Raw genomic sequence first — 288,358 nt, forward strand, 5'->3', positions numbered from 1 at the left:
TGCCTTAAAACTTGTTTTTTAAATACAGTTGGTGCCAAAATTTTCTCTAGAACTACATCAAGAACTTTTGTGCTTGTATTTCACAGTCTAATTTTGATGGGGGCATTTTCTTACTTTTGCAGGGCAGAAATGGGAATAACAGTTGCATTAAACCTGGCAATGATGTAGTCAGAGTCTTGTTTTTGTGTTTTCCTTGCCAGATCATCCTTTACAGTTCCTGAATTCAACCCATTTTTCTGATAAAATGGGTTGACATTATCAACTCACTAGCTGATGGCTATTTTTCTCTCAAAGGGAATTCTTCATTTTCACTTTTTTCCACAAACTGTACATTAAACACCATAATTTTTGAGTAGGATGAGCATGCCAGTGTTATTTCAAGTGGTATTTTTAGTTAGTCACAAATTATTTCCCATAGTGACTCTTATTTAAGAGTATAATCTATCAATGTAATGCTGTTTAACCTCTTTGCAACATGTTTGCATATGTTTGGAAATATTTAACCTGGAATGACATCTTTTTGGAATTAGATATGATGCTTAATATGGTTCTCAGCCTTTTGAGAACTTAGAGGAAAAGGGTGCACGCACACTTTTCTTCTTTACAAGAAAAAAATTTAGCTATGACAGGTTACCTGGAAAAAAGGTGTCTAATTTCATAGATTTTTTTTTTGGTATCTAATTTCATAGATTGTTATTTTGGGGGGTATCTGCCTAGTATCACTGCACTGATTAAATAATTATTAGTATTTGTACACACATAAAATTTGTAATAGCTGGCATTTATATAACTCTTTAAGGTTTGCAGAGTGCTTTCTGTTCATTTTCATTTGATCCATCACACCTCCCTGAGAAGGAACTGCTGGTGAGGAAATAGGTGAGGAAATAGGCATAGAGAAGTTAGGAGACTTGCCCAAAGTCACACAATCTAATAGGTTCCAGAAGTGGGTTTTGAACATATTTCTTGAATGACTCAAGTCCAGCCCTCTCCTACACAAAACTAGCAGTATAGAGGTTCAGAGGGATTCAGTAGGACATTAAATATTGCATAATTAGATATTGAAAAACAAAAATCAAAGGATGATTACTTGCTCTAATTATTGTGCTTTGTTAAAGTATACAATGATTCATTTTAAAGTATACAGTGATTCATAGGGTGTGACTTGTACCTAGTCCTATTATTTTTGTTATAATGCTGAATTAGGCAAAATTGAAATGAAGTACACCTTTCTGTTTATTTAATCATGTACTTTTTAGATTTACTTGATGTTTCTTTTTAAGCCCAAGTATCATTCTTTCCAGTAGACTGAAGTATGACTCCTATTTTATGTGTAACATCAAAATGGTACTAAAAAAAATTTATTCTGCAAGAAAAAGAGTAGGTAATTATTGGAGCTGAAGTGATTTTGTGTGTTGAGAAAAGGCATACAGCATTAAAGATGGGCATTTAATATTGGTCCCCACTCTCCTTGGCACTTAAGTATCTTAGAATGTTTGAACTGGAATCACATGTCAAATTGAGCATTTGATTACCCCCTAAGGAACTAGCTTTATAATTTAGCTTTCTGAATGGTTTAAATTGTATTTCACAGTTGAATTTCTTGCAGTATAACTGAGTTTTAAGAATTGTCCTCTATTCCTCCTCAAAATCTCATGGAGACATTAACTATTTCTCCCATTGATCATCAGCTCAAGTGAGTTGTGTGTATGCACTATAATCTTGCTAATATTGTTAAGTGTTTGTTTAAATTTATATGGTAAACAATTTAGTGTAGTGCATATCTACATTTGGGGAGTTGGGTATTAACATTGATGATTAAAGTTTCAAATGTCCATACTCGATGCCTTTGCATCCTCCTCAGGGGCTATCATAATTCAACAAGTATTTATTTGCATACTGTGTACCAGATGTCATGTTAGGTACCGGGGATACAAGCACAAAGAGAGTCCCCACCCAAAAGGAGGTGAATTTCCACTTCTCTTAGAAAAGTTGGAGAGGGATTAGAAGGAGGGAGCAGGAGGTGGAGCTAAAGGAAGGCATTTTTGTTTGTTCTGTGGGCAAAGAGGGTTAAATGACTTGCCCAGGGTCACACAGCTAGTAAGTGTCAAGTGTCTGAGGCTGGATTTGAACTCTGATCCTCTTGAATCCAGGCCAGTGCTTTATCCACTGTACCACCTAGCTGCCCCTAAAGTAAGATATTTTTTAAATAGTGTAAGATGACATCTTAGTAAAGTTTACTCCTTACATCAGAGATGTCAAAACATGAGTTCTACAACACTCCCGAAGTGAGATCCAACCAGATTAAAATGTCATTGGGAAATAATTAACAAAATAAATAAAAATACAATAAAATATAGATAACATGACACTTTAAAAGCAACTCAACTCCTGATTAGTGGGCCTCCCCCTGCCTCTTTCTGAGTTTGACATCACGACTTACCACGCCTCCATCTCCAACACACTAAAGGTGGGAATACTAAAACTAGTTCTGTACTCCATTCTTTTATCCCTCACTCTAGTTCTCCATGCAGCAAAGAAAAGTTTGGGAAATATTTGTCCATATTTATTAATCAGCAAGCATGTTTTTCAAAATGTGTTGCCAAAAGTTCCATCCTTGGTCCAATTTTTTCTTTTTCTATGTGAATGAAATACATTAAGTGCATTCTGTGTCAGACATGGTGCTAATCACTGGGGGGGGGGGGGATATGAGTGAAAGGAATAATCTACTCAAAAGGAGCCTAATTTCCATTTCTTTTAGAAAAGAGGTTGTAGTGGGGGGCTGGATGGTGAACTACGGGTAGTAAAGTATAAAAGCTTTGTAAAGTGGCATCTTAGAATTAAATCATCTCCTTTGACAATTTCATTAACTCCCAGTGTCCATTAGCAGATATGTAAGGGCTTACTGTGTACCAGGCACTTTGCTAAGTGCTAAAGAAAGGATGAAACATTCTTTTTTTTTTTTTTTTAGGGCAATGGGGGTTAAGTGACTTGCCCAGGGTCACACAGCTAGTAAGTGTCAAGTGTCTTAGGCTGGATTTGAACTCGTATTCCTGAATCCAAGGCTGGTGCTTTATCCACTGCACCACCTAGCTGCCTCCAGGATGAAACATTCTTGACTCTCAAGGCACTAACATTTATTTGGGGGAAAATATATACATATAAAACAAAGAATAAATACAGGGTTATTAGGGCAAAAGAAGGGTCAGAAAAGGTTTCTGGTAGGTGATGTTTGAATTACTTTTTTTTTTTTGGTGAGGTAATTGGGGTTAAGTGACTTGCTCAGGTCACACAGCTAGTAAGTATTAAGTGTCTGTCTCAGGTCCTGAATCCAGGGCTGGTGCTCCATCCACTGCACCATCTAGCTGCCCCGAGTTACTTCTTGAATTAAGAGGGATTCTGAGTCAGAGATGAGATGGCAATGTACTTCAGGTGTGGGGGACAGGTAGTGTTAGACCAAAGTTACAGTATACCATGTGTGAGAAACAGAGAAGGCCAGTTTGGTTGGACTAAAATGCAGGAAGGGCAGTAATGTAAGAGAGACTGGAGCCTGATTGTGAAGGGCTTTAACAACCAAAACGAATATATTTTTTGCTAAAGGCAATAGACACTAGAGTTTGAGTAAAATAGCTGATGTAGTCTGGGTGGTGCTTAGTGCTTTTACTGTGGCCATGCGCTATTCTAAGGACAAGATATAAAAAGGGCAAAAAAACCCCAAACAACAAAACCCAGTCTCCCACTCCCAAGGAGCTCATAGTCTAAGGGGGAGAGAAAACATGCAAACAACTATGTATGAACAAGATAATGTGTGTTTAGACAGACACACACATATAGAAACACATATGTAGTAAATTGGAGATAATCAGCAGAGGGAAAATGCTAATAATATTAAACGGGATTAGGAAAGCTTCCTGTAGAAGATGTGATTTTAACTGGGACTTGAAGAAAGGCCTGAGGGAGAAATTCAGGCATGGAAGACAGCCAGAGAAAATGTCCTGAGTCAGGAGTCAAGAAATAGTAAGGAGGCCAATATCACTGGTGCACAAAAGTGTTATAGGAGGGGGAGAAAGGAAGTGAGGCATAATAATATTGTAAAGATGGGAAGAGCCCATATTATGAAGGGGTCTTTGGCCAGAGTTTTATGTTTGATCCTAGAGTTGATTGGAGTCACTGCAGTTTATTGGATAAGGGAGTGATATGGGCCGACCCAAGCTTTAGGAAGATCAAGTTGACAGCTAAATGGAGGATAGACTGGAGTAGGGGGGGAGACTTGAGGCAGGGAGACCAGCCAGGAGCTATTGCCCTCAGGGTCCACAGGATGAGTGATGAGGGCCTCACTGGGTTATGGCAACGTCAGAAGAAGAAGGGGGTGTATAAGACCTATTGAAGAACAAGAGGGACTTGCAACTGGTTGTGTGTGGGGAAAAAGGAGTTGAGGTTGACACCGAGGTTGCAAACCTGATTGACTAGGACTTCTCTTAATCATTGAGGAATGAGTTCAGATAAGTTAGCAACATCCCCAGGAGTTCACCTTAGAATGGAGCATGTGTAGCTAGAAAAGAGGATAGAAGTGTGGGGGTGGGGTGGGGGGAAATATCTAGGCTCAGGCAGATAACTTGGGAATTCCCTTTTTTTCCAAACAAGCTCAGGCAGGGGACTGGTGTGGCAGCATATTAGGGATGGGTGTCACTTGTTCTCCACAAACCAGGCAGGGACAGTAATCCACCTCTCTCTACCAAGGAGAGCCTTTCATCATCTGTAATCTGAACTCCACATTAGTCACTGAATTGTTATCGAGATTGTTTTAGTGGGGGGCAGCTAGTTGGCCCAGTGGATAAAGTACGGGTCCTGGATTCAGGAGGACCTGAGTTCAGATTTGGCCTCAGACGCTTGGCACTAGCTCATTGTCCTGCCCTGCACCCTTCCCACCCCCACCCCCCAATAAAAAAGATTGTCTTAGTGCTATCTTCATAGTTGCTGGATAGGTATTGTGCATGTTTGTGTTTTTCCTGCTCCTCAGTTCATTCAAGTCTTCACATATTTTTCTAAATTCCTCATATTTACCAGTTCTTATGGTTCAATAATATGCAGTTACATTTCTGTGACATTGTTCAGGACCATTTTCCAGTTGAGAGGCACCTAATCGTTTTCGGGTTTGCTACTACAGGAAGTACCGTAGCTCTGCTCGTTTTCAGGTTTTTGCTACTACAAAAAAGTACTGCTATGAATATTCTTATATATCAGCTTTTATTTTTGCCACTGACCTCCTTAGTTTATATGCCCAGTATTATGATCTGTGTATGATCAAAGGACAACGAATAGTTTAGTAAGGAGTATTTTCCTTGCATAATTAGTTTTCAAGAAGACTTGTAACAATTCACAGCTCTATCATATTATTGTACCTGTCTTCCCATTGCCTTTAACGTTGATATTTGTCTTTGCAAATTTGGTAGTGGGGGTGAAACCTCAGTCTTTTATTTGCTTTCTTTTATTAGTGACTTGAGCAATTATTTTTCTGAGGTGGTTGGTTTGTAGTTCTTTTGAAAACTTTTGTACTTTCTGAGATCTCCTATCCGTCTTTGAAGTTTCACCCTAATTACAGATTTGAAGGGTACCTCCTTCCAGTCTGTCATTTTCTCTTGGTGACCTCATCAACTTCTAAGGGTTTAATTATGACCTCAATGCAGATGACTCCCAAATCTACATGTCTATTCCTAGTCTCCTGAACTCCAATCTTGCATTGATAAATGCCTATCAAACACATTTTAACTAAGTGTCCTGTAGGTATTTCAAACTCAACCTATCGAAAATAAAAACTCATGTTCTTTACAAACTTACACTTCTTCCTAGCTACCCTGGATGGATACCTCCATCATCCAGTCATCTGGATTTGAAACCTTGAAGTCATCCTCAACGTTTTCTTCTCCTTCACCCCACTGATCCAGCAGTTGTCAGGTCTTAATCTATTCTGCCTCCAAAGCATCTCTTCTTTTTTTTTTTTTTATTTATTTATTTTTTTTTTAGTGAGGCAATTGGGGTTAAGTGACTTGCCCAGATGGTCACCACAGCTAGTTAAGTATTAAGTGTCTGAGGGCCGGATTTGAACTCAGGTACTCCTGACTCCAGGGCCGGTGCTCTATCCACTGCGCCATCTAGCTGCCCCCAAGCATCTCGTTAAATCGCCCCATCTCTTGACTCATATGACCGCTAGACTAGTTCAGACATTCATTACCTCTTATCTGGATTATTGCAATAGCTTCCGAATCGGACCCTCCTTTGTCTAGTTTTCTCCCCCCCCCCCCACCAACCCCACCACTTTTTTTTTTTTAACCAGTCCTTCCAAATAGCTTTCCTAAACACAGGTCTGACCATGCCCGTCCCTTCCCAGTAAATTGCAGGAGCTCCTTACTCATGCATTAGCGTAAAAGAGCCTTTCACTACTCGGCTTTCCTTTAAACCTTTCATCCCTCTACTAAACTTTGTATACACACTGCTCTGCACTTTAATAAATTGTTCAATTGTAAACCTATGCGCCGCGGCCGCTCTTCATTCTGGCTCTTCCAGTCTCTCCTGTCTTCCCGCTCTCTTCTTCCTTCTCTGTCTCCTCTTTCTCCTCTTTCTCCCTTTTCTCTGTCTCCGTCTCATCCCTCCCTGCCCCTTACCCCGGCCCCGTTTCTCAGGGTCTCTCTGTGTCTTCGCCGATTTTTTTTTTTTTTTTTTTTTTTGCTTAGGGGGATCTGATACAGATTCAGTGAATGGAGATAACTTTTCTAATGCGACAGGGAGATCTGACTTCGGAAACCCGGAAGTGCTCCCCAAGAAGACCTCAGGCTCTGATCCTAGGGAAAAGGGGGCTCATTGAAGCAGCAGTGCGCACGCTTCCCTTTCTCACGACTTCGGCTCCCTCTAGCGGGGATGCGTGAGCATGACCACAGGCGGTTGCCTGGAGACGTTCCATTTCCCATTTCTCCAAAGGGATAGCAGGGGCTTCCGGAGGTGGGGGCGGGACTTCCGGCGGGTGAATGACGGGCAGAGCCGCGGAGGTGACAGGCAGAGCAGAGCGGCTGCGGCGGCCTCGGGGAAGCGGGGGAGCTGGGAGCAGACAGCCAGAAAAGCAGCCCAGCCAGGCCCGGCCGGGAAGGCATTAGGCCGCGCTGGCGGCGGCAGCGGTAGCCACGATGATGGAGATTCCAGGATGGACGAGGGGCGGCGGGGTGGTGGTGTACCAGGATGACTATTGCTCCGGCTCTGTGATGTCGGAGCGAGTGTCGGGCCTGGCCGGCTCCATCTACCGGGAGTTCGAGCGGCTTATCAGCTGCTACGACGAGGAGGTGGTGAAGGAGCTGATGCCGGCTGGTGGTGAACGTGCTCGAGAACCTGGATTCGTGCTCAGCGAGAACCAGGAGCACGAGGTGGAGCTCGAGCTGCTGCGCGAGGACAACGAGCAGCTGCTCACCCAGTACGAGCGGGAGAAGGCGCTACGCAAGCAGGCCGAGGAGGTAGGCAGCGAGCCGCGGGCGAGCCCGGGGCCGAGCAGGCGGCCAGGCCCGGCCCGAGGGGGTCGCGGAGGAGGCGGCTGGAGGGGCCTCCTCCCCGCCCCACCCCAGCCGCGCCCCGGAAACCCCTGCCTCTGACCCCACGGCCGGCCTGGGTCCCTGCGGGCCTGCTTTCTCTTCTCATATCCCGGCCCAGCATCCCAGCAGGCCTCCCCCTCCTTCCCTCCATCCATCCCTCCATCTTTCATTTCCAGGAACTCGGATCACCCCCGCCTTCTCCCCCCAGCCCCAAACTCAACCTCGGGGAGCTCCTGCAGCTTCCCTTCTTTCCTACGGCCACACCCACAAGAGGGAAAGAGAGAGGCATCACTTCTTTCGGTGTTCCTGGCAGAAAGACTCCCTCTTATGAGCAGAGGTCACCCGGAATGTCCCCATCACTTAGCCCGGCCCCACCAGGCATGCCCAAGGTCACACACATCTTAGTGGCAGCTGCTTGTTGGGCCATGGTACCCAAATCCAACCCCCCCATCCTTAAAGTCTCGCGTCTTTTCTCTGCCTAAATCAGATCCTGACTAGAGATCAGTTGCTTGTTCAGGCTATTGGCCAAAGCTCCGATTGCTTCCCTTGACCAGCCTCTAGCCGCTGCAGTCGTCAGCCTTCCCCCTAAACAGATCCTCGTTGCAGCATGAAGCTGTCATTGGGAAAGGCTTTTTCCCCTTGTGTCCTCCTGTCCGGGATTTTTATGGTTTTGTGCAGAAGAATCAGTAATTGCTTCTAACACGTAATGAGAGCCAAAAGCCCAGAGGCTTCTGTCGCATTCATTAGGTAAAACTGCTCTTGGTTTCTATGTATTTAAGGTTACTGCTGAGTTCATGCCTTGTTATTAACTCTTTTGCCCTTTAAGTTACTACATTGGCCCGGTTGCCTGTATATAGAGAAAAACCTGGGACATTCCAGTGTGGGTTCAGAGGAGGCCGAAAAAGGATTTTTCTGATCTGGAAATATTTTTATTCTATAACTTGGAAAACTGCATGTGAACCAATTCAAGGAACAGGAAGAAAGTGATGCATTATGTAGAATGCCACTACTCTTACCCTGTTTATATACATAGGTATTATAGACAAAAATAAGGCTCTTTATCAAACTCTTTGATAAATAGGAAGTTTCTAAACTCCTTTATGATGCATTTTGTTTTCCATGTTCCTATTTGTCCACATGCTGATCCCAATTTAAAGCAGAAATAAGAGAAAGAACTTGTGAATTTCTTAAACCATAGCTAGGATGTATTCTTAGTGAGGTCTTTGATAAACTACAACCATAAAACAATCCTCTAAATGAACTTAATGTTTACCATAATGATAGTGATGGGCTTTTTCATCCTTCAGTCAAGCAGATATTCTTTAGTTGATGGTGATATCCGTGTTTCTCTAAAATTGGTGTTGATTCTCAGACCTAATGACAGTAGCTGATAAAGTGTAGAGCTCATTCTTTACAAGTAGAGATGCTAAAGGTTATACATATATCATAAAATGTTAGAGCAGAAAGGGACCTTAGATCATCTGTTTCCTCTTCTTCATTTTAGAGTGGGAATGAAGGACCTAAAAAGTTTATGTGACTAGCCGAAGGTTCTACACTAGTTAATGGCTAAGGACAAGACTAGAACCTCCAAATCCAAGCTGATTCTCCTATGTCACAGTACCTCTAGTCAAAAGGTTGAATTTGAACAAAACAGCAGCCTTCTGGTCCTGTGTTAGAGAAACTGTTGTACCAAAATCATGTTTGTGTCTGATTCCTCCATGCTTTTTGGGTAGTTATAAACCACTATTCTCCAGTAAGCCTGGTACCCTCAGTATTTGACCACTACTCCATATTTGAGAAGAAAAGAAACTATTCATTTAAGATACAATTCAAGAGGGGCAGCTAGGTGGTGCAGTGGATAGAGCACTGGCCCTGGAGTCAGGAAGACCTGAATTCAAATCCGTCATCAGACACTTGACATGTACTACCTGTGTAACCCTAGGCAAGTCTCTTAACCCCAATTGCCTCACAAAAAAAAAAAAAGATACAATTCAAGAAATTTCCTAACTTTTAGGATAAGAATTAAGAGAAGGGGAATAAGCAATCTGGTATGTTATATTGTATGGCATACCATACTCAGTACTTTATAAATATTATTTCATTTGATCCTATGAAGTAGGTGCTATTATCCTCATTTTATAATTGAGGAAACTGAGGCATTAGAGGTTAATTCACTTACCTAGGGTCACACAGGTAGTAAATGTGTGAGGCTGGATTTGAATTTAGGTCTTCCTGACTCCAGGCCCAGCACTCAGTGTGCCACAGACCTACCTCATGAATGAACATTTTATTGTCAAACTTTCCAATAAATAGACTCTGCAGTCTTCCACAAGACATGTAATTGGAGGAAGGGGGGTGAGAGGTGGAGTCAGTACCTTAAAAATTCTTTTGGCTAAATCTACAACTTGTCTACAATCTAAGGAGATTTGTTTGGGACCCTAAAAGGTCAAGTGACTTGCCTGGTGTTGCAGAGCCAGTTAATGAAACAGCTGGGCTTGGAGTCGGGGAGGTATGGGTTCAAATGCAGCCTCAGACACTTAGACTTACTGACCCTGGATAAGTAACTCATTTTGCCTCTTTCCTTCTCTCTTTACTCTTCTGTAAAAAGGGGATAATAATAGCATTAGCCCTCTAGGGTGATTGTGGCTATGTTTGTAAAGCATTTTGCAGACTTTGAAATGATACATACACACACACAAATAGATATAGACATAGATATAGATATAGACACACCATGATGATGATGTGTCAGAGCCCAGATTTCTGAATGAGAGCCCAACCCTGAATCCACTATACATAGTTATCTCTCATGCAATTTACATGCAAACAAACTTAATTCTTTGGTCTTAATGATCATTGCCAGATTTCTGCTTATGTATAAAAAGTGGTCCCTGGGAAAATTCTAGTGGGGACCAACCATTTCCTAGGCTAAAGATGGCCAACTAGCTTTATGTGGGGGAAAAGACTTAAAGGGAAAATATTTTTGCTGTTAGAGATTGTATTGGTTCTATGGCTAAAAAGGAAAATGGTGGGGGCAGGTAGGTGGTGTAGTGGATAAAGAACTGGCCCTGGATTCAGGAGGACCTGAGTTCAAATCAACCTCAGACACTTGACACTAACTAGCTGTGTGACCCTGGGCAAGTCACTTAACCCTCATTGCCTGCCAAAAAAAAAAAAAGGAATATGGCCTTTGAAAAACCTAAAATTTTATAGCATAGGACAATAGCAGAATAATGTAAGTATTTGTTCTGTTGTATCTATTAAGAAAAATTAGGCTTTTTCTTTCTTTCTTTTTTTTCCAGTTTTGGAAGAGTATTCTATTGCCCTTGTTAGGTAAACCACCCTTCTTAACTCAGACAAGGAATTATTATCAGTATACCTGATGAAATAGGAAATAGAAAATAGAAGATTAAAATTAATAGTACTTTTGGGGCGGCTAGGTGGCACAGTGGATAGAGCACTGGCCTCAGTACCTGAGCAACTCAGGAGTACCTGAGTTCAAATCCGGCCTCAGACACTTAACACTTACTAGCTGTGTGACCCTGGGCAAGTCACTTAACCCCAACTGCCTCACTAAAAAAAAAAAAAATTTATAGTACTTTTATATTGGTGTACACTTCCTCAAACTCATAGAATCTCTAAACCAATGCTATCAATACCCTCCCCCAACTACACTGCTCAAGAAGGCTTAGTCAGAGATGGGTAACTTGAGCTGCCTGCTTGTTCCTGAGCTGGGAAGATCCTACGGTTTTTCAGAGCTTAGCCTTGAACAATACAAACAGCCCTATTTTCTACCTTCCACCTTACTTCTGTAAGTACAACTACAGGAATTCAGAGATTGATCTGCCAACTAAGGGCCAGGCTGGTAAGAAGTATGTGGAATTTAGGTGGAATTGTTTGTACTCTAGCCATATCCTCGGTTTTTATTCCTTTGAACTGAAAAGCAGCACAAAGGTTTACAAATTTAAATTGACTTTGTATGAATTTTGAAACACTTTATTCACTGCTTTCATGGTAAAAACAATAACTTCACAACTGTTTGAGTATACACACATACAAGATATATAATTTCCCCTTCTAGCATTCTTACATTGAGAATTTTAAAAATTGGCTCCTGGGGCAGCTAGATGGCGCAGTGGATAAGCACCGGCCCTGGATTCAGGAGTACCTGAGTTTGGATCCGGCTTCAGACACTTACTGGCTATGTGACCCTGGGCAAGTCACTTAACCCCAATTGCCTCACCCAAAAACAAAAAACAAAACAAAACAAAAAAATTGGCTCATTTTTGGCTGGAACCACCGGGATGTGGTGACTAGAGCTTTTGCCATTTATCTCCTCAAGTTAACAGACTGTACCATGATCGTCAAGGGTACAGAAAAGTGAATTCCTTTAGAAAACTAAAACAGAAAGGCCCTCAAATCATTAGTGCATAGATAAGAACTTTTTTCTGAAAATGCAAACAAAAATTTGGATTTTTTATATTAAGGTTGTCACATGAATTCTCATTCAACAATTTTACTATCCATATACTGAGGAAGCTTGTCTATCATATATAATCCTTTCTACTTAAATTTCTGTTCACTACTTGATGATTAGAGTCCACATATAAATGATCCAATCTATAAGCACTAAACAATGATATACACAATGACAACATTTTTATAGAGCCTGTATAGCTCTTTTAAAGCATCGAGACCAAATCATAATCAACTTTTGGTTAGACTTAGATCATCTTTATTTTAGATTATCCGAAACATTTTTTAGTGCAGCAGCCTAATACAGGCTCCCCCATCTTTAACAAGAAGCTCAAGGCCTAAGATCTCTGAAGGCTATATGTTTTATAATCAGTCATTTGGAAACTGCGTTGCTCATTGGATTTTTAAAAAATTCTGTTTTTATACATACATATTAATCTTGCTATTAGAAATTGTTCTGGTTCTATGATTAAACAGAATGTAGCCTTTGAAAAACTTAAATTTTTTTTGGTGGGTGTGTACACACACACACACAAATATGCACTTTGGTACTCAATCCGGAATATTGTTCTTTCTTCACCCTGCATCAGTTTATAAAAGTCTTCTCGTGTTTCTCTGAATTCTGTATATTCATTTCTTCAATATTATTCATTATATTCATATAACAATTTGTTTAGCCATTCCCCAATTGATAGGCACCTACTTTGATTATAGTGTTTTGCTATTACGAAAAGTACTACTATCAATATTTGGCTATTTATGAAACCTTTCTTTCTACTACCATTGACCTTCTTTGGCTGGCTATATGCTCAGGTGTGCAATCTTTGGGTCTTCGTGTGAGAATTTTAGTGATTGTTTTTCTTACATGGCAGTATTGATTTCTAGCTTTTATCATATTTGCCAATTTCCTGGAAATGAAATGAAAAGATTCTTAGAAAGACTATAAGAGTGGGAAGTGTCCATTTTTATTCTTGAGTCCAGAGAGGCTTAAGGGTGTTGTTGGCCATTGCTAGAGGTACTAAGTTGGGAGAAGTCCTTAGGGCCCTATTGGTTAGATATTAGAGTGGAAGTAACAAGCTATTGAATCTTTTATAGCTTTACATTAACAAATATGTGTTTATTGAATCAAGTGATATGTACATGGGCTACTGATGGACATTGGGAGAATATAAAGATTAATCATACATCCTCCACTCTCTTGAGGAGCTTATAGTCTGGTTAAGAAGATTTTATGAAAAATGACTTATTTAGGGGACAGCTAGGTGGTGCAGTGGATAGAGCACCAGCCCTGGATTCAGGAGTACCTGAGTTCAAATCTGACTTCAGACACTTGACATTTACTAGATGTGTGACCCTGGGCAAGTCACTTAATCCTCATTGCTTCACCAAAAAGAAAAAATTTAAAAAGACTCATTTATTCTGAATTATCTCTGATTTAATTGAGGCAGGTACTCCCACTATCAAAGATTGTACCCACTTTTCTTTAGGACATCTCTTTATATAAAGAGATCTATCTAGTAGCCAACCTTCTGGGGATTAACTTAACATATTAATAGTTAAATAATAGTTGAAGACATACATTATTGGTAGTGTCAAAAGGCAAGAAGTCATTACTTACACCAAAACTAACTTTTTGGATGCAAATCACTTTGGTTTTCTGACCATTGTGCTTCTGCTAAGCAAACCTTTGAAAATTCTAAACCTTCTCCCACATTATCCACCTTCAGAAGTAGACTACCTTGCTTTACTTCCATCCTATTCGATGAAGACTTCCTTTACTGAATGGAAGGTATAGAATCCCTTATTATTCTATTTCTAACAGCAAGCAGCTTTCTTTTCCTTCCTGACTGTGCTTCCCTAAGAAATGAGATTCCATCTGTGCTCGTGTGGGTGGGCTCATAAAGCTTGCTTTCCTATATATCTATTTACATCAGCATGACTTTCTATTTTAAGAATATGAATTCTATAGGGCAAAGACCATATTTCTTTCATTTCCCTCTCTATGGATCATAGTACATATTACTCAGATAAGGAATATTAAGATAGATCAGTATAGATTGCTCTTTATTTAATTTATTTTAATAATTTTTCATTGAAATCAATGTAAGTTCTGTTTCTTGGCATATTTTAACCTGAATCTATACCAGAAAAAACGACTTAATGAACTTAATCTTTTTCTACTTCTGACATCTACTCAAATGTATATATGATTTTATCAATGTGGGTATTCCTTTTACTTGTTTAAACCTACAGATTTAAACCCATCCTCAATGCTTATCCATGTCTTCCCATAAATCTTCAACATAGGATCCATCCAATATGCTGAAGAATTCCTCTAGCTCTCTTGATATCACATGAATATCAGTGGAAAGAACCAGTGATAGTTTCACTGCATGACTGCCTAGCCTTCCTTTCTTTTATCAATGATGCTATCCTTTGCACTGTTTCTCCTGGCCAATTCCTCATTGTTAATGTGTTAAGCATTCAGAAACTTTATATTCCATGGAATGCAACTAACTACAGGAGATTACTGAAGACCACTAATGTTAAAAAGATGGACTTTTGTTTCAAGGAGAAGCTTAGTATTATTAATAATAAACAAGATTTAAATAGTGCTTTAAGATTTACAAAGTACTTTATATACACTAACATATTTGATCATTAAAAGCACCGGACAGTTTCCTAAAGATAATTCAGCCTATTCTTTTCAGGTGAAGATTCACTTTCTCCATCTGCAGTGCTTTTTCAAGATATACATACTGTTGGACCAATTTTATAGATTGTCCATTTAACTGTATATCAGTCTACAATAGGCATTCTTCATCCACTTGGTCCTATGTGGATAGTTTGGCTATACTCTTTTTTTTTTTTTCCCCCAGGGCAGTGGGGTTTAAGTGATTTGCCCAGGGTCACACAGCTAATAAGTGTCAAGTGTCTGAGACCGGATTTGAACTCAGGTCCTCCTGAATCCAGGGCCCATGCTTTATCCACTGCACCACCTAGCTGCCCCTTGGCTATACTCTCAAGTGATAATGGATTTCATTTAGGAATCACAGTAGTGTGTCAGGGCTTTATGCAGTCAGTACAATATCATCTCGAACAGGAAATCTAGAGCCTCACCATCAATGGGGAAAGTCTTTCTTGTGAACTCTATACAACAATGGCAAACACCTCTGACAAACATTTGTCTACCTACTTTATGTATTGTTTATGATCAGTAATCAGAGGATATTCATACAAAGTCACTTCTGTTATGTCTTTCATGGAATCTTGTGTGGTTTTGATTTATGCATGGAAGACACTTTATTGGAGGAGAATCTTTAAGATTTGCTTTACTAAATCAGATTTTTAATCATAAAATTAGTAAGCACAGTGGGCTTTTGTATTCTTAGCACCTTTCAGTCAGTTTGTAAGATGTATTCACCTATAGAATATCATTTACAAAAACCTGTCTGCTTCCTTTTCATACCTTTATCAAGGATGCCCTTGATGCATCTATAGTTTAGGTATATCATAAAGATTTTGTAGAGATGACTAAGTAGCATATGTGCTGGTATTTATGGATATTTTTACAGTTCCTATTTTTAGTAACTCTTCTGAATTTTTGTCATGCTGCTTTCTCTTTGTTCTTCTCTTGTGTGACCACTCTTGCAATCTCTGTAACTGTGGTTGTACCTAAAGATTCTGGACTTTTTTCTCTTCTCTCTCTGTAGTCTTTCTGAGTTACCACATCAGTTCCCATGGGTTTAGTTATCATATCAGAAATTATTCCCAGATCTATATATCTAGCCTTTGTTTCTTTCCAGAACTCTAACCAGTCTCATATCACCACCTGCTTGGACATTTTAAATTGGATATCTGTAGGCATTTCAAACTCATTTATCTCCAAAACAGTATTCAGTGTCTTTCTCCCTAAACCCTCTCTCTTATCCTATCTTTTCTGTTTCTGTCAAGGACATCACTATGCTCCCAGTCACTTAGATTTACAAGCATAGAGTCATCCTTAATTCCTCATTAACTGTCATCCCACATAGCCATTCACTTGCCAAGCCTTGTTGGTTTTACATCAATAACATCTCTCGATATGATCCCCTTCTCTTCAGACAGCTATCACCTTAATTTAAATTCTTCCTGCCTTTCACCTTGACTATTGCTAGCTTCTCTCATTTGGTCTTCCTGGTTCAGATCTCTACCCTCTCAAATCCATCCCTCATACAGCTTCCAAAGTGACATTCCTAAAGCATAGATCTGATGGTGGGCACATTCCTACTCAATAAACTCCAGTGGCTCCCTTTTACATGTAGGATAAAATGCAAACTTCTCTATTTGTCATTTAAAATCTTTTACAACCTTTTCTAGGCTAAGATTTTATCTTTTTAGGATCAATATACATTAATCCTATTCACAAACACTGTGGTCCAGCCAAAGTAGGCTGCTTACTGTTCCCCACATATGACACTCCCGCTCTTGTTTCAGTGTTTTATGAAACACTCTGTCCTCACTTATTCCTCCCAGAATTCCTAGTTTCCTTCAAAGCTGTGCTCAGGTTCCAGTGACTACTTAAGATGTTTCCTGATCCCCTCAGATGCTAGTGCTCTCTGTTCAGAAATTACTTTATGTTCATTTTGTACGGTTTTTGTATGTAATTTTTTTGTACTTCCTGTTTCCCCTAATAGTATGTGAGCTCCTCAAAGGAAGGAGCTGTTGGATTTTTGTTTTTGTATCTCTAGCACATTGGACCTAGGCAATTAATAAGTTTCTGTTAGTTGATGATAATTTTTTGCAAATAATTTTCCCCTAGTGTTTTATATCTTTTCTTCTCTCAGATACCTTGAGATAAGATCCCTCTGTACACAAAAGTATATCACTTTCAGCATAGACCTCCTGTGTATATACTTTTTCTTATCCAGCTGTTCTTTTCATTTTTATTTTCATTTAGGGCCATTGATGTTATTTTCATGTAGTAGCTAACTGCTGTCATTAATTGACAAAAGAAATTTTTTCAAAGGAGAACAAAGCAACAAAAGAGAATTTTGACTTAGAAATGTTGTCAGACAACTTTAAAATGATGTTTGAAGTCACATTTTGAAGTGGTAAAGCCAACAAAAAATCAGGGTAAGACATTTTTCTAGCCTAAGAAAACTTAGGAGGTCAGCAGAAGTTAGTCACACCAAAGTGGAAGCCTGTCAGAGCCCACACACAGCAGCAGTAGCAGTAGCAGCAGGAGCTTTTAGCCCAAAGATGGTAAGAGGGTTGAACAGCTATTCAGAAAGAGGTTATAGGGGAACCTTAGTATAGCTGGCATTGATTGGCAACTGTTGGCTATACAAATTTCTGGTTTGCAGTTTCAAGGAAGAAAGGAGTGCTTGTGGTCAATCACAAGGGAATAGGAGCCCAGGTCACAGTTCCAAGTACTAGCACTTGTGGCTGCAGGGGAACAAAGACCTTTTCTGGTCAAAGACCAGAGCACAGACCAGGAGAAGGGTGATCATACCAGTCCCAGGATCACACTGCCTTGGAAACAACAAAAATTTGCAGATCCCCAGAACTAGCTCTGACCACAGCAGCAGGCTAGAAAAATGAGCAAACAACAACAATTTTTAAATGGATTATAAAAAGCTACTGCCGTGGCAGGGAAAACCTAGACATAAACTCAGAAGATGGCAACAATGTGAAAACAGTTACAAACAAAATCTCAAAGAAAAATGATAATTGAACCCAACCCCAGCAAGAATTCCTGGAAGAATTAAAGAAAGTGATAAGAGTGGTAGAGGAAAAACTTGGAAAAGAAATGAGAGTGGTGCAAGAAAATTATGAAAAGAGAATTAACAGTTTGGTAAAAGAGGCACAAAAAATACTGAAGAAGTTATCTTAAAACTTACAAAGAATTGACTTGAGGAAGGGAATAGGATGGAGGGAAACAGTTAACAATAGTAACTGTGGAAAAAATTTTGAAGCCATGGCAAGAGTAATGTAAGATGATGATGATGGATTGATGGATTGATGATTGGATAAAGATGGGAATCGATGGACAATGAGGATGTATTGATGATGATGATGAGAATTGATCAATGATGATAATAAAATATATGGTACTTTGCTGGGCTGTTGTGAAGAAAATTCTTTGTCAACTGTAACGATTGGAATGATACCACCTGCTGGAGACTTACTGTAGCAAAGCTCCGCCATGAGGAAAAGGCCTCTGAGGGCAAGCCATGTGGTCAAGGTCCTTAGCATCAGGAAGTGACGTTTGCTCGTGGGTACTGTCTATCAAGGCTACCAGCCAATCAACTTGAGGAGCCTCCCATTTCTGGGAGGAGGACACAAAGTAGGAAGCGGATGCTGGCAGAGGGGTTCTGTCTCTTTTTGGTTCCTGACCTCGCCATGGTGGGTCGGATGATAGGGTCTCTTAGAAATAGTTAGATTTTTACCTTTCTCTCTGATCCTAATGCTCTTTAATAAATACTTAAACATTTAAATACTCTTGCTAAAGCTTATAATTTATTGGCGACCACTCATTAGATTTTAGATAGTTTAACTAGAATTTTAGCCCTTTACAGGTATAAAGTACTATATAAGTGTTATAGATTACTGTTGTTGCAAGAATCAACCTCATGGCATTATTGTAAGGAAATCTCTCTTTAAAGTACTATATAAATGTAGTTTACTATTAAAAAAATGAAGAGCAGGATGCTATCAGAAAAACCCGGAAAGACCTCCATGAGCTGATGCAACATGAAATGTACTGTATACAAAATTACAGCAATACTATAAGATGATGTGCTGTGAATAATTTGCTTATATTCAGCAATGCAATGATCCAAGACAATTCTGAAGGTCCTATGAAAAATGCAGTCCATCTACAGAGAGAGAACTGATAGTGTCTGAACACAAATTGAAGCATTAAAAAAAAAAAAAAAGAAATTGGTTTAATGGTAAAAGAGGCACAAAAATTCACTGAAGAAAAGAACTTCTTAAAAAACAGAATTGGCCAAGTGGAAAATGAGGTACAAATATCTCACTGAAGAAAATAATTTCTAATGGGGAAGAAAATACTAAGGAAGGTGACCTAACTGTTCCAGATCTAAAACTATATTATAAAGCGACAACCATCAAAAGTATTTGGTACTGGGGCAGCTGGATGGTGCAGTGGATAGAGCACCCGCCCTGGAGTCAGGAGTACCTGAGTTCAAATCCGGCCTCAGACACTTAACACTTACTAGCTGTGTGACCCATGGCAAATCACAACCCCAATTGCCTCACTAAAAAAAAAAAAAGTATTTGGTACTGGCTAAGAAATGGGGTTAGCTAGGTGGTGCAGTGGATAAAGCACTGGCCCTGGATTCAGGAGGACCTGAGTTCAAATCCGGCCTCAGACACTTGACACTTACTAGCTGTGTGACCCTGGGTAAGTCACTTAACCCCAACTGCCTCACCACCACCCCCAAAAAAAAGATTTTAAAAAAAGAAATAGAGTGGTGGATCAGTGGAATAGGTTAAGCACATAAAACTCAACAGTAAATGAATATAGCAGTCTCCTGTTTGATAAAAACCCAAAGACTCTAGCCTTTTGACAAAAAATGCTGGGAAAACTAGAAAATAGTATGTTAGAAACTAGTCATAGACCAATATCTTACAGCATATACCAAAGTAAAGTCAAAATGGGTACTTGATCTAGACATAAAGGGTGATGCTACTGTAGGCAAATTAGAAAAGGAAAGAATATACTTTTCAGGTTTATGAAGAATGGAAGAATTTATGACCAAAGATGAGACAGAGAACATTATGAAATTCAAAATGGATCATTTTGATTACATTAAATTAAAAAGGTTTTGCATAAGCAAAACCAATGCAACCAAGATTAGAAGAAAAGGAGAAAGCTGGGAAATGATTTTTACAGCCAGTGTTTCTGATAAAGGTCTCATTTCTAAAATATATATAGAACTGAATCAAATATATAAGAATACAAGTCATTTCCCAGTTGAGAAATGGTCAAAGGATATGAACAGTCAATTAGATGAAGAAATTAAAACTATCTATAGCCATATGAAAAAATATTCTCAGTCACTACTGAGCATTCTTTCTTTTTGGGGGGGGGGTGAGGCAGTTGGGGTTAAGTGACTTGCCCAGGGTCACACAGCTATTAAGTGTCACATATCTGAAGCCAGATTTGAACTCAGGTCCTCCTGACTCCAGGGCCGGTGCTCTATCCACTGCGCCATCTAGCTGCCCCTTCTCAGTCACTATTGATTAGAGAAATGCAAATTAAAGCTACTCTGAGGTACCATCTCATACCTATCCAATTGGCTAATATGACAAAAAAGGAAAATTATAAATGTTGGAGAAGATATGGGAAAATTGGGATACTAATTTACTGTTGGTGGAGTTGTGAACCGATCCAACCATTCTGGAGAGCAATCTGGAATCATGCCCAAAAGGCTATAAAACTGTGCATACCCTTTGACCCAACAATACCACTGCTAAGTCTATATCCCAAAAAGATCATAAAAAAGGGAAAGGACCCACATGTAAAAAAATGTTTATAGCTGCTCTTTTTTGTGGTGGCAAAGAATTGGGTATCAAGAGAATGCTCATCAGTTGGGAAATGGCTGAATATGTTGTGCCATATGATTGTGATGGAGTACAATTAAGCTATGTGAAATGACAAGAAGGATGGCTTCAGAAAAACACAGCAAGACATATATGAACTGATGCAAAGTGAAGTGAGAACTGGGACTCATTAGGCACAATAGCAGCAATGTTGTAATAATGATTAACTGTGAAAGACTTGTGTACTCTGATCAGTACGGTGATCCAAGATAGTTCCAAAGGACTCAGGATGAAAAAATGCTATTTCTCTTTTTTTTTGCAATATGGATAATATGGAAATATGTTTTGCATATGTAGAGGGGGTGGGAGAGAGGCAGATAATTTGAAACTCAGAATTTAAAAAGAGAAGAATGCCAAAAATAAATAAATAATAAGATTTTAGAGGGTTTTTTAAAAAAGAAATGTTGACAGATACATTCCATTTTTGTTTGTTAATTGTCCTTCCATTTCATACTTAAATGTCCTCAAGATATAGTAGTTTTACGAGATTTATAATTTTTTGTCAAACTCTTCTGTGAGAGCTTACAAATGAGTTTGTATATTAAACCAGTTGCTGTTGGCTGCCACTTCCATCCACTAACAAGATGAAATGTTTGCTGGTCAAGGCTTTTTCTAAGCTTTTTTAGTCTCATAGTAGCAATTGATTTTGGGGGGTGGGGTGGGGCAATGGGGGTTAAGTGACTTGCCCAGGGTCACACAGCTAGTAAGTGTCAAGTGTCTGAGGCTGGATTTGAACTCAGGTACTCCTGAATCCAGGGCCAGTGCTTTATCCACTGTACCACCTAGCTGCCCCAGTAATTGATTTTCAAATAAAACTTCTTAGGAAGTGGTAATACTCTTTGTTGACGCTTATTATTTTATTCATTTCCCACTTTTTAGCACCAACAACTTATCCGTATAAGTCAGGTTGGAATTTCCTAAGTTAGAACCCTTATCTTCCCATTTTTAGTCCTCTTATTTAATGATCTTTTGTCCAACAAGTCACGGGTGACTTCTAAACCCTTAACCACTCAATTCTTTCCTAGGCCATCTCCCCTGCCCTGGCTACTATCTCCTCTTTTTCCCATCTTGACTCCTTGTTGAACCAATTCAACTCTACTATGTCCTCCTTTCTTGAATCTACAGCCCCCTTATCATTTTGCCAATTGTTCCCTGCCAAGCTTCAGCCTTGGATCATTCCCACCATTCTCTCTGCCATTACTTCTACACATGTGCTGCTGAAAAACAAGGAGAAATTCATGTACCCTTCTGACTGGGTACACTGCAAACTTCTGTAGCACAAACTCAACTAGGCCTTCACTGCTGGGAAACAATCCTAATATGCCTTCCTTATCTACTCATTATCCTTCTTCCCGCAGCAGTTCTTCCAAATCTTTTCATTCCTCCTTAAAACTTTCATGACTCCTCTTCCCCCCACCCTCTTATCTACAAAACTTGACTCATTTTATAGAAAAAATTGAGGCCATTCTCTAAGAGCCCCCTCTTCTCCTCTTTCTCATCTATTACACACACACACCTTCTGCCACTATTTTCTCTACCCCTGTCTCAAATGCTGAAGTGGCCCTTCTCCTTACCAAGGCTAACCCCTTCACTGGCTCAAGAGATCCCATTCCATCTCATTTCCTCTAGCAGTTTGCCTCTTCTGTCATCCCCACTTTTTTTCAGTCTCTCCCTACTGCCTGTAAACATTGCATTCTCTATCTCGTCTGTCCTTTGTGACTAAACTCTTTGAAAAGGCCATCTAAAATAAATGCCTCAACTTTCTCCTTTCACTCTGTTCTTAATCTTTTACAATATGGCTTCCAGCCTCATCATACCACTGAAAGTGCTCTCCCCAAAGTTACCAATGATCTCTTAGTTGGCAGATCCAGTGGCCTTTTCTCAATCCCCAAACAAACCTAGAATTTTTGAAAAATATATTTTCTTCCAAATGACTGGATTTGTATTTGTGTTTTTTCCTTCATTTACATGTCTTAGTTTTAGACCCTCAAAGTACTAGATGTGATCATTGAATTGATTTTACCACATCAATGTCCTTGCAGTCCCTTTGTGTATAACCAAAGATTATCAGTGATGATACAATGGAAAGAACATCCAATCTCTTACAATCTGTATGACTATGGGGAAATTATTTAACTTCTCTGAGCCTTCATTTCTTTATATGTAAAATGTGCCTTTTTCTTAAAGTTCTTATAAGGATCAGATAAGACAGTGATGTAATGTGCTTTGCAAATTGTAAAGTACTTTGTAAATCTTCATGTGATATATAGATGTCTTTCGTTTAGATTCATGGCTTTAAGAAGTTCAGAGACAACTAGATGGCACAGTGGGTAGAGTGCTAGTCCTGGAGTCAGGAAGACCTGAGTTTAAATCCAGCCTCAGACATGTACTATTGTTAACCTGGACTGCTCATTTAACCTTTCCCTGCCTTAGTTTTCTCAGCTATAAAATGGGGATAATAATAATATCTACCTTCCAGGGTTGTTGTTCTCTCTCTCTCTCTCTCTCTCTCTCTCTCTCTCTCTCTCTGGGCAATGGGGGTTAAGTGACTTGCCCAGGGTCACACAGCTAGTAAGTATCAAGTGTCTGAGGCCGGATTTGAACTCAGGTACTCCTGAATCCTAGGCTGGTGCTTTATCCACTGTACCACCTAGCTGCCCCCCAGGGTTGTTGTTAAGATCAAATGAGATAATATTTGTAAAACACTTAGGGTGATGGCTGACACATAGTAGGTCCTTAATAAATGCTTGTTTCCTTCTTTCTTGGAACAGCTGTATTTTATTAATCCCTAATTAAAAATCTACTTTATTTGTAGAGACCTGGGGGGGGGGGAAGATTACCTAATCATTGTCTTTCTCTTCATCAGCCCAAAATTCATGCCCCAGCTTCCACTGGTTCCCCTAAACAAGATTCCTAGTATTTTAGCCCATACAAAGATCTTGCTTATTTCAACTATTTAACTTTTGACTAGTCTGAGGGGCAAATAAATGGTCAGTAAACCAGCAGCTGTTAGTCCTGTCTTTATGATTTGTTGTATTTGTACATTTTATGCACCCTTGGTGACCTGTTTCCATATTCTAACCCAATATTTAGCAGCTGATGTGAAAGTCAAAAGAGCAGAGGAATAGGTAAGAGGGACTTTAACCAATAGAAAAGGCTTTGGCAACCAGCCTGTCAGCCTTTTCTCTTAGAAGACTGAAGAAAGTGGTGATGTTAGGACCACCAGAATTTCATACAGCCGGAGAAAGCTAGATGGTACTCTATGTTAAAAAGTCAACCTTAAATATCTATCACATCCTTGGCTGCATTGTCCCGTTCATCTTTGCTTTGAATCTGTAAGAAACCGCCTTCTATCTACCTCTGTTCTGTTCATAATGGGTCTTGTTCACACCATACTTATCCCCAAATTTCCTAATGCTCATCAGGTCTAACAGAATCAACATGTCCATTCAGTTCTTCAAACATTTTATTAGACAGCTGTCAGGTATAAGGCACCATGGTAGATATTGGGAATACAAAGATAGAGAAGATACTGACCTTACTTTCTAGAGTTTATGATCTAATGTGGGAAATGAGCAGGAACCACTTTTACAAGGAACTATGCTACAAGGGCAAGTGAAGTACAGGCAGAGTGCTAGGAGAAAATTCAGAAGGAAGAGAGCACTCTTTGGGTGAATGCAAGGTGGGGGGGTGGGGGGGGTCATTTCTGAACGTGATTGATCTGATTTGGGATCAACTTCAGCAAAGACTCCTAGGTGTATTGTCTTACACAAATTCTAGCACATCTTAATTGGCATGAAAATTGGCTGCTGCTGCTGCTGTCTCTCATTTTTTCTTGGGTTTTTCACCTCCCAGGATTAGGGGAAAGGCCTTGTTCTCACTCATCCACTCCTATTTTACAAAGAAAGGTTATTTTCTCTGCCAAAGAGAATGATGTTTGGACTGAAAAGGACAGAAAAGAATTGACTGATAGATTGAATGAATGTGCTGCTTTAAGGCATATCTAGAGCCTTGTATTCTGTATTTGTCTGTTGAAGGACATAGACAATCTGGAAAATAACTAGAGGCAGTGACCAGATTGGTGAAGTTTCTCATTATTATCTCATATGATGATTGGTTGATGGAAGTGGAGATAGCCTGCAGGAGAAAAGATTATAGGGAAACTTGATAGCTCTCTTCAAGTGCTTGAAGGACTGTTATACCAAAGAGGCATTGTACTTGTTCTACTTGGCCCCAGAAGATTGAACTAGAAACTGTGTGGAGTCGCCCCTGAGTAGATTTAAGCAGAGTGTCAGTCAGTCAACAACCATTTATTAAGCACTTACTATGTCCTAGGCACAGTGCTGAGTGCTGGGTGTAAGGGAAAACTTGTAAGCATTAAAGTTATCCTAAGGAGAAATGGGCTACCTTGGCAAACATGGGCTTTTCTAGAGCTTTCCAAGCAGTTGGATGGCCACTTACCAAGTATATTGTTGAAGGAGTTCTTGTTCAGGTATGAAATAGATTGAGATGGCTTTTGAGGTTCTTTCCCATCAGTTCCTGGGGTTCTCCAGTTCTCTGCATATCTGGATTTAAGTTTTTCTGCATTGTCACATGTTGTTCTTGACTATTTGGACATGCCTCTCAATCGACTCCTGGTGTCATATTTAGAGATAAAATATATTTGCAAAAAGAAAAGACAAAACAAAATCTCTGGTGACAGAGTATGAAGCTAGGTTTAAGATAGCACATGTCTGAGGGTAGAACTCAGAAGTGGGAGGTTGATTTGAAGAAAATTACTTGTGTTCATTTTAATGTCCTCATTCAAAATCATTTATTCAGCTCGCATCATGAAGCAATTTTTGTGTACTGAGCTGAGTGCCCAGGATACAAAGACAAAAATGAAACAGACCCTGCCTTTATGGAACTCTCTATTAACTAGGTAGACAACATGGGCACAGAAAACAGCCCCCAGGTAACTCTTTTTTTCTCTGTTCTCCATCTAGCTCTTTTTCTTTTTTTTATTATAAAAATATTTTATTATTTTCCATTTACATGTAGAGATAGTTTTCAACATTTGTTTTTTATAAGATTTCTAGTTTCAAAATTTTCTCCCTTCCTCCCCTCCCTCCCCCACTCCTCAAGAGAGCAAGTAATCTGATACGGGTTATATATGTACAATAACATTAAACATATTTCTGCATTAGTCGTGTTATAAGAGAAGAATCAGAGCAAAAAGGAAAAACCTCAAAAAAGAAAAACAATAGCACCCAAAACAAAAGAAACAGTATGGTTCAATCTGCATCTAGATTCCATAGTTCTTTTTTTCTGGATTTGGAGAGCATTTTCCATGATGAGTCCTTTGGAACTGTCTTGGACCCCCAGGTAACTCTTTTTTTTTTTTTTTTTTTTTTTTTGCGGGGCAATGGGGGTTAAGTGACTTGCCCAGGGTCACACAGCTAGTAAGTGTTAAGTGTCTGAGGCCGGATTTGAACTCAGGTACTCCTGACTCCAGGGCTGGTGCTCTATCCACTGCGCCACCTAGCTGCCCCCCCAGGTAACTCTTATTGGAAAGACATTAACAGCTGCTGGGTCTAGGCAAGGCCTGCTCTAGAAGGTAGTGCTTCAGTTGATTCTTGAAGGAAATCTTATTGTTCAAAATTTTTTCTTCACATCTCTTATATTTGTAAGATTTTCCTTGGTTATGAAGGTATTTCCCCATAAGTCTATCTGACCTCAGTTGCATTTGATGCAATGAGTATAGGATTTATTTTTTTCTTTCTGAATACTCCCTTGTTTCCTTGTCTATTCCCCAGCCGTTTTTATTCCCCCTCTTACCCTCTTTGGGTTTCTTTTTTCCCTCCCACATCTTACCCTGAATGAGTCATTAAATGAGAGTCCCAGAAGTCATTTCTACAAAAAGATCTTTTAGAGGCTATCGCTGGAAAACTCTTTTGGGGGAGAGAGAGATATGGATACACACAAATAGACACATTTTTGTCCTAATTTCTTTTTTTTTTCCTAATTTCTATTATATGTATGTAATATATGTTTATGTATGTGTGTACGTATGCACAGGGCCAGGTGAATGAGGTTTTATAAATAACATAAAGTCATGGCAAGCATTGATTTATCTAAGTAGTTAGCAAACTTGCTATATGAAAAAGTGAACCATTTATTTAAACCCTTCATTGTCCCAAAAATTCTTCTGCCTCATTTCTAAAGGCTCTAACTTTCTTTTTGTTTTCTTTGTTTTAATTTATAACTATTTATTAGTATATTTTAAATTTTGAATGTATTTTATTTTCATCCCAGTTTTATCTTGCTTTGCTTTTATTCTGAAGTAAATTTTATAAGTTTAAATTTAAATACATTTTATAAATTTATATTACTTTTGGTATCTGAAGAATAGGAATGTTACAGTTCATAATATAGTAGAAGAAGCTAAGTGTTTTTGTGTGTGTTTTGTTTTGTGTTTTTTATTCTTCCATTAATTCTGAATTGGGTAGTACTTGACAGTTTGATTAGGACAAAAGCAGGTAGCACCTAATTCAGATGTTTCATAGAGTGAGATGACATCTTGCTTTTGGGAAAATTAGAGACTCCTCATACCAATTTCACTGGATAGGCAGAAGGTAACATGTTCTCAAAGTCTCTTAGGATATTGTGTTGCCTGATTAGAAAATATTATGGTATGAGGTCATTTTTCTCCTTTTGACTACAGTTGTTGTATGCTCCTGTATTACATGAAAATTTTGTTTTAGAGAATGAGTAGATGATTATATGTTATGGTACATGAGTATATGTTATAGAGAATGAGAAATAGTATAGTAGAGTGAGAAAAATATTCAGCTCTTAATAACTCCTAAATTATAATGCTTGAGTTCTAGTCCCAGCTCTGATATTAACTTCCTAAATGTAACATTAAGCCATTCAGACTTTCCTGGCTTGATTTCCTCATCTGTAAAATATTGGAGTTGTAACATATGATTTCTTAAGTTCGGCAAGTTGTTGTAATAGAGCCCAGAATCTGAAGTCTTGCATGCAACCTGTTTGTTCATTTCTTTATCAAAATTAATTATTTAATAATTTTTGGCGTTCTTTTCTTTTTAGATTTTGAGTTCCAAATTCTGTCCCACCCCCCCCCATTCTCTGAGAAGACAAGAAATATATCAGTTATACATGTGGAATCATGCAAAATATATTTCCATATTAGCCATAGTGCCCAAAAAAAGGCAAGAAAAAAATAAAGTGAGAAAATTATGCTTCAATCAATTTGCACTTAGAGTGTATCCATTCTCTCTCTAGAGATGAATACCATTTTCTTATCCTGAGTCCTTTGGAACCATCTTGGATCACTATATTGGTCAAAGTAGCCAAGCCTTTCACAGTTCATCATTATTACAACATTGCTGTTACTGTGCACAGTGATCTCCCAGTTCTTCTCACTTCACTTTACATCAGTTCATATGTCTTGCCATGTTTTTCTGAAACCATCCCCTTGTCATTTCCCACAGCCCAGTAGTACTCCATCACAATTATATGCCACAGCATGTTCAGCCATTCCCTAATTGTTGTGCATCCCCTCCATTTCCAATTCTTTGCCACCACAAAAAGAGCTGCTAGGTCCTTTTCCTTTTTCTCTGTTCTCTTTAGGATACAGACCTAATAGTGGTGTTACTGGGTTAAAGGGTATTTACAGTTTTATAGCTCTTTGGGCCTAGTTCCAAATTGTTTTCCAGAATGTTTGGACCAATTTACTACTCCACTTACAATCCAATTATAGTACCTATTTTCCCTCATCCTCTCTAGCATTTGTCATTTCTGATAGGTGTGAGGTAGTACCTCAGAGTTGTTTGAATTTGCCTTTCTCTAATCAATAGTAATTTAGAGAATTTTTTTCATATAACTTATAGATAGCTTTGATTTTTTTTTTATTAAAAAAACTCCCTGATCATATCCTTTGACCATTGATCAGTTGGGAAATGACTCTTATTTTTATAAATTTGACTCATTAGTTAAATATATACCTAGTATATATTTGAGAAATGAGGACTTTATCAGAGAAACTTGCTAAAAATTTTTTATATTACTCCATTGTCTGATACCTTTTATTTTTTTATGTTATTTTTTTATTTTTCTCAATTACATGTAAAGATTTTTTTTTGAATTCCAAGTTTTTCTCCTATCCTTCCTTCCCTTCCCCCTCCAGAGGCCAGCAAGTAATTTGATATAGGTTACACATTACTATCATGTTAAACATATTTCCACATTATTCAGAACAAAACAGAAAAAAAACACAAGAAAGAATAAACAAGAACAATGACAAAAAAGCAACAACAAAAGTAAAAATAATATGCTTCAGTCTGCATTCAGACACTATGGTACCTTTTAGCAAACTGTAGTTTCCCTGATTATCTCTCTTAATTAGATCTATTTTAGCTTTTGCTTTGTCTGAGATTATAATTACTACACCTGCTTTTTTTTAGTTCAACTGAAGCATATTAGATTCTACTCCAGCCCTTTATTTTAAATCTATGTGTCCCTGTTTCAAGTGCATTTCTTGGAAACAAATATTGTCGTATTCTGGTTTCTACTCCATTCCACTATCTGCTTCTGTTTTGTGGGTGAGCTCATCCCATTCACATTCACAGATAATTACTATGTATTTCCTTCCATCTCATTTTCTTCTGTTTCTTTCTCTTTTAATTCTGTCCCTCCTCAAGTCTATTTTGCTTCTAACCACTGCCTCCTTTAATCTGTCCTCCATTTTATCATCTCCCATTTCTGTTATCCTTTTCCCTTCCTATTTCCTTATTGGGTAAGTTACATTTCTCTTTACAACTAAGTATGTATATATAGTCTTCCCACTTTAAACCAATTCTGATGAGTGAGGTTCAAGCATTCCCTACCACTATTCCTCCATTATAAAAGCTCTTCCCAGTGTGCCTCTTTTATGTGAGAAAATTTCCCGTTATCTTTCTCCCTTTTCCCAGTGCATTCCTCTTTCACACCCCTTCATTTTTTTTTTTGGTATGATTTAAGGAGGAGCAGGTTCTTCACTCGCCTGGCCTGTTCCCTGGTCTGTAGATGACCCCAGACCAAGTTGCTACTTAACTAGCTTTTGTGTGTTGTTGTTGTCAGCTCTGATGAGCCTGTGCCCCTCCCCCACCTGAGCCACTCCCTTCATTATTTATTTATTTTTTTTGGGTAAGGCAGTGGGGGTCAAGTGACTTGCCCAGGGTCACACAGCTAGTAAGTGTCAAGTGTCTGAGGCTGGATTTGAACTCAGGTCCTCCTGAATCCCGGGCCAGTGCTTTATCCACTATGCCACCTAGCTGCCCCCCTTCATTATTTTTGAAGATCATTTCAACATAATCAACTCACATCCATGCCCTCTGTCTATGTAAAGTCCTTTTAATTGGCCTAATAATGATAAAGTTCTTAGGAGTGTATCATCTTCCCATATAGGAATGTAAACAGGTTAACTTTATTGAGACCTTTATGGTTACTCTTACCTATTTACCTTTTTATGCTTTTCTTGAGTCTTGTATTTGAAAGTCAGATTTTCAGTTTAGCTCTGGTATTTTCATCAGGAATACTTAAAGGTCCTCTATTAAATATCTATTTTTTCCCCAAAGACTTACACTGAGTTTTACTGGTATTATGGGCTGTTAAAAGGATCGCCAGAACTTTTCTTTTTGAGTTGCCATATTTTTCTGGAACACTGGACTCAGAGCAGGAGGCCCTGAATATGTCAAGTACGAAGTTCCCCCTGAGCTGACATAATTTGTTGTATCCCAAGCTGAATTCCCTATGTGTCCTTGGGAGGCAAGACAGGCACTAGGTGTCTTTGTTAGGCTAGGATACTGCTGGTGCAGTTGGGGTCTTCTGCAGATAAGGACCCTCCTATCTTCGTAGTTTAGCAGTTTCCAAGGGAAAAGAATACAGTTTTTGCCCTTGCCCTACTTCTCCCCCAGGGGCAGTGGTTTTGTTTGATGCACTGTCCTACCCCCCCACTCCCCCTGCACGTTTTGCCCCTTCCTGGAATCCCTTTGGCCTACTATTATAAAAGCGTAAACTTCTGGAGCAGCTAGGTGGCGCAGTGGATAGAGCACCGGCCCTGGAGTCAGGAGTACCTGAGTTCAAATCCGGCCTCAGACGCTTGACACTTACTAGCTGTGTGACCCTAGGCAAGTCACTTAACCCCAATTGCCTCACAAAAAAAAAAAAGTGTAAACTTCTGTAAAAACTTTGAGTCCATTGGGTTACCATGCATGTTCATTTCTCTTGTAATAACCTGGTTTTCACGTAAGTCTCATGATGTTGTGACTGCCTGTTGACACTGGGTAGGTTATTCTTGGTTGTAATCCTAGCTCCTTTGCTCATTAAAATATCATATTCTACTCCCTCAACTCCTCTAGTATGGAAGCCAACCTATTTATTTATTAGCTGCGAAACACAGAGCAATTCATTTGTTTTCTCTGGGCCTCATTTTCCATAACTATGACATGAGGGGGTTGGATTAGATGATCTGTGATGTCCCTTACAATTCTAAATCCCATAAAATCTCGTTCTCTTTTAATACTAGGTGTCCGTGATTCTGTTACCTATACCTGCTTACATGCTTTTCTGTTCTTTTCCTTTGTAGAAGTTCATTGAGTTTGAAGATGCCTTGGAACAAGAAAAGAAAGATCTACAAATCCAGGTTGAACACTATGAGTTCCAGACTCGACAGCTAGAGCTAAAAGCCAAAAACTATGCAGATCAAAGTAAGTACCCTCATATGTATAACCCAATCTTTGTCTAAGATTGCTTGAAGTGTGTTGAGATCTTTGAGGGGAAAGAACTAGAGAAGAATAAATTATATTCTTAGTTCAGACAGCATCTTTTAATTTAGATATCATTGCAGCTTTCTGGTTTAGATTAGTTTCTGTGCTTACAAAGTGTATTACCTACTTAAGTCCTTGTTTCCTTGTTTTTTGGGGGAAGCTAGGGGGTTCAGTGGATAGAGTGCCAGGCTTGGCATCAGGAAGATTCTTCTTCCTGAGTTCAAATCTAGCCTTACACACTTATTACCTGTGTGTGTGAGCAAGTCACTTAACCCTGTTTGCCTCAGTTTCCTCATCTGTAAAATAAGTTGGATAAGGAAATGGCAAACCACTCTATTATTTTTGCCAAGAAATCCCAAATGGGGATCATAAAGAGTCAGAAATGACTGAAAACCAACTGAACAACAATACCTTGTTTTATGTTGTTTTCACTGGGTTACCAGGCCTCTCCATCAATGATACTAAAGAATGTTTCCTCTTTCTTAATCTCAAACATTGCAATCATCTGTTGGAGCTGCCATTTCACTGATATCGGAAAAGGCAGTCCTGGCTGATTCAGGGGAAGACCAGAGGACAGATTTGGTAGATTTAAGGAGGTCTATGAATTTAGATGGGAAAAATTTTCATCTTTATTTTCAGTAACTTCTTTTTTTTTTTTTTTTTTTTTTTGGTGAGGCAATTAGGGTTAAGTAACTTGCCCAGGGTTACACAGCTAGTAAGTGTCGAGTGTCTGAGGCCAGATTTGAACTCAGGTCCTCCTGAATCCAGGGCCAGTGTTTTATCCACTGCACCACCTACCTGCCCTATTTTCAGTAACTTCTAACTGATAGTATTTTCTTTCCTTCAATTATAAATTTTTAAAAATGTAAATCTGAGAATGGGCTATAAGCTTCCCCAGACTGCCAGAGGGATCTCTGATACAAAAAAAGGCAAACCCCTGGTCAAGGAGAAGACAACTCACAGCAAAGGGAGTTCATAGGAAAGGTACTTAAGCAGTAGAGTAGGAAATTGTTTTTCCTTGTTTTAAACATTTCTGTTAAAAGTGACCCATAATGTTTTGTTTTTGTTTTTTTTGCAAGGCAGTGAGGGTTAAGTGACTTGCCCAGTGTCACACAGCTAGTAAGTGTCAAGTGTCTGAGGCTGGATTTGAACTCAGGTCTTTCTGAATCCAGGGCAGGTGCTTTATCCACTGCACCATTTAGTTGCCCCAAAGTGACCATAATGTTAAAAGTTATCTACTCTATCTAATTATTCTTGCTATATCTCAAACTGAATATTTTAAAGAATGAGGGGAGGTTGCTATAATTAGATTTTGCTGTGATCAGAACATTTTTTGTTACTTTGTCATATAATTTTGGAAAGCAGCTGCAGTGCTTTATTTCTTTGAAAAGTTGAAGTGAGATTGGTGATACAATACTTTTGGAGATTTTTTTTTGGTTTTGACAGCTCCCTCATGGTTCCCTAAACCAAAGTTTTAACCTAGTTTGCAAATGCTAGTGACTCAGGGAACTAAATGGGGTCCTGGTAAGAGATGACAGTTCTGTCCACTAGGTTAATAGAAATTGGTGGTGCTAATGGAGATGTGATAGTAATGTAGGGACAGCCTAGATATTACCACAGAAAGAATTACTATTTTAAAATCCTGCCTATGTACATACCACCCCTTTCCACAATTGTATAGAATCTTTTTCTTTTTCTTTTTTTTTTGTGGGGCAATGGGGGTTAAGTGACTTGCCCAGGGTCACACAGCTAGTAAGTGTCAAGTGTCTGAGGCCGGATTGAACTCAGGTACTCCTGAATCCTGGGCCAGTGCTCTATCCACTGCGCCACCTAGCTGCCCCAGTTGTATAGAATCTTAAGTCTTTGTAGTATTGATTCACTAGTTAGAGATATTTTTCATCTACAGACATATCCTTTTTTTGGTACCATTTTTTCTATATCTATAAAAGCCTGCCAATTTTGTCTCTGTTTCATATGGTCCCTGATCTCTAGAATTTCTTTACCCTTTACCCACCAGTTTTCCTTTGTATCTTGCTCAGAATGCTATTGAGAGATAGACACATTCATAAACCAGGTATGATAGTCTAAGACAATGTAACTCCCACCCCTGTGTGATGTCCCTGTTGCTTCTTTCATTCTTTCTTCAATGATTCAAAAAACATTTATTGAGTACTTACTATGTGCCAAGTACCATGCTAAGCACTATAGATACAAATAGAAAAATGAGACAGTTCCTACTCTCTTTTTATTTTAAAAAAATTTTTTTTATTTTGGGGGGGTGAAGCAATTGGGGTTAAGTGACTTGCCCAGGGTCACACAGCTAGTAAGTGTCAAGTGTCTAAGGCTGGATTTGAACTCAGATCCTCCTGAAACCAGGGCCAGAGCTCTATCCACTGTGCCACCTAGCTGCCCCAACAATTCCTACTCTCAAGGAACTCAAGTTATAATAAAAAGAAATACATTGGGCAGGGGGGTGGGGGTTTACAGTTGCAGTGTAGATAAAAAGGCCCGTCTGTACTTAGAGTACAATAGGCAGGATGGATGGCAAAGCTCAGGTGTCCATTGATAGGACAGAATGGTGATCTGTAAGGCATAGGAATGGTTGCAGAGCAGGTAGTATGGCTCCAAGATCTTCTAGAAAGTTGGCTGTTCCTTGATCATGTAGATGGTGTGTGCAGTCATGTCTTCCTTACAATAGAGGCCCAACCTGTAACTGTTGGAAATGGTGACTGGAAGGGGCTGGGTTAGAGTTAAGTGGGAAAAGTCCTTGTCTAGCCAGGATGGGGAAGAATCATTTTCAGTTAGGTTGGGAGAAGGATTTGCCTTGGCCTCTATTCTGCTAAACCATCTTCTTGACCATCCCCCTACTCTTTCCCTTTCTCATCTGTATTTCCTTTTTTCTTTCTTCTTCCTCCAGTTTTTTATGACCTTCTATGGGCATTTCTTAGAGCTAGTGCCACTCAGGGATAAAAAGATCATTGATTGCAACATAATATAATGGACTGAGACTAGTTTGCAAAACTATCTAATTATTCTTTGAATAATTTGACTTTGAATCAGAAGACCTGTCACTTAACAGCTTTGTGACATAGTACAGATCATTTCACTTTCTTAGCCCTTCCTTTACATCAAGTTAATATTTCTTCACCAAAGTCCCAATCTAGTGCTGCATTCTGGCATGGAAATAACCACAGATTTTTTTTTTCAATTAATAAAGTATTTTATTTTTTTCCTGTTACATGTAAAGATAGTTCTCAACTTTTGTTTATACAAACTTTACAATTTCAGATTTTTCTCCCTCCCTCCCCCCTCCCCTAGACAGCAGGTAATCTGATATAGGTTTGTGTATATATATATATATATTTGTACACATACATATACACATAATAACATTAATCCTATTTCTGCATTAGTCATGTTATAAGAGAAAAAATCAGAGCAATGATGAAAACCTCAAAATAGAAAAAAACAACAGCACCAAAACCAAAAGAAATAGTATGGTTCATTCAGCATCTATACTCCACAGTCCTTTTTTTTTTTTTCTTGGATTTAGAGATCCTCTTCTATCATGAGTTCCCTGGAACTCTTCTGTACCATTGCATTGGTGAGAAGAATATAGTCTATCACAGTAGATCAACACTCAATGTTGATGATACTGTGTACAATGTTCTTCTGGTTCTGCTCATCTCACTCATCATCAGCCCATGCAAGACCCTCCAGGTTTCTCTGAACTCCACCTGCTCATAGTTTCTTACAGCACAATAGTATTCCATTGTATTCATATACCACAACTTGTCCAGCCATTCCCCAATTTATGGGCACCCCCTCAACTTCCAGTTCCTTGCCACCACGTATAGAGCAGCTATAAATATTTTTGTACATGTGGGTCCCTTTCCCCTTTCCATGATTTCTTTGGGATAATATCAGGAAAGCATTTTTGTAAACCTTTAAGCACTTGTGTAAGTGCTAGCTATTTTTTGTTTGTTTGTTTGTTTTGTAGGGCAATGAGGGTTAAGTGACTTGCCCAAGGTCATACAGCTAGTAAGTGTCAAGTGTCTGAGGCTGGATTTGAAATCAGGTCTTCCTGAATCCAAGGCCAGTGTTTTATCCACTGTGCCACCTAGCCGCCCCCTCCATGATTTCTTTGGGAAAAAAACCCAAAAGTGGTATTGCTGGGTCAAAGGGTATAGACAGCTTTATCACCCTTTGGGCATAATTCCAAATTGCTCTCCAGAATGGTTGGATCAGTTCACAGCTCCACCAACAATGCATTAGTGTTCCAATTTTCCCACAGCTTCTCAAACATTTATTATTTTCCTTTTTTGTCATTTTAGCCAATCTGAGAGGTGTCAGGTGGTACCTCAGAGTTGTTTTAATTTGCATCTCTCTAATCATTAGAGATTTAGAGCATTTTTTCATATGGGAATAGATAGCTTTGGTTTCTTCATCAGAAAACTGCCTGTTCATATCCTTTGACCATTTCTCAATTGGGGAATGACTTGGATTCTTATAAATTTGATTTAGTTCCCTATATATTTTAGAGATGAGGCCTTTATCAGAAGTACTGGCCACAAAAATTGTTTCCCAGCTTTCTGCCTCCCTTCTAATTTTGGATGCATTGCTTCTGTTGATACAAAAATTTTTTAATTTAATGTAATCAAAATCATCCATTTTGTATTTTATAATATGCTCTATCTCTTGTTTGGTCATAAACTGTTTTCCTTTCCAAAGATCTGATAGGTAGACTATTCCTTTCTCTCCTAATTTACCTATGGTATCACCTCTTATGTCTAAATCATGTATCCATTTTGACCTTATTTTAGTATAAGGTGTAAGATGTTGGTCTATGCCTAATTTCTGCCATACTATCTTCCAGTTTTCCCAGCAGTTTTTGTCAAATACTGAGTTCCTATCCCAGAAGCTGGAGTCTTTGGGTTTATCAAACACTACATTACTAGTGTCATTTACTACTGCATTTCCTGAGCCTAGCCTATTCCATTGATCTACCACTCTATTTTTTAGCCAGTACCAGATAGTTTTGATGACTGCCGCTTTATAGTAAAGCTCCAGGTTTGGTACCGCTAACCCACCTTCCTGACCACAGATTTTTTACAGTTGTTCCAGTGGCTATTTTAAAGTATGAAAATAATGTTTGTACTACCTGTCTTATAGGTTTATTTTGAAAAAGAGCTTCCTAAGTCATGAAGCACTATTTCATTTGAGGAAAGTACTTTGTAAATTATAGAGTAGTATATAAACACGAGCAGTTGTTGTTATAATCACCATTTGAATTGCTTAAGGAAAAAGTCAAACTGTTAACTGTGTTGATGGGTTTTTTTTGTTTTTATTGTTCAAGTAACTAAAGTCAAATGAAATAAAAGTCTGCTAAGTAGCTTAGACTGGTGTATTAACTCTCTGCTGGTTGCCCATAGCCAAAGTCCTATCAGTAGGATCATCCCTTTGGAGAAAGTTAACTGTCTTCTTCAGACAATTTTTTATTAGAACTCTCTGTTAAGTAATATGGGCTTTCTCCAGAATTCCTTATGATGCTACTTATGTGCTTAGGAAATATTTATGATACGCCCAGTCAGTGAAAGGACCTTGCATAGGCCTTTCTATTTCCTGTTAGGCTTAAACACTCGTGCCCAGCATCATACTGCCCCTGGCTCTAGGTACCAGCTTTGGAGGGTTATCAAAAGGGGAGAATGGAGTAAGTAATAAACAGATTATGTCATTGACCAATAATGGTTATGTTGTCTAGTTTCTCGACTGGAGGAACGTGAGTCAGAGATGAAGAAGGAATATAATGCCCTGCATCAGAGACACACAGAGGTATGTGTCCCATTTTGGTCTGTTCTAACATCTCCCAACCCATGACCTAAATTCTTAAAAATCAGTGATAGATAAGAGGTGAAAGAGGTTAAAATCTTCTAAGTAGAATGATCTCCTTTTATCCCTTCCAGTCTACTATGATCTTCATTGCAATTGAATTTTTACTCTGCTTTCCAGGGTTTACCTGGGTTATTGTTGGCCTTAAAAGTTTGTTCACCCCACTTTTGAATTATACTTCTATTTTCACTACATTCCTTATCAGAAGCACCACAGACCACACAGAGCCCAGAAATTCAGCTAGTCGGGGGTAGGAAAGAGAGAGAAACAGATTAATTTACTGAGGTAATGCTTTTACTTAATCAGTATTTACTTTTCCACAGATGATCCAGACCTATGTAGAACACATTGAACGATCCAAGATGCAACAGGTTGGGGGAAATAGCCAAACAGAGGGCAGTCTACCTGGGAGAAGGTATGATGAGAAGACTGAATATTAGTATAATGTCAACTTTTCTCACAGTAGGTACCAAGTAGAGAATTATGGTAACAAGAAAACCATTTAAAAAGGTCTATATTCTTCCAAATCAAGAAGAATAGAATCTACTTGGTATGTGTAGTCATGGATAGAGAACAGACATGGATGCTGAGACTCCTGAGACTCTAAGAAATATTGTGTGAAGATATGATTACTTTTCTTTGCTTTTACATCTTAGGAAGGTTTTCCATTTTGGTGTGGAGGTCCAGGGAAAAATTAACATATGAAGGAAAAAGACCTATGCCACTATTATGAATATTAAGCTGAAATGCTTATGAGGCCAGAAATGGTCAACAATAATACTCTGACTTCAGTAACTTTATACTTCTGAGTCCTGGATTTTGATCAGTTCGAGACTCCTTAGTCTATAGGTGCTGACATTACTTGGGCTTCATTGTCTTTGTTTTACCAGTCTTAGTGAAGCTAGAAAATGGACCCCCTAAAGTAAAAATAGTTCATGGGCTTCATGGGCTTCTATTTGCCAACATAAGGGAGTGGTCCTGTGGAAGACCAAAGGACTTTTTTTTTCTTTTTCTTTTTTGTGGGGCAATGGAGGTTAAGTGATTTGCCCAGGGTCACACAGCTAGTGTTAAGGGTTAAAATTCTAGCTAAACTGTCTAAAATATCTAATGAGTGGTCGCCAATAAATTATAAGCTTTAGCAAGAGTTAGACTTTTAAGCATTTATTAAGGAGAATAAGAATTTGGTAAAGAGAGAGAAAAAGGCCTAGATTTCTATCTATTAAAGGGAGAGCGCATTTCTAGCTCCCTTCTCCGCCAGCGTCCTCAGGAAAGACCCTGAGACCGAGCGCCAGTCTCTTCCTTCCTCCTCCCACTCATCCGCGTCACTTCCTGATGCCTGGTCTTGCCCTCAAAGACCTTCCCTTCATGGGCAGAACTCTTCTACAGTAAGTATCCAGCAGGTGGCGTCATTCCAATCGTTACAGTAGTAAGTGTCAAGTGTCTGAGGCCGGATTTGAACTCAGGTACTCCTGAATCCAGAGCCAGTGCTTTATCCACTGCACCACCTAGCCACCCCATACCAAAAGACTTTTAAGAGTTCCCTCCTCTGCAAATTCCCTTGATTTGACTACACATGGACACCTATCCTAAGCTTAATTTACAGGCCCCTTAAAATTGATTTAGGTTGTGGTCCTGTATTTTATATAAATGTAACCTTTGTGTCACCCTAAAAAGTTGGGAACAGGGTACCTAGATACCTGATTTATTTTTTTAAATTAATATTATTTTTATATTTAGATGTTTTATTGATGTCTTTTTTTTTTTGAGGGGCAATGAGGGTTAAGTGACTTGTCCAGGGTCACACAGCTAGTAAGTATCAAGTGTCTGTAGCAGGATTTGAACTCAGGTACTCCTGAATCTAGGGCCGGTGCTTTATCCACTGCACCACCTAGTTGCCCCTTATTGATATCTTTTTTTTTTACATCATTGTCACTTCCGTTGTCAGCTGAATAAAACTCTCCCTTGTAACAAATAAGTACAGTCAAAAAAGAAAAATCAACACGCTATCTAGATCATAGGAATTAGGGATAAAAGGGAACACAGAAATCATCTAGTTCAACTTTAATTTTACAAAGGAGGAAAATGAGGCTCAGGAAAGGTAAATTATTTGCCCAAGTCACACAGGTTATATGTAGCAGAGATGGAATAAATAAATAACCAGTGTTTAAGAAGTATCTGCAGGGGCAGCTAGGTGGCGCAGTGGATAGAGCACCGGCCCTGGAGTCAGGAGTACCTGAGTTCAAATCCGGCTTCAGACACTTAACACTTACTAGCTGTGTGACCCTGGGCAAGTCACTTAACCCCAATTGCCTCACTAAAAAAAAAAAAAAGTATCTGCAGGAAAATTCAGGATTGTTATTTATATTTAGATACAGATTTATTCTTCATTACAGAGAATGGACACCTACAACCCTTATTGATGCTTTTAATTAGTATAATAGAGCAGAGGACTTTTTTGTTACCTGGTTATATTAAGTCTATCTAAACAGAGAGACTGGGAGAAGATAGGTATCTCATGCTAGCTTTCCGATTGATCAGAAGGTTTTGTTTGTAATAAGTTACTGAGCTAATATCCAGTTAACTGTATTTCAGTTCTTAACAGAAGTAGAATTCTTCATGCAAATGTTGTCTAGAAAAGCTGAACGGGATTAATCCAAAATGAGGCTGGTAGAGTTTTGTTGCTTTCAGTATCTTCTGAGTGTGTGCTGGGCTTTTGGCCAGCTTCCTGGGAGCTGTGACATTCCATCTCCATCAAACATGTTCTTTCCCTGCCAATGCTCCCAGGAGGAAAAAAGACCTTGGAGACTGAAAAAAGAGAGCCAAGTGTTGCCTGAAGCAGATTTTTCCTAATTTAGCTCAGTAGTCAGGCAGGATTGATCTACAGTCTCAGGCACTATGGGCAGGGCTACATGGTATTGAGGTGTTCTGAATTAGTCACTGCTCCCCTCAAAATATCACGCAACCATTTATAATGACAAACATCAAAATCATAAGATCAAAGATATAGAGCAAGAAAGGGTCACAGACACCATTGAATTCGGCCTCCTCTTTTTACATATGAGGAAACTGAGGCCCCCCGCCCCAGAGGTGAAATGACTTGCCCAAGGTCATATAGATAACAAGTAGCAAAAGTGGGTTTGGACCCTGGTATTCTAATTCTAATCCATTGATTTTTCCAGTTAGCCATGCTGCTTTCTGTATTATATTGTCCTAGACCAAAGCTCATTCTCTGAAATGTCAGACATCAGTTTCTGGGAAGCTTCAATCTCTCAATTCATTCTTCTCTCAGCCAAAGTGGTATTATTTACTGCCTGATAAGGCTTGTCTTGTTGAGAGGTTGTCCTTGAGCCTTTGCTGTAGGAGCTTATAACATTTGAAATCAGGTTATAGTCTGGGGCCTGCTACACTAATATTTCATATAGGCTAGTAGAAAATAAAGATAGTGGAAATCTAACAATGCCAGTTCTCTCTAGTCTCATTCTTTCTGTTCCCTTGATTTTAGATGAAAGCTGGGTTTTTTTTACCTATGAAACAGGCAATTCACAGGACACAGTGGAAGGAATAGTTAGCTATTGAGTGAGACATTGAGGTTGGATTCAGGGTGATTGGAATTAGGGGCCATCAGTGGGAGGAGAATGGTGTGTAAATATTGGCAGCTAGGATTTAGAATCACTGGTATAGAAAGGTTATGACAGGCTAAGAATATGCTAATCATTAAAGAATGAGTTTAGGTAGATTATCATTGTCCATAGGGAATCAGCTGAGATAAAGTTGTGCCAGGGCATCAGGCAGTTGAGTGTAACTAGAAAGCAAGCTGGGTGGGGCAAGGCATCTGCTGTGGAGTTATAGGAGGCCAGAGAAGGTACCTGTATCATGATGGAATGGATTCTTAGGGAGCCTAGGAAGCTCTCCTCTTTCTTGGGTAGGTGGAGACAAAGCAACTGCTGTGGAATTTTAGGAGGCCAGAAAATGTGTTTGGAGGTTACTGGTGGTTGGGGAGACCAGGAAAGGCTTCTTGAAAAAGGTCGTGCTGGGGCTGTTCATTGAAGGAAAACTGAGATTCTCTGAAGTGGAGGTGAGAAGAATGTGCATTTCAGACATGGTAGACATCAGTACAAAAGCACAGAGATGGGAGATAGATATTGTGTATGAGAGTCATATATAGTTTGGCTGAATCATGAGGGGAAGTAATGTCAAATGAAGCTGCAAAGAGAGGATGGGATCAAATTGTGTGGTGCTTTGAAACTAAACAGAGGCAGCTACAGCAGCAGCAGCAGAAGTAGCTTTGGGATCTCTCAGCCCAGAGACAGTAAGGGGGTCTGACAACTAGTTAGAGATTACAGAGGACCTTTTGCTAGTACTGGGAACAGCTACCACTGATTGGCAACTCTGTTGCCTATGCACAGTTCTGGGTCACAGTTCCAGGGTGGAGAGGAGGGCTTGTGGTTGGTCACAAGGGAGCAGGGGCCCTGGTCACAGTTCTGGGCCAAGAGGAGCACTAGTACTTGTGGCTTCAGGGTAGCAAGGTCTGTTGCTGGGTAAAGACCAGAGCACAGACCAGGAGAACAGTGACTATACCTCTCCCAGGATCATACCACCTTGGAAGCACCAAAAATCTGCAGATCCTCAGAACTACCTCTTAAACAGTAGCATGAAAAACCTGAAGATTGGCACGGTTGTGTGGGGACCAATTTTTATTTGGGGAGTGTTAGCTAAGCGACTCACCACAATATTGAGGCAAGGAAGGAGACCGGCAGCCTCCCTCAAAACAGAGTAGGATTTATTTAACAAGAACGAACTTAAAAAAACACAAACAGGATCAGTAGGATCAAGGAAAAGGAAATAAAATGGGGAAAGGGAAATTATACAACCTGAACAACAAAACTGCCCAGGAATCAGCTGAGAACATACAGCAGTGTCCTGTCGCCTTCCAGCTTCAAGCTAGAATGGCGAAAAAATCTCGCTTCTTCCCAGCAGACCCCAGACTGACCACACACAGCTCCCAGCCAATTGGCTGGCCGCTCTGACAGTTACATGACTGCCCTCACTGGGCTTCCAATCATTATAATTTTGCCAGACCCATGTAGGCGTTGGCAAGTGGTGATTACATGAGGTGCCAATACCATGGCGATGGCTACAACCAGTGGGTGGAGCACCATGCTGTTTGTGGAGCCCCAGAGGCCAGTGCATGCGCCGAGGTTTTTTAAAAAATTCTAGCCAAAAGATGGGGTCATAAAAACCTCAAATAACAATTAATTCTTTACAGTTGCTCCCCAACCCCAGGTGAGCAGAGCCCAATTTTAACATTAAGTTCAAAGTCAAGAAATAGGCTGGGGTAGAATAGAAAATGATTATGATATGTGTATATGAATGTCTTTGTATAACTTGCTTTTAAAAAATAAAGTGTATAATATATTCAATGTTATAAAAAAAAAAAAAGAAATAGGCTGGGAAAATTAGCAAACAACAATAACAAAAAAGAACTTGACTAGCAAATCCTACTACAGTGGCTAGAAAGACCAAGATATAAACTAAGAAGAAAGCAGCACTCTGAAAACAGATACAAGCAAAGACTCAAAGAAAAATGCTAATTGGACCCAAGATCAACAAGAATTCCCAGAAGAGTTAAGGAAAGAGATGAGTGGTAGAGGAAAAATTAGGAAAAGAAATGAGAATGATGCAAAAGAATTATAAACAGCTTGGTAAAAGAGGCACCAAAAATACTAAAGAAAATATAACAAAAAAACAGGGTTGGCCTAATGGCAAAAGAGGTACAAAAATCCACTGAAAAGAAAAATTCCTTAATAAGCAGAATTGACCAAGTAGAAAAAGAGGTAAAGGGGGAAAAAAAGCTCATCTTAAAAATTAAAATTGGGCAAGTGGAAGCTAATGACTCCATGAGACTTCAAGAAACAAAGTCAAAAGAGTGAAAAAATAGAAGGAAATGTGAAATATCTCATTGGAAAAACTGACCAGAAATATAAATTGAGGAGAGATAATTTAAGAATTATTAGACTACCTGAAAGCCATGTTCCCATAAAATCCCCCCAAAACCTAGACATCATATTTTTTATTTTGAGGATTTTTTTTTTAAGTGAGGCAATTGGAGTTAAGTGACTTGCCCAGGGTCACACAGCTAGTAAGTATTAAGTGTCTGAGGCCGGATTTGAACTCAGGTACTCCTGACTCCAGGGCCGGTGCTCTATCCACTGCGCCACCTAGCTGCCCCCCTAGACATCATATTTCAAGAAATTATCAAGGGAAACTACTCTGATATTTTAGATCCAAAGGCTAAAATAGAAATCGAAAGAAGCCATCGATCACTTCCTGAAAGAGAACCCAAACTCAAAACTCACAGGAATATTATAGCCAAATTCCAGAGTCCCCATGTCAAGGAGAAAATATTGCATGCCAGCAGAAAGAAACAGTTCAGATATCATGGAGCCACCATCTGGATCACACAAGATTTAGCAGCTTCCACATTGAAGGACTGGAAGGCTTGGAATATGATATTTTGGAGGACAAAGGAGCTAGGATTACAACCAGTCTAAGAACAGACCTGTTAGGCAGCTAGATGGCGAAGTAGATAGAGTGCTTGGCCTGGAGTCATGAAGACTCATCATTCTAAATTCAAATCTGGCTTCAGACTCTTACTAGCTATGTGACCCTGGGCAAATCACTTAACCTTGTTTGCCTCATTTTTCCTCATCTGTAAAATCAGCTGGAAAACCACTCCTGTCCCTTTGCCAAGAAAACCCCAAGCAGGCTCTAAACAGTTGAACACAACTGAACTGACTGATCAACAAGAACAGATCTGCACACAAGCTCCCTGGAATAGGCATTGGGATATAGAAAACATCAGCTTTTTTCATTTTGTTGGCAAATTCATTTATAAAATTGATGGAAGGTAAACACATGTTGCGGTCAAGTTTATGGCTAGGAATTGAGGAAGTTGTGGCTAAAATAGGAGAAACTCTCCCCGCCCCCCCATCCTCAATGATCTCTCCTACATTGCTATTTTTTATTTTTTCCTCTGGCATTTTTTGCCTTGGGAATTATGGCCCTCCACTACATTCTTGCTTTTAGCTGTTTCACTACCACTACAGGGGCCCACATCTTTTGTAGTGGTCCACTGCTGAAACTGGATGTTTTAATAGGAAAGTGGCTATTTTTTTCACTCTATGATTTGCTATCTCACTTTGTAGAGTTGGAGAATAAAAGTTCATGTGAATTATGACTGTGTTTTGTCAGAATATTTGTATTTGGAGAATGTGGGTTTCCTTTTCCTGGGGTGTATGTATCTGTGTATTTGTGTATAATCTAAATGTATGACTCTATTACTACATATTAGTGTGAGCATGTGTTTTAGCTACATATTCATTCACATGAGTGCATTTATGTATTTTCACCTGCTTTGAGTGTGTATGTGAAAGGAACATATTTGAGAACTCACTGCATATATTTAGAGGGTATGTACAGTGTCTTCATTTGTCTTCCTGAATATGTTTGTCTTGTCTTAGCCTATGTCCATTTATGTAGAGGGTTGGTTGAACAGAATAGGGCACCTGGGCTTGGAAACATTGCTGAACAGTTGTTTGTCATTGTGAGCATATGTTTAAATATGTTTGCATGCCTTTTGCTCTCTAATGATTGTTTTCTTGTCTTGCTTTCTGTGCCTTGCTGCTATATGTTGGCTGTTGTTTTTGTTACTTCGCGGCAGTCCTCGCCAGTCATGGAGGAAAAGGTAAAGCCCATAACAGTGTTCATTAACTATAGTTCTGGGGAATGGAGATGATGGATTCTTTCATTCTGATTGTGGCATGGAGTTCTGTTGAATAATCCTTCTTGAATACAGATGGACCATTACTCTTTGAATGGACCAGATCACAACAGCAGTTTCTTGATGTTTGTGGAGCTGGAACACAGTAATTTATGCCTTTTGGGGGGGGAGGAGTGGTGAGGTAATTGGGGTTAAGTGACTTGCCCAAGGTCACACAGCTAGTAAGTGTCAAGTGGCTGAGGCCAGATTTGAATTCAGGTCCTCCTGACTCCAGGGCTGGTGCTCTATCCACTGTGCCACCTAGCTGCCTCCAATTTACACCTTCTAAGAGGCATATGAAGTGGCAGGGTGGTTAAGGAGTTCCAAATTATGTTGAACTCATCGTTGCTTTATACAAAGACAGAATTCCTGCTTCCTGTCTTTTCAGCAGGTGCACTGTTTACAAAGAAGAGACTAGACAAGAAATTCTGGTTCTTAATTTACTTAAGGAATAAACCAAGAGTATGCCTTTTCCTAAAGTCAGAAACTGCTGGTGGTTATTGCTGCTCATAAAACATTTTGCCAAAAATGTGGACAAGACCCTAAACAGATTATAGAATTATCTGTCGATTGGACTTTGTTGCCTGACTCTCAGTGATCATGTCAGTATTTATTAAATGCCCACCTTGGAGGCCTGGTCGAGGTTTTATAGAGAAATCCAAAGAAAGAAAAAAACAATCCCTACTCTCAAACTGATTGCACTTAAATGAAAATGCCTTGTCTCTTTCTTCTATTTGTAGAAATGAGCCTCTACCCCCAACCCCTGGCTTTCCATTACCATCTCTAATATCAGCGCCTGGGTTAGATTTGCTTGTGTCCCTAAGGCTTGAGATTCCATTATACTAATTTCACATAAGGTTACTGAAGGAAATATTTGTAAGGTCTCTGATGAGGGTCCCCAGAGAGGTATTCCGTGGACAAGAACTGCGTTCTGTACATTCTACTTGGAGCCTAATAGAGAAAGGATTATATGTAAGCTGTGTAAGGAAATCCCAGGTGGAGTGGACAGGAAATGTCAGGTCCATCTTTTCTGCTTCCTGGGTAATGCTTCTAACATGCTGATGGTTGGTTTTATTTATTTCCCAGATCCAACCATTCTGGAAAGCAGTTTGAAATTATACCCAAAGGGCTCTAAAACTGTGCATACCAGGGGCAGCTAGGTGGCACAGTGGATAGAGCACCGGCCCTGGATTCAGGAGGACCTGAGTTCAAATCCAGCCTCAGACACTTGACACTTACTAGCTGTGTGACCATAGGCAAGTTACTTAACCCCAATTGCCTCACCAAAAAAAAAGAGAGAAAAACTGTGCATACCCTTTGATCCAGCAATACCACTGCTAGGTTTATATCCCAAAGACATCCCAAAAAAGAGAAAAAGACCTATTTGTACAAAAATATCTATAGTGGCTCTTTTTGTGGCGGCTAGGAATTGGAAATCAAAGGAATGCCCATCAGTTGGGGAATGGCTAAGCAAGATGTGGTATATGATGTTGATGGAATATTATTGTGCCATAAGGAATGACAAACAGGACGATTTCAGAAAGGCTTGGAAAGACTTGTATGAATTGGTGTATAGTGAAGAGAGCAGAACCAAGAGCACATTGTGCAGAGACAGCAATATTGTTTGATGAAGACCTGTGAATGACTTAGCTATTCTCAGCAATACAGTGATCCAAGACAATCCCAAAGGACCAATGATGAAGCATACTATCCACCTCCAAAGAAAGAACTGATACTGATTGAATACTTTCATTTTTTCTTTTATTTGAGTTTTCTTATACAAAATGACTGATATGGTAATGTTTTACATAATTGCACATGTATAGCCTATATCTGATTGCTTACCACCTTGGGGATTGAGGAGGGTAGGGATGGAAGGAGGGATAGAATTTTGAACTCAAAACTTTAAATTAAAATGTTTATTTTTTTAAAAGAAAACATACAACAATGAGATCTAAGAAATAAAAGAAAATATAAGAACATATCAGATTATTAAAAACTGCCTGGCAAAAAACCAGATAAATAAATAAGAAATGTTTCTTTATCTCCCAGAATAATTTACTGCTATTTGTATTTTTGTACTGCCTCCACCTAGCCTCTCAGAGTTTGTCAGGAATAGTTTATTTGTGCAGTCAGATCTCAGAAACTTTGACCCTTCTGAGCTTTTTGTGATTCTGACAGTTACACTGCTTTGGGATCTTCTCTCTCTTATTTTCTGTTTCCTTAACCTTGACAAAGAAAAAATTTGAGACTGAAGAAGTATTTAGAATGCAGAGTATTAATTACATAAATAATGAGTTAGTATTTATATTATCCTTTAAGGTTTGTGAAGTGCTTTATATACATTGTCTCATGTGATTCTCACATCATCCTTATTAGTAGTATGTCCTGTTCTTTTCCCCTTATTACATAAAAGCAAACTGAGGTATAGAAAGTAAATGATTTGGGGCAGCTAGGTGGCGCAGTGGATAGAGCACCGGCCCTGGATTCAGGAGGACCTGAGTTCAAATCCAGCCTCAGACACTTAACACTTACTAGCTGTGTGACCCTGGGCAAGTCACTTAACCCCAATTGCCTCACTAAAAAAAAAAAAAAGAAAGAAAGTAAATGATTCGCCATGTCATCAGCTAATAAACATGTGAGGTGACATTTGAACCCATCTCTTCCTGATTCCAAATCTAATACATTCTCTACTTAAAAACCCCATGAGCTTGTCCATAGAAAATATTACGTGAATAGAAGAATACACTTGAAAATCTGCTTGCTGAAAAAACATCTATTCATTCAACATTTATTATGCCCCTTCTGTTTGCAAGGTACTGTTAGGGACTGAAGATACAAAAATGAAAAAATGGCATTCCCTACCCTTGAGGAACGTACAGTCCAATCCAGAGAATTAAAAATATATCCCAATAGCTAGAATAGAATTTTAAAATAGTAGAGATTCAATAGAATATAAGATTTTGAAAATAAGAGAAGTTTGACAAAGGCATGAGAGATTCAGGAGGGGATATTGTCCTTTAGCTGGAGCTTGTCAGGAAAGGTCTTAGGGGAAAAGGAGAGCCTGAATTATACTATGAAGTAAGGGAATGACATCAATGACTGAGAACTATTCAAAAATGAGGAAAGCACAAGCAAAGGTAATTGGGCAGTAGCCTAGGACAGGATGGGGACTGGCTCCTAATGTAGTCTGAAATAAGGCTAGCAAAGTAGATTGACATCAGATCGCTGACAGCCATGAGTGACAGCGCATTGGGTCTGTATTTAGTCCTGTAGGTGCTGCTGAGCTACTGAAGGTTTGTTTAGGGACAATTTCATTCAAATTGTTTTGAAAACATAATGAAAAATGGATTGGAGAGGGGAAAGACCAAAAACAGAGGCCGGTTAGGAGGCTATTATAATGGAGGTAGTGAAGACTTGGACTAATATGAGGGGGCAGCTTGTTATGGTGGCTACAGCACTGGATTTGGAGGAAGGAAGACATGATTTTGAATCCTGCTTCTGACTCTTAGCAAGATTTCTTTGTGTTCCTGGATGAGGGAGTCAACCTCTCTGGATCTTACCATAAAAAGAGAGGGTTGAACATTTTGGCTTCTGAGATCCTTTTGTATCTCTAAATCTATTATTCTGTGATGAAAATGGGAGTGGAAAGAAGGGTATGGATGCAGAATTATTATTGAGGGGGCTATTTAACTTATATTATGGTAGAAAGATCAAAGACTATTGGGCTAAGAAAATATTATTGAAGTTTGCAGGAAAAAATACTTGGAAAGAATGGTTTCCATAGAATGGAAGGGAGCACAAGCTGAATTTCAGGGATTTTATAGGGGAATAACAGTAATCTTTTTTTTTTTTTTTTTTTTAGTAAGGCAATTGGGGTTAAGTGACTTGCCCAGGGTCACACAACTAGTAAGTGTTAAGCGTCAGAGGCCAGATTTGAACTCAGGTACTCCTGACTCCAGGGCCGGTGCTCTATCCATTGCGCCACCTAGCTGCCCCAACAGTAATCTTTTTACAGATTCAACAGGGTAAAGAAGAAAAGTCAACTTCATGTTGCAGAATCGGTTCCTAAAGATAAAAAAGATTTAAGCATGTTTCAAAATTTTTTCTTAAGCCTTTTATTTTTTCCAGTGACATATAAAGATAGTTTTCAGGGGCAGCTAGGTGGTGCAGTGGATAGAGCACCGGCCCTGGAGTCAGGAGTACCTGAGTTCAAATCCGGCCTCAGACACTTAACACTTACTAGCTGTGTGACCCTGGGCAAGTCACTTAACCTCAATTGCCTCACTAAAAAAAATTTAAAAAAAAAGATAGTTTTCAACATTCATTTTTGTAAGATTCTGAGTTCTAAATTTTTCTCCCTCTCTCCCTTCCTTCTCCCCTCCCCAAGACAGCAAGCAATCTGATAAAGGTTATACAGTATAATCAGGTTAAACTTATTTCCACATTAGTCATGTTGTGAAAGAATTAGAACAAAAGGGAAAAACCACAAGAAAGAAGAAACAAAAGCAATAAAAAAATGAAAATTACAGTAAGCATGTTTTTTTTAAATTTCCTTTTTTTTTTTTTACAAATTACATGTAAAAGACAGTCTTAACATTCATTTAAAAAAATTTTGAGTTCCAAATTCTCTCTCCCTCTCTTCCCCCTTCCCTAAGACAGTAAGCAATTTGATAGAGGTTATACATGTGCAAAAATGTAAAACATGACTTGGGCATGTAAGCAAATAGCCAGTAGATCCAAGGAAGATGAAAGAGAATGAGGATCAATGGAACAAGATCCCAAAGAACATGAGGAGAGATAGGATTAAGGACATTGTTGGAAGAAATAGTCTTGGCAAGGAGGAAAGCCACCTCACCCTTTGAGACCAAAGGGAAGGCGAAAATGGTTTAAGACATAGAGGGACTTTGATATATGGAGGACAGGAGATGAGGTCACCTTCTGGGAATGGGTCTGGAGTTGTGGAAGAGTGAGAAGGGAGAAAGGAAAGGGGAGGGGAAAGTTTAAAACAGCCTCTGAGGGGATAATCAATAGGAGATGAGTAAAAATATTGCTGTGTACCTATTGGGTCCTAGCTGAGATTAGGTCATACACTTTTGTAGTGGACCTGTTATGATTTCATAACTCCATCCTGCAACATTTGATGGTAACTATTACTTAGAGTGGGAAGATGAAGGGAGTGAGCTAATCATAGGTGAAGAGGCAGTCATTGAAATGGTACATCATTGGGTCACAACTGTTAAAGGGAGTGTGGGGGGATGTACTAGGAGAAGAGAAAGCGATTAAGACACCAGTGGATCTTTAGGAGTGATACATGGGGAAAGGCGGAAGGACATAGAATTTTGGCGGTATAGAAAAATTGGAGCAGGCTATATTTAGAGTTCCAGTCTTGCCATGAAGTGACAATTGGGATGACCCTAGCCATCAAAGGATAAACTCTTTTTTTTTGTTAACATCTTTTTATTTTTTTTTTTAAAGAAATGACAATCCCTTTTGTTGGCTAGAGCATAATAGTTTTCAAAGTTCTTTCACATACATTATCTCATTTGATCCTAAAACTATTGCATTGATTGGCATTTTGGAAAAACTTTTATCCTTTTTTTTTTCTTTCTTTCTTTCTTTTTCTTTCTTTCTTTCTTTCTTTTTCTTTCTTTCTTTCTTTCTTTCTTTCTTTCTTTCTTTCTTTCTTTCTTTCTTTCTTTCTTTCTTTCTTTCTTTCTTTCTTTCTTTCTTTCTTTCTTTCTTTCTTTCTTTTTGTGAGGCATTTGGGGTTAAGTGACTTGCCCAGGGTCACACAGCTAGTAAGTGCGTAAAGTGTCTGAGGTCGGATTTGAACTCAGGTCCTCCTGAATCCAGGGCTGGTGCTCTATCCAGTGCGCCACCTAGCTGCCCCGAAAAACTCTTTTTTCAAGAGAGCACTTCTTCCTTGAAGGAAGGATAGAACAGACTAACCAAATAAAATTACTTGTAAATAAAGTTTTACATTTTAATCTTATGATTCTGAATTATCATGCATCCTTTCTATCAACTTTCAACAGCTATATTGGCCTAACATCTCATTCTTTCTTACAGTCACATATATACATGGTGCCTATTCTAATCCATCAGGCCCCTGAATCAAGGATTCCTTACATCAAAACCCCTACATATACCTTCCCTCCCTCAGTTCAGCCTTCTAATAGCATCTAAGACAGTCTTTTTCTCCAACTCCTTCCAGGATCCAGTTGAACCATCCTATTCCTTAGGGCTTCCAAACTCTTTATTATATTCACCAGAATGGAACTTGACCATCCAGGCCTTCATTCACAAGTCTTTCTCCAATTAAATTTAAAAACATTTCTTTAGCACCTGCATGTAAAAGGTGTTCCTTCTCTTATGCTTTTGACCTCTGGTCAGAACTTTTCAGTAACTATCATGGGATCAGAAGGAAATGTGTCTCTTTAGATCACACATACAGTGTTTTTGAAAAGAGTAGGCTTGGCTTCAGTGCTATTGAGGCCAGTGTACAAGGTTGTTTCTAATTCTGTGCATAAGTAGTGCCTAAAGCATTGTTGCTATGAGCATATTTAAGTCATCGTTATTTTTTGGTAAGCTTCATTTTCTGGGATGGAAAAGCAAGCTGGAGAGATGAAATGGCTTATGTTCATCCCAAGATGGCACTAGAGCTAGGGAATCAGACTAAGGTAATATACAGGCCTCTAGCACCTGCACTAATTCCCAGGACAAATTGATGGATAGGAATGAGAGGAATGGAGTTTTGTGTGTATTTGGCATCATGCCGCACAGAATGGATTCTTTATTTACTATAATAGTTGCTGGGGGCAGCTAGGTGGCTCAGTGGATAAAGCACCGACCCAGGATTCAGGAGGACCTGAGTTCAAATGTGGCCTCAGATACTTGACACTTACTAGCTGTGTGACCCTGGGCAAGTCACTTAACCCTCATTGTCCCGCAAAAAAAAAAAAAAAAAGGCATTACCATGATAGTTGCAAACAGCTATTGTTTCTGCATACTGCAGTTCCTGGCCCTTGTTACCCTACTGTTAGAATAAAGTTATCCAGTTTTCAGTGGTAATACTTTGTAATAATAGAGGAAGCAGTGAGTAGATGTATAAGCAAGAAAGTAGTGCCTTTGATGGAATTTGAAAAGTATGAGTGTCATAATAAAAAGAGTGAACAGTGGCATTGATTTTCCAGGGAAGGCTAGTGTGGTATATGGCTGGATTTAGAGTCAAGAAGACCTGGGTTCAAATCTTACTTTCCATACTTCCTGTGTGACCATGGCAGGCTACTTAGTCTCTTCCTGCCTCTGTGTCTTTATCTGCAAAATGAAGATAATATCTATTCACAGATTTATTATAAATGAGGCTTAAATGAGATAAAGTGTATGAAATATTTTGTAAAACCCTTAAAGTGCTAAATAAATGACAGCTATCATTATATTAGCAGTTTTTTCTTCATCATTTTTAAATGAATTTACTTTGTTTAAGAGTTTATAAATAGGAAGAAGTACCTTTCCCAGAAGACAAAAAATTTAGAAGCAGTGAATAATTCTTAATATTGGGTAAAGTTGGTAGGATATAGACATAAAAGATTTTAAAAGTCTTTGTAGCCAATTTCATACTTGCTGAATTAACAGAAGTGCTTCTTATTTCTTGGCATAGTAGAGACACATTGTTAATTTATATAGTACTTTATGAAGCCTAAAACTTTGTACAACTGCCAGCAATTATTATTACTAGTATTGGTGGCAACATTGTATACATCTGTGAAAAAGACAAATTTGCATTTTTAATTATTATTTTATGCTTTATAAACCAGCAATCTAACCACCAGCCCATTTGTTTTTTTCCTCTTCTCCCCTGTTTCAGCAGGAAGGAGCGCCCAACCTCTCTGAATGTCTTCCCCCTTGCAGATGGAATGGTACGTGGACAGATAGGGGGCAAGATCATCCCCACAGTGGACCACTGGCACCTGAGTGACCTCGGCCAGCTGCAGTCCAACTCCAGCTACAAGGTTTTATACACATGTCGTGGAATAAGGGTCTCCTCTTTCCCACTGTCAGTGGCATCCACATATTCATAAAGATGGAGACCAACTTGTGTCCATAACCCTTTGCAGCTTCTCCCTCTTTCAGGTTGGATTAGACTCCTGAGCTGAAGCATAGCAAAAAGGGGAGGGGAAGGGCCAGAGTGTGAGGATAAAAGAAAAGAGGGAGGATGTTGTTCCCCTAATCACTGTTTTCCTCTGATTCTTTCCTTTCCATGGCTTCTGTTTAGAGCTGCTTTCCGGAGGTTGGCCCTATTGTAGCTGGGGTTATAGCATGAATTTTGGCACCCAGCATGTGTTTGATGTTTAGAATCAGGACTGTTCTAACAGTAAGTTCCACTGCCTCTATTGCTCACACCCTAAACTAATGTTCCAAGTCAAGCTATTGACTAAGAGCAGGAGAGAGTCAATTCTGTTTTCTTACACAGAGTAACCATTGTGTATTCCAAACTGAACTACAGCTTGGAGAGCATGTTACCTTCTTTCTAGAAGATTCCAGTAGCTTATTTTCTAATCACTTGAGACGGGAATGAGGAATTGGAAAGACATGATCTTCTCTATCATATTCTGCTGTGCTGACTCTCCATGCTATAACCTGAAATAGGGAGCCTGAGGTCCAATTTGAGCCCATTTCTGAATGTAGGTAACGATTCATACCCCAATAAAACTAGACTCTTTAACTTTTCACTATAAAAATGGCTAAGTTGGGCTACTGAATAACACTAGTCATTTGGTGGTTACTAGTTTTGATCTACTAGTTGATTTTACCTATGACAGTTGAGTCGCAAAGCATGCTTTGCGCCATGTTCATTAGATAATGAAGGATGTTATTTTGCAACAGGTAGTGGCTTGTAGCAGATGGCACCGAGGCCAGGTTATAGAAACCCTGGCGAAGCATGTTTCTTAGAGGTTATATCTAGGGCATCCTGTAAAAATCAAGAACTTATAGATTCTATCTATGATTGAGTATGGCAAAACTGATAGGTAATGAGTTTGAGGTGGTGATAGCTTCTGAGAGTGTCTGATTGTGATTTTATCCTCCTAGTTTTCAGTTTGGCCGTGGAATGTTTCTGCACCCTGCAAGTTCTTTAGAAAAGTTATTGCATTATCTTCTGTTACTGTTTTGTGCTAGGTGGTGAGCATGTCTCTGAGATTATCGTGGGCTCGATAATACACACATACACACAGCATAATGTATACATCACACTAATATAGTATCGGCGTTCAGGCAGAGGGCAGCAAAATAAGTGAATGAAACAAAGAATTTTGGTATCCTAGGTTCCTTACTGCTTGTGTCATGGACTTGATTAGTCATTTCAGGCTTATTGTGTTGTCTTTATGTACCTCACTGTTAGACAGAGCTTCATGAAAGTGACTCACCTAATAGAGAGATGTGTGGTAAACTGAATTGAATTGAAGGTATATTGGAGTAGTGGTCAGCAAAGTAGCTGGAAAGCTTTGGGGATTGCATGCTTCCCCCTGCAATGGCAATAAGGATCTACAACATGTCTCTTAGACACTTCTCATCATTTTTTTGTCCTCTGGCATCCTTTCTTTGTCCTGAATTTTCACCTGAAATAGTCTTCCATTCATTATTTAAGTAGTGTTGAAGTTTGGCTCCATAGATTTGTTTATTTAATTTTAATTTTTTTCAATGTTATTATGTTTAAGTTTTATTTGTTCTTTTGATTTCATGCATTAGGTTTTAATGTTTTTTCTTTTTTTTTTTAACTCCTTAATGTGTTTTGTTGTTCTTTATGTACTGTATTTTCAGTGTTTTAACCAAACAGTTGTGACTACTCATGGTGAGAAATGACTGCTAAGAATTTTGGTCCTTTGCATTTTGGAGGCCACTGCTACACACATTGATGTTTAGGAGGTTGAGAGGTTTGACTTTAGGTAAGTGGTGGCCAAGGAGAGTGTCCTTTGGGTAAGTGGTGGCTCTTTAGGATAATAGTGAGCTTGAATGGCATCTGGGAAGTTTCTTTGTAAACAAGAATCCCCACAGTTTACTAAAATGGTAAGCCTTGTTTGCTAGGAGTCCCTTGATTATCTACAATGTAAATTGATGGGTTTTGAAGAGGCTGTGAAAAATGTTGCCTTTGGAGACAAAGCTGATAAGGATCAACTAAGAGAAACTTGACTGAATATGCATACTTTCCATCATGTGCATCACTTCTCTCACCCTATTCAGTGGAGTTCCTCATTGTCCTACCTCCTACATTGTTATCTCCCCCATATGTCAGCAACTGCAGCAAGAATGGCAGAAGGAGTGGGAGGAGAGATGTTCCTATCCCATTATCAGGAGCAAAACATGGGGTGGCCATGAAGTATGGGAGTAGGTGAGGTCGATGTGAAAATTTAGTCATCCAATAATTGTTTTGGTGCTAATACTCTATTTTAAAAAACATTTTTAAGAAAGAGCATTTTGGGGGCAGCTATGTGGCGTGGGGCACCGACCCTGGATTCAGGGTTCAAATCCAGCCTCAAACACTTGACCCTTACTAGCTATGTGACCCTGGGCAAGTCACTTAACCTTCATTGCCCCTGGGGGGGGGAGGCATTTTTTTTTCATATGGTACTAGAACCACAGAAAGCAAATCTAAAATATTAACACAAAACTACTTCAAAGGGAGTGGACAGAGTTCAGAATTTAAACTGAGGTCTCCTAAACATTGATCAAAGATAGCTGTTATGGGGGCAGCTAGGTGGAGCAGTGGATAAAGCACTGGCCCTGGATTCAGGGAGATCTGAGTTCAAATCTGACCTCAGACGCTTGACACTTAACTAGCTGTGTGACCCTGGGCAAGTCACTTAACCCTCGTTGCCCTACAGAAAAAAAAAAGATAGCTGTTAGACAAAGCCAGCAAATGAAATCTTAGGAGGAACATCTGTCCTGCCTCTTCTCTACTACTTGACTTAAGAAATGGTAGCTTTCAGATAGCTAGAGAAAAATGCAGGGTTGTTCACTTTGAAGGAAATAGCTCCACCACTAATGATCACCTGAAGCTAGAAGTGTATCTCTAAGCTGACTTCTAGTCCATTCAGAACTTTTACCCAAGAAATTCCTGGACAAGAGAATTTATTCTGTTTTTTAAAACCTCTAAAGGAGAATACCATCTTTTTACCACTCTGAAATTATAAAAACTTTCACTTTTAGGAAATTCTCCTTTATGTCTTATCTCATAAATGACATCTCCCCTCTCTCCTAGAAATGACCATAAATCTGAGTCCATGTACCTAGGTCAGTTATATGTTTTATTGTCCTGCCCAAAGAGGCAAGCAGCTGTTTTCTTTGTGAACTTAAATTGGAGGATATTTTATAGATACTGACAAGGAAGAACAGAAGGTATGAAGGATCCTGAGAGGTTACTATGGAGAGAATAAAGTGAGTTACTGTAAGAATAAAGAAATTGTATCCAGATTGTATATAATACTACTTAACAGATGTGTGATTTTTTAAAACTACAATAATGAGCAAAAATTTGGCTTATGAGCCTGTATATGGTATTAAAGCTTTCCTCTATCTTAAATCCATTAAGAAGAAGAATTGACATGTTTTTTCTCTCCTAAGAATTCAAATAAAATGGCATTTAAAAAATAAAATTCTTAGAACAAATTGTTAATTACAGTTTGGATGGGTTTTTTGAAAGCCAGTTTTTGCATAACAATTTTAGTTATGTCTCATTCTATAAAATAGAGTTGTACTGTATTTAAATTAGCAGTGATTTCTGGGACCTAGCATTTAGATAGGAATGGGATGTTAGAACTTAGATATTAATTAGCTTTTTGACTTTATGGAAATTTTTTGTCTTTACTGTAGCAAATCATGGTCAAAAGACTAAGGTACACATTTTGATGTTGTAAGGTTATATTGTATCCCAAGATACTGGCTGAAAATAAAGAAAGGTTTTTTTCCTATTGGGAAATTGCAGGGGTCTCTCAAGTATTTATAGTTATTCTAGTTAAGAAAGTAAAACTTAACTAGTCTTTATATAATAATATAATAATATTCTTCCTGCTTCGGTGGTTACAGTGCTATGGTAATCTGGTTTGCAGAAAAAACCCATTTATCAGATACTCAGGTTAGCCTTCTCCCCTAGCCCTTCGGTTTGGTTACTTTTCCCCCATACCATCCTGAACTACAATTTGATTCTGATACCTGGCTGCAAAGGGTTGCATTGCCATTTTTCATACAGTGTTCATCTTCATCACATTCTGAATTGTTTGTGTTGTGGAATAGTGACATTGACTGCCAAGTCCAAAACACTGAAATGCAGATGGCATGTATAACTGAGAAAAGCTATTTTCTGATACTTGCATCTTCTCATTTCTAAGAGGTATTAGCCAAGCAAAAGCAGGCACTACTCCTTTTGAACCTCCCAAGTGTAGTTACCAATCCAGGGAAATAACAATCTATAACATCTTAAATAAGATATAAAATATCTTATATAAAAGTATATTCTAGGGGCAGCTAAGTGGCACAGTGGATGGAGCACTGGCCCTGGATTCAGGAGGACCTGAGTTCAAATCCGGCCTCAGACACTTGACACTTATTAGCTGTGTGACCCTGGGCAAGTCACTTAACCCTCATTGCCCCACAAAAAACAAAAACAAAAACAAATGTCCCAGGTTGAAAGAACACAGGTAAAAATTAGAGGGAAAATTAATTTAGTAAATCACAAAAGGACAAAAGTATATTCTTTTCTTATAGTACATGTTGATATAGGACTTAAGATATCCTTGTGTCTCTTCCCAAGGAATGCCTCTTCCTAGATCAAATAAAACCTTTTTATATCATGTTAGACCTCAAACTTTTTCATTGTTTTCCTGATAGTAGAAGAGAAACATGGGGGTTTGGGACTCCACATGAAGAGAACTTGGTAGCTCAGCCACATTTAGGACCCCACTTCTAGGCACTGCAGCTGTCTGTTATGCAGTCTTTAGCTGGTGACTGAGAGGTCTGACGCTAACTGTGACACCAAAAGACTTCATAGAACCAGAGTATGATAGAAACATATAGAAGTACTTCCTGTCTGCCTCCTCTGTCCTCTGTCCTAGTGTCCACATGATGAGATGTCGGAATCAGGACAGTCTTCTGCTGCTGCCACACCCAGCACCACTGGCACCAAGTCCAATACACCAACGTCCTCAGTGCCCTCTGCTGCTGTCACCCCCCTGAATGAGAGTCTGCAGCCCTTAGGGGACTATGGTCTTGGAGCAAAGAACAGCAAACGCGCAAGAGAGAAACGCAACAGTCGCAACATGGAAGTCCAGGTCACCCAAGAAATGAGGAATGTCAGCATAGGTACTGTAGTCTCCTGCCTCAGCCATGTGCAGCCTGGGGAAGGGCATAAGCAACAGGCACCTTTTATGCCTGAATACCAAGTCCGTTTTCTTTAGAAGCCCGGCACTGAAGGATAGCTATAGTCTTTGTATAGGTTTTGGCTTGTGTAGACTATTCCTATTTCAACAGGAAGCTTTCAATCTCATACTGGCCTGCAATCCAATTAATAAGCAAAAAGGAAGATGGGGCATTTTCTACTTTTTACTTCTTTTACTTTTACTTTACTTCTTTTTACTAGAAAAATAATGACAATTCACTCGATCATTCAATGAAATCTTATTAGTTATCCAGCAATATCCAACATTAAGTCATTGAGTATCTTTGCATGCATCAGAAGTGCAAACAGGGATTATAGTGCACATTTTTCCCTACTCTGTGACTTCTAGGAATGCAAATTACATTTCTCTCATTCCAGCCTCTTCCATACACATATATATTTATTAGGTCTTTTCTATCCTATGGGCCAACTTGGAAAAATCATTTCCTGACAATCCCTGCCCCAGCACGTGATCCAAGACCTTGTCTCTTGAAATTTCTTAGAGCAATCTTGTGGTGAAGGTCCTTCATCTCAGGAATTCAATGTGAACCACAAACTTTCCTCTTATCTTTTATAGGGATGGGCAGTAGTGATGAATGGTCTGATGTTCAAGACATTATCGATTCCACACCAGAACTAGATATGTGCCAGGAACCCCGATTGGAACGCACTGGAAACAGGTGCAGTCCCTCCCTTCTAGAACTCCCTCTTTTTCCAGTTGTAAGTGGGATGGCTTTTTCCTTATGCTTTGTCCATGAGAAACTACATGTCCTAATGAATTGAATAAGTAGACTGAGGATTATATACTACTCCTAATTACGTTGGTGAATTCAGGCAAAGCTATTCCCTCATGCCTTAGTTTTTCTTTACCTAATGAAATAATTCGTTTTTAGGCTACTGTACCTCACTATCTCAGAGTAGGAGACATCTCCCATTTCATCTCCCATTTTATGCTTATAACCTTTAAGAGCATTGCCAGTCATTTAATGAGAGTTGTACAATGCATTTAATAAATCTATAATAATGTTCCATACCATCATTGCAAACTAACCCTGCTTTATGTATGTGTTTGTGCATGCATGCCTTTTTTCTCCTTACAGTCCAACCCAAGGAATTGTCAACAAGGCCTTTGGCATCAACACTGATTCCCTATATCATGAGCTGTCTACAGCAGGTTCTGAAGTCATTGGGGATGTGGATGAAGGTGCAGACCTACTAGGTAAAAGTTGTTCTTCGTGATTGTATGATGGGGCTTTTCATATAAAACAGACCTTTCAACAGCCCCATGGTAAGAGCATTTTTGGAGGAGTAGGCTGGGAGTAAAAGAATTTGGCCAGCAACCTAAAACAGATCCCCTTTTGTTCACCCCACAGTTCCCCCTTGATAGCAGTGAAATGCCTGAAGGATAAGAAATCTTGGGTATATTCAGTATACTGTGCTTCTCAGAAGAAAGGTCTTAGAAAAGAAATCCCCCAAATATTAATTTCCATGTCACCATAATTTCTAAAAGAAGGCATCTCTTTAGAAAGTTTCTTATTTAGTTTCTTGCTCAGTACTTATCTTTCCTTCCTTCTGTGCTAAAAAAACAGATATCCTCAAAGTATAGAATTTTTCTGATATACTTTATAGAGTCATCTACTATTTGAGGCAGATAAACCAGTATTGGCCATCAATGTTATTGAGAGCCACTAGAGCAAAAAATTTATATCCTCTGTGATCATTGTTATGAGTGTCACATTTCAATGTATCGTTGAATTTAGTCCTTATGGGCTTGTGTGTTTTTGGTCCAGACTGTCTTAGAATTGACTTCCCTCTTTGCCTCCTCTGGTCAGGAAGATGGGTAAGATCTAGGAGTTTGTAGAGTATGCAATTCTAGATTATCTTACCACTTCCCCTTAGCAAACCTTGTTTTGTTGATGTTCCCTTGAATGATGATGTAGTTTGGTCTCTTTCCGCTGCCCAGGGGGATTAAAGAGATTGACTTTTTCCTTATACATAATCTAATTCACACTGTTTATGGCCCAAGAAAACTCTTGCTGCTGGTTTCCCATTTAAATGTGCCTTAAGCAACAGTTCTCTGATGAGTCCAGCTAAGTAATTTGTAAATATAGCCTTTAGTTTGATAGCTGCTACCTGTGATAACTTTTTTTCTGCATCGTCTGCTTATGATTAGTATATTTTCTAAGACATGAAATGAAATGGCCTGACTTCTTATGGTTTCAAGGCAGAGTCTCCCTGCTGTGAGCAGTTCTTATCCAGTGTACTTTATGCCATCCTGCTTTACTGTTGTCGAAGGTGTCCTTAAACTCTGTTATATCTTCAGGTTTAACCCCCTTTGGCTGTTATTGGCTATTCCCTTGGGTGCTCAGACGTTTGTGGTTGTACAGATCCAGTGATGAAGTGCATGCTTCTGATCTGAATTCAGAGAGGCTGATCGTGCACTTGACTATAGTGTCCTACTGGTCTTCATAGATACGGCCTCCTCAGTACTGTTCCAGTTTTTTTCAGCCCATGTGTCTACCTCACAGCCTGCTTAAAAGTGAATATAAGGGGGTGGCTAGGTGGCGCAGTGGATAAAGCACCGGCCCTGGATTCAGGAGGACCTGAGTTCAAATCCGGCCTCAGACACTTGACACTTACTAGCTGTGTGACCCTGGGCAAGTCACTTAACCCTCATTGCCCCGCAAAAAAAAAAAAAAATTAAACTGTATTTGTATCATTTCAAAGTTCCCTTCCAGTATTTCTTAATCATTGTTCATACATTTGGTTTCATTCATCAAACAGAGCAAATTACTGAATATGTTTTTTGTGAGGAGAGATTGTCATCTGAGGTAGTGGTCATTGGGCTTCATGAAAAATTAGGTCTCAAAGTAGGCAGAGAAATGAGAGATTTAGCAACTCTAGACAATATAGTAATGCTATTTTAAACTACTTTCAGTTAAAGATATTTTATTAAGGTATTCCCTGGACTTCATTGAGTTATTCCTTCATTCTGTCATTATAGCGCCCTGGGATGGCTATGTACACTGCCAGAAAGACTTTGAGTTTGGGCACAGTGTCAGACTTGATGTCTTTTGTGACAGGATCTGCCTAGCCATATGGGGGGAAGATTTATCATCATGTTTGTTTTGAGGGGATTATTTGGATACAGCAACTCAAAGACTTCTACTAAAGCATAATAACTTTGTCAATAGAGGGAGTCCCCAAATTGGCAAAATGACAAATTCTTGGAATATTGAATTATAACTAAGTTATTTTCTTGGATGTTATTATTAAAACCTTACCTTAATGTTTGTCTTCCTGCTGTGGTTTTTTTGTTTGTTTGTTTTTCTTCCTGTTTTAAATGATGAAGTTGACAGAACCATTAAACCTCATTGCAGTGTGTCTCTCTGACTTGTCTTGACTCATGGTTAGGGGCTATCATTCTGTAGTATTGTACTGGTTTTAAACCCTTCTGGCCTTTTCTGTGCCCTTTTTGTTGTTGTTCTTATCTTCTTTCCTCTTGCTACATCAACAAAATATAGAGAGTATCCTCTCCAAGGTGTTGGCTGTTGCTTTACTTTATCCCACCTAATGCTGCCCCAAACTTTCTTTCTCCTAAAACTATGAGCTGATTGGTACTTTGGTGCAGGAGAATGATTTCTTTTGGCAAATTCCTTGAAATGACATGTTTTGTTTATTCCTTATGTTGTGATTACTGTCTCCTTTTATTAGAACAATCTTCATTTCCCTATCTATAAAACATAGGGGACAGTAATAAAGAAAAATAGACAGTGAAGTGCCACTTTTCTTCGAAGTGAGCTGTCAAAATCTAAAAAAAGGAATGGTGTTAGTGAATACTTCAGCAAACATAACTATTGTGAGAAAAGCAGCCCTATTGCTATGAGGGAAAATCATGCCTGATCACTCACTACTGGAGTAAAGACATAGATGAGGATAAGTTGTGGATATGATTTCCATTATTTTTTAAATGGCCTTTTATAAGGTTAATTCAGACCGTAGGATTGCAGGGAATTTTCTTAGAGATAGGGAAAAATAAGAACAAGGGTCAGGAACTACCCACTGAGTAAACTCCCTCTACCAATTCACATTGATATCCTCTCTCTATAGTCTTTGTTATCAAGAGTGCTGAGCAGTTATGTGACTTGTTCAGGGCCACACAGGCAGCACATGTCAGAGATGAGATCTGAGCCCAGGCATTCCTGGCTTTGACACTAGCTCTCTCACCACCAAGCAATGTTGCTTCTGTTATAGATAGGAAGTAGAGGGAAGGGAAAGCAGGGGTGTACAGTGAGATTGCTCAAGGGGTCAGTGCTGGATTCAGTCTTAGTTAGAACTTGTCTAAATGTACTGGAAGGGAAAGTACGAGGCAACCTTTTAAATCAGCAAGTAACAGTAGACTTTTCAGATTAGTAAAATGCCCTGCTGATGGAGTTCTGGACAAGCCTGTGACCTCTTAAGTGACTCCTATTTCACAGGTAAACTTGGACTTGGCATTGAAACTTGGCTCTACCAGCACCTGGGAAGGTATCCCAATACACTAGAAAATGTTAGGCTGTGTCTAAACAGTGGGTGCTCCAAGAGCAGGGGCTTGGACTCACTAGTACTTTGTAGGCAGCTGTGTTTAAAAATAGTTTCCAAAAACTCTTGCCTGCAGTTTGCTTGAGCTTTGTGTGACTTTTCTTTGGCTTTTTCTTTGTTCCTGCCCCAGTCTTTCCTCACAAGGCCTCAGGATTCATCTCTTTACACCTTTGAGTTAAGGTTCTGAACTATGAAGATTTTAACAAGCTTATATTGCCTCTAATTGTGACACCTGGTTTGCTCCATTCAATAAAAGTCTCCCCTCCATTGGGATCACTCAGGCCCTGAGAGCTCCTTTGCTGTGCTTCTGGCATAGCAGTAGTGAATCGTAATTAGAAAAGGCTGACTTGTGGAAGCAGGTTGTACCAGTGAAGGGGCATCCTCACTGGCTACAATAGCAGGTGAGTTGGCATCTTCATTTAGCCCACATGAATGAGCTCCCCTAAGGAACTGTCAGTGCTTATCAGCAGTATTGACCAACTTCTAACCCAAATGCAGTTATGACTGAAGTTCTGACATTGAAAAAATAAAAGGTGAGGTTCTTGATATGAGAGGTTCTCTGGGAGATAATATTCATTAGTACATAGAGCTCATGCTGGTAGATATCAGAGCTTTAGCAAATTTTTAAAGCCCCACCACAGCACAGAACTTCTACCAACAAATTGGTCAAGTGCAGAAGTAGCATGGCTCAGTGGTAGAATATGTTAGCACCTTCAGGATGGTAAGATAGCATGCCTTCATGAACCAATTCAGGGAAAAATGTATGAATTCTATTCCGGGTTTAAGTGGCCATGTCTTTCCAGGGTATCATCTAACTGAGCTTTGATATAGAGATTAATCTCTCAGGCCATGTACCATAGGTGCGAGCAGCCAGCCCCTTACACAAGATCTAGGAAAGCCAATACAGGGTAGGTGAGGTGTGTTTCTGATTGACCCATTGTCCAGTCCCCAACCCTCAGGCACAACCCAAGGGGCTACTTGATCCAACTGCTCAAGCTAATAGTCCCCAGCTAGTACCAGGTATTGGCCCTACATTGATGAATCCTTGAGCAATTTCATGGATCTTATATTGTCCCAGGGTAAGGCAGCTACTCCACTGATCAAAATCCTAGACATGTGTATGCTTCAAGTTAGCCTAGTGACTCAGAAAATCCATTTGCTACATGTTTGAGGGGGATATTAAAAAACTTTAATCCCTGGACTTTGATAGTCTCTTCCCTACATAGAATCCACTGGTTAGGACTGCATGAGCTACATGTACTCAACACACATTTATTAGGCATCTATGTGCATGGTTCTGTGCTAAGCACTGGGAATACAAAGATAAAAATGAACCAGTCCCTGCCTTCAAAGAGCTTATATTGTGCTATATTTGTATCACCTGGCATTTAGTTCAGGTTAACACTTGCAGCCTTGCTGGCAGACCATCCTATTGGCTGTCCTTGGAAACTTCCTTGCCCAGGCCCAGCCTAGAGCTACTAAGCCAGTACCAAAACTTTCTCAAAATAGTTTGCCTTTGGGAGTTTAACCTACTTATACATCGTGATTACGACAACATCAAAGATTTGATCCCTTTTCCACCTTTTCCTGTATGCTCTCTGAAGCAAAGCTCAACCACACTGAATTACACTATCTGGGAGTCAGAATTGTTGATAACAAAATCTGTATTCGAGACTTATCACTTTAAGGTGATAAACATAGCATCCCATCATTGTTGCTATCTGATCATCAGAAACTGGAACATGTCCAACTGGCTAAAAAACCTAAACCATTGATATGTTGAGTAGACCTTGTTCTTTGGCTACTTCAGCTTTCAGCTTGGTTTTGTCCCAGGCTGGTAGCAGTTAGTTGAATATTACTGCTGAAGGGAGTCCCCTCTTCTTTCTACCTCTACCCATCCTAGGGGTTTAACAGCCAGCGTGTTTCAACCAACAAGGAACATCTGATTCTCCCTTTTTGGATGGGACATCTATCACCAAATGGCCTTGAGGGAATCTCTTTCTCTTGGAAATCTTCTAGATTCATGACTTCCCTGATCATGTCATTTGAAATTACATAGTTTTGGGGCAGCTAGATGGTGTAGTGGATAGAGCACTGGCCCTGGATTCAGGAGAACCTGAGTTCAAATCCAGCCTCAGACACTTAACACTTACTAGCTGTGTGACCCTGGGCAAGTCACTTAACCCCAATTGCCTCACCAAAAAGAAAAGAAAAGAAAAAAAAAGAACTAATCTGTGCTTACTGCCTGGGAGGCGGGGGAGAGAGGGAAGGAGGGATAAAAATTGAAACTGAAATTACATAGTTTTGAGCCATACTTTTATATTTTATTAAACTGCACCTCTGTGAAAGCAGGGGCTTTTTTTTTTTTTTTTAAGCGAGGCAATTGGGGTTAAGTGACTTGCCCAGGGTCACACAGCTAGTAAGTGTTAAGTGTCTGAGGCCGGATTTGAACTCAGGTACTCCTGACTCCAGGGCTGGTGCTCTATCCACTGCGCCACCTAGCTGCCCCCAGGGGCTTTTTTGTTGTTTTGTTGGTCTGTTAGTTTGTTGGGGTTTCTGCCTTTCTTTGTACTCTGGATGCTTAGCACAGTGCCTTGCACAAAGTTGGTGCTTAATAAATATTTGTTGACTAAATTTATAGGCCTAAGTACACTTCTCCACAGCACATTAATCCTTTAATATGGGACCTTTAGGCTATAGGTCTTTGAATGAGCCTCCCTCAATGGATTTCTTAACATCTGGAATCAATAAGTCAAGTATTTATTAAGTACCTTCTATAGGCACTAGGGATTCAAGTAAAAAGAATGAAGTAATCCATTCCTACAATGAGCTTACATTCTAATGGGGAAGACAGCAAGTACATATAAAAATAAATATACACAGTTTAAATAGAAAATAAACTACAAATATATGTCAAGAGTAGTTTAGGAGAGGACATTCGCTGTTGGGAACAGCAAGAAAGGCTGTATGTAGGAGACGGTTTCTGAATGACATCTTAAAGGAAGAAAGAGCCACTCTGACCTATAAGTAAGGAGAGGGTTTCTGTAAGAATACAGGTTAGGGTCAATGATGGAATGAAAAAAAGACACATCGATAGGTCATTCAACAGTTAACAAAAGGAAGTTTATTTAGCCATATAGATGATTAACAAGGAACACTTAGTTCAGATGGATTCAGCCCTCCCTTACCTCCTTGTCTAGTCAGTAGGACAGGCTATGGTGACTCACGTGGCCTCCTCCAAGTCTGAAGGAGCTTGACATAACTAGGATTTTTTATGCCCTTAGGTGACCAGAAAGCCAAGCCAATCTGGTCAGAGGCCACCAGGAACCTGGATCAGGAGATACAAGGTTTAAGCCCTAGCCATGGGGACCAATCAAGTCCCAAGGCCTTGTTGCCTTAATGGGGAAAACCCATGTGTCAAGGAGAACCTTGGTAGTGATTCCATCACAGAGAAAGTGCATTCTGGGCATGGGAGTCAGGGTTGCAAAGACACAGAGATGAGAGGTCGGGACCAGGTTGTATGGTGCTTTAAAAGCTAAACAGAGGTCATTCTATTTGATCCCAGAGGCCATAGGAAGCCACTGAGGTTGGTTGAATTGGGGAATTACGTAGTCAGATCTGTGTTTAAGGAAAATTACTTTGGTAGCAGTGTATAGAATGGACTGGAGTGTTGAAAGACTTGAGGTAGGGAGACCAATTAGGAGACTGTTGTGAGATGTGATGAAGGCCTGAACTGTGGTGGCAGCTTTGTGAGTAGAGAGAAGGACTTGAATGTGGGAGATGTTGTGAAGGCAGTAATGGCAAGAGTTGGCAACTGATTAGATATGTGAGTTGAGGAGGAGTGAGTAATCCAGGATAATACTAAGATTATGAACCTGAGATATTGGAAGGATAATTGTAACTTTGACAAAAATAAGGGTGCTTCAGTGAGTTCAGTTTTAGACACTTTGACTTTAATGTATTCCTCTAGCAATGAAGAGATGAAACACTAACCAGCTGGGGCAGCTAGGTGGCGCAGTGGTTAAAGCACCGGCCCAGGATTCAGGAGGACCTGAGTTCAAATCTGGCCTCAGACACTTGACACTTACTAGCTGTGTGACCCTGGGCAAGTCACTTAACCCTCATTGCCCCGCAAAAAAAGAAAAATAAAGAAACATTAACCAGTTAATTAGCCAGTCAGTTTGTGGTCTTACCCATGACATTTTTAGTTGCCTATTCTCCACAGAACATTATGTGGGGTGCTGTGGAGAGACAGAAAAGAAAGAGAAGACATGCTTTCTACTTATAATGGACTCACGACTTGGATGGGGAGGTAAAACATATCTACATATAAGGATTTAAAAACATGTGCAGAGTATTCTGCCCGTCAGTGCACAACAATATAGTACCAGTCAAGTATATAACTACTTAAGGGATCCACGTGATTAAAGTTAGTTGGAGAAACCTTCACGAAAAGAGTCCATTTTGAGGCAAGGTGTATAATAGCTCTCCCTTTTATACTCCATTTTGACCTGCTTCTTGTATATCTTAGACTTCCTTTAGGTCAATAAAATTGCATTTCATTATAGATATTGGAAATTGGCATATGGTGGTATCTGCCACAGGCACTCTCTTCTTCAGCAATCGTCCCTTTGTATTACACACATCATTCACCTGGGTATGACAGTCTCTTCTTCAGACTAGGGCTAGATAAAATGAAAGATTTCAAAACTGCTCTCCCAGAGCAACTTTGAGATCTCAGAGGAGGGAAGAGAACAGAAAGAGAACAGATTCTGGAAATTTTTAAAGAGAAGGAACAAAGTCCAGGGCGATTAGATGCTGGCAAAGCACTCTGATATATTCCTCAACAAAGCAAAAATACAAGGTGACAGACCTTTCATTTCCTTAGACATGCATATGTTGCTCACCCTAGCCTCCTGACTGTCATTTGCCTATTATTTAGGGCAGATTGACATTTCTCCAAAGTAAATCTTACTTGACACATTAAATGAGATAATAAGGGACAGATACAAAGTGCCGGGAGCATGGTGGGATCTCAGGGAAGGGCAAAAATCACTTGTGGCTAGAAGAATCAGGAAAAGCTGTCATTGGAGCTGGACTTTGAAGAATGAGCAGAAATTGAGCAGGCAGAACCAAGGGGTGGAGCCTTCTAGGGGGAGAGGAACCGTGGATCACTGGAGACTGCGTTTTGAGTCCTCTCCATGAAACCTTTATAGACCCCCCTAGCTAAAATTGGGTTTTTCCATCTCCCACATACTTTTTTATTGTCCATATGGTGCAATTGACCAGTTAAATGTGTACTCTCTTGTTACTTCATGTTATTAATCTAAAAAGCTTCTTGAGGATAAGGGCCTTGGCTTCTCTTGTGTTGTATCCCTTTGTATCACCCAGCACCATGTTTTGTGGGCCCAGAGGTGCTCAGTAAGTACTTGCTAAGAGTCTGTAACTGACTTGTCTTCTCCCGGCTTGAGTTCCATATTATTTTCCCTCTTCTGCTGAATCTTTCACACGAGAAATAAGGAGAGTTGCTTTGTTTGTACTTACTTTGAGCTTTAAAGTTAGGTAGCCCTTAGACCCTTTTTCATTTGTTTTTTAGATGTCTATGCAGTCATGAGACAAAAAGCAAAGACATTTATCAAATCCATGCCTCCTAGGAAGGAGAGTAACAATTTTGCACAAAGATCTGTATTAATCAAGGCTTCCCATAGAAGCAGCCTTTCTCTTTTTGGTGTGGGAAGATGCAAAGAGATCTTTCCCATTTCTTTTGAGCCTAATTCTACAAAGAAAAAGTATAAGTAGTAACTCCAAACTTCTGTCTTCCGTATAGCCTTTCTTTTACCACTCTTCTGGAGATTGGGTCAGATGATTTCTAAGGCCCCTTCCAGTTCTAGAATTCTAGAATTCTTCTTGTTCTCCCTTCCAAATAAGTACTTAAACTACACACCACCCCACCTCCATATTCCCCAACTATCATTTTGCTTAGAACTGGGGGACAAATATTAGCAAGTGTGGGGCAGAAATTTCTCTTCCATTCACTTCATATTGCTTATATTTCTTGGATTCTTTGTACTTGAAAATGAAGAAGTGGACTAACATATTATTGGTAAGTTGCTGATTTCTCATCCTAATAAAGATCATAAACCTAGAGTTTGAAGGGACATTAGCAACCATCTAATCCAACCTCATTTTACAAATAAGGAAACTGAGGCCTGGAGATGTGCAGTGACTTACCCAAAGTCAGACAGATAACAGAGGTGCATTTGGACTCTCAGGTGGTCTGACTGTAGAGAGAGTGCTCTTTCCACTGTATTATGCTGCTTCTTAACGTTTTAGAAGGTCGCAGACCTTGGCAGTGCTATGTGAAAAAACTGCCTCCCAGAGCTTTTCATAGATCATAGAGAGGATGGTTTTCTTTTTCCACAAAACTAGTGTGTAGGCACCCTCGTTTTGTGGTCAGAAGAAATCAGAGGGAAATGGGAGCAGGACGTTAAGAGCAAATTAAAGGGAGCAGGAAACTGAACGACTCACTTCCTCTGGTGGTATTTAGAAACCTAGCTTCTGGGTTACTGAAGGCATATTTAGCTCTTGATTTCCCTTTGAGACCTTTGCCTTTGTATTTCTGCCCCTGGGTAGCCTTATACCACAAAGATAGACCAGACAGTCCTTTTCCTTACTCTTCATACCCTTACCATTGAAATGGCTTAGTCATTGTTGATTTTTCTTTTAACAAAAACTTTTTATTTTGTTGGTTTCAGTCACCGATTGACCTTTTTGTCACTTCCTTTTCCCCTTGTCTCTCTGTGCTTCGCTGGACATGGCCCATAGGGGAGTTCTCAGGTGTGTATCTCTCCTGTTCAGTGTCCTTGTTTATTTTGGGTTCCTTTTTCCCATTTGTTGAATTCAGATGGAATGATATGGTATACACATGTGATACTCCCCTGCTGTTTCCAAATTCCTGTTGACTTTGGGGCCTTTGTCCCACTTCCTTGCTTTTTGCTCACCCTCCTATAGCTTAGTAAGCTTCGTTGGTTTGCTCTCCCAGTTCCATTGGTGCTATTCCTCAGGTTTAACCAGATCTACTCTGCTAGTTCCCCATTTAGACTAATATTCTGTTGAGGCAGTAGAATAATAGTCTATGTCTAAGTTCAGGTGCATTAAACTTTAAAAAGATTTTTGAAAGTTCACCTAATTTCCTGGACTTCTCTTAGCTTAGTTCTTAGGGAACACTCAGAAAGCAAGCACCCTGTGATAAAAGCAGTCAGGCTTTAGAAGGATCATAGGCTCTGCCTGTAATGTCCCAGGACATGGTTACTTACCTGGACCTTTTTTAGGCATCCTTCCCAAATTAAACAGAAGGTGCTTTAATTGCCTGCTTTTTTGCTATAGTCCAGATCATTCTTGGCTTTTTGTGGCAGGAAGATACCATCTCCTAGCATTCCTATAAAGAAAATCCTGGGCTTCCAAACTCTGTATCTAAAGAATGCTAACTTAGCCAGATTCAGCTTTTGCATGTACATCTCTCCTTGGTTCACAATTGTTTCTCTGACTGTCTAAAAATAGCCTAAGCAACTCAGAAATTTTGATATACTGTAACCCATTAATTTCATGTCTAACTCTCCCTCTGACTTTTCCCTGCTTCACATATAACTAGTAGTCTTTGGTATTGTGAAGAAGGGAACAAATGTATTGAATTCTTCCTAAATCTCCAAAGTCAGCATTTTGACGTGTCAGGGATAAGTATCTAACATTTCCCCCTCGCCCCCCCCCATCCTGTTTTTCATCCTCTCCTTCCCATCCCCTCCTCTATGATCCTTTGTCAAAATGAAGTAACCCATGAGCACTGTGACTCACTGCTCGATTTGCTATTTATGATGGATGTTTAATGGCTGCTTTTTTTTCTTCCTTCCTTTCTTTCCCTTTCTTCCTCCCCGTTTCCCCAACTCCTTCCTATGGGATTGGGACGGCTCTCATAGTGCGGGATGATTTTTTTGGTAAGGCAAAGGCCATATTTAAGTGTATGTTTTTTCTAGTTTCTGGCTTTTCCTCTTCACCCAACATCTCGTCATGCTCCATGGGGTTTTGCATGGAAATGGTGTAGTAGTGACGGTGGGGGGGCCTTTGGGGAGATAGTCTGCAGTCTGGGCTCCACGTCTTTGGTGTGGGGTTCTTTCCCCATGTTCGTGTCTGCTCTGCTGCTTGGAGTGTCCTGGTTTTCTCCTGGGCAGGCCTGGAGTGGGCTGTTCAGAGAAGCCTCTTCTCCGGACTATCCCTCCCCTTTGCCTTCTTTTCATAATGGCTGAGGCAGTCTCTGTAGGCTCCCCACCCTGACTCTCCTTCCTATCTCCTGGGAACTCTGTCCCCTCCTATTCCTATTCTTTCATCTTTGCCTGAGGCTGGATGGGGCAGGGCATTTCAAGGCTCCTGCTAAGAGGAGACCACTGATCCTTCCCTAATTCAGGAAAACGCCCTGTTCTTGTAAGCACTCACTAAATACTATTGGATGCTGTGGCCTGGGGCCCCCCTCTTTGTTTGGCAAAGACAGAGGCAAAGCCATTACTTCCATGGCCAAGGAGGTCAGAATGGAGATACCAGGGACTCTCAAATATAAAGCATTATTTTTTTATTCATGGTTTTTTTTTTTTCCTTTTGGATGGGGTTGGAGAAGTGGAGGGAAGTGACTAGAAGGACTGGGGCTGAAACTAAAACAAGGTTTTCTTTTGTTTCTCCTATATAGTCTGGATTTGGTTATCCCATTGTCCTTTCCTAGAGAATTGGTTTAGTACCTTTATTTTGTGCTGCTATCAAATTCTCCCAGGATTTGGAGCCCACAGGCTTGTTGTAGTCTCCAGTCCTGAAGAGCTCAAGAGTCTTTCATACCACATGGTGGAGAAGTCCCCAAGCAGCCCCAGCTCTAGTCCTCTCCTTTTTCTAGGGACCATGCAGAGGGAGAAGTCTCACCCTGCTCCCTTCCTGCCATCCCCATCTCCTTCCATTAGACTCTGTCTAAAAGGCTGTGGGCCCTGCACTGTTGTAGGATTGTGTCTTCCCCTCTTCTTCTGGTCTGGGGGTGAACACACCCTCTGCAGTGTCAGGACAGTCTGTTTTAATTGAGTGGCACTTTTTCTTCATTTTTTTCCCCATAGCTTGGGCTGCTTCTAGCCAGTCTGGAGAGCTGCATTTGCCATCCCGTGTCCATCCCATCTCCTGGGGAAGGGTTCTCTGTTAAGTGCTGTGTTGTCCTCTCTATCCTCTTGTCACCATAGCGCCAACTTCCATTCTCTTGGGGACTGGGGATTGATTGTTTATTAACAGTTTAAATTTTTAAAAAGCTCCTTTGATGGATAATGTCTATGAAACATGGGATTGGGGCAGAGGCATAGATTTAATTCAAGTTCAGTGCCTGATCCCATCCAGAAGTCTCTGTTCTAATATCAAATAGTTTCTTTAAATGCAGACTGATGGATGCTACCCTGCTTTTCCTAGGATTCCATCTCTAGAGGAATTTTTCCCTACTTCCCAGTGCCCTTTGGCTTCCTCCCCTTCAGGGGTTCTTTCCTCAGTCCTCAGGATTTTATTTGGATTCTCTCAGTTCTCATTCCAAGTGTTGTCACATCCTGCAGAGTTGGAACCTCTTGTCAGAAGTCTGAGGTGTCTGATCAGAGGACCTGTGGGGGACAGCTAAGGCTGATTATGGCCAAGAGAGATCACTGATTCCTCAGGGTTTCTAGTGCACATAGACCCATGTCAGAGATTCAAACTATGAGTGCCCAGGAAAATCCCTGAAAGGGGCATCCAAAAAGTGGGTGGTTAGCTCTGTAGGACCATGTATCTGGTCCTTAAAACGAGGAATTGGGAGAGGCTTCAGAAGGATACCCAGGAGGAAGGAATCCTAGTTACTGTTTTTACTGGTTTGCTCCAAGTATCCTTCCTCACCATTGGGTGATGACTTTGAATCTTTCTTTGAAGGACATTCTAAATATGGCCCTGGAATGGCTGTCCACTGGGAAAGGGACTAACAAGTAAATACTCTTTCTGCTGAGGTAGTCATGGCTAGGCATGGTTGAAACCTCCTTATTTTTGGTTTCAGGAATGGGCAAAGAAGTGGGAAATCTGTTGCTGGAGAATTCACAACTCCTGGAGACCAAGTAAGAAACAAGTGCACCTTCTTAAATCTCACTTTGCCATTTTAGATGATTTCAGTAATTCTCTCACCAAAACCTAGAATCCCTGGTTTGAGCATACCTCCCCAGTCCTGCCCCACCCATCTCACAAGCAGCCAGCTGCCGCCACCTAGAAAATGGTTGACAACTTATGTGTTCTGTTCCTAACCAGACAGTTGCCCATATCAAACTTTGAGACTTGACCAGCCTTTCAGATCTCTGGGCCTCCTGGATTCAGTGATGTTCCTTGTTGTTGTCTTTATTTAACAAGTAGCTTATGACACTTACTGGCTGTATGACCCTGGGCAAGTCACCTGACCCTTATTGCCCCCCCCCCCCCAAAAAAAAAAAGGAGCTTAGATGCAAGCTTCATGAGTTGTTTCTTTCGCTTGGCTACTGACTCTAACTCTTATACTTGATCTCTGGGGCTGCTGAGCTACTTAGTTGCAAAACTGAGTGGCCTCTCTATGAAGGATTTTATGGACTCTAAAAATAATCTCACATAATTGTCTTATATTGTTAATTTTTTAAAGAAATGCTTTGAATGTGGTGAAGAATGACCTGATTGCCAAGGTGGACCAATTGTCTGGGGAACAGGAGGTGCTGAAGGGTGAATTGGAAGCCACAAAGCAGGCCAAAGCCAAAATGGAGACCAGAGTCAAGGAGCTAGAAGAGGAACTCAAACGGTGAGGGATGGCAGGGGTCAGCTGGTTGGAAGGAATTGTTTGAGGAGTCACTCATCTAACCAAGATACAGGAAGCACCAGGAACCTGTTTCCAGCTTGACTTCTCTGATAATCCCCTTAATTTTAGGAGTTTGTTTAAAGAGAAAATGGATAGTTGCCACTTTGTCTTCCTTTTCCTCAACTTCACAGGGTCTTTTACTGCTCTAGCTCTTCCTCACCCCTAAAATCCTCAGCATTTCATTGTTCCCCTCCCAATCAGCACTTCGTACAGTGCTCAACACATAGCAAGCACACAGTGAAATCTTGTCAGTCTTCTTTCATGCCTCTTCCATATATCTTAGTATCTTACTTTCATCATGTGTCCCAGACCTTTCCAGCCTTTTTTTTATTTCCTCAGATAATGACTTAGTTACTTCTGCCCCCACTCTTGTATTTTCTCATAAACTCCTTTGTAGCTCTGTTCTTTCATCTACATTCTGCCAAGACCACTCTCTTCTCATCAAGTCTAAGGAACGTCCTGTACTCCTAAAGCTGAATTCCATCTGGAGCCATTGGCATGGGCTGAATTAGGGCCTAGCTGAAGAGTTCTCTTTCTAGGCTCATAATTCCTGGATTCCATTTTCTTCTATTTTTTTAAATATATGTTTCAGTTTTTCTTTCGGCTCCCTTGTTTAGATAAGAGAAGATAAAAAGAGATCCCTGAACATACTGCTTTGTTGTTCTGGGGTGTCTTCTTCTCTCTCTCTGCTAGGATTTTTAAAGACTCTGTGTAGAATTTTGAAGGGTATACTAGGTCTTGATTGTGACTTGCTCCCAAGCATTTCCACAGAAGCAGCATCCCTTTGTGTCTCTCTTTTCTAAATTGAGCTCTGTTTCCATTCAGCTCCCCTAGAAGTGTCCCATCAAAGATCTTATACAATGAATAGTGAGAAATGAGACTAAAAGTACTTCTTGTACCACCTTTTTCTACCAAACCTTCAATATCAGTGTCCCAAACTTATCTACCCCCTGTATTTGACTTTTCTCCCCACAGAGTGAAGTCTGAAGCCATCACTGCACGACGTGAACCCAAAGAAGAGGTGGAGGATGTAAGCAGCTATCTCTGTACAGAATTGGTATATTTCATTATTAAAATGCCTGGGGAATGGGTGGTAATGGGTATGTTTGTTTTCTCCATACATTCATCTTTCCATTAGTTCTCTCCACCTCCCCACATGCTTCCTCTTATAATGTCCACATCAGGCCCTCAGACTATAGTGTCTCCTGTCAAGTGCCATAAGGACTTTCTGACTGGAGCCAAAACCTAGTTTTTGGTTATGTCTCAAAATAGGACTTTTCTGCCCCGCAAAAGCTGGGCATATCAAGGAAATATGGCTTTCCCTATTTGGCTGCTGTGCCAAACAGTAATCACACCGACAGTTGATGTTGTTTTCCATTTTATATAGCACTGTTAATTAAGCAAGAATGTGGATGTGGACCGCACTCAGTAACTTAACAAACTTTGGAGCCGGTTATTTAAGTGTCCTTTGCCCAGTGTTGTTTGCTGAAACACCAGAAATGTTCTCCTTCTCTACCCTAGAAGCTCTATGTTCCTTTTGTTGGCTAGGCCTAAGGAGTTTGTTCTCAGCATTAGAGCAACTTTAGTTCCGTAGGTGTCTTCATTCTTCCTGGTGAAAAGGCCCAGAGACTAAAAGGGGCAGATTCCATGAGATGCTTCTTAGGATCCCAAATCTGACTGTCAAGCAGATGTGTCAAGAGATGTTTAGACTCTGAAGGCAATACCTGAAAAAGCAATCACCTCACCTCATTTTCTAGACTCAGTGTTAATTGGCTTCACCAAAGACCTTCCATCTTTAGGCACCTTCCCTTCTACAGGTTGAAAATGGTGAGCAGACTAAAATAGTAACTACCCAGGAGAAAGCTAAGAGCTGTGTACATCTGAGGTGGATCTGAGGATAGGAAGGGGAACTAATCTCTCTTCTTGTTACCTACCTGCCTCACGGTCTAGTGGTTTAAAATAAGGAGAGAAAATTGAGGTTAACTAAAGCTCATTCCAGAAAGTTTGGACACTTTTTTTGGTTAAGGGGAATCTTTTTTGGCCCTACCATTTATTGATCTTCATGTGTGTGCTTCGTTTTCTGTTCCTAATCCTGTGGAAAGGTATATGTGAGAAGCAGCAGTCCTAGTTATATATTGGGTAAAGGTTTTCTCCTAAAGAAATCAGACCAGTGGTTGCAAATTCTCTGGTGGCAGCAGCAGACATTTTAGGTCCCCTTCCTTTATTTGGCAGCAGAGTTACTGAAGAACCTCAATTCAGTGACAAAATAAGACATTGTTGAGTGCCTGCCTGCACATCATTTGGGCTGTGGGAAGCATAGCTAGGATCCCAGCTGGGTGTATTATCTGTTTTCATTGACAATCACTATTTTTTCCTTCCTAGCCAATCCCCTAGAATCTGAGGCTCCTAGATTAGATTGCAGGCTATATAGTCTCATGTCCATATTCATGAGTAGTACTATTTCTGTTTATTGCCTTGCTCAGTTCTACACCCTACGTGAACCCCCCTTCAGACCTATAACCCTTTACCTAGACCCTGTGTAAACCCCTATTGACAATATATCTATAACTTTCCTTAAAATGCCTTATTTTCTAATATCTGTTTAACTACTAATTTTCTGCTTGGACTTTTTTGGACCCATGCTTTTTTACAATGTGAGGCAGTCATTTGGAGGAAAAGATACCCATTTTGTATCATAAAATTTAAATTGGAAGGGACCTCAGAATTCATCTGATCTGACTCATAATTGAGTGGGAATGCCTTCTACAGTATGTCCAATAAGTAGTCTCTGTTCAAAGACTTCAGTGGGGGACAGCTAGGTGACACAGTAGATAATTACAGCCCTTTATTTAGGAGGACCTGAGTTCAAATCCAGCCTCAGACAACTTGACTCTTACTAGCTGTGTGGCCCTGGGCAAGTCACTTAATCCTTATTGGCCCGCAGAAACAAAAACAAAAACAAAACCCCCCCAAAGATGTCATTAGTCTCCCTCCACCACTTCACTAGGGGAAGATCCAGAGCTTGATAATGAAAAGATGAACTTTGGCTCTTGGAATTCCCATAGCCTAGTGACAGAATTCATATCCCTTTCCATTTCCTGGTCTTCTCATTTTTAATTCCCTCCTCCCTCCCATAATTAGCTGATTGGACTTGCTGAAAATCCATGGGAGATCTGCATTGGTCCAAGCTGTTCCCTAACAATCTAACTCCTTGCTTCTGTCCCTGTGGCTCATGGTATGGTGGCTAGAATAGCTTTAGAGCTAACAGAGGTACAGCACAAACCTGAAAGAAACTAACAATGTGTTTATCAGCTCCTAGTTGTTTCTATACTAACTTCAAGCCCTTCCCTCTCTCACTGGCTGAACAGCAGTGCTCCTCCCCTCTGCAGGACAACATTCCCATTGCCCAGCGTCGCCGTTTCACCCGTGTAGAGATGGCCCGTGTCCTTATGGAACGTAATCAGTATAAGGAGAGGCTGATGGAACTTCAGGAAGCTGTGAGGTGGACAGAGATGATCAGGTAAAGCTAATAATGAGCCTGAGGTTGTGCTAAGAAGAGGATATGATAATCCAGAAAGTTGAGATAGGTTAAATCAATTGGCAGCCTAGAAAGTCCATGGCTTTGGGCGACATTTGTGCTGCACCCAAGGTCAATAGGAGTCTTAGAAAGAGCTGACTTCTGTGTATTTCATTTCTTTCTTTCTTTCTTTTTCCATTTCTTTCTTTTTTTTTTTTTTTTGCGGGGCAGTGGGGGTTAAGTGACTTGCCCAGGGTCACACAGCTAGTAAGTGTCAAGTGTCTGAGGCCAGATTTGAACTCAGGTACTCCTGAATCCAGGGCCGGTGCTTTATCCACTGAGCCACCTAGCCGCCCCCTCCATTTCTTTCTTGATGTTAGGCTTAGGCTGGATCTGAGTGAAGAATCTTCCCTAGCTTAAGCCCTCCAATAAAAGGAAAAGATCCTTTTCTTGGGGGTGGTTGATCCATAAGCCCTAATATGCTAAGACAAGAACTTTAATGTTGCTTCCTTATTTAGACCAAGGCTTAAATTACTGTAGCAGTAGACAAAAGAAAGGAAAAAGTAAATGAACCAGTGCCTGTCCCAGAGGTAGTTTAGGGAAGGTCTTAGCATGAAATAAATTTAGTGGCAAGACCTCACTTATGTAGACAGAGGAAGATCCCAGATCTCATCTGGAAACCACACCCTAGAATTTTTCCCTTGAAAGTGAATTTGCTTCTTAACAACTTCACCTCTATTATTCCCTTCTAGACAACTAAGAAGAAGGGGAGTGGAATATTCTCAGACTCCTTTCTTACCTGACTTCTCTCTCTTTTTTTTTTAATTAAAAATTTTTTATTTTTAGTTTCAAAATCTCTCCCTCCCTTCACTGCCTCCCTCAACCATTGAGAAGGCAAGAAATACAATACCCATTATACAAATGAAGTCATGCAGATCAGGAAGATGAGTCTTCCTGAGATTAGGCTGGGGCTCTATTCACTGTGCCACCTAGCTGCCCCTCTCTCTCTTTCTCTCTCTCTCTCTCTCTCAAATGGATAGAATTTTTCATCATGGGACCTTTAGAATTGTAATGGATCATTCTAATGATTAAAGTAGCTAAGTCTTTCATGGTTGATTATCATACAATGCTGCTGTTACTATGTACAAAGTTCTGCTCACTTCACTTCACATCAGTTCATATAAATCTTTTTCGGTTTCTCTTTGATGCCAAGAATGTTGAGCATTGATGTCCTACTTATTTGTCTACCTCTCTACAGAGCTGCTTCAGGGAAAGTAGCACAGTGAAATGAGGAGAACACCAGTCTGAAGTCAGGAAACCTAAGATGTAGTCCTTGATCTACTATCAGTCAATCAATAAACATTAATGCCTTAATGAACAGTTTGCTGCACCTGCTCTGGCTGTTCCAAAGTTTTCTATTCAATCCCTGGAGCCATTGTCACACACACACACACACACACACACACACACACACACACACACACACACAGGAAGCAGCCTGCATGGTAGTCCACAGAAGCTCTTCTGTCTGCATTGCCAAGGCTTCCCCATCTTCTGCCTGATTATTACTAAATTAAACTTGAAATAGGAGCAAGCAGGGGGTTAGAAAATAAAGGGGAAAGGAATAGCTCCTGCCATCCAGAAGTTTAAGGGCATTGCCAAAGCATACTTGTATCTCATCCTGCATTGGCTTTTTGTAGCCAGGGATAAAGCTAGTAGAAGAAGTAGAATGCTCTTCTTTGAGTTTTGGGGAGTGCCCAAGATGAATAGTTCTCTGGTCTCTTCTTTCTACAGGGCATCTCGAGAACACCCATCTGTCCAGGAGAAGAAGAAATCAACCATCTGGCAGTTGTGAGTCCATGGGGGCACAAAGCAGGGCAGTATGAATGGAATGAGCCTTTGTGGCAGTCAGGAAACGCAGGTTCTAATCCTGCATCACCACTTTGGCCACTTCCCTTCACCTGACCTGAGCTTCATTTGTAAAAGGGGACTCAACTGCTTATTTTCTAAGGTTCTTCTAGCTCCAAAATGCTATGACAGTGGAGGAAGGGCTACTGAATGAGAAATAGGTGAGATGATAGATTCTGATACTCACTTTTCCCCCCTTCCCTGTTTTACTCGCCCTGTCTCTCAATTTATAGCTTCAGCCGCCTCTTCAGCTCTTCCTCCAGCCCACCTCCTGCAAAGAGGTCCTATCCATCTGTAAACATCCACTACAAGTCACCCACCACAGCTGGATTCAGCCAGCGCCGCAGCCATACCATGTGCCAGATCTCAGCTGGCAGCCGCACCTTGGAATTCTTCCCTGATGAGTGAGTTTCACCTCCATTATTCTCTTTTAGACAGCCAAGGCAGGAGGGTTCCCTTAGGCCTGTCTTTCTCTTTGATGTCAAGAATGTCGAGCACTGGTATCTTAATGATTTGTCTGTCCCTTTATAGAGTTGCTTCAGAGGAAGCAACACAGTGTAAGGAGAGCAACTCCAGTCCCAAGTCTAGAGACTTGAGTTCTAGTCCTGGATCTGCTAGCAGTCAATCAACATTAAGTACCTGCAATATACTAGGCATTGTTAGGTGTCAGGAAATAGATGAAAGGGAAATAGTCCCTGCCTTTGGGGAAGACAACATGTACGCATATGAGTATATACAAAGTCTATGCAAAAGTATAAGGTAATCAAGTAAGAGAAGACATTAGTAGCTAGGGCAGGATTTATTGTTTTGTTGATCATCTAGACTTAGGAAAGTTGATGGGGGAAATGTTAATAATCCAGATTATACTGAAAAATGTATCATTTATATATTTTCCCTCATACAACCACTTGTTAAACATTTACCAGCATATCCCCATGTAGAGCCCAACCTTTAGGAGGCACAGTTTCAAATTTAGTGATCTTAATAACTGAGTGAAATACAGCACGACCTATAGAAGGTTAGGGTTCTGTGGCACTCATTCACTCACTCTTTCTTTCTTTTCTTTTTTTTTTTTTTTGCGGGGCAATGAGGGTTAAGTGACTTGCCCAGGATCACACAGCTAGTAAGTGTCAAGTGTCTGAGGCTGGATTTGAACTCAGGTTCTCCTGAATCCAGGGCCAGTGCTTTATCCATTGTGCCACCTAGCTATCCCCATACTTTTTCATTTTATTCAGCAAACATTTATTAAACGCCTCCTTTGTGCCTTGGATGACCCTTTATCTGTTGCAAAGAGCCAGGCATCAGAAGCCTATCAGAAAGCAGAGCACTTTGACCTCAGTACTTGATCAGGAGCCAGTTCCCTGCTTGGGGCTGTAGGACTTTGTCCCCTGACTGAATTTCAGGAAAAGGCTTCAAACCCATCTCTGGCATGAAGCTTCTGCAAACTTTCACCTCAGTGAACCTCATAGTCCATTCTCTTCCTTTTAGAAGAGTGAACTCTTTCTGTGTTTCCTTGAAGAGCAATACTGAGGGGCTTTAGGCCAGACTTTTACACAAAACAGCATCAAGCCATTCTTTCTCCTATTCCCTGCCCTCAAACGACTCCCGGTTCTGTAATCTGAGTTTTGTATTTCCACACTGACTACTGGTATCTGAGCAATTTGTTCCTTTCCTTCAGAGCCACTGCTCCACCCTCTGCCTCTATTTCTAAACATAGATTAAGAAGTCCAATCTTCTCTTCTCAGTGACTGCACATCCTCAGCCCGGAGGGAACAGAAGCGTGAACAGTACCGACAAGTCCGGGAACACGTACGCAATGATGATGGGAGACTGCAAGCCTGTGGCTGGAGCCTTCCTGCCAAGTATAAGCAGGTAATCCTCCTCTCCCCCTTCACATTACACATTATATACACCTTAGCACAAATGACAACCTGTATTCACTAAAGAGAATCACACCTACCCACCCACAGACTATTCTAGAAACAGGCATTCCTGGCTCAGGGGAGAGAGTGTCAGCACCAGAGCTCCCTTCGGGTCCATTATTTGACTGGCTGTAGCCTTAACAAATATACAAGGGCAGCTAGGTGGCACAGTGGATAAAGCATTGGCTCTGGATTCAGGAGGACCTGAGTTCAAATCCGGCCTCAGACACTTGCCACTTACTAGCTGTGTGACCCTGGGCAAGTCAGAAGCAATCAACTAATAGTTAATGCATTCTACTTTGAAGATAGGGAAAATCTAGAAAGGCCATATCGTATGTAGGGGCATTGAAATTATTTATGGCTAACCCTCACCAGTGTCCTAGTGTGGGTACTCAGCCGTCCTTCCTCCCTTTCTTTCCACTCTCTGGAATTTCAGCCCTATGTAACTCTACTTGCTATCATCTCTTAGAAGCCTAATGCTGCCCATATGATAATCTCACCCTAGGTCTTCTCTGGGAGATGGTCACAATAATGATAGCTTGTATTTACTTTACAGTTAGATTATCTCAGACAGTTACATCAGCTCAGATTCTGAGTCTCCCAGGAAATGGATATCGCTAGAGAGGAGTGAATTCCTGGGGCTGAAAACCAAACAGTAGAGCAAATGCAAAGTGTAAAGAGAACAATGAAGGGAAGCCAGTGGGGAAGCTCATTCTCTTGCTGTCAGCCAAAACCATTTGTATCTGACCCCCAAATTGAGTTCCTTTCACCTTCTCAGGTGCATGGGTTTTCCTGACTATCTTAGAGAAAGAGAGCAGATGCATTGTCCTAAGGTTTGAGTTAGCCCAGCCCTAGGGTGAGGGGTTTCATGCTTCTCTAATTCCTTCCATCTTTTTTGTTTATTTGTTTTTACAGTTGAGTCCCAATGGAGGCCAAGAAGATACTAGAATGAAGAATGTTCCTGTGCCTGTGTACTGCCGCCCACTAGTAGAAAAAGACCCTACCATGAAAGTAAGGAGCCCAGTTCAGCCACAGCAAAAGGAGGCTATAAGAGCCCTTTTCCCAGAACCACTTTTTCTCTTTTCTAAGGTCCCTAACACCAAAATCAAAATTGCAAAATCTGAGAGTTGGAAAAGACCAGTACTTCAGAGACTATGTGGTCTACACTGAACCCGTACAGCATACCTGAAAAATAGTCTTCTAACCTCTTTTTAAAGACTTTCTGTAATGAGAAAGATGCTATGTTCTAAGAAATATGCTGTGCACTACATTAGTAGTGCATTCCTTGGCTAGGTAGCTCTGTGAGGAAGTGGATCCTGCTTTGAGCCTTACTTTGCATCTTCTTCCCATTGGTTCCAGTTCTGCACTCTGGGGTCTAGTAGAACTAGTTTAACCCTCCTTCAATATTAAAGTTCATCAAATACTTGAAAATGACCTATCCTCCTCATCTTGTACTTGTGAGGCCGGTTTTAGAAGCTATGTATAAGACTTCATGTTTCTCCCATTTAAATTGTATTTTGGTAGATTTGGCCTAGCATTCTAGCCTATTTGGATCTTTTGGGATACTGACCTTGTCATCCAAAGTGTAATTCTACCTCCCAGTGTTATGTTATATGCCAGTTTGATGAGGATTCCACCTATTAAATGTAATAGGGCCAGGCACAGAAACCTGGCAACCTATTAGTTATTGAACAAGGTCTAAATTCACCTAAGACTGTTATCCAGCCACCCAATAGCTCCCTATTTTCTATAGAAATGGTGTGAGAGACTTTGGCAAATGCTTTGCACAAGTCTAAGTAAACAGTGCCGATAGCACTGCCAGTTCACCAGTAACCTTCAGCTGTTCACTGGATCTTGGACTGCACAGATGTGGGTGCTCCATCCAGTGAGGCCAACCTCGATTTCTCGGCTCCTTTTAGGTCTTTGTGACTCTTGTCTTCAGTCTCCTAAAACTCCTCCACCAAAGGCTCCACCCAGCATGCCTGAAATGCCAGGCCCTGGCTGCTTTCTCTTTTGTCATGTATCTCTTTGGTGACTTCTCAGCTGTGCTTCTTTGGTACAATGCTTTGTTAGCATTGTGTGTGCTACTTATTCACACTGTGCACCTGTCCATTGTCTGGGTAACCTATAGTTTTATTATTCATTTATTTCTGGACTTGTTGCAGTCAGCAGAATAGCATTCAAAAACAGAAGCATCTGAATTACTTCTCCATTTATAAGGATTCCCTTTTCCATTTTGGATTCTGTATTGGAAATCTCCTTGACAGTGGCAAATACAATCAGGAAATATGTTTTCTGCTTTATTCTTTGCTTAACATTAATAATCATTAGGTCATTGAAGAAAATTGTATCAGTTCTTACATCTTTTTGTGTGTGTGTGTCTTTTTTTTTGTTTTGGGGGGCTTTTTTGCAGGGCAGTGAGGGTTAAGTGACTTGCCCACGGTCACACAGCTAGTGTCAAGTGTCTGAGGCCGGATTTGAACTCAGGTCCTCCTGAATCCAGGGCGGGTGCTTTATCCACTGTGCCACCTAGCTGCCCCAAGTTCTTACATCTTTAAAGGAATTATTTTGACATATGTATGCACCTTGTTGAAAGAGAGCCTTTAAGATGGTATTTTGCCCTACCAAATTAAATGCTCTTTTATAATCAAACAATAAGCACGGTGAAATATTACATTATTACACCTATCAGTCAACAAGGTGATTGTAAATATGTGGTCTCCTATCATTTGCAAAAATCTACTTGTTCCCAGGGCAGCAAGGTGGCACAGTGGATAGAGCACTGGCCCTGGAGGCAGGAGGACCTGAGTTCAAATCTGGCCTCAGACACTTGACACTGGCTTTGTGACCCTGGGCAAGTCACTTAGCCCCCATTGCCCCACAAAAAACAAAAAACAAAAATAAGAGACAACAAAATCCAGGTCAAATAGAATAATGGTTCCCCATAATTAAAGCATACATCCTTCCTATTAACAAATAGTAAGTAAGGCTGCATCCTAAAAATATTTGTATCATTCTGCATTCTAAGCCCTTCATCTCTCCATCAGGTAGGCAGCACATTTCCTCATTTGTCCTCTGCAGTGGTGGTTGGTCAGCACAGTAGTGTTCCATCATATTTATATACAGTAGCTTGTTTATTCATTTCCAGTTATGGACATCCCCTCATATTCCCATTCTTTGCCACATCTAAAAGAGCCACAGATATTTTTGTACATCTGTAGAATGTGGTTTTGCTTATGAGTAATCCCTTTCTTTATCTACTCTCCCTTTAATTCTACCTCCCCACCTTTGGGTAAAGTGTATTTCTGGACCCAACTCTGTGTGTGTGTGTGTGTGTGTGTGTGTGTGTGTAAGTGTATATAGTCTTCTTTCTTTTGACTTGTTCAAATAAGAGTAAAATTCAAGTGTTAGTCTCTTCCTCCACCCTCTCTTTCTTGTTCATATAGATGTCTACTTATATACCCTCATTATGTGAGACAATTTTCCTTAACCTTTCTTTCCTTCCTACTCCTGCCGAGGTATTCCTCTTCCCTCCTTTTCCATTCTTTTTTTTTTTTGGCAGGGCAATGGGGGTTAAGTGACTTGCCCAGGGTCACACAGCTAGTAAGTGTCAAGTGTCTGAGGCCGGATTTGAACTCAGGGACTCCTAAATCCAGGGCCGGTGCTTTATCCACTGCGCCACCTAGCCGCCCCCTCCATTCTTTTCTTAAGATCATTAAGATATAACAGAACCACTCCCAGGCCTTGTCTAATTGGACTTTCTCAATGGACTCTGATGATAGGGTTCAGAGGGGACACCTATCTCCCTGTATTTATTTATTTATTTTATTTTTATTATTATTTTTGTGGGGGGGGGGCAATGGGGGTTAAGTGACTTGCCCAGGGTCACACTGCTAGTGTCAAGTGTCTGAGGCTGGATGTGAACTCAGGTCCTGAATCCAGGGCTGGTGCTTTATCCACTGCGCCACCTAGTTGCCCCCTTCTCCCTGTATTTAAATGTAAGAATTTATCCTTGTTCTTTATCTTTGTTCATTCATGTTAACCTAATTTTATGTTTCTCTTCACTCTTGTGTTTACACTTCAAAGTTTCTCTACAACACTGCTCTTTTCATCAGGAAAGCTTGGAAGCCCTCTTATTTCCTTAAAGAGACTTTTTTTTTTTATCCTATGGCATTCTGCTCAGTTTTTCTGGCCAAGTTATTCTTGTCTGTAAGCTTATATCCTTTGCTTTCTAGAATATCATATTCCAAACCCTTGGTTCCTTCATAGTGGTGGTTACTAAATCGTCTGGGATCCTAATCATGGCTCCTGAATATTTCTACCTTGCCCTCTGTTTCTAAGAGATCTGGGTAGTTTTCTTTTAAAATTTTGTGAAAGAGAATGTCTAGTTTCTTTTTTTGGTCATAGTGTTCAGATACTCCAATGATTCTTAAAATATTTCTCCTCACTCCATTTTGTAGTTCAGTTGTTTTTGCAATGAAATACTTTACCCCATTTTATTTTTCCAAGTCAGTTTCAAAGAATACAAATCCATATTGGAATCTTTGGAGAACTGACTTTGGGTGAAAAGTCTGATATTAATGGGACATTCAGAGGTGGAGGATGGGCTTGAGTTAGTACAGTGAGCTAGTCAGACTGTGCTCCAGGAGACATTAGGAGTTCAAGACCACATCAGACTTTGATCGATCCCAGTTAAGGAAGCTTAGTGTGGGAATCAGTAAAACCTGAGATCCAATCCTGCCCCAGACACTTAGCAGCTGTGGGACCCTGCTACTTAACTCTTCTTCAGCCTCAGTTCCCTCATCTGTAAAATGGGGATAATAATAATAATAATACCTACCTTATAGAGTAATTCTAAGAATCAGATGAGGTAGCATATATGATGCACTCTTCAAATCTTAAAGTATGATATACAATTGAGCTGTTATCATTATCTTAAACATGTAGAGACTGGTCACTTCAGTTAAATTGACATTTATTAAGTGCCTGCTTTGCGCAAGGCTCTGTGCTAGATGTTGGGGGTAGAGAAACAGAAAGCAAGAGAGTCACAGAATCTCCACAGACCTCCTCAGGAAAGAACCTCCTCAGATAGCAATACATCCAATCTATTTGTACCCCAGCTCTCGGCACAGTGCTTCACACAAAGTCAGCACTTGACAAATACTTTTCCATTCATTTATTCCCAACCATCACTGCCTGAATAACCCTAATTCTCTTATTTTTAAGTGAGGTATAATCTTCCAGAACCGTAGTTCTAGGTATGGGCCTGTTCTGACAAGTCTCAGAGATATTTGTGGTATCATATTTTGCCTCCTCACATTAGGTTCTCCAGTTTACCCTGCTTGTTACTTATACTTTGTCATGTGTATGTAGACAGCTGAGACCATGGGTATTATTGCACAGTGAGCATATCTGTTACTTCTTTTTTTTTTTTTTGGTGGGACAATGGGGGTTAAGTGATTTGCCCAGGGTCACACAGCTAGTAAGTGTCAAGTGTCTGAGGCCAGATTTGAACTCAGGAACTCCTGAATCCAGGGCCGGTGCTTTATCCACTGCGCCACCTAGCTGCCCCATATCTGTTACTTCTTTCTGGCAGAAAGACAGTTATCACATGCAACCTGCAGGTTACTACAGAAAATTCTCCCTGTTCTCTGTACTTTTTGGAAGCAAGATCCGATCCATGCTAATAACTTTTGTGGCAGACTTTCCAGAAAACTTTCCTGATCTTATTAGCACCTACTCATCCCAGGACATTCTCATCTCACAGAGAGCATATTGTAGTTTTATGTAGTCAAATGGGACTGCCCTACTTAGGGACAGGTATCTAACTTGAGACCTTTTTTTCCTTGAGGAAGCAACATTCTTCCCCATATTGGAACCCCACTCCAAGAAGTGTCTTTAAATTCTTCTTTTACACTAATCATACAGGCTAATCCAGAGACCCTTGGATTAATTCTCGTTTTTCTGTGTATACCTCCCTATGAAGAGCTTGTCTTCCCAAATGTTATACTCTAGCAAATGAGCAAGTTCTCTGTCCTCCATCAACCCTCAGAGTTGTCTTAAGATAGGAATAAGTCTCCTTCTCCTGTGGCTGTGGGCAAGAGTTTGGGTTGGGAGCCATAAGCAGTACAGAGTTCTGTCCTGGTAGCAAGATTGGTGAATACCTGGTGCTTCAGTCAACCTGAGAGGGACTGAAGTTACCCTGGAAAAATGGGGCACCTCCAGAAGTTATACTGCCTGTGGAACCAACACCTATAAGACCTGGAAGTGGGGCCCCAGAAAACGGATTTTACCCCCTACTATGGTAAACTAATTCCTCTAAACATCTCTTCTCTCTGTGTTTCAGTTGCTATCTTCTATGGTAAAAAGCCTTTACTTTTGTTACTTCTCCCCATATTCTTATTCTGATAAATCACAGCCCTACCTCTTTTCAGCTCACATCTGTTTCCGTTTTCTCATTTCTCATTCCATTGTGTCCTCCAGAACTCCCTTTTGTCATATATTTCCATTTTTGTTATTAACAGAAACCTGGCTCCAGCCATCCCTAGCCATTCCCTTTGGGTGCTGTGGGTTTTTCTCATTTCCCTTGACCATGAGTCTTCTTCCTCCTCACGACCACTTTGAAACTTTTCCTTTGTTCCCATAACTCACTGATCTCTCCTCCTTTAGGCTCACTCCATCTCGCCATTTTGTCTGGTCTAAATCCTCATTGTGGTCATTGCCCTTTGGGTGATTCCTCTTCCTTTCTCAACTCCTGGCTCACAGTATTCCTCTTTGCCCCAACCTTGTGCTCTGGGATTTCAGTGTATACATTATATGGAGATGGGATTGCTCAGCTACTGTCAGTGATGGGTGAAAGAAACAGTCTGGACTAGAGGGAGGAGGGGGAGGGAACAAGGCTTTATTAAGTGCCTGTTACATGCCAGGCACTGTTCTTAGCACTTTATGATTATCCCATTTGATCCTCACAACAACCTTGACAGATAGCTGCTGTTATTGTCCTAATTTTATTGGTAAGGAAACAGAAGGAGACAGTTTTCCCCCCAAAAAGGGAAGAGGGGGGCAGCTAGATGGTGCAGTGGATAAAACACTGGCTCTGGATTCAGGAGGACCTGAGTTCAAATCTGACCTCAGACACTTGACATTTAACTAGCTATGTGACCCTGGGCAAGTCACTCAACCCTCATTGCCCTTCAAAAAACCAAAACCAAAAAAAGGATGGGGGGGAGAATAGAGTGCTAAAACTATAGGTCAGGGGGGGCAGATAGATGGTACAGTGGATTAAGCACCGGTCCTGGATTCAGGAGGACCTGAGTTGAAATCCGGTCTTAAGACACTTGACACTTAATAGCTGTGTGACCCTGGGCAAGCCACTTAACCCTCATTGCCCTGTTTAAAAAAAAAAATTAACTGAGGGGAAAATGGATTAGATGGCCTACAAGTGCAATGTCTGGTCCATCTCTGGTGCTATAAGAATAACAATAATAGCTAATATTTTACAAACAAAAACAAAACTATAGGTCAGATGGCTAAACTTGAAATGTTGAAATGTTAAGTTTTTTTTTCCCAATCAGCAAAAATTCACCTTTCCACCCCCTCTCCCGTTTGAGAAAGAAAAACAAAACACCGTGACAAACATGAATAGTCATAATGTTGTCGTTGTGCATATCATTCTCTGGATCCCACTCACTTCCTTCTGCATAAGCTTGGACAAGTCTTCCCAGGCTTCTTTGGCAGACTTCTGAAGCTGTTCTTTGTGGGCCTCCCTATTCTGACCTGGGTTGGAAAAATAAGTGGTTGGGTTTTTTTCTTGGATGTTCCAATAAGGATTTGTTCTGACGCATTTTCTATATCTGTTTGAAGGATTTCTGGGGAAGTGGGGGGTGGGAGGTGGGGTTGCTGTATTTCCTGCTATTCTGAAATCTTGGCTCTGCCCCCAGAATTCTAGAACATATTAAAGAAATGGTTGATGAACAGAAAATATCTTGAAAGGCTAGAACATTCACCTAGGAAGATGAAATTGAACAGAGATTAATATAAAGTTGTATACTTGGGTTTTGAGTGACACATTTTAGGAAGAGCCTCAATAAGCTGGAAGCATCCAGTAGAGGGCATTGAAACTGGTGAAAGACTAAGTCCAAGATGGGGGGGAGCAAAGACGTTCCAAAAAAGAGAAAAATACCTATTGGTACAAAAATATTTATAGCAGCTCTTTTTGTGGTGGCTAAGAATGGGAAATCAAAGGAATGTCTATCAACTGTGGTATATGATGGTAATGGAATATTATTTTGTTATAAGAAATAACAAACAGGATGAGTTCAGAAAGGCTTGGAAAGACTTGTGTGAACTGATGTCTAGTGAAGTGAGAAGAACCAAGAGACCATTGTACACAGAGACAGCAATATTGTTGGATGAAGCACTGTGAATGACTTAACTATTCCTAGCAATACAATGATTCAAGACAATCCCAAAGGACTATTGATGAAACATAATATCTACCTCCAAAGAAAGAACAGATGTAGAATACAAAGTGAAGCATGCTATTTTTCACTGTCTTTCATTTTTTTTCTTTTATTCAAGTTCATTTATACAAAATGACTAACATGGTCATGTTTTACATAATCACACATGTATGACCCCTGTCCGATTGCTTACTGCCTCAGGGAAGGAGGAGGGGAGGGAAGGAAAGAGGGATAAAATTTGGAACTCAAAACAATAAATAAAAAAAGAAGGGGGGCAGCTAGGTGGCGCAGTGGATAAAGCACTGGCCCTGGATTCAAGAGTACCTGAGTTCAAATCCAGCCTCAGACACTTTGACACTTACTAGCTGTGTGACCCTGGGCAAGTCACTTAACCCCCATTGCCCCGCAAAAAAAAAAAAAAAAAGAAGGGGGGTTAGCTTGAAGAAAAGAAGACTCAAAGTTGGGGACATGATAACTCTCTTCAAGTATCTGAAGGACTATCATGTGGAAGAGGGATTAGTTTTGTTGTCAAAGACCTAGAGGACAAATTAAGTTTTCTAAGTTGCAAAGAGGCAAATTGAGGCTTGATGTCAGGAAAACCTTTCTAATACCTAGAGCTCCTTCCACAGGTGGAGTGCCTTGGGAGCTAATGTGCTCCTCCTGCTGGAGGTCTTGAAACAAGGATTGGATCACCAATGTTGGATCTATCTTCTTTTTCAGTGGCCAAGCCTTAGCATCTTCACCTTTTCTATTTACTTTTCCTCCAGCTGTGGTGTGCAGCTGGGGTCAACTTGAGTGGTTGGAAGCCAAGTGAAGAAGACTCTGGGAATGGAACCAAGCCATCTTTGGGTCGTGACCCTCTGACCTGTGACCGTGAGGTAGAAGGAGAAAACAAGAGTAACCACACGTCCCCAGAAAAGAAAAAGGTCAGGACAATAGAATTGGCTTCCTTCCTACTTCTGTACATATATGTGAACTAGAATTAGTGTACATGTCTCATTAGCCACCTGCAAGGCAGTTGATTGACCTCTGCTTTCTTAGATGTGTGCCAGAGAGTCTGCTTTGGGAGGGCTTTTAATTCTTGATGTAGGGGACCTCCAGGTTTCCAGCCATCAAAGGTGGCTCTTTCATCCTGCTTTAGGGGAAATTAAATGTGTGAAGGGTTGGGATATGTGGCAGTAGGAGGACTGAGCCAGAAGCCCCCTGGGCAAGTATGTGGTTCAAATGATTCACATGATGGCAGACACATTTCCCAGAGACTGCCATGGCTGCTTCTGTGCCTAGGCAACCAGATGAACAAGGACACCTTAGCTCCTTTCTCCTTGAAAGGCATTAGAATTCTAGGGAAGCTCCCAGGGAGCTCTGGCTGGTCTTCCTGAGATTACCCTTGTCTGGCTTTTGCTGATCATTCCATCTCGCTGCTGCTGCTTCCGAGTGGCATCTGGAGCTCTGAGCAACTGCTGTGCATGCTCTGCAGGGGAAGGAGCTCCATGAGGTGGATGCTACCTCAAGTCGAGTCTGGATTCTCACCAGTACCCTGACCACAAGTAAAGTGGTGATCATCGATGCCAACCAGCCCGGCACAGTGGTGGACCAGTTTACTGTGTGCAATGCCCATGTTCTCTGCATCTCCAGCATTCCTGGTAGGTACAAAAGTGCCCTTGGATAAAGCCCAGCAGGGAGCAGCCCCTCACGTTTCACATGGCAGGTTGGGTTCTCTTCTCCCACCCACTGACTCAAGGCTCAGCCAATCAGCCCTTTGCTTCTTTCCCTCAGACGAGGCCTTAGGCCTCCCATCACTTCTCCCTCCTGTTGAGAAACTGATTCTCATAACTTCCTTGGGAGCTGAATGGGAGCAATTTCAGTGGTCCTTAAGTGTCTGGGGGGAAAGGTAGGTCAGGTTGGCATGGGGCCAGGCTTCAGCTTATCTTCTGGAAAAAAACACATGCCTTTCAGCCTGGGGCCTTGGGAATATGATGCAAAGGATCTGTCAGATCATTACCATAGGGAAGCTGGATTCCTAGTAGAGGGGGTCTGCCTGGGCGAAGGCAACAGGGATTGGCAGGGGGGTTGAGGAGTGGGCTGGGGAGTGGGGAGGGGGACATAAATTTAGACCTTATGTGATGGGACATGAGATTTGCCCACAGAATCTGACAAGTGGCTAAGTGGCTATTGGCAATCTCCCCCTTCAGCGGCCAGTGACACTGACTATCCCCCTGGTGAGATCTTCCTGGAGGGTGATGTGAACCCCGAGGATTCAGGGGCTGATGGGGTCCTGGCTGGGATCACATTGGTGGGTTGTGCCACCCGATGTAACGTGCCACGAAGCAACTGTTCCTCTCGTGGAGATACCCCTGTGCTGGACAAAGGGCAGGGTGAGTCACAGGGTCTGGATTTATTGTGCATGCTCAAAATCTTGGCTTTTCGTTACTGAGCTTTTGGGTCCCTGGGTATGGAGGCCAGCCAAAGCAGCAGTCTCCTCTTAAGCTTCTCTTTGTAGCTCTAGGGGATCAACTGGAATCTTCCAGGCTTCGCAGACTCAAATGATGCCTGGGTCATAGTTCTTTCCTCCCTCTCCTCCCCAAAGCACCCTGGCCTTCATTCCTTATTTGTCCCTGTTTCTCAGTGTCCCACCTCTAATAACTGTTCCTCCATCTTCCCTGACACTAGCACTTCTGGTTGTTTTCTTTAGGTGAGGTAGCCACTGTCAACAATGGGAAGATCAATCAGTCTCAGTCCACAGAGGAAGCAACAGAAGCCACCGAGGTGCCAGAACCAGGACCCAGTGAAGTTGAGGTGGCCTCGGTTCGGCCTGGACCGCTCACTGAGCACGTCTTCACTGATCCAGCCCCAGCTCCGACCGTTAGCAGCCAACCAAGCAGGTGGGGATCCTGCAGGTCTGCCAAAGGAAAGCTGGCTTCCTTTCTCTGCTGAGAGATTGGAAGGTTTAGCTGTGTGTCTCTTAAAGAGCCTGGCTAGGGAGATGTGCTGAGTGTGGGCTCTGCCCTAGTAAAGCGGCAAGGAGCTAAGGAACTAGACTTCTCTCCTAGAGAGGGGCACCTTTAATAGGGGTGAAAACAGGGAGGGGGGAACTCACCTGAGGGGAACTAAGAACTTAAGGCAAAGGGGGAGGGGTGGCTCTGTGATACAGCATCAGTGGGAAATCAGCATACTGTGATGAAGCTCTACCTCATATACTAACCTAGCTCAGATTCCAAGGGCCTGGACCCTTTTCCTCGGGGAACTCAAATGTTCTTCTCAAAACTACAAGTCTACGGTACCAACTTTCCATTGTCTTTTCAGTGAGAATGGGCCGAAGGTGGACCCCGGCAGCACACAGCAAGAACAGGAAGCAGCTGGGGACCCCAGTGGAGCAGGCACCAGTGCCGCTCCCACCATGTGGCTGGGAGCGCAGAACGGTTGGTATGTCCTGTTGCTTGGGTATGGGGTGGAACACAGTCAGTGACATGCCTGGAGAAAAAGTTGCCATGGAGGTAGATTCGAGCTGGGGAGACTTGAGGAGCTTGGAGCCTGACGTCCTTCACTCTCCTCCCAGGCTCTATGTGCATTCAGCAGTGGCCAACTGGAAGAAGTGTCTGCATTCCATCAAGCTGAAGGACTCTGTCCTGAGCCTGGTGTAAGTACATTCCAGGGAAGCAGAGGAAACAGGTTGGCTGGGGGGGATATTAGGGGACATCCATTTGAGCCCAGGTGTCCAGTCACCATTCACTGCAACTGAGCCAGGCTGTGCTCTGCTTAATAACAGGGCTTCACTCTACATGCCTGGCTCAGGTCGGAATTGCCAGCACCATCCCTGAGATTGGCTGGGCCCTGCCTGTCCATTAACCATGATTTCTTTTGCAGGCACGTGAAAGGCCGGGTGCTGGTAGCCTTAGCAGATGGGACGCTGGCCATCTTTCACCGTGGGGAAGGTGAGGCCAGGGATGGGAACAGGGTTGTTGGTTCTGGGCTGAACAGGGACAAAGGTGCTCTGACTCGCCCCCTGCTTCTCTGGGAGGTGAGGAGTCCAAGCCTGGGGTAAGGCACAAGACGGCACCCATGGAATTGAATTTTTTCTCCACCTTCAGTCAGTGCCTCTCATAAGTATGGTGGTCTTTGGATACTGATGGAAACCCAGCCCTTCCTCTCAGACTGTATGTAATAGGAGAGCAGCTGCTAGGCTTTTTGACCTTATCAGTCGCTGATCCCCTGGGGATTTCTCTCCAGATGGCCAGTGGGACCTCAGCAACTACCATCTAATGGACCTGGGCCACCCACACCACTCAATCCGCTGCATGGCTGTCGTTTATGATCGGGTCTGGTGTGGCTATAAGAACAAAGTCCACGTCATCCAGCCAAAAACCATGCAGATAGAGGTGAGCAGCCAGCACTGGGGCTTGGGGGGACTGGCCTGGGCTGTCAGGAAGCCCAGCTGGAGGGAGAGCCAGAACAGTCAGTTCATGAGGACTCCTTATTTTCCTCGATACACACACTACTGAAGAATAGTCTGACCACAGCGATGGTGGCTTCCCCAACAGACCTACTGAGCAAGTCAGAGCAGAGTGAGGAGGGAGGAGTCAGGGATGCTTATTTCCTAGTGGCCTAGCCTGCCATAAGGTGGGAGAAGCTTCAGCGCTGTGTCCTAGTCCTAGGTCCCTGCTCACGAGCTCTCCTTGCACTACAGAAGTCGTTTGATGCCCACCCGAGGCGGGAGAGTCAGGTGCGGCAGCTGGCATGGATCGGTGATGGTGTGTGGGTGTCCATCCGCCTGGATTCAACATTGCGGCTCTACCATGCCCACACCCATCAACACCTGCAGGACGTTGACATCGAACCTTATGTCAGCAAGATGCTGGGTGAGAAGCATGGGCCAGACTGAGGGACTGCGGTGATTTCCAGAGGAAATCTAACCTCGCTGATTTGGCCCTTCTCTCTGACTCTCAGGCACTGGCAAATTAGGCTTCTCCTTCGTGCGCATCACAGCTCTTCTTATCGCAGGCAACCGTCTCTGGGTGGGCACAGGCAATGGTGTTGTCATCTCCATCCCCCTAACTGAGAGTAAGTGGTCTCGGGGCCTGGGCCAGACTCCAGGGGGCAGGGCTGGACAGAGCTTTCTCTGCACAGAGTTGATACCTCCATACTCGGATGCTTTACCATATGGGCCCTGGGACCTCCCCTGCTTTCTGGTCTCTTTCAGGTGCTCTAATGGGAAGGCAGAAATGGGTCTCCAGGTCCCCAGTAACCCTGTCCCCATTCCTGCTCTCACCTTCTCACAGTGCAGAGCAGCAGCCTAGAGTTTCTGCCTGGGTGGCTTGATCCTTCTCGCTTCCCATAACAGCTTCTCTTTCTCCTCCTTTTTATACAGCGGTCGTCCTGCACCGTGGTCAGCTCCTTGGGCTCCGTGGTAAGTCCAGCCCCTAAGAGGGTCCTGATAATCAGAAGCTTCTGTTCAGAAAGCAAGGGGAAGAGCAGCTTTCATCACGGAATGGGATGGATGTGCCTGGGATGGCCTTGCCCAGCCCAAGTCACCTTTTCTTACCCCCTGGGCCTGGTGTCCTTGGAGGAAGAAGCCTTAGTCCATCTTCTCTCTCTTTTTCTAGCCAACAAGACATCCCCTACATCAGGGGAGGGACCTCGACCTGGTGGCATCATCCATGTGTATGGAGATGACAGTAGTGACAGGTCAGCCAGCAGCTTCATCCCTTACTGTTCCATGGCACAGGCCCAGCTGTGCTTCCATGGCCACCGGGATGCTGTCAAGTTCTTTGTCTCTGTGCCAGGTAATTATAGCACAGGCCTCTCCCACAGGTGCACATCCCCAATGCAGGTTCCTCTCCCTGACCTAGTGTAAGAAGCTTCTTACCAAAATCACTTGACTCCATCTGCCACCCAGACTTAGGAAGGGAATTCTGAACGTTTCCCAGAAGCCCACTCTGCTTTCACAGGGAATGTACTAGCGACCCTCAACGGCAGTGTGTTGGACAGCCCCTCTGAGAACCCTGGCCCTGCAGCCTCGGACCCCGAGGGCCAGAAGTTGAAGAATGTGCTTGTGTTAAGTGGCGGTGAAGGCTACATCGACTTCCGGATCGGTGAGTAGCTGGTCCTGCTGCAGAGGGTGCTCTCTTCTTTGTTTGCCCCCAACTAGGACCCCTTCCTCAGGGGCAGAACTGGGCTTTTTGGAGCACCGAGGGGTTCTCTTTATTGGCCTTCCTGCCCTTTCTGCAGGTGATGGAGAAGATGATGAATCAGAAGAGAATGCAGGGGATGTGAATCAAGTGAAACCTATGTTGTCCAAGGCTGAGAGGAGCCACATCATTGTGTGGCAGGTCTCCTACATTCCCGAGTGAGAGCCCGCTGCCTGCCGGCCACCCCATCCCTCCTGCCTGAACGCCAAGGTGTACATACAGAACTCCTGCCCTCCTCCCACTGCCAGGGACACAGCCAGCCCCTCCAGGCAGCCGAAGCACCTGCCTGCCCTTTTTCTAACCTCTCAATTTGCAGCTTTCACCATAGGACTGGAGGCTTCTCTAGCGGGTGGGGAGGACGTGGCAGACTTGGCAGAAAGAAAGGGGGAATGGAGAATGCTGAGCAAGGTGGGGGAGTGTAGACAATTGGATGGGGGTGGTAGGCTCCTGGGGGCCAATGTGAGCCAGAGAAGAAGCTGGAAGCCCGTGGCAGACCGTCTTGCATGAATGGGGTACAGGGTTCTAGGCTGAATAGCAGATGACCCAGGGGGCTTACTGGAGCACATTTTTGTCTGGGCTTTTGTCCACCAAGCCACACTTGTAGTCAGTGGGGGACATTATGTCAATGAATTCCCCCACTTTGAGCCTTCCTCTCCTCCTGTTTCCTACCAAGAAGTCTGTTCCCATAATGCCACAAGTCATAAAGGAGAGAAACCTGCCCCGCCCCTATTCCATTTAGAATTTCTGTGCATGTTAGGGGCCTAGGCTTTTGGCCCTTACCAAGAGAAATAGCCTAGGAGAGGGTCAGCACTGCCTTAAGGGGCACTGATGGTCATACTGACCTGTTAATCCTGGGGCTTGGGACCATCCTCCACATAAAGAGGGGATGTCTGCTCTGGGCTCTGGCCTTGAGTGTTTGGCCAGACCCACCTGGGCCAGCACCACACACGCTCCATTGGAAACCTAACAGTGAGCCCAGGTCTCTTATCCCCTTCCACAGGCCACTGAGCATGAGGTGACCTGCATTGTGAGGCCACAAGTTGTACAAGCCCCTTCTCCCTCCTGCCCTAAGTGGCTATTCTTCAGCTTTACTGCACTCTAGCCCAGGCTCAGTGCCTGACCTGGACCTGCCACTCTTGCTCCCTTCGGGTTCCTCCATCTTCCTGGGGTTTCAGAAGGTATAAAGTAGCCACCAGTCCTGTACTGTCTCTCTCAGGGGTCAGCCTCTTGCCTTGAATCTCTGAAGGCAATAAAAGCATAGTGTGCCCAGGTGCTGTGTAAAGATGTCCTCCCAGAGCAGGAATGGCTATAGAGTCCAAGCTCCCTGGCCACATTATTAAGTGCCTAGGGTTGGCCTGGGAGGTTTGCTGTCCTGGAGCAGATGCCTGCTGCTGGGAACTAGGAAAAGGAGCCATCTTGGGCCAAGCCCCTGAGTGGTGAGGGAAAGAAGATGGTTAGGAGGAAGCAGCTCAGCTGGGATGAGGTTTGGCTCCCAATGGGTTTTTCAAAAAGAAATTGGTGCCACTGGCCCATGGCCCTATGGCCCACCGAATTAAATAGTAGTTCCACAGACTGTGCTTCAGTGGCCACCAGCCCTGGGGGATGATCAGAGTTGTACAGGCCTTACCTATGTCTTCCCTGCCAGATTAGAGTTGTTCTTTAGGCCCCTGGGAATAAAGGGTTGAGTTTTTACAAGACTCCCAGCTACTGATCTCATCCTTCCTAGAGCTGTACAGGGCAGCCTAAGCATCCCCCATCTGGCTCCACCATCCTCTAAAAGAAGCACACTATCAAGGGCAGCCCCAGGTCTAGAGCCCATCCCCTCTCCCTCAGTCATGTGGCGAAAGGTGAAAGCTGACTGGCTTCTCCACTTCTCCCTGCCATCTTTCCACTGTGATGTATGTAAAGTTCATTATATGTTACAAAAGGATTTCCAAGTGTCTTTGAAGGCCTGAACACTGCACAGTTAGCACTGAGACTGGTGTCCTTGTAAAGAGAGGGCAGTAGGAATAATCTCCCCAGGCTTTGGCCCTGCAACTGAACCATGTACCTGTTCTGTATGTAATAAACGTGTTAAATCATCCCTGAAGCCTTCTTTAACCGTGGCTACCTGACTGATTACTTCCACATAGCCTCTCACACCCTGTTATTTCATTTTAGCTGATCTCCACAATAATGCCTGACCCCAAAATAAGAGAGAAGAAAAAGGGTTTACAAGATTTATTATTAAAAAGCGGTTGCTTTCCTTTGTGCTGTAAAAATCCTGCCCAAGGGAAGAGAGAGAAGAGGGGCAGCAGCTCAAAGGGAAGATGATTCCCTCCGTTCATCTGGTCCACCCCAACCACCCACAGACAGCCATGGTCACTGAGCTGCGGCAGCCTCACAGGTTCAGTTCAGTGATTTGCAGCTTGCATACAGCTACCCTAAGAATGGCTGTCACAGGGAATAGTGCTATTCTCCACATGCACTTGTGTCTGTTCTAGCCCTACTCACCCACTAAATGACCCATTACTTGTAAACAAAGACCTGCTAGAGCAAGGTGTACGAGAGTATTTACCCAATGATCACTTTTGCCAAAAACATCTATTCCCCACCTCCCAAGGGACCATAAGATGAAGTCAAATTCGACCACACCTCCACTGGCCTCGGTACCCCAAATCTTCTGAGTTCAGCTCACGGATAAGTATCTCCCCACTCCCCGGGGAATTATTTTCGCCAGGAGAAAGCCAAGCTCTCCTCACACCTCACCCACTGGTACTTTTGAGAGGCAAAGCAACCCGGGGCCAGCCTGGGGAAAACTTTGCTATAGAACATTTTACTCAGGGTTTGATCATGGAGCTGGAGGGAAGTTCAGGTGCATAAGCAAAGCCGCTTTCTTCGCAGTCATACCCCAAGGAAGCTATGCAGGCCCAGCTACTCATACAGCCATCTATCGGCACTGTCTTCCCAACAGAGTAGTTCATCTGCACGGAACCAGAGGGCGATCTCGCGGCGGGCGCTCTCCACTGAGTCACTGCCGTGAATGACGTTTCTGCCAAGAGAAGAAAGGATGAGGAGAGTACTGCCGAGAAAGGAGGCCACAGGGGAGAGGCCGTGCATAAGCAAGCCCAGCGGCCCCAATTTGGGGGCCGGGGGAGAGACTGCGGGGGCACTGGGACCTGCAGCAGCCGCCGCCGCCCCCCGCGGGCTCTGTCTTACTTGCCAACTTCGATACAGAAATCTCCTCGGATGGTGCCCGGCGAAGAGTCGGCGGGATTGGTTGCTCCGATGAGGGCCCGCGAGGAGCGCACCACGTCCAGCCCCTGCCACACCTTCCAGAAAGAAGAGCCGGGCCGGCGTTACGGTCGGCCCCGGAGGCGACCATCCAGAACCTTCCAACTGGACAGCGGCCGCCGCCGCCACGCGCTAGCCGCCTTCCCCTCCCCCCACCCCGCCCGGCCCGGCCCGGCAGTCCTCACCATGGCAACCACTGGCCCCGAGCTCATGTACTTGACCAGGCGGCTGTAGAAGGGCCTGTCCCGCAGCGCGGAGTAGTGCTCCCTCAGGAGGTCCTCGGAGGCCTGCGGACACAGGCGGCTCAGCCCCGGCCCGCAGCGCCCCCCGCCCCTCCGAGGTCCGGCCGCGAAGGAGGGGCGGGGGGAGGGCGCAGAGGCGGCCGCAGCAGGGGGGCGGCGGGAGCACCCCGGCTCACCTGCACCAGCTTCAGCCCCACCAGCTTGAAGCCTTTCTTCTCGAAGCGCCGGATGATCTCGCCCACAAGGCGTCGCTGGAAGCCATCGGGTTTGATGGCCAGAAAGGTCCGCTCATTCAGGCCGGTCCAAGCTGCGGAGAGGAAGGGATGGGGGAAGGGCGGGAAGGAGAGGCGTCAGCGACCCCCGGGGCAGCCCCACCTCCAGCCTCGACCTGGCCTCGGCCCCTTCGCCCCGCCCCCACTTGCCTGAGGGGAAGATGTTGGCGAAGATGGTTAGCACCAGACAGATCATGACGGCGATGGCGGCGGCGGCTGCGGCGGCGGGCAGCGGCGGGAGCCGGCGGGCGCGGGCGCGAGCACGCTCGGGGGAGGAGGCTCAGAGAAGGAGGGGGAGGGCCTTAAAGAGGCCGCGCCCCTCGTCACCTGGCGCCGGCTGGCTTCGATCGGCCGATCTTTGGAAGGGTATTGGCGAGGACGGCTTTGCGGAGCCTCTCGTACTGAGTCCTTTCCTGTCGGCCTCCTTAAGGAGCCGGCCCGCGGGACCTCACTGGGGACCCGATCCTCCGCCCCGCCCCTCCAGGAAGCCTTTGGACCCCCGCCCCCCACGTAGGCGCCGGGGGGGTTACGCAGCCGTAGGTGTCTCCGTTTGTCTTTTTCTGGGGGCGTTTGACTTGCCTCCTGCCCCGGCCCCCCCATCCGAGAACACTCCCACGAAGCGGGGTTCTGTGGTCCGCGGTGCGGCCGTGTGGGAGCGGGGCACTGGGCTGGGGCGCTCTCGGGCCTCCCCCTGGCCCCCGGCTAAAATGCCGCCTTCTGCTGGGAGCCTTCCCCTCGGGGGTCACCCACGCGTTACCCCCTCAGCACGTGTTTTGTTCACATTTGTCTCGTCTCCGCCTCTGGACTGTGCCCGCCCCTCTCCCCCAGCACAGTGCCGGGCACGTAGTAGGCAACTAGTAAACGCTGGTTGACTGACAGGGTGAATCCCTTGCACTTTCTCAGCAAAAATGAGTGGTCAGCACCGGACTCTCCCAAGGGCCTCGGTTCAAATGTCGCCCATGTTACTAGAGCACATCGTAATTTTGGGCTAAGCACGCTTCACAGGGCACCTATCGGGTTTGAACAAGATTCCTTCTATGGCTCCTACAATTCCTAAGTCCATTGAGAAGTCATACACCCCCCCCCACCAGTTTGTTTTGGGGAAAACACTTTCCCCACTATCCGACCTGTATGAGCCACGGGCCACCAGGAACACAAGGGCAGAGCCCAGACCAGGCCCCATCCATGACCAGCAACCCTCCAAGCCCCAGAGGATGAGGCATGTGGAACTGCATCTCAGGCACCTTGGATTTGACCCTTCACTCCTCTCTCCTAAATACTTTCTCACTTTGGATTTTCCTAACACCACTTTCTTCTGGTTTTCCTACCTGAATGACTGCACCTTTGCTTTTGTTGTTCAGTCGTTTTCTGTCATGTCCGACTCTGTGGTCCCATTTGGGGTTTTCTTGGCCAAGATAGCAGACTGGTTTGCCATTTCCTTCTCCAGCTAATTTTACAGACAAGGAAACTGAGCCAAGCACGGTTAAGTGAATTGCCCAGGGTCACACAGCCAGTAAGTGTCTGAAGCCAGATTTGAACTCAAGAAGAGTCTATCTGACTCCAGGCCCTATACCCTATCCATCTAGCCACCTGGCTGCCCATTTCCTTTGTTAACTTATCATATACACCACATTCCCTAAATGTGGATGTTTCCCAAGGCTCTGTTCAAGGCCCTGTTCTCTTTTATCGCATTGTCTCATCCTCATTCTCTTCAGCCCTACCCCTTCCACATCTCATTCTAGTTCTCTTCACCACTACCATTGTATCATCATAAAACTTCCCTTCATTTTGGATCTCTTCTGTGTCAAAGACCTAGCCTCCCTCTGCTGACATTGCTTCCCTGGATAGCCTCTACAAAACTGTCTACACTTTCTTTGTTCCTCCCCAACACACACAAAACATTCCTTGGGTGTCCCCACCCCCAGTTAAAGACTCTTCCTTTGCCACCGTCAGTCAGCAAGCTCTTACTTTGAGGTTCATTCTATCCACGTTTCTCACTCAATTCAGATCCTTTGGGTATTACATACACCACTCCCCTCAACCACTAGGTCATTCTCTGTCCTTTCCCAAGCAGTTCTGAAGCTGGCTTATGTTCCTCTTCTCTATCTTCAACTCCAGCCTTCATACTTTTAAAGGACTTCAAAATACATGCTGGTGTTCCTTCAAATTCCCTAACTTCCCAGTTCCTTAATCTCAAATGCCATGTATGATGTATTCCTCCAGAATACCTCAGTCACGAAAAAACACACATTGATCTCTCCATCATTCACATACTTCCATGTTCAAAAATTCTGAAATTCTTTCAGTTGCTCATAATCAGTACCCTAAAACTATTCTTGATCTTTCATTAGGATACTGAGGCAGCAATTGGTGGAGTAGATAGAGCACAGGGTCTGGAGTCAGGAAGACCTGAATTCAAATCCAGCCTCAGCTCCTTGATGGCTGTGTAACCCTGGGTAAAATGGGGATAAAACTGCAACTACCTTCCAAGGTTATGAGGAGCAAATGAGATAATTTAAAAGCAGCTGGTACATAATAAACACTGTATAAATGTTAGCTATTATTATCATCTGCTCCTTATTTCCTTCAGTATATTCTTTTTTTTTTTTGCGGGGCAATGGGGGTTAAGTGACTTGCCCAGAGTCACACAGCTAGTAAGTGTCAAGTGTCTGAGGCTGGATTTGAACTCAGGTACTCCTGAATCCAGGGCCGGTGCTTTATCCACTGCACCACCTAGCCACCCCCTCCTTCAGTATATTCTTAAGCCATCACCCCTGCTCTGATTTAACTTTCCTCCTTTTTCTGTCTGAACTCTACTCAGAAATCCTTGCCTCCTTGTCCTACTGAGTCCCATGCCTTGCCAACCCCCAACCCTGAATACTCACCAACTTCCCCTTCCACTCTTACATGCTGGTGAATAGAACTGAAGCTAACTGAAACCAAGACAGATTTGTTATCTAATCTCAACTGGGCCTCTACTATGATAAGGCAATACTGTTGTTCCCCCTAATTGATTTTCTATCCCACAACAGCTATTCCAAACTTTCTCATTTTAAGCCTCCCACATCTTCCCTTCCCACCCCCCATGCTCAGCTGAGGACCTTACAAGGACCCTCTTCATTTGCACTTGATCCCTCCTCTTCCCTTCTCTAGAAGTCTGCATCTGAAATCATCCTTTCTCATCTTCAGCCTCTCCCTATCAAGTAGTTCTTTCAAGTTTCTCCTCATAAACCCAACCTTCACAATGCCCCACCATCCTCTCGAGCTATGGTCCTTTATTTCCTCTTTCCCAGCCAAATTCCTTGAAAAATCTGTCTACAATCACTGTCTTACTGTCTTACTCCTCAACTTTTCACATTATGGCTTCTGACCTTATCTCACTCAACTGAAACTTCTCTCTCCAAATGATCTCTTAACCTCTAAAATGATTTTGTAATTGTCCAATCTAATGGTATCCCCCCTTCCACTCACCACCCCCAGTTCTTATCCTTCTTGACTTCTCAATTGCATTTGACAGTTTCCTCCTAGATATTTGCTCCTCTCTGGATTTTCATGACACCATTTTCATCCGGTTCTTGGCTGGCTGCTTTGCCATCTCCTTTGGTGGTTCATCATCCACATTATACCATATATCCTAATGGTGGATTTTTCCCAAGGTTCTATCCAAGATCTTCTTTTTTTGGCTCCATCTACACTTTCTCAGTAACCTCATCAGCTCTCATGTGTTTTTTTGTTCTGAGACAGAAAGAGGAATAGAGAATATGTGTATATAAATACATGCATATATATATTTACCTTTCTATATCTCCATTTTGAGTTACTCCTCCTGAACAGCAGTCCTGAAGCAACACTAATTCCCCATTGGATATTTCTTTTTTTTTTCTTTTCTTTTTTTTTTTTTGTTTTTGGTGAGGCAATGGGGGTTAAGTGACTTGCCCAGGGTCACACAGCTAGTAAGTGTTAAGTGTCTGAGGCTGGATTTGAACTCAGGTCCTCCTGACTCCAGGGCAAATGCTCTATCCACTGTGCCACCTAGCTGCCCCCCCCCCATTGGATATTTCAAACAAGATTTCCTGTAGACAGGCATCTTTAAATCATCATAGCCAAAGCATGATTCCTTATCTTTTCCCAATAATTCCTCTTCCAAACTAACCTATTTCTGTCAAAGCCACCACCATCCATTCAGTCTCCCTGGTTCCTAATCTTGGCATTATCTCAGACTCTTTACCCTCACCCCACATATCCAAATCAGTTGTCACATTTTGACATTTCAACTTTCATTACATCTCTTGCATCCAATTCCTTCTCTCCACTCACACATCTACCACCTTAGTTCAGGCTCGAATCACCTCTTGCCTAGATTATTGTTGACAACCTCTTAATTGGCTTCCAGCCTCAAGTCTCTCACGACTCCAGTCCATGCTACACTCTTCAGCCAAAGTAATCTTCTTTATGTATAGATGTGACTATTCTAACCTACATTACTCCAGTCTCTGAAAACAAAATGATCTTTTTTCCACACTAAGGCCACCCCTTCATTTAACATTCCTTCCTGATCCAGCTTCTTTCTAATCTTCAATCTTTCCTGTCTCCTACAAACATGCCCATGCCTCTCCCATCTTCAAAATACCTTAACTAAAGACTACCTTTCCTTCCCTTTCTTTTTTTTTCTTTTCTTCCCTTTCAACATAAACTTCTTAAAAAAAAAAAGCTGTCTCATTATCTCCATCTACTCACTTTTCAGCCCTTTGCAATCTGGCTTCTGACTTTTGTCAGTCAAATGAAAACTGCCCTCTCCAAATTTACCCGTGATCTCTTAGTTGCCAAATCTGACTGGCCCTTCCTCAATGTTCATTCTATTTGACCTCTGGACTCCATCTGACACTGTTGACCACTCTTTTCCAGGGCAATCTCTCTTCTCCAGGTTTTTATGTCATTGTTCTTTTGATTCTTCTATCTGATTCTTCCTGTGTTGGGTCAAGATCCAAATCACACCATCTCCAGTAACTGCAAATGCGCCTCAAGGTTCTGTCTTTGGTCCTCTTCTTTCTACTTTCTCATTTGGTGACTTCACCAACCTCAGTAGGTTTTTTTCTCTATGCAGGTAACTCCCAGATAAGCCTAGTCTTTCTCCTGAGCTCTAGTCCAACATCCCTAGGCTTTTTCTTCACAGAAGTCAAGTTCAAGTCACCACCTTTCACAGGGACTACTGCAAGTCTCCCAACCTGTCTCCCTGCCTCCAGCCTCTCCCCTATCCAATCTATCCTCCACACAGCTTCCAAAGTCATTTTCCAAATGGTCTGACCATGTCACTCTTCCTCAGCAAACTCCCAGGGTTCCCTATTGTTTCTAGAAGAAAATGTAAATTCCTATTTGACTTTTAAAGCCCTTTCCAAGCTAATGCCAAAATCTTTCTAGCCACATACACTATTCTCCATACATCCTGCAGTACAGCCACACTGGCCTTGCTGTTTCTTTGTATGTCTTTGCACTAACTTCCTCACCTCCACTTCTGAGAACCTCATTTTTTCCCCAACTCAGTTCATGCAAACCATGTCCTTCAAGTCTTTTCTGATCCTTCCAGCTGCTGCATTTATTTTGTAGGCAGCTAAGTGGCACAGTAGATAAGAACACTGGACCTGTAATTAGGAAGACCAGAGGTTAAATCCTGCCTCGGACACTTACTAGCCATGACCCTGGGCAATCATTTAACCTCTCAGCCTCAGTTTGTTCATCTGTAAAATGAGGATAATAGCATGTACGAACTGGGATCAAATGAGATAACATGTAAAGCAAAATTGCTACATAAATGCCATCTGTGGCCATATATTCATTATACTCACAATGTCTCCTCTCAATGTAAGCTTTTTGAAAGCACAGTCTGTTTCATTCTTTGTTCCCCAGTGTCTAGCTAAGTACCTAGTACATAGTAGGTGCCTAACTTATCATCTGCTGATCTGTCTGGTTTCAACTTCATGAAACAGATGCCCTCCTAGGATAAGCTCACTACCATGTGTGAGGGCCAAAATTTGACATACGGAGTGTTATTTGGGTGACTCAACTTAATATTGAGGTCCCAGAAATATGAGGGACCTTTTAGGTTCACCCTCCCCACTGAACTGCCCTTTTTAGATATTTCTCCCAGGCCAATAAGAAAGGAGCCTCTAAGCTTTAGTTCACAAAAGGATCAGATTTTATTACTTGGGAATTAATTAAACAACAAAGGTTAACCTAATAAAAATCAAAGATAAGGAAATAGGAAAATAGAAATAGAGAAATACTCTTAACTCTAAACTTAACCTATGCATTCCCCAGACCGTTTCCAATTAAGCTAGTTAAAAGGAATTTAGGGTATTCCTTAATTAACTCACCAGCACCTGGAAGTCTACAGTTGCTTGTGTCACCTGGAACAGCAGCTGCCCGAGACAGAGCAAACACTCCCCACCACCGCAAGGGCAGAAAGAACTAGAATGCTAACTTAAGCCTTGATTATCACCAGCTTCTTCAGCCTCCTGTCCCTTGATTAGAGGCCTGGAGGACAGAAACTAGACTCTCAGCTCACTCCACTTTGTATCTACTTCTCTGCCTGGTTTCAACTGCATGGAACAAGATGTCCCCTTCTGCCCACCAGCTACCAGATACTCTCCTCCTTCCTCCTCCCCTATCCTGATTCCTTTTGTGTTGTCTCCCCCTCTCAATTATAAAATCTTTGAAGGCAGGGACTTTCTTCTTGTTCAGTCATGCCCGACTCTTCATTGATCCTATTTGGGTTTTTCTTGGCAAAGATACTAGAATGTTTGCCATTTCCTTCTCCAGCTCATTTTATAGGTGAAGAAACAGACAGACAGGATTAAATGACTTGCCTAGGGTCACATAGCTAGTGTCTTGAGGTGGCATTTGAACTCAGGTTTTCCCGACTCTAGTCCTGGGACTCTATCCGCTGTACCACCTAACTGCCCAGGGCAGGGACGACCTTTTTACCAATGGTTTCTTTAGTGCTTACTTCCTAGCACATAGTAGGTGCTTAAATAAATATTAGGGGGCAGCTAGGTGGCACACTAGATAGAGCGCTGGTCCTGAAGTTGGGAGGACCTGAGTTCAAATCTCACCTCAGCCACTTACTGGCTGTGTGACCCTGGGCAAGTCACTTAACCCCAACTGCCTTAAACATCCAGGGTCATCTCCAGTCGTCTTGATCTGTATCTTGCCACTAGACCCAGATGGATGGCTCTGGAGAAGAGAGTGAGGCTGTTGACTTTGCACAGCCTTTCCTCATTTAAATCCAATTCCCTCCATGTTATGACATCACCTCCTCCTATTGAAGAACAAAGGGCAACCAACCAACCTAATAAATATTTAATGGATCAGATTTTGGAGATTGTAAAGCACTATAGAAATAGTCTATGATTATTATTGCTATGCAGAAAAGGAACATGAAGCTTTCAGCATCTTTCCCTTATGACATCCTACACACAACATGTCATATCATCCTGTACTTTTTTTTTTTGCAGGACAATGAGGGTTAAGTGACTTGCCCAGGGTCACACAGCTAGTAAGTGGTCAAGTGTCTGAGGTTGGATTTGAACTCAGGTCCTCCTGAATCCAGGGCTGGTGCTCTATCCACTGTGCCCCCCACCCCCAATCCTGTACTTTTTAACCCATCATCCTATATTGCTCTCATTCCAGCATTTGTGAAAGTCATCTCCCCAAATGAGCTCATCTAGTAGTTTAGGGCAAAACTGTTTCCCCCCAAGAGAAGTAAACAATAAAGGTACTTCAGAACCTCATTGCCGCAGGCTCAGCATTCTGCTAAATAGGTTAAGAGCCTCAGGAGGCCCTTCTTTCTTAACAACTCATGAGTAAAAACTCAAGCTTCCCCTTGTTTGGATCCTGATGATTTAAAAAACCAGACAAGCCAGACAGCAACAGTTTGCCTTCCTTTATTTGTATTTGTATAGAACCAGGCTCTGGCTCCCACTGAAAGATAAAATGAAACAGTAAAGGAAACACCAGGGTGGTTCTATGGAACACCTCTGCCTGGACTCCTCCTTGAACAGTCAGATATTGGACGTAAGCTCAAAAGAATGCCCACTGGCTTTGAGGTACAAACACAATGTGCTATGGAGCACTTGAGACACCTCTGCTGCTGTGATCTCTCCCAAAGACGCCTCTGACCCTTTCTAAAGCAGGAATAAGAGGCCCAAATGAGTTGTACACTCAGCAGCAGTACAATGAGGTATGGTGAAAATGGCATGGGCTTTCCAAAATGCTAAACTTCACTCCTTTTGCTGAATTCCATGGGCTCAGATTAGTCAATGCATCACCAGAAACATAGTATAAAACTGGTTTCCTAGAACATAAATTCTAGAAATTCTTCCTTAAAAAGGGTGTTCCACGCGTAAGTTCATATTGCACATGACCAAGCAGCTCAGGGCCTTTACACTGGCGTGCCTTCTGCTTGGTTCTTGGCATCTTGCTTTTGAAAAAAGACTCTTTTCTTCAAATCTATCATGGGCTCCTCAGTGCTGAAGTTGCCCTGCTTCTGTCGCTCTGCAAAGATCATTGCCCGGAGCAAAGGTGGGTAAGGCACATATCGTACAGTTTCCTCAGACTTAGGAGTAAAGTTCTTAAAGGCTTCCTCCTCATGCTTGGGCACCAGCCTCCAATCGTGGTACATGACCTGGTCAATCTCCTTTTCTTGGCTCTCTGTCTTACCTGGGGAAAAATTGAAGCAAATGGGTACCTATTGCTGGCACAGTCTTGCTACCATGAAGTATATGGTGGTCTTTCCTCTCCCGTGAACAAATGCATACACCAATAAGCAATCAGGCTCAGAACTCTAGCCCCCTACTTTCCTTACCTCGGAAGGTCAGGATCCCCCAGGCCTTTCCATGATCCAAATTCTACAAAGCAAAGACAAGGAGAGGGGGAGGTCAATCCAGTGACACAAAAACTCTCTTCTTCAAACCTTTTTTATCACTTCAGCCCAAGGTGGGGGGTGGGTGGGGGTAGAGGCCCCCATCGATATCAGGTAACCTAATAATAATTAATAAAAAATAGAATCAAAATCTCAGATGGAAGGGACCTTAGATCTAACACCAAACTCGACACCTAAATGACCAGGAATTCCCTGTATGTGTCTACCATGTGGTTATTCAGCCTGTGCTTTAAGACCTTCAGGGATGGATTTCATTCACTTCTTCGAGAGGCTGCCCATTCCAGACCTGAGCAGCTCATTATGAGGAAGGTTTCTTAACATGAACTAAAAACCTGTTTCTCTCTGCAACTTCTAGTCCTTAACCCTAGATAAAGTAAATCAACACATAAATCAGATACAAACTAGAATGTGATGGTTATGAAACTAAACTATGGTAAGTACAAATGAGTTTTAAAAAAACAACGCCTGAAGGGCAGCTAGGTGGCACAGTGGATAGAGCACCGGCCCTGGATTCAGTAGGACCTGAGTTCAAATCCGGCCTCAGACACTTGACACTTACTAGCTGTGTGACCCTGGGCAAGTCACTTAACCCCAACTGCCTCACTTAAAAAACAAAAACAAAAAAAAACCCCAACACCTGAGACCTTTCCATACCGCCAAATAAATCTGGCGTATTCAAAAGTCGGCTTCATGGAGGACATGCAAAGAGCGGGGTTCTACCCCCTGTTCCTACACTGCCTCCATCACGGGTGACCTTGGGGGAAACCCCTTTGCCCTCTGGGGTCGGAGTCCCCATTTATAAAAGAGGCTCTTTCAGCTCGGAGCCTGGGATGCTGGGTGAGCTGGGCAGCCTAGCGCAGGGACGGGACCCCGGGCTGAGGGAAGGCCCTTAGGCCCGCACGAAAGGTGGTGGGGGGAGGTGTACGCACCGACGCCGTGTAGTCGGCGCGGATGCGGGTGAGGCGCCAGTAGCACGGCTCGTCGTGCTGCCACAGCCAGGACTTGCGCGTGACGAGGCGGCCCAGGCCGAAGAGCGGCAGACGGCTGAGCAGCTGCAGGAGGCGACTCTCGCGCCGCACATCGGTCCAGGCCTTCTCCGGGAGGCGGCGGCCGCTCCTCGGCCGCGTCATGGTCTCGTAGTCCAGGGCGAAGCGCTCCGAGTCCCGCGGCCGCGCCTTCAGCTCCCGGTAGGCGCGCACCTTGCGGGCCAGCTCCGCGATCAGCCTCGGCCGCACTTTCTTCCGCGCCATCACGCCGGCCCCGACCTCCCGCCTCTGCACCAACCTGAGGCCGCTAGCAGAGGAGAGCTCACCTCCGAGCCCCGCGGAAGCCACGGCTCAGCGCCGGAAGCACCTGGTGTCTCCGGCATTCGGGGCCGGGCGGCGCGCGCTGAGAGGAAAATTGCTTGGGAGGGCGTTTGGGGGAGGGAGGCGGCTGAACCATGACTATGGTTGTTTGGGGGCGCTACCTGAAGGGCTGAAGTGCAGTAAAGGAAGAGGGAGGGGAAGACTCAGTGGTAGCCGGAGCGGAGGAAACGCGGAAAGAAGGAGGACCTGAAGGAACTCGGGAGCAGGGGCAGGGAGGGACAGTAACTGGGGTCGAACCACGGATCTAGGAGAAAGGGCGGGGGCGGGGGCGGGGCCTGAAAGGCGGAATTCAGAGGGTGTGTCCGATGGGAGGCGGGGCGCGGTGGGGAGAAATTGAAGGAGTGGGCCCTGGGGTGGGCCCAGAGAGCAGCTTTCTGGCTGCAGAGGGATGATCTAGAGCGATGGAGCTGCAGTCCAGAGGCTCCCCGGGGCAAGGCTGTGGCCGCCAACCACCCAGACGCCGACCCGTGACCTGGGAAATCTCCGATTCGGAGCCCGAGAGCCCGGCCAGCTCCAACGCCGAGGGCCCCGGTGACCCAGAAGAAATGACGCCCAGCTCCGGAGGCCTCGGCCCCCCGGCGGGGCCTGTGGCTGCTCCGGTGCGAGGCCGGCCTCGGGAAGGGATGGGGAGAAGGGTGCGGGAGGAGCGGGGGGCTGCAGCAGCGCGAGTCGAGGCCCGGAAGAGGGTCCGGGAACTGGAGAAACAGAGACGCAAGGAGGCAGCCGAGGCCCTCCGGCTAATGCGGCCCGACCACTGCCTGAGACACTTGACTGTCCTTCTGGACCCAGGTGGGCCGACCCTCTGGAGCTGTCCACGGGGTCGGCACGAGGCATTCGGGCTTCTGGGTGGCTAGGGAGCTCCGAAATCTGGAATAGGAATCTGTGACGTCCTTCCCTTTCCCAGCTGGCTCTAATCACCGGGGAGCTTCTCGGGTGTCCACCGGCATTTCACTAGTAAAGGGAACCCTCCCTTGAGGAAACTGTTTCCTGGGCTGCGCAAAAGCAAAAATGAAGTGTGAGATTACAGCCTCTCTGAAACAATATGGGCACCTGCTTGCCAAATACAAAATGTAGACCTGGAAATACAAGATACATTCAGGATACAAACAAGCCACTGGCAAGGGCTAAGCGCAGGTGGTGCTTAGCTGGGCTTTGAAGAAAGCTAGGGATCCTAGGAGACAAAGGTGGGGAGGGAGCATGGGGCAAAGGCCCAGAAGTGGAATGTCAGCTATGAGGAACGGTGTGGAGGCCAGTTTGGCCAGACTGGGGTGAATTCAGAAAGGGGAATAATGTCTGTTAGGTCCAGAACGGTGTGCTGGAGCCAAATGGGTGTTTGTTTTTTGTCTTAGAAGTGTGAGGGAAGGGCAGCTAGGTGGCGCAGTGGATAGAGCACCGGCCCTGGAGTCAGGAGTACCTGAGTTCAAATCCGGCCTCAGACACTTAACACTTACTAGCTGTGTGACCCTGGGCACTTAACCCCAATTGCCTCACTAAAAAAAAAAAAAAAGTGTGAGGGAGCCACTGGAGCTTTTGAACTATTTTAGATCTGTGCTTCTAGGAATATCATTTTGCCAGTTGTGAATGTTAGACTGGAAATGTCACTGGAGGGAGGAAGACCAATTAGGAGCCTATTACTGTAATAGTCTAGCCTAGAAGTGACAAAGAACTCAGCTAGATTGGTGGCCTTGTGAATAAGGAGAAAGGAGCGATGCAAGAGATGTTGTGGAAATAGAATAAACAAGACTTGACAATTGACTGAATGGGGAGAGGGAGGAGGAGGAGAGGACACGGTTGTGGATAATTCTGAGGTGGGCTGAAAGATTGGTGGCACTCTCAGTCAAAACAAGGAAGTGTGGAAGAGGGGTGGGCTTGGAGGAAGACTATAATGAGTTCTGTTGTGCACATGTTGAATTTGAAATGCCTAAAAAACAGGCAGAAATGTCTACAGGCAGTTGTTGATGCAGGACTGGAGCTCAAGAGACAAAATAAGAAACATACAGATCTAGGAATCCTCCGTATAGATATAATTGAACTCATGGAAACCTAGTATATGACAAAGCCTACAATGGGGCTGATGATCCAGCAAGAGATTGAAAAGGAATGCCCTGAGAGGAGAAAAGCAACATCAAAAAAGAGATGGGATGATAGCTTAAAGAATTAACTGGAGTTTTTAAACAGATGGTAGTGACCTGGGCATGTTCATAGAAGTTAAGGATCCTGCATAGGGAGAGAGATCAAAGAGGACAGAGGGGCAATCTGCCCAGGAAAACAGCACTGGTGGAGGCTACTCTTCATCAGACAATCTCATTATTTTAGAACCCATAGTATAAGGAGGAAAGAATGGAAGGACTTTGTCAAGGGACTTTGAGATGTAGAGGAGGAGAAAGGAAAGTGCTCATGGTAAATGACTACTTTTCTCTAAAACATTCAGATTCTATATTGACTACAAGTCATCTACCTTCAAATAGAAAGGAACAAGATGCAAAAAAAAAATCTTTTTCACAATAATACCCTTTAATTAAAAGCAAACATTTTCACAGAATGGTCAAAATTTGTTAGGGACCAGAACTGGACTGGTGGCTGGGAAACCTTGTCATAAGATTCCTTCCCCACCTCCCTCCTCACTTCTCCCATCAAGCTCCTTGTCAGCAAAAATGGTGGTGATGTTGGCTGTGAGTAGGTAGGGCAGAGTGACTGCCCAAATGAATACAAGCAGCTGCTGTATCTACTGGAATTTCTGGGCAACTCAAAGTGATCTTTTCTCCTTGCTTCTCCCAACCCCCTAGCTCTCCTAGAAAATGCTGGCTCTGATGTCCTGCTAGAGGCTTTGGGGTCCCTAAAATGTGAGTATGTCATTGAGTCCCAGCCGTGGGTCCGAAGTCTCACCTGGAAGAGATCAGTGCCAGCCATCTGCCAGAGCAGTGTGAGTAGCCCTCTTCCTTCAGTGTTAGTTTCCACCATGCCCATGACAGGCATGTTCTACTTCTACTGGTACTTTCACCCCTCAGTTCTCCTGGAAGAGGCTGGCTCAGAAAGCCAGTTCTCTTCCAGCCTGAGGGTCTGGGCTTTGGGCCAGCCAGTCAGTTGTTGTGTCCCCAACAGGCTGCTTCTGTTGCACCGTGGGCTGCAGAGGCTCAGGAAGTCGTGGTGGTCCTGGAACCAGAGGAGTTTCTCAAAGGCCTCCTCTCACTGGCACAGGTGCTCAGGGCTGGGAGGGGGAGGAGGGAGTCAGGGCTCTCCCCTGCTTAGGAAATCTATTCACTGAATAATGTTGCTTCAGGCACCCTAATCCTCCTTGGAGGAAAAAAGACAAAACTGGTGTCCCTTTTCTATTAGAAAGAAGGAAGTCCCAGGTGAGCCTGGAGAAAAGGCAGAGGGGCTGGACTTGGAATACAATTTCAGCAGCAAAGGCAACTTCTGGACAGTAGACATCGTTTACTACTGGAAAGGGCCCTGAAGAGAGCTGGAGAACAGGGATTGTTGGCAGGATGCTTCAGGAGCTTAGAGGTGAAGGGGAGAGAAGGTGGGTGGTTAGGCTTGCTTTGGGCCAGAAGCTCTCACACAGGGTCTCTGTTTGGAGACCATGGTCTACATGTGGCCATAGATGACTCAACGAAATGTTTCTCAGCAACAAAGCAGAGTTCATTGACAGACACTAAAATCGTTTGAAGAAAAAATTAAGACTTGACATAAACAAGACCCCAGTTTTCTTATTGTTTCTTCCTCACTTTAAACTGTGGTTTTACCACAGACTGGTTTGTTTCTTTTGGTTGCAGGGGCATCCCACCGCTTGCTCTGTTCCTTGGATCATTCTTGAGAATACCGAGGGCCAGACTCACTACCACCTGGCAGTCGTTGGACTTGATGCTTATCAGTGGTATTTCTTGCTTTGCCCTGTTCCAGAGGCTAAGGGGATGCAGAGGAAAACTCTCATTTAGCAGTGTGCTTAGTGAGATGGGAGACTTCCCTTAGACTCTCTCAGGCTTAGCCATCCCAGACTATCCACAGGCCACAAAGGAGCCTACACCGAGGGTAGCAGTAGTTTTTTTCTCAGAAGGGTAGATGGGGAGGGAAAAAAAATGGATGAGCCCAAAAGACAAATATTTTTTTCTCAGGTTTTCCCAGTCTGGTGCAAAGGGAGGTCAGCAGGATTCAGATGGAGTGCCATCCAGCTCAAAGGTGGTTATGACCCAACAGGAGGTGGAAGAGGTGAAGACTCAGCTACTGAAGGCCAGGGCTCCTAAGCAGCCTTGAGAAGGGCCTTTTCTCGAGGGAGGGCCCTGAGTCCTGGGCAGGGAGGGCACATCCTCTTATACTGGGGACTCTGAACATGACCCGCAAGGGAGCAAATCATCCTGTTTGCCATTACCTCGAGTCTGTGATTCTTTGTTATTAAGCCACTTTGCTGGATTGCTAGGGCCTTGGTCCCTCAGCCTGAGCCTTGATATCCCTGTTTCCCTTCTCCACAGGCCTTGGTGCTTCTGCAGCTGCAGAAAAACCTGCCTGTGCTGCTGGTGCACTCGTGGCAGGAGCTGAGCCAGCACATGTGTGCATTAACCAAGGCCATTGCCCAGTGCCCATACAAGTGAGTGCCTCCATGCCTGACCAGGGGTGGGCCCTGGGGAGATCGCTGCCACTGCATCCCAATTGCAGTTGTAGTAGCACACATTTGGTCAGAACTTTGGCTGTTCTAAGCAATCAATTCTTGTTTCCAGCCCTGATTTCATTAAGAAATCTCAGACTGAGGAAAACTTCCTCTGCCCACGTGTAGGCTAGAGACCTTGGGGCCTCCTTCTCATGTGTAAAATGACAAGTCATGACTGACCAACCTCCAACATACCTTCTAGTTCTAAATCTACAACCGTGATTTGTAACATTTAAAAAATATAAGACTCTTGGGGCAGCTAGGTGGAGCAGTGGATTGAGCACTGGCCCTGGATTCAGGAGAACCTGAGTTCAAATCCGGCATCAGACACTTCTTAACAATTACTAGCTGTGTGACCTTAGGCAAGTCACTTAACCCCAGTTGCCCCCCCCCCACATACATACATACACACACACACACACACACACACACACACACACACACACACACGACTCCTTGTTCTGTGCTTTTCCCTGGGGGATCAAAGTTCTGAAGGGAAGGTAGAAAAAAAGATCCCATGCCTTCTGAAACTGGCTGGCTGTCTTCTTATTAGCAATGACAATGCTACTTAAAATTAAGGCCAAGACTGGAGAAGGTCGACAGGAGACTCAGGATAGAGGAGAATCTAGGAGCGAAGATGCACCAGTCTGCTAAGCAGGGCACGTGAGGAAAAATATTGTGTGATTCAGCCCCCTAAAAACACGATGTTGTATTTGTCTGCAGACGGCACATGGAAACACAGGCTTTCTCCTTTTGTCCTGTGGGGAGATGGGCTGGTGGGAAGTGTGTGGCACAGGATGGAAAGGGCCTTCGAGATGCCTGGCGCAAACAGATCCAGCAGTTCAACCGTGTCAGTCCCAGTATGGCAGATGCTGTCATCACTGCATTTCCTTCCCCAAGTCTACTAAGGCAGGTGAGACTGTTTCTATTCTACTACCTACAAGTAACTAGAGCCAGGGGCTGGATTCTTTTTTTTTTATAATTTTTTTTGGGGGGGTGGTGGTGGTGAGGCAATTGAGGTTAAGTGACTTGCCCAGGGTTACACAGCTAGTAAATGTCAAGTGTCTGAGGCTGGATTTGAACTCAGGTTCTCCTGAATCCAGGGCCAGTGCTCAATCCACTGCTCCACCTAGCTGCCCCCAGAGGCTGGATTCTAATCTAATTTCAGTAAGACTCTTACTGTCCCTACCCACCCACGCCCCCCCCCCCCAGATGTAAGAGGGTTAAAAAGCTGGTGTCAGGTTACTGGATAAGGGGAGGAAGAGGTGTGGGCATTACCAACTTGTACATGGTCTCTGGACCCCTTTAGGCATATGCACTTTGTGCCACAGAGAAGGAACGCCTGTCTCTGCTCAGTGACATTGCAGTGAAGAAAGATGATCAGGTTCAGGTCCGAAGAGTGGGCCCCGACTTATCCCGTCGAGTCTACCTCTTCTTAACATCAACTAATCCTGACCTTTTGCTGGATTTGAGCACATAACTGTGGTGTTGCTGGGAGTGCGTTACAGATCCTCTCCTACCCTTTTTTGGGTCTGAAGCTATTTGTGTGGAGAGGAACACAACATTAGACCCACTGGAAGAGAGACCTTGGTGGACAGAGCAGTGAAGGAGAGACAGCAACAACCTCAAAGACCCAGGCCAACAGGCCATATCCTGGTGGTGACTGTAAGAAGTGGCATGGTGAAAGGCCCTCCTCCCCACCCTGCATTGAGGGAGCGTTTAGTACAGCAGTTGGCTTTTTCTTGGTGCCTTAACTGCTCAGCTTTACTGTGGAGATTTAAAGGGGCCAGGCTGGAGAACAAAGCCATGGGGAAGGAGGATAAGGGTGTTCAGTGCAGAAATCGTGGGCGGCAAGAAACATGAAAGGGGCATGGAAGCAAGGTATGTAATTAAAGAACAAGGTGGGAATTATCAACAAAGCTGAGTAAGGCTATTTATTGGTTAAAGGGCTAGGATGACAACTAAGGCAACAATGGTGGCCACTCTGCTGTGCCAGGATATGTTTTAAAGATGGAAGCTGAAAAACTATTTGAATTTTCAGCCTGGATAGGATGCACCTACAACTTTAATAAGCAGGGGATTAGAGATCCTGACCACTCCTTATCATCTTAGCAAGATGCTAAGATGCCAAAGGCACAAGGCCACGATCCTGGTGTCTTGGCTCTGCCACTACAAATCACCTCTGTCATCCAAGCTTCAGTTTTCTTGTCAGTAAAGTGCACCACAGGGTCATAGTACCTGTATGACCCCGTAACTGACGCTCGGACCACCCCCCTTAAACATCACACACCCCCCAACTCCTAAACATTGGCCCATTGACTTTTTGGTGGCATCCGTAATTCAATATAAACTATTTCGACTTTATTACAGTGATTTGATACAGGAGCAGAAGCTGACAACATGCAAAAGCAGGTTCTTAAAAAAAAAAATCCGAGCTCCGAGATCTGAAGCCCCAAGGGGTGGAGGGGAAACACAGACACACATCTTAATATTTATTAACCAGGCTTTTCTCCCAGCCCCTCTCAGCCAGATGTCTGAGAACAGCTGAGGCTAGGCTCCCCCCACCCCAGGGAGGGGGTGGCAATGCAAACTCCACCACCCAAAAGAGGACCTGGAATGACCCTTGGGCTCAGGGAGCCTCACTGTGATCATCTGATACTCTTGGTTCCAGTCCAGGTGAAGAGCAGGTGCCGTGATCTAACCTAGTTCCTGAATGAGGGGAATCTCTTGGCAAATTCAAACCAGTGGAGCTGGCCCCGAGGATGGGGATAGGCAATCTCCCCTCCCAACCTTCCCTCTTGTCCCATGAGTGTGTGGAGGAAGGGAAAAGAAAGAGAAGTCGCCCCAAGCCCAACAAGGCAGTTTTCATTGGAAAATAAGTTAAGTCCGGCGACACCTCTTCCTTTGACAGGGCTTGGCCTCTGGGCTCCCTGAGCACGCTGCCACCTTGGTGGACGGTGACGGCAGGGGGCTACAGTTCATGCTCAGGACCCAGCCCAGTTTGTTGTGCAGCACCTGCTTGAGGCCAGGTGGCAGAGGCAATCCTTCCAGTGTGTCCCCAGAGTCAGGCAGCAGTTGGCGCAGGCGGTAGCAACATAGATACTGCAGGGAAGTGAGGCTGGCACAGGAACGGATCACCTTCATGCTGCTCTTGGCGGCAGTGGAGCAAACCATGGGGTAGAATTTCTTGTTCTGCAGTTTGGTGGCAGCAACTCCTAGCAGGAAACATGATGTGAATGAAGGTGTCAGGGGAGTGACTGGTGGACAAATTCATGGGTACCCAGGCCTAATCGACATGGCCCATCATGCCCAAGCATGAGGAAGTGGACACTGAAGTTCTGAGGGGTGACTCAGAAAGGCCCTCCCTTTTTCTTACCCTGGGGAAGTCTTCTTACTATGGAAACTAAGTAGAGATCCAAAGATTCTAGATTCCTCTGGTCACCTGAGTTAGCCATGCCCTTTCTAAGGGCTGCAGATTCCACAGCATATTGTGGATAGGTGCCTTCAAGGTCATCCACAGATAGCTAGCAATACTCCTGTTAAAGACATTCCATTTTGTAACTTGGGCCTTTGGCTCCCACCCTTACCTATGCATTTCCTGTTTTTGAAGAAGGTCAGTGTCCCATGCCAAGTATCTAGGTGAACCCCGATGATGGAGCCTTGGCCAAACCTTGATGAGAAGCTCATCTTGTCACCCTTGTGATGGAGAAGCCCTGGAATAGCAGCCCAAAGCAGAGATTAGATCTGGCGGACCTTGTACTTTAGGCTTGAAGACAGCTTCCATTTCTAACATAATCCACTCTTTCTAGCCCTGCCTTTTGAATGCTAGAGGAATACAGCAGAGTCTTCCTCCAATCTGACTTTCTCCCCACCTCCACCCCAGTCCACCTACCCTAAGAGTTCAGTCACCTAAAGCCATAAAGCCTCCAACACCAGCAGCCAAAGGTCTTGCCCTCCCTGAGCCTCAGCAACAAGCACCCTTTTCTTCATATTCTTGTCAGTTCTCCCATGCTCACCTGTGTAGGAGAGACCCCAGCTGTCTTCATCCTTGCCCAGCAAGCTGCAGAATGTATGGCGGTACTTGTCCAGATTTACATCTGATGTCCCAATACCAACCATCTACCAGAAACAGTGGAAAGAAGGGAAGAACACCGTTACGCATGAGAGGTGACCTCTCTGGTCAGTACCCTTTCTCTAGAGCAGTGTGCCCCCACCCCCAAACATACCATATCAGTGCCGTAGACCGGAGAAGTCATTTTAATCTCCCAAAAGTGCTGGCCTTCGCATAGTTCCTTGTTCCCCCGAATGGCTGCCGTGCCACAGCTGTATTCCATGTGGAAATTGACTTTGCGGTTGTCACAACTTAGCAGAGTGGCTGTCGATTTGTTCAGATCATCCCATACCCAATCAAAATCTGTATTGAAGGAGGAAGGGGCTGCAATTTGGGATAGGCAAAAGGGAGCCAACCATCCGACACACCCAACTGGAAACCTACAACTGCTCTCAGCTGGGGAGATTATGCTAACAGGGCAACCAGGCCCAATCCAGAGACCTGCCCCCCCCCCCTTACACTCAAAGTTTCCTTGGTCTAGTCCAGCCATAGCAGATCCTGGTCAGGTAAAGAAATGCATTCTCTTATGCTACTGATGTGTCCTCAGAACTCCCCTTCATTTTAAGACTCCACAAGCCCACGGAGAAACTAGATGACCTTGAACATTTTGTGTAGTTTGGACCTCATGTCCATGTTGTTCTCCTTTGGGTACGAAAGCCCAAGTGTGGGTGTTCCCTGCTCCTTATCAAAGGGTGGGCTGAACCTGACCCTTCTGCTCTCCCTCAAGAGGCAGTTAAAACTTAGTTTTAATAAAGCCAACTGTCCCCATCCCTATTCCCCAACCCGTACCCTCAGCATCTTCTTAGGGTTGTCCAATATTAGAGAAAAAGACAAGTGGAGGAGCTATTCCCAAATGATCCCCATCAGCCTGGAAATCAAGTGCCAACCATACTAAGCTACCACCTGAACCCAGGAGAGCCTGCTGAACCCCCCAAAATCAAGGGTAATGGCTAATTAGCTTCAGCTGTTGACTGTGCCCAGAGGAAGGAAGTGCGAAGGCTCCTTACAGTCGTCTTCCTCGCCACACTGGCAGTCCCTGCTTCGATGGCTGCTGTGGAGGCTGGCACAGTACGGAGTTTCGCTTTGGCTCTCACAGTCACAGTAGGATTCCCCAGTCACAGGCACAGCACTGGGGATGGAGGGTGGCAGGGAGGGAAACTCTGCCTCCGAGTCTGAGTCACTGTGCTGCCAAACAAAAAGCCAAGGGTAGGGTCAGGCCTGTCCAAAACTCAGGCGCGATGACAATATGAAGGGAGTGAGGTATGAGAAGAGATAAGGAGCAGAGAAGACAACAAAGAGAGCTATTATCTGGATCCCTCCCCACCCTTCTAACTAGTTAAGAGGTCTTTTTTTTGCAGTAGACAAGGCAGCTTTGGGCACAAGCTTGGTAACCACCATGGTCTTCTCTGTGCTGAGAAGATAGGAGAGCATAGATTGGACTTCCTCCTCTCCTTGTGGAGAAGAATCTTGAGGTACCTGGTCCAGGACAATAACAGGTGCGCAGCCCACACAGAAAAACAAGTTACCTGCTCCCCTCTCCCCTCTTTGTGTAGCATAGTCATTTGAGTGCCTATACTTTTTGGTGTGTAGATTCCCTGGAAGGGCCTGCCCTACCTCCTAAGAGCTTACCTGAGAAGGTAAACTATTAGCCCATCACAAATATTAACAAGTTCTATAACCTTACACTTTCAGAGAGGCTCTAAGATGAATTACCTCCAACCTGAGCAACTTCCAGCTCTCATTGAATTCACTGCCTTCACTTTATCACCCCAAGTTTGACTGGAGTGAGTGCAAGGTAGATAAATAAAGAAGCTGCCCTGACACTCAGGGCCCTGACACCCAGGGCTTCCTCACAATCCATGCATAGTTCCTGAATGTTCAGAAACAAAGCAAGTTATCACTCCGATGATATATGGAATTTCAGGCCTTATTAACTGAGCAAACATTACACAGAGCACAAGCTACCTGCCTATTCTGGAAATTGCTGAGGATTCCTCTTGTCACAAGTGTATCATTATCAGTGGTTGCAGAATCAGGGGTGTCTGATGACCACAAATTCCAGGACTGCAAATCATAGGAGTCCCATGACTCATCAAAACTGAGAACTATTACCTACTTATCCTTTCATGACGAGGCCAGTGTAAGGGAGCAGTTCTTGAGTGGGCAAAGCCAGGGGACCATACAGTTCCAGCCACACCATCAACTTCTTGCTCCCTACCAATCATTAATTTCAAGAGCAACATGGAGCCCAACTTAAGTCCCTACAAGGGATTAGGATAAAGTTCTCTGAGGGAGGGTAATTATAGGGGAAAATCTAGGTCTTGTAAAAACAAAAGGAACAAGCAAAATATCTTAGTGCTGGGAAAACTAATTTATAAACTACGTGGCTGACTGAGGAGCTGGAGTAAGTCACAACTTCTCGACAGTGTTGAGATCAGAGATATTCCATTAAAAGAGGACTTCTGCCACTCAAGGTCTCTGGGCCTTGGTTTTCTCCTATGTAAGAAGATTTTAAACTAGGTCTCTAAGGTCCCTTCTAACCCCAAATCCTATAATCTTACCACTAAAGGAATGGTTGAGAAAGGAACATGGGTGTGCTGAGGAGAGAGACAGGAAGACGAAATACCAACTCAGCCACTAGCCTAGTCATATATGGTGAACATCAGGAATAAAGAGCATGTATGTAGAGAGCCACATATAACCCAATATCAATATCAGTAGTTTGTTGGTTTTTTTTGTCAAACATTTATCAAGCACCTGCTATGTGCCAAGCACTGAGGATATGAAGAAAGGCAAATGCATGGCCCCTGCCCTCAAAGAGCTTACATTCTGGTGAGGAAAACGACATGCAAACAACTAAATATCAATAGTCTTTTTTTTTTTTGCAGGACAATGAGGGTTAAGTGACTTGCCCAGGGTCACACAGTCAAGTATCTGAAGACGCATTTGAACTCAGGTCCTCCTGAATCCAGGGCCCGTGCTTTATTCACTGTGCCACCCAGCTGCCCCCATATCAATAGTCTTTAGTACTCTTCCACAATGCCTTTCCCATGGGATAAAGGCAGTAACCATGAGTCCCTGAAGCCTGTCCCAGCAGAACCACTGGTTCTGTCACATCCTACCAAGCTGAAAAGGTTTTAGGAGAGCTACGCTTTGCAGACCAACCTAGCTAAGTGTGGAAACACTCATCCTTCAGCATGGGGGGGGGGTTTTTTTTTTACAAAGTCATCAATGTTTTTAATCACAATTCATGAAGCCACAGTGTAGGTGGGACTGCAATCTGCATCTGTGGAGATCAGATTCTGAAATACTGAAATCTGTGAATGCAGAGGCCATGCATGGTAGCAATCCCTCTTCACAGGCAGAATTTACTAGTCCTCCCCCAACCAAATACTCCCCAACATGTATCCCTCTCCTTTAGAAATCTCCATTCTTACCTTATCTTTTGGAGTTCTAATGGCCCCATCACCCAGAAGCCTCAGAGAGCATCACCTAACCTTTGCACTTGTCCACCTACCACAGGAAAAGGGGAGTAGGCTGCAAGGCATGTGGGCAGTTCTGACAGAGCTCCCATACCCAGAGAAAGTGGAAATGCTGCTCGCAACATGTGGCTCTAGACCTACTGTGGGAAAGGTTCCAATTGAGCACTCCACCAATAGCCCAGTCAATGCCAGAAGGGGCTGTCAATGCTGGAAATAAAGTTCAACATGCTGCCTTGCCTTTGACCATCAGACCAGAAAACTGCCAGTGAGCACCAAGTTATCTAGTGCCTCTGGAAGATGAGGCAGTTTAAGATTCAGAGATTATAAATTTGTCTCAGGATTACAGATAGCCAGAAGAGACCTCTGAGAACAGATATCAAGTCCTTCCCAACTTCTATGTTACAGATAAGGAAAGAAGCTGCTTATCAAGAGGTAAATTTGACATTTGGGGGTTTTGTGGTTTTTTTGTTTTGTTTCGTGAGGCAAATGGGGTTAAGTGACTTGCCCAGGGTCACACAGCTAGTAAGTGTCAAGTGTCTAAGCCTAGATTTAAACTTGGATCCTCTTGACTCCAGGGCCAGTGCTCTATCCACTGCACCACCTAGCTGCCCCAGGACATAAATTTAATGCAAAATTAGCCCTTCTTCCCAAATATGGTTTCAGAAAAATGTGCTCAGATATTTTATTCAAATGGCTCCCAAAAGTTTATAAATTATTGACATAGCACTGCAGTGTTTTTAAAGCACCTTCATATCGATCCTCTTAGATAGTAGTGCAAGTATTATCTTCTCCACAAAAACAGGAACTGTCCCCATCTTAAAGATGGGGAAATTGAGGCTTAGAAAGACTGTGTAACTTGTGCAAAGGTTAGTCACAAGGCTGGTAAATGAGAAGCCAAGATTCTTCTGTACTCTGATACAAGCAAACTGGAGTTGGTGTCTATGTTCAGCTCTATTATTGTAAAAGAATAAACACCACAGGTGGAATTTCTTGGTTTTTACATTTTTATGGCTGCCTCTTGTTTCACGTCACATTTCCAAATATGCCCTGATACTCCCCACTCGAACTTTTACACTTTTGTCATTCCTTCTGACAAAAACAAGTCCACCAAATAGATAAACCAGCCTACTGATTGTACCTGATAGCCTATTGTAACGATTGGAATGACGCCACCTGCTGGAGACTTACTGTAGAAGAGTTCCGCCCATGAAGCGAAGGTCTTTGAGGGCAAGACCAGGAGTCTTTTCTTTGGCATCAGGAAGTGACATTGGGTAGTGGGAGGAAGGAGGAAGAGACTAGCGCTCGGTCTCTGGCTTTCCTTTGGACTCTGGTGGAGAACGGAGCTAGAAATGTGCTCTCCCTTTAATAGATAAGAATCTAGGCCTTTCTCTCTCTCTTTACCAAATTCTTATTCTCCTTAATAAATGCTTAAAAGTCTAACTCTTGCTAAAGCTTATAACTTATTGGCGACCACTCATTGGATATTTTAGACAGTTTAGCTAGAATTTTAGCCCTTAACACTATGCAATATCTCACCCCCAGAAGGGGTCTCAAGACCACCATTAGGAGGCCTGGTCAGAGTAACTAGGGATGCTAGCCAGGAGAAAAGATTTAATAGAGAAATGATTGTATTTTGAAGGACTGGTATGTGAAAGATAGGGGATTTGGCTTGTTCTTTCTGAGCCCTGAGGGCAGAACCAATAGCAAAGAGCTTAAGTTGCAAGTCAATGACCATTGTAAAGTGTCTACTCCGTGCCAGGAACTGCAGGTACAAAGATAGGAGCCAATATGCAAACAACTATGAATACAGAGGACTCAAGATAAAATGAAGCTAAGAGGGAAGGCACTAGGTGGTACAGCAGACAGACCTGGACCTGGAATCAAGAAGACCTAAATTCAAAGACATTTACAAGCTGTGTGACTGGGCAAATCATTTAACCTGTCTGCCTCAGTTTTCTCAATTGTAAAATAGAAACAATAGTACCTAACAAATAACAGTTGTAAAGTGCTTTTTAAAACCTCACAATGCTAGATGTCTCCTCAGATCTCATTTCTTACCCAGCTGCACTCGTTTTAGAATTCTTTGATAACACCACCACACCCCAACACCCACATACCAGTGGGACTAAAATGAGCCTCAAGGGATATACAGACCTATTATGCTTTCCCCAGAACTCAGAGGTCCACTGTCTTTAAGGATTTGTTCTTGATTATTTAGAATATGAGGGCAAGGCCCTCAACCCATTCTTTGCAGAGATGGGAGCCATATGTATAGAATACTGTATATGCCATCAAGACTCAGATGTGTTGGTTAGTTTTCCTGAATTGTGATTTGGGTTTTTTAATTTGCTACAGGGGATGGCTAACTGGAATAGAAATTAGAGCCATGTCACTTCCCCTATAGGCCAGGGCTTTCTCAAGGAAAGCTGCCAACTGCTGAAGTGGACCTCTTGTCTAGGAGTTTCTGATATGCCCTAATTTGGAGGCCAGGAGAGGCCTTTTCACAGCTTTCCAGCCCAGTTGTAATGCCCTAGCAAAATCACATGCTAAGCTGCAACTTATCAAGATCCCCACAAGGGTGAAGTGCCAAGGAAAAGGGCTAGGTCCTGAATGAATACATTCAGCCTAGGTTCTTGGAGAGTCTCCAAAACACAAAGGAAGAGAAGGCTGTGTTTTGCATCTGCTCCTGAAGGCAGGGCGAGAAAGGGATATAGACCATTAGATGACAGGTTAAAACAGCATGCTGAATGCATGTGCTAACAACTGCAACAGATATCATACATTTCTAAGCCACACTGTCAACAAACATAACCCACGCTCCCTGATGCAACATTAGATATTGAGTCTCATTTCCTATGATGAAACACACAGGAGTGAATTCTCAAGGCCACTAGCCAATGTGAGGTGGAGGTGGTACAGGAATGTAGGCCAGGCCACATGATGGACAAAATAATCAGAACAAAAGAACAATGCGATGACTACAATAACATAAAAGAGGTCACTAAAAGGAAGGCAAACACAAAGCAAGTGGAAAACTAATGAAAATCCCAAAGGACAGGTAATTAAACATTCTTCCTTTTCGTTTACATAACAGATATAGTTAGCATCAGATATTTTGGCTTAATTGCTATTCTCTGCCACAAATGAGGGTTCAGTCTGGCATGAGGGTGTTTTATTTCCCCCCAATGTCCCCAGAAATGCTAACAATGTAAACACATCAACATGAAAAAAACTCTTGAAAGACTGGGAAGGAAACTGAACCTGAGGAATAAAACCTGCTTAGATTCACTGTTGCTATGATTCAGAGATAGAGAAACGTAGTTATGGGGAGGCTTCAGACTAATGTGGCCTTGCCAACCACCTCAGCAGCACAAAAGGACATTCATTCTTTTTCTAACAGGTCCCTTTAGGGCACCTCAAAGTTGTATAAACTTTTTTTAAATTTTAGTGAGGCAATTGGGGTTAAGTGACTTGCCCAGGGTCACACAGCTAGTAAATGTTAAGTGTCTGAGGCCAGATTTGAACTCAGGTACTCCTGACTCCAGGGCCAGTGCTCTATCCATTGCGCCACCTAGCTGCCCCAAAGTTGTATAAACTTTTAACAGGTGCCTGTACTCTAGCACCCCCAGTACCAGTCATTATAAACCTCATGTTTTCCTCTAAACCTCAGGGACCAATCAGCTCCCCCACCCCATAATTCTAGCTCCATTTGTTCTGTCCACATTATATCAGGTGAAGAAAGAAATTTTCATTCTTTCCTTCAGTTACACTTGACATATCATAAACAGGGGTTCCTACTTCCTACTCCCTTCTCTGAGTCAAGTCTTAAAACTGGGCACAGAACTCTGGCCACGTCCTCACATGATGAGACCAAGGACAATGGCCTGGTGACCTAAACCAACATTCAAAATATAGCTGGTCCACCCTGTCACCATGCTGCTGCACTGGTAGACTCACATTCAGCTAAAGGCCTTAATATTCAACAACTGTATAGAGCAGAATGGAAAACACTTCTTTGTTATTTGAATATAAACCTAACATAATAGCTCAACTATAAACGTTTCTAGTTGGGAAAATCCAGTTTGTCCTTATTCTTCTCTCCTACAAGCTACCTTTCTCCTATCTCAAACGCTCCTTTCTTCCCACTCCCCTAGAGGAATCTCATGGACTTACTTCTCCCTACCCTCAGAAGGATCCTAGGTATATCATTTAGAGATACCTACAGAAATGGTCATCCCTAGAAAACATACCAGGCAGCAAGCACTGTAGACATATCCAATGTAGTGCCACCTTCTGTGGGCATCCTAGCCAGAGAAAACATGCTTTACAGAAATCTTAACAGTACTTTAGTAAAGGTTTTAGGTGAAAACACCAAATCAAAAAAGCAAGACTTTTGATTAAAAGACCCAGAGCTCTAGGGGCAGCTAGATGGCGCAGTGGATAGAGCACTGGTCCTGGATTCAGGAGTACCTGAGTTCAAATCCAGCCTCAGACACTTAACACTTACTAGCTGTGTGACCCTGGGCAAGTCACTTAACCCCAATTGCCTCACTAAAAAAAAAAAAAAAAAAAAAAGACCCAGAGCTCCCTCCCTTTCCTTAGCTTCCATTCCTCACTCATTTTCCCTACAAAAGCAGAGAAAAACAGCACTTGCATTTCCTCTCTGAAACACAGCATCCTGAACTGTTCGATAGGAGCCGGCCAGCAGGGTCAGATCCAACCTGCTCTTTTTGTACTTCTGATGCAAAGGTTTTTGCATCTTTATTTATTTATTTGTTTGTTTTTGTGGGAGCAGTGAGGGTTAAGTGACTTGCCCAGGGTCACCCAGCTAGTGTCAAGTGTCTGAGGCTGCATTCAAACTCGGGGCCTCCTGAATCCAGGGCTGGTGCACAACCTAGCTGCCCCCTGTTTTTTGCATTTTTAAAAACAAAACGTTTGTGCCAAGCCCTGCTGTAGAATTCATTTCTGATGGATAAGATGAGAATCTGGTCTTGTGCTCTCCTCTTACCACCCTCCATGTCTGGAGTTTAAGCCTGAAGCTGATTTCCTTTGATACCTTCTTCTCAACAGGCTCCAGCCACAGCTAAAAATATCCTGCTAATAACTTTTCCTGTGAAGGAAGCAGACTCACCTGTCCATCAGAATCATAGCCCCAGTTGGTGGTGCCAGAGGCCAAAGCCACAGCTCGGGCATCTGCCTCCCGGCGGGCCCCGCTCAGAACAAAATGCCAGGCCCGGCTGCTGCGGGTGCGTCGGGCCATGGTGGAGAAGATCTGCAATAGGAGAGAGAAACAAGCAAGGGGTAAGATAGAGCCTGAGATGTGGGAAGCTCTCTCAGAACTCAAGCTCCAGCAATGAAAACTTCCCCATGTCTGTCCCATGAGTTCCTCTCAACAGGGACAGTAGTTCCTAGCCAGGCTACCAGGGTGACCCCAAAAGTGTGGTTTCAATAAAACCATGTAGTTCTTGAGACTAGGCACAGAGCTATCTTCTTTGGCATTTAACTAACTGCCATCATCCAGAAACTACTTGGGGTCAGAGACAAAGCCAACACACCCCTCCTCTCCCTGCCTTCTCCAGTACTCACTCATTCCAGAGACCAAGTCAGCCAGCAGCGGCAGACTTCCTATTCAGCAGGAATGACACACCCTCAGGCACGCCTTCAGCCATAGGATCACTATGCTTTTCCCACTCTGGGTCCTACCCAATGAGCTTGTCAGCCATGGTCACCACCAACACCCAGGAACTCTCCACCTCATGCATCAAGAATGCAATTTACAAGGCCATAGAATTTGGAGTCATAAGCACTAGGTTCAAATCACTTCCTACGCCTCTGACCTAAAGCCACAGTGCCTCTTAGATGGTTTCTCAGGCTCCTTCTATCTCTAATCCTAGGTAGCCCTCGGGCCCTTGAAACCTCAGCTGCCACCTTCAGCTGTATTCCAGCACATAGCCAGCTCATATAGCCAACATGCTCTAGTCTGAATGCTGACCACCTGTTCCCCACTTCCTCGATAACAGCCAGCTAATAAGCTGGCCTTGGAGTCAAGAGAAATCTGGCTTCCCATGCTGCCAAAACTTCCGTGTACTTCAATTTACTCTAAATAGTCCCTAAAGTACACAGTTCCAGGGTGTTACAAGTGGAGGAAGCTGAATGAGTCTGAAGGCAGGAAGCCTTGGGTTTGAACCCCACTATTACAGTTTACTGCCCACTAACCATGGGCAAGCCACCAACTTCTGAGGACCTGCACTCTCTACCTTGGGGGGTGGTTATGAGGTTGAGATGAGATGACCCACAGAAAGCTTCCCCAACTTCACACTGCTATTGAACTGTGAGCTATTATGGGTCTGGAGACATCTTAGATCTTTGCACTGCCTTAATGTTATGTGTGATGATATTCCTTTTTTTTGGTGAGGCAATTGGGGTTAAGTGACTTGCCCAAGGTCACACAGCTAGTGTCAAGTGTCTGAGGCTGGATTTGAATTCAGGTCCTCCTGACTCCAGGGCCAGTGCTCTATCCACTTTGACACCTAGCTGCCCCATGTGTGATGATATTCTAATCTGGATTATTTTTATTAACACACTTTACACCCTCCACTAGGACAAGGACTATATTTAATAATCTTGGCATCTCACCCAATCTCTAGCATAGAACTGCACAAGGCAGTCAGTTATTAGAGAGCCTGGTCTTAACTCTTTCCTCTGCTAATTTCTACCTGTGAGCTGAGGCAAAGACTTAAGGATTTTTTGGCCTCCAGCAGGGATGATTTGGGGGCTGAGAAGGGTAACTGAAATGGCTTCCCAAATTTCCTATTAAAGTATAGTTCTTTTCACCCACTACTTTATCTATAACAGTTCTTCCCCTCTCCACACTCCTTAGCCAACCATAAGGGCATGCACCCTGCCCCCATCCTACTCTGAACTGAGAAGTCCAACCAAGAGCTTACTTTTTCCCTTAAGCCTCAATACAGCAGAGTTGGGAAGGTTTGTAGAAGCCTTAGTAGAAGCCTGATCCAAAGCAACAAAGAGAACTGCTGTTGCTTCACTGGCCCAGAAATTACTTTTAGGAATACAGCCCCTTATCTAGCAACAGTCTCCTTGTTGAGCTCTATTCCCTAGAACCGAGGTGTACCAAAGGAAAAGGAAGATAAACAGCTAGTATTGACATAATGTGGAATGGAAGGACAATGGAAGGCACCACCATTTTCTTTTCCAGTCCCAGGCTGGCATAAAGCAGCCACATAAACAGGGAAGTATTTTGGCCCCAGCCTTATAAACTACAAATTCAAACTGAGGTTCTCATGTCAGCTGTTTACATTGTTGAACCAGACACAACAAGTAGTCACGAGTGTATCATCACAGAGTTGAGACATCAGGTAATGAATGGAATTTCTGCCCTGACCCTCACACCTCCCTGACACAGCACTTGTTCAGGTGTAGAGAGTGGGTCACAGGGCAGGTGAATTTTGCACACTATTTTTTTAACTGCAAGGATGCATTTCAGGTGTAACACTTCTAAAGGCCACTAATCCTTCAAAGTGAGGACAGTATAAAAGAAAGCACAAAGAAAGGTTTCATTAGTTGTCTAGGTCACACATCCAGAAATAGGGAGAATAAGTACCCTGATTTCAGCCCCACTGGCTCAATTCATTGGGCAGCTTCCTAAAGAAGAGAAACAATGAACTAAGGAGACAGGGAGAATCATAAGCACAAACACATCTGGGCAGCCAGAACCAACCCAGACAGAATCAGTATTAGAGCTGGGAGTGATTATGCAGATGATCACAGATTTAAGGTGAAGGAAGACCTGGACGGATAAGTGAAGGCACCCCCTACTTTGTTATGGGGAAAAAAAAAAAAGTCAGGTGAAACTTGTATTCAAATCCTGCTTTTAATCACCAAGCTTCATGACCATCCGCAAGCTATTTTGCCATGGCACAGTGTCACTTGAAAAGAACACCAAATTTGGAGTTAGAGGGCATAGGTTAAAAATCCTAGGTTTGCTTTTTACTAACCATTCAAAATCTCCTGGTCCTTATTTAAAAACTCCATGGGCTCCCCATTAGCTCCAGGTTCAAATAAGATTCTCTGGAAATTTTGTCAATTAGCATTCATTAAGCACTACTCTGTTCCAGACACAGCTAAGTAACCTTCATAATGAGGCTTTTTCGGGGGCAGCTAGGTAGCACAGTGGATAAAGCACCAGCCCTGGATTCACGAGGACCTGAATTCAAATCTGACCTCAGACACTTGACGCACACTAGCTGTGTGACCCTGAGCAAGTCACTTAACCCTCATTGTCCCACAAAAAAATAAATATAATTTTAAAAGAGGCTTTATCCTGCTTTTCCAGTTTTATACCTCTCTTCTACATACACTATGATTCAGTGAAATTCTCTAACTCCTCATCTGTTTCAGGGCTTCAAGTCCCAACAAAAATCTCATCTTCTGTAAAAAGCCTTTCCCAATCTCCTTTTAACAGTGCCTTCCCTCTAAGATCACCTCCAATTTATCCTCTACACCTCTAATCTGTACAGTTGTTTGCATAGTCTCCCCCAACTCCCCAGACAAAGAGCTCCTAGAGTGGGGTATAGACTGATTGGGGAGGGGGTAAGAGGAGTAATAGAAGGGTCAACTTTTGGGGGGGGGGGGCAATGAGTGCCCAGGGTGACACAAGCTACTAAGTGTCAATTGTCTTAGGTCAGATTTGAACCCAGGTCCTCCTGAATCCAGGACCAGTGCTTTATCCACTGCACCATCTAGTTGCCCCCAGAACATCAATTCTTTACAAAGATCCCTAAAATGCAGAGCAATTCACACAGTTTAGCTATATTAAAATATCACTTAAGACCATATAAACAACTTCCTCTAAAATAAAACAAAAAACCCAACTCTACTATTATCAATTCTTTTGCTAGGCAGTATGACTTTCAAATTGGTTTTGAGTAGACCTGCCCGCTAAAAAGAGCCAGCAATTACAAAGTGCTTTATGGTAAAAGCACTTTCACAAATAAATTATTTGATCCTCTCAATAACCCTGGAATTTAGGTGCTATTATGTCCATTTTGTAGACAAAGAAACTGAGGTGGGCAGGTTAAGTGTCTGAGGCAGTATTTGAACTTGGATCTGACTCCAGGTCCAGCAGTCTTTGAAGAGTAGCCTCAGCTGCCTTAAGATTTGTTAAGTTGGTTGTTGTCCTTCATTCTTGAAGAGGCCCAAAATGACATCACTATGTTGGGGTCAAGGTACAGTGTATCCAACTGTGGCTGATCAGACCAAAAGGAGCTTGGAAAGCTCTATATCACAGGATAGGCAAAAATAGTCCATATGAACAAAAGATCTGTATGAATGAAGGCAAAGTAAAGAAAGGAGAGCCAGGAAAAATGATGTTCAGCTTAACCTCAATAATGTAAACCCCTAAACAATATTAAAACAGATATAGCTTTTCCTCCTTGATTGGGTTTCCCATCCTCCTCAGGCTACAATATACTGGTCCCTCACCATAAAACTACTACCTGCTGTTTTTGTTTTGAGGTGGGTTTTTGGAGGGTTTTTTTTGGGGGGGGGGTGTTAGGTGCTCACTATACTATATTGATGCCAGCTTTAGTGTGGACATCTGACCACTGGCTCCTCAGCAGAAAATTTGGCCTCAAGAATGTATTAGCTGCTGGACCTCAGGGCAAGTCACTTAACCTCTTCCTGCCAACTACTAACTATGACCTCCAAGAGAAGAGGAAGTTTTCCCCGCTTTGTATCCCCAGTATCTAGTACATAGGTGTTTAATAAACATTTGACTGACTGAACTATACTCAGATAAATGAAATTACTAATTCTTGTCCCAGAGAATAGATGATAAAAGCTTCCTTCCTTCCTAGTGGTAGTTAATAGAGCATGTTGAATAAGGTGCTCAAATTGACAGACAAATTCCAAACTATTTTACCCTGATGGCAGCTAGGTGGTGCAGTGGATAGAGCACCGGCCCTGGATTCAGGAGGACCTGAGTTCAAATCTGGCCTCAGACACTTAACTTACTAGCTGTGTGACCCTGGGCAAGTCACTTAACCCCAATTGCCTCACTAAAAAAAAAAAAAAAATATATATATATATATATATATATATATAAGGTGTATATATGTGTGTGTATGTATATATGTATGTATATACACACACCTTTTTTTTAAAAAAGGTAATAAATTGTTACCAATCAGATTCCAGAGTGTTTTGTCTGCACATACAAATCCCTCACAGCCTGCTCACTCCTGGGTTAACCAATAAAACCATGTTCATGATCATGCAACACTGATACCATCTTTCTTAACTTCAAAAGAAAACACCTCAGACTTCCTGTCCACTATAGTGTAAACAGAACCCTATTTTATAAATGAGGCAAGGCTGAGAGGTAAAATGGGCACATTTCCTGATTTCAAATTCCCAGTGTTCTTAATACTAACATTTATACAGTGGGTATTTGCATGTATTGTCTCATTTGATCCTCAACAAGTCGGGGGAGGGGGGATTACCTATCATCCACACTTTTGATGAAGAAACTGCTAATAATCGCTGGAGCCAGAATATGAACTCCAGTCTTCTGACTCAAGTCTAACACTCCCCACTACACAAAGACTCTCTCTCACCAGCATACCTCAAATCAGATAAAAACTGTAGACTGCTACAAAAGAGACAGATTCAAAGCCACAGGTGTCAAGAAGAGATCCAGAATTCACCCTATCCAAAGTTAGATGAGCTAAGTTACATTAAGTGGTTGAGCAGTTCTCCCAGTTGTCAACCACACTTAGGACTGAAAAAGGAGGATAACTGACTTTCAAACATAAAAACTAGAAGATGCCATAACTCCCTGCCCTCTACCCTTCACGCAGCTTTCAGAGCTTTCCTCTAAGCAGAGATCTGATTCGGTTGCCCCTATGTTTATACCTCTCCTTTTAAGTTCGGGTGTTCAAGGACCTGCACAACCTGGGGCCACCCTTAAAGTTCTACTTCACACTTTTTCCTCCCCTTCACATTCAAGTTAATGATTGCATGCTTGTTCACACTGCTGCCTGATGTTTCTAATGCCTTCTACTCTACTCCACCTGTAGAATTTCTACCCACCTTCTGGAGCACGACTCAAAACCCCACCTTCAAAAAGCCAGCCTGGATTCTCCAGATCACAAACGGCCTTCCCCTGCTCGCACCCAGGACATGGAGGATGCACTCACCACGCATCAGGGTCACCTGTCTAGAAGCCACGTCCTCTGCACTAGACTCAAGGTGGGCACAGGCCAGTCTCTCTTGACCTTTGGTCTCTAAGGAAATTGCTGGATGGCTCTCGATTCAGACCTTGAGGCGAGGTCCAGATTGATTCCGGGTCCACACCCACAAGACCAGATCGGGAACACCTCGGAGGAGGCCGGGGTCAGGCAACCAGCGGCCTCAGTCCCCGACCCAAGGGCCCCCAAAGTGGGAACAAAGGAAGGCAGGGACTTCCAGGCCCGGGCCCCGCCGGCCGATCTTCCCGGGCACCAGGAAGGACGGAACGCTAAGAAGGGCTTGGTTGGCCTCGGTCAAGCGCCCCCCCTCCCGCCCCCCGGGGCCTGACACGCGCACACACCGAGGACAAGCCTGCGGCCCCGCCTCCCTCCGCCCGAGGCCAAGCCGGCGCAGCCTGGTCCTGCCCAGCCGGGCCCGGCACACGGAGTCTTTCCCTCCAAGTTCACAGGCCTCTGACCAAACAGGGGCCAACCATGAGGCTCCGCTTCCCCGCCAGGTCGGCTCCGGCTCGCCCATATAGTCCAGGCTTGTCCCTCTCCACATATGATCGGGTCGGACTGACTTCCCCCGCTTTCTCCCTTCGACCCTGCTCTCCGTGAGCGGCCCACTGGGCCTCACTCAGTGGAGCCCGCGACTTCCAGGGCCCGGCCTCCGCCCCGCCCCACCACCCCGGGCCCTCCCGCACCAACCGCTAGCACACCCTCCCACTGGGCGGTGCAAGCCGTTCGGTCCGCTCCCGCTCGGGAGCGCCAGGGGCTGGGCGAAGAGGAAGGAGATCGGGAAAGATGCCTATGGGGCCGATCGGAGAAAAAGCGCAAAAGGAACCCGCGCTGAGGGAGTCAAGGGACCGGGGGGATGCGCGGGGACTAGGGAGCCACCCGGGGCCCCACCCCGGGATCTTACCTCAGGCGCCGCCACCGCCGCGCTCCGCTCCAGCCCCGCGCTCTGACCTACTTTCCCCTCCCGAGCTAGACGTAAACAATCTCCTCCCCCGAGTCCCACCCTCACCATCCCATTGGTCCCTCGCCTGAGTGAAGGAGAGTCAGGCCTAGATCGCCATCTCCGTTGGATGAGCCACCCTCAGGGGAATGGAAGAAGGGGGGGGATTCATGGGGCCAGTGGCTAAATATTCTGTCAATCGTCAACCCGCTTCCCCATTGGAGAAATAGGAGCAAGTCAGAGCCAAGTCTACCACGCACATTGGCCCAAGGACCAATAATTGAGGGAGTAGCCAATTTTTTTGGATTTATAAGAAAGCCCACCTCCATTTCCCAGGAGTCGCGGGGCCTGGTGGTAGGCACGCCTTCAGAGATTTGATTGGCTAAGAAGAGAGGACAAGGACAAAGGGGAGGGAGAAGGGGAGAGATATTGCTTCCGATTGGATGAAACGTCCTTCACTCTAGGCGGGAGACGGGAAGGGGTGTGTGTACGCAGATGGAGGCGGAAGTTGTGACGTGAGGTAGCGCCCGGCAGAATGGAGACCGCACAGGGTGAGTAAGTTCAAGAGGAGCCTCTCTGAGAGCTTCTTCCGAGAGGTTCGCCATCCCAAATCTCTTACCTTGAAAGGTGAAATCACTTGCTCAGTCCGGAGTCGGGGCGGGCCTGCGGGAGCCAGGAGGACTAGGCGTCCCCCGTGGACGTCGACGACTGAGCATGCGCGAGTTTCTCTCCCGAGGGAGGCGAGGGTTCTTCCCTTCGCCGCCCAGGGGTGGAGTCGGGACCGCCCAGAGGTGGAGTCGGGGCCGCCCCTGAGTTGAGGGCCTCGGGTGAGTTTGGGAGGGCGGCACTATCTGAATTTAGCGCCGGTGTGACCAGGCAGGACTGGGGAGGGTGGAGGCGGCCAACCTCAGTGCCCGAGTCCCTTACAGTCCTGGGGCCTGGCACCTCAGCAAATCCTGTCTGCCTCGGCGTCGCCTGTCCAGGCCAGCTTCGCCACGTGACCCCGGCTCCGTCTGTCCTGTTCACCTAGGACGACCCCCATCCCGAGTCTGCCGGCCTTTACACGGCCGGACTCTCCCTCCTCTCTCCGCCACCACGACGCCCCGAGAATGGCATCTCCCACAGTCAGGCCCATCCCCTCCCACCACAGATCTGTCATTAAACAGTTATTAAGCACCTTCTTAGTGATATTGCCCCTCAACTCTAGTCTCCCATCACCTCTTCTAGCAGCCATTCTAGATCCTGGGGCCCCCATATGCCGCCCCTATTAATCCAGTCCTTTCTCTAACCTCTCCCTGTCTAGCTTGGAGGAGGGGGCGGTGACACCCCCACTGCAATTCAGTTCCCTGGGTTCGATAAACATTTAGAGTATTTGACAGTTTGCCAGAGTTGTTTAGGGTTTCTTCACCCATGATTATTTACACCAGGGGAAAAGTTTTAGATAGAAATTATGAGAGGATTGTTTCTTTTTACCTTTCCAGAAAAGAGGATTTTGCTTCCTATTACCTTTTTTCCTATGATTCTTTTTTTTGGGGGGGGGCAGGGCAGTTGGGGTTAAGTGACTTGCCCAAAGTCATACAGCTAGTATGTGTTAAGTGTCTGAGGCTGGATTTGAACTCAGGTCCTCCTAACTCCAGGGCCGGTACTCTATCCACTGCGCCACCTAGTGCCCCTTTCCTTTGATTCTTGATACAAATCCTGCATCATTTTAATTCTCTCATCTGAACCAATCTCAGTATGGTAGAAGTGATACTGACACCAGCTTCTCACATCATATACCAGAATAAATTCTGTGGTGAGAATTTTCACCTTACTAAGCTACTGCCTAAATAAACGAGCACAAGGTAAAAACACAGGTAAAATGCACTCATATTTACTCAACATGGTGACACATAAGATCAGTAGGTAATGGTAATACACAGATAGAGGGAATCATCTGACCAGTTAATATATAAATGTGTTATATGTAATATATATTATGCATTTTATGCGCGTATATATATATATATATATAGAGAGAGAGAGAGAGAGAGAGAGAGATTTTCTCCCCTCCAAAGCTACTTGAGCCAGAGTTATAAAAAAGCTTTCACTAATAAGTTTTGTTCTCCTCAGGTACTGTAGGTAGGTAGGAAAAGGTACTTACAAAGACTGTACTACCTTCTTTATTAGTCAATCCAAATTTAATTGCCTGCTAATTGTATTAATCGATAATCCAACTTCCTGGAGTTTTCCTGTTTCTTTTGTATTGAAGGAGAGACATCCCATAGCAAATTTCCCCCTCCCCCCAATAAAATAGATAATAGTGTCAACTTCTAACTTTTAACCCTTAAAGCTAGATTGTTTAGGTCACTTTTAACTCTTAAAAACAGGCTCTTTTAGGGGCAGCTAGGTGGCACAGTGGATAAAGCACTGGCCCTAAATTCAGGAGTACCTGAGTTCAAATCCGGCCTCAGACACTTGACACTTAACTAGCTGTGTGACCCTGGGCAAGTCACTTAACTCCCATTGCCCTGCAAAACAACAACAACAAAAAACAACAGGCTCTTTTAACAGTTTCAAATGAACATGTGACTTAGATATAAAAAGTTACATCAAAAACAAATTAGAAGGGGCAGCTAGGTGGTGCAGTGGATAGAACACCGGCCTTGGAGTCAGGAGTACCTGAGTTCAAATCTGGCCTCAGACACTTAACACTTACTAGCTGTGTGACCCTGGGCAAGTCACTTAACCCCAATTGCCTCACTAAAAAAAAAAAAAAAATTAGAAGGGGCAGCTAGGTGGTGCAGTGGATAGAGCACCAGCCCTGGAGTCAGGAGTACCTGAGTTCAAATCCGGCCTCACACACTTGACACTTACTAGCTGTGTGACCCTGGGCAAGTCACTTAACCCCAATTGCCTCACTAAAAAAAAACCCAACCAAACAAAACAAATTAGAGGGGGCACTAAGTGGCTCAGTAGATAAAGCACAAGCCTTGGATTCAGGAGGACCTGAGTTCAAATCTGGGCACAGACACTTGATGTTTACTAGCTGTGTGGTCCTGGGCAAGTACACTTAACTCTCATTGCCCCGAAAAAACAACAACAACAAAAATTAGAGGAGCAAGAAAGAAAATACCTTTTTCAACTATGGATAAGAGAAGAGTTAATAACCAAACTAGGGAGAGAAGAGGTCAAGAACAAAAACTAAACTACAAGAAGTATCTCTTGTCTAGCTAACATCATTGAGTTTCCCATTAGCCTAGGTTGAGAGCACTGTGACCATGAAAAGGATTAAGGTGTTGGTTATTGATTCTTGATAGGCATGGTCCATTCTAGTAGAAGATTAAATTATTATTTTTCTGGAATGTTAACTAAAAACCTTTCCTTAATCAATACTTTATATAAGGAAATGTTCATTTTATTTTGTGGTTAAGTTCATAATTTTTAAAAAATTAAGTTGAGGGGGCAGCTAGGTGGCTCAGCGTTTATAAGCACCAGCCCTGGATTCAGGAGGGCCTGAGTTCAAATCTGATCTCAGACACTTGACACCTACTAGCTGTGTGACCCTAGGCAAGTCACTTAACCCTCATTGCCTTGCCAAAAAAAAAAATTAAGTTGACTTTGAGCTGGGCCAGAGGGATTCCAAGTAAAGGAAATGCTATGAATGAAGAAAGGCATGAAAATGGGAAAGGGCAAAGCATGTTTCAGAGAATGGCAATTTAGGCCATTTTGGCCAAAATATAAGATAATGAAGGATGTAATGTGAGAAAAGCCTGGAAAGAGAGGTTGAGGACACCTTGTCAGTGGGCTTCAATGCTAGACTAAGCACTTTGAACCTTATTTGATAGGCAGAAGAAAGTCATGGAAGGTATTTGAGCAGAGGAATGGGTTGGTCATATCTAGGCAACCAGGAACACTAATCTGGTGGTGGTATGAAGGCAGGAATTAAAGAAGATATTGACTAGATGCAGGGAACTGTTAAAAGATAGATCAGAAATCAACACTATGGATTGATCATGTCCAAGCTTGGCCCCAAAGAAGAAATATAAGGTTACAGCTCCCTCCCCTTGCTGAAGTGGGTGACTGTGGCTGTGGAACCTTTAATTTCTGACTTGTTTGACATATTGGTTGGTTAGTGGGTGATTTTTAAAGTTATTTTTAAAAATCTTTTTTATTGTTTATTATAAAGAGTGGCTCCCTAGGAAGCGTTGTATGACAGGATATATTAGGAAATGTAGGTGATGCTAAAACAAAGATATCCATAAATGTTTTTGTGAGGCTGTTGTGGTTTGAAACAGATTAAAGCCTGAACTAAATGAATATAAGTGCTGGTTCCCATTTCACTCACAAGAACATTATGTTGCTTTATGTCCTTAAGAGACAGGAAATCTGACTGGCATTAGGCAGATCATCTTGGTCCTTTCAGGAAAAGGAGGGGTTGGGAAAAGCACCATTTCTACAGAGCTGGCCCTGGCCCTCCGGCATTCAGGCAAGAAGGTGAGTGATGCCACTCTCTGCTCTGCCCAGTCCATCAGTAATTTTATAGAGTTCTTGCTGAGTTCATTTTCTTTCTTTTACAACAACTGAACTCTTCATCAGGTAAAATGAAATGTTATTAGATCTTTTCTCATAATAGCTAACATGCCTGGGCTGAAGTCCTAAGGGACTGCATATCCACGTTTCTTTGACCAGTGAGTACCTGCATTGAACTTTTTGAGCGTCTGCTGTAGCCACTCTGTAGGATATTGTTAATCTTACCTTGATAGTCTCACACTCTACTGGGCAAGATATCTCTCACTGTTTTAAAGAAGTCTTTATACTTAAAATAAACCTCAATTCCCAATTCTCATGGCTGACTTCTCCAATGACATGGCAGTGGTTTATGCTACAGCATTGTAGTGGTGGATTTTCTGAGTTTTGCCTTTGTTTTTTTTGGTTGGTTGGTTTGTATCAAGCACTAAAACAGACATTGCTCTTTGAGGATTTTCAAGCACTGCTTGAATTTACCTGAACTGGACTCCATGTCTTATCACAGGTTGGGATTCTGGACGTGGATCTCTGTGGTCCCAGCATCCCACGAATGCTAAAAGTACAAGACAAGGCTGTGCACCAGTGTGACAATGGCTGGGTGCCTGTGTTTGTGGACCAAGAGCAAACCATCTCCCTCATGTCTGTGGGTTTCCTACTGGAGAAGCCAGATGAGGCTGTGGTGTGGAGAGGCCCCAAGAAAAATGGTATGGCTATGTTTGTGCTGTGACAACAACTCTGGCTGCTCTTTGATCAGGAGTTGCTACCTCGCAGGGCATTTTGCAGGACTTAGCATGAAATCCTTCCCAAAGTAGAATCCAGAGTTTAGAGCTAGAAAGTACCTTTGAATCCATCTGATCTATCCACCCCTTTCCCCCTCCCCCTTTGGGTATTTGAGAGAGAAAATTGAGGGAAAAAATGAATAGTCAGGAGTATTTAAGAATACGAACAAGTAGTTTTCATTTTATGCCTCATTTTAAAAGCTTACTGTTTGCTTTTCCACACTCTTAAGAGGCCAAGTATGTTCATATCATGATTTCTGTTACATTTCTTTCTTTCTTTCTTTTTAGCAACAAACATTTATTTTATTTTTTCCAGTTACATATAAGGGTAGTTTTCAGCATTCATTTTCATAAGATTTAGAGTTCCAAATTTTTCTCCCTCCCTCCCTCCCTTTCCTCCCCCCTCCACAAGATCACAACCAGGTTATATATGTACAATCCACAAGTGTTCTTTTTATCAATTCTTTCTATGGGGGTGCATAGTAAGCTTCCTCATTAGTTCCTTGGGATTGTCTTGGATCATTGCATTGCTGAGAGTAGTTAAGTCATTCACAATTGCTCATTGAACAATACTGCTGTCACTATGCACAATGTCCTCCCAGCTCTGCTCACTTCACTATACATCGATGTACATTAGTCTTTCCAGGTTTTTCGGGGATCATCCTGTTTGTCATTTCCTGTTTGTCATTCCACTACAATCACATAGCACAGCTTTTTCCATCATTCCTCAGTTGATGGACATTCCCTTGATTCTCAATTCTTAGCCTCCACCAAGAGTTGCTATAAATATTTTTTGTACAATTTTTCCCCCTTTTCTCTTTTTCATGATTACTATTAACTGTTTCCCTTCCATCCCATTCCCTTCCCCATGATATTTATTCTATTATCCATCTTCTTTCATCCTATCACTCTTCAAAAGGGATTTGCTTTTGTCTGTACCCTCCCCCACTCTGCCCTTCCTTCTTTTGCCCCTTTCTCTTTATCCCCTTCCCCTCCTCTTTTCATGCAGGGTTAGAGAGATTACTCCACCCAATTGAGTGTGTACATTATTCCCTCCTTGAGCCAATTCTAATGAGATTGAGGTTTTTGAGCCAATTCTGATGAGTGTTAGGATCATTTACTGCCCAGATTAGATTACTCTACCCAGTTGGGTGTGTGTGTGTTAGTCCCTCCTTGAGGCAGCTCTGATGAGTTTAAGGTCTTTGAGCCTTTTCTGATGAGTATAAAATTCATTTACTACCCTGCTCCTCTCCCATCTCTTCCCCCACTCCATAAGCCTTTTCCTGTTTCTTTGTAGGATTTCACCTCTGCCCTTCCCCCTCCCCCAGTGCATTCCCTTCACCCCTCAATTTAACCCTAAAGATGTCATCACCTAGCTAGGTGACACAGTGGACAAAGCATCACCCCTGGACCCAGGGGGATCCCAGCCAAAACCCAGCCTCAGACACAAGACAGTTGCCCACTGCATGACCTCAGGTATGTCCCCCAGCTCCAATTTTTATGGTTCTCTAGGGTCTTGTATTTGAAAGTCAAATTTGCCATTCAGTTCAGGTCTTTTCATCACAAATATCTGAAAGTCTTCTTTTTCATTAAAGTCCCATTTTTTTTTTTGTGAGGCAGTTGGGGTTAAGTGACTTGCCCAGGGTCACACAGTGTCAAGTGTCTGAGGCCAGATTTGAACTCAGGTCCTCCTGAATCCAGGGCCAGTACTCTATCCACTGTGCCACCTAGCTACCCCTAAAGTCCCATTTTTTCTGCTGAAAGATTATGCTGAGTTTTGCTGGGTAGGTGATTCTTGGTTGTAATCCCATTTCCTTTGCCCTCTGGAATATCATATTCCATGCCCCTCTGGTCCTTTAATGTAGAAGCTGCTAGATCTTGTACTATCCTGACTGGGGCTCCACAGTACTTGAATTCTTTCTTTTTGGCAGCTTGCAATATTTTCTCCTTGACCCGAGAGCTCTGGAATTTGGCTATAATATTCCTAGGAGTTTTCCTTTTGGGATCTCTTTCTAGAGGTGATCGGTGGATTCTTTTCATTTCTATTTTGCCTTCTGCTTCTAGAATTTCAGGGCAATTTTCCTGAGAATATCTTGGAAGGTGATGTCTAAGCTCTTTCCTTGATCATGGTTTTCAGGTAGACCAATAATTTTCAAATTATCTCTCCTGGACCTATTTTCCCAGAAGATATTTCACATTGCCCTCTATTTTTTTATTCATTTGGATTTGCTTTATTGTATCTTGGTTTCTCATAAAGTCACTGGCTTCCATTTGTTCAATCCTCATTCTTAGGCAATTATTTTCATCAGAGAGCTTTTGTACCTCCTTTTCCATTTGGCCAATTTGACTTTTCAAGCTGTTGACTTTTTCTCATGCCTTTCCTGCATCACCCTCATTTCTCTTTCCATTTTTTCCTCTACCTCTTTAACTTTATCTTCAAAGTCATTTTTGAGCACCTCTATGGCCTGAGACCAATTCATTTTTTTCTTGAAAGCTTTAGATATAGGGGCCCTGATGTTGACATCTTCCTCTGAGGGTGCCCCTTGGTCTTCCTTGTTACTGAAGAAACTTTCTATGGTCCTCACCTTTCTCTGTCTGCTCATCTTGCCTTTCTTTTACTTGACTTTCAGTTCCTTAAAGTGGGGCACTGTTTCCAGGCTGCAGTATCCTAAGCTTCAGAAGTCCCAGGTGGTATGATTTAAGGAGGATCAGGTTCTTCACTCACCCATGACCCCAGACCAACTTACTAATCAACCAGCTTTGTGTGTTGTGGTTGTCAGCTCTGATGAGCCTGTGCCCCTCCCCGACCTGGGCCACTGCTACTCAAGCCTACCTCCTGGTTCCCAGCAGGGGTGAAAAACCCTAGTTCTGCCTCAGCACCAGCATAGACCCCTGTAGTCTCTCCCCTGCCCAGGGCTCAGCCCTCTCACCAGACTGTGAGCTTAGTTCCAGACGACACGGGTGCTTCAGCTGATTCAGAGGCTCTGGGGGTCTCCTTCTCTGGTGAGGCCTTGCTGGGACTGGATCTGTGTCAGGGTGACTGTGGGGTTGGGCTCGACTCCTGTATCAGCACAGCAGCTCCCTCCTTCTGGCCTTCCAAGCCGTTCTTGGTTAGAAGATGATTTCAGCACATTCTTCTGTGAGTTTTGCTGCTCCAGGCATTTTCCTATGGTGTTATTTGGATGTTTTTTGGAGTGATTGTCTCATGAGTTCGAGAGCTCACTGCCTTTCCTCCACCATCTTGGCTCTGCCCCAGAAGAATACATTTCTTTTTTTAATTTAAGAGTCAGGTAATCTCAAAACCAGAAAGTTCAAGTTTTGACCCAGCACATATGAATAAAAATGAGCCCAAATGGCTTTGACTAAAGGGATTGGGGAGATCAGAAGGATGATAGAAGCTGAAGATTGGCTTTGATCCCTGTTTCCTAGGACTAGTAGCCAAGATAGAAGCTCCCTTCTCAGTGGCAGTTCTACAGATCTCCAAGGAGCAGGACCACTTGTTACAAGTAGGTAGCTGCTCACTGGCCCTCCAGATATGAGATTCAGTGCTTGCCATTCCACTTGAGAAATGTGTTCCTTTGGGCCTTGAAGAGTCAGGTTAACATGCAAATACTGTTGGGCAGGGCTCATGTCTTAAGCTGTTACAGCCTTATATACATTCCTTCAGAATAGTATTCGGCAGGATTGAAATAGTGAAGGACTAGAGAAAACTTCGGCAAGCAGGGCAAACGTCAGGTCCCTGGAGGTGTATCCACAGTTTTGTTGAAAGTTGGTCCTATAGAAGAGAAAGGGTATTCATTCATTTCCCTCTGGCTCAGACTTTGCCATCCTGATTGTAGAGAATTGTTAAGTCTTGGAGTCAGAGACTCTGAACATTAGCATTAAGAACTCTAGTAACCTAGTAAAGTTTTCATGCTTTCTAGGCAAGAGCAGAAACTCTTACACTATCCTGAGGGAGAACGCTTAGCAGACTTGGTAATTCTCTTATAAAATGTCATCCTTAAATGGAATAACAGGAGTTTTAGGGAAGCTTTTAGAGCAGTTTTAGGACAATACCTTAAGAGAAAGGAACTTAGTCTTATTTACCCAAGTCCAATTAAAGTAGAAGTTCCCAACCTTTAGGAGGATGAGGAAGTCTTTGAATTCCTTAGACCTCCTGTGTACTGGCCTCTTAGACTATTAGAAATCTATTGACTGAAAAATACATTAGGACAGAAAGTAATAATCCTTTTAAAATGGATTTATATTTTAGTAATCACAACAGGCTCTGCAAACATTTGAAAAATAGTAATATGGAAGAAATATCTTCAGTCTAAAGAAGCTATGTTTGTTTGTGGGTGTGTAGACCCCCCCAGCAAAAGCTCCTTGGGACCTGCAGGATAGGTGGTAACCACTGAATTAGATTACTTATAGTGGAGAGATTCTGAGCTCCTCTGAAGAGATCTGTGACTTTACCTTATTTTGCCTTGGCAGCATTGATAAAACAGTTCGTCTCTGATGTGGCCTGGGGTGAGCTGGACTATCTCATTGTGGATACACCTCCAGGGACCTCTGATGAGCACATTTCTGCTGTGGAAGCTCTTCGCCCTTATAAGCCGCTGGGTGCTATTTTGGTTACGACTCCTCAGGTGTGCTATGTTCCCACCAGTCTCTGCCTGCATCTGGGCTGCTAGGTGACACAGTGGATAGAGCACCAGGCCTGAATTCAGGAAGACCTGAGTTCAAATTCAGCTTCAGACACCTAGGCAAGTCACTTAACTCTGTTTGCCTCAATTTCCTCATCTGTAAAATGAGTTGGTGGAGGAAATGGCAAACTGCTCCACTATCTTTGCCAAGAAAACCCTAAATGGTATCAGAAGAGTTGGACGTGACTGAAATGACTGAATAACAACAACATGAAATATCCAGTCCCAGGGTTTTTAAACATTTTTTGTGTGATGGCCCCCTTAGGATCTCTGATAGAAGCTCTAGATTCCTTCTCAAAATAATGGGTTTTTTTTTGGTGAGGCAGTTGGGGTTAAGTGACTTGCCCAGAGTCACACAGCTAGTAAGTGTTAAGTGTCTGAGGCCAGATTTGAACTGAGGTCCTCCTGACTCCAGGGCCGGTTCTCTATCTACTGCGCCACCTAGCTGCCCCTAATAATGTTTTTAAATGCCTAAAATAAAACACACAGGATTTACAAGAAAACAAATTATGTTGAAATTGTTATCAAAATTTTAAAAAAATAAGGTCTTGGACTCCAGGTTAAAGTAGTGCTTCTGTCACTATCTAATGGAGAAGAATGTATTGCCCCCATTTTCTTTGGTGCTATATAGAAATTCATATCTCCTAAATGACTGCATGTTATGCTAGCTGATTTTTCCTTTCTTCTACTTACCCTGATCTTAACAAAGCATTTAATCCTTGGGTAAAGTATCTCTTTAGGAATATAGACTAAAAAAGACAAGGCCCTCTTTACTTTATTACCTGCTTCTCTTCTGTAAACATGCCAACCCACTTATGATAGATTCTCTGTATCTACAGGCAGTATCTGTGGGTGATGTCAGGAGAGAGCTCACCTTTTGCAAGAAGACAGGTTTACGAGTGATTGGAATTGTGGAGAACATGAGTGGTTTTGCCTGTCCACATTGTTCGGTGAGCCCTGGAGAAGTTTTCCTGAGGTTTTTCCTGTTTTATCACTAGGCAGTTTATTATCCTAGCAGAGTAATGCGGTTCAGTGGGACTCAAAAGAAGCTATATCTTACTCCATCTTTGTTTCCTCCGTACCTAGTATTGAATAAAAACATCATTCTTTCTGATGTATTCAGTTCAGAGAAGCCTCTGGGGTAGGGCTAGACCAGCAATCTCAAAAGAAATTTACGTAAGTGCATAAAATGGAACTGAACCTCTTGTCTTCCAGATGATATATGAAGTCTGCCCCTCAGTGCCTGTCTTCTGTTAAGATCTTTTCCTTTTGTACTAGATTCTGCATTTAATTATTTTCACCTAAACCCAGTGACTGGCAAACTAGGGTCAGAGGGCCAAATCCAGTTCACTACCTGTTTTTGAATAGGCCAGGAGTTAAGAATGTTTATTTTAAAAATTTGAATAAGTTAAATACTTTTTGGTTATTTGAATAAATGAATAAATTAAGTGATTTTTAATGATTTGGATAAATTTTTTAAAATTATTTTAAACTGTAAAAACCATTCTTAAGGAACATACATATGGTTTTGACCTCTGGCCCTACTTTAGCAACCCTCAGTGTGTACTCTAAGGACCCCTTATTATCCTGCCCTTGTCCCTCTCTAATCTGAGAAATATCATCTTTGAGAATACTAATTATGTAGGTCTCTGATCATAGCCAACTTTTTGTTTTTTCTGATTCTAGGAGTGCACTAATCTTTTCTCTAAGGGAGGTGGGGAAGAACTGGCCAGACATGCAAATGTCCCCTTCTTAGGTGAGTATTAATTGAAAGTTAGGATCATTTATGGGGTCACTTTTTCTGGTTTTCTGAGTCCTTCAAAAATATCTTCTCTGTAATCATCCTAGCTGCAGTGGCTGCAGAAGCAGGACAGACAGAACGGAATGGGTAATTCCCTCTCATCAGCTTAGATTATGTGAAGGTCCTGTAATTTTCTCTGCATGGGATCTTCCTCCACCAACAGAGATTGTAACCAAGTGATTTAATAGATAAGTCCTGGGGAGTTACTTGAGTTACATAGAGCTTAACTGCCCAGGATCAAACTACTAGTAAGAGTCAGAAATCAATTTTTCCCCCTTTTTTTCTTTATCTTTTTCTTTTTTTTTTTTTTGCCAGGCAATGAGGGTTAAGTGACTTGCCCAGGGACACACAGTTAGTAAGTGTCAAGTGCCAAGTGTCTGAGTCCGAATTTGAACTCAGGTCCTCCCGAATCCAGGGCCAGTGCTTTATCCACTGCGCCACCTAGCTGCCCCTCAGAAATGGATTTAAACCCAGTTGACTCCACATCTATCAGTCTCTCCACAATGCCATGCTGCCTCAGTTTAGATTAAGGGTTGAATATCAGGGACATTCTTTGTACCTGTAGAGTCTGCCTCATTCTCAATAATAAATTGACTATGAAGAGAGTTATTAAAACTTGGGTAAGTTTCCATGCCATCTTAGATTATTTTTTTAATTATTCCTTGTGGGGCAGCTAGGTGGCGCAGTGGATAGAGCATCGGCCCTGGAGTCAGGAGTACCTGAGTTCAAATCCGACCTCAGACACTTAATACTTACTAGCTGTGTGACCCTGGGCAAGTCACTTAACCCCAATTGCCTCACTTAAAAAAAAAATTATTCCTTGTGTCCTACTTGAAGTCACTGGTCATTTTAAGAGCAGAACTAAGAATTAGAAGAGTGACACAGATTCCTTAGTGCTAAATGTAATTGTAATGGCTAGGTAGAAAAGAACACAGACTGGAAGATATTTATAAAAGATAAGAGGGTTTCTCCTTGTTCAGCTTCATAATACAGAATGGGGGAAATCGAGTCATAGATGTAGGGCTGGAAGGCATCTCAGAGGCTATCTACTTAAATCTTTCCTTCCCTTATTTCACATCTGAGGAAATAGGCATCCTGGGGTCACATAGGTAGGAAGCATCACAGGTAGGATTTGAATTCATGTCTCTGACTGTAGTCAGTCAGCAAGTACATCTTAAGTTCCTACCGTGTGCCAGGCACTGTGCTGCTAAACACTGCTGTTAGCAAGAACCAAGGCCCTTCCAGCCAAACCATGCTGCTAAAACATGCTGCCCCCGTTCATGATGATTTTTCTTTGGAGTCTTGTCTTATGGACCTGTGGTCTCTTGAGCAAGAATCTAAATTCAAAGAGAAAGTGTAAGTTATGATCACAAATTTAGGAGTGCCCAAAAAGGTGAAAGTGACTTAATCAGTATTTAAAAATGACTGTTTCCCATATGCTTTCCCTTTCCTGTCGTAGGCTTGTTATCAAGTATCTAACTAAGCATCCCCTTCTGCCCTCCTCTTTTTCTTCCCTTATAGGCTGTGTGCCTCTGGACCCTCAGCTCACCAAGAGTTTAGAGGAAGGCCAAGACTTCATCCAGGAATTCCCTAAGAGCCCTGCTTTCCCTGCATTCATTTCTATCACTCAGCAGATCTTGAATGGGACGTTGGCTCAGACCTCCTAATGAAAGCATCTCAGTCTCTTGCCTGCTGTGATTCCTTTTTTGCTGCTGTTGGATACAGCCCTTTGCTTAAAAACTTGTAACCAGGGGCAGCTAGGTGGCGCAGTGGATAGAGCACCAGCCCTGGATTCAGGAGGACCTGAGTTTAAATCTGGCCTCAGACACTTGACACTTACTAGCTGTGTGACCCTGGGCAAGTCACTTAACCCCAATTGCCTCACTAAAAACAAACAAAAAAAAAACTTGTAACCAGAAGAATGTCACAGAGAAAAGGCCTCTAAAGAAACATCTTGGGTCATTCAGAAGCCCTCTGTGCACAGGAACCAGTGTCATTTCTGCAGTTTCACTGCTATTAAAATAGGCTTCCTAAAGACCAAGTAGCTGTTGCTTCTGGGGCATTGGCTTTGTTTGTTTTCCCACCACCCAGCTTGTCAAGCCCTGGTGTGCTTCCACTCAGAGTGGGCTGATGTGGATCCACAGTGGTTAATGGTACTGAGTTTTTAGCTGCTTCTCACAAGACAGGACCACGGAGGACATGCCATCTTTAGCCAAGATGTAGCTAACTTGTAGAGACATTCCAACATAATGACATTGGTGTTGCCCTCTCTACCTCTGGTACTAAGACTATTGAGTACACCATGGACATGTGTCCTTGGCTCTGGATTAATAAGTGCTATAGTTGGAACATTTCCCTTTTCAGATGTGTAAGTACAATCTGGCCATTAAATAGTCCATGTGACAACTTGAAAACATGTAGTCTAAAGGAATGGATCTCTAGCCCCATCATTTCATAACCTTAATGTCAACTGATAAAGATTTCCTCATTGTTAAACATGCTTCTCAGCAATGCTTTGTAATTTGAAAGGAACCCACGATTAAAGAAATTTTCCCTGGTTTTCCATCATTATGACCATTCATAGATAATCTGCTTTGGTCTCTTTTAAAAAAAAGATACAGGGGGTGGCTAGGTGGCGCAGTGGATAAAGCACCGGCCCTGGATTCAGGAGTACCTGAGTTCAAATCCGGCTTCAGACACTTGACACTTACTAGCTGTGTGACCCTGGGCAAGTCACTTAACCCCCATTGCCCCGCAAAAAAAAAAAAAAGATACAGGTTTTTGAGTTCTCCTTTCTCCCTGCCTCTTATTCTTTCTAATCTATTGTCCTGATCTTAGTTTGATTCAGTAAACATTTATCCAGTGCTTACCATTAAGTGCAAGTACTACATTAGTTTCCTTGTTTAACCATTGGTAACAGGTGGGATCTAAATCTGGACAAACAGGTCCATTTCACATAGTTTGAAGAGTCACTCAGTGAAAGGGAATTTGAATCTAGGTTAGCCTGTGTACTGGAGGAAAAATTGTGTGATTAACTAGTAGAACATGAATATGACTGCTTAGAGTGACTGCTTGACATTGTAAATAATAAGGTAAACGATGTCCATCGAACCAGGCTATCTTCCTGTCACCATCAGAACAAAGCAAATGTGTGGCCTGGGTGAGAGGGTTTTGCTCAGAATCTGATAGTCTTCATTTGGTTTGTTGTTGTTTCGTTTTTTAAGTGACATCAGTCTTCATTGTTTTTTTGTTCAAGCTGAAAGAACCAATATGTATTTGCTTCCTTTTTCCTATGGGGTTCTACTTTTTCCTTTTCAGGAGTTTACTGCCAGTTTGCTGCTGAGGAATGATGCTAGAAAACACCTGAGAAGATGTAGGTGGTAGAAACAGCATCACAGGTTGGAATCTCCATCTTAGCAGTATTCTTCTACATCTTTGTGTATCATATGTATGATTGGAAGGAAAGGACCTGGGATGTGCTTCTCTCATGTCATCCCTCTAGGACAAGAATAGGAAGTTTTACTGAAGGATGGAGGGAAGAGTGGGTGTCACACAAGCATATGAAATGGGACACAAAAAGAAAAACCTACTATCTGGCATAATCCCTTAGATATTCATTCACCTGATCTTAAAACACGTAGTATCCTTAGGTATCGTGCCATCACCAGCTTGCCTACTGTGCTGAGGGGAGAGGCTTTGAGATTCCAGTAGCCCCTGATTGCTGATTTTCAGAAGAAAATTCTGCTGGGACTTCTAGGTCTGAGATCATAACTCTAAATCTATTAATATACCAGTTGGGTAGGGGGCAGCTAGGTGGCAAAGTGGATAAAGCACTGGTCCTGGATTCAGGAGGACCAGAATTCAAATCTGGCCTCAAAACACTTGACACTCGCTATGTGACCCTGGGCAAGTCACTTGACCTTCGATGCTTTGCAAAAACAAACAAACAAAATAAAACCAATTGGGGAAGCACACAATTCAGTGGAATAGATCTGTTTAGGTAGCTCCATCTTCGTGACTTGCCATACAGTTTTTCAGACAATAGCTTCAGTTTCCCTAATGACCATTTTACCTTTACAACAGATTTTTCTGTTTAGGAGACAGGTGGATTTGACAAATTTTCAAATCCATTGAACTTGGTTAAGAAAGTAGAAACCATTGTCCAAACCTGTTGTAGGCTCTAGAGTCTCTAGCTTTCTTAGACTGGGTAGATTCAGGGTGCCATTTCAAGCATCCCTCCTTGAACCATGAGGCACCAAGGCAACTCAGCAAAGTGTGGGCAGGGGTAGGGAGAGTAGGTATGGGTATGGGTATGTGTGTAGAGTGACAATTCTTTAAATTTGGTGTCATTCAGGCTTTCCTTTACTCAAGAACCATGTGTAATTTTGTGCATCATAGCCTGAGAAGAGTGTAGACTGTTGTGAAAAGTTAATTAAATTGATTAAAGAGTTCTGTTAGTTATTATGGGGTTAGAAAGTAGAGCCTATAAAGTTAAAGGAATTGGAATGATAGAACCTAGAAGTGATTCACTACTAAACTGCAAGTGTATGAAGGAATCCTAGCAGAAGAATGTTGAACAGTTCTGACCTACTGCCTTACAAAAAAAAAAAAACAGCACAAAGGAAATCGATTTGAAACAGCAACAGAAAGGAGGTGAGATGTGAGAAACAACAGCCTGAATGTCAGAACTCAGAGGATATAACTACTGTCAGGACTCAGTACCAGAGGATATAACTACTGGAGAACTTTTTAGAAAAATTAGACAGTGATCGATGCTGTGTAACTGAAGATGAGAATTGGATAACCTCTGTATGTTCCATTCTACTTGAGGATTCTAAGATCGGTCAAGATGAGCGAGAAGAAACTCTGACCTGGGTTAACCCACTCTGTATCATTGTCCCTCCATTTGACTTGAGGAGGATAACATGTTATGCTTTTTTTTTTTTTGGTGAAATTGCTTTTAATTAATAATGAGCATCTTTTTGGATAGGAGTAGAAACTGCTTCATCCACCCCCTTTCCCCATTGTGATTTGCTATTCTTTCTGGTCACAGACCTTTTGGGGACTGCCAGTGACCATCTGTTCCACACCCACATAAGACCAAGTTGGATGGCAGAGTCCAAAGAACCTGTTCGTACCTTGGCCACCCAAAGGCCGAGGCATCCCACTGGAGTTAAGAGAAGCATGGGGGGGGGGAAAGGGAGTTGAACTATGAAGTCATCCCTTTGTCTGCTCTGGTCTCACACGGAGGCCTGAGGAGCACCACGCAGCTCAATGAAGTGTTCAGACACCATTTGCTTGAGCACTGGGGGGGACTGGCTCATCGTTTTGGTTTTGTTTTGGCTGGTACAGTCAGAGTCACCCCTAAGGAGTGAGTAGAGTTGATTCCGCAGCATAACCATAGGAAACTCCTGCTTCCACTCAGGGGAAGTTAGGTATGAGGCTAACAGTGAGCAAAGTGGTCCTCTCCAACATCACGCAGGTCAAGGCCAGCCACCTCCGGGGGGCTCTGACAGGTGAGGTTATTGTAGGTATACACAGGAGCCTGGCAGTCATCTCTCTCTTGAATAGCTTGGACAAAGCGGGGCACCACGCTGGGCTTCCGCAGGGAGAACTCCTTCAGCCCCTTTAGGGAACAACTACAGTTCCATTTGTTTCCTTCCAGCCACAGCTGTTCTAGGGCTGGGAGCTGGGGTGAGAAGTCTCTCAGAGAGTTGTTCCTGAGGCTAAGATACCTGAGGTTCCCCAGAGGTGCAAACAGGCCATCAGCTATGGTTTCTATGTGGTTGTGGGAGAGGTCAAGCCAGAACAGGCGCAGGAGGGAGCTGAAGGTGTCTGAGGAGAGGTCTGCCAGCTGGTTGTGGGAAAGAAGCAGGTACTCCAGGTTTTTGAGACCGTGGAAGAGCCGGCTGGAGAGGAGCGAGAGCGCATTGGACGAAAGATCCAGCTCCAAGAGTTCATGCAGCTCCATCAGGCTCTGGTCCTCAATCACAGAGATGCTGTTGTGCTTCAAGAAGAGTCGCCGTAAACCGGGGAGGCCGGAGAACGTGTGCCGCTGGACCCTGTTAAGGCAGCTGCCCTGGAGGTGGAGGCTGTGCAGTTTGCTGAGCCCCTTGAAGACCTGCTCGGGGAGGCTTTTGATGCAGTTGCTGGATAAGTTCATCACCGCCACATTGAAGAGGCCAGGGAATGCGCCAACCTTGATGTCCTGGATCTGATTGTGGTTAAGAGTGAGGACTTCCAGCTGGCCCAGCCCCTCAAATGTCCTCTCCCCGAGGCTCCTGATCTTGTTGTGCCCGAGCTGCAGCTCCTCCAGCATCTGTAGGTCTTTGAAGGTCCTGGGCCGGAGGCTGGCGATAGCATTGTTGGAAAGGCGCAGGACGTGCAGACTGAGGAGGCCCAGGAAGGTCTCCTCATAGAGGACACCGATGCGGTTGTGAGACAAGTCCAGCCAGCGCAGGGACCTGAGGCCCAGAAAAGCCCGGGGCGCGATGGTGCTGATGAGATTGTGGCTCAGGTAGAGCTTCTGCAGCTTCAGCAGCTTGATGAAGACGTTGGCCTTGATGCTGCGGAGGGCGTTTCCACTCAGGTCCAGCTCCCGGAGCTCAGTGAGGCTGCAGAAGAGCGGGGGCTGCAAGTAAGCCAGCTTGTTCCCAGCCATGACCAGTTCCCGGAGGTTGGGCAGGTCATGGAACAGGGTGTCTGGGAGAACCACCAGCGAGTTCCAGCCAAGATTCAGATCCCAGAGGTTGGAGAGCCCGGCGAAGAGGCCCTCTTCCACCTTGCTGAAATAGTTGTTGTTGAGGGTCAAGGAGACCAGGTTCTGGGTGTGCAGGAAGGTGTTGGGGGCGAGGTATTTCAGTTGGTTTCGTTCCAGGTGTAGGTGATACAAGGCCCTGAGTCCGTGGAAAGCGTGCGGCTCCAGGCTGCCCACCTGGCTGCTCTGCAGGTTGAGGAAATCCAGCCCAGAGAGGTTTTTGAAGGCACCTGTGGGGAGAGTGGTGAAGTTGTTGCCGTCCAGCCACAGAGCCTTGGTGGTGGCAGGCAGGTCAGCAGGGAGCTGAGTGAGGTTTCTGGAGCTGCAGTATACATTGAGCTCTTCACTATAGTCATCATAGCTGCAGGCACAAACACCAGGGCATTTGAGGAGCTCCGGATCACTGGGCTCTGCTCCCTCCGGGCTCAAAGAACACCTTGCTCCAGGGCACATCATTGCCCAGGGGAGCAGCAGCAGCCGCACTGCCAGGGGAATGGCTCCTACAGGTCACGAACAAAGCACAAATTAGGGATGGCACCAGGACTGATAGATAACTGCATCCATTCACCCATGCAAACAAAAATAAATGGCAAACCAGTCATCTGATGGTTCTCTGTAGAAGGAAAGGAGGCTTTAGGGGAATCAACTCCCCCCCCACCCCCCACCCCTCAGCGTGACTTCGGAGAGACAAATTCTTTTTGGGCCTCTATTTCCCCAAACCTCTAAAATGAAAGGGTTGGATCCCTTAAAATCCCTAAAATGTTTCTGGTTCTTCTGTGGCACTGCAGTCCCCGAAAGCTCTCCCTTGTGAGTGTATTCCTTAGAGCTTCCCCTCCTATTGTTTTATTGGAGGGGGGGAGGAAGCTCATAGATGGGGACTTATCCATCCCATCGTCACACAAGTTCTGAGCATCTTGTTTTGTCCTTTTGTGCATGAGTTCTACTCCAGAGCCAAATCTCCACCTCAGAGCCACCTGCCCTGGTCTGTGCATCACAATCAGCCCCGCATTCTGCCACCACCCCCACCTCGGACCCTAGAGTGAAGAAGAATGCACCCCTCTGTTCGAAGGCTGGGGCTTGTAATATCCCTGTCGGAGCACCCTTCCCCCACCCGCATGGCTCAGCCCAGGGCTCTCCTGCTCCCTCTTCAATACTTGTGGGGACACCGGACCCAAGAAGGCTCAGGCACTGAGTTTCAGGATCTGTGGACTGAGGGGTTCGAGGAATATGACTTTGCAGCTGTCTTGGCTCTTTAGCCTGAGCCCCTGACACTGGGAGAAGATAGAGAGAGCAAGAAGGGAGGTGCAGAGAGGTAGGTGCTGCACTTTGGAGGCTGGAAAGGGAAGAGCACGGGGGCTGAGCCATCACCCCTGGATTTGAACTCCTCCATTTCAGATCTCTAGGCCTTGCTCCCCTGTGGAAGGGGCATTCTTGTTCCCAGGATCTCACTGTCCTTTTCCATCCCTTGTGAAGCAAGTCAAGAAGGGAAGGGGCCAAACCTTAGTTATTGTTCTCTCTGTGTACTTAGCACACACTTAGTTCTCAATAAACAGTAATTGAATCCATAAGCTCAATAGAATTTAGAACTGGAACAGATCTTAGAGACCAATTAGTCTAACACTCATTTTACAAAGCAGGAAACTGAGGTCTGGTGAGGGAAAGGAACCTGCCCAAACTCAAGCAGTCGCCAGACATATTTATCACAGACACATGGAAGAGGCCACATTGACTAGGAAGTAAGTAACAGGACTGGAATTTGAACCCTGACCTTCTGATTTAAAACCTAAATCTCTTTCTGCTGAACCAAAGTGAGCTGTCTATATGGGCTCTAATTTGTTCCAATCACAAAGGATTGTTGGATGCCCTCAGACCCCTCAGGACTTTGGCCAGGGGTCCCACAAAGAGCCAGGTGCTTTAGGGGCAATAGGATCTAACAGCGGGATTATTTCACCACATAATGTGACAAAGGCAAGGTAGTTCTGAGGCCTTTCAGTAATCATAACAACACATTCATAGAGGGCTTGAAAATTTACATGAGCCCTTTCCCCACAACAGCTCTGGAAGGTGTGCAGGTATTTTCATCTGTTATCTTAGATGGGGAAACGGAGGTTCACAGGGGTTCAGTGATTTACCCATAGCCACCCAGCTAAGCATTAGAGGCAGGATTTGAACCTTGGTCTCTTGCCTCAGAGTCCAGTCCTTAGTTCTGTTGTAAACTAGAAGGTCCTTATCCCCTGAGGCAAGAGGGACTGCTTGTGAAAGTGTGTGTACTCCCAGCACTGCCAGAGGAAGGCTGGCCAAGGAGGGCCGGAGCCCCCTATGGGAACCCTGGATTGTCCAAGTAGATGCAGGTGTGGCTCAGTCATCCTCTGAGTGTGTCTGCTCCCTAAGCCTGCTCCTGTTCTAACTCACTGAGGAGTCACGGAAGCAGGGAAAGGGACCTTCTCCAAGGGACTATGGCCAGCAGGGTGAGAGAACATCTCAAGGGGCTGACAGGGAGGGAAAAATCCCAGTTTTTCTCTGGATAGGGATTTAATACTTGTGAGATGTTGGCAAAACCCTAAGCTTGCTCTCTACTCCTGAGTAACCCCCTACTGCTTCTTACTCACTTCTGCTCCTTTAAGACCATGTGTGTACATAAGGTGGGGGGGGGGAGGGGAGAGCCCAGGCTGAAGCACAGAGACCCTCCAGGGGCCCTTCCTACCACCTCTCCCGCCCCCCCCCCAGCCACATTCCTGATCCCACGCACGCTGCCACCTCTCCAGCTGAGGGGCTGACCCTGACCACCTGGGAAGATTCCTATCCTTCCCTATCCCTGGCCTCCACCACTGCGCTGGGAGGGGACTATAGCCCAAGCCCTAACATTTACCCCGACCCCAGCCCAGGAATATGAATCTAGCTGCCCCAGAACCGAAGGCTTCACCCAGGTTCCAGGACAGATTGTTCAGGGTGTGGGGTCCCTGGAAAGATGGAGTTGGATACAGGAGGGAGCCGAGGAAGGCAGGAAAATCTGGACAGCCAACCTATGCTCCGGCTTTCAACTGTGAAGTAGAAGGAAGTGGGGGGTGGGGAAGGTGTCTCTCTGCAGGAGGTCCCCGTGGAAGGCAGTTTGGTCTGCTCAGTGTCCAGGGCACGGGGCTCTCGGTACCCCCCACCTTACCTTTCCTTTGGGTCATCCTAGTGGAGGCCAGGCTAGGCAGGAGGGTGCCGTGGAGCAGTGCTGTTCCTGCTCTCTGGATTTCCCCACTGCTAGTAGTGCAGCAACCACCCTGACACCCAGCCAGCACAGCCCAACTTGGCCCAGGTTTCTTTAACCCTCCAGGTGCCAGGTTGGACTGGAGGGAGATTGTGTGTCTGGGCGGGTGCGGGGCACCTAGGAGAGGGGCTGCTCCAAGTGCCTTCTCTCATCCCTAATTCTTTCCCGCTGAGTCAGAGGTGCTTGGAGCAGCATCTCTAACTGAAAACAGATGCCCAGAGCGGCTCAACAGAGCTGGGGGGGTGGGGGCTTCTAGGTTGGGGGCAGCGTAAGGATTAAATTAGCCGCCTCCGGTGAGGCTCACTCCGATACCTGGCAGGTATGGGGAGTCTGGGTTGAGAAGCTGGCTCTGTGGGCTCCCAAGAAGAGCTCAGCCTTCTTTGGGCTACTATGCCAGGAAGTAGAAGATTGCCCACTTTGGAAAGTTACCCCTCTCCCTTCATTAACACCAAATCCCAAGGATCCCACACCCCAAAAGCCAAGTACAGCCTGTGGTTCAGGGGCGACTAGATTCCTGCTCTCAAGCTGGATCAGAGAAGATGCTGGGCCTTCAAGGGGATTGGGGGCAATCGGGGAAAATTGGGGATCGCTCAGCGTCCTCAAAGGTCCCTCCTCCCAGCTCTAAATGGGCAGGCTATGCCAGGGGTCAAGAAGCTGCCACCATGTTTCACCATGAGTCTGGCTTTCTGGACCGGATCGATGAACGACCTGCCCTTAGACTGCAGTTTCCCAAGGGTTCTCTTGCTGTCTTGGCCTTCTATAGCATCTGGGGGATGGGAGAAGGGGGGCTGTCTGGCTAACGGTGCCTTGTTCTCAGGCTTGGCCCCTGCCTCTTTGGGTGACCTCAGTGTAGCCCAAGTCTCCTCCCCTCCTGGCTGGGATGGATTGAGCTAAGCACAGTGGCTGCCCAGCCTCTGGCCCTGGGGCCGCAAGCAGCCCCCTCTTCTAGGAAAGCCTGGCAAGGTTATTCACTAATCCATGTTTGTTTTCCCCAGTGGCTGTTCTCTTACATTGGGGGTGCTGAGCTGTCACAGAGGCAGGCAAACGAGGTGATCATTTTTTTCCCCATTAACAGACCAAGCCAATGATCATTTCCTAGCCTAGGCCAACCTCAGGTGCCCTGCCCCTGAGGTGAGTCAGTCTTCTCAGCTCCCTCTGCCTGCCCAAGCATACAATAAGGTTCTTTGGCGGGGGGGGGGGGGGGGGGGGGGGGGGGGGGGGGGGAGCTTCTGGGCAGAGGCTTCTGACCTTCATGGCCAGGAGATACAAGGATACAATGGTAGTGCTTCTTGAAGCTTGTGAAGCACTTTGTGTTTTATATCCTCTCATTAGAGCCTCACAACACCCCCAGTGAGGTGGGGGCTAGAGGCATATATCTCCATCTTACAGACGAGGAAGCTGAGGCTCGGGCAAGCCAAAGGACTTGCCACAGATTTAGAGTCAGGACCCCCCACTGGAGCCTCTGGCTCACCAGATCTAGGAATCTTGTCATGTCCAAAGGTCTTTTGTATGTCCTTAAGCTCAGGGACTATTTGTGAGGGTAGGTCAGAGCAGCAACTGGTGCTCTTTCTATTATGGGAAGAAGAAAATGAAAATAAAGCCAAGACCTCAGTTTGAATCCTGATTCTAAATCTTTTGGCAAGTCCTTTGGTTTGTCTGAGCCCCAGTTTCCTCATCTGTAAAATGGAGATAAATGCCTCTAGCACCCACCTCACTGGGGTGTTGTAAGGCTCTAATGAGATGATATAAAACACAAAGTGCAAGGGGCAGCTAGGTGGCACAGTAGATAAAGCACTGGCCCTGGATTCAGGAGGACCTGAGTTCAAATCCAGCCTCAGACGCTTAACACACTTACTAGCTGTGTGACCCTGGGCAAGTCACTTAACCCCAATTGCCTCACCAAAAAAAAAAAAAAAAAGGGGCATCATAAAACACAAAGTGCTTCACAAGCTTCAAGAAGCACTACCACTGTATCAGTGTATTGTGTTTCTGTCCCTCTACAAAGATCCCTCTGTCCTTTTCAGGCCTCGCCTCATAGGCCTCTGGCTCAGTTCTCCATGAGCTAGGAGTCACTCACACGGAGAGGGGAGAGCAGAGCTTTGGCTCGCTAAGTTACCACTAGGCCATGGATCCTAGGAGATACATGACCGCCCATCCCTTGCCTCCAGTCTCTGCCTTGTTCTGGGTCCTTTTAGATTGCTCCCAGCCTCTGCTCTGCCACTACAGATAGGCAGCTAGGCATCTTGAGGGCAAGGACTGTCTTTTGCTTTTTTTTGTGTCCCCAGTGCTTAGCACAGTGCCCACTTAGTAGGTGCTTAATCAGTGTTTATTGATTGATTAAAGAGATGCCTGGAAGCCTTGAGGTTAAATGACTTGCCCAGGGCCATATGTTAATTTTGATGTCCTGTGCAAGTCTCCCTGATTTCAAAATCTGTCCTCTCCCTGGCTGCTCCAAACTGCTATAACCAGTCATTATGATTATATCAGATAAATTCTAGAAACATTACATTTGCACAGGACTTTATATAGGCAGGGTGTCCCAAGAGTCTTAGGCTAGGTAGTAGAGTATCAGGCCTGGGGTCAGGGAGATCTGAATTCAAATCAGGTCTCAGACACTAAATAGCTATGTAACTGGGAGTAAGTCACTTGTCTGCCTCAATTTCCTTATCTGCAAATTGGGGATAATAACATCACTGCCTGCCAGGGTTATGCCCTGCCTAGCACCTAGTAACCACTATATAAATATTGCTCCCTCATTTGATTCCCCTAACAGCTCTAGGTTATGCAAATGCAGTTTTCCCTATTACACAAAAGTGAAGTGACATTCCTAAGGTCACACAGTAGGGTGGAAACATTGAGATCAGGGATCTTTCTGTTTTGCTGCTCTCCTTTTATTCCAGACTGATTTCTCTTGTTCATTTGGTTGGTTTTTTGGTTTTGGTTTTTTTCGTGTGTGTGTGTGTGTGTGTGTGTGTGTGTGTGTGTGTGTGTGTGTGTGTGTGTGTGTGTGTGTTTTTGCGGGGCAATGGGGGTTAAGCGACTTGCCCAGGGTCATACAGCTAGTAAGTGTCAAGTGTCTGAGGCCAGATTTGAACTACTCAGGTACTCCTGAATCCAGGGCCGGCGCTTTATCCACTGCGCCACCTAGCCGCCCCCTCTCTTGTTCATTTGTGATCTTTTTTTTTTTTTTTGGTGGGGCAATGAGGGTTAAGTGACTTGCCCAGGGTCACACAGCTAATAAGTATCAAGTGTCTGAGGTCGGATTTGAACTCAGGTCCTCCTGAATCCAGGGCCGGTACTTTATCCACTGTGCCATCTAGCTGCCCCCATTTGTGATCTTTATCCATTATTTAGATGCCTTTTCCCAGGGCTGACACAACTCCTCACCCTAGTCCCTCCTTGGGCTCCTTCCCTCTCTTCCTGGTTTCCTCTTTCTCATGAACGCCATGATGCTTCCCAAGCTTCTGACCACACCCATTTTAACTCTGGGCCCTGCCCCTTCCCTTCCACCCCTAAGAACATCTACTCCACTTCCCTCCATGCTCTGGTATGGCCTGGCTCAGTTGTGTGCTGCTGGGTACCTCATTGTTGGAGCTCACCAGTGCCCCCTTCCCATCCCAGTGCCCCTGCACTCCAAATAAATCAATCACTCTTCTCATCTAGTTATTCTAAGTTAGAGAGCAGCTGGTCAGGACCTTTGGGTCTGGGAAAACCATGAGTGTGTGGCAAATGAACACCTTGAGTTCTCCTCTTTCTTTGAAATAGGGATGCTGCTGGGGCAGCTAGATGGTGCACTGGCCCTGGATTCAGGAGGACCTGAGTTCAAATCCGGCCTCAGACCCATGACACTTACTAGCTGTGTGACCCTGGGCAAGTCACTTAACCCCAATTGCCTCACCCAAAAAAACATTAAAAAAAAATAGGGATGCTGAAGGGGCTAGGGGAAGATAGGGCCATGATTTGGGAGGTGCATTGATAAGTGGTCAAAGAAGATCATCACAACTTCAGGGGACCCTAAGAGTGTGTGTGTGTGTGTGTGTGTATGAATGTAATCAGTGTAGCAAAGGGATAGTGAGTGTGGGGGATATGTATCCACACTACACTTTTTACTTCACTAAGAAGAGTGGGGCTAGGACCCATAAAAGTAAACCTCTGGGTGGGCTCAGGGGCTTTGATTGGTTCAACAAGGCTATATAGAACCGAGGGAGCTGGCTGCTGATTCACCTTTGAGTCTAGACACTTTCTCCTGTCCAAGCCAGGTAGAGAACAGAGCCTGGTTTCCAGGAAGAGGACACAGCCTAAGTCTGTTGGCCTCCCCAATCCTGTCCCTCCTCTCCCTTCTCCCCCTCGCCCCCTGCAGCTTTGTTCCTCCTCTTGCCATCAATCACCTTGAGTTTAGGAAGACAGGGAAGACCCTCCAGCTCTGGGAAGACCTCCCATGTCTCCCATTATTTCACCCTCCCTAAGACTTTGGTCTTCCTAGAAGTATGTCTCAGTCTCTCTGGCATCCCACACCCAAATGCCCAGGCCTTGTCCCCTGCTCTCCCACCTACACATTGCTCAGTGGCAATCAACTTTATCTCTTTTCCCTTTATTGAGCTTTGATTCTTTTCCAGATCATTTCTCGGCTTCTATTCTGAGAAATTATAGATCCACAGGGAGAAAGTCCACACCCAGAAAGGCCTGAGGACAAGTTTACACAGTAGAAAGTGCAGATTCAGCGGGATTCTGGGGCCAGAAATACTGGAACTAGGGACTTCTCAGGATTCAGAAACTCTGCTCGAGAAAGTTCTTCAACCACTGAGCTTTCCTGTCTGGTTTAAAGGCCTGAGCAAGCAGAGAGGTCAGTATCTCAGCATACACTGAAGCCTGGGCCCCATAGTACAATCAACAAAAGAAACCCCAAATTTCCTTTCTCCACCCTTAGAATACTTGTAGTTCATTAGACCCACCAAAGGAGGACAAAGCCCTCCCTTCTTTTCCTTAGGATTCCTTCAACTTCTCATTTCTGGGGTGGGATGCCTATTTCAAGGACACCTTATCACTAGCTTTTCATTAGACCAGGCCATTCATCACATCTGGGTTGAATGTTTGGTGTGAGAATAGAGAAAAATTCACACACACACACACACACACACACACACACACACACACACACACATATATATATATATATATATATATATATATATATATATATATATATATATATATATATATAAATTGGGGGGGGGCGGGGCAGTGAGGGTTAAGTGCCTTGCCCAGGCTCACACAGCTAGTAAATGTCAAGTGTCTGAGGCCGGATCTGAACTCAGGTCCTCCTGAATCCAGGGCTGGAGCTTTATCTACTGCACCACCTAGTTGCTCCCTCACCTATATATTTTCGAGGACTTGGGGAGGTAGGGTGGAAAGGAGCTTCATGTGCACGGGTGTGTGTTTGTGTGTGTGCGCTTCATTCTTTTTTTTTTTTTTTGATGAGGCAAATGGGGTTAAGTGACTTGCCCAGGGTCACACGGCTAGTAAGTGTCAAGGGTCTGAGGCTGGATTTGAACTCAGGTCCTCCTGAATCCAGGGCAGGTGCTCTATCCACTGCGCCACCTAGCTGCCCCCGTGTGCTTCATTCTGCACTGTGAGACAATGACCTTGATATCTAGAGAGGGATAGTATGTCTCATTCATCATGAGTCTTCTGGAATTGTGGTTGGTCATCATGTTGACCAGAGTTCCAAAGTTCTTTGTCTTTACAATATTGTTATTCTATAAAGTGTTCTCCTGGTGCTTCTCGCTTCACTTTGCATCAATTCATCCTGAGGTTTTTCTGAAACCATGCCATTTGTTATATTTTACAACACGATAGTTCCATCATGTTTGTTCATACACCATAATTTGTTCAGACAATAGATGGGCACCCTCTCAGGCTCCAGTTCTTCACCACAAAACAAGCTGCTATAAATATTTTTGTACATATGACTTCTTTTCTTCTTTTTTGATCTCTTTAGAGGTAGAAACCCACTAGCAGTATCAATGGGTTGGAGGGTATGCATGGTTTAATAGCTTTTTGGACACAGTTCCAAATTGCTTTCCAGAATATCTGTACCATTTATATTTCCATCAATTGTGCATTCATGTACCTGTTTTCCCATAGTCCCTCTAGCACGTCATTTTCCTTTTTTGGTCATCTTTGTCAGTCTGATGGATATGAAGTGGTATTTCAGGACAGTTTTAATTTGCATTTCTCTAATTATTAGCTAGATGGTGCCATGGACAGCAGGAAGACCTGACTTCAAATTTGGCCTCACATATTTAATAGTTATGTGACTTAAGGCAAGTCACTTAACCTTTGTCTGCCTCAGTTTCTCAGAGGCAATATTGAGATAATAATGGCACCTACCTTTCAGGATTGTTATGAAGATCAAATGAGACAATGCCTAGGCTTGTAGTAGGCATTTCATAAATGTTGTTTAATTTTTAATATAGAGCATTGTTAATATTAAAAATATGGAGAACCTAGGTGGTACGGTGGATAAAGCACCAGCCCTGGATTCAGGAGGACCTGAGTTCAAATCCAGCCTCAGACACTTGACACTTACTAAGCTGTGTGAGTCTGGGCAAGTCACTTAACCCTCATTGCCCTGAAAAAAACCCCCCAAAAACCAAACCAAAACAAAAAAATGAAGAAGAAGAAGAAGACGACTCTTCTTCCTGAGTTCAGATATGGCTTCAGACCCTTACAAGCTGTGTGACCCTAGGTAAGTCACTTAATCCTGTTTGCCTCAGTTTTGTCATCTGTAAAATGAGCTAGAGAAGAAAATGGCAAACCACTCCAATATCTGTTAAACCATACTAATTTCTACTATTTGGAAGAGAAAGCCAATCTTACTTAATACCATATTCATTTTAAAGTAAATGAAGTGAGCAGATTTAAAATCAAAGGTGTTAAGCTCTTCCAGCCAGCAAAACTCAAAAATGCTGCCACCAGGTCACAAAGAGTAGGACACTACTGAAAAAAAAAACCTGAACAATTGAGTGACTTGGCAGCTAAGTGGCGCAGTGGATAGAGCACTGGGCCTTTAGTTCAGAAAGACAGGAGTTCAAATTTGGCTTCAGACACTCACTAGCTGTATGACCCTGGACAAGTCACTTTACCTCTGTTTGCTTACTCCACAGGAGAAAGAAATGGCGAACTGCTCCAGCATCTTTGCCAAGAAAAGCACATACAGGGTCAAAAGTGTCAGACATAATTAAACAACAACAATTTTAAATATAATTATTGATAGCCTGGATTTCTTCCTCTGAAAAGTACCTGTCATATCCTTTAACCATCTATCAATTGGGGAATGGCTCTTATTCTTATAAATTTGAATCAGTTCCCTATAAATAGATCTGGGAAGTAAACTTCTTCCCTTTGGGGCAGGTAGGTGACGCAGTGGATAGAGCACTGGCCCTGAAGTTGGTAAGATTTGAGTTCAAATTTTACCTCAGACACTTACTAGCTGTGTGACACTGGGCAAGTCACTTAACCCTAATTGCCCTAAACATCCAGAACCATCTCCACTTGTCCTGATAATATATCTTACCACTGGACCCAGATGGCTCTGGAGGAGAGAGTGAGGCTGGTGACTTTGCACAACCCTTCCTCACTTAAAGCCAATACATCGCAAGTCATGACATCTGTCATGGTTCTCTTCAAGAACAAAGGACAAACAACAATATGGATCTCACCCTTTATGTCTAAATCATTTACCCATTTGGAGTTTGCCTTGGTATATTGATCTTTAACTAATTTCTGCCTGACTGCTTTCTAGTTTTCACAATAATTGTAATATATTGAGTTCTTGCCCCCAAAGCTGGGATCTTTGGGTTTATCAAACACAAAGCTACCATGCTCATTTACTTCTGTATATTGTGTACCCAATCTTTTCCACTGATCATCCTCTCTTTTCCTGTTGTTGTTGTTTAGTCATTCAATCATGTTTGAGTCTTTGTGACCCCATGGACCATATCTTCCATGGAGTTTTCTTGACAAATATTCTGGAGTGGCTTCCTTTTCCAGTTCTCTCTTCCTATGCATTACTAAATTGTTTTGATGATTATAGCTTTATAATATAGTTTGAGATCTGATACTGCTAAGGCCCCCTTACTTCCCACTTTTTTTTTTCATTCATTCACTTAATATTACAAACCTTTTTTTCTCCTTCCTGATGAATTTTGTTTTTATTTTCCTAGTTCTATAAAGTTATCCTTTGGTATTCAATTGGTATAGCATTGAATAAGTAAATTAATTTAGCATGGTCATTTTTATTATGTTTGCTTGGCTTACCCATGAGCAGTTAAGATTTCTCCATTTATTTAGATCAGTTTTTGTGTGAAGACTATTTTATTTTATTTTATTTTTTTGGTGAGGCAATTGGGGTTAAGTGACTTGCCCAGGGTCACACAGCTAGTAAGTACCAAGGGTCTGAGGCCAGATTTGAACTCAGGTCCTCTTGAATCCAGGGCTAGTGCCCTATCCACTGTGCCACCTAGCTGCCCCAAGACTTATCTTACTGCATTCATGTCATTTCTGTGTGTGTCTTGGCAGGTAGACCCACAAGTGTTTTATACTTTATGTAGCTATTTCAAATGGAATTTCTCTATTTCTTCTTAATGGACTTTCTTGATGATTAACAGAAATATTGATAATTTGAATGGGTTTGATTCATATCCTGCAACTCTGCTAAAGTTGTTTCATTTAGGTTTTTTTCTATAACTATGATTCTCTATGTATGTCTTCTGGAAAAGTAATTATTTTGTTTCCTTTTTGCCTATCTTTTTTCCTTTAGTTTCTTTTTCTTATTACTATAGCTAGCATTTCTAGCACTGTATTTAATAATGATGGTGATTATGGGTATCCTTGCTTTACCCTTCATCTTACTGGAAAGGCCTCTAGCTTATCCCCATTACAGACAATGCTGGCTGTTTTAGATTAATATTACTTATCATTTTAAGGAATGTTCTACTTATTCTTTTTTTTTTTTTTTTAGTGAGGCAATTGGGGTTAAGTGACTTGCCCAGGGTCACACAGCTAGTAAGTATTAAGTGTCTGAGGCCGGATTTGAACTCAGGTACTCCTGACTCCAGGGCCGGTGCTCTATCCACTGCACCACCTAGCTGCCCCCTGTTCTACTTATTCTTATGCTTTCTAGTGTTTTCCACATATCTTGTCAAACGTTTTTTGTGCACTTAGTGATATAATCATATGATTTTTGTTGTTTTTTATTGATATGATCAATTATATATATAGCTTTCCTAATATTAAATCAGACCTTCATTCCTGGTATAAAACTCTGCCATCTTTTCAATGAGTCATGAAAAAGTTCTTAGCAGAAATGTGGAACATGTTCTCTTGTCTGAAAGCCTGTCCTCAGGAAGGCAGCAGCCTAGGTACAGAGACCAAAGAACCCCAACATGTGGTATAGTAAAGAGAGTATTTGACTGGGACTCAGGACACTTAGGTTCTTTTTTTTTTATGTTTGTAAATTGTTAGGTGCCCCCCTCAATTCTTCTCCTGCCCATACTTTATCAGTATTTATCATACTTTATTCTCATGCTGAGCATCCTACTGTAAAGTAGAAATAATCTGATAATTCACCTACATCTTAATGTAAATTAAGTGAATTATCTCACTTAGATTTTAATTGTTTTTTTTCGGGGCAATGGGGGTTAAGTGACTTTCCTAAGGTCACACAGCTAGTAAGTGTCCGACACTTAGGTTCTTTGGTTTGTTTTGGTTTTGGTTTTGGTTTTGTGAGGCAGTTGGGGTTAAGTGACTTGCTCAAGGTCACACAGCTAGTAAATGTTAAGTGTCTTAGGCCGGATTTGAACTCAGGTCCTCCTGACTCCAGGGCCGGTGCCACCTAACTGCCCTGACACTTAGGTTCTTTTTTTTTTTCCTAAGTGAGGCAATTGGGGTTAAGTGACTTGCCCAGGGTCACACAGCTAGTAAGTGTTAAGTGTCTGAGGCCGGATTTGAACTCAGGTACTCCTGAATCCAGGGCCGGTGCTCTATCCACTGCACCATCTAGCTGCCCAGCACTTAGGTTCTTAAAGAAGGGTACTGAATCTTCCAGGAGTCTCAATTCTGCCATCAACTTACTGTGTGACACTGGAAAATTAGTTTCTCTCTGGGCCTTAGTTTTCCCCTCTAAAATGAGTGGTTAGATCACTGAGGTCCCATCCCTTCCCTATTTCACAATCTGTGATCCTCAGATTCTAAAGGAGTTGAAGAGGCTTTCTACCTTACAAAAAACCACCTTCATGGAGCTCAGAGGTTACAGGGCATTATCCACATCCCTATGTCTGTTGCCTACAGGCAGGTAATATTTACATTACAGGAAGGTACAGGGAAGTAGCTAGGTGCCCACAGGGGTCCTCAGCTTACTAACCAGAAGTGTTCTGACCTTGTAAAACCCAAATAGCCTGTTTCATTATGATGAATCATGATGGAATTCTTGGAATTTTTTTTTTTTTGCAGATGATATCATTAAAATTCTACTGATGATTTCTTACTCTGGGGTGGAAACATTGTGTACATTTTAGATAAGGAGAAACTGAGTTCCCATACACTTTAGTGGCTTGCCTGGAATGAGGTTATCCAGGGTCAGAACTAGAGAGTTTAAGGGTTAGCAATCCCAGACCCTAAGACCTTGAATCCTTCAGTGTCATGAAAGTATTGCGTGGGATAATCCATGCAATAACTCCAGCAATCTGTAATGCTAAATGAGGCATGAAAGAGGCTTTTTACCTTAACCAGAAAGGAACTTTCGGAAAGCTCAATAAATTCAGGGCATCATGCATGTAATTTCCAGGCTAAAAGCATGTAATTTCCAGGCTAGAGGAAGATCTAGGGAGATAGCACAGTTCCTACAGGGGCCTTTCAGTTTACTAAGCAAGACTGTACTCATTGGTCAAGAAAAGGAACAGGGACTAATTTGGGGGACCATGGAAACCATCTACGCTGAAAAGAAGATCCTTTTTCTCAGATTTCCACAAGGAGAGCAGGGGTCAGTTTGGAATCAAATGATAAACATTTCCAATTCTAGACAGCAAAGTAAGGGAAGACAACAGATCCAATTCGGTAGCCTTCTGTTTTCAACAATGAAGGGTTTATTAGCGAAACTATTACAAGCTATGCCTACTCAACACTTATCACAGAAGATCAAATTAATTCAGAAACAAGAATAATACTCGACAGTGCTTCTCTTTGAGGAGCTCAAAGTGCAGAACAGACACAGGTTCCATCTTTCCCTCCAATAGGGAGCAGCAGGAATTCTCCCCTCAACAGGAGAATGGATACACACCCCCTCATAGGCTCCCTGATTCACAGCTGCCACTGGGCTTACATGCCAGCTTCATCACCTTGCATAGCATGAAAGGGGCAAGCCAACGGCTGCCTATTTTTCACAAAATTGAACCCAAAATTGTTTTTAAAAAAAGATTCAACCCCCCAAATTCAAATGTAGAAACGAAACTTTGTAACTAAAAACTCAGTCTCTGAGGTGGAACCAGAGCTGCTGGAGTCCCAGAGGATCTCTTCTCCTCACCAATCAGCTGGTGGGCATCATTGTCCTACTTCAGTCCCTCTAGAAAAGCCCAGCGTGAAGCGACTGGATTTCCCAGGAGTCCCAGCCTGTCTTCTGAATAGGACGTGAGCAACCCCTGCAGGCTGATCCCTGCTCAGGGAATGTGTCTGAGGCTATTTGTACAGGGTCTGGGGGCATTCTGTCAGTGCTCAGGAAGGGTTAAACCCGAGCTTCTACTGAAGGGTAACAGTAACCACAATGGAGATTGGCTGAGGACAGAAATGTCCTGCTGGAGAATGGGTGGGCAGCAAGTTATAGTTAATCATGTTCTTATTCTATCTTAGGCATGAAAGCACATCAGAAGGTAGGAAGATAGCAACAATTCACAAGTGGTAGAATTTTCTCAGAGCTGTGTGACATTCAAGGCCTTTCCCATGGGAGGATGTGAGAAAAATGATAAAGGGAGAAAAAGGGAGAAAAGTCCCTTTATCTAAAAGTAAGACTTGGCAACTGTAACTGTTTCTGTGATTCTAGATGCCCAAATGAGACCTGACTTCTCTGCGAACCTTATATAGCTTTAGATCAGAGTCTTTCTCACCTTCCTCTTTATGCTCACTTCTGAAAAGGGAGCAAAGGAAGCCCTCTGCTCCTGCCCTGTTCAGTCACCACCAATCTAGGAGTCAAATTTTAACGGAGGATGATGAGACAAAAGGGGACCAGGACAGAAACAGGCTCATGTCCTCACTCAAAGGCAAGGCAAAGAGAAAAAAGTCTGATTAAACCAACTAATTAGCCAAACTAATTCTCCCTGGGCTCCCAATCATTTTTTCATAAAAAACAAACAAACAAAAAACATAACCTACTAATATCCCCCCCCCAAATAGCCACACTTAAGTGCCCACTGCTCAGGTTTCTTTGTTACTGGAAGGCTCACTCAGCAACAGTGCAGTCTAAAGCACAGCCTTCCAGGCCTCAGCTATGAACAGTTTGTCTTTCTGAGGGAAAAATGCAAGTGTGGCTATAAAGAAATAAGACAATTTCCATGATAACTTCTAGAAATTAGTCTCATTACTTTATAACCATGCTGTGTTTGAGGGCCCTTGAACTACCCCCTTCCCTCCCACTTAGAAACAGGAAAAAATGGAAATGTTAATGAAATTGCTGCCAGCACTCAAAACCTACTCTCTGAATTAATGTGCCCAAAAGGAACCACGCTATACCAATATCTTGGGTCAAATGTTATTAGAAGAGACACTGAAACTCTAGGGGTTAAATGCAATAAGCAAAGTTGGAGAAGGCTTACTCTTTGAGCATCCATTGCATATGGCAGTTACATCTATATAGAGCAAAGAAATTTCAAGTTCCCTTTGATAAAAGCTTCCCAGGCAAACCTGTGAACATGTCTAATAAAACGATGAATCACCATCACTGGAAAAACACCATACAATACTGCTTATTTGACAACTGGAGGAAACCAGTTTTAGTGGTGACAGTCGAAACCATAGAGGATACAGGTAGCTCAGGAGCCAAGAAGGAGCAAGCATGGATTACATGGACTGGATAAGAATGGGCTTTCCTTTCCAAAACATTCCTTGCCACTCTGCCGGTTAACCCTTTCTCATCTTCCCAGACACATTTCTGTCTAATCAGGGGACAGTCAGGGCATAATTTTTGTCAAATGCTCTTCAGAATGGTTTCTGTTGCCACTCAGAGTACATGCTGGCTTAATATATCAAAGGGACTTAAGTTTTCCTTGGGACTTCAGGTTATCACATAGCAAGAGGTGAGGCCACTTAATGTTTAATAATGATAGCACAATGTTAGATAGACAGAAGACACTTGTGAGCATCTGCTTAGAGACAGAGGCCCCTTCCTAAATAGGCAATTAATGTCAAGTCAACAAACAAAGCAAACAGCAAAGCATACGTCTAGGCTGCTTGGCTTCGGTGGAGTTAAAAAGTCTTTAATATCTGAAAACTGAATTTCTATATACAATGTTAAGTGTTTAAGGATGTTTTCAAGCTTTTGAATCTTTAAATCTCTCAAGCCAAGATAACTCTCTCAAAGGTTTTTTTCCACTCCCTCCAAGTCCTATTCAGGTTGGGATGGGATGCCAACCTTAAAGAGGACATGACCTCAACAGTTTTATGTTACTACTCATATGAGCCATGGAAAGCAATGGCATACAATTCAGTAAAACATTAACTCCAAATACCAGCCTCTGGCCTTAGAAGTTATCTTGAAGGTAAAGAGGGGTCTAAGTGAAGAATTGGGAAAGGAGATCCCATTTTAAATTCTGAGCCAACTTGAAGCAATGAGAAAGACTTCTTTTGTAGAGGAGCAATGAAAGAAACAGGTCCAAATTGGAATACTGACCAGACCCCTCTTCTCCCTCCCTTTGGAACTATGCCCAAGTGTCTCCCTGGGGTTTGGCCAGACTTGTTCAGAGCAAATATGAACTTAGGAGTTGAAAAGAGCTCAAAAAGCTAGCTGGGCTGCAGACAAAGCCGGGGGCCTTTTGTTGGGGTCAGTTTCCAGGATAAGTGTATTTCACAAAAGCATAGGATTGACCACATTATAGCATTTCCTCTCCCCTTAAGCCCTTAGGAAATCATGCTTGCAGAATCATAACTGATCATTTACAGAATCTGAAAGCAAAAATTGTATGAATAAATATCCTTTAAATTTTTTATCTTATAAATATGCCACAGAATGTTTGGCAAAAGAAACAAAGGGCTTTTAAAGACAATTTTAAACTAAAATACAAACTGCAAACAAGGATGATTCTCCCACAATTAAAAGAGAAATTAATTACTTAAAACATCAGAATACCCATACTCTAAAAAGGTCTAGCAGGAGAAATGTGCATTGTGAGACTTCCCGCAGGGATCTTCAGTCTTTGGGCACCTTGAAATTATCTTTCTCCTTTCGGATGGCTCTCATGGTCGTCACAGGGTCAGTCTCCCCAGCATGCTGTTGCACTGTCTTCTCCCTGTCAGGGCCGAAGCAGAGCGACAGAGTGCAGCATATGGACAATGGGCGCACTGGCTTACCATCCTCAGTACTGCCCCCACCCTAGACCCAAAGGAGAGGAGACAGAAAGCAACCAGAGACTCCAAGAAGGAGGAGCAGGCTTGTGGAAGCTCTCTTGTCTTAGAGTGCTTTCTCACCAACCAGGCTAACAAAGGAGGTACAGATGAAGACATTCCACTTGGAATTTACTGATATTCTTGAAGATAAAATCAGGTCATTCAATGGTCCATTTTGCTTTTCTTTATTGCAAAATAGAGGAAAGTGAGATGGATAAACAGGGCCAACTCAATTTTGGTCAGTTTAGTTACCTTGCCAATTCCTTTATCAACTTTCCAAACCCAAGTAAATGAAGAGACTATTTCAGTAACATGTTTTTAGACTAAATTTCAAACACCTGAAAGCTGATTTCTTTATTCTTCCATGATGTGGGTCTGAGGTTGAGAGTTTTCATCATCCATATTTTTTCCATAAGCAATGTTACAAGTGCCTAAAGTACAACACATTCCTGTAATCACCTTTCATTCCCAAGTTTTGAAGTTGCAGGAGCCTCCATCCTACCTAGTAGTTTGGTCAAATGAGCCCTAGGTCTGATCACTTCTCAAGCACTGCATCTTATTCAAGGTCTACTGGTTGCTGACCCAACTTCCAGGTGTTTGGAGAAGTGGAGAGGGGTGTGTGGGGGGTGTGGGGGGTGTAGTAGTAAACCCAAACCCCAATACTGGCTGGAGTGGAACAGAAGGGGCTGACTTACTTCTCTTGCACTTTGGCAAGAGCAAGAGCACTTTGGCCTCCTTAGAGAGGCTACTAGGCAATACAGAAGGGCTCTACAAGTTGGCAAAAGCACCAAGAGATAAAAAATGTTTCTCCAACTCTAAGAGAAAGTGCCAAAGCATTTTTGGCTGGCCAGACCTTGCTAATTCAATGTCACTGTAGTGATAAGCAAGTGGCCACATCACATCTCTTTTGGATACACAATCACTGAGAATTTGCCTTTCTTTTCATACACATAAAATGCTCCTGTTTGCAGGGATACTACAGAAACTGTTCATTTTGGGAGTAAAATGAACAAATAAGAATAAAGAAAGGCCAGACTTCAGACCCAGATGGACCAAAAAGGCTTTATGGAGCCAGAACCTTCTCTGAACTTCAGATGGCTTAAACAAATGAGACTTTCTCATGTTCGGACTCCTTTATTCCTCCCTTTGAAAGTGAGCTCCTTTTTTTACTTTGAATTGTCCTCATCATGCCTCCTTAAGACACATACAGAAAAGTAAATGTAATCACGCTTACCTCACTCTCATGAATGGGTTGTAAGTAAACTCCTCAGCAATAGTAGATGGTACAGTTGGTTCTCCAATGCCATATTTTGTCTTCAAAAGAAATATAGCGCAATTCAAAAGAATTTTGGATTTCGGATTTTTCAATCAGTTTCAAGATGAGAGAACATTAAAGCTCCCATTCCTCTCCCAAACCTCTCTCACTCACCTTAGCCCAGGCCAATTTTTCTTGAATAGCAACATTGTTTGGTTCAACATGACGTGCAAACTTGAGGTTATTGATGGTGTACTCATGACCACAGTATACTTTCTGGAAAAAAACCAAAATATGCTATTTCTTCTTTTTTTTTTTTTTTAAGTGAGGCAATTGGGGTTAAGTGACTTGCCCAGGGTCACACAGCTAGTAAGTGTTAAGTGTCTGAGGCCGGATTTGAACTCAGGTACTCCTGACTCCTGGGCTGGTCCTCTATCCACTGTGCCATCTAGCTGCCCCAAAATATGCTATTTCTAAGAACTGGGCTTGTGCAAAGGGAAGAATTAATTTCTCTTTCCAAACTCTCCTAAATGAAAACATTCAAAGTTCTCCACTAATTCACTCTTTCCCTTATGTAAGGGGATATCCTGCCTGACTTTATCTCTAGGCCTTACAGGGATATAACAGGAGCTGGCTGGTAGGCTTATGTGTAATGGAAAATACTCCACAAGCCTTTAAGGGACTACAAGGCTTATGGTTTTAGCTTGGGAAGGACCAGAGATGAGGAAAAAACCTGTCAAGAAATGCTTACAGGTGATTAGGTACCCTTCTGCCGCTCACTGGGGTGACCACATCTGGTGCATAGGATACATATGCTTGGGGACAAAGTGGCTCCAGCAGAAACTAGAAAGACTAAGCTAAAGAGGGAATAGCTAGACTCTAAAAAGAAGAAAACCAAGCCAGAGAAATAAGGAAAGGGATGTGTTTCTGAGAATTTGCAAAGGGATGATGTTATTCCTCCTTATTCTATGGGTTCCAGGCAAGGGTGACTAAGCTGTGTAAGCAAGCTCTTTCCCAGAGCCAACAGACAATCATTCCAACTTGCTTTAAAAAATACTGCCCTTAGCACAACTAACATCCTTAGGAAAAGAAAGTATAACATACTGTTTCTGGGGGAAGACGGCCCAAAATTTCAAGCAGGGCTTTGTACATTTCATCTGCTGTTCCTTCATAAAACTTCCCACAACCAGCTACAAATAAGGTATCACCTGGAAGAAAAAATCTTGTTCAGTGAGACCAAAGTAGAGCCTAAGACACATGCATGAGCACTAAGTCAGGTCAGCAACTGGGACCCTGTGGGCTATGACATTATTCATTTTTATTGTTTATTTTCATGCTTTTTAAATGAAAGTTTTATTGATATTTTTTGTTTGTATTCCATAGTCATTTCTGCATATGCTGCCTCCCACTTAAATACCGCCCCCCCCCCCCCCCCCCCCCCCCCCCCCCCCCCCCCCCCCCCGCCACAGTAGGAGTAGGACCTGTGATTTCATTAGTATAAAAACTCCCAAACGGAGATACTAGTCAGCACATTCTCTGAAACTTCAAGTCTTAGAGAATTGCCTAGAACAAAGCTTCTTTAACTGTGGTCGACCCATATGGGATCAAGTGACTGAATGTCGGGGTGGTGAAAAATTTGCAGTAATGTTTGATTTATATACCTATTTGATATAATGATCTACCTGAGGTTGAGTAAAAATTTCTCAGGCAAAAAGGGGTCTCGAGTAGAAGAAGTTTAAGAAGCCCTGGCATAGAACACTGAGCAAATAGGTGACTTCCCAGGGTCAAATAGCCAGTATGTATGTCTCAGATAAGGGGCTTGAGCCTGGGTTTTTCTAGCTCCAGGGCCAGCTCTCATCTACTGCACAAAGCTGCCTTTTATCCGTATGATAAAGAAAAATAGTTATGTAAAACTGTGTGACGGTGACAATGTGGAGACCATAGCAATGTTCTATTCCCCTAGGCCCTCACTTTTCCAAGGAAAGGAAGGAGGAGGAAGGAGTTTGCTCATCTCCCCTCTCGGGCCAAGCTTGGTCATTATAATTATATATTGCCTGCGATGAATCCAGGGCAAATGTAAAGTATAAAAAGCAAAGCTGTCTGCCAACATGTGAACACTACATGACTGGACCGCTCTTGAAAGAGGATGTGCTTAGAATTGTTTTCTTTGTAGTGGGCATAAGGTGAGGATTTGGTTAGACCACAAAATTCTGCCAGTCCCTGCTTCAGAAGGCATGAATGTACATAGTGGCTGGAATGGGTTACGGGTCAGGGACAACATGAAGTTCGTTACCTCCATGAGACTAAAGTCACGACCTTAGCTTCATTAACACTTTCCTTTAACCTGACCAAGGTAATCAGTTCACAAAAGGCACACAGCTTAGATGTCCAGATCTCAGGACATAAGGTTCCTGTCATAAGAAAATTCAGTCCCTTCCGTAAAGTCAAGATTTGGGGGGTAGGTATGGCTTTTCCTCTTTCATAGGAAGTCACAGTCATTATTGAGATAATAACGTGATCTCTGTTCCTAAAGGAGAAGCAGGGTTCACAGAGGTTTTATTGCCCATGGACCTGCCAGGACTGCCATTCTGATGGGGAAGATCCACAGTAATCTAGGGAACCAACAGGACAATCAAAGAAGACATCCCAGAATTGACTCCTCCCACCATCATTTGATTCTGCAGATCCATATGAAAAAGTCTTTGGCAAAACCTCTTCCTGAGAGAGAAAAAGACAAAATACAAGACACTGGGGGTAGTTTTACAAGGAATGTTTATGTTGCTTTGCAAGAGACTTTAGCACTTTCCCTCTAAATCCACTTGGTTGAGGTAGCAGAGGATCCAGATGAGTCTCCAGAAATAGCAGGAGAGTTATCAGGAAGGCAAACCAGGGGAGGTCACAGACCTCAGAGAGGTTCATGTTACTAATGATCCCCCACTGACAACAACCCAGATTAGGCCTGGCTCTATGACAGCCCCTTGTTTCATATGGAAACTACCTTTCTTACGGTTTGCTGAGTTCTAGAACTTAAAAAGAACAGATTCCTTGATACAGCTAGCAATTATATACTCTTCAGGGTGATCTCATGTGCCTATCATTTTCAGAAACCAAATGTATTCTGTACATACTAACTGTGTGACCTTGGGTAAGTCACTTCACCTCTGTCCACCTCCGTTTTCCTTAACTGTAAAATGGGGATAAATAGCAGCACTTCTCTTATAGGGCTGTTGTGAGGATTAAATGGGATAATATTTATAGATGGGATAATATTAGACAAGTGCTTGGCACATAGTAGGTGCTATATTATTCCCTTCCCTTTCCTGCTATATCATGCAGTGAAGAAAGCTCAACAAACCAGGGAATTTCTCTGCAGGGCTGTCTCTCACACAGCTGAACTCCTTTCTTTTACACTGTCTTAATAGTTTCTGCTTATGATTCAGAACATCAAAACCAAATGAAGGTCAACGGGAACATACCCACTAAATCACATAAAAATGTTTTCTTTCCTTGGTCTTCTGACCCTAAGCAAAGTGACAGCTATTCTTTCCTAACACTTCTGGCGTGTGGCTCCTACTGGCCCTAGTGCTGGCCTGGCTAGGTTCAGATGTTCTCTGACCTGAAAGACAATGTTATATTGGAAAGGCCTGAATTTGGAGCTCAAGGTCTGGATGAGAATCCTGGATCTGCTTCCTACCTATGTGACCTTGTGCAAAACTTAACCTCACTTGGTCTTGGATTAAAGGCCTGTTTCTAAGAGGTCTTTTCCACTCTAGATCCTTGGATGCTCTTATTATCTCCCATGACCTCTTCATAGGGAAGAAAAAGAGATAGGCACGGTCCCAAAGACATCCTGCTATTCTCTAACATGTGGCATTTTTTCCTTTTCTTATTTTCTCCAGGGAAAGCTGCTAAACATTGACAGAAGTAAAGAGGTATAGAATTTCCTTTCCTAAAAATTGGGCATTTGTCTTTGCCCAGTGCCCCCACTGGTTTGCAGGTAATCTTCAGTTTCATGAGGCTGACTGACTATACACTCTTACTATGAGGGGCATTGCTTTCTAGCCTGGTAGGACATTAGGCATGAAAAAAATCTGTTTTTTGTTTTTTTTTTTTGTGGGGCAATGAGGGTTAATTGACTTGCCCAAAGTCACACAACTAGTAAGTGTCAAGGGTCTGATGTCACATTTGAACTCCGGTCCTCCTGAATCCAGGGCCGGTGCTTCATCTACTGTGCCACCTAGCTGCCCCCTAAAAAAATCTGTTTTTAAAAAAATTTGCTTGTTTTGTTTTTAGTAACTGACAAGAACTAGCTTGGGTATCTCCTAAGCAGCTGGAAGTCTTGGAGGTCTTCAAATGTACACATGTGCCAATGAGGTACACACCCAGGGGACAGCAACAGGCACATATACATCATTGTACTTACCGGTAAAAACAGCAGGTGGCTCTGAACTGTTGGGCTTACTCACAAAATAACAGATATGTCCAGAAGTGTGACATGGTGTCGAAAGGCATTTGACAGTGAGAGATCCTACCTTGAATAAAGCAAGCAAAAGTGGTTTGCCAAAATAAGTCCATGTGGACAAAGCCTAAACCCTCACATGAGTCTCTCTGGGTCTACATGGATCTCTGCTCAGATACCCACCCCACCCCTCCACACGCAACAAGGTGCCTATATAGCCCATAGGAGGAAGGATAAATGTTTTTGGCCAGGGGCTGCCAACTTTAAGTTGTTTATATTACATGTTACCCAGACTCCTATTTTTCAAGTAACCATAGAAATCAGTCTTAAACTTTGTTCTTACGACAGCAGGCCCTGTTCTAGAACACAGACAGTGGCCTGCTCTCAAACAAAAGTACCAATTCTGTTCTTTTATTGCTAAATCACGTCTAGGCTGAACCAGTCATCCAGAGACGATGGGCTTGATCTCCACTCCCAGTTACATAGTCTTTTTGTTGATCTGAACTCTGGCCAACTTAAGTTTGAAAACAAACCAAACATAACCCAATTGATCTCAAACACTTCTGATCAAGAAAAAAAACCTGCAGTGCCAGGGATAAGAATGAAAAGTTCAGTCACATATGGCCAGTTTTAGGCAGCCTGGGTACAAGTTCTCTGGCTGTTAACCTGTTCCAGGGCAGAGAAGGCAGTTAATTCCAAAGTCCTCAGTTGCAGACTTCAGCATGGAAGCCCTCTAATAACCTGCCAAGAACAAACAGCCATCTTCAAACACACAGAAGAGCACTTTCCTGTCATGTGTTGGGCCTTTTCCTAGGGAAAATTTATATTGGTGGAACAAGTGTGAGAGAATCCAGTGGCTTTTTATGCCAGTCTGGACTCTGGCATTTTAGCTGGGCTGCTTCTGGTCAACTTTCCTCACACAGTCACTATACACTGATCTCCACTCAAAGTTATTGTTGTTTGTCCTTGGTTTCTCGAAGAGGACCATGATATCAAGGTAATGTCATTACTTGCACTGAATTGGATTTAAGTGAGGGAGGGCTGTGCAAGGTCACCAACCTCACTCTCTTCTCCAGAGCCATCTGGGTCCAGTGGCAAGATACCTACATCAGATGACTGGAGATGGCCCCAGATGTTTAAGGCAATTGGAGTTAAGTGACTTTCCCTGGGTCACACAGCTAGTGTCTGAGGTGAGATTTGAACTCAGGTCCTCTTAACTCCAGGGAGAGTGCTCTATCTACTGAGCCACTAAACTGCCCCACACTCAAAGTAAGACCACATTTAAAACCCTTTCCATGTGTGTCTTTTTACCTGTAGTGTAGTAAGATGTGACACTTTTTGAGTGAGGGCTCCAACTCGATCATCTCCCCCATATACTTTCAACCCGCGTTCCATCTTTACAAGCTTCTCATTGCCTCCAGCATGGTCCCTGGAAAGCAAAAATAGGAGATCCAGAGCCATCTGCTACTGTAAAAAGGGAATGCTGTTTGCTTTTTAAGCCTTATTTAAATCTTCTTTGCATTTAACCTAATGATCACTTTGTTTTAGAATTAAAACTCAGTGAGCCCAGCGTACATGCATTCCAAATGCAGAAAGCAATATGTTTCTTATCCATTTGTTCCTCAGCACAAATGGAAAGAATTACCTTGGAACTACCAGCATCAAGGTAATAATGCCCATCTTCTAGTAGGCCCTCATGGCTGTAAGCGTGTCCCACTGCTTCAGGGTTATCTTCTGAGCAGGTAAACACAGTTGCAAAGAAGTCTACAATTCTCTAGTGCCTTTTTTTTTTTTTTTTTTGCAGGGCAATGAGGGTTAAGTGACTTGCCCAGGGTCACACAGCTAGTAAGTGTCAAGTGTCTGGGGCTGGATTTGAACTTAGGTCCTCCTGAATCCAGGGCCAGTGCTTTATCCACTATGCCACCTAACTGCCCCCTCTCTAGTGCCTTTTAATAAATGGTCACGAAAAGTTTTAGAGAGGGATTTAGTCTGGACTCCATTTCAGAGAAGTAAAAAGATTAGCAAAAAGGTTTTAGGGACCTGCCTGGGGGTTAATAATGAATCTGAAACAACATGGAATAGAAGTAAGACGCTGTGATTCTAAGCCCTGTGCCAACCACTCCTGTGAGAATCTCTAAGATAATACCTAAAGAATGGTTCTTAATTATGAATTTTAGGGGCAGCTAGGTGGTTCAAATCCAGCCTCAGACACTTGACACTTACTAGCTGTGTGACCCTGCGCAAGTCACTTAACCCCAATTGCCTCACCAAAAAAAAAAAAAAATTATGAATTTTACACTTTCAAATCACAGGGAAACCTTTCTCTCCTCTTGCTCCTGGAATTCAATGCTTTAATTTCTTCCCACTAACTCATTTACAAGGCTAAAGTAGAGAGCACTTTTCTTACAAACCAAACCAAAACAACTTTAGAGAAAACCGCAGTACAGAGGCCTGGAGGTGACACTGTTCTTTCCTCATATTCAGTAGGGCACGGCTAGAAATCAAAAGAGACCTCACTGTGAATTAGTTCAATGCAGTGTATACTTGGGGGGAGAAAAGCTCACCTCAGAGAAATGAGGCGGAGAATTACAACTAAGGAAGATCTGGGAGGCCACAGTAATTACTTAAAATACCATTTGATCCTGGCATGTGTGACATACAAAAGTAACTAGGCTAGTTCAGCACTAAATTTGGAATTGGTCAGCCACTAACTGGAGTCCAATTTTGTGACAAGGATCCCAAGAACACCAGAAAGCACTTAAAGGTTAGAAAACATGGCCTTATGAAAAAATGCTCTAAATCACTATTGATTAGAGAGATGCAAATTAAAACAACTCTGAGGTACCACCTGACACCTCTCAGATTGGCTAAAATGACAAAAAAGGAAAATAATAAACGTTGGAGAAGCTGTGGGAAAATTGGAACACTAATGCATTGTTGGTGGAGCTGTGAACTGATCCAACCATTCTGGAGAGCAATTTGGAATAATGTCCAAAGGGTGATAGAGCTGTCCATACCCTTTGACCCAGCAATACCACTTTGGGGTCTTTTTCCCAAAGAAATCATGGAAAGGGGAAAGGGACCCACATGTACAAAAATATTTATAGCTGCTCTTTATGTGGTGGCAAGGAATTGGAAGTTGAGGGGATGCCCATCAATTGGGGAATGGCTGGACAAGTTGTGGTATATGAATACAATGGAATACTATTGTGCTGTAAGAAACGATGACCAGGAGGAGTTCAGAGAAACCTGGAGGGTCTTGTATGGGCTGATGATGAGTGAGATGAGCAGAACCAGAAGAACATTGTACAGAGTATCATCAACATTGAGTGTTGATCGACTGTGATGGACTATATTCTTCTCACCAATGCAATGGTACAGAAGAGTTCCAGGGAACTCATGATAGAAGAGGATCTCCAAATCCAAGGAAAAAAAAAACAAAACTGTGGAGTATAGATGCTGAATGAACCATACTATTTCTTTTGTTTTTGGTGCTGTTGTTTTTTCTATTTTGAGGTTTTTCATCATTGCTCTGATTTTTCTCTTATAACGTGACTAATGCAGAAATAGGATTAATGTGTGTATATATATATATATATATATATATATATATATACACCTATAAACCTATATAAAACCTATATCAGATTGCCTGCTGTCTGGGGGAGGGAGGAGGGAGGGACAAAAATCTGAAATTGGAAAACTTGTATAACAAAAGTTGAGAACTATCTTTACATGTAATGGAAAAATAAATAAATAAATTAATTAATTAAAAAAGAAAAAAGAAAACATGGTCTATGAAGTGAGGGTAATTTAATATGGAATAGAGAAGGCTAGAGAAAGGCACAACTATATCCAAGAACAGAAAGGACTACTAAAAGGAGCACAGTGACCTAAGGGGAACAGCAGAAAGAAATGGATTTCAGTCACAGGAAGGAAGCCATATATTTGGCAGAGGGAAAATCTTGACAGTGCAAGCTGCTAAACCCTGGTACAGATAGAGAAATTATGCAATTTCTTTCTTTCTTTTTTTTGGAACTTTTGTTTTGTTTTTGTTTTTTGTTTGTTTGTTTGGTTTTTTGTGGGGCAATGAGGGTTAAATGACTTGTCCAGGGTCACACAGCTAGTAAGTGTCAAGTGTCTGAGCCTGGATTTGAACTCAGGTCCTCCTGAATCCAGGGCTAGTGCTTTAACCACTTCACTACCTAGTTGCCCCCAATTTATTTCTTATAGAAGGTAACTACCTGCCCAAGTCCCTTTCCCCACCTCCGTCCCTATTTTTCAGCTCCCTTTTATGTGCTCTCTCTCCCCACGCCTAGCTCCATTAGAATGTAACCTCTTTGAGGGAAAGGACTTTTTGTGGTCATTATTTGCTTCTATATGTACCCCCGACATTTAGCACAGGAGCTGACATACTAAGAGCTTAAGAAATGTGTGTTCCCTGCCTGCCTGGCTTTCCTAAAAGTCTTTATGAATTAATCATTGCTCTTTGGTAGTCTGAGGGATTAAGAGAAGGGGACTGACTGGCCTAGATGGTTTCAGGTTTACGGTTCAGTTACAGGTTTGTTTAAATCAATCATTATGCTTATCATTTTACAAATATTAGCTAATCCTTATCATATTCCCCTGAAGTAGGGATTGAAGTTCTTATTTTAATGAAAAGAAAAATAAGCCAAAAGAGTGATGTTTCTGGTACAAGGACAATGGAATCCAATTGAGGCCATGTTACAGCAGTATGATCTTGCAGTGACAAGATTCAAGGACATTTTTTTAAAGGGACAAGAAGGTAGCTGTACTATGGCTTGGTAACTGGAAAAGAAAACCTAGGGAATTTGTTCCAAAGTTGGCAATCTGCTAGCAAGTCAAAGAAACTCTCTGTTCTAACCAAAGAAATAACCCTTTTTTCTTAGTTTTCATTTTAAGAACCCCTAAAGTTTTTACAAGATCTAAGGAAAAGGCCTTTGGCAGACAGCTTCCACAAAACAAAAATTCAGTTATGTTTAGATCTGTTCTTTTTTTTTTGGTGAGGCAATTGGGGTTAAGTGACTTGCCCAGGGTCACACAGCTAGTAAGTATCAAGAGTCTGAGGCTGGATTTGAACTCAGGTCCTCCTGAATCCAGGGTCAGTGCTCTGTCTACTGCGCCACCTAGCTGCCCCAATCTGTTCACTTTTTGCTGATCAAAGGAAGATCTCCAAACATTTTGCTCAGTCACTTGACATCCAAAATTTTTTTACAAATGCTTAAAAATGTTTAGCTAATTTCTTTATGGAATTTAAGAAAAAATTCCATTACCTAAGCTAACAATGATCTGAGAAGAGGCTATCAAAGATTGCCTCCACAGAAAAAGAAGGCTCAAGCCAGCAAAGAAGCATTTTCTTCAGATCTGTTGTCTCACCTCAGACCTTTGTGGGGGCCCGAGCCTGAACTCCCTCTCCCTCTGCATTAGGCAATGATTCTCCTAAGAAACACCAGGAGAAGCTTTCTGTGCTCATATCGGGCTCATCACCACACACTCAATTACATAAGGAATCCAATTAAGCAGAACTGAAAAGTTGAGACCTCATGTAGGAGCATGAGTATTGAGAACTGTATTGGGAGGCAATAGGCCTATGGCTGAAACTGGAGCATTATCAGATTCTTGTGACTTTAAGTATGTCATTTACCTTCTTTTTTTATTGAATAGAATTGTATTTTCCAAAATATATGTAAAAACAAATTTTTAACATCAATTTTTTTAAACTCTGTGTTCCAACTTCTCTTCCTCCTTCATTCCCACCCCCCACCCACTGGAACTCAAGCATTTCAAAATAAGTTATACATGGAAAACATTCTCACATTAGCTAGGTTGTGAGAGAAAACAGTAAAAAAAAAAACAAACCAAACTTTAGATTGAGGAATTGTCAAAGAGGGAAACAAAATTTTTTAAAAATGTGTTTCCATCTTTTTTCAGATACTATCAGTTCTTTCTCTGTAGATGGGTTGCCATTTTCATTTACCTTCTTATATGTAAAGTGGAGACTATACCAACTACTTCAGGAATGCAGTTTCCCCTCAGTGAGTCACTTTAGAGAGCTTTTGCTTCCTCTGACTGTGAACTCTCTCCCAAACTCCCATCCCCACATCACCTATTTTATACCTGCACACAACTAGCTGGATATTCCATCAGCATCTTAAAATTAATATGTCCAAAACGGAACTCATTATCTTTCCTCCTAAACTCATCCCTCCTCCAAATTTCTCTATTTCTGTTAAGGGTATCATCATCCTTCCACTCACCTTGGCTGGAAGGCAGTTTCAAAACCTTCGTCATCCCAGACTCTTCTCACTTCAGCACCCTTCACAAATAATCAGTTGACAAGTCTTGTCAATTCTACCTCCACAACACCTCTTACATCTATTGCCTTGTTTTCCTTTGCGAAGTCACCACTTTCTTTCAGATCTTAATTACCTTTCACCTGGACTATTGAGATAGCTTCCTAATTGGACTTCTGGTTCAAAGTCCCTTCTTACTCAAATCTATCACCTACACAATTGCCAAGATAATCTTCATAAAGCAAAGATCTGATCATGGTATTATTTTGTTCAAAAATCTTCCATGGAGGCAGCTAGGTGGCACAGTGGATAGAGTACCAGCCCTGGATTCAGGAGGACCTGAGTTCAAATCTGGCCTCAGACCCTGGACACTTACTAGCTGTGTGACCCTGGGCAAGTCACTTAACCCCAATTGCCTCACCAAAAAAACCCCAAAACAAACAAAAACCCAAACAAAAACCCAACAAAACTTCCGTGGCTTCCTAGTGCCTTTAGGATAAAATACAAACTCAGCTTGGCACTTAAAGACGTCCACAATTTTGTTCCAAAATGCTTTTCCAGAATTATTTCCTGTTATTCTCCCTCACAACTTTACGTTCCAGGCAAATCAGCAGCAGTCCCGAACTTAACCACTCCATTTTCCTTTTTGTGCCTTTGTGCAGGCCTGCAATGGATTCTATTCTCACTTCTGTTGCTTTAAAGCCTTGGCTAGAGTCAGGGCTGAGCTCAGGTGCTACATCCTTTCTACAATCTTTCCTGATTCCTCCTACTTCTTAGTGCTCTCTCCCTCTCACAAATTCGCTTGTATTTACTTAAATGCATACATTTTTCTCTATTTTCCTTCATTCAGCAGAATATACTATCTCCTATCTTTGTCTTGCCCATAGCCCATGCTTAATAAATGCTTGTTGAATTGTATTGAAAGGTATTTATTTAGATTCTATTAAATTCTTGCTTTGATGCCTGCTACAAGACTCTTTGAAGAACTTGTGCTTTCCTAGTTTAAAATGTGCTCAACATCTTGAAGGAATATCAACATGAACATGAACTGAGTTATAGCTTTTTCCAAGTCTCACTAGAGCTCTGTTTACGTGGAAAAAAAGAAAATGTTTATAGAAATGTTTGCTTAAAGAGGACAAAAAATGAGAACAGTTTAGTGGGACTGCAGAAAACCACACTAATGCATTGTTGCTAGAGCTATGAATTAATAAAAACTGTTTGGGAAAATAATTTGGGATTATGTAAATAAAGTGCTAAAATGTCCATATCCCTTGATTTAATAATGATTCTAGGCATATACTCCAAGAGTGTCATTGATAAAAAGAAAGCCCTCGGGGCGGCTAGGTGGTGCAGTGGATAGAGCATCGGCCCTGGACTCAGGAGTACCTGAGTTCAAGTCTGTCCTCAGACACATAACACTTACTAGCTGTGTGACCCTGGGCAAGTCACTTAACCCCAATTGCCTCACTTAAAAAAAAAAAGAAAAGAAAAAAGAAAAAGAAAGCCCTCATATGCACAAACATATTTATAGCAGCACTACTTGTGGTAGCAAAGAACTAGAAACATCATGGATGTTCATCAATTGGGGAACTGCTAAACAAATTATGGCAAATAGAATATTACTATTCTCTAAGAAAGGATAAATACATTGAACACAGAGAAGCAAAGAATTAACACAAACTGATGCAGAGTGAAATGAGCAGAACTCAGAAAACAATACACAGTGACTACAACAATATAAATGAAAAGAATAACCATAAAATAATAATAAATGAATGTTGCAAAGTTAGAGAGAATGAGCTTGGTCCTAAAGAAGAGATGTGAGAATACTGTTTCCCACTCTCTCTTTTTTGTTGTTGTTTTTGTGGGTTTTTTGGGGGGCAATTGGGGTTAAGCGACTTGCCCAGGGTCACACAGCTAGTACATGTCAAATGTCTGAGGTCAAATTTGAACTCAGGTCCTCCTGCATCCAGGGCCAGTGCTTTATCCACTATGCTACCTAGCTGCCCCTCCCCACTCTCTTTTGCAGAGATGCAAGGTCCATAGGTGTTGACACTACAGGTACTGTCAGATTTTTTTCAATATATTGATCTAATTTGTTGATATTTTCATTTCTTCCCCTTTTTCTTTTAAGAAAATGTTGTTAGGGGGCAGCTAGGTGGCGCAGTGGGTAAAATATTGGATTTGTTTTATTTATTTATTTTTTGGTGAGGCAATTGGGGTTAAGTGACTTGCCCAGGGTCATACAGCTAGTAAGTATCAAGGGTCTGAGGCTGGATTTGAACTCAGGTCCCCCTGAATCCAGGGCCAGTGCTTTATCCACTGCGCCACCTAGCTGCCCCTTAGGGGCAGTGGATAAAGCACTGGCCCTGGATTCAGGAGGACCTGAGTTCAAATCTAGCCTCAGATACTTGACACTTACTAGTTGTGTGACTCTGAGCAAATCCCTTAACCCTCATTGCCCTGCAAAAAAAAAGAAAAAAAAAAAGAAAATGTTGTTGTTATATGAGATAGCTCCTTAGGAGGGGACTAGGAGGGAAGAAAATTGGGTGATGTGAAAACAAGGGATAGCAATAACAATTTATTTAAAAAAGAAGAAGAAGAAAGTCTGCTTACCAATGGTGATGGGTAGTAAGAACGGTGGTCAGTTTCACTCCATGCTTTTTTACTGTTTCCACAACCTACAATCAAACACAGGGAAGAACAAAGAGACCACAATCTCAATTACTTCCCAGTTCTAGTACCACCAGCCTGGAGGTAGATGACACTCTAGACTTCATTGATTAACCAAGAAGAGGAAGTACAAAACATCTTTCTCATCTTCTTCCTTGGTCCCCTACCCAGTTATAAAATCTGACTTAATACTCTTTTTTTATAAAACGTTTCAAGCCCTATAATGGCATCTAAGATTAATTCTCATTTATTTTAGCCATGTGCACAAAAATTACTGATCACAAAGGTACTTTGATATCAACCACATATGGGAACTGGAGACATACTATTTAGTGATGAAGGAATAACAAAGGAGAGGTGTTGTGGTTAAATTCCACATGTGCCTGGAGTTCTGTACCCAGAGAGGCTATATACAATGAAGTTAAAAAGGACTCAAAGCCGAAGCTGTTTCTAAAAGACTTCCTGAGGAACTTCACACGAGGGCCATTCCCATTACCTTCTGGGGTTGTACTGGGTCCACAATAGCTGCTTCCTTGGTATCTTCATCAATGATCAGGTACATGTAATTATCAGTTAGGGCTGGCAGTAACTCAACCTTCATGATGCCCTGTTCGATTATCTGACACTTTCTGAAGTAAGTATGTTGACAAACAGCTCCCAGAAGGGCTGAACCTTAGAGATGTAAATAATACAAATGCAACAGGTCAATGGCAGAACTTTATTATGACTGAACTGAGAAGAAGATCAAAGTCAAATCCTTCAAGCCCCACTAGTAAAGCCTCATAAATCTTGAAGAAAGTAGAAAACATGTTTATTGGCCTGACACATTCCACTTCTACCTGTTTTTCTAAGGGTTTTTGTTTGTTTGTTTAGGGTTTTTTTGGCAGGGCAATGAGGGTTAAGTGACTTGCCCAGGGTCACAAAGCTAGTAATTGTCAAGTGTCTGAGGCCGGATTTGAACTCATGTCCTCCTGAATCCTGGGCCGGTGCTTTATCCACTGTGCCACCTAGCTGCCACTCGTGTGTGTGTGTGTGTGTGTGTGTGTGTTTTAACCACTGTGCCACCTAGCTGCCCCCTAAGAGTTTCTTTTGTAAAGAAGAGGAATCTTTATCTGAACTATATATATATACACATACACACACACATATATATATACACACATACATATATATACATATATATATATATACACACATACATATATATATATTTTTTGGGGGGTGAGGCAATTGGGGTTAAGTGACTTGCCTAGGGTCACACAGCTAGTAAGCGTTAAGTGTCTGAGGCCAGATTTGAACTCAGGTATTCCTGACTCCAGGGCCGGTGCTCTATCTACTGCACCACCTAGCTGCCCCTGAACTATATATTTTTTTAGTTGCCATTTTTTAAAATTTCATTTTACTTTTAATTTTCCCTCCCAATTTCATGTAAAGATTTTTTTTGAGTTCCAAATTTTTCTCCCACCTTCCCTTCCCTCCCCCTTCCCAAGGCCTGTGAGCAATTTGATATGGCTTATACATTACAATAATCATGTTAAACATATTTCCATATTAGTCATGATGTAAGAGATGAATCCATCTGACCTATATTTATTACCAAATCATTGAAAACATGAAAAATAATCCATCTGAATGAGGATCAAATTAGATGAAAAAACTGCCATTTAATGTCACTTACTAAGTATTAAAATGCACAAACTCAGAGTTTAAAAGAAAAAATGTAGAAAACAAGTGAGACAATTCAAATAATGTTCAACTGTGGTTATTGCTAACTCTAGAGAAGAGCAGAGACTCAAAACCAAGAAAATATCTCTAAAGCTCATTTAAGCCGTTATTTCTAATCTCTACTACCATACCATTGAAGTAGTTGGTAGTTTAGATAAGGAGAGAGGGAATCATCTAAACTAAAATAAAGATTCTCAAAATTCTTTTGGGAACAAGTATTTTTAAAATGTAAAATATCTCAAGTTCTACTGATATGTGGTCAGTCCTGGGATTAAAGTAGGCTGGCAGGGCAGGTGCCTTATGGGGGAACTTTCAGTTTGGATGATGGGTAGCAAGAAAGTGACATCTGTGAGAAGAGCTGCAAAGCAGGCACCATAGAGTTGGGTATCTTCACAGACCTCACTTGTTGGGAGCACTCCGTAAAAGTCACTTCAGTGCTTCTTCATGCAAACAAAAAATTGGAGCTTTAATGATTAAGTCTCCCTTTTCTTTGATTCATGTTCAGCAAAATAAATATATTTTAAATTCTGAGCTCATGTTAAATAGTTCCCTGCCCAACCCTCACTACTAACCTTCATCATGCCCTGTTCAATGTTCTAACTTTTTCTGAAGTCAGTATGTTGTCAAACACTGACATGCCCATTTGTTAATTTATCAAATACTCATAACTCATACTGCATAACTCAGTTAGATCTGGTAAGTGCTTTACTCTCAGGGTAGGAAAGGACAGAATAAGAAAGATTAAATAGAGCTAACTAGGATTCCTTAGACTTAAACCATCTTCCTTGAAAGATCTCTAGATTCTCTTCTGCATTTAAATTTCACTTACACCACACAAATAACTTGTTCCCCCTGACTTCTTCCTTGCCCCACTCCAAACCTTCAGTCCCCAGGGGGTTAGTTTATATTTCCCATTAGGATTAAGATTATGCCTCAGGAATACAGCATTTTTGACAACTGGGTCAGAGGTCTTTTCTATTTCATCTAAAATCCACATTTTAAGAAAAGTCAAGTCCATTTTGAAAGTAAGCTCAAATCTAGCTCAATCAAAAAACTTACTTCATTTTTCTACAAAGAGAACCACTGCTCAACATTACTTGAGAAAGACCAGTCAGAGGATTTTAGGCCAATGAATATGTAATAATGTCCAGGTCATATGCATACTAAAGCCTTTGCTAAGCATCCATGAGGAAGATGAGAAAGAAGTAGTCTTCTGGAAACTTTTGTAATGAGGGTTTTTTTCCCCCCATTTCAAACCTTGGGCCACACTTATCTAAGATGAAAAATGTAAATATCCGGAGAATGAAGGCAATGTCTGCTGCAAGTCCTACTAAAGACTCCTAGCTACTGTAGCCAAATATAAAAATCGAGAGTCATTCAGTGCCAGGAAATGTAGCAATTGGCCCCACAATTGAAACTCTAGTCCTAGGCCTTCCCTCTAATTCCTTGCAGAGCATACAAAGAGAAAAGAACAATTTCAAAACTATTATTAAGGGAGTTCAACACATCAATGGAGCAAGATTGTGACATACCATGAATCTCTTGCCTACAAGAAAAATATACCAAAATATAAAATATTTATTGAAATTTATACATAGCAATCCACTAGGAAGAGAGCCTAGGCATAGAAATTTTAAAAATGTAAATGTTATATAAAAAAACCCAAAAGTCCTGATTATACCTACTTCCATCTTCTACAAGTATGGGATTAAAGACTTAAAGCTGGAAGGGAGCCCCTAGGTCATTAGGTCTGACCCCTAATTTTAGAGATGAGAAAAGGAAGCCCAAAAAGATTAAGTGATTTGCCCAAGTTCACTCCACCAGGAAGTATTTAAGGTAGGATGTGAAACCACAGTCTTCCTGATTCCAAGGCCCAGGTTTTATCCACTACATCATACAATCTCTCTAGTCAATTAAAGATATGGGGGCAGCTAGGTGTCAAAGTGGATAAAGCACTGGCCCCGGATTCAAGAGGACCTGAGTTCAAATCCAGCCTCAGACACTTGACACTAGCTGTGTGACCCTGGGCAAGTCACTTAACCCTCATTGTCCCACCAAAAAAAAAACAACTTCTAATCTAGTCAATTAAAGATATGGATGTTATACAGTGTCCCAAAAGTTTTGGTGTAGCTTTAAGCTTTAATTTTATAATGCAACCCTTACAGAAGCAGAAATAGGAAGAAAAAATTAGTCTTCTAATCCATGTAGTTCTGGGTCACAAAGAAAAAACACCAGAGAAGACCTCAGCTACTATACTAGTTCATATGGAAAGGGAGAGTTCCTGAAATGGGACTTGAAAACACCAGAATACTTTTTAGCCTTTTGGTAATAAACATTTTCTAGTCAAATACAAGCCCTTCAGAACTCCTCTACGTAGCTGACAAGCTGCCTTCAATCCTTTATTATGTACTCTGAACTCGAAGGGGCTCTATTTTAATTAAAAAAAAAAAGTTTGGCCTCAGGACATTTCATTGTTTCTTTTTTGGTCATCGATCCCTGTGTTTCACACTGTTTTATTAATTCCGAGATATTATACTCCTTCAGGTAAGAACTTCTGTTGGTAGGATACTTAGGAATACTTACTGCTCTTGTATAAGAGCAGTGACATCTGTCATTATTATTACCTTGCAGGGGTACCAAAGCCTTTAGCATTACTTTGTAGGAAAAAAACTACCTCGTTTTTAAGCACTCCATTCTGAGCAGCTTGCAAGAACCCCAATAGAAGCTAGCTTCTCTGCACTTTGATACCACTACATTACCAGCAGTGGTGTCAGGGAGCTTGCACAACTCTCGAGACATGGGCCAATTAATCCTCCATGGCTGGAAATGCTAGGATGGCCTTCACAATGCTAGAGCTGGGCTACATCAGAGTGATCCAGGACCTTTGCTACCTACCACGGGACCAAAGTCCCAGCTTCTTTCTCCTCACCAGCACCTCATTTGGGAGTTGGGGGGACTGAGCATTGGCTAGGCCATTCTATTCGTGTCCCTTGTCCCCCACCTCGTTCCCCCATAGCCCAGCGTCATTACTGGAAGAAGCAGAAGATTACGTAACCGAGTCAAAACGCGAGTTTGGGGATCTCTTAGCCATCGACTCGTAGGTCGATAGAGACATTTTATTTGGACCCCTAGCTGGGACAAACGAGGACAGAGGAGGAGGCCTGCCACTTTCGGGATGCTGCTCGGAGCTCCCCGGTCCACCATCCCGAAGAGCGAGCGCCTCACACTGGGCTCTTCAGCCCGGGTGGCGGCCCCCCGGGATGCCGAGGCTGGGGGTGGGGGTGGAGTCCCGTCCTAGCTGGGTCCCGGGACGGGACAACGCAGACATGACATCCCCGGGGCCTCCCCAGGCGGGGCCGGGGGCGTGCGTGACAAGGGGCTGGGAGTGCGCTCCGCCTCCGGCGGGGGAGGAAGACGATCCCGGCCCCGCACGCACGTCCCACAGGTCCGCCGTCGCGGAGCCGCGGGGAACACCAGCCTGCAGCACCTGTCAGGCAAGCCGGGGCCGAGGGCTAGCCCCGGAAGCCGCCCGGCTTCTCCTCTCCGGGCCGGGCTGTCTCCGTTCACCTACCCACAGCGCGCCTGGACCAGGTGGCTCCCAGGACAGCGAGGCTCCGGCGGCCAAGGTGCCCAAAGCCCCAGACCATGTTCCGGAGGGAAGAGGAGTGGAACGCTCTGAGAGGCCGAGCCCTGACACCGCGTTCTCGTCATCGACGCGCCTCAGCCAATCCCCGCTGACCTCCTCGCCACGCGCCCGCCGCTCCCTCCGCCCCGACCCGCGGCCGCAGCCAATCACGGCGCGGCTGCCGGGCTCCAGCCCCCAGCTCCCCCTCCGCTCGCCCCTCCCCCCAATACCGGCCGCAGAGAAGTGTCGTTGTAGTTGCGGGGTCGCCGGGAACCCCTGAGAACTGGCGGCAGTGGGTACAAGGAGATAGAGGCTGGCGTGGGGAAGCGTCCTCCTCCCTCCGAAGCAGCACGGCCTTGCCAGGCAGGGCAGCGCCACTGCGACCTTCCCGGACTGGGTCACCTGGAGCAGGGTTCAGCCACTCCCAGCCCCTAGCTGAGGGGGGTGGAAAGTCGAGAGCAGTCTACGGTGTCTCCTTTCGTTGATGGAACGGAGAGTTCCGAGAAAGTTTGGCTCCGTGGGGTAGCCGTAGGCGTCAGGTGACTGCCCTTGGGCAGAGTCCACGTGATACGGTGACACTTTGGTTGCCTCGCTCCGGACTTCTAGACATGGCTGCAGCTCGTCAGTTACCCCGGTTTTGGGAATGGGGCAAAAACATCGTCTGCGTGGGAAGGAACTACGCGGATCACGTTAAGGAGATGAAGAGCGCCGTGCTCAGCGAGCCGGTGATCTTCCTGAAACCTTCCACTGCTTATGCCCCGGAGGGTACCCCAATCCTCATGCCCCCTTACAGCCGCAACCTGCACCATGAACTGGAGCTGGCGGTGGTGATGGGGAGGCAGACGTGCGCCGTGTCCGAGGCTGAGGCTATGGGCTTCGTGGCTGGTTATGCCCTGTGCCTGGACATGACTGCCAGGGATGTGCAGGACGAGTGCAAGAAGAAAGGGCTGCCCTGGACCCTGGCCAAGAGCTTCACTTCTTCGTGCCCAGTCAGCAAGTTCGTGCCCAAGGAGAAGATCCCAGACCCGCATAAGCTTAAACTCTGGCTCAAGGTCAACGGCCAGCTGAGGCAGGAGGGCAAGACGTCTGACATGATCTTCTCTATCCCTTACATAATCAGCTATGTCTCCAAGATAATCACATTGGAAGAAGGGGACATTATTTTGACGGGGACACCGAAAGGAGTTGGGCCTGTTCAAGAAAATGATGAGATACAGGCTGGAATAGATGGGATTGTCAGTATGAGCTTTAAAGTGGAAAAATCAAAGCATTGAGATTATGGTAATTGCTCTCATTTCCAAACTGCCAAATCCTGATGAACTGATTTACTTTTTAATGAAGGTGCGTAGGTGAGGGGTAGATAGGAGGAGATTGAAAAAATACTTATTTGATTGGTTGTGGATACCTGTGAAATCCAAACAATTGTCATCAAGGACCTGTGTTTTTCTGCAAGCTAATTGACTGTTTCTAGAATAGGATTGTGTAAGTTTTTTTTTCTGTGTGGATCATTCTGGAATTTCTGCTGTACAAAGGCATTAAAAATATAAAAGATTCTGAGAATCATACTTCAGATAGTCAGATCTGTGTATGTGTGGAGGGGCTTGGGGGGGCGGGGCAATGAGGGTTGACTTGCCCAAGGTCACACAGCTAGTAAGTGTCAAGTGTCTGAGGCCAAATTTGAACTCAGGTCCTCCCGAATTCAGGGTTGGTGCTTTATCCACTGCATCACCTAGCTGTCCCCTGTGTATGTGTTTTTAAAACTATTAATTGATGAACATTTTTAGAGTTGTGAAGGGATTCATCTAACCAATCATTCAGTTGACATAGATGTCTATTCTTAGCTTGCCTTGGTTTATTGAAGGGCCTTTTGAGATTGGCATTTTTTTTTTGGTAAGGACATGTCGACATTGTTGCCATAAAAATTGACTGTGCCTTTTGGAGCCATCCATACTTCCTTCTTGAAGTGGCCTCGTGACCAACTACATGAATTTGGGGTTTCAACACAATTTACATTATGAGTATCAACTTTTTGATACTGACTTTCTTATCACTATATTCTTAACTACTAACTTAGTTAACCCTTTCCCAACAGCAAGAGAGAAGCTGAAATACTTAGAAGAGTTACTTTGTCTATTTCTTGTTCCATTCTCTGAATATATGTGAGGAGGTGTATAGATGTCTGGGCCTTAATTGGTAGTCCCTCATACTGAGTTTTCGAGCTTCCCCTGTTAGCAAAGAAAAAATGGTTTTCATGTGCTTAGGCAGTAAAAGCTATTGGAAGATCACAACTCAAAAGACATTTATTGGCTGGATGAAGAAGACCTCAGAAATCTGGCTTGTGAGTAGTTGCTAGTTAAAAAACTTTTAGTATTTAAGTATGTGATACTTGTTAATACTTCTGAAATTGGAAATGATTTTGGAGAAGTGCCATAAATGAATTCTACATTAAAATATATTTTATTTCAAATGCTCAAGTCTTCCTTGAAATGAACCCCATATGTTAATCACGTGAATACACCATCATACATTTTAGTGTGTTTTGAGATGCAGGTCAGGTTATCTTCCCCCCCCCCCCAATATATTTTTATTTCATTAAATATTTCTTAGTTACATGTAAATTTTTTTCACATTCTTTTTTTAATTTTGAATTCAAAATTCTTTCCTTCTGCTTACCCCAACTTGAGAAGGCAAGCAATTTCATATATATCATACATGCGAAGTCATGCAAAACATATTTCCATATTAGCTATATTGCAAAAGAAAACAGACCAAAACAAACCAACAAAACAAGAAAAATAAAGTTTTAAAAGTATGCTTCGAGGGGCAGCTAGGTGGCACAGTGGATAAAGCACAGGTCCTGGATTCAGGAGTATCTGAGTTCAAATCCCTCAGACACTTGACACTAGCTGTGTGACCTTGGGCAACTCACTTAACCCTCATTGCCCCACCAAAAAAAAAAAAAAGTTATGTTTTGATCTTCAGACTTCATTCATCAGTTCTTTCTCTGGAGATGGATAGCATTTTTCATCGTGAGTCCTTTGGAATTGTTTTGGATCTTTGTGTTGCTGAGAATAGCTAAGTCATTAACAGTTGATCATTAAACAGTGTTACTGTTACTGTATACAATGTTCTGGTTCTGCTCTCCACTTTGTATCAGTGCATATATGTCTTCCCAGGTTTTTCTGAAATCATTCTCATCATTTCTTATGGCACAATAAAAATCACAATCATATACCATAACTTGTTCAGTGATTCCCCACTTGATGGCATTCCCACAATTTCCACTTCTTTGCCACAACAAAAAGAGCTGCTGCAAATATTTTTGTTCATATAGGTGCTTTTTTCCTTTTTCTTTGATCTCCTTGGGATAACCTAATAGTGCTATTGCTGGGTCAAAGGGTATGCACAGTTTTATAGCCCTTTGGGCATAACTCCAAATTGCTCTCCAGCATGGTTGAATTAAGTTCATAACCCCACCAAGTGCATTAGTGTCCCGATTTTTCTGCATCTCCTCCAATATATGTCATTTTCCTTTTCTGTCATTAGTGACTATGGTAGCTGTGAGGTGGTACCTCAAAATAATTTTAATTTACATTTTTCAGTGATTTAGAGCATTTTTATATGACTCTAGATAGCTTTGATTTTTTCCCCCTGAAAACTGCCTGTTCATATCTTTTGACCATTTATCATTTGGAGATGCAGGTCAGGTTTACATCCCATTTTTTGTTTTTTGTTTTTTTTTTAGTGAGGCAATTGGGGTTAAGTGACTTGCCCAGGGTCACACAGCTAGTAAGTGTTAAGTGTCTGAGGCCAAATTTGAACTCAGGTCCTCCTGACTCCAGGGCCAGTGCTCTATCCACTGCGCCACCTAGCTGCCCCTACATCCATTTTTAAAATTAAATTTTATTCTTTTCAAAGAAACAAATATCAGCCCTCTCTCCCTCCTTTCTTCTTAAAAAAAAAAGAAAAAAACCCTGTTACAAATATGTATGTAATCAAGCAAAACAAATTTTTGCATTGTCCATGACCCAAAGGAGAGAGACACAGACAGACAGACAAACAGACAGATATATCTTATTCTGCACTGTTGAGTCTCACTTCTCTATTAGGAGGTGGGTGGTATGTTTTATCATTAGTCTTCTGGAGTCATGGTTAGCCATCACACTGATCAGAGTTCCCAAGTGTTTCAACATTGTTTGTCTTTGTAGTATTGTTGTCATTTTATAAATTTTATCTTTCAATTTTGTTTTAATATTTCTTTTTGTCTCATGGAGTCATTGGTTTCAATTTTGTCCATTCTAATTTTTAGTCAACTTGTTGCTTGGGCAAGGGTTTTTTTTTATCTTTTGTGTTAAACTAATTCTCTTTCCATTTCTTTCTTCCCTATCTCTCATTCCCTCTCCCCTCCCCATAATTTTCCCCTCTAGCTTTTTCACTTTATTTATTTCAAAAAGTAGCTTAAAAAATACAACCTTTTGCTTTATCTCTTCCAGGAATTCTAGTTGAATTTGTCCCCAGGCTGTGTTTTTATTTGAGGATTTATTTGTAGATATTTTGGAGTAATTCTCTTTTGGGTTTGTGTCTTGAACATCCCTGTAAGTATAATAGCTTTTTATGATGGAATTCTTTTTGTTGTTATTGTTGTTTGTTCATTATTTCAGCATATTTTTTTACTTCAGGCTTGATGTTAGGGCCAGGCTCTGCATTTCTGCTGGGAAGATCTGGGCTTGTCCTGCTGTTTCTTTTCTTGGGGGCGTATTGAGTGTTATGTTTATTCTAGGTTCTCAGAATCATTTCATGCAGGTAATTTGCAAACTTTCAGTGCTTCCAAAGTAGCCTGACCATGACAAAGTCTGATCACTGCCCTCTTGGTTTGAGCTCTGCAATTCTCTGACCTGGGATGTGTCTGAACAACAATAGATTGCTGCTGGACTCAAATGTTATCAATCCTTGCCCTGGTTATTTCTCTGTTGACTTTGAAACTGGAACTGAGACCCTACTCTGCCCCCAGGGTCTAAGCCACACACTACTGCTGCTTGATTATGAATTTGCTTCTTGATTGGTGCATGAGATGGGGATGCTTCTTACTTTGGCAAACCTATCCTGAGTGTAGGTCCTGTCCTCAGTCCTTCCTGGATCTGTGACTTATTAATGAGTGATGGAGCTACCAGGTGGCACCCATTCCCACTTCTTGGAGGAGTTCAGAATGAGTCTGGGACCTTCTCTTGCCCTGATGCACAGCCTCTTCCTGTGCTGGAGTATTCTGACCTTGGTGCTCCTGCCTACACCCTGTCCTCAGTATCTGTAAACCCCTCTGCTTCTCACCTTAAGCTGTACTGGACTAGAAAAATTACTTGATGTGTTTTTTTTTCCTTGGATTTCCCCATCAGTCTTTGGTCATGGACCCTATCCCACTACTGATTGTCAGGGGAACTCTAACCTGCTTCATTTCTGGCCTGAACTGGTTTGCCTCTCCTTAGGCAATCTGGTAGCTTTCTGTACCTGGTGATTTCCCATATTAGTGCCTGACTTAGTGCAGACACCAGATCAATTTAGTATACTGCATCTTGGCATTTCTGAATTCAAACAATCCACCAACCTCCCAAAATTGATATTCCTAAATAACAAGTCTTGCCATGTCACAGTACTACTCAAGGAGCCTCAATGCCTTTCTGTTGCCTCTGGAATATAATACAAACTACTTTGACAATTAAAAACTTCTACAAGATGGCTGCAGCCTACCTTTCTAGACTAATTTCATATTATTCCCTTTTCAGGCATTCTACATTTTAGCAAAATTGACTTATTTGCTGTTTCCTGTAGACAACTTTGATTTCCTGTCTGCATCCTTTTGTACAGGCTAGTTCTATGTCTGGAAGCCTGCCTGCTGGTACCCACAGTTTCCCTCAAGATGCCATCTCCTACACAACACTTTTCCTGATTCTTCCCCCAGATATTATTGACCTGCCTTCATGCAAAGTTACTTTGTATTTAGTTAGGTCTGCTATAACTTGAAAGATGGCTTCCTTGAAATCGCCATACTAGCTTTTTTTGTGGTGGCAAAGAACTGGAAATTATGGGGATATCCATCCATTGGGAAATGGCTGAACAAGTTGTAGCATGTAATTATAATGGAATACTATTGTGCTATGTGGTAAAAAGTTTTAACAGTCGGTTAGATAATGGAGAGACGCCAGTTGTTTTTTTTAGGACCACCCTTTTGGGGAGGAGACCAACAGCATGAGCTACGCACACCAGTCTGCCTGCGATGCATGCCAGATTGCCTGCTGAGCACTTGACTTCCAGGGTGCGAGCTTAAAAGGCAAGGAGAGAACGGAAGTGGGGCCTTTTTTCCTGCTCCGCTGGTCTCCTGGCTGCGCTGCACAGACAGACGCTGACTGGAGTTTGACTCGGCCCGGCTCTTGGTTAACAGCGCTTGACTTGGTCTCTCTCCCCAAAGGTGGCCTTGGGTTTTGGTGAGTTTTATACAGAATATAGACTAAGCCTAGACTTAAGATGATTTGTATTGTATTTCTACTTTCCTATCCTTCTAATCAACATCACCTTGTGACTACCATACAATAAAAGCTCTAACTAGTAAACTAGAAGCTTCTTCCATTTACTAGTCTGGGAGATAAATTAAGGGAAAGGTTAAGTAGGGGAGATTTATGATCTAATATCCAATTTTAATCTCACAGCTATAAGAAATGATGAATACAGGAAGATTTCAGAAAAACCTGAAAAGATTTATACAACTGATACAAAATGAAGTGAGTAGAACCAGAACATTGAACACAGTAGTGGCAATTTTGTATGATGATTAACAGAAAATGGCTTAGTTATTTTCAGCAATGCAGTGATTTAAGATAAATCTCAAGGATTCATGATGAAAAATGCTATTCACTTCCAGAGAAAGAGCTGTGATGGACTCTGAATGCAGATCAAAGCATACTATTTTTCACTTTTATGTGTGTGGGTTTTTTTCATAACATGACTAATATGGAAATGTTTTGCATGATTGTACCTATATAACCTATATCAAATTGCTTATTACCTTAGGGAAGGGGAAGAGAGAAAATTTGGAACTCAAAAATTTTAAAAATGTAAAAATTTGTTTTTGTATATAATCAGGTGAATTACATACATACATACACACATATGTGTGTGTATATATATATATATATATATATATATAAATATATATATATAAATCACCATGGTATGCAAATTTGTGCAATAAAAACCATGAGGTTTATGGGGAACATAAGGTTGGGACCCTGAAAACTTCATTAATGACACAAAACAAGATAGTAAACTAATGAAAATGGTAGCAGTTTTATGTATGTTATTGGTTAGGAAATTCACAAATAGTATGGCATTGGGCTGTTGCTTAGTCTGTGTTCCTAGTTCCCTTGGGGCCTATGCTGGCAAAGTCTAATCACTACAGGCAAGAAAGTGGCTTCAGTTGACCACAACTTCAGGGTTGGGGACTTAAACCATAGTGGAAGGTGGAGGAGAAGGGAGGGGCAAACCAGACCTCCTCAGTCCACAGCTCCTACTGCAACAGAAGATATACAATAAATATGGACCTTTACCTTGAAAAAGACCTGAAGTTTGCTTGTGGGAATGGGTACCGAAAGGGAATTATTGTGAATAATTCTGGACAGTTTTCTGTTTTCTCAATGTTTCTCAAGGGCAAAATTGTGAAGAAACAAAATTCATGATATGTTCAAATCATTTCCTAAAATAGTCATCACATTGGAACAAATTCAAGTTTTCAAAATAAGGCAAAATGGATTATATATTTTGTATTTCCTTATCTGTGTATATTTTGAGAGAATGTAAGCTAAGAGAATATAAACTCTTAAGAGAATGTAAGTTCTTTGAGGGCAGAGATTATTTCAGTCAGTCCGTTGGTTAAGAATTTGTTAAGCACCTACTATGTGCTAGGTACTGTACTAAGCACTGGGGATCCAAAAAAAAGGTAAAAGATAGTTCCTACTCTCCAGGAGCTCACTTTTGTTTTTTCACCCCCAGTATCTTATATGGTGCCTTGCATACAATAGGAGCTTAATAAATATTTGTTGGATTGAAATTGAACATAATCCTATGATGTCACTATTGTGACTTTTCATGAGGAATGCTTTCAGAGTATTAAAGGATTGAATTAGGACAGAACTCAATGTTTATTAATTGCCTGTGGAACGCAGACACTGTGATAGGCATTAGAATAAATATATACAAAGTTTTAAGACATAATTTTTGCCCTCATGGAAATACTGTCAAGTAGGGGAATAAGTCAGAAACACAGATAACTTTTATACAGATTATTATACATAATATTATTTTATACATACATAAGATACATATATAACATGATATACATTCATGTATTGCATTATATATACTCATGATTTCCAGTTGATCATCATACAATATTGCTACTACTGTGTACAATGTTCCCCTGGTTCTACTAACTTCACTTTGCATCAGTTGTGTAAATCTTTCCATGTTTTTCTGAAATCATCCTGCTCATCACATTATGTGTATGTGTATGTGTATATGTATATATACATATATACACAATATATCATATAATATACACATTATTATATGGATATATAATCAATATATTATATTGCATGATATATTTTATACATAATATAAGTATTTATAAATTAAATTTCTTTTCTTTTTTTTTTTAGTGAGGCAATTGGGGTTAAGTGACTTGCCCAGGGTCATACAGCTAGTAAGTGTTAAGTGTCTGAGGCCAGATTTGAACTCAGATCCTCCTGACTCCAGGGCCAGTGCTCTATCCACTGTGCCACCTAGCTGCCCCAAGTATTTATACATAATATGATAAGTGTGTTACAAAGGTGCAAAACAATGAGATCCATGGATAAATGTAATTTCCAAAAGGGACCCATAGCAGAAGAGGTAGCATTTGTTTGTTTTTATTTGCAGGGCAGTGAGGGTTAAGTGACTTGCCCAGGGTCACACAACTAGTAAGTGTCAAGTGTCTGAGATCAGATTTGAACTGAGGTCCTCCTGAATCCAGGGCTGGTGCTTTATCCACTGAATCACCTAGCTGCCCCAAGAGGTAGCATTTGAATGGAGCTTTAAAGGATGGATAGGAATTCCAGCCCACAAGGAGGCAGAGGAAGGACATTTCAGGCAAAAGAAACAGAGCCAAACCATGGTCAGGGAAGTGCAGAATGAATGAGATACATATTTCAGGCATGACCATTAATTAAAAGGGAATGTTTGTTCAGGAGGAGAGTAAGGAATTTTGGGGAAGTGGCAAAGATGAAAAAATAGAAAATATAAATAAAACATTGGAAAAGAAAAAAGTTTAAGACAAGAAGTATAAGGGAATAGGAATAAGAAAGAGAAAAGAAAAGTGTGGCTTGACTGAAGCACGGAGTGTAGAGAGAAAAGTAATATGAGCTAACACTGGAAAGGGAGACTAGTGCCAGATTTCGAAAGACCTTTGCCTGGCAAAGAAATTTGAACTTACATGATAGGTATTAGGGACCTGTCACCTATTAAAGATTTCTGATCTGAGAAATAATTACATGACCCTATCTACACATAAAAAATATATTATTCTTGCGGCAATACAAAGAATGGATTAAAGGAGAGCAAGAGCAGGGAGAAAAAGACCTGTTAAGCAATTGTAATAATAGTCCAGGAAGACAATAGTGAGGACTTCTGTACAACCGTACTGGTAGATAAAGGAACTAACTCTAGAATTGAAATGGACAAAATTGAGTAATTGACTTGTTATCAGAGAAAAGGGACTAGGAAGAAAGAAGACAAAGGCTTTGAGATTGGGTGATTAGGTTCCAGGTTAAGTTCATTAAGTAAACTTGATAAAACCAATATTAAAATGGAATATTTTAAGATGTCATTTCCAGTGTTGTTAATCATATATCAAGGCTAGATAAAGGCATATTAAATTATTTATTGAACCTAATATGGCTATAAGGCATCAAACTGGAATATTTAGTAAAACAATTTAAGACTATTTTAAACTATCTTACTGAAAATCTGGGTAATAGAACATTACTACTAGAAGATTAGGCAAAGTCCAAAAGTTAACAACCTCTTTTATCTTAAGAAGTATAAGAAGCAGTAGAACAATATATGATAGGAGACTGGGACAGCAATACAGAAATCCTACTAGAAATGGAGACAGGAGAATTGGTAGCCCTAAAGATAAAGGACATTTATTTTTCTTTTAGACAGTAAAAGATTAGGCTGATAATTGTACTTTCACTTCTGGGATTAAATTTATATCTAAGTTTTAGGTATCCATCTTCAATTTATTACAGAATAACACTATTATTAAAGACAGCTACCTTGTACCAGTAAATTCATTTTGGAATCATGTCTAGATTTTCCAGCACTAATTCCTCTCAGTCCTGTGGAGACATATGTCATAGGTTGAAATAGAAAGATCCTTGTCCCTTCAATGAAAGGATTATAAAGTTTTTTATCTTAAATGCCAATCCCTAGCATGGTGCAGAGGAAAGAATGCTTGATATGTACTAAGAGGACCGGGCTTTGAATTCTGGATCTACCACTTGTAACCTGTTAAATTAGACCCATTCATAATGTAGCTGAGTGCTCTCTCTGAGTTCCTACTTTTGGCAGAAAAGGCCTTTCCAAATGAGTGATTATGTGATAACTCAATGTACAAACTAGGGAAAAGACAAAGGAGGAAAGCCATGTGTAAAACATGTCCAAAAGATATTAAAAAAAATATTCTGTACACACCTGAGGTTTAAGGAAGGCTGGAGATAGTATAATGGGTGCAAAAATAGTCAGCTTTTTTTTCAATAGAAAAATTTTCATCTCTTCCATGAGTTAAAGATGATTCATGGGTTCCAGAATAGTGAATGGTAAGGAACAAGGTGTTACCCTCTTACCTGTGCTTCCAGATCTATACTTTGAGATCTTTGATTGAAATGATTGGCTGACATTCTGGAGAGCAATTTGGAACTATGCCCAAAGGGCTATAAAACTGTAGGAAGAGGACCCATGTGTACAAAAATATTTATAGCAAGCTCTCTTTATGGTGTCAAAGGAATTGGAAATCGAGGAATGCTCATCAACTGGGGAATGGCTAAACAAGTTGTGGTATATGAATGTAATGGAATACTATTTATTGTGCTGTAAGAAAAGATGAGCAAGAGGATTTCAGAGAAACCTGGAAGGACTTATATGAACTGATGCTGCACTGAGAGGAGCAGAATCAGGAGAACATTGTACACAGTATCAACAACATTGTCTGACAATCAACTGTGATAGACTTATCTCTTCTCAGCAGTATAATGATCCAAGGTAATTTCAAAGGACTCATTATAAATGCTCTCCACATCCAGAAAAAGGAACTGTGGGAATCTGGATGCAGATTGAACCATATTGTTTCTACTTTTTTGTTGTTGTTGTTCTTTTCTGAGGTTTTTTCCCTTTTGTTCTGATTTCTCTTCACAGCATGAAATGCAGAAATATGTTAATGTGATTGTATATATATAAAACCTATATCAGATTGCTTGCTGTCTTGGGGAAGGGGGAGGGAGGGAGAAAAATTGGAACTAGAAATCTTACAGAAACAAATGTTGAGGAACTATCTCTGCATGTAACAGCGAAAATAATAAAATGCCTTTATGATAAAATTTTTAATTAATCATAAAATTAAATAAATATTTGGGGAAAAAAGAAATAATTGGTTGAAAAGAATAAGTTTGGGACTGAAATGTTCCCTTTACTCAACTTTGGTTAACGAGGGGGATGTGAACGATCTTATCTAAACCAGAGAGAGGAAGAATCCCATGAAGTATGAGTGAAGCTGAGCTCCCCTGGCCCCTTCTGGTGATAGCATGTAGCTCAGTGCTGAAGGATTTTTGCTTTAGGGCAGGCAAAGTTATCGTTTTACTGGTCCCCACTGCATAGATTTTAATTTGTGTTGGGGCTCTTGGAACCAGGTGGGTCTTCCCAAGGAATTCTGCTTTTTAAATTGCCCGTCCTTGTGTCAGAAGAATGGCACTGGATTTCTCAAATGAAGTACCTCCTGTATGGCTTTCCCCATAAGGATAGGAATGCTAACTCAGATTTTTATAGGGGAGGGAGAGTAAATTTCTATTACTCACAATCTCTTAATTAATTGATATGGCTATGTATAAATATGGATGCAAATGGGTATGTTTCCCACAACAATAATATAATTCATTTCTTACTCCCCAAAGTGAGAAAAGCTAAGTTTCAAAATTCTAAGACGCAAACATACCTCTTTAATACAGTAAGGAGGATCATAGAAACTACAAAGCAGAAACTGTGAAAATGAAGTGCCACAGTCACAGTTTAAGGGGAACTACGATACCTGTGAACCCTTGGGTAAATCAATCACTCTGGGCCTCAGTTTCCTCTTCTAGTGAAATGAGGAGATTGGATTAAGTGATCTCAAAAAATCTTCTGTTCTATAGCTATGGTGTTTCTGCATTCCTAGGACTAAGACCATTCTAACAAAAAGGTAGCGGTTTCAGGGGCCCTCTTAAGTATATTGGTCCATGTACCTCCATGAGGATATAAGCTTATTTTAACAACAGTAATAAGTTTTACCTTTTACAGAACTTTAAGATTTATAAACCCTTTGGGGTAGTTAATACAGGTATTACTACATTAAATTTTTTTTTTTTTTAGTGAGGCAATTGGGGTTAAGTGACTTGCCCAGGGTCACACAGCTAGTAAGTGTTAAGTGTCTGAAGCTGGATTTGAACCCAGGTACTCCTGACTCCAGGGCCAGTGCTCCATCCACTGCGCCACCTAGCTGCCTCTACATTAATTTTAAAGATGAAGAAACCACTATTGTTTAGGAATTTGACTATCATCTCACAAATAATCCACAGCTTTTGACTCCAAATCCAGTAGTCTCTCCATTGTACCATAGTGAAAAGAAAATTTTCTAACATGGCTTATTATTACTTGAATTTGGATCAATCATATACCCCCAAATATGACATCCTATAAGAGTATCATAAAGCATGGCCTCACTGATAAATTGAGTACAAGTTCTGTCTCCCAATACTAGGATTATGAAAGGTTTTTACTTACTTTATGCTTTCAGTCTTGATGATGAAGTAATAACTTTTGAATTACTGGCCTCCAAATGTTGACACAATTCTTACAGACTGTGGGACAATTTTGATTATAGTAGATGATCTTCCAAGTTTGAATTCTATACAGTGGAACACAAGAGCTATGTGTTGCTGTCTATAACTGCTCAACTTCTTTGGTGCAGGTATGAGGAAAACTGAGTTAAGAGAGGCTCATAATTTAATATCCTTGGGAATTTCCAAAACCTTTAAAGTTCTGGGGACTATAACACTACTCTAAACTAGTAAAACTTTTGAAACCAATCTCCTCCCAGGTGACTCAGACTCTTAAATGTAAATCTGCAAGTCATCAAGCCTTTAGCAAAATGTGAATAATGCTGTTTTGCCATCATCGAATGTAGACTCCCCCCCACTCCAGGAAGACACTGACACACTGGTTGTACCATATTATGTATCCATGGACTATTTCAACTTTCATTCTGACAATGACTTCTCTTTCCACGTCACAGATATTATTTTTCTACTTGTATGGAAAGCACAAAGTGGCTAGGGAAAAGAACTCAAACATTACTGTAGGAAAGATCAAAAAAAGTTTATTAGTCTTGATGAACATGTTCCAACTTAGTGAATATGCAATTTGGAAGAAATATGGTACCTAAACCAGTAAATAGAATTTTAGAGAACGTGAGCTCAGTGGACATTTTCCCACAACTCTGTCTAGCCCTGTAAAGACTGGCCTTAAATAAAGAGCTTAATCTATAGGGAGTAAACATTCTAAGAATTTACCACAACAATGACATAATATTTGAACAAAGTACAATTTAAATATTTTCACTTTTTAAAAGACATGTTCGTTTTTCAAAGCAGTTGAAACTTCTAGTAGCTTTTCAGATTCTCAAATTGATTACTTTTCCCAGACAAACTCCTACTGGCTTCAATAGGATCAGCAAGCTTACATGAAAGCACATCAGTTCTTAGTCCTCCTCTTGCCTTGGGTGATAACGTAAACTGTATGGGAGTAAAAAAAATGCTTTATTACCTTGTGTTTGAAGAACTGTATGGTAAACTTTGTAAGCATTAACATACATTCTCACCACAATGCAAACATAGATCCGATAGAAATCAGGATCCCACTATTAAATCTAAAACTGAACATATAGCCACTGATAAATTAAACATCTAAAATTATAATGACCAATTTTGACTCTGGAAAAGAGATGAGGAAATGTACCTCTCCTCTTTAGCTGAAGATTTGGGGGACTATTTGTATGGAATATTGTGTATATTGTCATATGGGGTTGAAGTGTGGGTTCTGTTCAACTATTTCCTTTCCTTACAAGAGTAGTTTCAGTGAGTGGCAGGTAGAGGGGCTGGAAGTGGGGATACGGATAAAGTAGAAAAGACTAATATAAAAACAAAAGACATCAATAAAACTTTTTAAAATGAAATGAAACAACATAATTTTTAATAGCAATATTAACTAGTTCAATACTTAGCTTCATCCAAAGGATATACCTGCTACCAGCATGTGTTTTGAAATTATTTAAATTTACATCCCTTTTGACTCATGATGGAAAATGCTCTCCCCATCCAGAAAAAAAGAACTGTGGAATCTGGATGCAGATTGAACCATACTGTTTCTACTTTTTTTTTTTTTTTAGGTTTTACCCTTTTGTTCTGATTCTTTTTTTCACAACATGATTAATGCAGAAATATGTTTAATGTGATTGTACATATATAACCTATATCAGATTGCTTTCTGTCTTGGGGAAAGGGGAGGGAAGGGAGGGAGGGAGAAAAATTTGAAACTAGAATTTTTTTTTTTTTTGCGGGGCAATGAGGGTTAAGTGACTTGCCCAGGGTCAGTCACACAGCTAGTAAGTGTCAAGTGTCTGAGGCCGGATTTGAACTCAGGTCCTCCTGAATCCAGGACCAGTGCTTTATCCACTGCGCCACCTAACTGCCCCCCGGAACTAGAATCTTAGAAAAAACCAAATGCTGAAAACTATCTTTTACATGTAACTAGAAAATAATAAAATTTTTTTTGATTAAAAAAAAATTTACATCCCTTCTAAAGTACCCTCGGAGTGCAAACCATTCAATTCAATAAACATTTATCAAACACTGTGCCTAAATCTGGGTATACAAAGGCAAAATTTAAAATCATCCTTTCCAAAAAAGAGCTTACATTTTACTGTTGAGATACAACATTTACATAGAAAAGTGCAATACAAGAGAATTTAGGTGGAAAAGAACTCTAAGAACTAGGGAGATCAGGAAAGCTTTACTAAACCATGTGGCATTTGAGAAGAGGCTTGAAGGAAGCAAAGGATTCTAAGAGGTGGAATTGAGAAGGGACTGCCTTCCAGGTTTAGGGGACCTGCCCATACCAGGACTCAGAGTAAGATATAGAACTGAAACAATGCAAGATAAAGTAAGTAGACCAGATAGGCAAGAGAAGAGGAGTATGTGAAATAATTCTAGAAAGAAGCGGCTGGAGCAATGCTAGGAAAGGTTTTAAAATGCCAAGCTGAGGAGTTTGTACTTTGTCCTAAAGGCAAAAGGAAGTTGCTGAAGCTTTTCAAGCAGGGAAGTGAGTGTTCTCTTTAGGAAGATTATTTTGGCAGCTACATGGAATTGTAAAGGAGAGAGACAGGAAGCAAAGAGACTAATTAGGAAGCTATAATGATGGTCCAGTTAGAGTGATGAGGGCCTGAACTAGAGTGCTGGTTGCATGAGTAGAAAAAAGAGGACAGATGCAAAAGACATTGTAGAGAGAATTGATGAAGACTTGGCAACTGAGCTGGGAAAATGGTGATGAGAAAAAGTGAAGGAATTGAGTATGACCTGATGATTTGTTGAAGCTGGGGATGGAGGTTTTCTCAACAGAAATTGGAAAATTTGGAGAAGGGAAGGGTTTAGACAGGAAGATAATAAGTTACTTTTAAACATGTTGAGTTTGAGATGCTTTTGAAATCCAGGTGGAAATGTTAATTAGACAGTTGATGATGTGGTATAGAAGTTCAAGAGAATTAGTGCACAAGTGAGGTTGTTTAAGGACAGGAAATACCCAAAAAAGGATAGCAGGGAAGGAGCTGGGAGAGATTAAAGGGTGTGTGTGTGTGTGTGTGTGTGTGTGTGTGTGTGTGTGTGAGAGAGAGAGAGAAGAGGAGAGAGAGAGAGAGAGAGAATGAGAATTAATCAGACAAGCTCCTAGTCAATTGATAAACATTTATTAAGCACCTAACTATTTCCCAGGTTGAAAATGCTCAATCCAAACTGTATTTCAGGGACAATACTTTGCGAATTGCCTTATTTTTGATATAGGAACTATTCAGTTGAATTTAACATGTATTAAGCCTCTATATGCAAAACCCTGTGTTAGGTGTTAGAAATACAAAACCAAAAATGAAATTGTCCCCTGTCTCAAGGAACTTATATTAGTATTCTTTTTTATGATAGCAAGACAAAATATACTGGTTATTGCTTTAAAACGGGCTTATCTTGCATTTATCAGTTCTTTATTTGTGTGTAACACATATTTTGGAACAGCATAGGTTTTCTCTTATGCATATTTCCTGAATCTTTTGGGAATCATACTATGACAGAAAATGCCGAGCTGGAAATTGAATTACCTAGTCATTTTTTTTTTTTTGGTGGGAAGTGAGGGTTAAATGACTTGCCCAGGTCACACAGCTAGTAAGTGCTCAGGTGTCTGAGGCCAGATTTGAACTTAGGCCCTCCTGAATCCAGGGCTGGTGCTCTATCCCACTGTGCCCCTGCTGCCCCTACCTAGTACTTTTAATGTAAAGCAGCTGCTTAAGATCATTTAATATCATGATACTGTTGCACTTAAAACAAAAGTGATCATCATTGTCTTATGGGAAGCATGCTATAAACATATCAGAGAAAGATGCAGTTTGTAGTGTGAACTTACTAGACGGACACTTGGTTGGTTTGATAGGGAACCCCTGGGCTCAAGTGCAACATGGGATAACTAAAAATTCATTAAAGATACACACTAGTGACCCAAGGGAGGAGCTAGGACCTGGCTATGTTCCCTAGAGCAGCTGGCTGTGGTGTCTAATGACAGATTGCTTAAATGACAGCTAGTTGCTGAGTGTAATTATAAGAGCTAGAGGTGAAGGATTTTAGCTTAGCTGATTCCAACATGTGTTTAATTATTTATTTTACTAAAGGTTAAGATACTCAGGGAGGTAGATTGTTTTGTTGTTGTTGTTGACATATTCATTTTCTTTAGGTTAGTGGAAAATAATCTTTCCATTTGTGTTCCAGCACGTGTATAGCTCTCTGGATGCCTGGATATCAGGCATCATTGAAAAAACCAATTCCCCAGTTTATTGTGTCCATACATGAAGATTAAACAAAGTTGGTTCCTTCAATAGGGATGCACTTGTGTCTTACTAGAACTTGTTTGGATTTATAACATAAAATATTGACACAAAATTCACCAACTTTTAAATAAATTTTGCTTCTTTCCAAGAGAAATTGCCACTTTATTGTTGTTTTCTGTTCTTCTGTTAGTGAAAGAAATTCATGTACCTAATTAAAAAAAAAAGACCAAACATATATTAAATACACAGGGATAGAAACTGTAACATGAGGATAATAAGAAACTTAAACTTATTAACTGGAAATGGAATTTTATTTGCACTGATCTTTGACCAGTTCTTCTGATAAGGGTGATAAGGAAAGGGAGGTAAAGAAGGTAGTGAACCTGAATAGGGAGTAACTCATTGGTAGTCAATGAGGATGCTCAATATAAAAATGTTCCTCCTTAATATGGAAGAAACAATATTTGAAACAAAAATGTACTGAAAAATATCATGGGAAATTTTTACATTAAGAAACTTGTTTGTGGGGCAGCTAGGTGGCACAGTGGATAGAGCACTGGCCCTGGATTCAGAAGGACCTGAGTTCAAATGCGGTCTCAGACACTTAACAATTATTAGCTGTGTGACTCTGGGCAAGTCACTTAACCCCAATTGCCTCACCAAAAAAAAAAAAAGAAACTTGTTTGTTATTGTTGTTTGTCCTTTGTTCTTGAAGAGGACCATGACATCAGGGTGATGTCAAGACTTGCACTGAATTAGATTTAAGTGAGGGAGGGCTGAATAGTCACCAACCTCACTCTCTCCTTCAGAGCCATCTGGGTCCAGTGGCAAGATATATCAGGACAACTGGAGATGGCCCTACATGTTTAAGGCAATTGGATTAAGTGACTTGCCTGGGGTCATACTGCCAATAAGTGTCTGAGATAAAATTGGAACTCAGATCTTCCCAACTTGAAGGCCTGTGCTCCATCTACTGTGCAACAGTAATTATACTCAAATATTTGCTAGTTATGTTATATAAGATTCCATATAGGAAACTCAGTTATCTTTTTCAAGAAATGTAATATCCATGCTTCAGACTACCTTATGAATTAGTGGAATTTACTCATGCTCATAATTTACCCACTGTTATTTAAGAATTAGGTTTAAGCATAATTTTCTTCTTTGATCAAAGGTCTCAGCCACTGTGTTCAATGTGATCATAATATATGTATATTGTTGGCTCAGTGTGGCTTTATTTATTTATTTTTTTGCGGGGCAATGAGGGTTAAGTGACTTGCTCAGGGTCACATAGCTAGACCGTGTCAAGTGTCTGAGGCCTGATTTGAACTCAGGTCCTCCTGAATCCAGGGCTTTATCCACTGCGCCACCTAGCTGCCCCCTCAGTGTGACTTTAAAAAGAATTTGTTTAAAATAGGCCATTCTATGCGTGAATGTATTTGTCTTATGTGTTAAAATAACCTGACTATTCTCTTTAGCCACGTTGGAAGAACACAGAGAACAATTGTTCTGAAAATTAAGGACAATGGATCAGTGTAGAAATATTGAAACTTTTTATTTACCGTGAAGCCCAGAGTTTCTTCAGCAACAGTTCCTATAAGGCTACAGGAATGGAGAGTGCCAGTGTGATCAGTGAGATCAATCAGCAAATCAAAGCTGAGAAATACAGATTTATGTCCTGAAGAATCTTTGTTGCAGAATGGAGATGTACAAGTGTTAGATGCTTCACTTACAAAAATAACCGCAGCCTGAACTGTAAAAGACAGAAAATGGAAATAATAAAATATGTATTACATGCTGCAAACCTCTCATGATCAAAAGCCTGACTAGAATGTTTGTCGACAATGTTTTTAACTTGCCTCTGAACATTTCTTCCAATATGGTCTTTTTTAGGGAGAAAAAAACAAACCAACCCATGGAGTAGAGTGAGGAAAAGGAATAGAGAAGAAAAGGAGGAGGCCAAATAGAGATGGCATCTGCTATTTCTAGCTTTTAGGAGCCTACTAAACATTTATAAACTATAAAATATCATATAAATTTGAGCTCCTCTCTACATTAAACCAAGATTAGGACAAATCCCTCCTTTACCCCTCCAATTTAAGAGGCGTTAAGGGAAGCCTTTATCATACAATGCAATTTATGGCTAGACTTTGGTAGAATAAAGGTAAGACATCCCTAATGTTGGTTCTTTTGTATTTCTTGCCCTTTTCCTTTAGCTCATAAGCTAAAAAAAGATTTATATTGAAAAAGTCCAGCTTCATTTCAACTGAACTAAGAGAAAAAGGACTTTTGTCTACCTCTTATTCATAGTGAGCAATATGCCCCTAGAAGCTAAAGGGAAGAGTCTAGGACAACTAAAGACAATATACCTTTCCATTAAAGCTTTTTTTTTCCCCCTACTTAAGGTCAAAAAACCACCATAATTTTCTTCCCCCATATCCCTTCCCTTTTCTCTTCTAGAGGGCCATCCTATATAACAAATAGTATTTTTAAGACAAAAAAAAGAAGAAAATGGAAGGAAGAAAATTGAGGATAAATAAAGGATCAATATATTGAAGTCTGAAAATGTGTAATGGTAATTGTATAACACTTGTATACCTCTCACCTCTGCCAAGGGACGGGGGGGTGTGTCTTCTCATAGCTTTTCCTTTTGAACCATGCTTGTTCTTGATAATTTTGTAATATTTTCTTTTGATTTTTAAAATTATTGTTTTTGATTATAGCTGCTTATATTATTGTAGTATTTTTGTATATATATTTCTTGAATTTGAATTTTCTTGCTCTCTCCTCTCCCTCCCCCTCCCTTGCCACACACACCCCTCTTAGACAGCAACTCTACTTTCCCATCTTTAATTCTGTACAAATTCAGAAAATGTTTTTGCACAGTTTGACATTTACCATGGTTTTATCCATGGACAGATTGCTAAATAACATTTTCCCCTCCAAAGCCTGGCATTTCTTTTTTTCTTTTTTTTGCGGGGCAATGAGAGGTTAAGTGACTTGCCCAATGTCAACACAGCTAATAAGTATCAAGTGTCTGAGGCTGGATTTGAACTCAGGTCCTCCTGAATCCAGGGCCAGTGCTTTATCCACTGCACCACCTAGCTTCCCCCGAGCCTGGCATTTCTTGGCAAATGCTTTTACACCAAGATATTAAACATCTTAGAATTTAGGCTTTTTGAAAATAGTTTATGAAATAAGGGTTGAGAAATTATAATTATTTCCACTAAATTAAAAAAATATGCCATAAGATGTGGAAAACAAAATGATCATATACTAAGTTTTTAAACAGTATATCACTTCATATAAAACATCTCCCAACAATTATTTATTCTTTTATTTATTAAGATTATAGGATTTAAAAATTACATGACAATGTTTTAATTTAACTAGTTAGCCATTATAAATATAGTAATTTCTGAATGGTCATTTGAAATATGTAATAACCTCTATTTGTATTTCCAAAGCTTAGTAGTGTTTCGCACATAGTAAACACTTATTTTATTAATGCTTTTTTATCCATCCGTTCATTCACTCATTTATTCTAATTTATTTGTATTTCCCAAAACTCCCATTATATTTTAACAATACGTTTTTGTTTTTTAGACAAAATGCAATTACTAAAAATAACTTGGCTACTTACCATCTGTTTCGTGCTATTTTTACAGTTTCATTATCAATGTTCAGTGTGGAAATGTAAGCATAAAGGATTCCATAAAAAGGGTAAGTTTTCCCCTCATTCTTCAAGGCTACTGCTTTTAATTGTTCTACTGTATACACATCAACTATTGTCTGTACTAAAAGTAAAAAGATATGTCACTCCAACATTTCTAACAACACAATTAAAAACAAAATAAATTTTTTTTTCTTTTTTTTTTTTTTTTGTGAAGCAATTGGGGTTAAGTGACTTGCCCAGGGTTACACAGCTAGTAAGTGTTAAGTGTCTGAGGCTGGATTTGAACTCAGGTCCTCCTGAATCCAGGGCCGGTGTAAAATGTAAAATTAGAAAGCAAGCTAATGTTAACAATTATTAATTGTATTGAAATTGATTATATTTTTATTTCAAAATATTTCACTACATTTTTGTATATGCCACTCAAGAATACAATTGGCACTTTCAGATGGACTTTTACTCTATCTTCTTTCCAGAGTACTATTTTATGAACTACTGCTACCCTAAAACATGCACAATTTTGTTATTATTTTCAGCATATGAGATTTTTATGTAACCACTTAACATAATCTATATGCTAGTATGACAAATTATAATTTATTTAATGTATTTAAAACTCATTTGAATATGTAGTCCTAAGACCAATTACATGATTGTTTTCAAGCACACTTTTAGCATTACTTTAACAAAATGTCTCTACGTTTAAAAAGTCTTCCCTCTTTCTTGCTCAGAAGAAATTAGAAATGGTAGGAAAGAGAAACAAAAGTTTTTATAAGAATGGATATTAATGCTATGAATGTAATTAGCTTGTCAGTTGTGGGAATAAGCATTATTGAGGGAAAAATTAGAAATGGGATCTTGGGTTTGTGGGAAGATTATAGGATAAGAAGTTAGAACAACAGGGATAGTGATGGAGACGTGCAAGAACAGCTTGGTATAAAGCAGTCATGTGACAGTATGCATGAGAGAACCAGACTGAAGCAGAAATTTGCAAAGAAAAAAAGAGGAAAATTTAATGTGGAAAAATACACCAGTCAAACTTTCTTTTTATGTTTTGGAATAATTTTGGTATGGTACATTGATCATGTAAAAATGCTTGCATGCAATAGGACTTTGGTAACAAAGATTCAAGAGTTGGGTGATTTTGGTTGCCCTTATAGAATCGGGTATGGAAACAAAAGTCAACAGAGAGTCCACCTCACTACCAAAGCATATACTTGGGTCTCATGGAGAATTCTTGATGTAGCTACTGAACTATATAAAAATGACCTGGCATATTTTAAACTACTTTTTTACATTCAAATAAAACGAAGCTATGCCAATCATTCCTTGTAGATAATAAGAAGGTTGCTAATTATCGATCAGTTAGTAATTGTGAGGTCTAACAGCAAAAAAAAAAAAAAAATTGGCAGGGAACATGGTACAGTATACATAGAAAAAGCAATAAGAAAGTTGTTTTTGGCATAACCCAAGGTGACCATAATCGTATCAAGAGCTACTAGTTTCATTTCTAGGTCAATTCAATTGTTGGTCTTCTAAGATGACAAGATGTGTCAATTAGTGTTCCCTGTAATGATGAGATTTTTGATCTATTAAATTCTGTTAAGTTTCATTTGGAAGCAAAGTAAAACGTGTCTCTACTCTATTTTCCCACCCAGTTTCACATAAATGAGAAATAAGACTAAATAGAGTACTTAAGTTACGTTACAGATAATAATAAATAGAAGACTCTAGTGATATCACTTAATTTGGGGAAGATAATATAATTATATAATATTATTTCCTTTGCTGTAATTAAAAGTCTCATTATGTCAAAACAAACTTCAAACACTAAGATTCTGGTCTGTCAAAAAATTAAAAGGAACATTTAAAGATATCACTTACAATTTATGGATTCTTTTAATTGAGCCTCAATTTCATCATCTAGAGCTGTTGCTTCTGCATTTTCTCTTGCAAAATTTGATAGGATATTAGCTTCTGGCGTGTCTTAACAAAGAAAAAGAACATAAATAAATACTGTTCACTAAATAGAAATACTAGCTCCTGTCTATATAGCACTTTAAGGTTTGCAAATCACTTTACAAATATAATCTAATTTTACCCTCGCAACAACTCTAGAAAGTAGGTTCCATTTTATCTTCATTTATAGATGAGGAAACTAAGGCAAGTAGAGATTAAAGGATTTGCTCAGTCATATAGCTAGTGTTTGAAGCTGGATTTGAACTCAGAACTACCTAACTCCAGGTCCAGCAATTTATTCATTGTACCACCTGACTGCCTAGATTTTTTCTTCTTGGATCATCCTCGATAGTAAAAACATGAAGACACGCAAAAACATAAGCCAAATTAAAACGAGTCAGCTAGAAAACTTGTCTAGGATATCCAGGACCTTGTGTTTCCCATATAGTTTTTCTTTAATCCAAAATATCATATAGCTAGCTAACTGTAGAAATTGGAATGAGGATAAATGCTTCAAGAACTCCTAAAATGTTTACTCAGAAAAAGACCTATTTATATAAAAATATTTATATCAGCTCTTTTTGTGGTGGCTAAGAATTGGAAATCAAAGGAATGCCCATCAATTGAGGAATGGCTAAACAAGCTGTGGTATGATGGAATATTATTGTGCTATAAGAAATGACAAGCAGGATGATTTCAGAAAGGCCTGGAAAGATTTGTATGAACTGATGTATAGTGAGGGAGCAGAACCAAGAGACCATTGTGAAGAGACACCAATATTGTTTGATGAGAAATTGTGAAAGACAATTATTCTCAACAATGCAATGATCCAAGACAATCCCAAAGGATTTTCGGTGAAACATACTATCCAACTCCAAAGAAATAAATTCTCTTTGTTTTTTTTTAAAGAAACAAGTTCTTAATAAAAATTATCACTTTTTTTCTATGCAGGTATTTGTTATTTTAATTTGCTGTTTATCACAGAAAATCTAATTCCGTGATAACTATCTACATTATAAAAAGTTACTAATATAGAATGATCTCTCACAAAACAATTATTTATATTACAGTTGGGTTTCATTTAAAATAAGCATTATTAAACATAGAAGGAAAGATTACTATGATAGGATTTTCACAAATCAATTAACACTCAGGTGTGGTGCCCAATGCCTATAATGCCTGCTGCTGAGGAGAAGGAGGCTATTGGATCTAAGGAGGTCTGAGCTCCAGTATGCCAAGGTGATTTTGTTATCATGCTAAGTTTGGCACCAATATGGGGTACCAGAATGACTAAGGAGGGGGCAAACTGGCTCAGAAATGGGACAGGTCAAAGCTTCCCAGCACATCAATATCCTGACTGTGAATGGCTGTTACAGTTTCCTGACTGGGTGGAATAGGGAGACGTACTCTCAAAATAAATGAAATACCAATGAATAATCATTTATTAAGGATTTACTATGTGCCAGGGACTATTTTAAGTTCTGGGGATAGACAAACAGTCCAAGAACTCCAGAAGCTTTCATTCTGCTGAGGAGATACAACATGCATACAGACAAATATATACAGAATATACTGGTACAAGGTAGTTTCAGAAAGGAAACTGGTAGCTGGGTTGGGAGGGTGGCAGAAGTAGGGAGAACCAGAAAAGGCTTCATGAAGAATGTGGCACTTGAGCTAAGTCTTTAAGGAAACCAGGGATTCTAAAAGGTAGAGGTGAGAAGGGGACTATACTTAATTTTTTATATAATTACACTTTATATAACATTCATTTTTTTTTTAGTGAGGCAATTGGGGTCAAGTGACTTGTCCAGGGTCACACAGCTAGTAAGTGTTAAGTGTCTGAGACCAGATTTGAACTCAGGTACTCCTGAATCCAGGGCCAGTGCTCTATCCACTTCGCCACCTAGCTGCCCAACATTCATTTTTTAAAAAAAATTTTCAAGTTCCAAATTCTCTCCCCTCCAGGCCCTCCACCAGAAGCATTGGGTTATAGCTACAATTAGTGGACATGACATGGATCAGCATTAGTCAGACAAATAGGAGGAGAACCAGGAGAGAAAAGTGTCTTGAAAACCTAAATATGAGATGTGAGTGAGTGGCCAGGAGGCGAGAGTGATTAACAATGTCAAATTTAGCAGAGAAAGAGGTCATTCCCAGTAGTAATCATGGACTATACTTTTTTTTTATATAATTACACTTTATATAACATTCTTTTTTTTTTTAAATTTCAAGTTCCAAATTCTCTCCCCTCCAGGTCCTCCACCACCCATTGAAAAGGCAAGTAATATTATATCAATTTTACATGTGAAGTCATGCAAAACATTTCCATACTAGCCATGTTACCAAAAAAAAAGTTAAGAAAAAAAGTAAATGAAAAAAGTATGTTTTCAGAGTTCATTGGTTCTCTGGATGTAGATGGCATTTTTCATTGTGAGTCCTTTTGGAATTGTCGTGTATTGTTGTATTGATTGGACTAAACATTTAAAAATTTTATTTCTATGCCAGCATTTATCTCTCCCTCTCCCACTTCTCTTGACCCCTACCCCATTGAACAGTAAAAAAAGAAAACCCTCCTAACAAGTATACAAAGTATACAATCTCACTCTGGCTATATATAAAAAAAATGTACGTCTCATTCTGTATTCTAAGTCTATCACCTCTCTGTCAGGAGATGAGTAACATGTTTTATGTTTAGTCCTGTGGAATCATGGGTTTATCATTGCATTCATCAGAGTTCTAAAATCTTTCAAAGCTGTTTTTCTTTATAATGTCATTGTATAAATTTTTCTTCTAGTTCTGCTCATTACACTCTAAATCAGTTCACAGAGATCTTCCCAGTTTCCTTTGAAACTGTCCATTTTGTCATTTCTTTTGGCATAATAATATTCCATTACATTCATATACCATAGTTTGTTTAGCCATTCCCTAATAGATGAATACCCCTGTTTCAAGTTTTTAGCTACCATGAAGAAAGCTTCTATAAATATTTTTTTCTACATGTGTGTCCTTTTCCTCTTTTATCTTGTTAGGGTATAGACCTAAAATTATTATTGCTGGGTCAAAGGGTCACACATCTTCTTATTAAAATGATTGTAATGCTTTGAATATAGGCCGCACTTTCCATTCAAAATCAGGACTGCACAAAACCTTAGGGTGACCTATAGTTAATGTTATTTTTAATATGTAACTATACAAATATATTTTCCTTTCAAAGAAATTTTTAGGGGTAGAACATATATTTGAGAATTGTGTGCGTTTAGACTGGTATAGTAGCTATTTTTAATAATAAATTTTCATTGATATCTTTTGTTTTCACATCATTTATATTTCCCAATATATCTCTTTCCCATCTTCCTCCCAGGGAGCAATCCCTTATAACAAAGAATAAAAAGAGAAAAAAACCCTCAGAAATTCCCAAAAGGAAATAGGTGGGGCAGCTAAGTGGCGCAGTGGATAAAGCACCGGCCCTGAATTCAGGAGTACCTGAGTTCAAATCGGGCCTCAGACACTTGACACTTACTAGCTGTGTGACCCTGGGCAAGTCTCTTAACCCCCATTGCCCTGCAAAAACAAACAAACAAACAAAAAAAACCAAAAACAAACAAAAAAAGGAAATAGGCTACTGTAACACGACTTTGCACCATGCCAGACATCACAAAAGGTCAAAGAATTTATCTAAGAGATATCAGACATGAAAGTATGGCAAATTTCATGGTTCTTAACATTTTTTAGTAAAAATTAATACTAGAATAATAGACCATAGCTTTGAAAGTTTTTACTAAAGGGAAATGCAAGTGTAGTGGAGGTGGCATAAACACTGCCCCACCCCCTTTGGCCTAGGGCTGGCTTGTTCATCCCACCTTCCCACAGAAATTGAATAATGTTTTCCTTCTTTCAGCTCACAGAGCATCTATAGGACCTTCAGTTAGTTGGTGTGGAAGATAAGGAAACTAGACCTGGACTCAAGAAGATCTTAGGAATGGAGTGGGGAAGAGAAGTTGGAACACAAAGTTTTAAAAAATTTGATGTTAAAATTTTGTTTTTACATATATTTTGGAAAATAAAATTCTATTCAAGAACAAAGGACAAACAAATTCTGTCTCAGAAATTTACTGGCAATGTGACCCTGGACAAGAAACTTAACTTCTGCTTAAGTTTCCTCCAGTTTAAAAGGAGACAATCTACCTTCCAGGGTTGTAGTGGAGACAAAATCAGATAAAATTTGTCGGGCACTTTGACTTTGTTTCAAGACAATGGTGAGGACTACATCTCAAGCTCTAAACCAGAACAACTAAAGAACAACAAGTTTAATCAGCTCTTTAGATAGCCTGAGGATTGTTTACCACAATTTGCTTCTAGAAGTTATAGACCCTTCCTTCCAGACTACTAGATTTCAGTCCACTCTCTCAGCTGATTTAGCCTGAAGCAGTTGTTCTTATCACCAGATTCACCTCTGTTCTGCATCTTTGAAGCTTCAGGGGCCAGTCTCCACTATCACTTTTTCTTTCCCGTGGCTGGTATAAATTCTCATCTTCTGATCTCTGGTTCCTCATGTTTTCATCTCCTATCACTTACATATGCTAATCTAATGTTCAAATCAGGGCCTCTTAGTGCATTAATGATACATCTCTAACTTTGACTGAAATTTACCCTAAATCCTTGTTCAATCAGGTTTAACATCATCTTAAGGGGCAGCTAGGTGGCACAGTGGATAAAGAACTAGCCCTGGAGTCAGGAGGACCTGAGTTCAAATCAGACTTCAGACACTTGACACTTATAAGCTGTGTGACCCTGGACAAGTCACTTAACCCTGATTGCCTCGAACACCTGCAGCCGTCTCCAGTAGTCCTGATGTATATCTTGCCACTGGACCCAGATGGCTCTGGAGGAGAGAATGAGGCTGGTGATTTTGCACAGCCCTCCTTCACAAATTCAATTCACTGGTTACAGTGCATCCTACTGTCCTGACTGTGCCTAATCAGACCAATATGAGCTTGGAAATCTCTACCACCGGTCGAGCAAACATAATCCATGTGGATTTTTGGGTTGGATTCTCTCAATTAGCTCATCTCACATTTCTTTTGAGCGACTTCAATTCTACTTTCCTCTTAGAGCACAGCACCTTCTCTGATGAGGCCCCACCATGCTGGGTAGTCTAGTGCTAGTGTCTCCAGTGCCATGTCATGTAATCAATTCCAAAGTTCTTAAGAGAGACCTCAAAAGTGTCCTTATATTGCTTTTTTTGCCCACCATGTAAGTGCTTGCCTTCTGTGAGTTCTCCACAAAATAGTCTTTTAGGCAAGCATATTTGGGCATTCAAACAACTGAGATAGCCCATTGGAGTTGTGCTCTGTGCAGTAGAGTTTGAATGCTTAGCAGTTTAGCTCGAGAGGACCTCAGTGTCTGGTATCTTATGTTGCCAGGTGATCTTCAGAATTTTCCCAAGACAATTCAAATGGAAGTGATTTAGTTTCCCGGCATGGTACTGGTAGACTGTTCAGGTTTCACAGGCATACAACAATGAGGTCAGCAAAACAGCTCTGTAGACCTTCAGTTTGGTAGTCAGTCTAATACCTCTTTTCTCCCACACTTTCCTTTGGAAACTCCCAAACACTGAGTTAGCTTTGGCAATGCATGTGTCAATCTCATCATCTATGTATACATCCCTGGAAAGTATACTGCCAAGGTAAGTGAACTTATTCACAGCATACAAAATGCCATTTGCTGTAATTGATGGTTCCATGTATGGATGGTGTGGTGCTGGCTGATGGAGTACCTGTGTTTTCTTGGTATTAATTGTTAGGCAAAAATTGTTACAAGTAGCAGAGAATAAGTCCATACTTTGTTGCATCTCAGCTTCAGAGGCTGCATTGAGTGCACAATGATCTGCAAACAAAAAATCACGCACAAACACACCCTCCACTTTAGTCTTGGCTTGTAGCCTTTTCAAGTTGAAGAATTTACCATCAGTGAAGTAGCTGACCTTGATGTCACAGCTATCCTCATTGAAGGTATTTGGCAACCTGGCTAAAAACATCATGCTAAAAAGCATGAGATCAAGCATACAGCCTTGTTTCACTCCATTGTTAACTAGGAAAGCATGAGAGCATTGTCCAGTATCCAGAACCTGGGAAAGCAGGCTGTCATGAAACTGATGTACAATACTGATGAATTTCTTTGGGCAACCAAATTTTGACATAATTTTCCGTAAGTCCTCAACTAACAGTATCAAAGGCCTTGGTCAGGTCTACAAATTTTGTATACAGACCTCTGTTCTTCTCCTGGCATTCATTTCTCTTGGAGTTGTCAGGCAGCAAACACCATATCAACCATTCCTCAACCCTTTCTGAAGCTACACTGGCTCTCAGGTAGATGACCATCTTCTAGGTGAAGGATCAGCCTATTAAGTCGGATTCTGGCATGAATCTTGCTAGCAATACTAAGAGAGAGACACCCCTTCCCCCCCCCCCCACCCAGTGACTGTCATGGGACAATCTATTTCCTTTACCTTTATAGAGATGGATAGTGGAGGCGTCCTTGAACTCCTGGGGGATGACCTCCTCTTGCCATATAAGCCAAAAGATTTCAACTTTTGTATGACCCCCAACCTTGTAAATCTCAGCTGGAATAGAATCAGCACCAGGTGCTTTGCCTCAGTAGAGGAGCCTAATGGCATTAAAAATTTCTTCAGTTGGAAATTTATTGAGAGGGGTTGACTTCAACCTGAGGTAAACCGTCATTCAGCATTGATTGATGATAGTCTGTTGAGAACACTATGGAAGCACTCAGCCCATCTTTCCAGGATCATGTCCTTGTTACTAATCAATGTGGCTCAATCACCACTGAGAAGTTGAGATGCGCCATATGTTTTTTGGCCCATAAATAGCCTTCAGGGCATTATAAAAGTGCTTTGGATTGTTACTGTCTTCATAAAACTGAATTTCATCTGCCGTCTTACTGAGCCAAGAATCCTGCATCTCTCTAAGCTTCATTTGAACTTTACTTTTGATGGAGTTAAATGTTGCCTTCTTAGACACAGATGAACTATTCTGCTGGTAAGCCCTATGGAGTTCTCGTTTTTCATTTAGCAACTTCTGAATTCCTCTATCACTTTCATCAAACCAGTCCTTTTTTTTTTTTTGTGAGGCAATTGGGGTTAAGCGACTTGCCCAGGGTCACACAGCTAGTAAGTGTCAAGTGTCTGAGGCTGGATCTGAACTCAGGTCCTCCTGAATCCAGGGCCAGTACTCTGATCCACTGTACCACCTAGCTGTCCCATCATCAAACCAGTCTTGATGCTTGCAAGTGTTCTGAACTAGATGAGCAAATGCAGTGCTGCACACCAAATCTCTAAAAGCTGCCTACTCCTTTTCTCATATTTGGGTTTTTAGGACATTATTTTCTCCTGGTTCTCTTCCTACTTGTCTGACTCATGCTGATTGTAGCTATAACCCAATGTTTCTGGTGGAGAACCTAGAGGGGACAGAATTTGGAACTTAAGGCTTCTGGTAGTCATTTTGCCTTAGGGCCCCTGCTTTTGTTGAATGTGAATATTTAGTTTGGAGAGAATCAGTCTATGATCAATCCAGCATTCTGTGCCACACTCTCTCATCCTGTCTTTTCTCCTTACCATAACATAGTCTATTAAATGCCAATGTTTGCTGCGAGGGTGCATCCACGAAGTTTTATTGCATTTAGGTAAATGGAAGACAGTATTGGTGATGAGAAGTTCATGAGATGCCCAAGTCTTCAGTCGTAAGTGACCATTGCTGTTGCTGTATCCAACTCCTTTCCTCCCCAGGACACCCTGACATGTCTGGTAGTCTGAGCCTACTCTAGCATTGAGGCCACCTAGAATCATAAGCTTGTCCTCTTTTGGGACGTTGATGATAAAGGTCTTGAGGTCTTCATAAAATTTTTCTTTGACCTCATGAGGGTTTGTCATGGTGGGAACATAGGCACTGATGATGGTGACATGATGTTTTCCTTCAAGTGGCAATTGCATTGTCATCAACCTGTCATTCACTCCTTTTGGTAGGCATGCAAGTTTGTTGACTAGATTAGTTTTCATCACAAAACCTGTACCAGATTCATAGCATAATCTTCACTTCAGCCACTCCTGAAAAACATGTATCCAGCTCTGACTTCAATAAGATGGCCTTCATTTGCCAGCCCCATTTTACTAACAGCTGCTATTTGGATGCAATACCTGCTGAGTTCTCTTGCGACAAGAGCTGTTCGCCTTTTGGGTCTATTGGATTCTGTGTTGTCTATAAGTGTGCACACATTCCATTTATCAATGGTGAGTGGAATCATCTTTGCAGAAGTTTTTGTACATTTTTGTGTGTGTGTGTGTGTTTTGACCACGTGGTGGGATCGCTGCCTGCTGTGGTAATCAGGCCAGGGTTGGGTAGGCAGACAATTTTTAGGGCACCTTTTCTAGCTCCTTCCTCACACCAGGTGAGCAATGCAGTCCTTAAAAGGCTGTTCAGATAGTTGGGGGCTGCTGAATCACACTGCTGCTTCCAGTGAGAAGACAACCCTATGGCCTGGACAGCCTGTGCACCAGGTTGTGACTCCAGCTCCCAGCATATCCACACATGCTTCTTTGTCACTTGCCTGTTGCCACAGGACTGAGACAGGTAAAAATAGTAAAATGGTATAGGTGATGTCTTTTGACTTGTACATAAGTGAGGCAGCAGCCTCACTCTCTCTTCCAGAATCATCACAGTCCAGTGGCAGGACAGAGTCAAGACAGCTGGTAATGTCTCGAGATTCAGTGGAAGACTAAGTGTTCCACAGCACCTGCTTCACCTGCCTTCCTGGCCGTTGGAACAAGTTCTTCTCATCCTCCCATTCCACCAAGGGAAGTCTTCACATGCTTGGGGTAGACACCCCTCAACTCAATGACTTTTTTGAGACTCCTTGGTTACCCTCAACTTGATTTAGCCCATCTGCCGAAATGGTTTACTGGGATGTGGCTGCTGCACATGCTACATCTTCTTGGAGCCACAGATGAGAGTTAGGTAGATCAGGTGTAGACACCAAAGGTAAAAAACAGCCCTGAAAAGGGCTTGGGAGGTCTCACACCAGAGGTACTAGTCTTCCCTGAACACACCTTACATCCCGTGTGTGTATATATGTACATATGTATATACAAGCATGTTTGTGTATATGGACATACATAAATGCACATGTATGTGTATGTGTACATGTATATGTATCTGCTTTCCCCCAGTAGAGTTAGGATTGGGTTTTTTTGGGGGGAGGTGTTGGTTTTTTAATCCCAAGTACATTGCTCAATGCATAGGTCTTTAAAGAAATGCTTGTCGATTGATTAATTGAAAACCAGTACAGTGTTGTTGTTATTGTTCAGTCATTTCAGTCGTGTCTAACTGTGATCCCATTTGGGATTTTCTTGGCAAAAATATTTGAGTGGTTTGTCATTTGCAGAAGTTTTTGTACCCTTTTTTTGTGTTTTGACCACATGGTGGGTATGTATATGTATATATGTCTATGTCTATGTTGATGTATATGTATATGCTTTCCTCCAGTTCATTTTATAGATGAAGAACTGAGACAAACAGGGTTAAGTGACTTGCCTAGGGCCACACAGCTAGTAAGTACTGAGGCCAAATTTGAACTCAGGAAGATGAGTCTTGCTGACTTGAGGCCTGGAATTCTATCCATTGTGCCAACTAGCTGCTCTAGTATTCTAGTATTAGGCTTTATGTAAATGTTAAAATAATCAAATTGACCACACTCACTTCCTTGACTCACTTTAAATTCAAACTTCATTTACATCACTAGACTCTACAATAAGTGAATTTCAGAAAAGCATTTTGAAGATTTTTACCTGGATTAGCTGTAATAATGGTTTTCGAGATGACGGTTGCAGTCATACAGTTTCGAAATTTATCAAAATGTATTCTTATGTCTGCAGCAAATATTACTGTGAGGGGAAAAAGACATTTTCTTATTATTTTAGTGTTTGTCTTGTCTTATACTTATAGGTCTGAACACCATAAAAATATTGAGTATGATACCTGTTTCGCGTGGTATCCAATTCTGTGCAAGTAGAATAGATTCATTATCCCAACTGAATAAACAGGAAGAATACATTAGGAAAAAATTAATAAAAGGATACTGTTTACAGCTTCAGAGAATGTAAATCCTATCAAACTGTTCATATTATTACATTATCTTTGTATAATTGTTGAAAGCTAATACGGTTTTACTGATACTATTACTGGCAGAATTATTCCTTACATTAACATTTTGTTGTTATTCAATTATTTTAGTTATGCATGACTCTTTGTAACTCCTTTTGGGATTTTCTTGGTAATGATACTGGAATGGTTTGCCATTTGCTTTTCCAGCTCATTTTATAGTTGAGGAAACTGAGGCAAATAGGGTTAGGTCACTTGCCTAAGGTCACACAGCTAGCAAGTGTCTGAGGCCAGATTTGAACTTAGATCCTCCTAACTCTAGGGCCAGCACCCTATCCACTACACCATATTAATATTTAGTATAGACTATATTGAACCTAAAAATACACACATTCCCCACAACCCCACAAAGACCATGTATAAAGGAAATAGCTCCGCACTATATTGATTCCCATTCCAACCGATTTTTGTATTAAACTACATCCTCACCTTCTTTCTAAGGAATGTCACTGAACGTTCAAGTTATATCTACCTTAATGTCTTATCATTTTCTCCTGTATTTCAGGCAATTCATTCATCTATTTCAAAGACTATTTAACTCATAAGTTAGAAATGTATTTTTTGTTCTAAAACTACATGTTTTAGGGGCAGCTAGGTGGTGCAGTGGATAGAGCACTGACCCTGGAGTTAGAAGGACCTGAGTTCAAATCTAGCCTTAGACACTTAACACTTACTAGCTGTGTGACCCTGGGCAAGTCACTTAACCCCCATTGCCTTCAAAAAAAAAACTACATGTTTTCTTTTGGCATTTTATTTTAATTAATTACTACTCTTCTGTCTTCCTTGTCATTCCCAATAGTTAAATTTTTTTTTCAGGGCAATTTTTGGGTTTCAGTTTCCTCATACATAAAATGAAGAGTTTGGACTAAATGACCTCTAAGATTCCTTCTAGTTCTTGACTCTACAACCTCAGTACAAGATGGTTCTACAGATGGGACTCTAAGAATAGTGTTACAGTACATGTCCAGAGTAATAGTAAATATATGAATGCTTTCAAGTTTTAAGGTATTATTTCACTTTCCTATGCTAAAAAATGAAAATTTTTAATTAAAGGAAAATTCTTGTCTTGATGAGTTTAAATAGTTCTTAGTAATATGTAACATCAAAATAACTAAAAAGATCTTATTCCTTTATTTTAATTTATGATTTCATTCATGGTTCAAAACAGAAAAGGCAGTTTACCATAGCATTGCAAAAGAAGACTCTGTTTCATCATATAGCTTTACTTCACATCTCTGACCCTGTCTTCTGTCTGAGGTTGTAAAGTATTTTGGTTCTCCAATCTTAACAAAATAAAGAAAACCATTACATTTCATCCACAATCTTAACAGATACTTAAATACTTGTTGATTAACTGAAATATAAAAGGGTTGCCCATTAAAGTAACAAAATGGAAACATTAAAACTAATAAATAGTAATTTGCAATGATAAGCTTTTGATTAAAAATAGCTGGTATGACAAAATATTTAAAATAATTTCTTTTTTTTATGAGACAATCGGGGTTAAGTGACTTGCCCAGGATCACACAGCTAGTAAGTAAGTGTCTGAGGCCAGATTTGAACTCAGGTACTCCTGACTCCAGGGCTGGTGCTTTATCCACTGTGCCACCTAGCTGCCCCTAAAATAATTTCTTTATGTTTTGTAAAGTTCTTGCACAGATTTTTATCTTATTTGATTCTCACAACAAGCCTGTGATGTAAGTAGGCATTATTGCCTTCATTATGTAGATGAAGAAATTAAGGGTCAGAGAGGCTGACTTGCCCAGGGACTCAAAGACAGGTCTTCTAACTCCAAGTCCAGTGCTCTTTCTACTATATTACCTACAAGGTTCTATCTTGGGCCTTTTCAATTCTTCCTCTTTTCTATCCCTTAGTGATTCTATCTACTACTTTGCCTTTATTCATCACCTCTATGTAGATGACTCCCAAATCTATATAGGTAGCTCCAACCTCCCCTCCTCCCCTACTGAGCCCTCATTTTGTATCAGCTTATTGCTTGACATCTCCAACTAGATGGCTTGCTGGCATCTCCAACTTAACATGTCTATAACTGAACTTATCATCTATCCACTAAAACTTACCCTTATTCCCATTTTGCACATACATATGGCTCTGGAAGGGTGTAATTGAGGGGTTAGCATCGACAGAAATGCTAAAACAGTGACAGAGCCAGATGAAGTGAAGGATATCTACAGACTACTTCATCATTCAGTCTCTGAGGATAGTCTCAATAAAAATAAGAGACAGTGAAACAAAGCCTCAAGACACATATATATCAGGGAGTAAGAGCAGAAAGAAACAAAGCAAGGAAATATGTCAGTAAGAAATGTGGCCTAGGGCTTCAACATGAATACAAACCCACAGGCTTTCTCTTTGTTGCTGTTAGATAGAATAGCAGGTGCATCAAGGAACAATCTCAACCTATCTCTTCACAAGTACTGTGGGTCAAGTGGACTATGTAGGTCCAGGAGGGAGGTAGACACATCAGTGGGCAAGGATGCTTGATCCTCCCTGAAAAAGGGAGGATAATTTCCCTGATAGGCAAGGGGATTTTGTAGGAGCCCATTCTTCACTTTTTATCCGATTGAATCAACTCAAACTTTTTGGTGTGAAAAGTCAGCTATTTGTACTAAGTCAGTTAGTCTGGGTGACTCCATTTAAAAATTTTATTTAAATCTTGAGTACTTGATGGTTAACCTGCATAATAGCAGGGAACATGGTCACTAATCACATCTCCCAAGATACTGTAATGAGGGAGGAGCAGAGGTGGCCCTAATCTATCTTCTCATAATTACATGAAGCAATCAAAATACCTTTGCCCTTATATGGAAGTTGCTTACTGCTGTCTATAAAAGCAGTGTACAGCTTGAATCAAGGCCCACCCACCCAATTGCTTTGGCAATGCCTTGGCATGCTAAATAAAATTCTTTAAACTTTCTTTACCTGAGTTTGCCTTATTAATCAGGGCAAGGGCTCAACCAAGATTTCTTTAACCTTGGTTTCAAGACTCCTTTACACTTTTTTTTTTTTTTTGCAGGGCAATGGGGGTTAAGTGACTTGCCTAGGGTCACACAGCTAGTAAGTGTCAAGTGTCTGAGGCCGGATTTGAACTCAGGTACTCCTGAATCCAGGGCAGGTGCTTTATCCACTGCGCCACCCAGCCGCCCCCCTTTACACTCTTAAAAATAATTGAAGACCCAAAAGATCTTTTGTTTACATAGGTTATATCGATTTAAATTGACCATAATAGAAGTTTAAATATCTTAGTGTGAAAATGGTTTGACCTCATAGACCCCCCTGAAAGGATCCCCCAGGAGTATTTGGACCACATTTTAAGAATTCTTGGGTTAAATACAGGCTTAATAGAGTTGATGTCTTATTAGCCTGCATTCCTGTAGTAGAACTTAAGGCCCCATTTGGGAGAGAAAAATAAGTAATATACTAATGTTCCCAAGTTTTACTAAGATGCAAGTATGAGTCATAGAGATTTTGTGGGATACACTAGCCAGAGAGACTTAGTAGGAAACATGAGCCAGGAGACTGGCACAAGATGGCAGAGTAAGAAGCAGTACATAACTCAACTCTCTCCCACAACTGCTCCAACAAGGATCAAGGTGTAATTAAGAAAACCAAAGAGAAATCACAGTGGGTTGTTATTGCCGTCCAGGGCAGCACAAGGAGATAGTCAAAGGTCTGTGGGTACTGGGGAGTGGTTCTAACCAGAAGGGTGCACACAGATCTTCTAAAACATAGATAGATGGAGACTAGGGCTGGATCAAGAAGTATGGAAAAGGGACAAGCTGGCAGCTTTGTTATTCTGACCTAGGAGTAGGGCCCCAGATCAGTATGGATAGAGACTGGGACTTGTTGCTATATACCAAGACAGGGAGCAAGAACAGGGAAGCCTCTTCAGCTATATTGCTCTGACTCTGTAGCTGGTTTTCAAGCCTTTCAGCACAGATCAAGGATAAGGTTTGCAATCTACAGCTGTATACCTGGGCAGGAAGTGCAAAGCAAGAGTGAGCCTGCACCTTTGTCTCTCTGATTCCAGAGCAGGGTCAAGGAAGAACAGAGGCTAGGTCTGCAGCTGTGTATGGGGCAGGAAGCATAGGTTAGGGGTGAATCTGTAGTTCTGTCACTCTGACTCTGAAGAGCTTTTTAGTTCACTGATAGAGGCTCCAGACAATTCCAGCAGTTCTCTACTGGAACTCCAACAAAAGGCAAGCCTGCAGTGGTATTGCCAGATCCAAACTTGGATCAGAAGCCTGAAAAGATACTGGAAGGACAATTATTAGGCCATTCCCTAGACCATGCCAAAAGTTTGCAGTTCCCTGACCCATGTCAACCCTAAGATCCTTGAAGATCACAGCATTTAATATTCAGAGAAAGTAGCCTTACAACCTCCAGATAGTACAGATCAGGACCAAACAAGGCCCCAATATTCCTTGTAGAAGTTCATAGAGCCTGATTCAAACACAAAACATCAATTAATGGAGAAAGGCTAAAAGAAAATGTAAAAAAAAAGACACTGATGATAAAGAGCCAGGGATACCCAAGATACAAACCTAGAAGATGAGAATAACTCTAGAACATTTGCAAGTAAAGCCTCAAACAAAAATATAGCTTGGTCAAAAGTCAATTAGAGGGGGCAGCTAGGTGGCGCAGTGGATAGAGCACTGGCCCAGGATTCAGGAGTACCTGAGTTCAAATCCGGCCTCAGACACTTAACACTTACTAGCTGTGTGACCCTGGGCAAGTCACTTAACCCCAATTGCCTCACTCCCCCCAAAAAGGGGGGGCAGCTAGGTGGCGCAGTGGATAGAGCACCAGCCCTGGAGTCAGGAGGACCTGAGTTCAAATCTGACCGCAGACACTTGACATTTACTATCTGTGTGACCCTGGGCAAGTCACTTAACCCCAATTGCCCCACCCCACCCCCAAAAAAGTCAATTAGAATTCCTGGAACAGATGAAAGAAATGTTTTTAAATGATAGAAAAATGAATGAGAGGGGGCAGCTAGATGGCGCAGTGGTTAAAGCACTGGCCCTGTATTCAGGAGTACCTGAGTTCAAAGCCAGCCTCAGACACTTGACACTTGCTAGCTGTGTGACCCTGGGCAAGTCACTTAACCCCCATTGCCCCGCCAAAAAAAATAAAATAAAATAAAAAATTAAAAAAAAATGAATGAGAGCAAAAAAAATTAATAAGAGCTCTAGATGAAAGAATATGAAGAATAAATAACTCAGTACAAGAAGTAGAAAATTGTACCCAAGTAACATGCTCCCTGAAAATTAGAATAGACAAAGCAGAAGTAAATGACTTCATCAGATAATAAGAAATATTAGAACGAAATCAAAAGACTGCAAAAAAAATTAAAGAAAATGTAAGGCATTTTACATAAAAAACAACTGACCTGGAAAACAGGTCAAGGATAAAACAAATATACATAGCACACACACAATATGTGTAGATGTGCATATCTATGTACATATATACACATACATAAATATAAATACATATATGTGTGTATATCTCTATATATACATATAAACACATGTGTGTATAAATAACTGGATTGCCTGAAAGATTATCAAAAAAGAACCTAGAGATCACATTTCAAGAAATCATAGACTTGTTAGAATTAGAGGGCAAAATGAAAAATAGAAAAAGTTCAGTGGTCACCCTCTAAACAAAATCCCAAAGTGAAATCCAGGGTATCTATGTCAATTAAAAAATACTACAAGTATGAAGAAAAAAAGAGGTAAAGTTCTGAGGATCCACAGTCAGTATAACAAGATTTGGGAGCTACAATCATCAAGAAGAGGAGAGCATGTGATACAATATGCCAAAGGGAAAATACATAGTGTTACAATGAAAAATAAATTACCCAGCGAAATAGAATATCTTTAAGGGAAAAATTGTGTTTTTAATGAAATAGAAGACTTCTAAGTATTTCTAGTGAAAAGAAGAGAAATGAATAGAAACTTTAATATATAAACATAAGAATCAAGAGAAATAAAAAAAAATAACATGTTTGAGCAATTGGAAGTGACTAAACAAGATTAATAATAACAGCTAACATTTATATAGTGCTTTCTATGTGTAAAGTTGCTATCTCTATGGGGTTGAAATTCTAGCCAGACTGTCTAAAAATCTATTGAGTGGTCGCCATAAATTATAAGCTTTAGCAAGAATTTAGACTTTTAAGTACTTATTAAGGAGCATAAGAATTTGGTGAGGAGAGAGAAAGAGGTAATAGATCTAACTATTCCTAAGAGACCCCATCATCTGACCTCTCCAACCTGAGGTCAGGTACCCAAAAGACCACAACACTTACTTCCTCCTCCCAGAAGCCTCCTCTCCAACAGGAAACAGGGCTGTCCACACACACACACACACACACACACACACACACACACACACACACACACACAGCTCCAAGCTAATTGGTTAGTAGCTTGCACCCATGAGCAAACATCACTTCCTGGTGCCAAGGCCTCATGGCTATGTCCTCAGGCCAGAGCTCACAAAATGTTCCTCCCAGCAGGGGGTGTTATTCCAACTCTCACATATGTGCCAGGCACTGTGCTAAGTATTTTACAATTATTATCTCATTTGATCCTCATAACAGCCTTAGAAGGTAGGTGCAATTATTACTCCCATTTTATAGGTGAGGAAGCAAAAAACACTTGATTTTAAGAGATAAATAGGGAAACTTCATTATCCTTAAAGGCACCATGGACAATGGGCACCAAATACTTAACATACTTGCACCAGATGGAATAACACCTAAAACTTAAAGGAAAAGTTAAATGAGTTACAAGGAAAAATAGATTGTAAAATTAGAGTAGCTGGGGACTCAATGTACCTTCATGTGTAGACACATTTAACCAAAAAAAAAAAAAAAGTAAGAAGTAAAGTATGTGAATAGAACTTTAGAAAATGAAATATGATAGATCTTTGGCAATTACTGAGTGGGAATAGAAAGCAGTATGCGTATTTATCAGCACTGTATGACAGCTTTACAAAAATTAATTGAAACAATAACTTTAGCAAAGTTGAAGGATATAAAATAAATCTATATAAACTATCATCATTTCTATATATTACCAACAAAACCCAATAGGAAGATAAAGAGAAATTCCATTCAAAATATCTACAGAATATATAAAATATAAAATATCTGGTATTCCAAGAATTATACAAATACAACTATAAAACACTCTTTATGGAAATAAAGACAGACCTACACATTTAGAGAAATACAAAAAACTTCAAGAAAAGTCTTGGGACTTTTGGAACACCTAGTACTAACTGGTCATGGGTGAGCCAAGCTATATAATGAAAATGTCATACTTCATCTAGACATTAACTTAGTGGGACCAATTCTATGCAGGAAATGAAGTTAGTTGAGTCTTCTTTTTCTCTCTTCCCCACCAGAGACTAAAGTGATATAGGGGAGAGCATGGACCCAAGGTTTTTGGGGAAAATATTTGTATAATGTTCTTGCTTTACCTCTGAAGTAAATATCCTCCTTATAAAAGCCAATTTATATTAAGTGGTTAAATGGAACTAGGGAACTAGTCACTGGCCCTTAATAAAACCATGGCCATATAATTTTTAATTTTACCAAAACCACAGTAGGACCATAGCCATCAAAGTATAGCTCAAAGTGATGGGAGAAGAGAAGAGAAACACCTCCACCAGTTCATAGTTATCCCCTAAAGCCCTGAGGAGAGATGTAGCTCACCTGATTTTAAAGGAGGGACAGAGGGACATACTATATAGATATAAAAGGTCACATTATAAATAAATTAGAGGAGCAAAGAATAAAATACTTATCAGAACTATGGATGGGGGAAAGTTCATGAGAAATATGGAACAGAAAGGCTCACAGAAAGAAAAAAAAGATAAATTTGACTACATAAAATTTGAAAAGTTTTTGCATAAACAAAAATAATACAGTTAAAATGAAAAAGGAAATTATTAACTGGGAGTAAAAATCTTTGCAGTGAGTTTCTCTGATAAAGGTCTCATCTGAGATATAAAAGAAACTGATTTAAATTTACAAGAAGAAGAGCCATTCTCAATAGATGAATGACCAAATGTTATGAATAGGCAGTTTTGAAAAGAAGAAATCTAAGCTATCAACAACCATATAAAATGCTCCAAATTATTAATAATTAGAAAAATGCTAATTAAAGTAACTCTAAGGTTGCCAACCTATCTAGTTGGCAAAGATGACCAAAAAATGATAATGATAAATGTTGAAGGAGTCATGGGAAAATGGGCATATTCATGCACTGTTGGTGGAGTCATGAATTGATCCAGTTAAATTATCTCTTTTCCATTCTATAAAATAATTTGGAATTATACCCCTAAAGTAACTAAACTGTGTATATCCTTTGACTCAATGATACTACTATCAGTCCTGTGCCCTAAAGATAGCAAATAAAGAGGAAAAGGACATACATGTACTCAAAGAACCGGAAATTAAGAGAGTTCCCATAAATTGGAAAGTGATTGAACATGTTATAGCATATTACTTTAATGGAATACTACTAATAATGAAAGGGACAGTTTCAGGGAAACCCAGACATACTTGTAGGAACTGAAGCAAAGAGACATAAGTATAACCAGGACAATACTTTATGCAATAACAACAACATCGTAAAGACAAACAACTTTGAAAAAATTAAGAACTCTGATCAGTGAACTGACTGACCATAATTGCAGAGGATTCATGATAGAGCATGTTACTCTGACAGAGGTAATGTTGAAAATGTAGATTAAATTGAAAAGTATGTCTTATTTACATGCTTTTTGAAAGCCAAGTGTTAAACATTTATCAGCACACTCCTGCTTACCCTCTTAACTCTTTGAATTATTTACCCAGGAAATGGGGTGATGACTGAGAGAGAGATTGGCAGAAAATGTTATTGGCAGATGAGAGGGTAAGTAACTACCTCTCCCCTCTTGACCAGGGTCCCAGTGAACTCCTGATTGTTATGAGAAAAAATCCTACAATAGGAGAAAAGGATATTCTGCAACATTCTTTTCTATTCCTTTCTTCTACTTTAGATTTGGACTTCCAAATCTAAATTCCAGGATATAATGTAAGTGATGGGTGTAGGAGCCAGTTACCAGGACCACATAGAGAGGTGTAGAAGCCATAACCAATATTTCCCATCCAAAGATGGATATCAGGAGCCACAAGCAGAGTATATCATGATTGCTGAGACCACCAACTATTGTGGATCCAATTGAATTGGTGCAAAAAAAGATGAGTCTGATTTCTTTCACTGTATTCCCTGATTTCTACTCCGTGTCCAAAAATGAGGTAAAAACTATCGTTACATGTAACTGGAAAATGCTATTAAGAAAATAAAATAAAAAATAAGGCACAGACATCCTCTTCTTTCATTCCTTTTCCATAAGTGTATGGTTAGGAATCCCATCAGACATACCTGAATATCTGGGAGTTGATTCCAAACCAAAAGTGGTTTGGAAGATGGCTAGATACAGATGTTTCCATAGGAACACCTTATCTAGTTCCTTTCTACCTCATTCTCTGCACAATAAACTACAAGATCACAACTTTTAAGTATCTGAGTCTTGTGAATGCAGGTGACTACAAACAGAGAGGAGCCCAGATGACATGGGAAATTCATGAGCTACTTATGGCCCATGGATTCAATAATTTAATATTTTGAGCAAGGTTCCATTATATCCCCTAGATTTATTTCAGACTTGACTAGCAGGAATTTTTCCAAATGGTTCAGAGCCACAACCAAAGTTGGCGGGGGTTAGGAGAAACATTTGTAGGTTGACTGCCATCTGGTGGCCTGTAGGATAACTTTTTAGGGAAGCCCTTTCATGAAGGAGAGAAACTGAGGGTGCCACTCACTGCTAGTGGACTAGAACACTACCTAGTGGATAACATAGGTATTGCATCCTCTTACCATATAACTAATACAGTGATTGCTCTCTTCTAACAAGCTCAAAGAATTATTTGAAGGGACCCAAGGGCTTCTGGTGAATTAGGGCCAAACATGTCACAAGTGTTTCATCACAAAGCTCTACCCAGATTCTCATATCAAGGGGGAATGCACTGACACTAGGTAAGAAAAGATGAAAATATCCCTAGAGTTGTGTGATTGACCATTGCATTGCTTGAAGTTCTTAAATATTTCAAAGTTGAGATTTTCCCCCATAGTCAACTGTTTCCCATCTAATTATAACTGCACAGATTTTGTGTGTCCAAAAGCTTTTCAACTTTATGTACTCAAAATTTAACATGTTAGTTTCAGAGTTGTATTGCTTGCCTCCTGAACATCTTGTTCTTTTCTGTGCTTTAAAAAAAATGCTATAATTATCTCCTTTTTTGGCACCATTATCACTAGTCCCCCTCTTCCTCCCAAGTCCCTCCCCACCAAATTAAAAATAAGTCTCCCTTGTAACAAATAAGCATAATCTAGGGGAAAAAGTCTGTCTATTGGCTTTATTTGAAAATGTAGGGCAGCTGGGTGGCGCAGTGGATAGAGCACCGGCCCTGGAGTCAGGAGTACCTGGGTTCAAATCCAGCCTCAGACGTTTAACACACTTACTAGGTGTGTGACCCTGGGCAAGTCACTTAACCCCAATTGCCTCACTAAAAAAAAAAAAAAGTATTTTGGGGCAGCTAGGTGGCACAGTGAATAGAGCACTGGCTCTGGAGTCAGGAGTACCTGAGTTCAAATCCGGCCTCAGACACTTAACACTTACTAGCTGTGTGACTCTGGGCAAGTCACTTAACTCCAACTTGCCTCACTAAAAGAAAAAAAAAAAAGAAAATGTATATCTCAGTTGCCCCCATGAGTCTTCCACCTCTCCATCAGATAGTGGTAGCAATCTTTGAAACTAACATGTTGAATATATGATATTATTTTTTAAAATGCTGTATCTAATAGAGATTCACAGTTTCATGCACACTCCTCTCTTTCTGTTCTGTGTATCTGGAAATACACATGTTTATTAATGATAATCATAGGCCTGATCTTATCACCCCTCATCAAGAAGCTTTAATGACTCCCCTTTGCCTTTAGGAAAAACACAAATTCAAGTCTTTAGCGGTTGTTTAGTACAATGCTTGGAATACCATAGGTGCTTAATGAATATTTGTTGGTTGATTAAAAGGTGGCAATGAGGTGCTATCTTATTATCTTCTCATTTGTCTTGGGTTTCAACTTTCTGCTAACCATTTTTGATCTCTATTCAAGTTCAAAGATCATTATTAGAAAAGAAAATATAGGGGCAGCTAGGTGGCGCAGTGGATAGAGCACCGGCCCTGGAGTCAGGAGTACCTGAGTTCAAATCTGGCCTCAGACACTTAACACTTACTAGCTGTGTGACCCTAGGCAAGTCACTTAACCCCAATTGCCTCACTAAAAAAACAAAAACCAAAAAAAAAAACAACAAAAGAAAAGAAAATAGAAGCAAAATAAGCTGAACAGCTCTGCCTTCTCATTGTCATCTGTTAAACATACCAAGAAACAAGTCTAATTTCTTACTTGATCTTCCTTTGGAGACAACATAGCTTTAAAAAAAAATCCCTTTTTGTTCTGTTTTTTTTTTTTTTCCAGTCTCAGCTCATTCTAAGGTTTAGAGCTTTTGACACTTCTGCCACTCATTTGTATTCTTCCTCTATCACCTGCCCTTTCTTATATCTATAAATGCCTTTTAAAAATCGAAGTTGGTCAGTGTGTCTCTTAGTAGTCTCTTAGAAGGACTTCTTTTTTATTACTTATTGGAATCATTTATTTTTATTGTTTCCTGACTATCAAATCATAAGGTCTTTAAAAGAAGAGATTTTGTAGCAGAATAACTTTAATGCAATTCCAACATTATGTAAAACAACTAACAACAGAAACTACTATATCATTGTCAGGTTGTCATTTTCAACAAGAACCAAATCTCTATGTTGAACAAGTAGAGTAGTCTCTATGAATACAAGTCACTAGGTAGAGCTTCCTAGATTTGAAGTCATTCAGTGTGAACTGTGAAAGAGCACTGGACTAGAAAACAGGAGACTTGGGTTCTAGTATTACCTTTGCTACTTATTAGCAATGCGACTGTGCAACTTTTAATATCTCTGAGCCTCAATTTCCTTATCTGTAAGAAAGAGTTGATGATAATAGCCCTGTATTTAAAATCATCATGAAGTTATTCTTACTCTTGTTCCTTTAACTCTTTGTGGGTTTTGTTTTGTGAAATTTCTGTTTTTGTGGCTTTCTTTAAATATAATTTTAAATTTCTTGATGATTTCCTTAAGTTGTGGTTATCAGAACTTAATACTACAGTTTATAGTGAAAGGTTGATTAATTCTGATATGCTGTAGGAGATCATCACATCTGGAGAACCATGGATTTCTATAATGTTTCAATACTTTACAGTAAAGTGTTGGTCAAAGTGAAATAACACTGAGTTGCTAGCACACTGCAAGCCAATAAGCAGTGTTATCACCACAACGACATGTATCTCAGAGTGGCTCCTGAAATAAGTGTGTCATGGTGTGTAACCAATTTCCTTTGTTTATAAGCTTATAATTCTTTAAGGGATAAATCTAATTTTAAGTGTCAATGACTGTTTTGGATCTATATTCAAATGAAACCTATAAAAACCTCATATATATATGAGCACACAATAATTATATGTATTACTATACTACATTTGACATTCATGTGTAATTTATTTTGCCATTTGTTTACAAATAAAATACAAAATTTTTTTCCCATAACTGGTAAATTTTACCCTTTATCTAAATCAATTCAAGTCATTACTGATGAAAGTTTAAGACAGACAATAGACAGAATTGACATATATAAGAAAAAAGAAATGTAATCATTGAGACTTCAGATTAAATACTTTACCTGCTATGTTTTTGTTTTTTTTAACTTACCGACCTTACTATTGCAAGCACATTAATAATTCTTCCATCAAGGTTCTGACCATTTGCAACAATATCACCTAGTGAATAGTAATCTTGAGAATCTCTTATGGGTAAATGCAACAAGGAAAGTAACTTAACATCCACTTGATAGCTGGAGCAAACTCTGACCACAGAATGATTCTCACTGAGCAACAGTTTATAAGAGCTGGATTGCAAAAACATACACACATGTCAAATGAGTTATTAGCAAGTTGTTTTGAATAGAAATATTTTGAAATTAGTTTAACATTTCATAATTTAATTAACTTCTGGAGGTTTAAATTTAGGACACATTAATAAATACTTGATTTTTTAAAAAAACCTTGGAAACACTAAGCTATAGTGCTATTTAATTTTGGCTAAACATCCCAACATAAACTATTCATTCAGTGTATACTATCTGCCCAGTCCAGTGCTAGGCATTATCAATACTCTTTTAAAAAAAAAAATTAATACACCAAGACAATCCCAAAAGACACATACTGGGAAATGCTATCCACATCCAGAGAAAGAACTAATAGATTCTCAATACAGATTGAAGTGTACTATTTTCACTTTTCTTTTTGTTTTTCATGGTGTTTTCCTTTTTTTCTGTTTCCTCTTTCATAACATGACTAATGTGGAAATATGTTTTACATGATTATATATGTGTAACCTATATCAGATTGCTTGCCATCTTGGGAAGGGGGAAGTGAGGGAGGGATGGAGAAAAATTTGGAACTCAAAATCTTTCAAAAAGTGAACGCTGAAAATTGTATTTACATGTAATTAGAAAAAATAAAATACCATTAAGTTTTAAAAAATAATAAGTATAATGTAAGAGCTAAAAGTTTATTTAGGTATATATGTGTGTGTGTGTATATATATGTATGTAAAAGGTTAAAAAAAAGACTCATGACTATGTCACAAGGCAGCATATAATTAAATGTCAAATGAATGGTACAGAAAATAAATGATAAAGAAATTTAGAGGAGGGGACATCTCTATGGGTCCTTAATGAAGTAAAAATTGAATTTTACCTTGAAGGTAGGTATAAAAAATAGAGGTTAAGGAATTCCATCTAAGGGAAATGATGTGAGAAAAGATGCACGGGGAATATGTTTAGATATTTTTAAGACTAATAAATGAAAACTTAGTTAACCAATTTGTTTTGCTTAACTAATGTAAAAAAAAATTGGCTTTGAGTGATTTATGTTCTTATATATTGCTGTCAATACCAAAATATAAAAAGCTAAGAATCAGAGTCGAGTCATCTCTCTGAGGATACATGCTACATTTTCTTTTTTGTTGTTGTTGTTTAGAATTTTATTTTTCAAATTACATATAAAAGCAAATTTTGACATTAATTTTTTAAAACTTTGTGTTCCAACTTCTCTTCCTCCCTCCCTTCCCACCTCCCCACCCCAAGAACTCAAGCAATTCAATATAAGTTATACATGAGTAGTCATGGAAAATATCTCTACATTAGCTAGGTTGTGAGAGAAAACAGATAAAAACAAGACTTCAGATTAAGGAGTTGTAAAAAAAATGTATTTCAGTCTGTTTTCAGATACCATCAGTTCTTTCTCTGTAGGTGTATTGCAATTTTCATAAGTCCTTCAGAGTTATATTGGATCACTGCCTTGCTGAAAATAACCACATGCTTCTCAGCAGATCATCTTACACTATTGCTGTTATTTTGTATATAGTACATTTCTCTCTGCCTCAGTTCATGTGGGTCTTACCAGGTTTTTCTAATGGCATCCTGTTCATCATAACTTTTATATAGTACCTTAAACTTGATAAAGAATTTTCTTCACAGTAGCCCAGCAGAGTAGGTACCATACGTTTTGCCATTGTAGTCAATCATCATAACTATTTCCCTCCATCCTATTTCCTTCCTATGATATATACTCTATTTTCTATCTTATTTTGCCCCATTCCTCCCCAAAAGTGTTTTCCTACTGACTGCCTCCTCCCCATTCTACCCTCCCTTCATTCACCCTTCCCTCCTTATCCTCTTCCTCTCCTACTTTCCAGTAGGGTTAAATAGATTACTCCTCCCAATTGGGTGTGTATGTTATTCCCTCCTTGAGTCCACTCTGATGAGGTTAAGGTCTTTGAGCTAATTCTGTTTTCTTAAATTTTTCTTCCTTCCTCCCTCCTCAACTCTCCCTATGAAATCAAGCAATTCAATATATGTCATACATGTGCTGTTATGTAGAACATCTTCACTTTCCTCGAAAGTGTTTTGCTTTTTACAGCTCCCTCCCCCAAACTTCCCTTCCCTCCTTCCCCTCTTCTCCCCCCCACCCCTTATCTCCTTCCCCACCCACTTTTCCACAGGTCAAAAATATATTACCATACCCCCTCTAGTATGTATGTTATTCTCTCTTTGAGCCAATTCTGATGATAGTAAGGTTCACTCACTGCCCTATTCCATGCTACATTTTCTTTCCAGTTATTATATACTTATGTAGGCAATGAGAAGTTATAAATTGTAGGATTAATCTTATAATTTTCAAAATGAAGTGTAGTACCTTGTGGCAATCTATCTGTTTAATCTGATACTTAGACAATATTAGTCATGCTAATTGTATCAGTAAGGTTCTCTGACCTTGGAGTTGTAGGATTGAACTTTTCTTCTTTTTCTATTTCTTTTGTCTGCACTAATGGATTTTCAATTATCACTAAAATAGAGAGAAAAGTATGACATAATTTCAAAACGATAATAGTCGTAATAAAGATAGAAATAATAAGAAATGATTTATAATGAAAAAGAATGAGTTGAAAACACTATTTCCCCTAAATTGCACATATACCTTTATACTTAAAGTTTTTGCAATTAAGTACATCATGAGGCTTATTTTTTTTTACAAAGTTGTTTTATATTATTATGCAATTAAAATTTACAGCACAGATATAATCTGATAGCAAATAGTATTAAAAATATGGGGGGGGTCTCTATAATAACAAAACAAATACTCTGAGAGGCAGTGTGCTATAGTGAATGAAGGGCCGGCCCTGGAGTCAGGAAGACCTGTGTTCAAGACCTGACCTCTGATACATATTAGTTGTATAATCATGGGCTAGTCACAACCTCTCAGTGCTCCAGATGACTGTTGACCTGCACTGGCAGAAGGAGTTTGCACAGGAGTTTCCCAAACTGATTAAATCACAGATAAAGAAGAGGAACAACAAAAAAGTACTTTATATGTTCATAATGTTTTACTATTTACAGAGTAGTTATACATACATTAACTTATCTGATCATGATAACAACTTTGTGAGGAAGGCCTATGTTTTAGTTCTAGCAGTCACTAGTTACTTAACTTTCATCCTCAGTTTCCCTATCAGTAAAGTGGAGGTAATACCTGTATTAGCTAGCTCATGAGGTTATTGTAAAGATTAAGCAAGACAACAAGTAAAGGGCTTTGTAAACCATAAGATACTATCATTGTTGTTGTTGGCAGGGTAGAAATTACTATTTTTATTTCACAGATCAGGACTCTGAGGCTAACAAAGACTAAAGCCACATGATTGGAAGTGGGACTGGAAATGGGACTATATTAAAATTATTTCAAATGTTCTGAAGATAACATAATAGATGATATCTGCTATGTTCTCTTTTCTTTTTTTTTTTGCAGGGTATTGAGGGTTAAGTGACTTGGCCAGGGTCATACAGCTAGTAAGTGTCAAGTGTCTGAGACTGGATTTGAACTCAGATCCTCCTGAATCTAGGGCCAGTGCTTTATCCACTGCCCCACCTAGCTGCCCCATCTGCTATGTTCTCTTACAAATTACTTGGAGTCACTGTCAGAGACAGAGCAGTAGGCTGTTAGCATCAATGACCTCACTCACGTAGCACTTTTTTATGTCTATACCTAAATTGAGGACCGACAGAAATATTGCTTCAAGGATTGAACATTGTTTAATCCTACAACAATCCTGTACAACTTCAAATACTTTCTTCGATTCTCATCCAATTAATGGTCATCCGTAACAACTGTATTTTCTTTACAGTATATTTAGGGAGAAAATGAGGAGAGGTGAACCAAGCCTTAGCTGAGTTCTATATTCAACAAATATTTATTAAATGTTTATTATATGCATAAAACTGTGCTAAGTGCTATATGATGTACAAAATTTAGATAAGACATACTTCCTGTGTTCATGGAGTTTACTAACTAGAAGAGAAAATAACCCTTGAACAACACAAAGATAAAGCCCAAGAATAACAATCGTAGCCTTGATGTTAGCAGTTATCTCCTTTGAATTCTTCATTTAACCACCAAGAGGCATATAGTGCCTCCTATACCTATGGGGCTATCTGGTACTCTTGCTAATACAACTCCATTGATCTTGCCCTAGCTATTAAAGGTCAAGCTGCATGGGCTTCTGGTAGGCCCCATTGAAAGTTTGGCTAGAGCAGAGATGGGCTTTTCTCTGGAGCTAGGTCAGTTTTAACATTTGGTTTTCACTTTAGTCAGTAGCCTAGAGGAAGTAGACCTATGTCACTTAACCTCTGGAAATAACTTAACCTCATTTGTTAAATGAAGAAGCTGTACAGGTTAAGTGACTTACCTAGGGCCACATAGCTACTAAGTGTCTGAGGCCAGTTTTGAACTCAGGAAGATGGGTCTTGCTGACTTCAGGACCAGTACTCTTTACACTGTACTCTCTTGCTACTCTCTTTTAGCTTTTATAAAGGGATATTTACTGAGAAGTTATGGGAAGAACAAAAGTATCAAAGGTTTTACCCAGCCCCTGGGGGTACACTTTAACTACCTTTACAGATGAGGAAACTAAGGCAGACATAGATGAAGTGACTTGCCCAGAGTCACACAGCTAGTTAATGTCTGAGACCAAATTTGAACTCAGGTCTTCCTGATTCCAGGCCAAGCACTCTATCCACTATACTACCTAACTGCTCATATATATATATATATATGTATGTGTGTATATGTGTATATATATGTATGTATGTGTGTATATGTGTATATATGTATGTATGTATACACACATACACATATGTATATTTACATAGCTTTAGTGTAATGGATTATTGTGAGGGATAGTGATAGGACTAGGGGTGAAACATTACAGAAGAGGGAAGGGAGGAAGGATGCCTTTATCTTTGTAACCCATGCTAAACCTGGTTCTCTAACAGTTAAGAATAAGACAGAACTTTCTTGATATCCACCAGTTACTTTCCAAAATGAAGTCTTTGATGTCTGATGAGGGCTGAACTACACCCAAAAACTTTCCCACATTCATTACATTTATAGGGTCATGGGGGCAGCTAGGTGGCAGAGTGGATAAAGCACTGGCCCTGGATTCAGGAGGACCTGAGTTAAAATCTGGCTTCAGACACTTGACACTTACTAGCTGTGTGACCTTGGACAAGTCACTTAACCCTCTTGCCCCACAAAAAAAGAAAAAAAAGAAAAACATTTATAGGGTCTTGTTCCTATAAGAATTCATCCATGCTTACTAAAGGATGAGCTCTGGTAGAGGGATTTCTTACATTCATTGTATTATAGGTTTTCTCTTCAGTATGAATTTGTAGATATTCAATAAAATATACATTCTTGTTGGAGACTTTTCCATATTCAATACATGTATAGAGTTTATAGTTCAAATTTTCTGCTGCTAGAGCGATGAGTTGTTACAGAAAACTTTCCCAGATTCATCATACTCACAGAGTTTCTCTCCACTATGGATCCTGTGATATTTAGTAAGAGAAGAGCAGGTGTTGAAAGTTTTTTGTTGTTGTTTATTTTACATTCATTACATTTATAGAGTTTCCCTGCAATATGAATTATCCAATGTTGGAAATGGAGTCTGCCTTAGCTGAAAACTTTCCCACATTCATTATGTTTATGTGGCTTCTATGTAGTATGAATTCTTTGATGCTGGTAAGTTGTACACCCCTACTGAAAGCCTTCTCGTATTCATTGCACTTATAAGGCTTCTCTCCTATATATGAATTCTCTAATGAAGAGTGAGAAGTGTGATGTCACTGAAGGTTTCCCCATATTCATTACATAAATAGTGGTTTTTCTTCAATGTGTTATCTGATATTGAATGAAATCTGAAAGGTAACTAAAGACTTTCCCAGATTCATTATCAGCAAAGAATTTCCCTGAGGAGAATTTATCATGTTTAATTATATCTAAATATTGTCTGACACTCTTTTCAAGTGTATTGTAGTTATGGAGACATTTTCTTATATGAACACTTTTTTTTTTTTTGGGTGAGGCAATTGGGGTTAAGTGACTTACCCAGGGTCACACAGCTAGTAAGTGTTAAGTATCTGAGGCCGGAATTGAACTCAGGTCCTCCTGAATCCAGGGCCGGTGCTCTATCCACATTGCCACCTAGGTGCCCCTCTTTTTTTGTATATAAGGAATGCTTCTGGACTAAAGTTTGTAATAAATACATTAAGTTCATGGCCTTTGTTTTTATTAGGAGATATTTTTTTGTGAGCAATTTTTTTTTTTGTTGGGTAAAATCTTTCTCCTGGTTGTCCTGCTATGACTTTGAACTGGTATTACACTCCCAGGTGTCTTTCAATTTGGAGTCCTGGGGCCAAAATCAATTGAATCTTCCTAGGAATGATTTTTTCCATTGAACTGCTACTGTGGAGTTGGAACCTTGGTTTCAGGTACAAATTTCCAATCTGGACTTGTGCTTCCTGGGGTTTCTCTTCCTTGGATCCATTGACATTTCCTCTTGCTCTCTAGATGGGAAATCATCTTTGCTTTGGAAAGCCACACAGAAAAAGTAGGTTTCTATATTTCTCCAGCAGCACATCCTCATACAAGTCACTGAGCTAGGACCATTTGTCTCCATTCTTTTTAGGTAAAGTTCATGCTCACATTTTTGAATGACTCTGGTATTTGATGTTTGGCTCTCAGGAACACAGGTCTCATTGCATCATCCTCTATGCTCTCATCTTGGAAAAAGGCATCGTGTTGAGCTGGGAGAGGAAACTTCTCAAGTATTTGGGACAAACTGTCTATCATGATTACCACTCTCTCATTGTTCTTTGGATGTTGGGACTTCACTTAATTCTTAACCATCCTGGACAGTCAAGAATTGCTCTAGCACCAGCAGCTCCAGAATTTTTTCCTTTGTATGAATCTCTAGCCTTTGTCACTGAATACAGAACTCTTGGAACTAGCTCTTTACCTCCCTTGGCCTATTCACTTCTGGTTACTAAAACAATCTGAAGCTCTGGTAGGAGATCTTGAGGTCAGATGTGTTTCTTCCTAGGATGATTTCTTTCCCCTAGGGATTCACTTTTTGATCCTGCCTAATTTATGAGGAAAGGGAATTGGGTAGGTCAAAGAGATGACCATCATCTAGCATTGGGACATTATTTTTCTAGATGAGGATCTTATCCTAGAGTTAAAATTGAAATGTATCCCCTGTCCCAAAGCCCATTTGTATGGGACTCTCCTTATTAGTGGAGATAAATGTCCTGCTCTGTGTGAGGGTACAGGCAGGGTGAAGATGATGAGCAAGACAGCTCAGCCTTTACCAGTACCCCTTGGTACTCTCCAAAGGCTATTACTCTTCTAAATTCCTCAAACTTCAGGACTCTTCAAGTGGCAAGTTGCTTCAGGCTCTTCTGGCTTCCAGCTTTGAGAAAGAAGATGGAAGTGGCCAACCCTACTTCAGGTGCATGAAGGAAAAAGATTCTGGGAAGACATATGAGGAGCTAAACGTTTCCATGATATCACTCTCCAGTTTGCTACTGTAGAGACTTTGGGGAGGTTCCCCTTAAGAGAGATCAAGGACAATATTTAATGGTTGAACTGACTTATCTTGCTCCCAATGAAAGAACTCTTTCAATTCTATATTGGCTGGTATACATTTTCCTTATGTATATCTTCTCTGGTTTCTGTTTTAATATGATTTAGATGAATGGGTTTCTTTGTTTGCTATTTGCTCGATGTGTGTATTGTGGAACTGGTATTTAGTGGGAGGACAACTAGGTGGAACAGTGGATAGAACACTGGCCCTGGAGTCAGAGGGACCTGAGTTCAAATCTCACCTCAGAAACTTACTAGCTGTGTGACCGTGGGCAAGTCATTTATCCCTAATTGCTTTTAAACAACTAGGGCCATCTCCAGTAATACTGATGTATATTGCCACTGGACCCAGTAGGCTCTGGAGGTTGGTGACCTTGCACAGCCCTCCCTCACTTAAATCCAATTCAGCGCAAGTCATGACATCACTCTGATGTCATGGTCCTTTTCAAGAATGAAGGACAAAGGGGCAGCTAGGTGGCACAGTGGATAAAGTGCCGGCCCTGTATTCAGGAGGACCTGAATTCAAATCCTACCTCAGATACTTGACACTTGCTAGCTGTGTGACCCTGGGCAAGTCACTTAACCCCCATTGCCCCACCCCCCCAAAAAAAAAAAGAATGAAGGACAAACGGGGGCAGCTAGGTGGTTTAGTGGATAAAGCACTGGCCCTGTATTCAGGAGGATCTGAGTTCAAATTTGACCTCAGACACTTGACACTTACTAGCTGTGGGACCCTAGGCAAGTCACTTAACCCTCATTGCCCTGGAAAAAAAAGGACAAACAACAACAAAAATAACAATTTAGTAGGAAAGGGGTCAAGCCTTGGATATAGAGCTTGGGGTCTCCCTTCTTCCAATATCAATAATAACATCAAAGTGATCAGAAGTTAGATGAAACCTGATAATACCTCATAGATGAACCATATTTAAATGAGCAGATAGATATAATTCTAGTCTTCCTTTCACCCCCCTCCCTCCACCTGAGGAGGACAGAACACTCTTTGACCCTAATCTCCTGCTTACCCTCCTGGCAGAGATGAATTTTTCCTTTGGAGAAGGGTCAGGGGAGAAGAGACTAGAAATATATATCCTGTCTCTCTTTCAGGCACACAGTGACAATCCCTCACCACAGGTGGGCCTCACTACATATGTGGGGCTCATTCTTGTTATCTGTACTTTGAACTGAGGAGGCCAGTCCAGCCCTTTTCAGGCTCAGGCTACAGTCCCAGCAAGGAATCCTAGACATGAGCTGTCCAGATCAGATGAATGATAAATGCACAGAGTCAGGGGAAAAAATAGCTATTTCCTAATGGCACCTGGGGGATATGCATGTTCACATCCTTAACTCCACATCCTATACCTCCACAGCTGGAACTACCAAACTACAATTCCCAGAATCCTGCAGGCCATTTTCCGTTTCCAGGAGGATATAAGGATTCTAGTCTCCCATAAGTTCTGCTTCCTAGCCTCCCAAATTTCTTTTCTGCTATGGTTTCAAGCTCTTGTGGTTGTTTCCCTACAGTTCTACCATATATTTCCCTAGCTCTACCTTAAAAAACATCCTAACCTACCAATCCATCCCTAAAACTTGTATTCCATTGGCCCAAAGCAAATCACATCACAAAGGAAGACAAATGTTAAAAGCTTTAAAATTCATGGTTGTCTACTACGTGTAAAGCTATTTAAGAGGGGGTAGTTGTGGCTGGAGGGGGAAGCCTTTGTGAATATCCATAATATTTTGTATTTGAACCAAAAAACCAAAACAAAACACAACTTCTTGAACTCTAGCATCATTTCCGGGGCATTGAAGAATCAACATGGCTTTGACAGAGCTTTCGGTGAACATGATATTTAATTATGAAAAGTACCAAAGAAAGTGATGTTATAATTGATTATTTTGATAACAAATTGGATGCCATATAAGGTTCAGTGGGGGTTGGGAAGGAATAGTAGAGAAGGGAAGAATTGTGTGGAAGTGGGATTATAATTGTTCTGTATGAGGGGCAGCTAGGTGGCGCAGTGGATAAAGCACTGGCCCTGGATTCAGGAGGACCTGAGTTCAAATCTAGTCTCAGACACTTGACACTTACTAGCTGTGTGACTCTGGGCAAGTCACTTAACCCCCATTGCCCCGCCAAAAAAAACAAAAATAAAAAAACAAAAAAAAGAATTGTTCTGTATGTCTGGAGAGGACAGTTCTAGTAGATGGAAACTACAAAGAAGCAGATTTTGCCTCAATATAGGGGAAAACTTCCTTATAATAATAGCTATTTATGTAGTGCTCAAGCCTTATCTCATTTGATCCTTGAAACAACAATGAGAGGTAGGTATTATTACTCCTATTTTGCAGAGGAAGAAACTGAGGCTGAGAGGGGTTTTAATAATTTAGAGTCACTTTAAAGTACTATGGGCTAACTTTTATAGGTACTGAGTTTCCTGTCCTGCAAGTTGTTTACCTAGATGCTAGATGACTACCTGCCATGCAGTAATTTCAGGTAAAGGTCAAACTTGGAAATTTTCTGAAATCTCTTACGATTCTGAGGTCCTATGATAAGGAAGTGCTAACTCTCAGTTTACATGTTTTAGGTTAATTATCTGACTTATACCTTATACCATACCTTGATACCTACTAAATCTGGATCATTTGTTTTCAGTCAAAATAGTTCAATGTATATCTTTAAAGGAAAAGTTGGTTTATTTAAACTGCAAACATTAATGTCAAAGGAAAAAATTCTAATAGCAATAGGTGAGAAATAAATGACAACTTACCACACTCACCAACTCTAAAGCTTTTGGAAAGCGATTTGATATAATCTTCCCTTCCCCAGGATGTTACATTTATAAAATAAGTTGGTGAATCTCGAATGGTGAAGTTGAAAGTAAACCTTTCTGATCCAATATCTAAAGAAAAAAAAAGATAAGGCTTTTAGTTTTCAAATGTAAAAGCTTGGTTTCATCAGTTATTATTATGTGAATTAATTTAGACGCCAAGCACAAAGTAGTAACCAATTAACGTATACCAATTACAAATTCTTTATACTCTGAGGGATTTCATTTGTGTGAGTTCCCCCCACTGGTGCAGATCCCAGTCTATACATAGCTTCTCATCCTGTGAAATTATGTGTTGTAATTTATTGACTTGTAAAGCAAAGGGGATGATTGAGCCAACTCTGAATACATGGTAAACATCCCTCTCTTCTCCTTTCCTCAATTTTCTGTCCCTTAGGTGTGTGTGTGTGTGTGTGTGTGTGTGTGTGTGTGTGTGTATGTTGTCTTTTCTTATTCTGAATGATTCAGAGTTACTTCAATTTTCTCTTTCATTTTGTGTAGTCATAATCCCAAAGTATTGAATTAGAACAAAGGGTTTGTACTTCTGAATGATGACCTGATGAATACCACAAGGGGTCAGTAAATATTTTAATGACTTATGCTTCCTGTACTAGTAGAAATGCTTTGAAGCACTTAGGAATCAGTCTGGGTTGCTTATGCTGTTCTAACGATTCTTTTGTCTTTATCCTTATTAGTGAAAATTGGAGGTCTGATTTACTGTATAAAGAATGTACATTTTTGAGTGTAGATGTATTAATGTTGCTGATTTAAAAAATTCTTCATTATAGATCTTCAAAGATGAAGGGGGGGCAGCTAGGTGGCGCAGTGGATAGAGCACCGGCCCTGGAGTCAGGAGTACCTGAGTTCAAATCTGGCCTCAGACACTTAACACTTACTAGCTGTGTGACCCTGGGCAAGTCACTTAACCCCAATTGCCTCACTTAAAAAAAAAAACAAAAAAAAACCAAAGATGAAGGGGAAAATTGAAAATAAAAATTAAAGTGTGCATCAATATACTAGTATAAATTATATATTAGATTAACAGATGTAATAGCTACCCAAATGATTAAAATAAAAGTGGAACTTTTTCTGTCAAAATTCTTGATGAATTTAACAGCCTTTTAGTTCTACTTATTCCTTCCTACACTGTAGAATTTAAATAAAAATTGTAGAAAATAGCTAAAATTTACAAATTTAAAATTTTACATTTTGTTCATGCCATTTTTTGTCATCCATAAATATTTGACAGTGCATTTATTCAAAAGTCCAATCCCAGTTTAAGAATGTCTATATAAAAGCAAGACACTAATTTAGCTTTAGTCAGTATGACGAAAAAAGTAAAAACAAAGCACAACATAAAACAAAATACTATTTTTAGTGGAATTGGAGGTCTGATTTAGTATGCAAAAACAAAACAAATGACTGACAGCTCCATTTAAAGCAGTTATTTGAAATCATATAGACATAGCTACATAGAATTTATATCACTTGTTGTTTGTCCTTCATTCTCAAAGAGGACCATGACATCAGGGTAATGTCACTACTTGCACTGAATTAGATTTTTAAGTGAGGGAAGGGCTGTGCAAAGTCACCAACCTCATTCTCTCCTCCAGAGTCACCTGGGTCCAGTGGCAAGATATGCATCAATATGACTGGACATGGCCCCTGATGTTTAAGACAAATGGGGTTAAGTCACTTGCCCAGGGTCACACAACTAGTAAGTGTCTGGGGTGAGATTTGAACTCAGGTCCTCCCAATTTCAGGTCCAGTGCTCTGTCCACTGCACCACCTAGCTGCCCCTAAGAGAATATAGTATAAATCACTAAAGTTGCGAGGTACGTGAGAAAAAAGACTGAAGTACTTGAAATTTGTCTAATATGTTTAGAAGTTATTAGATATTCATGAATATCCTGAGAATAACTATTGATGTTAAAAATAATGATTAGGAGATACAGGGTATGGAAGAAATAGTTAAAAGGTGAAAAGTATAGTCAAATGGATTTTTTCCTTACTTCAGTCTTAAATAGCCACTTTCCTCCTTTTTTTTTACTTAATTAACTAGCTCATTGATTTAACTGACCAAGTCAGCAAGTTGTTTTGGTATTATATTAAGGACATAGCCTTGAATAATTATTTCCTAGAAACATCAAATAACTTTTATCATCAAATAACATTTCTTGAGTATCTTCACACACATGACTTTTAACTAGACACTTTATCAAACAGAGAAACATGGTTCTTGTCCTTTAGAAACTTAACATGCATAACAAATTCAATCATTTAAATATCCTTGGTTCTAATCATACAAACTTAAGTTGCAGCTTATGAAAAATAAAGAGTTAAATATAACTCTACTTTTTCTGTCTGGAAAGCCTTTGACATCTGTTTTCCCAATAACCATACCGATTATACTCTGAAAAACAAAAAGGTTATAGAACCAATATTAAACACAGATGTACATGGTAAATTTGATTTCATGGACTTGTTATATTTTACTGGTTATAACAAACATATTTTTGACTAGTAATCACTTAAAAGCATTTATTCTAGGGTGGCATGTAAATGAACAATATAAACATCAAACAGCATAAGGACTAATACAAAGTAGTCGGATTGCTAACTGCCTTACAAATATAATATAGTATTAACCATGGTTCTACTTTATTTTTAATCACTAGGTGGAGCACAATAACTGTCCTATGCTTTAGATACTTAACTGAATTCATTCAAAGCACATGTATAATGCAATTTAATTTCCTAAGGCCTTCAAAGCTTTCTTTTATATGGGATTTTTTTTTTTGACAATTCACATAAAATTGCTTCATTCCTTAATCCAAACGTGGTGGACAGTAACATAAATTAGATTGTAACAAAACCTATATATTGCAGCTGATAAATCAAAGTTATAAGCTCTAGTTCTTAAAATCTAGGTAGGTCATTAAATATCTTCTTTAAAACTTTATTGTTTATTTTAGTGTCTACCAAAAAGAATAAAAAATTAAAACACTTTAAAAAAGTCAAGATTACTAGCTTTTTCTTACAAAGGATAAACCCATGCTTATATTAATAGTTCTAGCAGCTGTTGTTCATGTGGCAATAATTTGTTGCACTCAAACTTTAAAGAATTCCACATCCTAACCCAACTGCTGGCTACCCCTTTGCATTTATGACAAATGTTACTATTTCTTTAACTCTACATGAATATAAGGAACCCCTCTGAACTTTGCTGGGGAAACTCGACTTGCTGAAATATTGGGAAAAAATCTTTCTGATTTCTGAATCAAGCAATTAGGAATCAATTTATATCACCAAGATTAAACTTCTAAATGCAAACAATTGAAGTTATTTATAGGTACTCTTTCCATTAAGAAAACTAGACACCCAAAGTTAGAAAGCAGGCAAATAGGGGTATATGTCTGATTATTTATTTTTTAAAGAGATTCTTTACAGATATATTTATTCCAGATTTTTAAAAAGTTAGCTTTCTTTGTACATTTAAGATTCTTCAATTTACACACATTTAATTGACATATAACATTTCAGGAAATCATGAATCCACCTAATTCATCTCTGGATATGTGCATATGTGTGAGCATATGCACATATACAGGCACAAGTTCTAAATTATACATCTCAAGAATTTGGAGGGGAGAATAAAAAATTAACACTAATACAAACTAAATTAATAAGATATTAGCTATGTGAAGAAATTAACTCCAAGAAATTATTTGTAAATTAGTGACTAGGATGCTTCAAATCTCATAAAGTAGATGAAATTGTATTTAATGTAAGAAAAATTGTGATCTAATTAATTGTAACATATTTGAGTTAATGTCATCAAACAGAAGGGAGTTTACATGGAGTCTAGAAAAAAAAGAACCAAAGAGTTAGATTTTTATATTTCTTGAGCACTGTCCAGGAGAGAAGGTGATCTGATGGTAATGACCACTACTAACAATTATCTAGACAGAAATATCCCTAGAGTAGAGAAAGGCAATTCATCAGGCTTGACAGAAATATCACTTAAGAATAACTGCCTTTGCTCTAATTCTATTGTCACCAATTAGCCTTCAGATCTATAATTTTAGTCTCCTGAGTGGATCTACCCAGTAGAAAGGAATGCCCTGTGCAAATGACCAGTACTAGTAATCCTGCCTGATATATCATCCATTATAAACTAATAAACTGGCGTTCTGATTTATAAATCCTTCTCTAGTGAGTTTAGTCAGCATGAATTGATTCTTTAGAGCTTTGTCACCACTGGGTGAACTAATAAAATCAAGATTCTGAACTTGCAAAGCTAAGGACCAGACCATGGGATCACAATGTAGACATGCTGTGAGCTCAGCCTAACAAGCTAGACAGCTTTCTTCTCTCACCCCCTTCTTTTTCTTCCACCATTTATATCTTCTGTGAAAATTGAGAATTCCTGTAGTGTGAAATTAATTTATGTTTCAACCCAACAATTCAATTCAATATGCTTCTGGTGACAGAATACTTGAGATTTTTCCTTAAATCCATCATAATAACATAATCTAAGTCTATAATTGCAGTCACCTGGAGAATATACTGTTCAAAAAACCTTTTGGCTTCATAATGCTGAGTTTGACTAAATCTCAATTCAGCATTTAATTAAAATGATATAAGGAAGTTTCTAACAATTTCAAATAATGAATTATCAGCCATATTGGTACCAATCACTACAATCACATTACTTTCCCTGTAGACAACACAAGCATTAGTTTTCATTTTCCTAGAATATATACAAACAAGTAGGGGTACTTTATATCCAACAATTATACTAATACAATGGGTATCTATATACATGTCAATTACATAATTGTGAAGTAATGTAATCTCATCATATAAAATTTCATTAGTAAATGACAAAAGGAATATGTCAATGAAACTTACAGGACGAGCCAGATTTGGACGCAGATCTGAAAGTGCAATGAAGTTCTGTGCTGAAAAGGAGTTTGCCATTCTTTTATCTGTAATTTTAGAAAACATAATTTGGATATGTAAATCAAATAACCTAAATGTATTAAGAAATTTTACATTTTAAATGTATTTTCTTTAGGAAAATTATTTAATATTAATAATGATTTTATGTTATTAATTCTATAATCCATTCTCTGGGAAAGGTTTCATCCAACCACAAATATAAGCAAGAAGAAAACAATGAAAAGAGTCTTTTGTATTTTTATATAGCATAATTACATTTTAAAGTTGATCTTTTACTACCCAAAAACAGTTGAATAATTTTGGGGTACCATGAAAATTTAGTTTCAGGTAAGGAACAATTCAGTGGGCCATTTGCTGAGATAAAATGTTTCATGAACCTTAAAGCAATATAAAAATGTTATAATTTAAACAACATAAAACCTTTTAAAAATACAGCAAAACCACATTTATAAGACCTTCATTCTTTGCATTTAGTTACACCAAGGCCAAATTATATCTCAGATATACGCAGAGATGGATAGTACACTAAAATATAGGCATTTAAATATGATTTATATATCCTTTACTAGATTGTAAGCTCCATGAAGATAAAAATGATGTCTTATTTATCTTTATATCACCCACACAGTACTTTGAACATAGTATGCATTTAGTATGCATTTGTTGAGGATAAAATAAAGGGTGTTTTTTGTTACCCTTCATTATATTACATATTATATTATATCCATTATATTTTATACAGTCATTATACTGTGGTTGGAGTGTAGTGAAAATATTAGCTTTACCAAACTAACATGTGTGGTTACTTTTTCACTTTCTAAACCACAGATTTTTCACGGAGGACCATGTATTTATTGTCAGGCCTAAATGAATAAGCCCTCTGAGAACTCTATCATTGTAGGCTTCTTTACCAGAGAATTCCCTATGGCATGAGTACCATTTGAATGGTGTCACGATCTTCAGTATAGGCTTTACAATGGTAGAGAAAATGACTAGGTAGTAAGTATTTCTAAGTTTCTTGCACTATGTGAAATATCTCTGGAAGGAGGGTCAGGTCTGGTCTAATAATGACTTCATTGTACATTTTTACTCTGTGAAATCCCTGGCACCTTCCAAACTTATCATATCATAAGGTCATAGAACTGGAAGTAGATTTGTGGATCTGTTGCTAGTTTTTCTGGAGTGGAAACACTAGATGCATATGTGTTCAATACACATTTTTAAAAAATCTACCACTGACCATCAGTCTTGTGGGGCTTATTATTTCACCTTCTTGAAGGTGGGAGCTAGAATTCACAAAGGCCCTTCCAGGTTTATAATTTTATGATTCAGTGAACATAAAGCATATCCTTATATGCTCAAGTGTGTCTAATAGCCACAAAAAATATTGGTTTGTATTTTTACTTGTAGACATTCTAGAAATAGAGAAATAGTTTAGTGAAAGAGTACTGACTCAGTTCTATGCTATAGTGTAATGACTATGAAATATTCAGAATATTTCTAAAGTAAAATTTATTTACAATTTGAGATTAACACAAGATTGATGGCATCAGCAACTTCACTAAATACCATTTAAGAATACAACTAATTTCACTTTTTTTTTTAACTTGACATATCCTATCTATTAGCATGGATAGTTCCCAAAGAGCTCAATGGACGTCGTAGTTTTTTTCCCCCTTTATTTATTTATTTTTTTACCCTTCACTTTTCAATGAAGCACCAGGCCAAAATCCTTTGGAGGACCTCGCTTTCTTTTCTTTTCTTTTCTTTTCTTTCTTTTTCTTTTTTTTTTGGTGAGGCAATTGGGGTTAAGTGACTTGTCAGGGTCACACAGCTAGGGAGTGTTAAGTGTCTGAGTCTAGATTTGAACTCAGGTCCTCCTGACTCCAGGGCTGGTGCTCTATCCACTGCGCCACCTAGCTGCCCCTATGCCACCTAGCTGCCCCATTGGGGACCTCTCTTTTTTTTCTTTTCTTTTTTTTTTTTTTTTTAGTGAGGCAATTGGGGTTAAGTGACTTGCCCAGGGTCACACAGCTAGTAAGTATCAAGGGTCTGAGGTCATATTTGAACTCAGGTCCTCCTGACTCCAGGACTGGTGCTCTATCCACTGCACCACCTAGCTGCCCCTGGGACCTCTCTTTCAAAGGATTCTCCATAACTGAAGAGAAGCAATGTGATAGAGGGGAAATGAGTATTGGGTTTGAAACCAGAGACCCTTGGTACAAATCCCAGATTTGTCACTTGTTTGTAAAACAATCAGAAATCTCCAATTTTCATGTTCAAATACGTCTTTGTAAAATTTACCTTTGGTGCTTTTCTCATAAAATCACAGAATCTTAGAATTAGAAGGAACCTCAGAGATCATTTAGTCTAATCTGTAGCTGAACAAGAATTCCCTCTACAACAACCAATAACTGGTCATCTGGCTTTTGTTTAAACTGGGGTGAGCCCACTACCCTTTGAGGAAGCCCTTTCTACTTTTGGATTGCTCTAATCATTAGGGTGTTTTTCCTGGTAGCAAGTCTAAATTTGCCTCTTTGTACCTCCCATCCATTACTTCTGGTTCTGCCTTCTGGGGCATAGCAGAAAAAGTGTAATCTCTCTTCTACAAGATAGCCCTTTAAAAAGTTGAAGACAGCTATCACTTTTCCCAAATAGTTTCTTCTCCAGGATAAACATCCTGACTTCTTTCGGCCAATCCTCTTATTACATGAGAGGCACTTCACCATACTGACTTCCTTTCTCTGGATCAGAGGTTCTTAACCTTTTTTGTGTCAAATGTCTGGTGAAGTCTAACAACATCTCAGAATAACTTTTTAAAAAAAAATAAGTAAAATAAAATACATGAGATTACAAAGGAAACCAATTATATTGACAGTTACCAAACTATCTTTTTTTTTTTAAGTTCACCATCCCCAAAGTTGTCCTCCCATTTATCTATGTACTTTCTAAAATGTGACTCCCACAACTAACTACTCCAGATTTGATTTCACCAGAATACAGTACAGTGGTACTATCGCCTCCCTAGTCCTGGACAACATCTTTTGAAATGCAGCCTAAGATCATATTAGCTTTTTTTTCTTTTTCTTTTTAACTGCCATACCAGACTATTGACTCATTTACAATCCACTAAAAAAACCCCTCAAAACCAAACAAAAAACCCCTATATCTTTTTCAGAGGAACTGCATTCTAGTCATAGCTTCCTTATCTTATAATTGTAAAGCTGAATCTTTTAAGATGTACGATTTATGCTTATTTCTATTAAATTTAATCTTTTTAGGAAGTAGAGTGCTACAGTGAAAAGATAACCTGTTCTGGCTAAGAAGCCCTGGGTTCAAACCTCACCCCAGTTGGTCAAGTCACTTAGCTCTATGAGCTCCATTTTTCTTGATGACTTCTCATATCCCTTCTTGCTTTAAATCTGTGGTTGTATGACAATCAATCCAGTTCTCTAGCATATTAAAATCTTTTTGGATATCTACTGTTAGCTATCCCTCCAGTTTTGTGTCATCTGCATACATATTTAATAATCATGACTTTATCCAAGTCATTGATAAAAATGTAAAATAGTAGTACTAAGCATAGCTCCCTGGTACTTTCCCATACAGACTGACTACCAAGTTGACATCAAGCCATTAATAACTACTCTTTGGGTCTGACCATCCACTAATTCTGAATCAATTTGTGACATAATCAGTCATGATTCTGACTTGTTTGGGGCATTTAAATAGTTTAAGTAAGATGGGATCATTTTGAATTCTGTAATAAAGCACACTGCTTTTTATGTATTCATTTAAATATTTTAATGATAAAAACCTATCTTGGAAAGAACTTATTTGACTTGTCATTTAAAATGCATGTGATATATGTTTTGAATAGAATTGAATAGACTTACTGGACAGAGAGTTTGTTCAATATAAAGATATTGATAAATATATAAAAGATTTAATATCGCTGCCCATAATAATGACTTCCCCCCATTCAACATATCTTTATTTGCTTGATACATAATAAAATGAGAAATCTCATAGCAATATCTATTTCTATGTCAGGCGTTCTTAATCTTTGTGTGTCACAGACTCCTAGAAATATGGTGAAGCCTTTGGATTCCTTAGAATATTTTTAAATGCATAAAATACATAGAATTACAAAGGAAACCAATTATGTTTAAAAAAATAATTTCCTATTCAAGATCAAGGATCTCTTGAAATCTGGACCACAGGAGAGAATGGAAGAATCTTGGGATCATACATCAAAATGAGGAAACTCAGAGCCAGAAAGTTTAAATAATTTGACTAAGGCCACACTGCTACCCTAATCAGACCTCCTGCAGCATGCTGTTCAGCATATTAGTCAACATGGCTCCCTGTAGTCCACCTTTATCAGGACCCCTCCTTATAACAGCAAGCTTGGGGAAGGGTGAAGGTGGGGGACACTTAGGCCTGGGGGTCTCAAACTTCACGGAGATCTCTTTTGAGCTTGTCATTTAACTTGAGAAAGAGCCTGAGACCCTGAGAGAGGAAAGCACTCTGAGTCCACACTGGCCATTACTCGCTGGAGAGGATTTCTAACCAAGATCACCCACCACGCTTAGAAACCCCCTGTTGCCTCCACACCTCGAGGCCCCAAAGCTACACCATCCCAACCCTGCCCACCCTCCACTTCACCCCGCCCCCCCCCTAGCCCGGCCTTTGGGGGGCATCTCCTTTTCTTCTCTTCAAGTTGGGCTGCCGTCAGTCAGAGTATTGTGTTCGATATTGAGGGGCAGTCCCCCAATCTTATTTATCTTTGCTTCTCACGGAAGAGCCAGCACAGCACACTGCACATAGCGGGCATTTAACAAATGAATGCATGAAGAGAATTCCATACATCCCTACAAAACCTTCCAGGGTTCCTGAGCTAGTCCTGGAATCATATTTATTTTATTTTATACATTTAAAGGAATAAACTCCTGCTGTTCAAAACCCTGTCGTGCTATCGTCGGTCGGTTGGGGCACTGAGGGCAAAGACGGGGCTAACTAAGCGCCCAGGGGCTGCTCCTCTCCGCCTCCTGACAGAAAAAGGCCTTCTCCATGAAAAGGGCCTTGAGTTGAGAACTCCGCCCTCGCTCGTCCCCTCCCCCGTAACTTCTCTTTTGAGGAGAGTCGCACCCACCCCTGACAGTTTCGGCCTCCAGTTCCGGGCCGGGCAGGTGGTTCTGGGGAACCTAGGATGGGGCAGGGCCAGCAGCTGCAATAAATCTCTTCCCGCCTTCTTCCAGGTTCGAGCCAGCATACGCCCCACGTGCCACTTCCCGCGTCCTCAGCCTCGCGAGACGTTGAGACCTCTTCCTCCCCAACCCCCATCCCTAACCTGCGCGCCTGCGCGCATGTGGGTTGGCGCTAAAAGCTGTGCGATTCAGCTGAGGGAGGTGCCTAAGGGGTCTGCGTCCAGCTAGCTGAGAACCCTTCTTTAGCCGTCCAGTCGTGCTGGGTAGAACTGGAGCATTAGGCCCCCTGCTTAATTTATTTCTGTCAGGAGGGAGTCCTGAGGACTCAGGGCATATGAAGGGAGTAATAACCAAAGCTCTCGCTCCCGTCCCTGATTCACTTGAGGGGAATAAAACATCTGTGGAGCCCTGGAGAGGGGCTTTCCCTCAGAAAATGCACCTCGTGAAGGAACTCGGAGGCAGCAGCAGGAGGGGAGCGGAAAGAATGGCAATGCCAGCTCACTCAGTTCCTTGCTGGGATGACTTAGCCTTAGACCGTGAGCAGCAACTTGGGAGGATGTGAAAAGATTTTAGATTTAACTCTTGTTTCAGTTGGTCAAAACCTTCAAGTGGAAGGTAGTTTAAAAAAAAAGGAGGTAAAAGAATAAAAGGAACCTCGAGGGGGTAGATAGCACACTCAGTGGCTTCAGGAACAAATATGAACCACTTTACAGGTCTTAGGCCCAGGAAGCATGCCAGTGGTATAACACAAAGGATTTTCTGCTAGGCGTTGGGTGTTAATAAATCATACCTGTAAGAGTCAGAAAACCTTTTATGGTGATGCAATGGATAACGGGTTGGATTAGAAGTCAGTCAGAGCAGAGTTTGAATGCTGTTTCAGACACAAGCTGGGTGACAGTCTCAGTTTCCTCTTCAATAAATAGGATTATGATAAAACTGACTTCATAGGGTTGTGAAGATCAAATAAGATAACATGTAAAGACAACATGCAAACCTTAAAAGTGCTATATAAATACTAGCTACTGCATTTAATCAATACAAAGAAATATTGGTGAGTATAAAGTCTATAGTATTCACTGCTATTAAGAATAAGTCAAAATGCAGAAATATGTTTAATGTGATTGTACATATATAACCTATATCAGATTACTTGCTGTCTTGGGGAGGGGGGAAGGAGGGAGGGAGGGAGAAAAATTTGAAAGTAGAAATCTTATAAAAACAAATGTTGAAAACCATCTCTATATGTAATGGGAAAATAATAAAAGACTTATGGGGGAAAAAAGTCAATTAAAAATCGATGTGAAAATTTGTTTTTACATGTAACTTGGGGAAAATTCAAAACAAACAAACAAACGAATGAATAAACAAATAAATAAAGAGTAAGTCAGACAGGGTTACTGTTCTATGGTTCTTTCAAATGCAGGTGTTGGTTGTGATCATTTAGGTCACTCCCCTTCTAGCTATATGGAAACGACGTAAATTAGGTATATAAAGTGGAAGTGAATTCAAGATACTCAACTACTGTATGCTTCAGTAGGGACTTATTTTAGCTTGTCTTTCCATTAAACACATCAATAAGCATTTTATCAATGTTCTATGTCTATGTTCTAGGTCCTGGAGATATTTCCGCCCCCCCCAATATTAAACAGTTCTTGCTGTCAAAGAATTTACCTTCTATCAACCAGAAATTTAATATGTATGTATTTAATATCTCTTTATATCATGTAAAATTGGAAAAAAAATTGCCATTCAGTTTCTTTAATGATGCCAGTTGATGACATTTGTCACAACATTTTAGCTATATTTCCTATGTTAAAATGTATTTTAGTAATATATTAATAATTAGAGGGCAGAGAAGTTAAGTTCCTTAACAAGCCAGATCTACTAAATTTATCACCAAACACTACTAAATACATGAAGACACCTAGGTGGTACAGTAGATAGAGTTCTGGGCCTGAAGTCAGGAAGACTCATCTTATGGAGTTCAAATATGGCCTCAGATAGTAGCTGTGTGACCCTGGGCAAGTCACTTAACCCTGTTTGCCTCAGTTCCTCATCCATAAAATAAGCTGGAGAAGGAAATGGCAAACTGCTCCAGTATCTTTGCCAAGAAAACCCCAAATGGGCTCACAAAAAGTTGGACACAACTGAAACAACAGAACAACAACTGAATAGATGTGAAACTAGTGTTACTGACAGTACCTTAAAAAGTCAGCCTTATTATGGGTCTGTGCATACCCTTTGACAAAGTAATACCACTACTGGGTCTATATCTCAAAGAGATCATAGAAGAGGGAAAAGGACAAAAATATTTATAGCAGCTCTCTTTGTGGTGGCAAAGAATTGGAAATCAAGGGAATGCCCATCAATTGGGGAATGACTGAACAAGTTGTGGTATATAAATGTAATGGAATACTATCATCCTATAAGAAAGGATGAGCAGACAGATTTCAGAAAAACCTGGAAAGACTTAAGTGGACTGATGCTGAGTGAAGTGAGCAGAACCAGGAGAACATAACAGCAACATTGTGTGATGATCACTGTGATAGAGTTGGCTTTTCTTTGCAGTGCAATGATCCAAGACAATTCCAAAGAACTCATAAGAAAATGTTCTCCACATTCAGAAAAAATAACTGTGGATTCTGAATGCAGATTGAACCATACTGTTTCTACTTTTGGCTGCTTTTTTTTTTTCTTTTTTGAGGTTTTCCCCTTGTGTTCTGATTCTTCTTTCACAATATGACTAATGCAGAAATATGTTTAATGTGATTGTACATATATAACCTATATCAGATTGCTTTCCATCTTGGGGAGGAAAGGAGAAAAAATTGGAAGTAAAAATCTTGTGAAAACAAATGTTGAAAACGATCTTTACATGTATCTAGAAAATAATAAAATACATTTATGATTAAAAAAGTCAGCCTTGATGTTATAAAACCAGACTTTGATACAGTATTATAAAAGATTTGCCAGAAACAAGTTTTGTCTAATGTTATTTTCAGAATATACACTTTCAAGTAGCAATTATTAATCTTTTATGATGGGATAAAGTGTTTATTGTTAAAAGTGGCATTTTTGAGGCATTTAAAATTTTTCTCTTAATTTATGTTTAAATTCATGGGAAGCATATTTTAAAAAGGGATAATGGTTAAATATTTGTTTCATTATTTTTTCATACTCATTACAGTAAATTAATTTTTGCTGAAAACTACTTCTGAAATTAAACAGGCATAATCAGTCTTACCAGCTCACAACAGGCTTTTTATGAAAATCATTGTGCTTCAATGCACATTGTGTTTGATTCCTTAGAATAGCTTAAAGGAATAGAATTGTTTTATTTTAATAATGAATTAGGACCCCTTGATGTGTAAAGAACTCATTTCTTTCTTTTGTAACAATACTATGAAATTGTTTTTGTTCTTAACAGTAGAATTGACTTGTCAATATAGTTTGCTTGTACATGAACAGAAATAAGGAGGAGAAATGTCTAGCTCTTGCGACTTGATAAAGAAGTCAAGGGTGACTGAACAAAGGTCAGGGCTGAAATAGCTTCCATGTATGGCTAAAGAAATGGTATCAGGCTATATCTGTCACTTCTTTGAAACATGCCAGCTGCCAAATAATCAACACAAGAGCATGTGCATATCCAATCATAAAGGCAATATGGAAAAATCTATGGAAATACACTGTGCATGTACTGGGTAATAATGGATATATATATATATATATATATATATATATATAAAACTTGAGGCAATGATAATGAATGATGTCAACCTTTTCTATGTTAAAATTATAATTATAAACATCTTTTTAAAAAGTAAATTCTACAGTTATAATCTGTTCCCCTCTACATCTCAAATGTCAAGATATTTTAGATCAATTCCTACTGTATATCTCTAGCTCCTGACAACAAAAGTACTATATCATTTGATGAAAACAATAAAAATTCAACTGGGTTGTAGCTAATGTTTATACTAAAGTTCATATTAAGAAAAGACCATGTAACTGAAATCTATGTGGTAGAGGAAACTTCTTGAGTGAAGTGTGAAGACTCAAGATGGGAATTTGAAAGGACTGTATATGGAACACTATTCAGGGGAATAATGTAAAACAATTTAGGAAAAAGAAACCGTTATAAAGAAAAAAGAGGCTATTTTATTTTGTTTGTTTTTTTGCAGGGCAGTGGGGGTTAAGTGACTTGCCCAGGGTCACACAGCTAGTATATGTCAAGTATCTGAGGCTGGATTTGAACTCAGGTACTCCCGAATCCAGGGCCAGTGCTTTATCCACTGTGCTACCTAGTTGCTCCCCAAAAGAGGCTATTTTAGAGGAAGTGAATTCAGAAAACATGAAAAAGTTTAAAACAGAAGAAAACAAATGACTTAAAACCTAACTGGAAAAGGCTGAAAACAGGAGCATCTTTAGGTGCTAACCAGGAGGATGAGTACCTGGAAAAAGACGGGTTTTGTTGACAAAATATAGGGAAACTTAAGTGTCAGGGTTTGGATAACTACAAGGAAAATACTCAACATAGAGCAGAGGGGTGTTTCTTCCACATAGACAGTGAAGACTGCTTCCTTAGTGACCAAAGAAACAAAAGAAAATAATTGGCATTGGACTGGGAATAAAAGTGTGGCCTAGGGGCAGCTAAGTGGCAAAATGGATAGAGCTCTGGGCCTGGGATCTGGAAGATCCAAATTCAAATTCAGCCTTAGACAATAGTTGTGTGACTCTGGGCACAACACTTAATCTCTTTTTACCTCAGTTTCTTCGATTGTAAAATGAGGCAATAATAGCACTTACCTCCCAGCATTGTTATGAGGATCAAGTGAGGTAATATTTGTAAAATACTTATTACAGTGCCTAATACATAGTAGGTGCTTGATAAATGCTTGTTTCTTTCCTTCCTAGAGACTGAATACAACAGAAGTTTGTTTATGTGTTAACCTGTGACAAAATAAGTGTATAATGAAACCATGCTTGAAATTTCTTACCTGTATGCAGTTCTATTGAAATAAAGTAATTTTTATGTTCAAAATACCTTTCTATACACCTATTATACTAAAAAAGATATTGTGGGGGAGTGATATTTTAGAAGTAAGAGGAAGAGTTGTTAACCCAAGGGCATAGTCTTTGGAGGGAACTTTTCCTTTTATTTTCTTGAATGGTGGCAGTAAAACTGGGCAGGAGGATCCATCTGTTTAAGGACTGTCCTGCATACAATTTATCATAACTTCTGTTAAAGATATAGTGGGTACCATTTGGTTGTCCTCATCTCTCTTTTTTTTTTGTGGGGCAATGGGGGTTAAGTGACTTGCCCAGGGTCACACAACTAGTGTCAAGTGTCTGAGGCTGGATTTGAACTCAGGTACTCCTGAATCCAGGGCTGGTGCTTTATCCACTGTGCCACCTAGCTGCCCCCTGTCCTCATCTCTTTCTTTTGGAGAAATCAATATTGTCACTATTGGTTAGATTAATTAACAGCTTCCCCAAAAGCATATTAGTGTACTTGTACTGGGTCTGCTATAAATTTATGTTACATAAACACAAGTGGGCCTTCATTGCTAACTAGGAACTTCTTCTACACTTTCCTTATCACCTCACTAATCCATTCTCCACAGCAGCTCTTCCAAACCTTTTCATCCCTCAAACTTCCTATGGTTTCTCCTCCCCCATCCTCTCTTTCTGTGCCTCCAACATTGACTGTTTCCAATTTTTGTCTGCCAACTTGTAGGATATGAAGTAAAACCTCGGAGTTGTTTTAATTTATCTTACTATTAGTGATTTGGAGTATATTTTCAAATATACCTCCACTGGCTTACCTCTTTGTTAATTTTCTCAAAATATTAAAAGGTAACAGGTATGTTCTGAATCATTCTTGGAAATAACTAAAAAGTGAAAAATTCTCTCCTTGGCTCTGATTTCTTGAACCCCTAAATTCATGAGGCCAAAAATCCACTGTTAATGATCATGTAATTCATTATCAACATCAAATAGCATAGAAAATATAACTAGACATTTTAAAAATGCATAGACAGGTCATCAGCTCTGTACTAGCCACTCCCTCCTCCTTTCCCTATCTTGACCCTTTGGTGAACCAGTTCAACTCTACATTGTCCTCTTCTTTTGAGTCTCTTTCCTTCTTATCATATCACCTCATATGCACTGGCAAGCGTCAGCCTTGGATTCCTACCATCCTTTTCCTTTGCTCCTACACACAAGCTGGAGAAGATCATGCAACTGTTCTGACTGGGTCTGCTATAAATTTATGTTACATAAACACAAGTGAGCCTTCATTGCTAACTAGGAACTCCTTCTACACTTTCCTTATCACCTCACTAATCCATTCTCCATAGCAGCTCTTCCAAACCTTTTCATCCCTCAAACTTCCTATGGTTTCTCCTCCCCCATCCTCTCAGTTGAGAAACTTGCCTCATATTTTACTGAAAAAATCGAAGACATTCACTGAGAACTCCCTCTTCCCCCCTTTTCCTCCTCCATATCAGATGCCTTCTGCCACTATTGCCTCCTTTATTCCTGTCTCACACTCGTGTCTTACCTTGCCAAGGTAAACCCCGCTACCTGCATATTCCACCTTATCTCCTTCAGCAGATTGTCCCCTCTATCATCTCCACTCTATAACTTATCTTCAGTTTCTTTCTGTATACTGGCTCCTTCCCTACTTCCTACAAACACTCATGTTTTCCCCAACCCCCCAAACCCCTCACTTGATCCTTCCATCTCTGCTAACTTTGAACCAGTGTTTCTTTTGCCATTTGTGACTAAACTCCTGTCTACAATAGGTGCTCCCACTTACTTTTCTCTCACTCTTCTTAACTCTCTGTAGTCTGGAGCTTGACCTCGTTATTCAACGGAAATGGCTTTTTCCAAAGTTACCAATGATCTCTCCATTGCCAAATCTAATGGCCTATTCTCAGTCCTTCTTGACCTCTCTACAGTCTTTGACACTGTTGATCACCCTCTTTTGGTACTCTTTTCTTTCTAGTTTTTTGAATCACCACTCTCTTTTGGTTCTCTCACCCGACTGCTCCTTCTTGTTCTTCACTGGATCTCCATCAAGATCACTCCCACTAACCATGGATGGTCTGTAGAGCTCTGTCCTGGGCCCTATTCTTTTCTCTCTCTATACTGCTTCATTTAGTGATCTGAGGCAACTCCCATGGATTGGATTATCATCTATATGCTGATGTTTCTCAAATTTACTTATCCAGCCCTGACTTATCTCCTGACCTCCAGAATTGTATCACCAACTGTCTTTCAAACATCTCAAATTGGATGTGAGCAAACATTTAAACTCAACATGCCTCAAACTGAACTCATTCATGATCTCTCCTCCTAAACCTCTCCCACTTCTAAACTACTTCATTCCTGTCAAAAGGCACCACCACCCTTTCAGTAACTCAGTCTCCCCTCACCCCCATCCAATCTGTTGTTAAAGCCTGTTGATTTGCAACATCTCTCAAATACACCTCCCTCTCTCTTTTGATATTGTCACCACTCTGGTGCAGGCCCTCATCACCTCACTCCTGGACTGTTGCAATAGCCTTCTGGTTAGTCTACCTGCCACAAATCTCCCACAACTCCATTCCATCATCTATTTGGCTACCAAAGTGATTTTTTCCTGAAGTGTAGGCTCCTGACTATGTCAGATGCAGGATACCACTACCCCCACTTCCTCCCCCCCCCCCACAACAAGCTGTTCTTCTTGTTCAGTCATTCAATCTTGTCCGACTCTTTGGGACCCCATGGACCATAGAATGCCAAGCCCTTCTGTACTCCAGGTCCTGGCATGCTATGGTACACAAGGTCACAAAGAGTCATTGTTTTCTATTACCTCCAGGATCAAATGCAAAACTCTTCCGTTTGTTGTTCAAGACCCTTCCTTCATAATCTGCCACCCACCCCTACCACCTTTCCAGTCTTTTTTTGCACCTTACATTCCCCCCCTTCAACCCCCCACTTCACATACTCTTCTAGATCCAGTGACACCGCCTCCTTGCTGTTGTTTGAACAAGATACTCCATCTCTTGACTCTGCACATTTTCTCCAACTGTCCCTCATGCCAGGAATGCTCTCTCTCATCTCATCTCCTGGTTTCCTTCAATTTCAAGCTAAAATCCTACCTTTTACAGAAAACCTTTCTTGACTCTCCTTAATTCTAGTGTCTTCCAGGGGCAGCTAGGTGGCACAGTGGATAAAACACTGGCCCTGGATTCAGGAAGACCCGAGTTTAACTCCGACCTCAGACATTTGACACTTACTAGTTGTGTGACCCTGGGCAAGTCACTTAACCCCAATTGCCTCACCAAAAAAAATAAATAAATAAAAATCCTAGTGTCTTCCTTCTGTTGATTATTTCCTATTTATCCTACATAAAGCTTGTTTGTAAATATTTGTTTGCATGTTATCTCTCCCATTAGATGGTGGGCTTCTCAAAGACAGAGACTGGTTTTTTGCCTTTCTTTGTATACCTTGTGCTTAGCATAGTACCTGGAATAGAGTAGGCATTTAATTGTTTGTTCTTTGTGAGTATTTGACATCAGGGTGATGTCATGATTTGAAGTGAATTGGATTAAGTGAGGGAGGGCTGTGCAAGGTTACCAACCTCACTCTCTCCTCCAGAGCCATCTGGGTCCAGTGGCAAGATATAGATCAGGACAACTGGAGATGGCACCTGCTGTTTTAAGGCAATTGGCGGGGGGGTGTTAAGTGACTTGCCCAGGGTCACACAACTAGTAAGTGTCTGAGGTGAGATTTGAACTCAGATCCTCTTGACTCCAGGGCCAGAGCTCTATTCACTGTGCTAAGTGTGCAGTACTTCAATAGTATGTACTTGGTCTGACTTTAGATTAAGAAACTACTTAACAGAGCAATTGAGAAAAACTTTCAAATACTGTACCATGGCTAAGTGGAATGAATTTCTCTGGCCTATCAGGGAAACCTAAAGTTTTCGGAATTTTTAAAACTTTTCTTGCTATTTACACCAGGAAGCCAAATTATTTTTCCCAGGGTCATACATTCATTATTCCTAGGGAGTATCCCAGAGGCTTATTGACTGGCTAACTAGCTATTATTTTTTCATTATCTAACAAAAGAAAAACACAAATCTGTATGAAGAGAAAAACATTTTCCTGGAATGACAATTAAGTAGAAATTTATCTTACGCCTCTTTGCAAAACAGATATCAAGTAACACCCTTTACCTATTTTCAACTATACAAAAGATTTTACAAATGATGATATTCAAATGGACAAGTTGTATGACAAACCTTTATAAAGACAAATATCAGTGTGTCTTTGGATCATAATCAAAGCTACTATCCTCTCTTTTTTATATTCTGTATCTCATGTGAGAAAATTCATCATTCTTTAACACTGAACTGTGTCAGACACACTAGGTAAAGATTCTGAATTTGTTAAAACTATGAATCATCTTTGCAACTTGTAATTATTTGCTAATTTGCATCTGAAACAACAAGCTCTACTTATGCAACTATCTTTTCACTTCTTAAATCCAGGTGCTAAGCCACATCAAAAGAGCAGAATAGAAGGTCAATGAACTTTAAAAAATGTTTTTATTATAAACTTAATAACCAACAATAAAGGCAAAACCAAATAAACATATAAAACAAGGAGAAGAATTAAAAAAAAACACCTTTGGATATTTAACAGGGTAGAACCAAACAATTTAACAGACAGAAAAGAAACAATAAATGTGTTTTACCTGTATCCAGTTCAAGCTTGCCTGGGATTCTGCTACCTTTGGTTTTGTTTTCCTTTAAAAAAAAATTAGTTGTTAATGTGTATGCATTTCTGGATCTTCTGATTTCACTCTCCATTATTTAATATAGTTTTTCTTAGCATATTTGTATAACTCAGGAACACAGAATATGTTCAGAGGTTCCCTGCCTGCATGCAGTTGACCGTGTATGCTTAGTACTTGGGTGCTTCCGGGATGATGAGTCTTCTAGGTACTGGCTGGCCTTATAAGATGGAGGGCTGAAGGACCTAGGTGCTAAGGGGAGGACAAAACAATACCTTTAATGGCTCTTAAGCAAGAAGAGCCAATTATTAAATAGGTAATTAGGGGATTGTCTTGGATCTTTCCTTTGCAGAGGCCATGAGTATTAGTTCTCCTCACTACCCCTCTAGTATGCCTCTCTGTCTATCTGTCTGTCTGTCTGAATGTCTCTGTCCCTCTATCTTTGTCTCTCTCCCTCTCACTCTTTTTCTCTCTCTGCCATCCCTTTGTGATCCTTTTTTGCCATCCCTTCTTCTTCCTCTCCTTGCTTTTTGGAAGGGTTACACACTTTATCAATAAAAATTCACATTTATATAGTGTTTTGAGGTTTGCAAAGCCCTTTCCTCACAACGACCCTGTAAAGTAGGTAGTGCAAATTTTATTATCCCTGTTTTATAGCTGAGCAAATGAGGTTGCTGAGAAGCTGTGACTTGCCCATGATCACAGAACTAGAAAGTATCTGAGGTAGGATTTAGACTCAGGTCTCCAGATTCCAAGTCTAGAGATCTATCCACTAGGGTTTTGTTGATTAGGGCTATATGTTATTCAGTTCCTATGCCTTATATTAATAATTATATATAGGCTTTTTAAATCTGGGCTTTCCTTTTATAAAATATAGGAACCTCATTTCGGATTACCTTGTTCTAATTTCCTATTTCTGCTTCCTCTTTTCCCCTCTTTGTTTCTCTGAAATATTCTTCTGGAAAGTTTGTGGTTTAGCTAATACAATACTCTGAAGGGTCTCAAATTGCTAGTAACTGGTTTATCTTGATCAGAGAAGTGTGAATTGTTTTAAGTACTTTTATTTTTTGGCTAGGAGGCTTAACTGTTGGACTTCCTTGAAGTGAATGCCTTTTTCTGCACACTTTTCAGACTCCTTTTCAAATATATTATCTCTGGCCTTGAAACAGTATGCTGACTTTTGTTGGCTAGATAATTCTGGATTCATGGCCTATGCTTCTTACCTTTGTATATGTTATATACCAAATCATCTGATTATCCTTTGTCTTCCTTGGGAACCATCTAATGTGATCCTGATTAATTTCCTTAGTAAGGGATTTCTATCTCTTGGCATGTTAAAATTTAAAATATTTGTTGTTTTTCGGGGAATTTGCAGTTTAGCTAATACAACCTAATTTTCTTCCTATGTCTCATTCTACCATATTGACTGGAAAAGCAAGGTCAAAAAACTTAAAAAAAAAAACCAAAACAGTTTACATTTACAAGTATGATTTCTTAGTATGTCATCAATACAGAAATCATTTGTGAAGTAAAGAGAAGGTCCATTTACTTACTTATTTGTTTGTTTGCTTGTTCATTCAGTAATTAATTTATTGTTGTGGGGCAAGGAGGGTTAAGTGACTTGCCCAGAGTTACACAGCTAGTTAAGTGTCAAGTATCTGAGGCTGGATTTGAACTCAGGTACTCAGGTCCATATATTATTATTATGCACCAATATGTATATTGTGGGCAGCCACTTAAGAGATGTGTACCTTTTTAATTGTACTTGAAATTTAACAATCATACAATGCTAAAAAAAAATAACTCCCCAAACTGGAAATACATCAACTCATTATGCAGATATAAAACAGTAATAGTTCTGAGTCAAGTTTGACTAGATCAGAGAAGCTTGGAAAAAGTAGATCAAGAGGAGAAATTTGTAGAATTCTTCAGTTCTAGTTTGTTACATTTGTTGGATTCTTGGGTTCTTGAGGACAGGATGTCCTGAGTGCCCTAGTTCTTATTGCTAAAATGAGGAGAAGAAGAAGACAAATCATTGATAGGGAGTATCAGGTCTTGGTGCTGACACTACTCAGCATGTTCTCTTGTCATAAACATAGTTCAGTGGTGTGCCAAATGTTGTACCTATATTTCTATATCACTATCTTCAAGTCATCTTCCAGGCAAATCATCTCTGCCACTCAGCCAGATTTGTTCTATTTACTACAAGCCTATAGTGGTGACTTCTGACTTTTAACAAAGATGACCACTTCTTGTTGCTGCTACTTTAAGAATTATGGAGTTGGGGACTAAGACTATAAAAAGACTTCTAAAAGTTCTGAGAGTGAGCAACTTTTGTTCTTGTAGTACTTTTAGGGAATGGTAGAGCTTGTAGAGACATGGTTAGACAGCCTAGAGGAAGTCTTTTTCACTAGAAATGAGGTTCTTATTAGGATGGCAATTCAGCATATACTGACCCCCAGTATCCTTAAGGCTCTCCTCGGGAGCTGTTATTTCCAGGGCCAAATGAGATTCTCCTAATCTCATGTTCTTTAACTTTGCAAAATAGGTCTTTTGCTTTCTCCTTCCACTATCATTCTACAGCATAGATACTATGGTAGGACTGGTACTCCCTGGGAGGCCACAAAGATCTAAAGATTATGTTGGTGTTAATCAAGTTGCAGCTGTGTGCCCCATGACATGTCATTTAACTTCTCTGCTTCAGTTCCCTCATCTATAAAATGAGGAGGTTGGACTAAACGACCTCTAAAATCCCTTCCAGTTCTAAACCTATGATCCTATCATCCTAAATTGTTTTTTTTTTTTAATATATAGAGGCTGACCTTAACATCCTTCATAACACAAGTGGTCTTTGGAGATCTTCAATAATCTAAAGTCAGATTAGCTATCACAGAATATAGTGCCTTCTTCCAACTCTATTTGCATGGCCCATGTGTTTAGAAAACTTATAAAACTCTTGCCATTGACCTTTGCTGAGTCTTATTTCTGATGGTGCTTTACATTTAAGTAGAATAGCTTTCACTCTCTTGAAATTAGTAGTGAGGCTAGGTTTATATCGCAAAGACATCCCAAAAAAGAGAAAAAGAGCTATTTGTACAAAAATATTTATAGCAGCTCTTTTTGTGGTGACTAAGAATTGGAAATCAATTAGGGAATGGCTAACCAAGCTGTGGTATATGATGGTGGTGGAATATTATTGTGCTATAAGAAATGACAAACAGGATGATTTCAGAAAGGCCTGGAAAACTTGTATGAACTGATGTATAGTGAAGTGAACAGAACCAAGAGAACATGCACAGAGACAGCAATATTGTTTATTGAAGAACTGTGAATGACAAATATTCTCAGCAATACAATGATTCAAGGCAATCCCAAAGGACTAATGATGAAGCATACTATCCTCCAAAGAAAGAACTGATATGGATTGAACACAAACTGAAACATGCTATTTTTCACTTTCTTTCATTTTTTTCTTTTATTCAGGTTTTCTTGTACAAAATGAATATGGCGATGTTTTACATAATTGCACATATTTAACCCACATCTGGTTGCTTACCACCTCAGGGAGGGGTGATGGAAGGAGGGATAAAATGTGGAACTCAAAACTATAAGTAAAAATATTTATTATATTAAAAAATAAATAAGTAGTGAGAATTTTTCCCCTAATTCTTTCACTGTTAGGTCTAAGACATCTATACCATTTCCATTGCTTTGAGGACTATCAATTTCTGTCTCCATCAAATTAACCCTGTGTGTCCTTTGAAACCTTCAGCTTTTTCTTACTTTAATACCTGTCTCCTCTTACCTATTTTGGGAGTTATCTGAAGGAGAAAAGTTTTATTCCTCACTCTGGGTAGACATTTTCCTTATGGATGTGATTTGAAGCTTGACCTCTTGTCCTGGGTGAACCTTGCACCTCTCAGGGTCCTAGGCTTATGGTCTACTTTGTGGATGAGTGTCCATTCTCTGTGAAATGAGATGCTATCTTGAACCCTCACTGTAGATAGTCATAATTCTCTTTGGCCAGTTGTGTCTGCAGGTAGATCACATGGAAGTACTCCTTGTTGACCCTCTTTCTAACTTATAGATGGAGGCCTTGTTTTTTTTCAATTCTTGCTATTTCTCTCTCACTGACTTACCTCCATTCTTGGAGGGTGTGTCAAGTCTAGGAACTTGATTTCCTAGGCCTCTGAAAACCCTATAGGGCCCACCATATTATAAAAGAGGAAGTTGCTATTGAGGATAGGGGATGGAAGGAAGGAGGATAAGTAGTTCTTCCTCACTTGAGCCTTGAGGAGAGAAGAATTAATGAATCAACAAGCCTTTATTAAGCATTTATCATATACTCATAATTATGATAGGCACCAAGGATATAAATACCAAAATGAAAAAGAACTTAAAGAACTTGGAAGGAACAACCAAGGTTGTGTCTGTACTAGTCTCCTGTGTGCTCACTAATTTAGGACAAGTCCCTAGGATCAGCTAATTCCATTGACTTTGTCCAGTTTTTGCTGTGCTGAGAGCCTGGCCCTTGTCTATGACTTGGTCCTTTTTGCTAATAAGATCATTGATTTAAACCTTAAAGGAACTTAAAAGATTATCTAGTCTAGCCTCCTCAATTTATAGATGAGGGAACAAACCCATAGAGATTAAGTGACTTTCCCAAGATCGTGGAAATAGTAGCAGAATTTGGACCTAAGTTCAGCTCCTCTGATTCTAAATCTGTATTCTTTCTATTGGCTATGAAGCCATTTAATTGCCAGTGAAAAGTGGTAGTAATCAGAAAAGTTGGAAGTAATCAGAATCATAGAATTTGGAAATTGGAAGGACCTCAGTGGACATACAGTCCAACCCATATACAAAATTAATTCCTATTATTATTTACTCAAAAAAGTAATCATCTACCTTCTACTTGAAGACCTCCAAGGAGGAAGAACCCACCACCTCTCTGGGTAGCTCATTTCACTTTTCCATAGCTCTGATTGTTAGGAAGTTTTTCCTAACATTAAAACTAAATTTGCGTTTTAATTGCTCATGGGTAGGCCAGCCAATATAAAAAAAATAATTTAGTTATTATTTAGTGCCATACCAGTTAAACTACCCAAGAGTTATTTAAAGAACCAGAAAAAATTAATAACTAAATATCAAGGGAATCAATGAAAAAAAGTGAAAGGAGGCCTAGCAATAACATCTCAAATTATACTACAAAGAAGTAATCATCAAAACAATCTGGTACTAGATAAGAAATAGAATGGTTGATCAATGGAATAAATTAGGTACACAGTATGCAAAGGTAAATGACCATTGTAATCTAGTATTTGATAAACCCAAAGATCTAAGCCATTGAGACAAGAACTCAATATTTAACAAAAACTGATAGAAAAACTAGAAAGCAGTTTGGCAAAAACTAGACATAAAACAACATTTTGCACCATATACAAAATAAGGTCAAAATAGGAACATGATTTAGACATGAAGGATAATATCATAAGCAAATTAGGGGAGCTTGGAAAAAAATTACCTGTCAGATGTATGGATAAGAAAAGGGTTTATAACTAAATAAGAGGTAGAGAGGATCATGAGAAGAAAAATTAATAACTTTGGTTACATGAAATTAAAAAGGTTTTCCACAAACAAAACCAGTATAGCCAATATTAGAAGGAAAGCAGGATATCTACTGCCACATGAAAAAGTGCTCTAAATCACTACTGATTAGAGAAATGCAAATTAAAACAACTCTGAGGTACCACCTCACACCTTTCAGATTGGCTAATACGACCAAAAAGGAAAATAATAAATGTTGGAGAAGCTGTGGAAAAATTGGAACACTATTGCATTGTTGGTGGATCTGTGAACTGATCCAACCATTCTGGAGAGCAATTTGGAACTATGCCCAAAGGGCTATGGGACTGTTCATACATACCCTTTGACCCAGTGGTACCACTGCTAGGTCTGTTTCCCAAAGAGATCATAGAGAAGGGAAAAGGACCCACATATCCAAAAATATTTATAGCAGCTCTCTTTGTGGTGGCAAAGAATTAGAAATCGAGAGAATGCCCATCAACTGGGGAATAGCTAAACAAGATGTGGTATATGAATGTAATGGAATACTATTGTGCTGTAAGAAAGGATGAGAAGGAAGAGTTCAGAGAAACCTGGAAGGACTTACATGAACTGATGCTGACCGAGAGGAGCAGAACCAGGAGAACATTGTACACGGTGACAGCAACAGTGTGTGATGAACAATGGTGGTAGACTTGGCTCTTAGCAATGCAACAATCCAAAACAATTTCAAAGAACTCATGATAGAAAATGTTCTCGGGGCAGCTAAGTGGTGCAGTGGATAAAACACTGGCCTTGGATTCAGGAGGACCTGAGTTCAAATCCAGCCTCAGACACTTGACACTAGCTGTGTGACCCTGGGCAAGTCACTTAACCTTCATTTCCCCGCAAAAAAAAAAAAAAAAAGAAAATGTTCTCAACATCCAGAAAAAAGAACTGTGGATTATGAATGCAGATTGAACCATACTGTTTCTACTTTTGGACCATTTCCCCCCCTTCTTTTGTGAGATTTTCCCCCTGTGCTCTGATTATTCTTTCACAATATGACTGATGCAGAAATATGTTTAATGTGATTGTACATATATAACCTATATCAGATTGCTTTCTGTCTTGGGGAGGAGGAAGGGAAGGGAGGGAAGGGAGGAAAGGGAGGGTGGGAGAAAAATTTGGAACTAAAAATCCTACGAAAACAAACCAAAAAAAAAAAACACAAACCCCAAACAAAAAACAAAAAGGAAAGCAAGAAACTTTGGGGGAAATTATAGTGAATTTCTCTGATAAAGGTCTCATTTCTTACATATATAGGGAATGGATCCAAGATTAAAAAAATATGAACCACTTCCCAATTGATGAATGTTCAAAGGATATGAACAAGCAACTTTTAGAAGAAAAAAGTCAAAGCTATCAGCAGTTATATAAAAATGGTCTAAATTATTAATAATTAGAGAAATGACAATTAAAACAACTCTGGGAACAGCTAGGTGGCGCAGTGGATAAAGCACTGGCCATGGATTCAGGAGTAACTGAGTTCAAATCTGGTCTCAGACACTTGACACTTATTAGCTGTATGACCCTGGGCAAGTCACTTAACCCTCATTGCCCCGCAAAAAGAAAAAAAGAAAAAGAAAAACAACTCTGGGATACCATGACACAACTATCTGATTGCCTACATGACAGAAAAAGTAAATGACAAATTTTGGAAGGGATGTGGAAAAATAGGTACACTAACTGATCCAACTATTCTAGAGAACAATTCAGACTATGTCCAAAGGGCTATAAAACTTACGTGTTTTTTAACTGAGTAATACTGCTAGTAGGCCTGTACCCCAAAAAGATCAAAGAAAAAGGAAAAGAACCAATATGTACAAAATGTTTATAGCTGTTCTTTTTGTGGTGGCAAAAAATTGGAAATTGGGGGGATGCCCATCAGTTAGAGAATGGTTGAATAAGTTGTGGTATGTAATTGTGATGTTGTGCTATGAGAAATGACAAGGTGAATAGTTTCAGAAAAACATAGTAAAACCTATATGAACTGATACAAAGTGAAGTAAGCAGAACCAGAACATTGTACACAGTAACAGCAATATTATAATAATCAACTGTGAAAGACTTAGCTACTCTTATTAATATAATGATCCATGACAATTTCAAAGAACTCATGATAAAAAATGCTATACATCTCCAGATAGAGAACTGATGAGCTCTGAGTCTGTTTTTTCATTTTCTTTAATTCATTCTTTCTCTGTCTTTCTGTCTGTCTTTCTCTCTCCCCCCCCAAACATAGCTAATATGGAAATAAGTTTTATATTAACTCACCTGAATAATTGGTATTGTATAGCTTGCCTTCTCAATGGAAATGGGAGTGGATGGAGGAAGAGAGAATTTGGAACTGAAAATAAAAATTTTCAAAAATAATTTTTAAAATGGGGAAAAAACTAAACTCAATTTGCTTTTCTATAACTTTCACACATTGCTCCTGGTTCTGCCCTCTGGGTCCAAACAAAACAAGTTTTATCCCTTTATATGACTGCTCTTCAAATCCTTAAAGATTGTTAGCATTTCCCTTTTAAGTCTTCTATTCTCCAGGCTAACTTGTTCAGTTTCTTTAGGTGGTCCTTATATGAAATGGACTCAAAGCCTTTCACCAATGGTGTCCCACTCAAATATAAAAAGGGACCACCTAACCATACATAAGGATCCCTGTGGGCCACATATTAACTTTGTAAACCACATATTAACATTACCTCTATTCTATTTATTTTGTTAAATATTTTCCAATTACATTTTAATCTGATTCCTGCAATGAAGCCCACAATGTGTTTGACACCTCTGTCCTTCACTATGCTAGTGTAGTTCTTTGAACACTCTCCAGCTTATCAATGTCCTTTTAAAATTAGGGCTTTCACAACTGAACACAATAATATAAATGAAGTCTGACAAGGGCAGAGTACAATGGGACTATCACTTCTGTTAAGGGCTAAAATTCTAGCTAAACTGTCTAAAATATCTAATGAGTGGTCGCCAATAAATTATAAGCTTTAGCAAGAGTTAGACTTTTAAGCATTTATTAAGGAGAATAAGAATTTGATAAAGAGAGAGAGAAAGGCCTAGATTTCTATCTATTAAAGGGAGAGCGCATTTCTAGCTCCACTCTCCACCAGAGTCCAAAGGAAAAAGAGTGAGAGCGAGCGCCAGTCTCTTCCTTCCTCCTCCCACGTCACTTCCTGATGCCAAAGAAAAGATTCCTGGTCTTGCCCTCAAAGACCTTCGTTTCATGGGCGGAACTCTTCTACAGTAAGTCTCCAGCAGGTGGCATCATTCCAATCGTTACACTTCCGTGTTCCTGGAAGTTATATCCCTTTTGCGACCCAAGTTGCCATATTACTCTGCTGATTCATAGTGAGCTTGTAGTCTGATAAAATCTCCAGATCTTTTTCAGAACTACTATATATCCATCCCTCCCAATCTTATACTTTTTAATTTCATTTTTACCCTCTACTTAATAATGCCAAATAAATTAGTATTTTAATACATAACATGTAATAAGAGGGTTTTATGTGAAGCTGAATCTCTATTATGTAGAACTTGCTTTTCTTTTAAAGTATATAATAAATTCAATATTGTAGCTTTCAAAACTGTCCTTCTGGCCTTCTGTTCTCTTCTAATGTAGTAAGGAGAGAAATCCTATCTCTAAGGGCAGCTAGGTGGCACAATCAATAGAGCACCAGCCCTAGATTCAGGAGGACCTGAGTTCAAATCCAGACTCAGACACTTTATACTTACTAGCTGTGTCACCTTGGGCAAGTCACTTTACTCTCATTGCCCTCCCCCCCCCCAGATGTATATCTACTTCAGCATATCAAGTCTATCACCTCTCTGTTAAAAAATGCATAGCATGTTTCATAATGACTACTCTGGAATCATGGTCATTGCATTTATCTAAGCTCTTATGTCTTTCAAAGTAATTTCTTTTTACTTCGTTATTGTATAAATCCTTTTCCTGGTTCTGCTCATTTCACTCTGTAGCTTATACAAGTCTACCTAGGTATCTCTAAAACTGTCTTTCACCATTTCTTACAGTACAGTAATATTCCATTATACTCATAGACTATACCATAATTTATCCAGCCATTCCCCAGTTAATGCCCTCTTCATTCTTTTTTTGTTTGTTTGTTTTTTGCAGGCAATGGGGGGTTAAGTGACTTGCCCAGGGTCACACAGCTAGTAAGTGTCAAGTGTCTGAGGCCGGATTTGAACTCAGGTACTCCTGAATCCAGGGCCGGTGCTTTAACCACTACGCCATCTAGCTGCCCCCCTCTTCACTCTTAATCTTATATTTATTAAGTTTATTTTTTCTACCCAATTGCAATTCATTCATTTTTTTCCTATTAGATTTGGCCCAATGAGCCTTACTCTGTTATCCTCAGGATGTTTTCCATTCCTCCTAGCTTTCTATCCCATGCAGATTTAATGATCTTACCATCTATGCCTTTATCCAAGTCACTGACAAAAATGTTAAATAACACAGGGCAAAGCACAGATCCCAGGGAGTACCCTGTTAGAGACATCCTGTCATGTTGACATTGAACCATTGATAGCCGCTCTTTTTTTCTCCCTGAAGGATTATACTCAGTTTTACTGGGTAGGTTATTCTTGGTGGTAATCCTAGCTCTTTTGCCTTCTGGAATGTCTTAGTTCAAGCCTTCCACTACCTTAATGTGGAAGCTGCTTAATCTTGTGTGCTCCTGACTGGCTCCACCATATTTGAATTGTTTCTTTCTGGTTATTTGAAATGTTTTCTCTTTGACCTGGGAGTTCTGGAATTTGGCTATGATAAAACTCCAAGGAGTTTTCATCTAGGGATGTCTTTCAGGAGGTAATTGATGGATTCTTCCTATTTCTTTTTTACTCTCTGCATCTAAGATATCAGTGCAGTTTTCCTTGATAATTTCTTGAAATGTTATGTCTAGGCTCTTTCTTTTTTAATTACTTTCAGATAGTCCAATAATTCTTAAATTATCTCTCTTCAATCTATTTTCCAGGTCATTAATTTTTCTGAGGAGATATTTCACATTTTCTTCTATTTTTTTCATTCTTTTTACTTTGTTTTATTGTGTCTTGATGTCTCATGGGGATATTAGCTTCCACTTGCTTAATTCTGATTTTTAGGGAATCATTTTCTTCAGTGAGCTTTTGTATGGCCAATTCTGATTTTTAAAGAAGCTCTTTTCTTCAGTGAATTTTGGTACCTTTTTTATAATTAGGCCAACTGATTTTTAAGGTGTTATTTTCTTCAATATTTTTTGTTCCTCACTTACCAAAGTGTTGATTCTCTTTTCATAATTTTCTTGTATCACTCTTCTTTCTTTTTCTTTTTTTTGAGGCAACTGGGGTTAAGTGACTTGCCAAAGATCATACAGCTAGTAATAATCTGAGGCCAGATTTGAACTCAAGTTGTCTTGACTCCATGCACTGCACCACCTAGCTACCCCTTCTCATTTCTTTTCCCCTACCACTCTTATCTCTTTAACTCTTCTAGAAATTCTTGTTGGGCTTGGGCCCAATTAGCATTTTTCTTTGAGGCTGTTTTCACCTTGTTCTCATCTTCTGAGTTTGTCTTAGTCTTCCCTGACATGTAGTAGCTTTTTATGGTCAAATTAATTATTTTTTGTTTGCTCATTTTTCCAAATAATTTCTTGACCTTGAATTATATGTTAAAGTTGGGCTCTGCTCACCTGAGGATGGGGTGGCACTGTCCCAAATTTTAGGCTTTTTTGTGTTGCTATTTTCAGAGTTAATTCTGGGGGGGAGGGGGATATCAGCAAGTTTTCCATGCTTCCAAGGTGGTGTGATCCTGGGAAAGGTGTGGTCATTGCTCTCTTGGTCTGTGCTCTAGTCTTTTCCAAAGAAAGGTCCCTGGTCTCCTATAGCCCAATGAGCCTTACTTTGTCTTGGAACTATGATCAGGGCCCCTGCTTCCTTGTGACTGACAACCAGAGTTCCTCTCTGCCCTGGAATTGTGACCCAGAACTGTATATGGACAATAGAGTTGCCAATCAGCACTAGCCACAACTAGTGCCAGCAAAGGGCCCCCTGTAATTTCTTTCTGATCAGTTATTCAATTTCCTGACCATCTTTGGGCTGAAAGCTTCCAAAACTGCGGCTGCTGCTTCTACTGCTAACAGCAGCTATTGCCACAGCTACAAGTGCAGGCTCTGGATGGGCCTCTATCCCTGTGTCATAGACTTCTCCTTACGTTCTATTAAGTTTTCTTAGGCCAAAAAAAATCTCACCCCAACCTTTCATTAGTTCTTCCACTTCAAAATTTGATTTGAGGTGTCATTTTCAAGTTTTTTTTGGAGGGGAATGTTAGGAGAGTTCAGGGGGGTGGCTGCCCTTAATCTGCCATCTATGACTTTCTTTATCAAAAGCTTTGCTAAAATATAAGTAAATGCTATCCACAGAATTTTTTTCATCTACTAGGTTAGTAATTCTATCTAAAAAAGTATATGAAGTTAGCCTAGCATGAGCTATGAAGTCATGCTGGCTTTTTGTAATTACTTCTTCCTTTTCTTTATGTTAACCAACCATCACTTTAATGATTTCTTTTCACATTTTCCTAGGAGTCAAAGTCAAACAAAAACTATTCTCTTTCCTTTTTTTGAAAATAGGGGTATTTATCCTTTTCCAGTCTTGTGGAATATTTTCCACAATCTTTTTTTTTTTTTTTTTTGCAGGGCCATGGGGGTTAAGTGACTTGCCCAGGGTCACACAGCTAGTGTCAAGTGTCTGAGGCCGGATTTGAACTCAGGTCCTCCTGAATCCAGGGCCGGTGCTTTATCCACTGTGCCACTTAGCTGCCCCTTCCATGATCTTTTAAGTATCATTAACAGTGGCTCAGTAATCCCATCTTCCAAATTTTTTGGGAACCAAGAATGTAGTTTACTTGGGACAAGTGATTTGAATTTGCCAAGAGCAACTAAGTGCTCTCTGACTTTCTTCTTACTTATCTTGTGAATCAATTCTCTGTTAGTTATTTTTGTTCTGTTATTTCTATTGTAAAACTTATTCTTCTTTGGAGAGAAAAAAAAGGATCAAGAATAATAAGAATTAATTAAAAATAAGAATTAAGAAGGTCTTCTTTACCTCTTTTGTAATTTAAAATAATCCCATTCAGCCCAAGCAAAAGTCCTATCTTTGATCTTTCTTTTTTCCCCAGTATAATCTTTTCTTTTCTTTTTTTTTTGGGGGGGGGGCAGGGCAATGGGGTTTAAGTGACTTGCCCAGGGTCACACAGCTAGTAAGTGTCAAGTGTCTGAGGCCGGATTTGAGCTCAGGTCCTCCTGAATCCAGGGCCAGTGCTCTATCCACTGTTCCACCTAGCTGCCCCTACACATTTCTTTTTAAAGCCTAAGTTGTTTGATGAATTCCTTGTGCATCCACATTTATCTCTTCAGCCAAATCATATTTTCTCTCCAATGGAATATTTTCCTGGAATCCCATTTGAGTCCCTATGCCTGATACTCAGTGCTCTCCTTCAGAGTGTGTACTCACTCACTACATACCTAGCTACTTCATATGCTGCTGGTGGGACACTGAGGGTGCCAGGAGTTGTATGATCCCCAAACCTGTAAGTCTAATAAAATAATTTACTTCGATCCCTAGCAGTATTGATCAATTTTTCCACACCCTGTCCAGCTCTTTGCCACCTGTCAGTATATCTATTCAGAGCCATAGTTTAGTCATGGGTTTCATGCCCCATTAATATGACTAATAAGTGATACTTATGTCCCCTCCCTCACTCCCTCCCCATTGAATTAGGACCCATACTTCCTGTTCCTCTTATTTGTAACCTAAACTTTGGGCATTTGTATATAGATACTTGAGGCCATATGTTTTACTACTGGCTCCTTTCCTGGATTTTCAGTCAGGGAAAAGTACATAAGTAGCAAGAGTGATAATGTCACTTACCTGCAAATCTTCAATGGCTTCCTTTTGCCTAGAGAATAAGTGTCAACTCCTCAGTCTGGTTTATAAGACTTCTGTGATATAGTACTGTCTTAACTTTACAATTTTATCTCTTACTACTCTCCCAACTCATACTTAAGCTTCAAATAAAATGGACTATTTATTATTCTCTGAAAAAGTCCAGAGCTTTTCAATTTCCTCACCTTTGTTTGTCCTGTTCCCTTAAGCTGGAATGTCTCCTTGCTCAATTTCATCTGCCAAAACCCTAATTGTCTTTCAAAGTGCCACCTCCTTTATGAAGCTTTTTCTGACCCCCTAACTAGATGTGATCTCTCCCTGATCTGACTCATCATCAAAATGTTATTCTTCTCTTTGGTAACATCATATTCTGCTTTGCGTTGTAGTTATTTGTGTACTTATCTTTCCCCCTCCCTCCATTAGAGTATAAATTAAGGGCCTCAATTTCCTCATCTGTAAAAGGAGAGGGCTGAACTTGATCTCTAAAGGCCTTTTCAACTCTATTATTCTATGGTTCTAATTCTATGAATGAAGATAACAACGTTTGATATTTTGATGCCCCTTCTTGGTATGGGTACTCCCTCCAGTGGTACAAATTGCTATCTATTTACCCTTTTCATCCTGTGTAACTTTTATCCATATCCTATAAATTTTCTACAGGGGTTTCACCCAATATACTGTAAACTTTCCTCCAGACCAGGGAGTTTCACCCAATATACTGTAAACCTTCCTCCAGACCAAGGAGTTAAAAGTTTTTAAACTTTTTCTACTCATGAATCCTTTTCACCAGAGAAATTTTTACATGACCCCAGTTATATAGGTATATAAAACAGGTATACAAATCAAACATTTACTGCCAAATATTTCGTGACTCCCATATTTGGTTACATTTAAGAAGCTTTGCTCTAGACCTCTTGACATCACATGGAAACCAATGGAGCATATGGAATGTCCATTTATCCTTTGCTCTTACCATATAATTGGCCTCCCTTTACTTCTGATCATACATATTTGATAATATCCTTTACACTTCTCTTAAATAGCTCTTTACTGACAGTATATTGCAGCCTTCTCACATATACCATACACCTCTCCATTTCCCTTTGGGAAACCTATAACTTTGAGAAAAACTGGAGTACATGTTTACTTAAATTTGTTCATTGCCTTTGGATTAAATGTCCTTTTTTGTACTTTCTTCTGAAGAACTAAAGAAGTAAACAAAAAAAAATACTTAATCCAAAGACAATGAACAAATTTAAATTGAGAGTCACAATTTTTCTCAGAGTTCCAGTTAAAAATTATGATCCATACAATTTTGGACTTACCAGCATAGGAAAATCCACAATATAGCTGTACTGGAAACACTTAGAAATTTCCATAGTTAAAAAAAGTGTCATTTTTAAAGCTCTGGTTTGGTGAGAAGGCAACATGGGTATCCTTGAAGCCAATTAGCTGTGATTAAATGCAAGTTTATCAAGTATGAGTTACTGTGAAAGAAATACAGCAACAAAAGGTTTCTTTGCTACAGGGAACTTCATTAATTGTTGTTACCACTAAATAAAGGAAGAGGAAAAATGACAGGCTAGAAATGATCAAGTTCTTATTCAGCTGTTTGAGTTAAAGTGCCACCATAGGTTATGATGTTTTAAAAGGTCATAGGAATTTGTACAGCTGCTTTCATGTTTATGTTTAAATCAAGTGTTATACTGACACATTTCAGACCTTTTAAAAAAAAGAAAACTTATGTCTGTAGCATGGTACTTTACAATTTTGTTTTTGTTTTTGTTTTAAAATCCTAGTCCTTTTCTTTCTGTAAGTTTTCACTGTCTGGATGTTCAGGTTAACTTTGCCGTAGAGTAAAATGCTATAACTCTTTACATTCTTCAGTCCTCTCATGAAATAAACGTCTACCACATTTCATAACTGAATTATACCTTACAATTTTAGACATTATTTGTATTGATTTGAAGATAGGATTGGTGGATTTCAAATGAAGCATTGGTAGAAAGCAGGTCACTCTCTCCATTTGTGTTACAGCTAAAAATAAAAGAAATCAATAATATTCACTTCTATATAATAAAAATTTTTCCTCTTGATCAGTAATTTTGTGACCCTTAGGTCATGGCTATTGAAAATTTTAGTGTGGCTTGACAAATTCTCTGTGTCAACTCCACATTACAGGATCTTTCATTTCTTCAATTAAACAACTGAAAATGGATACCACCTGTGCTCTCATATTTATTATGTCAATAAAGTCCATTATAATTATACTGTGCTGGTGACAAATGGCATGCCTGGGAACTGACAGTACGTTTTTTTAGGTCACCATTTTATACAATACAAACCACTAATCTAAGTCTCTTTCAAAGGCTCTGGGCTCCTGATTAATAGAAAGGGAGACTTAGCATGTGGCTATCATTTTCATTAGTGTTTTGCCCCACTGTCCAATTAGCAAAAGATATTTATTGTTTCAAGACATTTTTATTTACCTATGTAGAAAAATTGTGTAGAAAATTAGAAAACTCACATGCTTTGAGCCATAATTATAAAGGAAGGTGTTAGAGGATTGTGATGCTATACAAATAAATAGTGATTGATGTTTGAAACAATTCTATTATAGTGCAAGATGCTGTCTTCCATTTACTATATTTTAATATACATTTTAATTTGTCTTGTTTTTCCATCAAAAAAAGATAATAATGTTATAAAAGGGAAGAAGTAGACTTTTCTTACAATAATCAAGTGAGCTTACCATCAATTACTGCATAAATTCCCTATTAGATTATTATTTTTTGTTTTGTTTTGTTTTGTTTTGTTTTTTTAGTGAGGCAATTGGGGTTAAGTGACTTGCCCAGGGTCACACAGCTAGTAAGTGTTAAGTGTCTGAGGTCGGATTTGAACTCAGGTACTCCTGACTCCAAGGCCAGTGCTCTATCTACTGCGCCATCTAGCTGCCCCCCCTATTAGATTATTAAAAGGATAGTTTATTAATATTTAGAAAGGGAAGTGGAAATCACTATAAGCCTGAATATGTTCATTAAGAACAAGTTATGTCAGACTAACATTTTTCCTTTTTTGACAGGGTTACTAGATGGATAGGTAGGGAAAATACTATAGACATTATTTTCCTGGGTTTTAGCAAGATATTTGAGAGTCTTTTACAATATCCTAGTAGAAAACTAGAAACCTATAGGTTAGATGGCTATACCATAATTAGGTATAGTATCAAGAATCCATAGAAGAGAGCAAAGAAGTACCTAGTCCAACCCTATTATTTTACTTATAAAAAGTCTAAGATTCAGAGAGGTTAAGGGACTTGACCATGGTCACACAGCTATAATTGAAATTGGTTAAATGACCAGACCCCAAGAGTGGTGATTAATAAATCATTGTCAACCTGGATGGATGTTTCAATTGTAGTGCCATAACACTCTATCCTCAACCCTATTCTCTTTTGAATTACTGGGATGAAGGCTCAGTTGATATAAGGTTGGGAGGGATAGCTAATATAAGATAGCAGATAAGGATATTTGTATCCAAAAACACTGGAAAACAAAATCTGGTAAAATGAAGTATAATAGGCATAAATGTAAAGTTTTTCACTCAATTTCAAAAATTCAACTCTACAATACAGAATTGAGAAGATGTAGCTACAAAGCAAATGTGAAAAGGGCCTTGGGCTCTCTATGGGCAGCAAGATCATTATGGGTCAGTGTACAGTGGTAGCCAAAGAAGCCATTATGGTCTTAGACAACATTAAGAAGAGTCTAGTATCTAGAATAAGGGGTATTATAGTCCTGTTATCCTTTGCCTTGGCTAAACCACATCTGGAATATTCTAGGGGTCATATTTCAGAAAAGACATTGATAAACTGGAATGATTCCAGATGTGGTTGGCTTTGATGGTCAGGGGACTGGTGACTATGCCATAAGAAGATTAGTTGAAGTAACTGGGGATAAAAAAACAGTAACAACTAACATTTATGTAACACTTACTATGTGTCAGGCATTGTGTTGTGTTTTACAATTATTATCTCGTTTGATACTCAAAACAACCCTGGGAGATAGGTGCAATTATTATCCTCATTTTATAGGTGAGGAAACTGAAGCAAACATAGGTTAAATTACTTGCTCAAGGTCACACAATTCATAAGTAACTGAGTTCAAATTTGAACTCAAGCTTTCCTGACTAGGCCCAGTGTTATATCTATTTTACCACCTAGCTGACCTGTATGGTAGCTAGTCTAGAAGAGCAGAGATCTAGGAATGACATAATGGCTATTTTCAAATTTCTAAAGGGCTATGAGGTTGGAAAAAGGGAGCATGCTTGTTTTGATTGACTTTATTTGTTTAGAATTTTATTTTCCAAGTTACAAGTAAAAACAAATTTTGACATCAACTTTTTTTTTTGTTTTGTTTTGTTTTTTATTTTTAGTGAGGCAATTGGGGTTAAGTGACTTGCCCAGGGTCACACAGCTAGTAAGTGTTAAGTGTCTGAGGCCGGATTTGAACTCAGGTACTCCTGACTCCAGGGCCGGTGCTCTATCCACTGCGCCATCTAGCTGCCCCGACATCAACTTTTTAAAAAAAGTTTGTGTTCCAACTTCTCTTCCTCCCCCAACCCCAAGAACTCAAGAAATTCAATATAAGTTTTACATGAATAGTCATGCAAAACCTCTCCACATTAGCCAGGTTGTGAAAGAAAACAGACAAAAACAAAACTTCAGATTAAGGAACTATCAAAAAAATTATGCTTCAATCTGTTTTCAGATACCATCAGTTCTTTCTCTGCAGATGGATTGCAATTTTCATAAGTCCTTCAGAGTTATATTGGATAATTGCATTGCTGAAAATAACCAAGTCCTTCACAGCAGATCATCTTATACTATTGCTGTTATTTTGTATACAGTACATTTCTTTTTTTTTTTTTAGTGAGGCAGTTGGGGTTAAGTGACTTACCCAGGGTCACACAGCTAGTAAGTGTTAAGTATCTGAGGCCAGATTTGAACTCAGGTACTCCTGAATCCAGGGCTGGTGCTCTATCCACTGTGCCATCTAGCTGCCCCTATATAGTACATTTCACTCTGCTTCAGTTCATGTAGGTCTTTCCAGGTTTTTCTGATAGCATCCTGTTCATCAACTTTTTTTTTTTGTTTCCTATAAAGTAACTAACCAAAAAAATTATGTTTCAATCTATATTCATACACCATCAGTTCTCTCTCTGTTTTTGTTTTTGTTTTGTTTTTGGGGGGGGCAATGAGGGTTAAGTGACTTGCCCAAGGTCACACAGCTAGTAAGTGTCAAGTGTCTGAGGCTGGATTTGAACTCAGGTCCTCCCGAATCCAAGGCCAGTGCTTTATCCACTGCGCCACCTAGCTGCCCCTAGTTCTCTCTCTGGAGATGGATTGCATTTTTCATAAGACCTTCGAAGTTGTCTTGGATCATTGCATTGCAGAAAATAACTGAGTCATTCACAGCAGATCATCTCACAATAATACTGTTCTTTTGTATACAGTACATTTCACTTTGCATCTGCTAATGCAGGTCCCTTCAGGTCTTTCTGATAGTATCCTGCTCATCATTTTTTTTTTATAGTAACCTACAATTATATAGTACTTTAAAGAGAGATTTCCTTACAATAAACCCACGGGGTTGATTATTGCAACAACAGTAATAGATGACTTTTATATAGTACCTTAAACTTGACAAAGAATTTTCTTCACAATAGCCCAGCAAAAATAGGTTTTGCCATTATCATCAATCAATCATCATAACTGTTTCCCTCCATCCTATTCCCTTCCCATGATATTTACTCTATTTTCTATCTTCTTTTACCCTATCCTCCTCAGAAGTATTTTCCTTCTGACTGCCCCCTCCCCCGCTCTGCCCTCCCTTCTTTCACCCTTCCCTCCTTATTCCCTTCCCCTCCTACTTTTCTGCAGGGTTAGATAGATTACTCCACCCAATTGGGTGTGTATGTTATTCCCTCTTTGAGCCAACTCAGATGAGATTAAGGTCTTTGAGCTAATTCTGATGTGTGTAAGGCTCCTTCACTTCCTCACTCTTCCCCCATCTCTCCCCCCCTACTCCCTGCTTCTTTCATGTGAAATTTCACCCCATTCTACCGCTCCCCTAGCCCCTCCCTCAGGAGGACCCGAGCCCAAATCCGGCCTCAGATGCGAGACACTCATCAACCCCGACTCCACCCCCCCCCAAAAAAGAGAAAAAACAAATGCTTTACAGGTATCATTCCTTCATAATCAATTCCCACCTGTGCCCTCTGAATAAATTTATTCCTGTCATGTGCCCTAATACTCAGAAGGCTCTTATGATTTAGACATTTTGATTTACTTTATAGAGCAAAACTAGTACCAGTGGTTAAAAGTTATAGGAAGAGACAGATTTTGACTCAATACTTATTTCTACACTTTGTTGGAATTTATCATTGTAGATAATCTCTCTCAAATAATGAAGAACACAATCTACCTGTGCTTTTTTTTCTACCTATGCTTTTTCATCCTGCGAGACCCTTGTCCATATCTTCCCATAAATCCTACTAGGTGGTACAGTGGATAAAATGCTGACTTGTCAGGAAGACTTGAGTTTGAATTCTGCCTCTGAAACTTAGTAGCTATGTGGTCCATGGCAAGTTATTCAAACCCTTATCAACCTCAGTTTTCTCATCTGTTAATTGGAGACAATAATAGCGCCTACTTAATGGAGTTGTTAGAGGCAGCTAGATGGCTCAGTGGATAGAGTGCTAGGCCTGGAGTCAGGAAGACCTGAGTTCAAATTTGGCCTCAGATACTTAC

General features: G+C 41.1%; 10 protein-coding genes across 20 annotated transcripts; 4 read left to right on the top strand and 6 right to left on the bottom strand.

Annotated features, from left to right (window-relative positions):
• The first annotated feature begins 7,004 nt into the window (after positions 1–7,004).
• MAPK8IP3 (mitogen-activated protein kinase 8 interacting protein 3) lies at positions 7,005–98,167 on the top strand. The gene is given in 34 exon segments (XM_043971314.1): positions 7,005–7,349; positions 7,351–7,378; positions 7,381–7,496; positions 31,288–31,408; positions 37,230–37,300; positions 37,681–37,772; positions 53,047–53,191; positions 58,286–58,532; positions 59,186–59,288; positions 59,709–59,827; positions 70,015–70,026; positions 71,163–71,180; positions 73,277–73,334; positions 73,883–74,035; positions 75,068–75,149; positions 77,482–77,612; positions 79,404–79,460; positions 79,751–79,921; positions 81,263–81,389; positions 82,355–82,450; positions 90,669–90,827; positions 91,379–91,544; positions 92,094–92,276; positions 92,594–92,783; positions 93,205–93,324; positions 93,458–93,538; positions 93,766–93,833; positions 94,129–94,277; positions 94,586–94,757; positions 94,846–94,959; positions 95,267–95,305; positions 95,502–95,681; positions 95,847–95,990; positions 96,127–98,167. Coding segments are annotated over 34 exon segments (4,008 nt in total). The 5' UTR covers positions 7,005–7,175; the 3' UTR covers positions 96,249–98,167.
• Positions 98,168–98,291: 124 nt separating this feature from the next.
• NME3 (NME/NM23 nucleoside diphosphate kinase 3) lies at positions 98,292–100,168 on the bottom strand. The gene is made up of 5 exons (XM_043971329.1): positions 100,024–100,168; positions 99,778–99,908; positions 99,545–99,646; positions 99,285–99,397; positions 98,292–99,117 (listed from the first exon to the last, which is right to left on the bottom strand). The coding sequence occupies exons 1-5, from the start codon at positions 100,067–100,069 to the stop codon at positions 99,000–99,002; spliced, it is 510 nt and encodes a 169-aa protein (XP_043827264.1). The 5' UTR covers positions 100,070–100,168; the 3' UTR covers positions 98,292–98,999.
• A 7,629-nt stretch (positions 100,169–107,797) lies between these two features.
• Positions 107,798–110,201, bottom strand: MRPS34 (mitochondrial ribosomal protein S34). The gene is made up of 3 exons (XM_043977481.1): positions 109,741–110,201; positions 108,734–108,776; positions 107,798–108,588 (listed from the first exon to the last, which is right to left on the bottom strand). The coding sequence occupies exons 1-3, from the start codon at positions 110,059–110,061 to the stop codon at positions 108,311–108,313; spliced, it is 642 nt and encodes a 213-aa protein (XP_043833416.1). The 5' UTR covers positions 110,062–110,201; the 3' UTR covers positions 107,798–108,310.
• A 259-nt stretch (positions 110,202–110,460) lies between these two features.
• Positions 110,461–120,404, top strand: EME2 (essential meiotic structure-specific endonuclease subunit 2). 4 transcript variants are annotated; one of them, XR_006354145.1, is made up of 9 exons: positions 110,461–110,967; positions 112,965–113,101; positions 113,281–113,376; positions 113,955–114,055; positions 114,294–114,387; positions 114,648–114,763; positions 115,547–115,736; positions 116,133–116,704; positions 120,293–120,404. XR_006354145.1 is itself a non-coding variant. In XM_043977468.1 (8 exons), exons 1-8 carry the CDS (start codon positions 110,580–110,582, stop codon positions 116,191–116,193), a joined length of 1,179 nt encoding a protein of 392 aa, XP_043833403.1. In that variant the 5' UTR covers positions 110,461–110,579; the 3' UTR covers positions 116,194–116,738. The 4 variants fall into 4 exon arrangements, 2 of the variants coding, with proteins under 2 accessions (XP_043833403.1, XP_043833402.1); XR_006354146.1 differs by having other exon boundaries at positions 120,296–120,313; XM_043977468.1 differs by lacking the exon at positions 120,293–120,404 and having other exon boundaries at positions 115,547–115,732; positions 116,133–116,738.
• Positions 116,894–135,432, bottom strand: SPSB3 (splA/ryanodine receptor domain and SOCS box containing 3). Of its 5 annotated transcripts, none has more exons than XM_043977473.1 (7): positions 135,243–135,432; positions 127,548–127,688; positions 119,942–120,119; positions 119,050–119,237; positions 118,840–118,942; positions 118,411–118,536; positions 116,894–118,038 (listed from the first exon to the last, which is right to left on the bottom strand). In XM_043977473.1, exons 2-7 carry the CDS (start codon positions 127,674–127,676, stop codon positions 117,704–117,706), a joined length of 1,059 nt encoding a protein of 352 aa, XP_043833408.1. In that variant the 5' UTR covers positions 127,677–127,688; positions 135,243–135,432; the 3' UTR covers positions 116,894–117,703. The 5 variants fall into 5 exon arrangements, with proteins under 5 accessions (XP_043833408.1, XP_043833405.1, XP_043833406.1 ...); XM_043977470.1 differs by lacking the exon at positions 135,243–135,432 and adding an exon at positions 134,588–134,692; XM_043977471.1 differs by lacking the exon at positions 135,243–135,432 and adding an exon at positions 134,025–134,339.
• On the top strand, positions 135,044–148,965 carry NUBP2 (nucleotide binding protein 2). 3 transcript variants are annotated; one of them, XM_043977477.1, is made up of 7 exons: positions 135,044–135,174; positions 138,981–139,099; positions 139,638–139,836; positions 144,385–144,539; positions 145,436–145,546; positions 146,283–146,352; positions 147,919–148,965. In XM_043977477.1, the coding sequence occupies exons 1-7, from the start codon at positions 135,159–135,161 to the stop codon at positions 148,062–148,064; spliced, it is 816 nt and encodes a 271-aa protein (XP_043833412.1). In that variant the 5' UTR covers positions 135,044–135,158; the 3' UTR covers positions 148,065–148,965. The 3 variants fall into 3 exon arrangements, with proteins under 3 accessions (XP_043833412.1, XP_043833414.1, XP_043833413.1); XM_043977478.1 differs by lacking the exon at positions 135,044–135,174 and adding an exon at positions 135,230–135,450; XM_043977479.1 differs by lacking the exon at positions 138,981–139,099 and having other exon boundaries at positions 135,070–135,174.
• Positions 148,966–151,331: 2,366 nt separating this feature from the next.
• On the bottom strand, positions 151,332–156,392 carry IGFALS (insulin like growth factor binding protein acid labile subunit). Its single transcript, XM_043977466.1, has 2 exons — positions 156,315–156,392; positions 151,332–153,654 (listed from the first exon to the last, which is right to left on the bottom strand). The coding sequence occupies exons 1-2, from the start codon at positions 156,328–156,330 to the stop codon at positions 151,841–151,843; spliced, it is 1,830 nt and encodes a 609-aa protein (XP_043833401.1). The 5' UTR covers positions 156,331–156,392; the 3' UTR covers positions 151,332–151,840.
• Positions 156,393–167,531: 11,139 nt separating this feature from the next.
• Positions 167,532–191,469, bottom strand: HAGH (hydroxyacylglutathione hydrolase). Of its 2 annotated transcripts, none has more exons than XM_043977476.1 (9): positions 191,341–191,469; positions 186,257–186,432; positions 185,704–185,768; positions 178,085–178,202; positions 176,738–176,846; positions 173,419–173,522; positions 172,489–172,590; positions 172,294–172,373; positions 167,532–170,962 (listed from the first exon to the last, which is right to left on the bottom strand). In XM_043977476.1, the coding sequence occupies exons 2-9, from the start codon at positions 186,359–186,361 to the stop codon at positions 170,863–170,865; spliced, it is 783 nt and encodes a 260-aa protein (XP_043833411.1). In that variant the 5' UTR covers positions 186,362–186,432; positions 191,341–191,469; the 3' UTR covers positions 167,532–170,862. The 2 variants fall into 2 exon arrangements, with proteins under 2 accessions (XP_043833411.1, XP_043833409.1); XM_043977474.1 differs by lacking the exon at positions 191,341–191,469 and adding an exon at positions 191,057–191,213.
• Positions 191,470–191,576: 107 nt separating this feature from the next.
• On the top strand, positions 191,577–193,577 carry FAHD1 (fumarylacetoacetate hydrolase domain containing 1). Its single transcript, XM_043977480.1, has one exon. The coding sequence runs from the start codon at positions 191,719–191,721 to the stop codon at positions 192,382–192,384; it is 666 nt and encodes a 221-aa protein (XP_043833415.1). The 5' UTR covers positions 191,577–191,718; the 3' UTR covers positions 192,385–193,577.
• Positions 193,578–205,104: 11,527 nt separating this feature from the next.
• MEIOB (meiosis specific with OB-fold) lies at positions 205,105–258,244 on the bottom strand. The gene is given in 15 exon segments (XM_043978503.1): positions 205,105–205,236; positions 208,705–208,791; positions 210,146–210,319; positions 210,321–210,336; positions 212,227–212,380; positions 214,141–214,242; positions 224,072–224,167; positions 224,262–224,314; positions 225,627–225,727; positions 237,382–237,577; positions 240,008–240,080; positions 247,979–248,110; positions 250,394–250,451; positions 252,953–253,029; positions 258,159–258,244. Coding segments are annotated over 14 exon segments (1,443 nt in total). The 5' UTR covers positions 253,022–253,029; positions 258,159–258,244.
• Between the last annotated feature and the right edge of the window lie 30,114 nt (positions 258,245–288,358).

This window comes from Dromiciops gliroides, chromosome 1 (assembly GCF_019393635.1).
Source record: "Dromiciops gliroides isolate mDroGli1 chromosome 1, mDroGli1.pri, whole genome shotgun sequence".
NCBI lineage: Eukaryota > Metazoa > Chordata > Mammalia > Microbiotheria > Microbiotheriidae > Dromiciops > Dromiciops gliroides.

Coding starts and splice junctions, on each gene's coding strand:
- NME3 (XM_043971329.1), bottom strand. CDS start 100,069: ATGATCTGTCTGGTGCTAACCATCTTCGCCAACATCTTCCCCTCAG. Junction 99,909..100,023: donor CGCCAACATCTTCCCCTCAG/GCAAGTGGGGGC, acceptor TCCTCTCCGCAG/CTTGGACCGGCCTGAATGAG. Junction 99,398..99,544: donor CGGGGCCAGTGGTTGCCATG/GTGAGGACTGCC, acceptor TCTTTCTGGAAG/GTGTGGCAGGGGCTGGACGT.
- MRPS34 (XM_043977481.1), bottom strand. CDS start 110,061: ATGGCGCGGAAGAAAGTGCGGCCGAGGCTGATCGCGGAGCTGGCCCGC. Junction 108,777..109,740: donor GCGCCGACTACACGGCGTCG/GTGCGTACACCT, acceptor TTTGCTTTGTAG/AATTTGGATCATGGAAAGGC. Junction 108,589..108,733: donor GGGGATCCTGACCTTCCGAG/GTAAGGAAAGTA, acceptor ATTTTTCCCCAG/GTAAGACAGAGAGCCAAGAA.
- EME2 (XM_043977467.1), top strand. CDS start 110,580: ATGGAGCTGCAGTCCAGAGGCTCCCCGGGGCAAGGCTGTGGCCGCCAA. Junction 114,056..114,293: donor GGACTTGATGCTTATCAGTG/GTATTTCTTGCT, acceptor TTTTTTTCTCAG/GTTTTCCCAGTCTGGTGCAA. Junction 115,737..116,132: donor CCCCAAGTCTACTAAGGCAG/GTGAGACTGTTT, acceptor GGACCCCTTTAG/GCATATGCACTTTGTGCCAC.
- SPSB3 (XM_043977473.1), bottom strand. CDS start 127,676: ATGGCCCGACGCACCCGCAGCAGCCGGGCCTGGCATTTTGTTCTGAGC. Junction 120,120..127,547: donor GCTATGATTCTGATGGACAG/GTGAGTCTGCTT, acceptor TTTGTTTGGCAG/CACAGTGACTCAGACTCGGA. Junction 118,537..118,839: donor CTGGGGTCTCTCCTACACAG/GTGAGCATGGGA, acceptor CTGCTATTCCAG/GGCTTCTCCATCACAAGGGT.
- NUBP2 (XM_043977477.1), top strand. Junction 144,540..145,435: donor TTTTGGTTACGACTCCTCAG/GTGTGCTATGTT, acceptor CTGTATCTACAG/GCAGTATCTGTGGGTGATGT. Junction 146,353..147,918: donor TGCAAATGTCCCCTTCTTAG/GTGAGTATTAAT, acceptor CTTCCCTTATAG/GCTGTGTGCCTCTGGACCCT.
- HAGH (XM_043977474.1), bottom strand. CDS start 191,132: ATGGTCTGGGGCTTTGGGCACCTTGGCCGCCGGAGCCTCGCTGTCCTG. Junction 186,433..191,056: donor CTGGTCCAGGCGCGCTGTGG/GTAGGTGAACGG, acceptor TACATCTCTAAG/GTTCAGCCCTTCTGGGAGCT. Junction 178,203..185,703: donor CTTACTACCCATCACCATTG/GTAAGCAGACTT, acceptor TTTGCTTTCCAG/GGACCATGCTGGAGGCAATG.
- FAHD1 (XM_043977480.1), top strand. CDS start 191,719: ATGGCTGCAGCTCGTCAGTTACCCCGGTTTTGGGAATGGGGCAAAAAC.